The sequence below is a fragment of the Dipodomys spectabilis genome, unplaced genomic scaffold (assembly GCF_019054845.1).
Source record: "Dipodomys spectabilis isolate Male_0828 unplaced genomic scaffold, ASM1905484v1 ptg000191l, whole genome shotgun sequence".
NCBI lineage: Eukaryota > Metazoa > Chordata > Mammalia > Rodentia > Heteromyidae > Dipodomys > Dipodomys spectabilis.
This window is the reverse complement of record NW_024870868.1, coordinates 538188-826545: the sequence shown is the minus strand read 5'-3', so window position 1 is coordinate 826545 and position 288358 is coordinate 538188. Positions and strand designations below refer to the sequence as shown.

General features: G+C 42.1%; 1 protein-coding gene and 1 pseudogene across 1 annotated transcript; one reads left to right on the top strand and one right to left on the bottom strand.

The window, feature by feature from the left end:
• Nucleotides 1–58921: 58921 nt before the first annotated feature.
• On the bottom strand, nucleotides 58922–241836 carry LOC122121599 (insulin-like growth factor-binding protein 3). Its single transcript, XM_042695847.1, is given in 6 exon segments — nucleotides 58922–59536; nucleotides 59538–59621; nucleotides 59744–59889; nucleotides 75151–75207; nucleotides 241374–241442; nucleotides 241816–241836. Coding segments are annotated over 6 exon segments (888 nt in total). The 3' UTR covers nucleotides 58922–59025.
• On the top strand, nucleotides 175103–175202 carry LOC122121622 (annotated as a pseudogene).
• Nucleotides 241837–288358: the final 46522 nt, after the last annotated feature.

The following is a 288358-nucleotide window of genomic DNA, read 5'->3' as shown; positions in this document are numbered from 1 at the left end:
GTTACCAGGCTCTGCGAAATCCTCTATTCTCCCACTCACTGATTAGGACGTCAATTTCCTATTCTACTCCAAAGTCTCTTCGAGTCTCCTGCTCACCACTCAGCCACCTCTACCTTCGTCAACTGCTGGTGGTAGTGTCAACCACCAAAGGGAATCCTGGTGCTGGGCATCATGGAATGTGGGTGTGGCCACCATTCTTTTATCCCACTGGTCAGAAAGAAGCATGAAAGAATGGGAGTGTGGCCAGAATCCTGTGATGCAGGAAGCATGGGAGGATTCAAGATGACAGCAGCTCCCCCAGCCCCTTTTCCGGGGAACTTTGTCCAATCCAGTTGGGGACAAGAGGGTGACCTGCTTTAGCTGGATGGCTGCACATATTGTTGTGTATGTCTGTTTGTTGCCAGTCCCTAACCTTGAACTCAGGATCTGGGCACAGTCCATGAGCTGGTTTTGCTTAAGGCTAGCCCTCTACCACTGTAGCCATATGGCTCTACTTCTGGCTTTGTTGGCACTGAAGGTGGACAGGGATCTCAAGGACTTTCCTGCCTAGGGTGACTTTGACTATGATCCTCCTATCACAGCCTTGTAAGTATCAAGGAGGACTGCTGAGAGCCACTGGTGACTGCCTAATCACTGGTCTTGCTGATGTTCTTGGACAGACAGGTGAGTTCCCTATCCTCAGGTTTTGTTGGTGGGATCTGGAGCCTATAGTTCAAATCCTGGTCCTGCCATCTCCAAATGGCAGAAGATCCTAAGAACTCATTCCTATCCATATGAATACCAGTGGAATGTGATGTATGTCATGATTGAATGGGCCGTTCTTGAATGAATCTAGGATAAAATTATACATAATTATATTGTAAGACACTGATCAATTTTAATTAATACTTCATGAATCATTTAAACAATTGCATTCATTAAATGGAGGCATAATGAAATACCTAAGAATTGGGCATCACATAGTGAAGAGATGCCATTTTTCTGCCAGGACTTTCTTCAGTAAATTGGTATAAACCATTTTCTGAATGTAGTTTGGTATACGAAACTAGGATATATTATACCTGACCTGATAATCAATTATTCAAAGTTTTTATCAGAAATGCTTATATCCAAATGTAGAGGGTAATCCAAATTATGTATATTTGAAGACAATATTGGTTAGTCCTCTTCTCATATTACCCATTACCTTCTTGAGAACAATACACATTATAAGGAAATGCTTAGAATATTTTGGAGAAATTGGTTGACTTCAAACCAGTGAGTTACTCTATGCTGAATTTTGTTTACTTTATATCCAGAAAAGCTAAATTCTTACTTTATCATTTTCCTTAGGCTTTATACTCAGATTAAATCTTTGATCAATGACAAATAAAGATATAAATATTTTTAACAGTAGCAAAATTCAGGCTGAGGAATCTAGGTACAATGATACTCATGCAGATAGGCCTCATCAGTCATGAGACCATGATATCAAAATGTTAACCAATGCTTACTGGTGTCATGCTTATGAGATTTTGTGTATTATAAACAGTGGTTATTAGAATTTTTGTAATCAACATCATTTCATTGGATAGGAACTGAAGTGAGACATTATACTCCGAACAAAATTTAATGAGGCATCCAAAATTAGTTACTAATATATACATCATGTAACACAAAGGAAGCTAAAGGAAATAATTAATGAAAAAAAATCAACATTTACAATAAACACAGAATCAGTATGACTGATTTTTCTTTTACCCCAGTTGCAATACGGCTTACATGATGATTTTTCTGGTTATATGTTTAGTTAAGTCTTGATATTTAGTTGGAGAAGTTCTTTCATATATTCACTTGTCAGATCGAAGAGGAAATGAATTCCTTGCTAGAGTCAACACCCATAATAATGTTACAGATGTATACTGATACTTTGCCAAAGTTTCAAATCTGCACGAGTAATTTGGGGTCTTTTTTTCGATCTAAATAAATAGATATGCAATTTTGTCATTACTAGAAAGATTTTGACCACAATTTATTAAACTATTATTTTCCAGAAACCACTTCTCTCTTTTCATGAGATTTTTAATTTCATTCATATCATGCATTGATGTTTTCCTTTAGATAAGCCACATTCAGTCTTCTACAAAGTGTAATTTGGAGTAGTTTAAAATTATGTACATTCATGTACAATGCTCAGATTCGACTATTTGCATATTTTTTCTTGTTAAATCAGTAGGAATTAGTTCTCAATATGGATACTATTGGAATTATTAATTACATTTCTGAATTTTTTAAGTATGTCATGATTTTATTTGATTCTTTTAAATATTTGCAGATCTCACTCCGCATACAGTCACAATTGTTTTAAACAATTTGATCCGTTCAAGGGTTTTGCTATATTAAGTTCATCTAGATGAATTTAATTACAAATTAACACAACCGTATTTCTGAGACACAGTTATCTTTAAGGCTCTATGCCAAGTTAACATGTATTTGAGGTTTTTGTGCTTAAAAAAAATAAACTGGGCACAACATGCTTTTGTTCCTGGGCGAGTTCTACTTTGTTAGTTTGTTTTCCAATTGTGACTTCAACGTATGTGTGCATTTTATTTCAATTGTTTTGTGTCTATATTTTGTTTCCTATAACAGAAAGTACAAAAAGAATCAATGATTTAGAACTTTTCCAAATAGAATTCTAAGATAGACACTTGAAAGTTTGTGACAATTGGGAATAGGCAGGTCTTCATACAGAGACATTGTTTGACATGATTTGAATTCTTCCTCCTTGCCGGGCACCGGTGGCTCACGCCTGTAATCCTAGCTACTCAGGAAGATCACGGAGATCTGAGGATCACGGTTCAAAGCCCGCCTTGGCAGGAAAATCTGTGAGACTCTTATCTCCAAAAAACCACTAGAAAACCAGAAGTAGAGCTGGGGTTCAAGCGGTAGAGCACTTGGCTTGAGCTGAAGAGCACAGGGACAGGGCTCTAGCCCAGAATTCAAGCCTCACGACTGACAAAAAAAAATGATTGAATTCTTCCTCTTCTTGCCTCACTATTTCCAATAGTATTACTGCAAAGTCATAAGTGGAAAGAAAATAATTTTGTCTGTATGAATTCAGATTTTTTTGTTTCAATTGGGACACACTACACATTCATACTTCATTTTAACTCGAAAATCTTCTTTCCTTTGTTTAAAATCACAGGTGTGAATTTATAATGCTAAAATAGCAGCTACTAATTTATCTGAAATGATCCAAACTATTTTCAATTCACATTATATGTAATATAGAGTGTAATAATAATAGTAAGTAATTTAGTATGTAATAATAGACGTTGGGGAAAGTCAATAACTGGATTTTTGTGAGATACTGAGTAATAGTAAAGATTAAAAAATTCACAGTTTCATCTAAAAATAAATCATAGATATAAACTAATGCTGAAAAAGTAAGATTGTTTATTGGAAAAAGCAAGAAGTTTCAATAAGCTTACTTTTAAAAAATTGTCTTAGATCTGGACTTTGTTGGCTCATGCCTGTAATCTTAGCTAACAAAAGTCTGAGATCTGAGGATACTGGTTCAAAGTCAGCTTGGGCAGAAAAGTCTGTGAGACTCTTATCTCCAATATATCTCTTGACAACTAGAAACGGCACTGTAGCTGAAGAGATACAGTGGTATGCTTCAGCCGAAGGGAGGAGGGACAGTGCCCAGGCCGAGAGTTAGAGCCTTACGACTGACAAAACAAGATTGACATTAATTTCACTTTATTAGTTTATGATTTTTTATTGTGAAAATACAAACAGAGGGTTTACAATTACATGAACAAGGTAATGAGTACATTTCTTTTCAAGCAATTTTGCCTCCTCCATTGTTTTCCCTTCCCATCCCTTAATATCTCCCCTTCTACCACCACACCACCCCCTCCACACCAAAGTTTTAAGTTCGTTTTCAACATAATGTCTTGTACATGTCATTGTGGTAATTAGTCCACCTGTATAATAATTTGTTTTCCCCTTGCCATCCCCAAATTATGCCAACATCAAATACAGTGAAAACAGGGGTTATACCGTGGGGGAGGGACATAAAAATCAACAAATAAATCATGTCATATATATGGCAGAAACAATAGCAAGAACGGAAAACAATTTGAGTCCTTATCTTAGGGTTCATTTCTCCTAACATCAACTTGTCTGACAGTTTCTGTTCGTCTCAGACATATACTAGTTATTGCAAATAAGGGAAACCATGACACTTATGTTTCTTTGGGCCTAGATTACTTCACTTAATATAATTTTTTCCAAGGCTTTCCATTTCCTAACAAATGGGGCAATGTCAGTCTTTCCCATTGACGCATAGAATTCCATTGTGTATATAAACCACATTTTCTTGATCCATTCATCTACTGAGGGGCATCTGGGTAGGTACCGTATCTTAGCTATGGTAAATAATGCTGCAATAAACATAGTTGTGTTGGTAGCTTTAGTATGGTACTGTTTGTAATCATTTGGTTAAATGCCCAAAAGTGGGAGTGTTGGGTCATCGGGGAGCTCTATGGAAGCTCCATATTGCTTTCCAAAGTGGTTGAAAAAGTATACGGTCCCACCAATATCCCCACCAGCTTCTGTTGTTATTAGAGTTCTTGATTATAGCCATTCTAACTAGGGTGAGGTGGTATCTCAATGCTGTTTTGATCTGCATTTCTTTTATGGCTAGGGAGTTTGAGCATTTCTTCGTGTGTCTATTCACTATCCTTATTTCCTCTTCAGAGAAGTTTCCCTGTAAGTCTTTAGCCCACTTATTTATTGGGCAGTTGTTTCTTTGGCGATTTGTTGTTGGGGGATATAATTTTTTGAGTTCCAGGTATATTTTAGATATAAGACCCTTGTCTGTTGTATGGCTACTGAAGATCCTCTCCAAATCTGTGGGCTTTCTATTGATCTTGCCAGCTTTGTCCTTTGCCAGGCAGAAGCTATGCAATTTCATGAAATCCCTTTTGTCGAACCTTTCTTTGATTTTTCGTGTTTCTGGGTCTCTATTAAGAAAATTTCGGCCTGTGCCAAGGAGACCTAGGGTTTCTCATATTCCATCCTGTAATGTTTTCAGGGTGTCTGCTTTGACTCGACGTCTTTGATCCATTTGTAGTTGATTCTGGTGCAGAGTGATATATGAGGATCTAGCTTTAGTTTTCTACAAGTGATTAACCAATTTTGCCAGCACCATTTACTGAACAGGCTGTCTTTCTTCCATTCTGTTTTTTTTTAGTTCCCTTATCGAAGATTAGATGGCTATAGGTCTGTAGGTTCATTTCTGGGTTTTCAATTCTATTTCATTGGTCCTGAGGTCTGTTCTTGTACCAGTACCAAGCTGTTTTGATTACTATGGGTTTGTAGTAGAGTTTGTAAATTGGTAGTGATATTCCTCCAGCACTGTTCTTTCTGTTAAGGATCATTTTTGCTATTCGGGGTCTTCTATTGTTCCATATGAATTTTTAGATTGCCTCTTCTGTTTTCTTGAAGAATGAGTTTGGAATATTGATAGGTTTCACATTGAATTGGTAGATAGCCTTGGGAAGTATTGCAATTAGCACAATGTTGTTCCTTCCAATCCAGGAGCATGGGAGGTTTTTCCACTTTTTAAGTTCCGTTTTGACTTTCTTTTTCAGGCTTTTAAAGTTTTCATCATAAAGGTCCTTCACTTCTTTGAATAAGTTAATTCCTAGGTATTTTATTTTTTGTGGGGCTATTATGAATCCAGTTGCTTTCCTGATTTCAGCCACACTTCTCATTGTTGGCATGCAGAAAAGCCATTGATTTTTGAGAGTTAATTTTATACTATGCTTCTTTGCCAAAGTTTTTAATCAGCATGAGTAATTTGGGAGTGGAGTCTCTGGGGTTCTTTAAATACAAAACCATGTCATCTGCAAAGAGGGAGAGGTTTACATCATCTTTCTGTATTTGGATCCCTTTTATGTTTGCATCTTGTCTTATTACTGTAGGTAGACATTCTAATACTAAATTGAGGAGAAGTGGGGAGAGTGGACATCCTTGTCTCGTTCCTGAGTTAAGAGGAATTGGCTTCCATTTTTCACCATTAATTATAATGCTGGATGTAGGTTTGTCATATACAGCCTTTATTGTATTGAGGTATGTTCTCTGGGTTCATAGATTTTCCAGAGTCTTCATCATAAAGGAGTGTTGGATCTTGTGAAATTATTTTTCTGCATCTATTGATATATCCATGTGGTTCTCATCATTGCTCTTGTTGACGTGATGAATTATATTTACTGATTTTCATATATTGAACCAGCTTTGCATCCTGTTTGATCGTCGTGTATGATTTTTTGGATGAATTGTTGAAGTTGATTGGCCAAAATTTTGTTGAGAAGATTTGCATCAATGTTCATCAAAGAAATGGGTCTATAGTTCTCTTTCTTTGATGAGTCCCTGCCTGGTTTGGGATAACCGTTATGTTGGCATCATAGAATGAATTTGGTAGTGAACTTACTCTTTCAATTTTTTTGAATAGTTGGAGGAGGATTGGTGTGAGCCCTGCTTTGAATGCCTTGTAGAATTCCACTGTAAATCCATCTGGTCCTGGACTTTTCTTAGATGTGAGATCTCTTATTGCTGTTTCCATTTCTATGCTTGATATGGGCATGTTAATTTGATTTAAATCATCTTGGTTGAGCTTCGGCATGTCCATTTCTGTCAGGCCTTTTCTTGGCCTTTATCTTGTTAGTTTTCTATGTGTAAGATATCTTTAAGTACCTTTGTAGCTCTGGTTTTCTATGTGTAAGATATCTTTAAGTACCTTTGTAGCTCTGGTTTTGTGGAGATATATTGTTTCAATTTTTCTTTGCTATGGACAATTTTTATTTGACCTTCAGTTATGAAGGAGAGTTTAACTGGGTACACTATTCTTTGTTGTGGTTTTTCTTTAGGGCATGGCATACATCATTCCAGGCTCTTCTTGCTTTAATCATCTCTGCTGAGAAATCTGAGGTGATTCTAATTGTTTTCCCTGTATAGGTGATTGGTCTTTTCTCATTGACTGCTTTAAGGATCCTTTCCTTGGTCTGAATTAATTCTGTGTGGATTATAATGTGAGGGTGACATGTCCTGTTCTGTTCTAGTCTATTTGGGGTTCTGAAAGCTTCTTTAATCTGAATAGGCCATAGGCCTATCTTTTTGCATGTTCTCTGCTAGGATTCTGTTAAATAAATTTCCTAGACCATTAACTTCTGTCTCTAGGTGCTCCTCTATCCATTATCCTCAGAATAGGCCTTCTGATGGTGTCTTCCAAATATAGAATAGTTCTATCATATATCTTGGATTTATCTTGGATATTTGTATGTTATTTCTCTATAATATCTAGGCTGTCTTCAATCCCCGAGATTTGATCTTCTGCCTGGTCTAACCTACTGTCAAGACTTTCTATTTGTTTTTAATTTCTTTTCCTTCTACTTGGTCGGCTTTGATGGCTTCAAATTCTTTGTTGGAGCTTTGGTTTAGATCTTGTATGAGCTTTACTTCCTTAATTTGGTGTTCAGTGTTTATTCTCAGATCACTTAGCTGATTGGTTATGGTTTCCTTGGACTCCCATTCCTTCTGGCAGGTTCTATTCTACATTCCCTTTATGGTCTCCCTGAATTGTTTCAGCTGTCTCTTTTCTCCTTATGGATTTTTTGAATGCCTCTATTTATTTCTGTCTATTCTGATCACACTCTCGCAATTCCTGTTTTACTCTTTGATTAGTTTCCTCACATTACAGCAATTCCTGTAATTTTCTATGACTGTTCGCAGCCTGCTTATGCAATTCCTGTATTAATCTTTAAGTAGCTTCCTAATGCTCACAAGATTCCTGTACTACTATTTGGATTGCCTCCTCTTGGTCCCTATCACGCTCACACTGAGACCTTTGCAAATTTTCAATCATTACATTCACCATGTTTACCAGTAGTGTTTGTAGAGCTTTTGGGGGAACTATTTATTATTATTATTATCATTTTTATTATCATTATTATATTCATATCATATTATTCATATTCATATTATTATCATTATTATCATTACCATTTTTCTTGTGTTTTCCAGCTTGTTCTGCTCATTTGGTATGAAAGTAACAGCAATTTTGTGCTAGAACACTATTTTAAGGTAAGCATCAACCAAAGTCCTTCAGTTGCACAACCAGAATGGCTGCAGATACAATCTAGTTCAACAGATACAATCTATTCTAAAGCAAACAACCATGGATTAATGGGTTAAGAATAACGAAGAAGGATTTGGCAAACCAGAAATTAATAGCTTCAGGGAGAAATGTGGGGAAAAATAGGACTAGAGGGATGTGGAGAGGTAAAATGAGAGTAAATGTAACCAATTCCTAATCTCTGAGAGGGTAACGGATTGGACAGAATCATAGGAGAGAAATTTTTAAAAAAAAAGAAAAAAATGGAAAAACTAAAATTTAAATTTAAGAAATGAAACACTTAAAAATTATGTAAGTTTACATAAATGATATTGAGAGAAGAAAAGGATAGAATGAGAGGAGGGGAGGGATAGAAAGGAAACGTGAAAACTATAAAATAAAATTTTTAAAATTAGTTACTTGAAAATTATGTAGGTATAAAGAGATAATACTTCTATGAAAGAAGTTAAGGCTAAGAGGTTGTGAACTGAGTAATAAATTTCTGGCTTAACTATGTACATAATGGGGGAGAAGGTCTAACAATTGATGACACGTATGTATCTGGAGTTGAACAGAACAGCAATTAAGTCATGCAAAAAATAAAGAAAGAGAGAAAAAATGAAAACAATAAAAAAGGACCAAAAAGTCAAAGAGATTAAACATGCACACACACACACACACACACACACACACACACACACACACACACACACACACACACATATACACCAAAAATAAAAATTATGAGAAAATAAAGATCAAGAGAAAACACTTAAAAAATTAAAATTAAAAAAAATTTAAAAAAAAAGAGTTCTTTGTTTTGGTGTTTTTTTTGGAGGGGGAATGGGAAGAGCCTCTATCTCCCCTGTATCTATAACCAGTGTCTTGGTGGAGTCTCTGGTCTGCTTGTGGTGTTTGGTTTTCCTATGACTTGATTGGTTTGTTAAATCAGTTTGGTCAGGCAGAAAATGCCCTGTGTTAGGCAGGATTTTGTGATCCTCCTCCCATGCTAGTTCAGTGCGTGGGAAATCTTTGAGTATCACAAAAGTGGGAGATGGCTATTTCCTCTAGTTTGGAGATGCTGTGATGAGGCTAGGTTCTGGGTAAGGTTGAAGCCTTTCAGCAAACAGTAGCTTTTCCCTGAAGGGCTACCTCCTGAGACACTCACAGAGCCCAGCTTGGAGCAATTCTCAGGGTTTATGTTTACTCAATTTCAATTGTTGTCTAGGCTTCTGTAGGGTGGGGCAGCCTCTGGCTCTGTTTACCCGGTGAAGAAAGTCTCTTCTCCGAGGGCAAATTTTACTCTGCCTGGGCAGAGTGAGTTTCCCCTGTTGGAACTGAGTCTGTCAGGTCACTTCTAGATTCTGTGACCTGCAAAATGACTCTTTTGTTTTTTTCCAAGGCATGAACTGAAGCTATCTGCTCAACTGGGCCTTTGTCAGTATCAAAGATGGAGACCTCCGGTGGTGGTGAGGGGAGGGGCGGCCTTCCCACATCTGCTCCCTGAGAAGGAGTCAGGAAGTCAGGGTTCTACTCACGCTGGATTCTTGGTTCCTGGACCCTCTCTGGTCTGAAATCTGCAGGATCAAGATATCTGCTCCTTCTCAGTTCTTGCTGGTGTTGAGTAGAATCTGCAAGTCTACTGTGTCTGGCCCCTTTGTCCTGGACTCTCTGTTGTAGGTATGGTGTCTATGGCCGCCGCCACTGCCACCCCAGCCCTTTCAGCCGTGGCTACTGGCAAGTGCTCAGATCTATTTACTTGCCTGGATTTTCCCTCTCTGGCCATACTTTTTGTACAGTGATGGCACACTTGGGTGTGATTGTCTAGCCTAGGAATGTTCACAGGAACAATAAAACTGCTTTCTATGCGAGCACTTGTTTTGAATCCAACCTCTCTTCAGCAATCTTCTTCTGAAATCCCTTAACACATTATTATGACATGATATTGTGACATCACATTGACATTGCAATATCACTGTGCCATTCTGTTTTCACAAACCTATTATGACATCACATGTTAGAAAATTCATGGGTTTTAGGACTTCTAGCTTCTTCCTTGAACTCTTGTCCTCATTGTAAACTAGTAGCAATTGAAATCAGACATGTGATTGTAATATTACAAACTAGTAGTGACATCACTATTCCATGGGTGACCTCATTACCAAAGTGATATCACAAACCTATTGCAGCATCACATTGCCATTGTGACATCACAATCACATTGTGGCATTTCAATCGGTTATGAGCTCTTAGCACCTTTGAAAAAGCATTTGGCCTTTGTGACATCAAAGTTCATTTGTTTACCCATATCATCATTGTGGTCTAACAATTAAGATCAGTTATACCATTGTAATATTACAAACCCTTGGGGGCAGGATCACCAGTGTGACATCATTAACCAGTCCTTTCCTCATAACTTTGACACGATGCCCTTTTGATACATAGGCCTTTGTGATCTCATAATGTTTTTGACTTCATATTTCAGGTATGATGTGTGATATTAGAAATGCACTCTATCATGAAAATTGTGTCATCACTGTCAGATATCATGAGCATTGTGTTACATTGTGATATCACATAACTGTTGGGAGTTCATCACATTTGGGCCAATGCATGACTTTGTAGATCTCACAATCTCATTCTGAATTCATATTCTCATTGGGAGTTAATGAAAATTGAAGTCCAGCATGCCATTGTGACATCAACAACCCAATTGTGACATCATAAACCTATTGTGAACTCATCAACATTATGGAATCACCAACTAATTATTACATCAAAATATTATTATGACTTGATATTGTGACATCATATTGCCCTCACTGTCCCATTCGGATTTGCAAACCGATTATGACCTCATAACATTTTCCAAATGTCATGACCTTTGAGACTACTAACGTAAACTAGTATACTTATGATGCATAAAACACAAGACAATCCAATGAGGCACATTGAAAATAACTTCATTTACACTCGAAATGGACCTTCATTTACCTTGTCCTGGGTTGTACACTCAGTGACAAGCCAGCCCTAAACATCAAATCTCAGACCTCCAATGGGCAGTCAAACATAGTTAATTGCTCTGCAAAGCACCAACTCCCCAAATTATCATCTCCAAAGCTCCAAACTTCAATAGGTAAGGCTTTGTCCTTTTCCCATACTCCCTTCCTTATAGACATTCCTTCATTTCCCTTTTTCCCTTGCATCACTTCCTTTTTTTCTTTAGGCCTCTCCACTATCCACAGGCCTACACTTCTCTGGCCTGGTGTCAATTGGCATACTTTCCTTCCTACTCTCCCTCAAATTCCTCTTCTCCCAAGTCTTTCCCCCCTACTGTCTCACCACTTTCTTCCCTTGATTTTCTCCAATTCCATTTCTCTGACCATGCAGCGTATACATAGGTTGAACCCCTCCATCACGCCAGTGGGTCTCCTGCCTAACAGTTTTCAACCATCTCTTCACAAACTGCCCATTCCCCGATCACTTTTTCACAGCTAATCATGTGAGGATGACATCCTACCCCTTCCAACAACATACTCTGGCCCTTTGGTAGTATGTCCCATGCACTCCAGGGGGCCAGGACATGGGGCCACATTGATTAGTGGGCCCTGCTGATTATTAGGGCCCACTGCTTTATCCACCACCCACTGGTTTTCATTTCCAATCAAATCCTTGATTCCTTCTTACCAAATCCTAAAAATTCCCTTCTCTCCACCCAATGAACAGGCTTAAAATGTAAATTTAATAGAAAACAAGTAAATTATAGAAACTAGTTAGCAGTAATTAACACTTAGTAAGTCTTATCCTTAAGGGATCATCTGAGTGTCTCTGAACAGTTCTCCTTGCAGCCTTCTCTGTATATTGGTCCTAGCACCACCAAGTATAGTCCTTGCCACTTTGGTTCTAACTCAGGAGCATGATAAATTTTTACCCACACCACCTGTCCAGGCAAGAAAGAGTTGGTGGTTTGTTTTTTTTTTTTTTTTTTTGTATCTCCATTTCTTAGTTTACTTCACTTACTTGAGGTCTAGCTTTTGGATTTATTGCTGAAGGAGACTTGCTATAGAATAACCTATATTACTCTCCCCAATTTGCCTTCCAATTGGATTTAATTTCTTATTTTATATTTGAACTTATCTGTTGCCATCCTGTTTATTTTTTACATACTTTGTATTGTTATTATTTTTAAGTAGTTGTAGAAAGAAGTTCCTGTTCTACAAAACAGTACATGAATATAAGGTGTCTGACAACATTGTCACCCATCCCTCATAACCCTTCCCTTCTCAGAGTTTTTTGTTAACATTGAGATAGGTGATTACATATATTTCACATATTTCACAATATTGTGGAATTGTGATACTTAGTTAAAGTCACAAACACATTTTAACCTTGACAAGGCAAATTATCGTTAACATGGTCTAAAGTTTTTGTTATTATGACTCTATAATAGAGCTTAAAGTCCTGTATCATGATCCCTCCTGCATCCTTTCTTTTGCCTATAATTGTTTTGGCTATGCTAGGTCTTTTGTTGTTTCATATGAACTTTTGGAATATTTTCTCTATTTCAGTAAAGTAAGTCATTGGAATTTTAATGGGAATTGCATTGAATGTGTTTATTAATTTTGGCAGTATGGCCATTTTCTCCATATTAATTCTGCCTATCCAGGAACATGAGTAGTCTTTCCATTTCCTGGTATCCCCTAAGATTCCTTTTTTAAGGTTTTTATAGTTTTCATGTTATAGACCCTTTACATCGTTGGTTAGGTTACTTCCTTAATACTTTTTTTTTGAGGTTATTGTGAATGAGGTTGTTTCCTTGATGTCCATTTCTATTTGTACTTTGTTGGTTTACAGAAAGCCGACTGATTTTTGCGGGTTAATTTTGTATCCTGGTATTTGCCAATTGGGTTTATAAGCTCTAAGTGTTTGGGGATGGAGCTTTAGGGATCGTTAATTTATAAAAATAATACAATCTGCAAAAAGAGAGAGTTTATATTCTTCCTCTCCTATGTGCATCCCTTCAATGTATTTTTCTTGAATTATTGCTTTGGCTAAAATTTCCAGAACTATATTGAAGAGGAGTGGAGAGAGTGGGCATCCTTGCCTTGTTCCTGTTTTTAAGGGAATTGATTGTAGTTTTTCCCTATTAAGCATAATATTTGCTTTTGATCTGCCATGTAACACTTTTATTGTCTTATGAATGTTCCTTTTATTCCTATTTTTTCCAGAGCTTTTAACATAAATGAGTGCTGAATTTTATCAAAATCCTTTTTCAAATCAATGGAGATAATCATGTGGTTCTTGACCTTGGATCTGTTGATGTGATGGATTACATTTATTGACTTACATATGTTAAATCATCCCTGCATCACTGGGATGAAGCCTACTTGGTCATAATGTATGATTTTTTAAATATGTTTCTGGATTCTTTTGGCTGCAATTTTATTGAGGAGCTTTGCATCTGTCTTAATCAAAGAGATTGGTGTGTAGTTCTTTTTTTGTTCGGTCTTTGCCTGGTTTGGGGATGAATGTGATATTGGCTTCATAGAATGAGTTTGGAATTTCTTCCTCTGTTTATATTTCTCTGAAGAGGTTGAGGAGTATGGGTATTAGCTCCTCTTTAAAGGCCTTATAGATTTCTGTAGTAATCCATAAGGTCCTGGGCTTTTCCTGTTGGAAGATTTCTTATTACTTCTTCTATCTCATTGTAGGTTATTGACATTTGTAATTGATTTATTTCTTCTTGGTTCCGTTTGGGCCATTTGTATTTCTTTTTATTTTTTCAGGCAGGAAAAGAAGTTCATTTACAAAAAGGCTGCCCCCACCATGCATGGTGGAGAACATAACTATAAAGGAAGGGCTGTCGACCCACCCCTGATCCAGGAATTATCTAGGGCAGGGACAGGAAGAGGTGTGGCCAGGTGCTGGAAAATTGTGGCCACACTGGATCCGGATGTGACCTCAGGGTCTGGAACCCTCCGAAGGTCAGAAGGGAGGCATGTGACCAGAGGTGGCCTAGGATGTGACCTAGCAGGAGAAGGTGATTGCTTCCAGGTCTGCCAGTTACCTATGTAATAGATATTGGGTGGGAACTTAGCCAAGAGGGAGGGAGGTGTCCCTGTTCAGAACTTACATTCCAGCCATTTGATAATTATGGAAAAAGGTGAAGATTCTCTCTGGCTACTTCCTGTTTGCAAGCATTGACAGTAAGGGTAAAAGGCTGATATGTGGTCCCATCTGGGAGAAGGCAGAAGGCAACAGCTGTCACTTGGGCATTGAGTCCTTAGATAAAGTCTGGAAGAGGCAGGTCTCTTGGACAAAGTCTGGAGAAGTCTCATGACTCATTGTGGGACTGAAAAAAATACTAGAGAGCAAATAGATGGCAGGAGGAAGGACTTGGGGCTGAAAATGTTGGTAGAAATATCCCTACCTTCTTCTGACACATGGAGACTAGATAGAAAAGAAGTCAATTAACAAGGGCAAGAATATGAATTCCTGTCCAGTTGAAAGGTAGACAGGTATGGACATTAGATGGGCAGTCTTCTTACTTCTATTGACCTACCAGCTCTTGTTAATTTTGATAGGGTAGGCACAAAGAGGATGATGTGATATTATCTCCTCTTACTCTTCCTCATGCTCCTTTGTTCCCCAGACTGGTTGAGTCTAGGTGCTCGTTGCTGGGATGGTTAGTCCCAGTTTGTATTCAAGGAGGCTTGAACTCAAGGCCTGAGCATTGTCCCTGACCACTTCTGCTCAAGGCTAGCACTCTACCACTTTGAATGATAGTACCACATGTACTGTTTGCTGGTTAGAGATAAGAGGCTCGAGCCATGTTTCCAGCCTGGCTCTTTGCAGGTTAGTTGGGAGATGGAGTTTGAGGGATTTTTCAGCCCAGGCTGGTTTGCACTGCAATCTTTTCCACAAAAGCTCTTTGTTATTTCCAATTAAAGCAACAAGGAGATCAAATAGAATAAGTAGAGCTTACCTGGTGCTTATCAAGAATTGACCAAATATTCTGCAATGACAAAACTCAGATGTGAGAATCTTAGCACAGATATGCCCAATATGTTAGAATCACATAGTACTAGACTACACAACACAAAACAAAAAAGGCAAAACTCAAAACTTAAAATTTTTGACAACAATATTTAGACATCTTTGCTAACAAAGCACATCAGATGATTGGGCCTCAGTTACCAAGGTCTGTGAAAAGAGCAACTTGTTAGCAATGCATATTAGAATAGATGGATGGAGGAGTTACAAGCTTCGTGGAAGTGTACGGGTTGGATGGGGCCAAACCCTTAACCCACCATGTGGCCAAGGTGGTGAACTCATGATGGCGAATTTCTGAAAAAATGCAAAGAAAGCCTGAACAAAAAATCAAGCCTAGTTTGGTTAGCCTTTTTGAGGGAACCTATAGGGATTCCCCGGGAACCAGTCCATGTTTCACTCTTCCGGGCACAATCCAAAAAGTTGTAGAGATATAGAAAGTTGGACATGAATAGCAGAGAGCAAAGACAGCCTGATAGTAAAGAGACTTCTGACCATGTACCATTGCAGAGGCATAAATTGTCTAAATCTGAGAACAGCAAAAAATATTAGGTCATCTGGAAATCCAGGGAGCACAGGAGGCATGTCAATGGGGTTTCACGGCTCAGACATGACTCACAGGACCCCATTAAATGCATTAGAGAGTCAGTTTGGTGAGTGAAGGAGAGCTGACCAGGAAGAAGTGGTGTTCTGGCTTGCCCCAGACCCCTATAGAGAGAAATGGTTAAGCCCCCCAAACCAGGCATTCTCCACTTCAGAGATGACCATCCTTTCTGCTAAAGGTTGTAGGAGCTCTCTGGAATGGTGCCACATCTGAGCAGAGATTGAGCAACAGAGAGCCGTGGAGAGTATTTTCATTCACCAGAGTAGAGAAGTGGTGTGGACGTGTATGTGAAGGCCAGCAATGGTATTGGTGAAAAGTCTCACGTGGTGTCTCGAGGCAGTTTGATTTGCAGAAAAGAGGTGTTTAGGAAATTCTAGCATTTCCAATTCAAAAACCTCATACCAGTCATGGAACAATTTGTAAGGTATATTAAATAGATAGGTTTTATTAAGTAGCCCATGAAGAGAACACTACACACTATTCAGGCATGAAAAGAAGTTTATTTACCGAACTGCTCCCCCCACCATACATGGTAGAGAAGAATGGCTGAAAAGGAAAGGGGGGATAGCAGTTTGTATTTCTGTAAAAATTCATTCCTCTCTGCTAGGTTTTCCTTCCTTTGTGAGTAGAGTCTGGAATTATTTCTTTATGATTGTTTTGATGTCTTGGATGTTTGTTGTAATTTTTCCTGTGGTATCTCTGATATTATTGATTTGGGTCTCCTCTCTTATTTTGTTAGTTACTCTTGCCAGTGGTCCCTCAGTTTTAGTGACTTTTTAAAACAGCTTTTAAAAATTAATTTTATTTATAATTTTCATAGTCTCTGTCTCTTTAATTTCAGCTCTTATTTCGGTTCACTATCTAGCAACTTTTGTTTCAATTTTTTCTTTTTTCTCTAGCAGTTTTAGTTGCATCAAAAGATCATTTACTTGTTCCATGTTTTCTTGATGTGTGCACTGAGAGCAATGAATCTGCCTCTCAGGACTGCTTTTGCTGTATCCCATTGGTTTCTTTGTGTTGTATGTTCATTTTCACTGAATTGCAGGAACTTTTTAATTTCTTCTTTAATTTCTTCTGTGATCCATGTATTGTTCAACAGAGTGATGTTTAATTTCCATGTTTTTTTTTCTACTTCATGCATTGTTACTGAGAACTAGTTAGATTCCACTATGCTCAGATAGAATCCAGAGTATTGTTGATCCTCTTGTATTTGCTTAAATTCCATGCATGAACTAAGAAATTTTCTATTTTAGAAAACGTTATGGGGGTTGCAAGAGGAAGACTCTACTGGTATGATACCTTTAATCCTAGCTACTCAGGAGGCTCAGATCTGTGTATTCAGGTTCAAAGCCAGCCCAGGGAGTCTTTCTGGGGTTGCTCAGCATCACACCCTGCCTCAAGTCTAGGGTTGTTCACCACCTTTGCCACCATTGGCTGCTTATGCAAACCAGTGTGGAGAGGCGACACAACCACTACGGGTCCATAGTTGTTTGCTTCCGCTGTTGATGCCACTGCTGCTGCCACAGCTACTGCCACTGCCCCACCTGCTGCCACTGCCCCAGGATCAGCTGGACCCCTTATGCAAGCCAGGCACCCCACCACAAGTCAGATGTTAACCACTGCTGCTGTCTCAAGTTAGGCTGGGCCACTTATGCAGGCCAGTATGGAGAGGCACAAACCACCACGGGTCTGGACGTGTTCACTGCAGCTGTCCGCACCTCAGCCACCGCTGCTGCCCCAGGATGGTCTGGGCAAGTGCCAAGAGGCATTGTGCCCCAATTCTGGATGGTTTGCCACCACTGCCAGCTGCTGCTGCTGTTCCAGGTTAGGCTAGGCTATTTACACCAGCAGGACAGAGGTGCCACCCTGAGAGACTAGGGTCATTTGCCACTGTTGACAGCTGCTACTGCTGCTGACTGGGCTGGGCTACTTATATCAGCCAGGCAAAGGTGCTGTTCCTGGGAGGGTGAGGGGAGTCTTTGTTCCAGCTCTGCCTTCTGAGATTTCTGTTTGTATATTCTGGGTTTGCCCAGGTCTTGGGAGTCTCCTTGGAGACTTGGGATGCTTGTGGGTGTGTGGGCTTCAGAGGGTCCAGACCCTGGGCACTTAAGCAGCTTGGCCCAAAACCCCTTCACCTAAGCTGCGCAACGTGGAACCCCATCACCAACAAAGAGTGGGGGGAGGGTCTTCCCACTTACTGTCTCTGTAGGTTTTTCCCTTTTCTTTTTGCACTTCCTTTATCTCTCTGAGTAATTGCCTTTTTTTGTGGGTCACTTGGAGAAACAGAGCATTGAAATCCAAACTCTGTATTTGGTGGAGAGAGCTGCCGTGTTTCCCTGCTGTTCCATCACCTTCTTGGTCCCACCCCTTCAGGTGGATTTTTTCTTATCCGGCCATTGGGCCTTGGTTACCAAAGGATAGGTACATAAAAGAATATGTTGTACAGCCTGCAGATTGTAGTTAGACATTTCTGTTAATAAAGCCTTCCTAATTTTAGGAACCCAAGGGGGTGTTCTACACTAAAGTATTTCAAGGGATTGAAACTTTTAACATAAGGCCTACATCTTGCTCAAAGGAGAGTGAAGTGGAGGAGGCTTACCTAGCCATGGCCAGTCTCTGTATTTAATTTAGTTAAAGTTTCCTTTAAGGTCATGTTCATTCTTTCTAGTGCTTGAACTCTGAGGCTTATAAATGGACTGTAACTTCCAATTTATTCCTAGGGCATTAGTTAATAATTGAGAAGTTGGGCCATGAATCAGGGCAATCTTTGGGCCCCACAGCTAAGGGTAAGCCAAATCAAGGTATTATTACATGCCTCAGCTCAGCCTGAAAAAATGTCCACTATTACTAACAGATACCAATAGCCATACTTTCGAGGCTTTACCCCTGTGGAGTCCACTTTCCCAAATTCACCATCTGAGGTTCCTCACATATGAATTCTTTCCATGTGTTCAAGAATTTCAGCATTTACCTGTTGGAAATTAACTACACACATTACAAAGTATTGTCAGGCTGAGGCCCCACCGGTTTCCAGAACAGTTTTAGGCAGTGTCCTTGGGCAATTTACCAGGTTGCAAATATCTACATGTAAACTGACAGAAAGCTTGAGCCTGTATGCATTTTTCACAAGTTCAGTGTCAACAATTGCACACTTATTACCACTGTTTTTGCTTCTTCCTTTAATATTGATGACTAGTAGCTCTAGAGAAACAACTTCTTTTAGACTGGTCTCCCAACCTACCTGATCAGCTCAGATGTTTCCCTGTATCTTAGGGTCTCTAGTTTCTTTAACTCCTGTAAAGTACTCGGAACCTTGGAGATTTCTTCCATTTTATTCTTCTCCTTTTATCTCAAACTTGTTTTCATGATCCCACTCTCTTTCTCAATGTGATCCTTAACCTGCAAATGATTTGACAGGGTCACAGGAGATTTCCCTTGACTGGCCAACTGCTGCTCCTTCTCACAACACCTTTGCTTGCTCTTCAGCTCCTCCCTTAAGTTCACAAAGGTGCTATTGAAAGGTATTTTTTCCCACCTCCACCTGTTCCACAGGGACACAATGCTTCTGCATTACATTTATGGTGAAGATCTCAGCCGTCTTTTGGGGCTTTTACTCTAGTTGTTTCTCTTTCTAGTTTTCCACTTCTGTGTATTTTTGTGACAGCTCTTTCAACTGTTTGTTTAGCTCTTCTGTTTTTATTCCTAATGCTCTTTCCCTATCCATGGCATTCTCTATCAAATCAAGTGATCCTTTAACTCTTTCTGAAGAGAAACAATCTCTTTCTTGAGCCTGATATTTTCCTGTTGTCTTTTCTTGGCCTCATCTTCTATGACACAGCACTTTCCCGTCTTCTCTGCTAACTACTCTTTCCTTCTTTCTCTGTTGCTTTGAATTTCTGGTGACACTTTTCAAAGCTTATAATTGACATGTTCTTCAACCTAATATATTCTTATATCAGGTCCAGCTCCTTTTTCTTTTTCTTTTTCCTTTTTATTTTGGGTCCGGTCGTGGGGCCTGAACTCTGGCTGGACACTGTCCCTCAGCTCTTCAGGTGAAGGCTAGCGCTCTACCACTTGAGCCACAGGGCCACTTCTGGCTTTTTTCTTTTTGCTTATGTGGTGCTGAGGAATCGAACCCAGGGACTCATGCATGCAAGGCAAGCACTCTACCACTGAGCACATTCCCAGGACCCCAGCTCCTTTTTCATAGCCATAATTTCTTAATGGAATTCAGAGGTCCTTTGCATGATTCTCCAGAGCTACGAACACATTTTCCATGTGGTTAATGTGATTACTTAACCTGTCATTTAAATTTTCCATGTGGTTAATGTGCTTACTTAAGCTTTCATTTTTCTATCATTCTCCTGCTTGGACATTCCTTTTCCTAATGTCCATTTTGCTCGCATTAATCTCACTGATCTAGTACTAGAGGGTCCTACTGCCATTTTCTAATGAATTGTACTGTCTTTGCCAAAGGTTTCCTGTTCTGGTGCTCCTACCAAAACTCAAACTCCCTTCTTAGACTCGTTTTTTTTTTTTTTTTCCAGGGTGTCTCTGTTATCCAACATCAACTGGGCAACCACTTTATCTCAAAACCTTCTAACTTTTCAAGCTTTCTTCTAATATCTGTGGCTGACTGCGTAACAAAGGCCATATTTAGGGCTCTTTGATTCTCCAGGACTTAAAGATCTATAGCCTATAGGTCCTACAGCCTTCTGGGAGAAGTTCAGATAAAGCATTAGGGTATTCACTGGGGAACAGTACCATCTCACTCACCTTAGATTGAAGACGTGGCTTTCTAGGCACTGCGGCATCCCTGCTATCTGAACCTGGAAATAAATGGTAAGCACCTCCATACCTCAACTGCTGTTAGTCTCAGCTTGGGTAAGTCTGAGGAAAGACTTGTTCCAAATAGTCTGGTTCAATTGTGGGGCTACTGTCTGGTCCAAGGACCACTGTCAATCACCGACAGTATTCACTCCTATTTCTACCAGGTGAAAAGCACCTGTAAAATTTGCTGACTTTCATCCCAGATGTGCTTGTGTGTGAAAATTACTGTCTCTAATGAGGTAATGAGTCCCTGTTTGTTTGTTTTTTTTTCTGAAAAGGATGGATTTTTCTGTTTCCAGTTATACAGGTCACTACTTGTAAAGGGAACATATATTAGAAAGGGGTCCTGCCCACCATCTCCATGTTCCTCTCTCAAGGGTAATAAGGGTAACATACCACATTGTACCACGTCAGTCTGGTACAAGTAACCACTTTTGGTATGGGAGGACTTATTAGAGTTGCTGATGCAAAGAATAGGAAAGAGAGTACATCAGTGCATCTTCCTCTGAGGGATTCTGTAAACCTGGGGGAGAATATTTTTTGGATATGACAACCTAAGGCCTTGTTCTCCCATCCTGAGAAAATGAGTAAACAGGTGCATACAGGACACAGATAGAACTATCAGCATACATACAAAGACCAAGAGCCACAGACACTTAACCCACATGTCCCATACCTCTCAATGTTGACCTCTACAGGAGGTCCCAGATGACAGAGAGAACGTCCCAGATTGCCTCTTGAGATGGCCATAGATGACCTCTGGAGGATGTCACATATGCCCTCCCTAGGAGGCTCTAGATGACCTCTCATGGAGCTTCCAAATGGATTCCCAAGGAAGTGTCAGATGATCTCCAAAGGAGTTTCCAGATGTCTTTTCAATGAGGCTGAGATTACCTCTCAAGAAGCTCCAAGATCGCCACTCAAGGAGGCCACATATGAACTCCAGAGGACGTTACAGATAACCCTCTTGAGAAAGCAACAGATGACCTCCAGAGAAGGTCCTATATAGCTTCTCAAGGATGTCCCAGATGATGTCCAAAGATGGTCATAGATTTCTCATCATGGTAGCCTGAGATGACCTCCCAAAGAAGCTCCAGATGACCTTAGGAGGTGGTCCTAGATTGCCTCTTAAGAAAGCCCCAATGACTACTTTTGAAGAGGTCTCAGGTGGTCTCCTGAGGAAGCCCCAGATGACCTCTGGAAAAAGTCCAAGATGGCCCCTGGAGAAGGCCCCAGCTGACCTCCAGTGTAGGTCTCAGGTGGCTTCTCAAGAAAGTTGCAGATGTACTCTTGATGAGGTTCCAGATGGCTTCCCATGGAAGCCCTACATTATCTCTCAAGTAGGTTCCAGATGGCGTCCCAAGGAAGCCACAAATAGCTTCCAGAGGGGTCCAAAACAAGTTGGCAAGCCTGCCAAGATGCACCTCTAGAGGTACATAAATGACTTTTGTCCATGTTGGACCTCCAGAGAAAAACACTCGAGGTAGACTCTCAACCCTGAAGGCTGACACTCTCATCTATGGGGATTTTTTCCTGGGGCCAAGGCCTGATGCAATCCAAATGGATTATCTCGATGGAGTCTTCAAAAATAATGATCTCTATAGTTCAAGAAAATCCATCGAGACACGTTTTCTATAATAAATGTTCTCCCAACCACCAACCCCCAAAATTATGATATCCAAAGTTCCCAACATCAAAGGGAAAGCCTCTTTTCCTTTTCTCTTTATCTCTCCTTCGCTACAGACCTATACTTCTTTTGAGGTCTTTTCCTTTTTCCCTTCTTCCAGTTCCTTCTTCTCTTTAGGACTCTCCACTCTCCACAGACTTGAACTGCTTTGCAAGGCTCGTCAGTTGCCATCCTTCACCTTCTGCCCTCCCTCAACTTCCTCTCCACCCAGGTTTTCCCCTTATGCTATCACACCACTTCTTTCCTTCCAGGACTTTTCCCTTTATCTCTCACCTTCTATTGCTCTGAACAAGCAGCCTATATAAGTCTGTACCCCTTCTCCACTCCAACTGCCTGTTTTCAACTATCACATCCCAAAATGTCCACAGCCCAATCATTTCTTTACAGCTCAACACGTGGTGATTAATGCACCAGTCCCTCCCACAGGGTGCCTCACCTTCTCTGGTGGCATTCTTTGTCCTCTCCAGCTGGCCAGGAGATGGGCCCATACTGATTATCAGACCCTGAAGATAATCGGGCCCTGCTGATTATTACAGTATCCTCCTTGTGAACTAGTAGCAATTGTAATTGGAAATTTGATTGTGGTATTACAAACTCGTTGTGACATCACAATCCCATTTGAAATCATCACCACCACGACATCACAAAGCCATTGTGACAACATTGTCATTGTTACATCATGATTCGATTGTGACATCTCAAATCTATTATGACCTCTTAGCTCCTTTGAAAATCACATACCCTTTTCAACATCACAGTCCCTTTGTGTATCCATATCCTTGTTGTTATGTAATGACAATTGAGATCAGACATGCCATTATAACATCAAAAAGTGTTTGTGACATCCTCAACAGTGTGACATCACATTTTCATTATGAGAGCATCAGCTCATTTTGACATCACCAAACTCAATGACAGAATCGCATTTTGACAATTCTCGTTGTGACATCTTAGACACATTGTGAATGCCTATTCTGTGATTTCATTGTATTTCAAATGTGGCATGAGAGTTGATACCAGAAACGCAATTTTGTGCCTACAAACCACTTTGACATCATAATCACTTTGTGACATCATAGTTCCATTGTGATATCACTAACACAATGTGACATCACAAAGCTCTCCTGTCCTCATAACTTTTGTGACATGCTGACATTGTGATATCTTAGACCTTTTTGCCCTCATAATTTGTTTTCAACCTCAAATTTCATGTATGACTTGAGATAACAGAAATCAACTGTGACATCATGACCACTGTGACATCACACTGACAGATGTCATGATCATCGTGTCACATTATGACATCACAAAATGTTTTGATGTCACCATTAATTGGTGATGCAATACGGTAAGGGGTCTATGATGTCACAATTGGTTAGTGATATCCAAATGGCATAATAGATCTCATTTGTCATGAAATCACAGAGAATATGAGTTTACAACAGACTGTGGTATCTCCAAAGTCATGTGTTTTCCCAAATGTTATGAAGTCCTAGGAGGATTGTGATGTCACAGCGTGACACAATGTTTATGATGTCTGTCAGTGTGATGTCACAATGGTCATGATGTCACAGTGGATTTCTGATATCATATATCATAACTGCAATATTATAAGGTTGAAAACAGATTACGAGCTCATAAAGGGCCTAAGACATCACAATTGCTGCACATCAAAGACATGAGGACAGGGCAGGTTTGTGATATCACAGTGTGTTAGTGATATCACCATAGCACTGTGATGTCACAAAGTGATTGTGATGACATGTATTTATGAGATCACAATATATTTCTGACATCAACCCACATGCCACATTTGAAATAGAATGAAATAAGAGAATAGGCATTTACAATATGTCTATGACATCACAATGACAATAAATGCCATAATGCTATGAGGTCATTGTAAATTGGTGATGTTGCAAGGAGGTAATTGTGTAATAATGAATATGTGTTGTCCCACTGGTGATGGGATCACAAAGGGTTTGTTATGTTACGATGGCATATTTGAATTCAATTGTCATGTATTCACAATGAGGATATGGGTACACAAAGGGACTATGATGTCACATATGAAATGTGTGTTTTCAAAGGTACTTAGGGGTCATTATAGCTTTATGATACACAGATGTGATGAGGTCACAATGGGATTTTGATGTCATAATGATTTTTTAATATCTCAAACACAAGTCCATTTTCATTTGTAACTATTTTACAATGTGCATACAAATTCACAGAATGAGCTGGAAGTACTAATGGACATGAATTATTAAAAATGTTAGGAGGTCATTTTAGGTTTGTGAATGAACAATGGGACAGTGATATCACCATGACAATGTCAACTCATTACATCATGTCAAAATATTGTTTTGGTGTCACAATTAGTTGATGATTCCACATTGGTGGTGAGGTCACAAAATATTGGTGATGTGTTGTGCATGTCACAATGACATGATGATTCTCAATTGTCCTAACTTACAATGAGTATATGAGTTCCTAAAGGGACTGTGGTTTTTCCAAAAGTATGTGTTGTCACACATATATTGAAATCCTAAAAGGTTTGTGATGTCAGAATTTGACACAATGGATATGACATCTGGCAGTATGATGCCACCATGGTCATGATGTCACTGGGAATTTGTGATATCAAATGTCATATGTTAAATCTAATGAGGTCAACAACAGATTATGAGGACAATAAGGGCTAAGGTATCAGAATTGCAGCATGTCACAAATGAGAGGATAGGTTAGTAATACCACAATGGCAACATGATATACAAAAGAATTGTGATGTCACAATGATTATGAGTTCCTGATTTGTTTATGATATTAACCTACATGCTACATTTGAAATAGAATCAAATCACAGAAAAGGCATTCATAATGTGTCTATGATGTCACCATGACAATGTAAAGTTATAAATCTATCATATCATTTCAGTTTTGTGATTTCACAATGAGTAGATGGTATAAAATGATAATGTGATGTCACAATTATGATGATCTCACAAACTGTTTTGGATGTCAAAATGTCATGTCTGATTCTCAATTGTCAATATTTTACAGTGGGGTTTTGGGTACACAAAGGGACTCTGATATCATAAAGATATGTATTTTTCAAATGTTATAAGAGGTTATAATAGATTTGAAATGTCACAATGTGATCTTGGTATCAAAAACAACAATGTGAAGTCACAATGGGTTTGTGATTTCACAGTGGTGATGAGGTCACAATGGGTTTGTTATGTCACGAGTTTGCAATATCACAATTATTTGTCCAATTTCAGTTGCTACCAGTGTCCATGAGGACACTGTAATAACCAGCAGTGCCCTATAATCCACGAGAACAGATAGTCATCATGGCCTCCTAATCTGGACCAATTGAAAGGGCAGGTTGCGTGACACTGGAGGGGGCAAGACATTCTGCTGAAGGAGATAGGATATCAAGCCCCACATGGTGAGCTGCCAAGAATTGATTTGAGCATAATTGAATACTGGAAGGCAAGAAATTATTGCAGTTGGGGAAGGGTACAGCCTATATATTAGCTGCATTTTCAGAGCAAGAGAAGGGGAGAGAAAAAGGTTACAGGTCTGGATGGAAAGAAGTGATGGGACTGTTGGAGGGCAAAGACCAGGGAGGAGAGGAAATTGAGAGAGAGCAGGAGGTGAAGTACAGCAACTGGCCACCTGGACAAGGCAGGGCAGGCCTGTCAAGAGCAGAGAAGCCTGAAGAGAAGAATTGAATGGTGGAAGGAAAAAATGAAAAGACCTGAAAGTTAGGCAGATCTGTAGAGAAGGAGAATGAAGCGAAAGGAAAAAGCCTTGTCCTTTGAAGTGTGGAGCTTTGGAGATCATTATTTTGGTGGTTGGTTGTTTGCAGACCAGTTGACAAATGGCTGAACTGCTCGTTAGAGGTCTGAGGGTTCATGGTTGAGACTGAATTTACCTCTCCGCATCCAGCCCGGCCAAGGTAGTCACTTGTTACAAAATTTATGAGGACAAGTCAGGTTTGTGATGTTACATTGCATTAATGATATCACAATGTCAATATGAAGTCACAAAGGGAATGTAATGTCAAAATGATGGTGTGGTCACAATGGGTTTCTGAAATCAACCTATATGCCACATTTTTGATAGAATGAAATCACAGAATAGGCAATCGCATTGTCTCTAGGACCTCACAATGAAAATGTGATGTCATAATGCCATGATGTCATTGTCATTTTGGGATGTAACAATGGGCTGATGGTATTATAACAACAATGTGATCTCACTCTGGAGATGATGTCACAACACATTTGTAATGGTACACTGGCATGTCTGATGTCAGTTATCTTTGTTCATAATGACAACATGGTTACCCAAAGGGATCATGATATCACAACACCATGTGCTTTTTCAAAGGTGCTAAGCGGTCACAACAGTTTTGGGATGTCACACGGTGATCATGATATCACTGTAGCAATATGATGTCACAATGGGTTTGTGATGTCAAGTGGTGATAAGGTCACTCTTGGATAGTGATGTTGCAATGAATGTGTAATATCACCACTACATGTCCAATTTCATTCTACTAGATCACAATGAAGATACGAGTTCACGTAAGGAGCTAGAAGTCAGAAAGGCCATGAATTTTGTAAAATATTATGAGGACATAATAGGCTGGTGAAAATGCAATGAGACAGAGATATCCCACTGGCAATGTGATGCTACATTACATGAGATAGTATTGTTTTGAAGTTACAAATGGTGATGCTGTACAGGTGATGAGGTCACATAGGTTTTTGATTTCACAATGGGATGGTGATGTCACAATCTCCTGCCAGATCTCTAATTGACAATGAATATATAAGTTCACAAGTGTTAATGATGTATCCAAAGGCATATGTTGGCACAAGTGTAATGAGTTTTAACATGTTTGTGTTATCCTCATGTGACTCAGTGGTCAAGAAATCTGGCAGTGTGATATCACAGTGGTCATGATATCACAATGGATTTTTGATATCACATGTCATGCCTGAAGTATTATGAGTTAAACAATTTATGAACTCAGGGAGGCCAAAGAGATCACACTGGCAGCATGTCAAAAAATGTATGAGGATAAGACTGTTTTGTGATGTCACAGTGGGTTAGTGATATCATAATGGCAATGTGGTGTCATCAAGGTATTGTGATATTATAATGCTTATGTGGTCACAATGTATTTCTGATATCAACCCACCAGCAATATTTGCAATAGAATGAGATCACAGAATAGCATTCCAAAGTATCTGTGACATCACAATTACATATGATTTGATATCATTGTTGTTTTATGATGTCATAATGGGCTGATGTTATCATAATGACAATGTGATATTACACTGGTGATGATGTTACAAAGGTTTTGCGATGTTAAATTGGCATGCCTGATCTCAGTTGTGTTAAATTGGCATGCCTGATCTCAGTTGTCATTAGCTCAACATGAGGATATGAGTACACAAAAGGCCTGTCATGTCACAAAAGCCATGCTTTCTTTCAAAGCTTCTGAGGTGATAATAGTTTGGGGATTTCACAATGTGATCATTACAATGGCAATGTAATAACACAATGAATTTGTGATGTCTCCGAGGTGATGAGGTCACAAAGAGTTAATGATGTCTCATCAAGTTTGAAATATAACAATGATATATACAATTTCAATTTCTTCTAATTCACTATGAGGATAGTATAATAACCAGTGGGGCCAGAATTATCTGTGGGAGCTGATATTCATTGTAAATTCTTGGCTTGGCCCCCTGGAGAGTGTGGGGAATGCTGCCAAAGGTGGAGGTGTCAAGCCTCACACGGTGAGCTGTCAAGAAGTGATTGAGCATTGGGCAGTTTTGGAAGTGATGGTTGAAAACTGCTAGGCAGGAAATCCGTTGGAGGGAGGAGGGGTACAACCTATATTTAAGTTGCATTTTCAGAGCATTGTAAGGGGAGATAAAAATGGGAGTTAGCCGGAAGGAAGAAAGTGGTGAGACAGCAGGAAAGGAAAAACCTGAGAAGAGAGGAAGCTGAGGGAGAGCAGAAGGTCGGCAAGTGGTCACTGGGACAGAGTAAGGCAGGCCTGTGGAGAGTGGAGAGGCCTGAAGAAAAGAAAGAAATGGTGGAAGTGAAAAAGGAAAAGACCAGGAAGGAATGACAGGTCTGTAGAGAAGGAGGGAAGAATGGAAAAGGAAAAAACCTTGCCCATTGAGGTTTGGAGCTTTGGAGATCATAATTTTGTGGTTGGTGGTTTCCAGACCAATTAAGAAAGGGTGGGGCTGCCCATTGGAGGTCTGAGGATAGGTGGTCATGGCTGCTCTTGAACCTGGGTATCCAGTCCAGGATAAGGTAATCACAGTCCCCTTTCTAGTGAAAAAATGGTTTATTATATTAAATGTGACTGGATGGTTTGTCTCCTCGCCTTAGAGGTCATATGTACATGAGTTCACAGAAAGAGCTTGAAGTCTCAAAGTCCATGAATTTTCTAAGATCTGATGAGGCCATAACAGGTTTGTAAAAACATAATCGGAGAGTGATATCACAACAGCAATCCACAATGTCATGTCAAAATAATGATTTGATACAACAATTAGTTGTTGATGCCATTCTCGTGATGAGGTCACAATAAGTTTGTGATGTCACAATGGGTTCACAGTGTCAGAGTGGCATGGGAGATCTCAACTGTCATTAATTGGCAATGAATATATGAGTTCAAAAAGGGACTGAAATGTCTCCAAAGGCATGTTTTGTTAGAAATGTGAGGTCACAATGTGACAAAATAGTCAGGACAACTGGCAGTTTGATGTCACTGGGGATTTCTGATATCACCTGTCATACCAGAAATATCAGATTGAAAACGGATTATGAGCTCACAAAGGGCCTAATATATGGCAATGGCAGTATGTCACAAAACTTATAAGAACAGGACTGTTTTGTGATGGCACAGCAGGTTAATTATATCACATTGGCAATGGGATGTTACAAAGGATTGTGATATCACAATGGTTATATGGTCAAAATGGGTTTCTGATATAGAATGAATTCACAGAATAGGCTTTCACAGTGTTAAGTCTATGATGTAACAATGTCACTGTGATTTATATTGCTATGATGCCATTGTCGTTTGGTTATGTCACAATGAGCTGATGGTGTCATAATGACAATTTGATGTCATTGCTGATTTATGATGTTACAATGGTTATGAGGTCACATTATGTCTCTGATATTAACATGCATGTCAAATTTGAAATAGAATGGAAAAGCTGGGCGCCGGTCCCTCATGCCTGTAATCTTTGCTACTCCAGACACTGAGATCTGAGGATCGCAGTTCAAAGCCAGCTCAGGCTGGAAAGTCTATGCGAATCTTATTACCAATAAAAACCATTTGAGAACCGGAAGTGGCTCTGACTCAAGCGATAGAGCGCTCGCCTAGAGCTGAAGAACAGGGACAGTACCCAAGCCCAGAGTTCAAGCCCCGCGACCAACAAAAAAAATATTAAAAACAGGCATTCACGATCTTTATAACATCACAATGCCAATGTGATCTCATAATGCTATCTTTTCATTGTAGTTTTGTCATGTCAAAAGTAGTTGATGCTGTCATAATGACAATGTTATGTCACTCTGGTGATGTCACAAAGGGTTCATGATGTTAAATTGGCATGTCTGATATCAATTGTCAATTCATAATGAGGGTATAGTTCCACAAAGGAACTGTGTTTTCACAAAGGGCATGTGGCTTTTCAAAGGTGATAAGAGGTCCTAATAGGTTTGGGATGTCACAATGTGATAGTGATGTCAAATGGCAATGAAAGCTCACAATGGTTTTGTGATGACACATTGGTGATGATATCAAATAGTTTTGTGAAGTCACATCTCATAATCACATGTCCAATTTCACATGTCCAATGAGGATATGAGTTCACAGAAGAAGACAAGTATAAATGGCCATGAATTTTCTAAAATGCTATGAAGACATACTAGGTTTTTGAAAACACAATGAGCCAGTGATATCATGATGGCAATGTGATGTTGCAATAGGATGACTTAATATTTTGATATCATAATTTATGATGCCACACTGATGAGTTCACAAGAAGTGTGTGATGTCACAATGGGTTGGTGATATCAAAATGACACAAGTGATTTCAATTTTCATTAACTCACAATGAGTACATGAGTTCACAAAGGGACTCTGATGTCTCCAAAGGCATGTATTTTCACAAAAGTGATGAAGTCCTAACAGGCGTGTGTTGTCAGAATGTGACAAAATGCTCATAACATCTATCAGTGTGATGTCACCATAATCTGGATGTCACACTGGATTCAAGTATCACATTTCATACATGGATTGGATTTGAGAGGATTGGAATTTCACAGTGGCTTAGTGTTATCACTATGGAAATGTCGGGTCACAAAGGGATTGTGCTATCACAATGCCTATTAGATCACAATGTGTTTCTACTATAATAGATTTGTGCTGTCACAATTGGTTGGAAATGTCACAATGGCATGCCAGATCTCAAATGTCATTAATTCACAAGGAAGATATGAGTTCACAAAGGGACTGTGTTGTCTCTAAAATCATGTGTTTCACAAATATGATGAAGTCCTAACAGATTTGTGAGTACATAATGTGCCACCATGGTCTTGATATATATCAATGTGATGTTACAATGTTCATGATGTCACAATGTTCATGATGTCAGAGTCAATTTCTGATATCATGTCATACCTGAATTATTATGAGTTTCAAAAAATTATAAGCTTACTAAAAGCCTAAAAGATCCTAATGGCAGCATATCACACAAGTTATGACTTAGTTTTGACCTCCTCATCAGTATGGCATCACCAATTGTGACATCAGAACATTATTACAACATGATGTTTGGACATCACATTGTCATTGTGAAATCACTGTCCCGTTGGGTTGTCACAAAGTATAACCTCACACTATGAAGCTTCTTCTATCAAATGGTATCCTCATATTGAAATATGAGTAATTGAAATTGGATATATCATTCTGATATTACAAACTGTGACATCACAAAGCCATTGTGAACTCATCACCACTGTGACATCAAAAACCCAAAGGGACATCTCATTCTATTGTGACATTATGGATCACATTGTGCCATTCCAAAACTATTATGACTTATAACCACCTTTGAAAACACACATGGCTTCTGTGACATCACAGAACCTATTTTATATCCATAACCTCATGGGGAACTAATGACAACTGACGTCAGACATAACAAGGAAACATAACAAATCCTTTCTGACATCATAATTGTGATATCATGTTGCCATTATGACACCATCAGCTCATTTTGACATGTAAAACTACAATGACATCATAGCATTGCAACATCACATTGTTATTGTGATGTCATAGACACGTTGTGTTTGCCTATTATGTTATTGATTCTATTTCTAATGTGGCATGTCAGTTGATATCAGAAACCCATTGTGTGTTCATGACCATTTTGATATCATGATGGCTTAGTTCCATCACATTGCCATTGTGATGTCACGTTGCCAAAATGATGTCACAAAGGGATTTTGATGTGACAATGGTTGTGAAATCAAAATGAGTTTCTGATATCAACTCACATGCCACATTTCAAATACAATGTAATCACAGATTAGGCATTCATAATGTGACTATGATATCACAATGATATAATGGCAAATGTTATAATGTCATTGCCATTTTGTGATGTCACCATAAGCTAAAGATGTCATAACAACAATGTGATGTTACACCAGTTATGATGTCACACAGGGTTTATAATGTTACAATGGTTATGAGGTCACAAGGTGTTTCTGATATCAACTGACTTGCCACATTTTAAATAGAACGAAATCACAGGATATACATTAACAATGTGTCTAAGACAGCAAAATGGCAATGCGATGTCATAATGCTATGTGGTCACTGTAGCTTGTTGATGTCACAATGTGCTGATGGTGTCATAATGATTGATATCACACTGGTAATGATGGCACAAATGGTTTATGATGGCACAATGGTATGTCAGATCTTAATTGCTATTAGTTTACAGTGAGGACATGAGAATGAAGTTACCATGACATATACAAATGAACTGTGATGACACAAACGCCATGTTTTTTTTGTCAAAAGTGCTAAAGTTCCTAACAAGTTTTGGTTGTCAAAATGTTAATGATATAAAAATGGGTTAACGATGTCAAAACTAGTTTGTAATATTACATATTATTTCAAATTTCAATTGCTACAATTTCACAATGATACAAGTTCACAGAAGGAGCTTGATGTCCCAAAGGCCATGCATTTTCTAAGATGTGATTAGGTCCTAATAGGTTTGTGAAAGCATGATGGTACAGTAATATCACAATTGCAATATGATGTCAAATTCTAATTAATTGGTGATGCCATAATAGTGATGAGTTCAAAATTGTTTTGTGATGTCGCAGTAGATTGATGATGTGACAATGGCATTCCAGACCTCAATTGTCATTAACTCACAATGAGTATATAAATTTAGAACGGGCTTGTGAGGATTCCAAAGCATTTGTTGGCACAAATATGATGACATCAGAACAGATTTGTGGTGACAATATGACACAATGGTCATTACATCTATCAGTGTGATGTAACTATGCTTATGATGTCAAAGTATATTTCTAATATTTCATGTCATTCTTGAAATAATATGAGGTCGAAAATAGATTGAGCTATCAATGGGCCTAACATAACACAGTGGCAACATGTCACAAAACTTTTGAGGACAGGATATGCTTGAGTTGTCACAGTTGTTTAGAGATATCACAACTTCAATGTCACATCACAAAGGGATTGTGATGTCACAATGGCTATGAAGTCAAAATGTGTTTTTGATATGAACTCACATGCCACATTTGAAATGTAATGAAATCACATAATAGGCATTCATAATGTATATATGATGTCACAATGACAATGTGATGTCACAGTGGTATGATGTCATTACAGATTTGTGATGTCACAATGAACTGATATTGTCACAATGACAATGTGATGTCACACCGATGATTATATTGTAAATACTTTGTTATATTTCTTTGGCATATCTGATGTCAATTGACATTTCACAATGAGGATATGGATACACAAAAGGACTGTCATGTCACAAAGGCCATGTGTTCTTTTTCAAAGCTGCTAAAGATGATAATGGGTTTGGGAGGTCTCAAGGTGATTGTAATGTCAAAACAGCGATGTGATATCACAATGGCTTTGTGATGTCACCTTGGTGATGAGGTCACAATGGACAGGACCAGTTTGTGATGTCACAACAGGTTACTATCACAATGGCACTGTTATGTCACAAAGGGATTTTCATGTCACAATGGCTTTGAGGTCACAATGGATTTCTGATATCCACCAATATTGCTCACTTGAAATAGAATGAAATCACAGAATAGGCATTCACAATATATCTATAATGTCACTTGACATATGATGTCATAATACTATGATATGTAAGTTTGGTGATGTTAAAATGGCATGTCTTATCTTAGTCATTAGATTACCATGAGGATCCCAAAGGTTGCTATGTGCTGAGTCCTTCAAAAGGCTCATTGTGCTAAGTCCATTACACAGGGTTCTTTGTGCTATTTTTTAAAATTGTTCTGAGTCCTTGTGAGTAGGTATCCCCAACAATCTCTCTCTCTCTCTCTCTCTCTCTCTCTCTCTCTCACACACACACACACACACACACACACACACACACATACACACACACACACATAGAGGGACACCGTGCACCTGCTTGGTGTGTGGGGTGGATGGAGAAGAGTCCCCCAGCGGTTGGGCTGAGGGGAGATTCGATCCCCGCCCGGGGCAGCTGCTGGGGTTGGGGGGAAGCCCTGACCTGAGGTGAGGCTGCTTCTGCCATGGTCTGGTAGCCTTAGGGCAGAGTCAGGACAGCACAAAGCCAGGGATGGGGCATGGCTGAGGGAGGGAGGAGGCATGACCCAGGGGAGGACAGGGTGTGGCTGAGGGGGCACATATCTGCTGCAGCCAGGGGCACACAGGGGCTGGAGCACTTGTGCAGCGGGGGTGGGGCAGCCCCAGAGAGAAGTGGGGGCAGAGAGAGAGCAGAGAGAAGAGCAGGCTCATGCACTAGGGATGGAGGCCTCAAAGACTTTGCTGCTGTAAGAGCATTGGTCTGGGCCAGGAACACAGGGCACAGAAAACCAGCACATCAGGCACATCCCTCGCACAATCGCTGCATGCTGCACACAGAACCACAGCCTACAGATTCTCCCAGCAGCACAAGTGAGTGGCCGCCCGCAGGTCAACACCTTGCGACCTCCCCCTATCACTACCACTCCCTCCCCTGCAAATCCTGCCTTCCCTCTTGTGTCCCAACCATGCTTCCCCAGCACAGGCAGGACAGCCCTGACTCTGCCACAAATGCGACCCAGAATTGGGGGGTTGAGGAGTGGGTGTTGACTCTGGGAACTCACCCCCACCCTAGTGGCCAGTATCCCTGGAAATGGGGAGATGTAGGAATGGGTGAGAAGGGGTCACCACTGAGCCCCTGGCTGGAGCAGTGGGAGCCACACGGTCCCACATCTGTACCCTTCCTCTCTCTGGTGGGAACCTGGTGGCTTTAGTTAGAGGTGGGGAATATCACCAATGCACCTGCCTTATTGGGTCTTTTCCTTTTTTTCTGGGAGTGGGGGATGTTGGATGCAGAAGATAGGCCTCTCTTGCTGTGTGAGCACTTGTCTTCTCTGCTCGGTCACCCTTTCATCTGAGGAGGGTCCCAGAAAAGCCCACTAGAGAGAAGAGTGCACTGGGGGTCAGATAGTAGGTGAATGTATGGAAGGAACACACACCCTCAGACACACATAGACCCTGCCTATCCCCACACCCCAACCGTCAAAAGTACTCACAGGGTGATCACATTTCCCAGCTCTGCCAGCATCTGCTGGTGCTCCCTATCCATCTCGTCTCCTTGTCCTCCCGAAGAATCTGCCCAGTTGCCCAGAGGCATCTAGGCTGGAAGTAGGAGACTGTCCATGTATGTAGCCTTTAGGGCCTCATCCCTTTCCTCAACACCGCCCCCACCCTGGGTCAGACACCCCCCTTGGGACCCCATGACCCACTGCTTGTTCAGTCCTGCTCTGGGGAGCCACCTGTCTGGGGATTCCTTCACCCAGCGTCCTGGCCTAGGGCTTTGGTGAATGGGGAGTTAAGGCTGGTTGTTCACAAGGGGAAGGGTCTGGCCCTGGAGAAGGGGAGAGCCGGGGTCCTGCTGTGTCATTAGAGTGGTGCTCCCCTTGTGTGGAAGCCCTTGGTTCTGACAAGGGAACGGAGAATGGGAACCCACGTGATCCAATGAGGAGCCAACAAACTTAGGAGAGGTACTACTCTGAGTCTGCATGTGTGTGTGTGTGTGTGTGTGTGTGTGTGTGTGAAAGAGAGAGAGAGAGAGAGAGAGAGAGAGAGAGAGAGAGAGAGAGAGAGAGAGAGAGAGAGAAAGCAGTGAGAGAGAGAGAGAGAGAAAATCTTTCTCCTTGTACAGCCTGACTGTCCTCAGGTGAGTGATCAGTTGGCAAATTGCAGGTGCTGCATGGAAGAGTCATCTGTCACCATTCTGGAGTTGTGTGTGTGTGTGTGTGTGTGTGTGTGTGTGTGTGTGTGTGTGTTTGTGTGTGTGTGTTGGGAAAGCAGGGAGATGAGAACAATGAAAATATATTTAAATCACCATGCCTAAAAACAGCAAAAGCATTTTATTTCTCTCTCTCTCTCTCTCTGTGTATTTGTTGTTGTTTTGCTTCATCAATACCAAGTACAAGCCCAGCCACAATTTTTGTTTTCTCCTTCACAGTTTCATGGCTCCTTTATGGAAGATTTCAGTAGACATTACTTTCATCCCCTTTCCACCTCTCTCTTCCCCATTTCATGTAGCCCACAGTAACTGCTGGGCCTGAGTGGGCCTCCCCCAGAAGAACTGTGTGAACCCTGGACTGGAGTGGACTCCTGTCCTTCTATCCCCAGCCAGAATTTTTGTGAGGCGAATGAGATCACAGCCACATTCTTCCAGCCAGACACTTTGCTCTTGTGTGTTTAGTGGGAGGTAATTCAAGGGTTTGGAATGTATTGGCCCAACATAATTAGGGAACGAGATGAGAGAAATGATAAGGCATGGGCTGTGAAGCTATGAGGTTTTTGGGGACTGGCATATGGTGTTACATGGCAGATGAGTCACCAAGACAGTGGATGAGAGGGGAACCATATCTAGGGCATTAACGGTCTCTGTGGGAATCCTGGCACAGGGCTGCGAGTCCCCACTGGTGGAGAGGATACGCTCCTGGGGCAGTGCCCAGGGTCAATCCTCCCTGGAGTCCTGCAGAATCCAATCTGTGTCCCGCCTGGGCTGTTTCCAGCTGGGCAGTGGTAGGCAAGTCCATTCCCACTGCTGGAGCCCGCTCGGTATCAGGAGATGGCAGTTATCTAGGGCTCGCTGAATGCCAGTTTCTGTAACCTGCTATAGGCTGTCTGGAATGAAAAGGGGACCACTGACTTTGGAAACCTTTAAGTTTGATTGGGACAAATTAAATACCACATTTTCCAGTTTTTTTTTTTTTTTTATTTAAGCTGGCAATTTCCACTAATGCGTGGGATTATGGATCAAATTAGATATATGATTTCAGCCATCAAACAATGATGTTCAAAGCAGCACAGGCAGAGTTACCAAGCCAGATTGTCTCCTGCTTTGAACGTTGTGCCTTGACTGTCTTTCTCTGGCAGCTGTTGTATCCCTCTAGGGTGATGACCCCACTTGAGGACATTGTGGGAAGCAGAGATTGTGATCTCGCCATCCACAGCTTGCCAGCAATGAGCAGAGATGATTCCCAGCACCTGTACTGGACTCTAGGAGATTCAGAGAACCCAGGCTGCCTCAAGAATCCTTCATCTGCAACATGAAATTTAGGGGCCAGATGATCTTGGCTGGCCCCAGAGGGAGGACAGGAGTCCCCTTGAGCCAGGCATTCAGCTCACAGCAAACTAATTCACACCTCCATGGGGAATTGAGTGCCACAGAGCTTGTCAGCTGCTGGAAAGAGATCTTAGAGAAGATAGACATCCCAGAGGCCCTGGAATGTAGCGAGTACATAGTGGCTCACACCTTCAAAGCCAAAACAGTTAAGTGTTGTGGCACGAGGAGTGTGTAAGAGGGAGGAGGGACAACTGTGGGAGAGCTACATCAGGCTTTGTCCCCACCCTCCCACAGAGGATTCTTACCTGAATCAGATGGGAATTTTCTGGAGTATTGTCATAGACAGATGTTCATTTATTTAACAAACAAACCATTACAGTGTGCACCAGGCTCTGGGGGGTCATAGACAACGAAAAGTTCCAGGAATGGTTCCACAGCCCATGAAGAAACCTTGGATTGATCTGGATGCCAGTGCTTCTAGCCCGTCATCCTAGTTACTTAGGAGGCTGAGATCAGAGGATTGAGGCTTTTGGTCCGGGCAGGAAAGCCTGTAAGACTCTTGTCTTGAATTAACTACCAAAAACAAAATGCCAGAAGTGGATGTGTGGCTCAAGCCATAGACTGCTAGCCTTGAATACAAAGGCTTAGGGACAGCACCTAAGATCCGAGTACAAGGCACAGAACTGACTCAAAATAAGTAAAGAGAGACAGGAGGAAAGGACAGAGGGAGAAAAAGAGGAAAGTAAGGAAGAAGGGAGAACATGAAAGCCTTGGTTTGGAGTCCCTGGATAAAGGGAGCCAAGTATTCACAATCTATGTGGGGACAGTTTCAGAGCCTAAAGCCAGAATGTAGGTCCAAGCCACTGACCCCTCAAAAACTTCATGGCATCCAGGAGCTGTGTGTTCACCGACCACACAGAACCTAGGGCTCAGAGTGGGTAACCAGTTTTCAATTATGCCCAGCCTCATCGAGTTTATTTTCTGGTCAGATAAGAAGAATGTTTCCAAGGGCTAGGGAGGTATGGGGTGAGAGAGTTTAAAGTGGGGTCAAAATATAAGTAGGAATTTGAAGAGGGAGAATGATCCTAGGTCAAGTGTGTCAGGCCATTGGAGCCATGACCTCACCTGACAACTTAGACTACCAGCCTTTGATCCAGCCACACTTCTATTAAAAGTCCTGGCACCTTGGGTTCGTCATTGACAACCCTGGTTCCGTTCACTGCAGGATGCCTGTGCAGTACATCCTTAGGGACTAGGATTTTCCAGGGCTCAATCTGACGATATCACTCCCGGTGTTCATTCCTTCACCAAAGACTGAGGTAAGCATGCCACTGCCACAGGACAGCCTGGGAATGAGGGCAGGAAATGGGTCTCTTGGCTGGCTCACTCTTTAGTATAGATAGCAGATCTGGGACTCAGAGAGGGCAGGATGAACGTGGGGCAGAGCTGGGTAGAGGCTGGTGGGAAAAACAGAGGCACTGGGCTCTGAGCAGGGTGGTTTCTTCAATAATACTCACAACATAGGAACATTTCTGGGATAGAGCAACCCTTTTCACCTCCCCAAGAGGGACCTAGATTCCCCCAGTCTCCGTCCCTTGACCAGGAATCCCTTTGGTTCCCATATCATGTGGTGGATAACTAGACCTTACCTCACTGCCCAGTGTTCAGGCAGGACAGCAAGAGATCCTGAGTCTTTGAAAAGGTCAGGGGATCTTCAGTATGAGATTGTACTTGAATGTCCCAACTTGGTGCATGGTCAGTCCCATCTAAGACTGCCATGATGTAGGACATAGAATCTAGAGAATCAGGTCTGTTCTGGGAGTCCTGAGTATTATGTGTTAGCTTTGAGCTCCCGTGTGCCCACTTGCTTCCCTTTCTTGGGTGGGTCTATGCTAGAGAAACCTTGAAACTAGGGCGTGGATCTTGTCTTTTATGCTCCAAGATAGCACTCTACCATTTGAATCCCAGCTCCACTTCCATCTTTTTGGGGTGTTTAATATGAGATAAAGAGTTCTCACGGGCTTTGCTGCTAAGTGACACCCAATGCAGACCTCAGATTTCAGTCTCCTGGGGGTAGAGGATGACAGGAATGGGAAAGTTTGTTTGGCTGGGTGCCAGTAGCTCATAGCTGTTATCCTAGGTACTCAGGAGGTTAGATTTGAGGATCACAGGTCAAATTTAGCCTGGTCAGGAAAGACCCTGGGACTCTTACCTAAAAGGAATTGTCAGAAAACCAGAAGCTGTGCTGTGGCTCAAGCAATTGAGTGCTTGCCTTAAGCTGAAGAGATCAGGGACAGCACCCAGGCCCAGAGTTCAAGCCCCACAACATAAAAAAGAAAGAAAGAAAGTAAGACATCGTTGCCTGCAAATGATGGTGGAGGTGTGGGGGTGTGGAGAGGGTGCTATGTTTGAGAGACCAAGTGCTTACCTCACTGTACAGATATTTGTAAGAACTCCCCATGTTTGCCCCAGTTTGAAGCCATATCTTCAAGAAGACGTGTCTTGTGACAGGCAGTGAGTGGGTGGAGGGGTGCAGGTGTGAGATAGTTTTGTCTTTATTTTCTACATTGAAGAATAGATTTGGATGCTGGGTATCAAAATCTGAAATGAAGAGTTGCAAACAGTTTGTGGCCTGACGAAATGGGTTTCCTCTTTGTATATGAAGGTGGCTGAAGCCGGAAGCCACCGGTGGCTCACAACTCTCATCCTGGCTACTCAGAAGGCTGAGATGTGAGGACCGTGATTACAAGTCAGCTTGAGCAAAATAGACTGGGAGACTTGATGATAGACCACTACAGAACAGGAAGTGTTGGTTTGGCTCAAGCTGGAGAGTGCTCACCTTCAGCTGAATTGCTGAGGAACAGCACCTTGGCCCAGAGTTCAAACCCCTTGACCAACAACAAAAAAAGAGGTGACTAAGTTTTCCACATAGCAGTGTGTATGATAGGAAATGCCTTGCTGGTCTATGAGACATTCCAGATATGTGTGAGGCTCAATGTTTTGTCTACAGTGGGTCTGATGTCAGTACTGCCACCTTCTAGGGGGTGGGATCTGATCCTAATTGAGGGAGTTCATGTTTCTGTTCTCAGGGACTGCTGAATCCTTGAGCTATCCTGTGTGTGTGTGTGTGTGTGTGTGTGTGTGTGTGTGTGTGTGTGTGTGTGTCTGTCTGTCTGTCTGTCTGTCTGTCTGACTGTCTGTGTCTGTGTCTGTGTCTGTGTCTGTGTGTGTTTGGAGGTAGAAGAACTGGGCCTTGAACTCAAGGCCTAGGTGCTGTCCCTGAGATATCTTTCTCAAAGCTAGAGCTCTGACACTTGAGCCACAGCACCACTTGTGTCTATTTGGTGGTTCATTGTAGATAGGAGCCTCACAAACTTTCCTGAGTGGCTGGCTTTGAACAGTGATCTTCAGATCTCAGCCTCCTGAATAACTAGGATGACAGACAGGAGCCACCCGTGATGGCTCTGTGTGTGTGTGTGTGTGTGTGTGTGTGTGTGTGTGTGTGTGTGTGTGTGTGTGTGTGTGTTTGTAGAAGTTGGTTGTTACAAGGAGTTGTTACAAGGAGTGCTGGACCCTTTGGTAACTTCTAACCGCTATATTTTGGAGGTGCATGGACTTTGTGGCTGAGGTCTGGGGGCATGGAAGGGTGAGACATTTGAAGGGGACTTAGCACCTTCAAATTATAAAAGCAAGGGATATTTGTGACGTGGAACTATCTACTCCCTTGGGCCTGGTTGGTGGCAGAGGGAGCACGGGAGGACCTGTGGGTGGGGCCCATAGGTATTGACTCCCCAGGGGGTCAAAGAGCGTGGTCAGCACTTAGTAAGGCTGTGAGCCCTGTTAGTATGGATCGTATTGGCATGCGTCAGACTCTGGGTCATCTCATCATGAAGTCTGATGGGCAAGGCCAACCCTACTTTAAATCTTGACCTGTAATCTTCAGATCTCAGCCTCCTGAGTAGGTAGGGTTATAGGCATGAGCCTCTGGCACCGGGCCTCAGATTCTTTTTGGTATATTAGGGTTTGAACTCAAGAGCTTAGGCTTTCCATTCAGGTCTTCTTCCATGGGAGCCAAGCCTTTCTGTCTTGGGCATTTCTGAGATAGAGACTCCATATATGCTCAGGCTTGGCTGGATCATGGTCCTCCTGTGACAGGCAGGTGTCACCATGCCTGGTCCTCTGTAGTTGGGATGGTAGATATGTAGCGCCATGCTCAGTCATCGGTTTAGATGACTGTCCCAAACTCTTAGTGCACAGCAACCGATTTTTGACCACATTTGAAGCTCTGGGTTCGGCCTAGAACCATTGGTCCTCAGTCTCCTCACAGGACAGTTGTGAGGAAACAAGGGATCAATACGGGGAACTCTGGGGCAGGGCCAGCATAGAGGCAACGGTCATCAGATAAGTTTCTTGGCAATTCTGTTAGCATATAATAAGAAGATACCTGGAGAGGACTCGGAAGGGGCCTGTTATTTATCATGCCACAGGTATGGGATTATGAAACAAAACATGGCTCTTTTTCAGCCTTACCCTATCCCCATGAGGAAGGGGATCCTTCACTGTTCAGCTTTGCAGCTGGGGAAAACGAGGCACGGAAAAGCTGGGTGACCTACTCATGAACCCCAGGTGACAGGAAGCTTGGCCTGACTTCTCTGCCATGCTCCCTAGGACAATGGGTGCTATTCAGTCCATTTCTTGTGGTGGGAAGTCCATTTATCGTCAGTCGTGGGGCTTGAACTCTGGGACTGGGCACTGTCCACAAGCTGCTCAGATCAAGTGTAGGGCTCAATCATTTGAGCCATAACACCACTTCTGGTTTTCTGGTGATTCTTTGGAGATAAGCGTCTCACAGGCATTCTTGACTGGGCTGTCTAGGTACCATGATCCTCATATCTCAATTTGTAGTTACCATTGTAGGCTTGTGCCACCGGCAGCCTGCTTAAGTGTAATTCTCTCCCTCCCTCTCTCTCTCTTTCTCTCTCTCTCTCTCTGTCTCTCTGTCTCTGTCTCAGTCTCTGTCTCTCTCTCAGTAACTTGTTGAATTTGTCCTGGAGGAGTTGGCTCAGCATCCCCATGTGGCTGGGACCCAAGGTGACCCTCTCGTTCTGGAGGTAGGCTGTGTGTCAGGATCATTCTCGCTTGGACTGTGGAACTAGCTCCCTTAGGTAAGCTCCTCTGTGCCCGTGGTAGACCGTGATGGTTACTCATTGTCAGTCTGTCTGGTGAGTCCTTCCCCACTGCCCTCTGCTAAGACGGTTAAAGGAAATTGGATGAGAAGGCATCGCATTGTTCAACTGCACAGCACTATCCCGAGCCTCTGATCCTCACTGCCACCTATCTGGCCAGACCCTGATTATAAGAAACTGAATTCACTCTATGTCTACTTCACGTTGTTGCAGTGTGTCATTTCAGGGAGTAGAGTCAGTGTGCAGAGGAAAGACCCCAGGTCCGACACCTCCTGGGGGACAGTTGTTCTGTGACAGCGCAAAGTCATTGCTGTTGATAAGGAGGAAGCTGGCATCAGACTGAGCCAGAACAATGCTCAAAGGTAAGTAGGCTGTTGAAGTATCAAACCCTCACAGGTCTGCTTCCCAGTCACAAAAAAGAGGATGCAGTGCAGGTAGCCCAGCACTGGCCCTAGGGGACTATAAATGGATGGTGACGGTCAGGTGCCAGTGGCTCTCGCCTGTCATCCTGGCTATTCGGGAGGTTGAGTTCTGATGGTCATGACTCAGAGCCAGCCCAGGCAGGTAGGTCTGTGAGATTCTTATCTCCCATAAACTACCTCCTCCCTCCTCCCTGAAAAAGCTAGTTTTGGTGCTATGGCTCAAGTTATAGAGCCTCAGCCTTGAGTAAAAGAAGCTCAGGGATGAAACCGAGTCCCTGAATCTGAGACCTGGGACTCAGAAAAAATAGAAGAAATGAAAAGTGGGCACTTGTTATCTTACTACCAAAAAGGATGGATACATTCTTCTCTCTAGTACTTGTAGCCAAAGTAAGTGGCTTCCCTTGATGCTCCTCTAAGCATCTCCTTCTCTCTATTATCTCTCCTGGCTTCAGTTGCAGGATAGAATTCGGATCATCCCACTTGATGTGACCTTAAGTACCCTTCCCTACCCGCCATTCTTGGGGTGGGCATCCTGGATGTACTCACCACTGGGTGAAAGGAAAACCAGAGAGATGGGGGTAGGTATCCCTGAAACTCATACTAACATGCACACACACAGACACACAAACACATACACACACACACACACACACACATACACACACTCACCTAGGCCAATTCTGACTAGCCTTTTCCAAAGATACTTTATCTCCTTGGGTTAACTGACCTAGGAGAGGAACATGATCCCCTATAAATGACTATTTTAACTAGGGCTTGCTAGTTGACACAAGATAAACAGAAGCTCAAGGGAAAGGTTCTGGAGCCTGGCTCACACTTGACATCCTGGCTCCTCGGTAGGCAGATATCTGAGGATCAAAGATTGAAGCCAGCCAGAAGCTGGAAATCTGATAAGACACTTCTATGCGTGGAACCACCAAAAATCCAGATGTGGAGCTGTGGCTCAAGTGGTAGAGTAGCAGCCTTGAGCATGAAAACTCAGAAAGACAGCTCCCAGATCCTCAGTTCTAGCCCACAAAAGAAATGGCCCCATTTGTTGCCCCCAGACTGCCTGGGTCTCAAGTGCCCTCTCACAGAGTGTGATACTGCACTGGTTCCTGGGTAGTGTATCAGAGCCTTCAGAAATTGGGTGGTGAAAGCCAGGCCTTCGCCTTTGTGGGCTCTCAACCACACCAGATTGAGGCAGAGCATGACAAGGTCAGCAGCCTGGAGAAGATCCCCCTCTGCCACGGTGATTAGAGCAGGCTTCATAGAGGCAGCACTTGAAAGGGGGTCTTGCTTAACAAGGAAGATAGGACAGGAAGCACAGAGAGAAAAGATGCCATAGATAAAGGACAACATAGCAGACTACGTTCTTTTCCAGCCACGGCTGCTGGTTAGATACTCAGTAAAGATGTGCAAGACTGTCCTGAGTCAGGCCTAAGGGGTCACAGAAGAACAGCTATCCAATGTTGGGATTTTGTCTCAACAGTAGTGGGCTCACCTAGCACACAGGAAAACCTGGGTTCGATTGCTAGGTCCCACATACACAGAAAAAGCCAGAAGTGGTACTGTGGCTCAGGTGGAAGAGTGCTCTCATCAAGCAAAAGAAGCTCAGGGACAGCACCTTTACCCTGAGTTCAAGCCCCAGTTCTGTCAAGGTAAAACTTTACTCCAAGGGACTTGGGTGACAGGTGGATGGTGTGCCCTGTAGCACTTAAGAGATCCATCCATGCTTTGTGTCTCCTTCTTTGACAGAGGGGATCTGGTCAGTCTTTCTGCCCTGGGCACCCCTACAACCGGTTATCAGCAACCTTCCAATGTCTTCCACTGGGACATGGAGCAGCTGGCCCCATAAATTTTCAGGTACAAGTTGGATGTGCCGGGGGGATACAAGGGAGTCCTAAGAAGTCCAAGTGGGTCTGATATACCCCCGAAAACCAGGTCATCCAGAGGAAGCAGATGGGAGCTTAGAAAGGGGTAGTGATGTGAAGGGGGCACTTTAATGCCTATGGCCTTCCCCAGATTCTGAGCCTCCCTTTGCTGTCCCTGAGGGAGGTAGAGGAGGGTCTAGGTGGTAGTGTCTAGAGGAAGACTAGTTGGAAATTGTAAAGAATGAGACACCATTGGCCATGTGCTGATGGCTCACGCCTGTCATCCTGGTTACTGGGAGGCTGAGATCCAGAGGGACATGTTTCCCAGCACAAAGAGGAAATTCCGATGAAATTCTCATCTCCAATCTCCAACCGGAAGTGGTGCCATGCCTCAAATGGTAGAGCACTGGCCTTGAGCAAATTCATCATCAGGGACAGAACCCAAGCCCTGAGTTCAAGCCCCTCATCCAAAAAAACAAGAGAGAAAGACACCCCTTGCTTGCCAGAGATGGTGAAGGAGGGTGGTTGCTGTGGTTGGGACACCAGGTTCTGGCCTCAGTGTACAGCCATTTCTAAGAGCTCCCCAAGTTTTCCCGAGTGTAAAGTTACAGCAGGCTGGACGTTGTCTTACCAAGAACTCCAGAGGTTGTGGCCTATTTTAGGCAGGGAGTGAGCGGATGGGAGTAGGGTTGGAGGGTAGTGTCGATTATATTCTCTGCAACCAAGGAAGAATGGCTTTGGATACTGGTGTCAAAGTCTGAAAGTGAAGGGTTGCATGTGCTTTATGGCCTGACAATTTGGATTTCCCCTGATTGTAAGAAGGTGGCTTAAAACGGGCACTGCCAGTGCCTCACAACTGTCATCCTAGCTACTCAGGAGGCTGAGATCTGAGGATCATGGTTCAAAGCCATCTTGGGTAGGAAAGTCTGTGAGACTGCATCTCAAGGGAAACACCAGGAAACTGGAAGTGGTGCTGTGGCTCTATTGGTAGAGTGCACACCTTCAGCTGAAGAGCTGAGGGATAGCACGCAGGCCCAAAGTTCAAACCCCATGACTGACAACCGAAATGCTGTGGCTGAGTTTTCATCATAGCGGTGTGTACAGTAGGAAATGCCATGCTGTTTTATGAGCCATTTCAGATGTGTGAGAGGCTCTGAGTTTTGTCAAGATTTTGTCTGAGGATGGTAGTGCCATCTTCTTTGAGTTTGGGATGTTCAGTTGCTCAGGGACTACTGAGGCCTTGGGCTACCCGTGTGTGTGTGTGTGTGTGTGTGTGTGTGTGTGTGTGTGTGTGTGTGTGTATTTTTCCCTCATCATTCTCTGCCCACTGCCTGGGTGCTTGTCTGCCTCTTCCTGACCTTGGATGGTGCCCTTCCTCAATAGCAACGTTGTATTTAGTCCCCTATCATGGTCTACAATGAATCCTAAATTGCCAGAGACCTGCATATTCCAGCTTTTCCTTGGGACCCAAGTCTGGCTGTCCATATCTTTGGCATCATCCAGGGGATTCTGGGTCCTCAGGGCAGGTTGGCATATGTTCTCTCTTGCCTCTGGTAACCAGGGTGACTCATGCTGTGTCCTGTCTTTTTGACAGCTGGGCCCCTGGCTGCATTTCCCACTCCCAGTAGGCTGGTAGTGGTGTGGGGGAATATACACAACTCTATACTAATGGGAATAGGTTGTCATCCAGTTCACCACAGTTATATCTGTCATCGTATACTCAAGGAAATACATAATACATCAATGAATAAAACACAAAACAATGAGAATGACTACACCAAGCGCAAGATGCCGCCCACCCATGTTTGGAAATATAGATCCTCTATTTAATTATGAATTTATCACTATATTGGCCCCCACCAGGGCTCCATCCCAGGTCCCAGGAATGGCCTAGTTCTTTAGTGGCTCGTAGCCTGCTGTGCTCACCATGACCCATTCACCAATTGGGCCTGCTAGGCTTTGAGTTCAAATTCCTGCACTACCAAAAGATTCATTCTGATGTGAGAAGCCTATGGTGGCACAGGTTTTCCTGTCCTGTGAATGTCCTAGGTCTCATTGAGGATGGAGAATGCTATATAGGCAACTCTTGGCCATGGGAATAGGCTGTCATCCATGTCAGCACAGTTATATCTGTCACCTCATATGCAATAATATACACAATACATCCTTGAAAAAGACACAAAATAGAATAACTACACTGAATGCAAGATACATATCACACCTGCAGGTAAAGAGAAATCCTATGTTTAAAAAAGGTGGCCTTGCTATTTTGTCCATTGCTGGGGCTTCAAATCAGGCTCTGCATCAGGCCTGACATTCTACTCTTCAAAGATGGTGAGCTTCCCCTTCTCCCACAGTGCAACAGAGTTACCCAGACCTGTACTAAAATCCCAGCACTGACAAAGGTTCATCCTTATGTCAGAAGCCAGTCATTGTGCCTTTTATCCTCTCCTGTGAGAGAATACATAGGCAACCCTGTAACCATGAGAACAGGTTGTCATCCATGTCAGCACAGTTATACCTGTGACCATGCTTATTAAAATACAAAATACCTCCATTAATTAGAGACAAAATAACGAAAATTATTGCACTGAACACAAGATGCTGTTTACACATGTATGTCAATTTAGATCCTATGTTTAAATTATGAATTTCTGACTATAGTGGACCACCCTGGGGATCAATGTCAGATTCTGGGGATGGCCAAACTCCTTATTTGCTCACAGATTTGTATGATCACCTTGACTGATTGGCCAATTGGTTTTGCTCTGCCCTAAGTTCAGATCCCAGCACTACCAACAAGTGGATCGTGGAGTAAGAAGGAGAGTGTGAAACTTTTTTCCTTTTCTCTGAGAATCCTGGGGGTCAGGCATGATGGAGAACATTTCTACAAATCTAGATGTTCTGTGATAGGTTGTCATCAATGTAATAAACACAATGGGTTTCATCATAGTAAAATCAATGATAAATAAATGAATAAAACAAAAGATACAAGGAACAACGACACCAAACATGTATGGACTGAACATCTATAGGTAAGGATAAATCCTATCTTTACAATATATATAAATAGCATGTTTTCCAGGGCTGGGTCTTGAATTCAGGACTAGTGAACAGGCGTGACTTTTTTATCTTCATGTAAGGCGATCTTCCCCTTCATCCACATTGCTGCAGATTTACCCAGATTCTGAGATCAAATCCAAAGCCTGTAAGAGTAAACTGTGTGAATTGCAAGCCAGGGAGCTAATTTTTTTTTCTCAGCATGGGGCTTGAACTCCGGTCTTGGCAAGTCCACCTCAGCTTCAATCATCCTATGATGGGGTGAAGCCATTGGACACGCAGGTGCTCCTGTGATCCTAGAACCCCAGGTCTTTCAGGGAAAACAATGCACAGAAAAAATGTGGCCTTTTATGTTTTCTTCCTTTGCAGTGACCCTTCTGGGTCTGAATGACATTGTTGCAAAGGGTACTTCACCTTGCATTGCTGAAGGCTGACAGACTATCAGGGAAGCCATAGGCCCACGTGGCAACCTAGGCTCTCATTTCGAATCCCTGTCCTGACACCAGCCAATGGCAGGAGATACTAAGATACTAAGATGGGATGTTATTCCCATCCAAGGGAATAACACTGGAATTTACTCAATGTCACAGTTGAATGAGTTCATGGTGCATGATGATCTTATAAAATTAAACAGCATCATTTCAGAAGGCTGGTTGATTTTATTTAATATTTATGAAGCATTAAAAGAATATTATTACTTACAGGAACACAATAATTTCAGACACTGTGCTTTCATTAATACTTTAAGGATTTAAACAGTAACATTAATTACATGGATGCATAATGAATACTCAAGAATTGGTAGGAATATAGTCTAAATAACTGAATAATGTTTAGACATCTCTGGTACTCTATAAAGATATGTATTTATTAGCATACTGCCATGTGCATGTCCATCTGTTTTTATTTTGTTAACCCCTGGGGCTCGTTCTCATGTCCTGGGAACATCCTGGCAGCTCAAAGTGCCCCAGGATGGCCTCTTGACACTCACCCATTCTGCTTGCTTCACAGGATTATGGCCACACCCCCATTCTTTCATGCTTCTTTCTGACCAATGGGATACAAGAATGCTGGCCACGCACACATTCCATGCTGCCAGGTAGCACTGGGATTCCCTCTATTAGTTTACACCACTACCAGTAGTTGAGGAAGGTAGAGGTGGCTGAGTGGTGAGGAGGAGACTCAAGGTGACGTTGATGTATAGTAGCCAATTGATGCTCACACCCCCACATGGCCCTTTCCCTCCTTCATGTGGTGCCAGGTTTCAAACCTCAGGCAATGGCGTGCTGCCAGCAGGCCTAAATCCCCAACCTGTTCTCTGCCCCTAGTCATCTGCTCTGGGGGCATGTGTCCCCAATGCTGCTGCCATCGCTGCTGCCCCACTTGGAGCAGCTGCCAATAGATTCTCTCAGCAGCACAGGTGAGTGGCCGCCCCAACACCAACCCAGGTCAAACACCCCTCTGGGGGCACCATGACTCCCCTGATTGTTTCCTCTCCCGGCTCTGATGAGCCGCCTTTCTGTCTTGAGCATTTCTGAGATAGAAAATAAATATATGCTCAGGCTGGGCTGGATCGCAGTCCTCCTGTGAAAGATATGCTCCACCAGGCCTGGTCCTCTCTAGTTGGGATGGTAGACATGTGGCACCATGCTCAGTCATTGGTTTTGATGGATTATCCCAAACTCAGTGAACAGCAGCCGATTCTTGACCGCATGTGAAGCTCTTGCTATGGCCTCAACCATTGGACCTGATTCCCCTCACAGGACAGTTGTGAGGAAACAAGGGATTTATACAGACAGAACTCTGGAGAATGGCTAGGCAGAGAGGGAGCGACCTTCAGATATGTTTTTGGCAATTCTGTGAGCATATGACAGGAAGATACCAGAAAGGGCTCAAGTGGGGCCTGTTATTAATCGTACCACAGGTGTGGAATTATGAACTGAAACATGGCTCTCTTTCATTATTACCCTATCCCAATGAGGAAGGGGATCCTTCACTTTGTTCAGTTTTGCAGCTGGGGAAATCGAGGCACAGAGAAGCCAGGTGACCTACTTATGACTTCAAGTTCAAAGGCAGCTCGGCCTGACTTCTCTACCATGCTCCCTAGGACAATGGGCGCTATTCAGTCCACTTCTTGTGGTGGGAAGTCCACTTCCTTTCAGTCGTGGGTCTGGAACTCTAGGATTGGGCACTGTTCCTGAGCTCCTCAGCTCAAGGCTAGTGCTTTATCACTTGAGCCCACATTGCCACTTCTAGTTTTCTGGTGGTTCTTTGGAGATATTCTCACAGATGTTCCTGCCTGGGCTGTCTATGAACCATGATTCTCATATCTCAGCCTCCTGTTTAATTAGGATTAGAGTTCTAAGCCACTGGCACCGGATTTAACTATAATGCTGGTTCACTTTCTCTCTCTCTCTCTCTCTCTCTCTCTTTCTGTCTCTCTCTCTCTCTCTCTCTCTCTCTCTGGAACTGATTGAATGGGTGCTGTAGGAGGTGGTCCAACATCCCCAGGTTGCTGGAACCCAAGATGGCCTACTCATTCTGGTTCTGGAAGTGGGCTGTGGGTCAGGAATGGTCTCACTCAGCGTGTGGATACATCGCCCTCTGTGCCCTTGTTAGACTGTGAGGGTTATTCATTGTCCAAGTAGCCTTACTGGATTTATTTTATTGTATTCTTTTCTACATCATTTTCTAGCACCTGGCCAATATTATGGCACATATTTATGGAATGAAAATATAATATCAAATTAAGAAAGTCATTTAGGGTTCTGGGAATGTGGCTTCATGATACGGTGATTGCCTAGCATGCATGAAACCCTGAGTTCAATTCCTCTGTACCACATAAACAGAAAAACACTGGAAGTGGTGTTGTGCCTCAAGTGGTAGAGTGATAGGCTTGAGCAAAAAAAATAAATAAATTCAGGAATTATTCCCTAGCCCTGAGTTTAAGCCCCTTGACTAGCAAAAACAAAAAACTAAACAAAACCAAAAAAACATTTAGATAGTAAATACAAAATAAGGAACCCATACTCGGAATATATAATTGCTCCTGCCATACTGACTCCTGACAATAGTCCCTAATTCATGTACTTTACTTATATTAGGATATTGCGTTGAAAAAAAAAGTTTTGTTCATTAGGTCACAGCAATTAATGGCTTGAATGTGCTTAGATGTCAGGTGAAGATTCATTCTGGAAATTCAAAGACTCCAGGTTTTTTGGGGGGGAGGGTCAGATTGTGGGGCCTGAACTCTGGGCCTGGGCGCTGTCCCTCAGCTCTTCAGCTCAAGGTTAGCGCTCTACCACCTGAGCCACAGCGCCACTTCCGGCTTTTTTCTTTTCACTTATGTAGTGCTGAGGAATCGAACCCAGGGCCTCATGCATGCAAAGCAAACACTTTACCACTGAGCCACCTTCCCAGCCCAAAGACTCCAGGTTTTTGAATGGTCACTGCTAATCACAATGCAAAGGGTAGTCTAAGTGCTATTTGGAAATAGTTTTGGTCATTTATGGCATCAAAACGGCAGAGGCAAATTAACAGTTGTGACAGAAGAGAAGGCATAATTCCAGAGTTAATGAATAAAGGACAGTAAATAAGGTATACCAGAAATCGTTTTAGAGAACCATTTTTGGTTATTGAACAAATAGTTATCAACTAGTCTTATTCCTCAATGCCTTTAGCATTCTAAATTTCTTAGACTACTTCTTAATTTCCGTGTAATAAATGTATCTCCTTCTGTGCTGTTCTTTCCTATCTTATCTTCTTTGCTTTCTAAAAATCTGTCTTTCTGTATTTCTCTATGAACATTTCCTGATACTAAATACACCTACACAGATGGCAGAGGATGCAAATGTAAGGGTCCCATAGCTCATGAGTCATTAATGAAACAACATGGAAAGGAGGACATATTTATTGCTACCTCAAATTTTCTGAAAAGCTGTAATGCCATCATTTGATTCAAATTTCCATTATTTGTCTACATAGTGTCATTCAGTGCACATAAGGGCAAATATGAGGTGGGTGCTGGTGGTTCATGCCTGTAATCCTAGCTAATCAGGAGGTTGAGACCAGAGGATTGTGGTTCAAGGCCAGCCTGGTCAGGAATGTTCATGAGACCCTTATCTTCAATTAAGCACCAGAAACCCGGAAGTGGTGCTGTAGCTTAAGAGGTAGAGTGCTCAACTTGAGCTGAAGAGCTGAGGGAATGCGCCTAGGATCAAGCCTGACAACCAACAAAAAGTGCAAATATTACCTTAAGTTTCCCCAAAAGGAAGGACAAGATCAATAATCTTCTCAAGCAGAAAAAATAATTTCAAAATGATTCAGTGCACCTACTTTTGCTGAGTTATTTAAGTTATGGCTTCTTTGCTAGACATATTCTCTTCCTTTGAAAATTGTCAAATATTAGCTTTACAATAAACTTCATCTAATATTTCTTGTTTCAAAAGAGAAGTCTAGGCAATTGATGTCACTTAGCTTTCTTACTATCTTAATTCAAAGCCAAACCAGGCAGTTGAGTCTGTCAAACTTTTATTAAAAATTGAACACCAAAAAACCAGAAGTGGAGTTTTGGCTCAAGCAGTAGAGTACTAGCTTTGGGGGCAGGTGGGCAGGAAAGACAACTGTTCAGGGACAGGATCCAGCCTCTGGATTAAATCCCCAGAACCAGCACAAACTAAACAAACAAGCAAACAAAAATCCCAGATATTTCTTTGGGAAATATCTTAAAGGTGTACTGTTCAGAGAAGAGGGTCCTTTTGTTGATCATATTCACTGGATCCTGCTTTTTTGGAATCCTCATTGCTCTGGAGAACTCAGGACCAGAACAAAGGAATTGATAACTGACTTCTGCATCAAGAGAATCATCTCAGGGGTGAAATATCCATCCATAAGACACTTTAAAACCTCCATGTCTTTGTTCCTTTGCAGGAGAACACTTTTAAAACAACATTATTTCCTTTTGTTCTATGCTGGCCTTCAAATGGTTCATTATTTCCTTTTGTAATTCTCTCAACTAGAAGTTTACAGAAAACTTTTATATGAGTAAAGAACACACTCTGAAAAGCCAGGGATAGAGTTTCCTTCAAGCCTTGGGATACTTTTCCTGTACAAAGGAAAGCACAAGATAATTTGAACTTTGTTATTCCTCTATGTTCCATTCCTCTCTTGGGGTCAGTTTCCACATCCAGTAACAGTTACTTCCCGTAACAATCTATTGTGCTGCTTGAGGTATAATGAATGTTTTCTGGCTTCACTGAAATAACACTAGGACACTTTGGACCTGAGGTAACACATGTTTCAGAGACAATTTAATAAAGAGAATATGTGAAATTTATATTGCTTATAAATACATCATACATGAGTACATTGAGCTCAAACTTTGTAAGTTCTCTGTGAATTAAGGGAATTTTAAATGGGAAGAAGGCTTTCAGAACATTCTTTTTGTGAGTGTACGTGCTGTTCATAATTTCCCAAGTGTACATGAGCTAACAGTAAGGGAAACAATAGCAATAATAGGAGAAAGAGAAGTTCTGAGTTTAAGTATAAGGGTTCAATACAGTATAGAAGACTACAAATAAGACAACATTGAAACAATAAAGCCAAGTCCAGTATGTAGATTTATGGGAGTGATATACAGAAAGGAAGACTCCTACGTGGAACATGAAATATGAGGCCATTCTCATTCTAAATCATGTTTGCTAATCATGCAACTTTGTAGAAAGTAGAATGGAAGAATAATCCTGTTTCCAAAGCAAGTCAGATATAAGCAAGGCAAGCGCCCTACCACTGAGCCACCTTTCCAGCCCTAGCTTTTTTCTTTAAATAGTTAATTGCTTTTTAAAGTTTATCTGCTTATTTAATCTAGGAAATCAAAAGTTAATATTTGTGTTTTTTGGTGAAATTTGAAACTAGGCAATTAAAAGCACTCATTGTCCTCAAATTGAACATTTAAAATTATTAAAACTTTGTTCATATGTTTTAGTGGTCAGAAATTTGAGCCACGCATGAGAGCTCATAGTTGTAATGTTAGCTATTAGGTCTTGACTGATACAGAGAGAATTATGATTTGAAGCTAGCCCAGGGAAACATTCACAATATTGGATCTCAATCAATATCTGAACCCAATGCATTGTGCTTTATATTTTATCTACTCAGAAAAGGTAAAAAGAAGGATAGTGGACCATGCTGGCCAGGTCATAAACAGAAAACCCTGTCATAAAAATGGATAAAGCAGGGTTGGGAAGGTGGCTCAGTGGTAGAGCGCTTGCCTTGCATGCATGAAGCCCTGTGTTCCATTCCTCAGCATCACATAAGCAGAATAAAAAAATACTGGAAGTGGAACTTTGGCTCAAGTGGTAGAGTGCTATACTTGAGCTGAAGAGCTGAGGGACAGTGTCCAGGCCCAGAGTTGAGCCCCCCCCCAAAAAAAAATAAGGCTAAAGCAGAGCTGGGTGCAGGTGGCTCATGCCTGTAATCTTAGCTACTCAGGAGGTTGAGATCTGAAGATGACAGTTCAATGCCAGTCTAGGCAGAAAAGTCTGTGAGACTCTTATTTCCATTAAACCACCAGAAAATCAGAAGTGGCACTGTGGCTCAAACAGTAGATCACTTGCCATGAGCTGAAGAGTGCAATGACAGTCTCCAGGCCCAGAGTTCAAGCCACATGACCAATAAATCAAAAGTGACTAAAGCAAAAAGAGCAGGCATGTGGCTCATTTTTAGAGGACCTACCTTAAGTGCATGAATCCCTTAATTTAACTGCTAGTATAGAAAGGAGGAAAGGCTATGAAGAAAAGAAGTAAGGGAGGAATTATGATATAATCAAATACTAGAATGTAAGTATTAAATAAAGGCATTACAAGTATTTTATATGAAAATATACTGATTGTTTACTAAAAGGAAAATTATAAAATGTGGAATTCAGGCTGAAATACATGTACAATTTGTGTTTTTTTGTAAAATGATACTTATGTGCCCCTTTAGTTTAAAAGTAGAAATAAGTTTAAAACAATATGAGTGGTTAGAACTGAATCATTATTTCTTATTACTTTTTCTGCTATATTCACCACTTACAAAATCGAAACAATGTTGATCACTTTAATTATTAATTCATTAATGTAATCTTTCATCTTTAGTATATAGTCTATTGTGCACATCATTTAAATGTTTGAACTATTTTTGTTTGTTTTTATCCATCATGGATCTTAAACTCTGGCCTGGGCATTGTCCCTTAGTTCTTCACCTCAAGGCTAGCAGCTACCACTTGAGGAACAATGCCACTTCTGGCTTTTTCTGCTTATGTGGTACTGAGTAATTGAACCCAAAGGTTCAACATGCAAGGCAAGCACTCTAGCACTGAGCCAACATCCCAGCCCTGATTTCTATTTTTCCTTCAGACATGGGACTTGAACACAGGGCATGGGTATTGTCCCAGAACTCCTTTGCTCAATGCTAGTACTCTACCCTACCAGTTTAAACCACAGTGTCATTTCTTGTTTTTTAGTGGTTAATTGGAAATAGCAGTCTCATGGGAACTTTTCTGCCCAGGTTGTCTTTAAACCACCATATTCATTTCTCAGCCTCCTGAAAAGGTAGGATTACAGGCATGAGCCACCTGAACCCAACTGCTCATTTTTTTTTAAAAAAATGTTATATGTTTAGTTCCCCCTCAAATACATACGAAGTGAGATGCAAATTAACTTTAGATACACCACCAATTGAGGATATTGAGATTACAAGTGATTGCAAATTTTTTACATTTTTTTATATGTGGGGCTTGAACTCAGGGCCTGGGGCAGTCCCTGTTCTTTTGTGCTCAAGGCTATCACTCTACCAGTTTGAGCCAGTGCCCCTTCTGGTTTCTTGCTAACCAGATTATGAGATAATGGTCTCACAGACTTTCTTACCCAGGTTGTTTTTAAAACTCAATTATCATATCTCAGCCTCCTGTGGTGCTACGATTACAGGCATGAACGACTGGCACCAGCTTTTTTAAAAAGGGACAACAATTCATAAGTCAGAAGCCTTGACTCATGCCTATAATACTACCTACTCCAGAGGCTGAGATCTGAAGATGATGATTTGAATCTAGCGGTGCAAAAACGTCTCTGTGAATCTTTTATCTCCCATAAACTGTTCAAGAAGATCCCGAAGTGAAGCTTTGGCTCAAGTGGTAGAGTGTACTCTTGAATAAAAAAGAAGCTCAGGATAGCACCTAGATCCTGCGATCAAACTCCATTTCTTACACACACACACACACACACACACACAAACCAAAAAGTAAATAGAAAATATGAAGAAATCAATGAAAAATTTGAATATTGTAAGGACTTTTGGGTTTAGAGGTATGACTCAGTTGGTAGGACAATAGATATTGATTGAAACTATCAGATACCAAGGACATAAAAAAAGAATTATCTGCTCTGTATTTTCTTATTCTCATATGTTCTCATTTGGGAACCCTCTTTTTTTAAAAAAAAATTGTTTTAGCGGTGATATAGAGCAGGGTTACCTTTCTGTTCCCACAATCTCTTCCCTACCCTCCCTCCCATCTTGACCCTCGACTTGCATGGTTCACTTTCATCAATGTCCAGTACAGCCAGAGGGCTCTGGTGCTGCATTTTTTGCACCCACTTCCCACTAATTCTGTGCCCTTCCCCCATCTTCCCTGTATATTAGGTGAAGAATACAGATTCATCAGAAAATGAAAAGACAAATTAAGAAAAGTTCCTTTGTTTCCTTATCATTGCAATTCAATTCTCTCTCTCTCTCTCTCTCTCGCTCTCTCTCTCTCTCTCTCTCTCTCTCTCTCTCTCTGTACATATATATATATATATATATATATATATATATATATATATAGTATTATATAGAAAAGGTGCTTGGGTATTACAACTTTGTGATTTTCTCCAAATGCTTCCTCTTCTGTTCTTACTGTAAATGATGCCTAGAGTCCTGTACAGTATGTCATATCCCATTGTGTTTTAAACCTTTCTTCCACATATCAGGGGAACAGGTACCATTTGTCAATTTGATGTTCTCTTAACTTTCTTAACATGATTTATTCTAGTGTCTCCATTTCCCTGCAAATGACATTATTTTATCCTTTCTAATGGCTCTGTAAAATTTCATTGTATATAGATGGCATAATTATTGGTTCCATTCATTTATTGTGGGGCATCTGGGTTGTATACATTTCTTGTCACTGTGAATTGAGCAGCAAGGAACATGGTTGTACAAATGTCCTTGCCATTTTCTAATTTCTCCACTTCCCCACCAACATTTGTTGTCTAATTCAAGATATTTGGATAAGATGGTATCTCAGGATTACTTTGATTTATATTTTCTTTATGGCCAGGGATGATGAACCTTTTCCTGATATGTTTCTTTGCTATTCTTACCTCTTCTTATGAGAAGTCTCTCCTTAGCTCCTCTGCCCATTTGGTGATTGGTTTATTAGTTTTCGGAGGAGTTGTTCCTTGAGATCCATGTATACATTGAAAATTAGCCCTTTGTCTGATGTATTGCAGGTAAATATCTTTTCCCAATTTGTTGGCTGTCTTTTTAATTTAGTGGCTATGTCTCTAGCCTGTGTAGGTTTTTTCTTTGGTGTAGTCCCATTTGTTGGGTCTCTTTCCTATCTATTATGCCCCTGGGATTCTATTCAGGAAGTTCCTGCCAGTACCTATAAGTTCTTTTTTTAATTATTATTTTAATGGTAAAAACTTTATTTACTTTTATAAATACATCGCAAGACAAAACTTTTCAAAAAATACTTTCCCCCCCAAAAAATTTGAAAAATAAAGGAAAGCTCATAATAAGTAGGCAGACTGTCTTGAGGCCTCTTTTTGTTCTTAAGGAGAGCTCTCTGCAGTGTAGGACAGGAAAATCGCCACACACCCAACGCTGCCATGGGTTTGGCCTTGGGGAGAGAAAAGCCCAGCCTGGACTGAGTGTCTTCTCCTGGTCACGGCCATAGTGACACCTTCCAGTATCTAACACTGTCTAGGATTATCTAGTATGGATCCTATTATAGTTGGGCTATGCTGTATACAATGTTAACTATTGAGAACATATAACTCTCTCTGCATATATGTGTGAATTGTAAAGTATAAGTTGGACTCCAAGTTCAACAAACACAAGTTATTCTCTATGTGCTCCCAGTGTCCCTATGAGGCTTCTCAACAAGCTGTTCATCTTTCCTGTTTAGATAACATTAAACACCATTGTTTTGTTAGGTCAAGAATAAAGATGAGGGGTGAAAATAAACCTTTGCCTTTAAATAGTTTATTATCCTCAACCCCAAACTAGGAGTTAAATTAGAAAACATTTTGTTGTTGTTGTTGTTGTCTCCAGAGCGATTACTCCATTACTGGTGAAGTGTGGGGTATACTCCCAGCCTCCTCCATGCCCTGCTGGACCACAGCCAAGGCCACCCTGGGCCTTCCACTAGGCTCCATCCTTGAAAAGCTGCCTAATGGAGGGAAGTCAGAAAGATCTGCATTTAAAAGTTTCCCAAAATGTGCTAGAACTTTTTTGGTCAGTTTTATAGAACTTTCTTGGTCAGTTATATTCCACCTCAATGTCTCCAGTATTTTCCAAGCAGATCAAGTCACTTGCAGATAATGAAGAAGCTTTGTGGCCCAGGGGTCCATGCCTTGGAATCAGATAGTTCCAGGAGGGCCAGGGGTCTCATGTATGGTAGAGATGTCCTGTCCAGGTGACTGGAGTTTCTGACTTTCCTGTTCTCCATGAGGCCTGAGCAGGGCGGAGGGCAAAGAGGTGTCTTCTACAATAGCCACTGAAGTGAGGGAGGCAGAAGGTCAGCTGTTCCAATGGGCAGATGTGGAGAGGATTCTAGAAGGGGATCAAATCCGATGTTTTGGGCAGGAGTATCAGTTATTTTTACAGAAAGCAACAGAGAAATTAATTTTCTTTTCTGACTACTGAAAAGTGGAAAGATGCTCAAGTTTACCATTTAAAGGAACAATAGACATTTCAAAAATCTCTGTCTAAACTTTGGTTTTCTTAAAAAAAAACACACACACACAAAACCAAGTCATCACAAAAAGAAATATAAGTTGAGGCTGTAGGCAGGTGCTGTTCTGTCCGTGGCAGTCTTTTGTGCAAAGTAAGGCGTATTGGAGCTCCAATTTAACTGATGCAGTGGGGTTTACTGCCTCTGCATGCCGAGGCAGTGCACGTCATCGGTGCCCTTGCTCTTGAAGCCTGAGAGGGGCTGACCATACTTGTCCACGCACCAGCAGAAGTCCCGCTTTCTGCCTTTGGAGTGGCTACACTGCTTCTTCTTATAAAATCCTTTCTTGTCCCAGTTGGGGATGTGCACACCCCTGGGACTCAGCACATTGAGGAACTTCAGGTGATTCAGGGTGTCTTCCATCTCTCTAAGGCAGGGACCATATTCTGTCTCCCGTTTGGACTCCGAGGAGAAGGTCTGGGTGTCCATGCTCTGGGACTCATAGTCAACTTTATAGCGCTGGTTGTCCTTCGCGTGACCTTTCTTGATGGTGTCCAGCTTTGCGTGAATGGAATGGAACTTGGAGTCAGGCACCCTATGTGTGCTGGGCAGGGCATGGCTCTCCACGCTCCCTGTGCCTCGGTCCTTCTCCGACTCACTAGTATTTCCTGAGGCGGAGGGCACCAGCAGCAGGTAAGCCTCAGCTGGCCAGGATGCTGGCATTGGGGGAGAACCTGCAGCCGTCCAGTAGCGCCTGCAGTGGGCACGGCTTGCCCAGTGGCAGCTGGCAGCTGAGCCCCTAGCTGCAGCTGCAGCGTTCGGTGTAGACACCGCACGGCTGGCCCTAGGGCAGAGTACATGTCAGGCAGCAGGCATAGCCTGGCTCAGGCACCAGATTGGCACACCCCTGCACTGAGCCAGCGCGTTGGCATCACAGGGCTCTAAGCGTAAGATGGGACCCTCGTCACCGGCGGCCTGAGGAACAGAGCCAGGGCGGTGAGCAGAGCTGCCCAGAGTGCTGGGCGCCGCTCGATGCGTGGCGCCTGTCGCAGGGGCCAACTGGAGTAAGCGGTTACTGGGTCTAGGCAGGCGGTGTGAGATTGCAGGATCTGGAGTGCAACTACTGGTGCTCGGCGTGCAGCTGCCCAGCTCGCACCTCAATACCTATAAGTTCTAATATCACCCTTTTTCTGTGTTATAGTAGTTTGGCTGATTTTAATATAGTTAATCTATTTTGAGTTGATGTTAGTGCAAGCAGAGATCCACTTCTAGTTTTCTGCCTGTGGATGTCCAGTTTTCCCAACACCAATAGTTGAAGAGGCTATGATGTGTGTGTATGTGTGTGTGTGTGTGTGTCTGTGTGTGTGTGTGTGTGTGTGTGTGTGTGTGTGTGTCTGTGTGTCTGTGTGTCTGTGTGTGTTGGTCGTGGGGCTTGAACTCTGGGCCTCGGAGCTACCCCTTTGCATTTCATCTCCAGGCTAGTACTTGAACCACAGTTCCACTTCCCATTTTCTTGAGGTTTATTGGAGCTAAGAGTCTCATGGACTTCCCTGGCCCTGCTGGCTTTCAACAACCATCCTCAGATCTCAGCCTTCTGAGTAGCTAGATTAAAGGCATGAGCCACAGGCACCCAGCAAGGCTATGTTTTTTCCACATTACATCTTTCGCTCTTTTGTCGAATATCAGATGATTGTAAGTATGTAGTTTTGTTTCTGGGTCTTTTCATCTTTTCTAATACGTTTTTTATTGTAAAAATAATGTACAAAGAATTACAGTTACATAAAGTAGGTAATGAGTTCATTTCCTCTCAAGCATTGTTACTTCCTCCTTTGTTTTTCCCCTACCATCCCTACCCTTCCACCTCCACAACTACTCCTTTCCATCCCACCTCCCCACTCCCTGCATAAATTGTAAAGTACGTTTTTGAACATAGTGTCTTGATCTCATTGTTAAAATGGGTCAAACTGTATCCCTAGTTAAGCATTTGTTTTTTCCCTTCTCCCCCCAAAGCTAGAGAAATGTATATACAAGATACAGGGCATCGACATCAAAAAAAAAAAAAAAAAAACATAACATAGGTTACAAGATTGGGTCGAAGAATGATGATTGTTGACTTAATTTGATAAGTATTCTATAGCTTTTAATGGTAAGCCTTATTAACTCAAAGAGGGAGCAAAATCATTCAGAATAGTGGAATGTGGCTACCACTCATTTGATGTGTGTGGATAGATCATGATTAATCAAAATATATCTATTAATTCCCAGTGGTAGATTGCTATGCTAACTGGGAGGAGACTTTGTTAATGCCAGGCATTTGAATACTGGTAATGAAGCAGAATATGAGGGGAGAGCATTTGCTAAGGATGTAACTTCCTAGGCTCATACTAAACACATTGAAGTAGAATGCTAAGTGCTGATCGACTGAGCACCAAATTTTATTTGTTGACTTCTTTGTTTTGTGAAGTCCAGGGATTTGAACCTAGAGCCTGGGTGCTGTCCCTTAATTTTTTATCAAGGCTAGTGCTCTACCAGTTTAACACAGCTTCATGTCCATAATTTTGGTGTTTAATTGGAGATCAGTCTTTCCAAATTTCCTCTTTGGGCTTGCTTCAAACCTGATCCTCAGGTATCAGCCTCCCGAGTAGCTAGCATTCCAGTTGTGAGCCACCAGAGCCTGGCTAGAATCACATTTTAAAAGTATATAGGTGAATCAGATGTGTCTAGGTACTATTTGAGCACTTTGGTTCCAGTGGGTCATGTCAGATTTAGAATAACATCAGAATTTTTCTCCTTGTAACTCGCAGCATCCAATGTCTATATAATTTATTCCGATCTTCATGTCTGATCTTTTTTTCTTCGTTGTACCTTTTTTTTCTTACTTCACAAGCAAGCACGTCAGTGATGTTTTCCTTTTCTGAAGCAAGTTACGTCCTTTCCCATCACTGAGGGATGTAGTTGCTGCTCTTACTGCCTGGAGTCCCTGCTTCTAGTTAATTGCATGGATGATGGCTCTCAGGTTAGCTATCTCCTCCTCAGGGATATCTCCTCACATACCCGCTGTGAAATTGTTGCCACAAAACTACCAATGTCATGTTTCTGATTTACAAAAATTATCATTATGATTTCTGGTTTTCTTTTCAGCATGAAATTGATGAGGAGAGAGCCACATTCACTTGTTTCTCCAACACCTATAATAGTGCCTGGTCCTTAGTGCTCAGGAGCCTTGCATGGGGATCAGCCTTCTCCAGCTCAATTTATCCTAGATTCTGGTCAGGACAGCTCTTGAAGCTGATATCTGGTGGCTAGCAGTCATTCCCTCTCATTCTTTGTGCCTTTCTGTGTTGCTGAGTCCACTTCAGAGAAAGATCAGTGCCTGACACCTATTTGCTGTTATGGAAAGATGGCTATGACACCATACAAGTTATGGGCATTGTTTTGTGAAGCTGTGTGCGGAGACGCATCCCCACACAAGTTCTCAAAGGCAAGTGTCTCCCATGCCCAGGAGTGCATTCCACAACTCAGCATCCAAACTATCACCTACTCCCTAATGCACTCAGTGTATATTCCCATTTCCATTAAAAAAAGAAAAATCAAGATATGCCTTTCATGATTTGTCATTGAATTACTGAAACAAAGTATATAATTTGGGGGCTGGAAAGGTGGCTCAGTGGTAGAGTGCTTGCCTTGCATGCATGAGGCTCTGGGTTCGATTCCTCAGAACCACATAAGCAAAAAGAAAATAAGCTAGAAGTGGCCCTGTAGCTCAAGTGGTAGAGCACTAGCCTTGAGCTGAAGAGTTGAGGGATAGCACTCAGGCCCAGAGTTCAAGCTGACAACTGGGCACCCCCCAAAAGTATATAATTTTATGTATTTGTAAGTCTTTGTCCATCTCTCTTGAGCCCTTGACATATTTCTATGTGTTTGCAGCTTGGGAAGGGAAATAAGGTTTAATTCAGGATAGTCAAAAACATTTTGGGAGGGAATGCCAACTTTCCATCTGATGTTCTACAGATGTCCATCTTGGCACAGGAACTGAGTAGACTGTCATAGCATAAGAGTGTCATAGCACACAGAGTGTGATCCAACTGCATACGTGTCACTTGGCTACACTCGAGGGACCAGGTCTCCTCTGAAAATCTAATGGCATGGGAGTAAGAGAAACTAAAACTCAGAACTCAGCTTCCCACATCACTAGGATTACAGGCCTGAGTCTCATATACTAACTCATAACCGCCTTTTTATACATCGTGTAGCCTATTTCATTATATTCACCTCATAGACAGATATACAAATATATGTTTATATTTATTCATCTATTTATAATCAGTGTTATATCTAGAAACACAAAAATATGTATTCATATAATTATAATCAAAGTTATATTACCGCTTTCCCCAATAATGTTTTACACTAATATTATGTGAAAAAAATACTTAAGATTGAAAAAGTTAAAAGCCCTTGTAGTATGAAAAATCATATTCGATCTTATATATCATATAATATACTATATAAAATGTAATGAATATAACATGTATTTCCATATAACTGATTTAATTGCTTCCTGATTTTGTTTGTCCATCTATGTAAACCTTCTTTCTTCTATTGATGATGGCTTATACTTTCCAGTGTCAATATTTCTTATGTATTTTGTGAAATATATTCAGCCCTAAGTAGAATTTTTATGTTAATGGAGCCAATTTTTTCTTCAATATTTCCCAAAGCACAATGAATATGTATACAGACTTGAGCTCACTGTTGGAAGAAAGTCCCACATACCAGTATGAGTATTGTAGCATATGTCCCAATTGACAGAACAGCTTTCTAGGTCATCTGATCTGGTATGTCCTAGATCTGTTGTAGCCACCTTATCACCACATGCAGGCATGGCCTGGCTTCCTTGCAACTCCCTGTGCATTTAACCATTCCCTTTATATCCAGTAGGCTCTCTTGTTCATCCCCCTGTCACTCTGTTTTCCCACACACAAAACACATGTGCATGGTGCTTTACGTTGTAGGTTGAAAAAAAAACACATTTAAGGCTCATGAATTGTATAACATAACATAAACATTGACATTTTAATAACGTTAGAAAAATAACTAGAATGATCATTTTACAACAATCAGGACCAAAAAGAAATATAAAGATTTTCTAAATAAGGGGGGAAGCAATCTCTAAATCTGGATTGTCTTCTAAGTTGCCTTCAGACACAAATTCTGCCTCAGAGTCCTCAAAATGATCTACTTCCTCATTAAAGGCAGTATTTTCTTCCTGAGTCTAGGGAGGGACAGATCTTATTTCTCAACTGGAAATTGGATCCCCAGCAGAAGGACAGATTGGTCTGGATATTCTGTCAGAACAGATTCCCTTTCCTCAACTGAATCTAGACTTTGGACCTAACTTATTGGTTTTCCTGAACATAGACTGGGGTCATTTTCCATTAGCACATATTTACCCTGCACTCCAAGACCAAAACATTTTTTACTGGTTTGGATGTGATCTAGGTGAATTGTGAACGTCAATGGAAGACATTCTGGATCATCTTCTTCCTTGGTGGTATGTGCAGGTACACCTACATAACATGTGGAGTTCAGAACCAGTGGGATGTCCACAGGACTCAAAACCTAGTTGGGTCTTTCTACACATTGAAAAAAGCCTCTATGTTCACATGCTTTCTGGAGTCCAGTGTTGGCTTCCAATCTCCATCAGTCACCATAGGCGACATCACTGATGGGTTCTTTATCTGGAGTTCAGCAGGAAGTTCTCTATAGTGACACAAACATAAGAGTGGAAACAGGTACAGGAGTCTTAGAGTACACTCTAGAAGTTAAAGTGTGACTAAACTTCTATGAGGATTTAGTAGGAGAAGCTGTAGAACTTGAGTTTGGACTGAACACTGATGAGAAGGTAGGGTGTTTCTAATGAGTGGTTATGTCCAAGTTCTTTTAAAAAGGGAACAGACATTACCCGGTATAGAACATCCATAATAGGACATTTTGCCAAGCTGTGTAGTACAAAGGGCTTTTGGCCAAGCAGGCCCATCCCTTGAGACCTAGGATCTATCCCTACTCACAAGCTCTAAGGCAACTAAACAAGGATTATTTACTCTTTTTCTTGGTCTCACAGGCCATGCGTTGCTCCAGCTGGTCCAGAAGAATATGTAAGCAGAACAGCAAGTCTGAAGAGGGCATGTTGAGCTTGTCATACTGTGTAAGATTTTTCAGGATGTCAAGTTTCTTGTGCTCATAAAAATCATCAGGGTAGATGTCCATCCAAATAGTTAAGATGGAACAATCGATGCTGTGGGCATATTGGTGACAAGGAAAATGAGAGTCTGCTATCTCCATCCTGAGCCTTCTACTATAGACCTTTTCTGGCAGGACTAGAATGTTGGGAAGGGGGAAGAGACTCCTGGGAGCAGAATGCTCCTCACAACCCACTTCTAGAAATTTCTAATACAATACTCCAAAATTCTCCCTGTGATGGGCAGAGAAAGTTGTTTCCCCACTGTATCTGACTTGCTACACACAACCCTCCCTGTCATCAAGGGATTGTGATCCATGCTGGGCTGGTCATAAACAGAAAATCCTGTCATAAAAATGGCTAAAGCAGCACTGAGCGCAGGTGGCTCATGCTTTTAATCTTAGCTATTCAGGAGGCTGAGATTTGAAGATCCCAGTTCAAAGCAAATCTAGGCAGGAAAGTGTGTGAGACTCCTAGCTCAATAATCCACAAGAAAACTAGAAGCGGCACTGTGGCTGAAACAGTAGAGCACTCGCCTTGAGCTGAAGAGTGCAGGGACAGTGTCCAGGTGCAGAGTTCAAACCACATGACCAACAAAAACAAAAGTGACTAAAGCGAAAAGAGCAGGTGTATGGCTCACTTTGTAGAGCACCTACCTAAAATGCCTGAAGCCCTGAGTTTAATTGCTAGGATTGAAAGGAGGAAAGGATATGAAGGAATGGAAAGAAGAAAAGAAGGAAAGGAGGAATTTTGATATAACCAAATACTGGAAAGATGTGAAGTATTAAATAAAGGTATCACAGCTATTTTATATGAAAAGATACTGATCGTTTACTAAAAGGCAAATTATAGAATGTGGAATTCAGGCTAAAATACATGTACAATTTTGTTTTTCTGTAAAGTGATACATGCCTCTTTAGTTTAAAAGTAGTAAATGAGGTTAAAAAATGGAAGAGTTGTTAGAAATGAATCATTTCTTATCACTTTTTCTGCTACATTCATCACCTACAAAATTGAAACAATGTTCATCATTTTAATTATTAATTTATTAATTTAATCTTTCATCTTTAGTGTATAGTCTATTGTGCACATCGTTTGTTTAAACTCTTTTTTTGTTTGTTTTTTGTCCATCATGGGTCCTGAACTCTGGGCCTGGGCATTGTCCATTAGCTCTTCACCTCAAAGATATCACTCTACCACTTGAACCACAGTGCCACTTCTGGCTTTTCTGCTTATGTGGTACTTAGAAATCGAACCCAAAGGCTCATACTTGCAAGGCAAGCACTCTACCACTTAGCCACATTCCCAGCCCTGAAATATTTATTTTTTCCTTCAGACATGGGGCTTGAATACAGGGCATGGGTGCTGTCCCAGAGCTTCTTTGCTCAAGGTTAGTACTCTACCATACAAGTTTAAACCATAGTGCCATTCTTGTTTTTTAGTGGTTAATTGGAAATAGCAGTCTCATGGGAACATTTCTGCCCAGGGCTGGCTTTGAACCACCATCCTCATTTCTCAGCCTCCTGAGAAGATAGGATTACAGGCGTGAGCCACCTGTACACTTGTGCTCATTTTTTTTTCCTTTTAACTGTTAGATAAGTTTAGTTCCCCCACCAATATACGTGCAAACTGAGATGCAAATTGGTTTAAATTACAAATTGGCTGAAATTACAAATGATGGCAAATTGTTTTTAACGTTTTTTTAATATGAGAAGCTTGAACTTAGGGCCTGGTTGAAATCGCTGTTCTCTTGTGCTCAAGGCTATCACTCTACTAGTTTGGCCCACAGTGCTCCTTTTAGTCTCTTGGTAACCAGTTAATGAGATAATAGTCTCACAGACCTTCTTACCCAGACTGTTATTAATCCTCGATTATCAGATCTCAGCCACCTGAGTTGTTATGATTATAGGCATGATACACTGGCACCAGTTTTTTAAAAAGCAACAACAGATTACTTTAGGGGAGGATGGAGGAGGAGAAGCTAGAGGCTAAAGAAGCTCTCACATAGAAAATAGTTGTAGTGTTCCAGTAAAGAGTCCTAGCCAGAGAATTACGAAGTGTGCCATCACAGTACAGAGAGTTTGGCCAGAGAGGGAAAATCCAGTCAAGGAAACATATCTGAGCACTTGCCATTAGCTGCAGCTGCGGTGGTGGTGGCAACCGCAGCAGCCGAGCCGCCAAAAGAACAACACAGAGTCTGGGACAATGGTGCCAGACACAGCAGGTGACGGGATTCTACTTCAAACCAGAAAGAACTGACAAGTAGCAGATATCTTCATCCTGCAGATCACAGACCAGAGACAACCCAGGAACCAAGACTCCAGCGTGAGTAGAATCCTGACATACTCACTCTTTCTCAGGGAACAGAGGAGGGAAGGCCACCCTTCCCGCCCTCACCCCTGGAGATCTCCATATTTGATATTGAAAAGGCCCAGCTGAGCAGCTAGTTCCAACTCAGGCCTTGCCTTGGGAAAAAAAACAAAAGAGTCATTTATGAGGTCACAGGCACCTGACTTGAACTGCCAGGCTCAGCTCCTCCTTAGGAAAAGTCACCCAGCCCAGGCAGACAAAGCTCTGCCCCGAGGGGAGTGACTTTCTTCACTGGGTAAACAGAGCCAGAGGCTGCCCCTCCCTACAGCAGCCTAAACAATCAAGTGAAATTCAGTGAACATAAACCCTGAGAATGGCTCCAGGCTGGGCTCCCTGAGTGTCTCAGAAGCTACCCCTCAGGGAAAAGCTACAATTTGCTGAAACGCCTCAACTCTACCCAGAACCTAGCCTCATCACAGCATCTTCAAATTAGAGGAAACAGCCATCTCCCTCTTTTGTGAAACTCAAAGCAGATCTCCCTCTCATTGAACTAGCCTGGGAGGAGGATCACAAAATCCTGAGCATATTTCTGCCTGCTAAAACAAATTGACTTAAGAAACCAATCATGCCACAGGGAAACCAAACACCACAAGCAGACTAGAGACTCCACCAAGAGACTGGTTACAGACACAGGGAGATACAGGATCTTCCCATCTACTTCTCCCCCCACCCCCCCAAAAAAAGAACTCTTTTTTGTACCTTTTCTAATTTTTAGTTTAAAAAAATTGTTTTCTATTAATCTTTTTTTCTTCTCTCCTAATTTTTATTTTAGGTGTATGTGTGTGTGAGTGCTTTGTTTAAATCACTAATGACCTTTTGGTCCTCTTTTCTTTTTTTTTCATTCTTTTCATTTTTTCTTCTGTTTCCTTGTTTTTTGTGTGACTTATTTGCTATTCTGCTCATCCTCAGATATATGCCCGTCGTCAAATATTAGACCCCATTGTATACACACTTAATCAAGAATTTTATTACTCAATTCAAAACTTCTTAGCCTTAAATAATGTAATAGCAGTATTATCTCTTTAGGCTATATAATTTTTGAGAATTTTTAGTTTTTAGTTTTTCATGTCTCCTTTCTATCCTTCCCCTCCTCTCATTGTATCTTTTTCTTCTCTCAATACCACCTTAAACTTAGATAATTTTAAAAATTCATTTCATAAATTTAATATTTGTTTTTCCCATTTTTTTCTTGTCTGTTTTTTTCTCTCTCCTACTATTCTGTCCAATCCATTTCCCTCTTTGAGATTAGAACTCGGTTAAATTCACTCTCTTTTTACCTCTCCACATTCTTCTAATCCTATTTTTCCTCATATTTGTCCCTAAATATAATAATTTCTGGTTTGCCAAATTCATCCATGCTGTTGTTAGCCCATTAATCCATAGTTGTTTGATGTTGAATAGATTGTATCTGTTGAACTAGATTATATCTGAGTCCTTTTGCCTGTGCAACTACAGGACATTGGTTGATGCATGCCTTTGAAAAAATATTCTACCAGAAAATTGGTGTTACTTTCATATCAAATGGACAGAACAAGCCAGAGAAATACAAGAAAAATCCAAGTCCTGGTATCTCAACTCCCACTCATGATAACCAGTATTCCAGAGGAGAGTTCTCCAATAGCTCAATAAATATTACTGGGAAACATGGTGAATGAACAGATAGAAAACCTGCAAAGGACTCAGTGTGATCATGATAGGGAGAGAGCAGAAGCAAACCAAAGATCAATACAATAATCTCATGAGCATGAGGAAGCTACTCAAAGGTTGATACAGAAATGTGTGAACAGGTTGAGAACACTCAAAGAGAAATAAAGGAATTGTGTGAACAGGCTGAGAACTGTCAGAGAAATACAGGAATTGCATGAGCAGGCTGAAAAGAGACAAAGAGAATGTCAGGAATTGCGTGAACAGGCTGAGAACAGTCAAAGAGAACTACAGGAATTGCATGAACATGAGGAAGCTAATTAAAGAGTAATACAGGAATTGCAAGGGAGGGACGAGAATAAACAAAGATCAATAGAGGCATTCATGGAATCCATAAACAGACAGCTGAAAGAATTCAGGGAGACCACAAAGGGAATGCTGATTGGAACCCGCGAGAAGGAATGGGAGTATAAGGAAACCATAACCAAACAACTAAGTGATTTGAGAATAAGAACTGAACACCAAATTAAGGAAGTAAAGAAGTCCATACAAGATCTGAAACAAAGCTCCCAAAAAGAATTTGAAGTCATCAAAACTAAACAATTAGAAGGAAAATGAATGAAAAACAAAGAATAAAGCCTTGACAGTAGGTTAGACCATGCAGAAGATCGAATTTCAGTGAATGATGACAGCCTAGATATTATAGAGAAAGAATGTACAACTATCCAAGACAAATCCAGAAATATGATAGATATATTCAGCAATTGGAAGACACCATCAGAAAGCCTAATCTGAGAATAATTGGTGTAGAGGAGCACCTAGAGAGAGAAGATAATGGTCTAGGAAATTTGTTTAACAGGATCCTAGCAGAGGAAATTCCCAAACATGCAAAAGGATAGGCCTATTCAGATACAAGAAATGTTTAGAACCCCAAATAGACCAGACAAGAGCAGGACATCCCACCATCACATTATAATATGCACAAGATCAATTCAGACCAAGGAAAAGATCCTTAAAGCTGTCAAGGAAAAAAGATCTATCATCTATGAAGGGGAAACAATTAGAATAACTTCATTTTTTTCAGCAGAGAAAATTAAAGCAAGAAGAGCCTGGGATGATGCATGCCATGACCTAAAGACGAAGGATGAACCACGAATAGTGTAAACAGCTAAATTCTCCTTCATAACCAAAGGTGAAATAAAAACCTTCCATAGCAAAGAAAAACTGAAAAAAAAATATCTCCACCAAACTGGTCCTACAAAAGATACTTAAAGATGTCCTACACAGACAGAACTGACAATACCACAATAAAGGCAAAGAAACGGCATCCAAACTGAGAATCCAAAAACCATAGGAAGAACCAAGTTGCCACAGCACCCAAGAAGGTGGATAAAATGGCAGAAACTTCCAAACACTTCTCAGTCCTTTCTCTCAACATTAACGGACTTAACTCTCCAATTAAGCGACAGACACTGTCTAGATGGATTAAAAAGCAACATCCTTTTATCTCCTGCCTTCAGGAATCACACCTTGCTCATAAAAACAAACACACTTTGAACGTGAAAGTCTGGAACAAAATCTACCAAGCAAATGGCCCCCATAAACAGACAGGAATTGCAGTCGTAATATCAGATAAAATAGACTTCAAATTAAAATTAGTGAGAAGAGATAAAGAAGGTCACTACATACGAATTAAGGGATCTTTCTTTCAGGAGGATATTACAATAATAAATACTATTCGCCAAACAATGGATCACGGAAATTTATCCAACAAATACTACTTTCCCCAAAATCTCAAATTGATCCAAAGATAAGAATTGTTGGGGGCTTTAACAGACCACTATCCACATTAGATAGATCAACTCGAAAAAACTCAATAAAGAAAATGCAGATCTAAAGAACTACCTAGATCAGCTACATTTAACAGACAACTACTGAATATTTCACCCAGCAGCATCAGAATACACTTTTTTCTCATCACTACATGGAACATTTTCCAAAATAAACCACTTATTTTATTGTGAAAATACTGTACAGAGGGGTTGCAATTACATGGGCAAGACAATGAGTACATTTCTCATAAAGCATTGTAGCCTCCTCCTTTGTTTCCCCTTCCCATCCCATTCTCCCCCCGTCCCACCACCCAACCCTCAATCCCCCACCAAAGTTGTAAAGTTCGTTTTTGACATAATGACTTGTACATCTCGTTGCAATGGGTCCACCTGTATGCCTATTTAAATGATTTGTTTTTTCCCTTCCCCTCCACAAATGATAACAATATCAAATACAGTGAAAACAGGGGTTCTAAAGTTGTGCAGGCACATACAAAGCAACAAAGATATGATCTTATAATTGTTTTAGAAACAATTGCATGAAAGAAAAAAAAAACATTTGAATAAATATCTTAGGGTTCATTTCCCTAAAATCGACTTATCTGACCTTTTCGGCTTGATTCAGACTGATACTAGTTATTACAAATAGGGGAAGCTATGGGACCTATGTTTCTTTGGGCCTGTCTTACTTCACTTAATACAATTTTTCCCAAATCTTTCCATTTCCTAACAAATGGGGCAATGTCATTTTTTCTGATGGAGGCATAGAATTCCATTGTGTATATATACCACATTTTCTTGATCCATTCATCTACTGAGGGGCATCTGGGTGGGTTCCAGATCTTAGCTATGGTAAATAAGTCTGCAATAAACATAGTTGTGCTGGTAACTTTCTTATAGTTTTGCTTGTGAACATTTGGTTAAATGCCCCAAAGTGGGATTGCTGGATCATAGGGGAGCCCTATGTGGAGTCTTTTGAGGAAACTCCATACTACTTTCCAAAGTGGTTGTAAAAGTTTATACTCCCACCAACAATGTATTAAGGTTCCCTTCTGTCCACATGCCCTCCAGCATCTGTTGTTATTATAGTCCTTGATTCTAGCCATTCTGACTGGGGTGAAGTGGTATCTAAATGCTGTTTTGATTTGCATTTCTTTTATTGCTAGGGAGGTTGAGCATTTCTTCATGTATCTATTGGCCATCCTTCTTTCCTCTTCAAAGAAGTTTCTCTTTAAGTCTTTAGCCCACTTATTTATTGGGCAGTTTTTTCTTTGAAGGTTTGCTGTTGGGGGGTTTAATTTTTTGAGTTACAGGTATATTTTAGATATGAAACCCTTGTCTGTTGTATGGCTAGTGAAGACCATCTCCCAATCGGTGGGCTTTCTATTGATCTTGCTAGCTATGTCCTTTGCCATGCAGAAGCTATGCAATCCCATTTGTTCAACCCTTCTTAGATTTGTTGTGCTTCTGGGTCTCTATTAAGAAAATTTCAGCCTGTGTCTTTGGATCTATGTGGGATTTGAGCAAAAGTAGTGTTTCTTGGATAAATTTGGGAGCTCCATTTTTTGGCGAGTAGATATTTAGAATTGTAATATCCTCCTGAAGGAGAGATCTCTTAATGAGTATGTGGAGACCTTCTTAATCTTTTCTCTCTTATTTTAATTTGAAGTCTATTTTATCTGGTATTAGGATTGCAACTCCTGCCTGTTTATGGGGGCCATTTGCTTGGTAGATTTTGTTTCAACCTTTCACATTGAAAATGTGTGTTTTTACAGGCAAGATGTAACTCCTGAAAGAAGCAGATAGAAGGATGATGCTTTTTAATCCAAGTAGACAGTCTATGTCGTTTAATTGAAGAGTTAAGTCCGTTAATGTTGAGAGATACGACTGAGGTATTTGGGAGCTGCTGCCATTTTATCCACCTTCTTGTGGCTGCGGCAACTTGGTTCTTCCTATGGCTCTTGGATTCTCAGTTTGGGTACTGTTGCTTGACCTTTTTTTGTGATCTAGTTGCATATGAAGGAGAGTTTATCTGGGTACAGTATTCTTGGTTGATATTTGTTTGTCTTTAGGGCATGGCATACATCATTCTAGGCTCTTCTGGCATTGTTTCTTCTGAGGAATCTGAGGTGACTCTAATTGGTTTCCCTTTACCGCTGATTGAGCTTTTCTCCTTGACAGCTTTAAGGAACTTTTCTTTGGTCTGAATTGAACGTGTGTAGTTTATAATGTGATGGTGGTATGCCTTATCCTGGTCTCATCTATTTGGTGATCTAAAAGCTTCTTGTGTCTGAATAGACCTATCTTTTTGCATGTTTGGAAAGTTCTCTGCTAGAATCCTGTTAAACAAATTTCCTAGACCATTAACTTCTATCTCTACACCCATTAGCCTCAGATTAGGCCTTCTGATGGTGTCTTCCAATTGTTGAATAGCTTTATTATATTTCTTGGATTTGTCTTGGATGGTTGTATGTTCTTTCTCTATAATAACTAGGCTGACTTCAATCCCTGAAATTCGATCTTCAGGATGGTCTAACCTACTATCAAGTCTTTCTACTTTGTTTTTTATTTCTTTTCCTTCTAGTTGGTCGCCTTTGATGGCTTCAGATTCCTTGTTGGAGTTTTGTTTTAGATCTTGTATGGACTTCTTTACTTCCTTAATTTGGTGTTAGTATTTATTCACAAATCACTTAGTTGATTAGTTATGGTTTCCTAGGACTCCCATTCCTTCTGTTGGGTTACGTTCAGCATTTCTTTTTGTGGTCTCCCTGATTTGTTTGAGCTCTCTGTTTATGGATTCCTTGAATGCCTTTAGTGATCTTTCTGTATTCTCATCCCCCCACTCTCAATTCCTCTATTATTCTTTGATTAGCTTATTCATATTCACGCAGTTCCTGTAGTTCTCTTTGAGTGTTTTCAGCCTGCTCACGCCATTCATGACTTTCTCTTTGACTGATCCCAGCCTGCTCATGCAATTCCTTTATTTCTCTTTAAGTGTTCTCAAGCTACTCTCGCAATTCCTGTATCAAACTTTGAGTAGCTTCCTCACACTCATGATATTCTTTGTTTTGCCTCCTCTCTCTCCCTATCACGCTCATACAGAGTCCTTCACAGGTTTTCAATCTTTTCATTTACTATGTTTACCAGTAGTATTTGTAGACCTTTTTGGGAACACTTCTATGGATTATTCGTTATCTTTTTTGTCCCTGATTATTATGAGTGGGAGTTGAGATAACTGAACTTGCCATTTTTCTTGTGTTTTCCAGATTGCTCTACCCATTTGGGATGAAAATAAACCAGCTTTGTGCTAGCACACTATTTTAAGGCAAGCATCAACCAAAGTCAGTAGTTGCACAGTCAAAAGTCTGCAGATACAATATAATTCAATAGATATATCTATTCAACTTCAAACAACTAAGTATAATTGGGCTACGAACTGCAAAGAATAAGTTGGCAAACAGAAATTATTAGGTTTAGGGAGAGATGTGGTAAAAAATAGGCATAGAGTGATGTGGAAAGGCAGTGGGAGAGTTAACACAACAAATCCTAAACTCAAAACGGGAAATAGCTTGGATAGAATGATAGTAGAGAGAGAAAAAAAGAAGAAAGAGAAAGAAAAAAGACAAGAAAAAACAGGAAAACAAACATTAAAAATTAAGAAGTGCAACACTTAAAAATTATGCAAATTGAAGACATAATATTCAGAGAAGAATGTGGATAGAATAAGAGAACAGGAGGGATGGAAAGGAGATGTGGAAAACTTAAAAATAAAAATGCTAAAAATATTATATAGTTATTAAGAGGTAGTACTGCTATTAAGGAAGTTAAGTCTAAGCATCTTTAAACTGAGTAATAAATTTCTGGATTAAGTGTGTGCACAATGTGGCTAAAGTCAAATAATCAACTACGGGTATATATGAGGATGAGAACAGCAATTAAGTCATGCAAAGCATGAAAGAGAAGAAAACGTGAAAAGAACAAGAAGGAAAAAGAAAAGGATCAAATGGTCACTAGAGCTAAATAAAAAAAATTATTTTAAAAGATAAAAAGAGAGAGTTCTGGGAAGATGGCAGAGGAGAATCTGGAGGTAAAGCAATCATTCACATAGAAAGCAGTTTTAAAGTTCCAGTGAACAGTCCTCAGCCAGAGAATCACACCAAGTGTGTCATCACAGGACAGAGAGTTAGGACAGAGAGGGAAAATCCAGACAAGGAGACAGATCTGAGATCTTGCCAGCTGCTGCTGCTGCTGCAGTAGCAGCGGTGGTGGCGGTGGCCGAACTCGCCATACCTGAATCACAGAGAGTCTGGGACGAAGGATCCAGACACAGTGGGCAAGCGGATTCTACTCAACACCAGCAAGAACCAACAAGGAGTGGAATTCTTCCCCCTGCAGTTCGCAGACCAGAGACAACCCAGGAAGCAAGACTTGGCGTGAGTAGAACTCTGATGTCCTCACTCCTTCTCAGGGTGCAGAGGAGGGAAGGCCACCCTTCCCCCCCAGTACTGGAGATCTCCATCTTGGATAGCGACAAAGCTCAGCGGAGCTGCTAGCTCCAACTCAGGCCTTGGAAGAAAACTAGAGTCATTTAGCAGGTCACAAGAACCTAAGCTGAACTGCCAGACTCAGCTCCACCTAGGGAAAAGTCAGAATGCTTGGGAGCCAGCCCTAGGAGTGGCTTTCTTCGCTGGGTAATCAGAGCCAGAGATTGCTCCTCCCTTTAGCAGCCTTGACAATTGAAATTCAGTAAACATAAACCCTTAGAATGGCTCCAGGCTGGGCTCTGTGAGTTTCTCACAAATTAGCCCCCCGGAAAAGCTACTGATTGCTGAAAGGCCTCAACTCTACCCAGAACCTAGCCTCATCACAGCTTCTTCAAATTTGAGGAAAAAGCCATCTCCCTCTTTTGTGATACTCAAAGCAGATCTCCCTCCCATTGAACTAAACTGGAAGGAAGATCGCAAAATCCTGGGTAAAGCAGAGCATTTCTCTGCCTGTTCAAACAAACTGACTTAAGAAACCAACCAAGCCACAGAACCACAAGCAGACCAGAGACTCCAACAAGAGGCTGGTTACGGACACAAGGGATATGCAGGATTTTTCCCAACCCTCCCAGAAAAACGAAAGAACTATTTTTTCTCTTCTTCATTTTTTTTGTACCTTTTATAAAAAACTTTTTTTCTTTTCTAAAAATTTTTAATTTTTAAATTTTTTGAAAAAAATTGTTTTCTAGTAACTTTTTTTCCTCTTATAATTTTTATTATAGGAGTACATGTGTGTGTGCGTTTTTCTTTCTTTTTTTTCTTTGTTTTTTTTTTAAAAAAATTCTTTTTGTTTACCTCTACTGAACTTCTGATCTTTTTTTCTTTCTCTCTTACCCTTTTCACCTTTTCTTCTCTTTCATTCTTCTTTATGTGACTTAATTGTTGTTCTGCACATCCTCAGATAAACCCGTAGTTGACTATTAGATCCTATCCCCAATTGTGAACACACTTAATCCACAAATTTATTACTCAATTCAAAACCTCTGAGACTTAAATTCCTTAATAGCAGTACTACCTCTTTATACCTATATAATATTTTAAGTATTATAATTTCTAAGATTTTCTCATCTCATTTATATCCCTCTGTTTCTCTCATTATATTCACGTTCTTCTCTGGATAGTTTGTTTTCGATTCTGCATAATATTTTAAATTTTTCTTTTCTATTTTTTCTGGTCTCTTTTTTCCCTTTCTCTTTCTTCTTTTTTTCTCTTTCTCTACTTTCATACTACCCAACCTATTTCCTGCTTTGTGATTAGGACTTAGTTAGCTCTCCTTGTCTCTTCCCACATCTCTCTATTCCTATGTTTTACCCACATCTCTCCCTACCCCTAATAATTTCTGATTTTCCAAATTCTTCTTTGCGGTTCGTAGCCCATTAATATATAGTTGTTTGATGTTTAATAGATGTATCTGTTGAACTAGATTTTATCTGCAGACTATGGACTGTGCAAATGCAGACTTTGGTTGATGCTTGACTTAAGTTAGTGTTCTAGCAGAAAACTGGTGTTATTTTCATCCCAAATGGGCAGAGTAAGCTGGAAAAACACAAGAAAAATGGCAAGTCTGGGAATCTCAACTCCCACTCATGATACTCAGGGGACATAACGGATAATGAATAATCCAGAGGAGAATTCCCAAAAAGCTCTAATAAACACTGCAGGAAAACATGATAAATGAAAGATTGAAAACCGACAAAGGACTCTGTATGAGCGTGATAGGGAGAGAGAGGAGGCAAACAATAGGTCAAGGCAGGAAAAGATTGAAAACCTACAAGGGACTCTGCATGAGAGTGAGAGGGAGAGAGAGGAGGCAATCCAAAGGTTTATACAGGAATATCATGAGAGTGAGGAAGCTACTCAAAAACTGATACAGGATTTGCGTGAGCAGCTTGAGAATACTCAAAGAGAAAGGCAGGAATGGCTTGAACAGGCTGAGAACACTCAAAGAGAACTACAGGAATGGCATGAACAGAAGGAAGCTAAGCAAAAAGTAATACAGGAATTGAGAGAGCAGGATGAGACTACACAAAGATCACTAAAGGCATTCATGGGATCCATTAACAAAGAGCTGAAGGAGGTCACAGAGACCACAAAGGGAATGTTGAATGGAACCCAACAGAAGGAATGGGAGTCCAAGGAAACCATAACCAATCAACTAAGTGATTTGAGAATAAACACTGAACACCAAATTAAGGAAGTAAAGAAGTCCATTCAAGGTCTAAAACAAAGCTTCCACAAAGAATTTGAAGCTATCAAAACTGACCAATTAGAAGGAAAAGAAATAAAAACCAAAGTAGAAAGTCTTGACAGCAGGTTAGACCATGTAGAAGATCGAATCTTGGGAATTGAAGACAGCCTAGATATTATAGATAAAGTATATACAACTATCCAAGTCCAAGAAATATGATAGATCTATCCAACACTTGGAAGACACCATCAGAAGGCCTAATCTAAGGATAATGGGTGTACAGGAGCAACTAGAAACAGAAGTTAATGGCCTAGGAAATTTGTTTAAAAGGATCCTAGCAGAGAACTTCCCAAACATGTAAAAAGATAGTCCTATTCAGATACAAGAAGCTTTTAGAACTCCAAATAGACCAGACCAGAATAGGACATCCCACAGTCACATTATAATCCACACAGGATCAACTCAGACCAAGGAAAAGATCCTTAGGGTTAGGGTTAGGGTTAGGGTTAGGGTTAGGGTTAGGGTTAGGGTTAGGGTTAGGGTTAAAAACAATAATAATAAAAAAAAAATAAAAAAATAAAAAGATCCTTAAAGCTGTCAAGGAGAAAAGATCAATCACCTATAAATGGAAACCAATTAGAATCTCCTCAGATTTCTCAGCAGATTCAATCAAAGCAAGAAGAGCCTGGAATGATGTATGCCATGCCCTAAAAACAAACAACTATCAACCAAGAATACTGTACCATCTAAACTCTCCTTCATAACTAAAAGCCAAATAAAAACCTTCCATAGCAAAGAAATATTGAAACAATACATCTCCACCAAACCAGCCCTACAAAAGATTCTTAAAGATGTCCTACACAAAGAAAACCAACAAGACCAGAATAGAGGCCAAGAAACTGCACCCAAACTGAGAATCCAAGAACCATAGGAAGAACACAGTTGCCACAGCCCCCAAAAATGTGGATAAAATGGCAGGAACTCCCAAATACCTCTCTCTCCTATTTCTGAACATTAACGGACTTAACTCTCCAATTAAGCTACATAGACTGTCTAGCTGGATTAAAGAACACGATCATACCTTCTGCTGCCTTCAGGAATTTAGCCCATAAAAACAAACACATTTTCAATGTGAAAGATTAGAACAAAATCTACCTAGCAAATGGCCTCCATATACAAGCTGGAGTTGCAATCCTAATATTAGATAAAGTAGACTTCAAATTAAAATTAGTTAGAAGAGATAAAGAAGGTCGCTACATACTTATTAACAGATCTCTCCTTCAGGAGGATATTGCAAGTCTAAATATCTATTCACCAAACAACGGAGCTCCCAAATTTATCCAAGAAACACTACTTTCCCTCAAATTCCACATAGATCCAAAGACATTAATTGTTGGGGATTTTAACACACAACTCTCCCCACTAGATAGATCAACTCGGCAAAAACTCAACAGAGAAACTACAGATCTAAACAGCTGCATAGATCAACTAGATTTAACAGACATCTACCGAACATTTCACCCAGCAGCATCAGAATACACGATTTTCTCAGCAGCACATGGAACATTTTCTAAGATAGACCACATTTTAGGCCACAAAGCAAACTTGTCCAAATTCAGAAACATTGAAGTTATTTCTTGCATTCTTTCAGACCACAAGGGAATAAAATTAGAACTCAACACCAAAAGCCACCAAAGAAAGTCTGGTAACACAGGGAAGTTGAACAACACTCTGCTGAATCATGAGTGGGTCATGGAAGAGATTAGAAAGGAAATTCAAATATTCATGCTATTCAACAAAAATGAGCACACAAATTACCAGCAACTCTAGGACACAGCAAAGGCAGTGAGCAGAGGCAAGTTTATAGCTCTTGGTTCCTACATCAACATATTGAAGAGATCTGAAACCAACAATTTAATGAGACATCTGAACCTCCTTGAAAGAGAGCAGCAAATAAACCCCAATCCAGTAGACAGAAAAAAATAATTAAAATTAAATCAGAATTAAATGAATTAAAATCCAAAATCTCTATAGAAAGAATCAACAAAACAAAGAGTTGGTTCTTTGAAAAAATTAACAAAATTGACAGACCCTTAGCAAATCTTATCAGAAAAAGAAGAGAACACACCCAAATAAATAAACTCAGAGATGAGAATGGAAACATCACCACGGAAACAACCATGATTCAGAATATTATAAGTGAATACTTCTCAAAACTTTATGCTAGTAAGTTTGAGAACTTGGCAGAAATGGACCTTTTCCTAGCAAATATTGACATGTCAAAACTAAACCAATATGAGTTAAACCATCTTAACAGGTCTATATCAAGCATTGAAATAGAAACAGCAATAAGGGACCTCTCAGCTAAGAAAAGTCAAGGACCAGACGGTTTTAAAGCAGACAAAGTTCACTACCAAACACATTCTATGAAGCCATCATAACACTCATAACTCTCATCCCCAAACCAGGAAGGGACTCATCAAAGAAAGAGAACTATAGACCCATGTTTTGATGAACATTGATACAAAACTTCTCAACAAAATTTTGGCCAATCCAAGTCAACAATTCATCCAAAAAATCACACAACAAAATCAAACAGGATTCATTTCAGGGATGCAAATCTGGTTCAATATACACATATCAATTAATTTTATTCATCACATCATCAGGAGCAAGGATAAGAACCACATGGTTATCTCAATAGATGCAGAAAAAGCATTAGACAAGATCCAACACCCCTTTATGATGAAGGTTTTGGAAAAATTAAGAATCCATGGGATATTCCTCAATAAAATAAAGGCTTTATATGACAAACCTACAGCCAGCATTATACTTAATAGTGAAAATTAAACCCATTTCCTCTTAACTCAGGAACAAGACAAGGATGTCCACTCTCTCCACTTCTCTTCAATCTAGTATTAGAAAGCCTAGCTACAGCAATAAGAAAAGATGCAAACATAAAGGTGGTCCATATAGGGAAAGAAGAAATGAAACTCTCCCTCTTTGCAGATGACATGATCTTGCATTTAAAGAATCCCATAGAATCGGCTCCCAAATAACTCAAGCTGATTCAAAACTTTGGCAAAGTAGCAGGGTATAAAATTAACCCCCCAAAATTATTGGCTTTTCTGTATGCCAACAATGTGAAAAGTGTGGCTGAAATTCAGAATGCCACTCCATTTGCAATAGCCCCACAAAAAGTAAAATAATAGGAATTAACTTAACCAAAGAAGTGAAGGACCTCTATGATGAAAACTTTAAAAACTTGAAAAAGTAAATCAAAACAGAACTTAGAAAATGGCAAAACCTCCCATGCTCCTGAATTGGAAAGATTAATCTTGTGAAAATGGCAATACTTCCCAAGGCTATCTACAAATTCAATGTGATACTTATCAAAATTCCAACCTCATTCTTCAAGGAAATAGAAGAGGCAATCCAAAAATTCATATGGAACAATAAACGACCCCGAATAGCAAAAACGCTCCTCAATGGAAAGAACACTGCTGGAGGAATATCAATACCAAATTTCAAACTCTACTATAAATCCATAGTAATCAAAACAGCTTGGCACTGGCACAAGAACAGACCTCAGGACCAATGGAATAGAATTGAAAACCCAGAAATGAATCTACAGACTTATAGCCGTCTAATCTTCGATAAGGGAGCTCAAACAATAGAATGGAAGAAAGAAAGCCTCTTCAGTAAATGGTGCTGGCAAAATTGTTTAAATACTTGTAGAAAACTAAAACTAGACGCTTATCTATCACCTTGCACCAGAATCAACTCCAAATGGATCAAAGACCTCGGAGTCAAAGCAGACACTCTGAAAGCATTGCAAGATGGAATAGGAGAAACTCTAGGTCTCCTTGGCGCAGGTCGAAATTTTCTGAATAGAGACCCTGAAACCCAACAAATCAAAGAAAGGTTGGACAAATGGGATTGCATGAAGTTGCAGAGCTTCTGCATGGCAAAGGACATAGCTAGCAAGCTCAATAGAAAGCCTACAGATTGGGAGAAGATCTTCACTAGCCATACACCGGACAAAGGACTCATATCTAAAATATACATGGAAGTCAAAAATTAAATCCCCCAAAAACAAATCCTCAAAGAAACAACTCCCCAATAAATCAGTGGGCTAAAGACTTAAAGAGAAACTTCTCTGAAGAAGAAGGAAGGATGGCCAATAGACACATGAAAAAATGCTCAACCTCCTTAGCCATAAAAGAAATGCAAAACAAAACAACATTGAGATACCCCATTTAGAATGTCAAAAATCAAGAACTCTAACAACTACACATGCTGGAGGGGATGTGGACAGAAGAGAACCTTACTTCATTGTTGGTGGGAGTGTAAACTTGTTCAACCACATTGGAAAGTAGTATGGAGTTTCCTCAAAAGACTCCACATAGAGCTCCTCTATGACCCAGCAGTCCCACTTTTGGTCATTTACCCAAATTTTTACAAACAAAACCACACTAAAACTACCAGCACAACTATGTTTATTGCAGCATTATTTGCCTTAGCTAAGATCTGGAACCAATCCAGATGCCCCTCAGTAGACGAATGGGTCAAGAAAATGTGGTATATATACACAATCGAATTCTATGCCTCCATCAGAAAGAATGACATTGCCCCATTTGTTAGGAAATTCAAAGTCTTGGAAAAAATTATATTGTTTAGTAAGCCAAGCCCAAAGAAACATAGGTCCCATGGTTTCCCTTATTTTCAATATCTAGTACATGTATGAGTCCAGCAGAAAAGGTCAGATAAGGTGAAGTTAGGAAAATGAACCCTAAGATATGTATTTAAATGTTTTTTTTTCTTTCAAGCATTTGTTTCTAAAGCATTTATAAGATTATTTCTTGGTTGCTTTGTATGTCCCTCCCCCACAGTATAACCCCTGCTTTCACTCTATTTGATGTCAGTATAATTTGTGGAGGGGAAGGGGCAAAATAAGTCGTTCAAATAAGGGCACAGGTGGACCCGTTGCAGCAATGAGAAGTGCAAGATGTCATGTCGAAAACGAACTTTACAACTTTGGTGGGGTGGGGGGAGGATTGGGTGGGAGGACATCGACATCGGGAGGCTGGGAAGGGATGTGAAGGGTAAACAAAGGAGGAGGCTACTATGCTTGATAGGAAATGTACTCATTATCTTCCCATTTAATTGTAACCCCTCTGTACAGTATGTTCGCATAAAAAAAGAAAAAAAAATGAAAATAATTTCTAAAAAAGAAAAAAAACCACACAGACATATAACCCCAAAACAAAATTTATGAGGAAGAAAAAAATGTTAATAGAAAACAAAAATTTTTAAAGTTAAAAATCTAAAACAAGGTTTAGAAAAAAAATTATAAAAGGTACAAAAAAAAGATCTTTGATTTTTTGGGGGGATGGAAGGTTCATGTATCTCCCTTGTGTCCATAACCAGTCTCTTGTTGGATTATCTGGTCTCCTTGTGGTGTTTGATTTTCCTGTGCTTTGGATGGTTTCTTTAGTCAATTTGTTTGAGCAGGCAGAAAAATGCTCTGCTTTACCAAGGATTTTGTGATCCTACTCCCAGACTAGTTCAATGGGACAGAGATCTACTTTGACTTTCACAAAAGAGGGAGATGGCTCTTTCCTCTAGTTTGGAGATGCTGTGATGAGGCTAGGTTCTGGGTAAAGTTGAGGCCTTTCAGCAAACAGCAGCTTTTCCCTGAGGAGTTAGCTTCTGAGAAACTCACAGAGCCCAGCCTGGAGCCATTCTCAGGGTTTATGTTTACTGAATTTCAATTGATTGTCAAGGCTCCTGTAAGGAGGGGCAGCCTCTGGCTCTCTTTACCCAGTGAAGAAAGCCACTCTTGGGGCTGGCTGCTCAAGCTGGGTGATTTTCCCAGGGAGGAGCTGAGCCTGGCAGGTCAGGTTAGGTTCCTGTGACCTGCTAAATGACTCTTGTTTTCTTCCAAGGCCTGAGTTGGAGCTAGCTGAACAGCCAGGCTTCTTCAGTATCCAAGACGGAAATCTCTGGTAATGGGGTGGGGGACGGCTGGCCTTCCCTCCTCTCCTCCCTGAGAAGGAGTGAGGATGTGAGGCTTCTACTCACGCCAGAGTCTTGGTTCCTGGCTCATCTCTGGTCTGCGAACTTCAGGATGAAGATGTGTGCCCCTTGTCAGTTCTTGCTGGTGTTGAGTAGAAACCGCTCTCTTGCCGCATCTGATGCTTAAGTCCCAGACTCTCTTTGTTGCAGGTACAGTGGCTATGGCTGCCTCCGCTGCCGCCACATCCGTGGCCACTGGCAAGTGCTTATATCTGTCTCCTTGCCTGGATTTTCCCTCTCTGGGCTAACTCTCTGTCCTGTGATGGCACACTTGGTGTGATTCTCTGGCTTAGGACTGTTTATTGGAACACTAAAATTGCTTTCTATGCAAGAGCTTGTTTAGCCTCCAGCTTCTCCTCCACCATCTTCCCAGAACTCATCAAAAAAAAACCATTTAAAGGCAATTCCAGGCAGGAAAGTACATGGAACATTTTTTTCTGTGTGTGCCAGTCATGGGGGTTGAATTTGTTCTACTTTATTCAAGGCTGGTGTTCTATTACTCTCAGCTAATCGGTGGGATGACTACCAGCTAATTAGAGGTAAAGAGTCTCATGGAATTCTCTGTGCAGGCTGACTTCAAACTGATAATCAGATTTCGGCTTCCTGAGACATTCTGTGCTTTGCATGAGACACTTATCTCCAATGAGCCACCAAAAAGAAGAAAAACAAAAAAACAAGAAACACCTGGGGTTGAGATGTGGCCCCAATGGCAGAAATGAGACAATGATTCCTGGGACAATACCCACACCTTGAGATCAAGCTCCAGGACCAGCACACACAAGAATAAAATAAATAAATGAAAAGAAAGTTGGAAGAAGAAAAGGGAGAGCCGATTTCAGAGGTTAAAATGAGCAAAATTGAGTTAGCTTACACTTGTTACTGTACTTACTCAAGGGTCTCAGATCTGAGGATCAGTACTCAAGGCCAGCTAAGGCAGGGGAGTCCATGAACTCTACGCTAATTAGCCAATTACAGTTTTTTTTTTTAGAAGCTCCGAATTGTGCTGTGTCTCACATATTAGAGGGCTAGTTTTAAAAATGTACTGGGAGGGGACTGGGAAGTGACTCAGTGGGAAAGTGCTTGCCTTGCATGCATGAGGCCCTGGGCTCAATTCCTCACCAACACATAAGCAGGAAAAATCAGAAGTGGCTCAGTAGCACAAGTGGTACGGCTCTAGCCTCAAGCTGAAGAGCTGAGGGACAGCGCCCAGGCCCAGAGTTCAGGCTCCATGACAGGCAAAAAAAAAGGAACTGGAACAATACCTAGGCACTGATTTATAGCTCCAAGCCCAGCATACATATGGAAATAAAAAGTAGAAATTAAAAAATGTATAAGAAAATTCAATTAATTTTTTTAATGAGTGATGAGATTTTGGTTTTTGTGTATAATCCTCTTTTTTTGGTCGGTTGTAAGGCTTGAAATCTGGGCCTGAGCACTGTCCCTCAGCTCTTCATTTCAATGCTAGTGCTCTACCACATGAGCTACAGTGCCACTTCTTTTGTGTGTAATCCTAAATACTAAGATAGATTAAATCTGAGGGCTATGGTCTCTAATCTTCAAATCACCAGCAAACATGTAAACAAGAAAACAGTAGTGAATCGTGATGGAGTTGTAAAGCACCAGGCTTGAGTGAGAAAGCTATGAAACAGTGCCCTTGCTAAGAGATCCAGCCTCAGGATCACAAAAATGTAAATAAGAAGAGAACCTGGGGCTTGTGACTCATGCCTGTAATTCTCCAGGAGGCAGAAATATGGGTATCCAGTGTAAAGGCCAATTCTAGCAGGAAAGTCCACAAGACAGTTGCTTGTGGGCCATCCTGGGGCTAGAACTGTAGTACTCCCAGATTTTTGGCAGTTAATTGGAGGTAAGGATCTGACACTTTCCTGCTCAGCCTGGCTTTGAACCATGATGGTCAGATTTCAGCATTCTGAAACAGGCCAGGCCTTGCATGAGTTCTGGCTCCAGCACTAGCACATTCACAAAGAATGAAATGCAAAGAAGACTAGAAGAAAAAGAAGAACCAATAACTGAGGCTGCAATGAGCCAATCAGCCCATTACTGGTGGCTCATAACTGTAATTCTGTTTCCTCAAGAGGCTAAAACATAGGCCCCATGGTTTCCCTTATTTGCAATATCTAGTATATGTATGAGTCAAGCGGAAAAGGTCAGATAATGTGATGTTAAGAAAATGAACCCTTAGATATGTATTTTAATGTTTTTTTCTTTCATGCATGTGTTTCTAACGCATTTATAAGATTATCTCTTTGTTGCTTTGTATGTCCCTCCCCCACAGTATAACCCCTGCTTTCACTATATTTGATGTCAGTATAACTTGTGGAGGAGATGGGGAAAAACCAGTTGTTTAAGGATACAGGTGGACCTGTTGCAACAATGAGAAGTAAAAGTTGTCATGTCCAAAACGAGCTTTACAACATCGGTGCGGGGGGGGGGGGGGGAGAGAAAGGGGGGGAAGGAGAAGGATTGGGATTGGGCGGGGGGAGGGGGGAGGCTGGGAAGGGATGTGAAGGGTAAACAAAGGAGGCTGCAATGCTTGGTAAGAAATGTACGCAATATCCTGCCCATGTAATTGTAACCCCTCTGTACAGTATGTTCACAAATAAAATAAAATTAAATTTAAAAAAAATAAAAAATAAAATAAAATAAAAAAAGAAAAAGAATCTCAGACTTCATCTGGGAAGTTGGCTCAGTGGTAGGGTGCTAGCCTTGCATGCATGAGGACCTGGGTTTGATTCCTCAGAACCACATAAGCAGGAAAAGCCGAAAATGTTGCTGCAGCTCAGTTGATAGAGCACTAACCTTAAGCTGGAACGCTGATGGACAGTGCCAAAGACTAGTTTTCAGGCCCATAACCAATGGCAAAATAATAATAAAAAAAAAACCCTCAGACTTTGCTGCTCAGACTGGCTTCAAACCAAGATCCTCAGATTTCAGCCTCCTTAGTAGTGCTGGGGTTCGTATGAGACTCTTCAAAAAGAAAGAAGCCGGAAGTTGAGCTGTGGCTCAATTGGCAGAACTGAGCAAAATCTCTGAGACAGTGGCCAGTCCCTAGATGGAGAAAAAAAAACATAAAAAATTTCAAAAATAAATAATAAATTGTAATACAGAAAAAATCATGTTTAATATGATACAAAGGAAAACTGTTTTTTTTTTTAAGTGCAGCAAACAAAAACGTACTACAAAGTTTCAAAATGACATACTGAGAGTAAGGGGAAAGTGAAAATTTTTAAAATTCATGTAAATATTATATCCAAACTGACATGACCAAAACCTAATATGATCAGAAACTTATCTCTCACTTGTAATTGCTTACAAACAATTGTCCCTCCAGTTTCAGCTCTAGCATCAGAATTTAGGAAAGACTTCTCTATGCAGCCTTGACTGAATAGGCATCTTCCTGCTTTAGCCTATTGAGTTAGAAATACAGGCTTTGCCTGTATTTGAAACTCAACATCAATATTCAAACTTTAAAACTCAATATCAATATTCAAATAATGGATTATATGTAAAAGCATGAATAAACATCCACCAGAGAAGCTCTGAGCAATACAATCATAACAGTAGAAGAGCACCTACCACTTAAGGTAGGTAACAGAAAGAAGATTTAGCATTTTTTTGAAGTGCAGGGGTTTGAACACAGGGCCTCATGCTTGCTAAGTATAAAATTCAGTGACATTAATTATATCCACACTACTTTTTAACCATTACCTCTGCTTGTGAACTTTCTTTTCAATACTGATGGAATCCACACAATGACCTGCACCAGAAACTTTTGTTTTGTTTGGTTTGGTTTTTGGTCTGTCATGGGTCTTGACCTCTCGGTTGGGCACTGTCTCTGTGCTCTTCAGCTCCAGGCGAGTTCTCCACCGCTTGAGCTACAGCGCCACTTCCGGTTTTCTAGTGTTTTATTGGAGATAATAGTCTCACATACTTTCCTGCCCGGGCTGGCTTTCAACTGTGATCCTCAGATCTCAGCCTCCTGAGTAGTTAGGATTACAGGTGTCAGCCACTGTCCCCCAGCCCCAGAAACTTTTAATCTTTTTTCCCTTATGAACTTTAGTCAATATATTTCACATAAATAGATTATTTTGTGTCCATCCATGACCGACATATATTAATTGCAGCCTTTTGTGGATGAGTCATAATTTATGCACACCTCACATTTTATAAACCAATTCATCTGGGCCCACATTCAGCAGCTTGTTCTGAGAAGAATGGTAGCTATTTTGCTAGCCACCTCTATCCTCTGCCATTCCTACTCAAATTAGTCTTTGGAATCAGTTTGAGTCTGCTCAGAGGGTAGAGTCATACGGATTGGCTTTGAACCATGATCCTCAGATCTCAGTCTCCTGAATAGCTAGGATTACAGAGACACCTGCACCAGGCCATCATTTCTTCCAAGAACATGTCAGGGGGATGGAATAGAAGTACTACATACATTCATTAGCAACTGCCCCAGGGTGAGCCAGAAGCTCAGACCAAATCCACTGACCTTGATACTGTCTTTGGTGTCCAAAAGGATATTGTTGGTCTTAAGGTTTTCGTGTATGATTTTGTTTGGTGTAAGTAGTGAACTGCACTTACATGTGTGACAAGCCTCCTGGCTTCATCCTCATATAGGCGGCCGAATTTTCAAATCCACCCCAGGTGGTATCCCCTAGTGGCCAGTTCCATGATGAGATACACATACTCTTCCTTCTCCATTACCTGGTACAACCTGATGATGTGTTTGTGCCATATATTCTTAAAAATGTCCATCTCATTCTTTATCCAATGATGAGGACTCTCACTTCCAGAGTATTTTAAATTCCACGTCCTTGTCTGTGAGGAGGGAATGAGCCAGCTTCACTTTTCAATGGTACCTGTGTGGAAGAGCTCTTTCTTCTGGTATTGTTTGATGATCTCCTCCTTCAAGGAGCTTGAGATTGATTCTGTACTTCCATCCTTCTGCTACAATAGCAAGTAGCTAGTCTACCTAAAAAAATTAAATAAAATAAAGGAAAACCCAGAAAGAGTAAAAAGAAATACCAAAATCCAAATAACAGCCCGTCCCCACTACCAAAAAAATCATTTAAATTTGATTCAGTCCAGTGGGTCATTAAGCAAGAGCTCCAAGCTCTGTTAACTAACATAGGTTGGAGCACAGTGGTTTCCTATATATCCTTCATGACCTCACACAATGGAGAAATCACAACCAGGCATAGTGATGTCATAGAAGAAATAGACCAATCAGAGTCTGGCCCAGTGAGGTCAGAGAAATAGTGGACCAATCACAGCCTTTCAGCATTGACACTCTAGCTCTTGGACCTCAAAGACTGTTGCTAAGGAATCCATGTGGCTTTAGGTTGCTTTGGTCATTCTCGTGGCATTTCTGAAACTACTAGGACAGTGGTCAAAATCCTCTGATTTTCTAGAGGACTACTGAATCTTATAAATTGCTTCTCTGTAGACACTAGTTAATAGCCTCCATTCTTGATGGCCACCTTATCCAATGTCTTTTTCCAGCAATAGCACTGCACAAAGGCCTCCGTCCTTCTCAAGGACAGCTGTGTCCTACAACTTCCTCCTGAGGGGACAAGTTCCAGAGTGGCTTTGAGCCACCACCCTCACAATTCACCTTCCTGAGTAGTTAGGATTATATGCCTGAGCCATCGGTAGGTACTTAGCTCATCTCTTACATTTGGAGGAAGTATATTTGTTAGAAAGGTGGTTTTTAGATGTGTACTTTTAACACTTTAAATTTGTTGCCCTTGCTGTCTAATAGTGTATCTAGTTTCTGATGAGAAATTAGTCTTAATATCATTGAAGATTATTTGTGTATGATGAATTTTGTCTTTGTGCTTTGGGAAGTTTTCTGTTTTTGTTTAATTAGAATGTGTCTTAATGTGGACCTGTGTAATTATGTTAATTGACATTTTTGAGCTGATAGATTCCTGCATGGAAGGTTCATGCTTTCAATTAAAATTGGGAAGGTATTTGTTTTTATTCCTTCAAATACTATGTATTTCTATTTTTCCCTCTGTATACATATATATATATATATATATAATACATTATATATTCACATTGTATACGTGAATATACATATATATGCCTACATGTTTATATTATATATACAGTTATATACATATATAGTTTTATATAGCTTCCACTTTTGTGATTGTTTATGGTAGGAAGTTTAGACTGATCCTAACTACTCCATCAGTTAGAGTTTGAAGTTTTCCTCTTTATTTCTTGATAAAAATATGCATTACTCGCCAAGGATATTGAAATAGGTATTAAGCACAGATAGCCGCTCTCTCTCTCTCTCTCTCTCTCTCTCTCTCTCTCTCTCTCTCTCTCTCTCTCTCTCTCTCTCATTTCCTGCCTTGGTTAGGTCTCTGAGCACAGGGCCATTGCTTGTCTGGTCCTTCTAGTGTGCTGTGAAATTTTGCAGTGTCATACTCTGCTTCAAAGGCCACCAGGCAGGCCTGCACTTGGAAGAGGAGCTTCTCAAAGGCAGCCTCTATGGGTGCACCTGCCTGCCTCTCTCTTGATGTCAGAACTCCACAGATACTTGAGGTGGCCTTAGCAGATGCCCCTTTGCCTGGACTGCTGACTGGTGACTGTGTCAGCCCAAGCACAGCCTCTTTTTATTAAAATTAGAGGTCTGCGGTGGAACCTGGGGGTGTTCCCTTGTTGGTGGTTATGCTTGGAGCAAGGGTGGGGGCTGCAGAAGCCTCACTGTGGCCTGAATTCTGAGGCACAACAAATGCCAAGGGTTCCTCTGGGCTCTTTACAGAATACATGGACAGGTTCAGGAGCAGAAGCTGAGCTCAGGGGGCCCCTAAACACAGGGTGGGCTTTAGAGCTGGGCATCACAGATTGATCTTTCTGAAGGGCTGAGGACATCATCTGGAAGCCGTTGAACCTTTAGGAGGTCTGAGTACATCATGAGATTGTGTGGGCATCTGAGCTTCATCCATTGTTTGTAATAAGGCTGAGCCCTCCCTCTTGTATTGTCCTGGTGCCCTCTGAGTGTGTGATGGTTTCTGTCAGTGAGAAAAGTTTAATGTGTCTCTTATTCCCTGAGCCTCACTAGGAAGTTTCTATTGTTGGCAGGGATGATTCTGTCATTGGGAGGTCTGTGTGTTCTCTGAGTAAGGGAATCTACAGACTTCAGAGCACATCTTGGCTTTCTCTCTGAAAGGCCTAAGTGTTTAAGGCTTCAGATGCTTTATAGGTTTCCAGACATATCCAGGGCTTGTTCTTTTTGATCTTTCAATGACAGCTCTAATTTCCTCTCTTAGTCATGGTCTATTGACCCCTTTGACTCTGGCATAAATGAGAGAACACAGGCAGGGCTGTTGTGTTGCTAAGGAAAGCAGACAGGGCTGCCTTGTTGCTGAGAAAAAGCAGGCAGGCCTGTCTTGTTACATAGTTTCATTTTATTCCCCAATGTTGGTAAATAAAACCTCTAGGTTGGACTTCAGGAGCTGCCCATGATCATTGTTCCATTCCTTTTCCCTGCTCTTATCATACTGCCTTTCTATTTAAATTCATATTTACTTTTAATTTTTGTCAGAAACAAAGAAGCAATTAAAAAATCTATATGTAATGTTAATTTTTATTCTTGAATTATTAAAATACATGAAGAACATGTCAATTAAAGCAGCATAAAATGGCAGATGGCGAGAGCTTGATCACTTTCCCTCTACTCTGTCTCTCTTGCTCTACCCGAGGTGACCACTGCGACTAGTTAGTTATGAATCCCTGCATCTAAACCAAATGTGTACAAAGAACAGCCTATTAAAAAGAGACTTGCCCACAGCTATCCAAGTCCCTCAAACTGCTATCTTAGTAGGAGGCCAAATTTCCATTCACACTATGAAGATTCAAACGTCTACAGTCAGGTTCACAGACCTGAGCCAAGTCTGTGCTGGAACCAGGAATGAAGTTGATAACACTAAGGGAGAAGTCTGCAATATTTAGTATCAGGTAGAGAACCAAGGAGTTACACAGGCATTTTAGAGGTTACTAGACTTTGGGTTTTAACTTTTGTAATTCCAAGTTTCTCTTCAGATGAAATATTAGGCCTGCACAACAGCAGCCCATGAGGAAGTGATGTCCAGAACTTGTGTAAGTGTCTCAGACTCTTTGAATTTGTTTTTACTGAATTGTCTTTTTTTCTACAATCCACACCAATGGCAAATAAGTGTAGAAAAACAAGGCCACTTCCACCAAACCAGATTGTTGGTGTTCAAGACCTAACTTGAGTCCACTACATTTGATGCAATACTGTTCAAAGGAACATTCATTCAGTGAGAAGTAAAATATTGTACATCTGTCAGAGATAGATGTTAACAGATATCCTTGACTTTTAACGTTATAGGTGGTATTTGAGCCAGATGCTGGTGGCATATGCCTGTAATCCTGGCTACTCAGCATTCTAGTTTGAAGCCACCCAGGTCCAGAATGTCTGTGAGACTTTTATCTCCAATAACCCCCAATAAGCCCAAAGTAGGGTTGTGGTTCAAGTGGTAGAGCAATAGTCTTGGACACAAAAGCTCAGGAACAGCACCCAGGCCTTCAGTTCAAGTGCCAGGGCTAGTAAACACATACCAAAAATGTGGTATTTGCAACCAAAGAATAAATTTTAATTTTATCTCTTTTTAGCCAATTTAATATCCGAGTTCTTGATCTGCAAGCCTCTTGGCCACTCTACACCTGGAGACTAACAATTAATCAAGTGGAAAAGAAGGATCTAGAATGATTCACCATTAGAGATGCTGATGTTTGAAAGACTATGCAAAAAAACTACTTCAGTCTCTAAAAGAATATAGCACTCACAGTGGAAACTCTGAATTTTTTAATTGATGGTCAGTATCTAGGCTTGAACTCATAACCTGTGCTTTGTCCCTCAAGGCTAGCACTCTACCACTTGAGACACATCTCCACCTCTAGTCTTTTTGGCAGTCAATTGGAGTAAGAGTCCCATGGATTTTCCTATCCGAGCTGGCTTTGAATAACGATCCTCAGATCTCAGCCTCCTGAGTAGCTAGGATTACAAGCTTGAGCCTGTGATGGCTAATTGAAATTTAATGGTACCAACTACCAGAGATGGTAGTTAAGACATTTACATCCACCACAAAAGTCCAAGTTAATTTCAGCTTTGGTTTCTACAACACACTTAAGAGAAAGATCAGTAGAGATCTTTCATTAAACCTTAGTAGTAGAATTCATATACACTTGGCTTATTTTTTTAATTGTGAGAATACTACACAAAGGAGTTACAACTACATGGGCAAGATCTTGGCTTATTTTGAGTCCTGCTGAATCCTAGATTTCAGGGACAAATCCCAAAATACAAGTGTTAGGAGTTCAGAGACAGGAGAGTTCCCTGAAATTGCAATAAAATTAATATTAACAATAATATCATTTGTTTAACTTCCAATCTAACAAATACACTTAATATATTTTTTTCCAAGCCTTTTCATTTCTTAACAAATGGAGCAATGTCATTACTTTTCATGGAGGCATAGAATTCCATTGTGTATATATACATACGTTTTCTTGATCCATTCATCTACTGAGAGGCATCAGGGTTGGTTCCATATCTTACTTATGGTAAATAATGCTGCAATAATTAACATAGTCGTGCTGGTAGCTTTAGTGTGGTCTTATTTGTGATCAATTGGGTAAATGCCCAAAAGTGGGATTGCTGGGAAATAGGGGAGCTCTATGTGGAGTATTTTGAGGAACCTCCATATTGCTTTCCAAAGTGGTTGAACAAGTTTACACTCCCACCAACAATGTAGTAATGTTCACTTCTCTCCGCATCCCCTCAAGCATCTGTTGTTATTAGAGTTCTTGATTATTGTCATTCTAACTGGGGTGAGGTTATATCTCTATGGTTTGATTTGCATTTCTTTTATGGCTAGAGAGGCTGAGCATTTCTTCATGTGTCTATTGGCAATCCTTCTTTCCTCTTCAGAGAAGTTTCTCTGTAAGTCTTTAGCCCACTTATTTATTGGGCAGCTGTTTCTTTGGAGATTTGTTATGTGGGGATTTAATTTTTTGAGTTCCGGGTATATTTTAGATATGAGACCCTTGTCAGTTGTATGCCTAGTGAAGATCTTCTCCCAATCTGTGGGCTTTCTATTGATCTTGCTAGCTATGCGCTTGGCCATGCAGAAGCTCTGCACTTTTGTGCAATCCCATTTGTTCAACCTTTCTTTGATTTGTTGTGTTTCTAAGTCTCTATTAAGAAAATTTCGGCCTGTGCCAAGGGTTTCTCCTATACCAACCTGTAATGTTTTCAGATTGTCTGCTTTGACTCTGAGGTCTTTGATCCATTTGGAGTTGATTCTGGTGCAGAATGATATATAAGAATCTAGCTTTCATTTTCTACAAGTAGTTAACCAATTTAGAAAGCACCATTTACTGAAGAAGGTGTCTTTCTTCCATTCTATTTTTTGAGCTCCGTTATCGAAGATTAGTTGGCTATAGGTCTGTGTGTTCATTTCTGGGTTTTCAATTCTGTTTCATTGGTCCTGAGGTCTGTTCTTATGCAGGTACAATGCGGTTTTGATTAATATGGCTTTGTAGTAGAGTTTGAAATTTGGTATTGATATTCTTCCAGCCCTGCTCTTTCTGTTGAGGATTGTTTTGGCTATTCGGGGTCTTTTACTGTACCATATGTATTTTTGGATTGCCTCTTCTAATTCCTTGAAGAATGAGGTTGGAATATTGATAGGTATTGCATTGAATTTGGAGATAGCCTTCGGAAGCATGGCCATTTTCCCGATCTTGATCTTTCAAATCCAGCAGCATAGGAGTTTTTGCCACTTTCTAAGTTCTGTTTTGATTTCCTTTTTCACGTTTTCAAAGTTTTCTTCATAGATATCCTTCACTTCTTTGGTTAAGTTAATTCCTTGGTATTTTATTTTTGTGGGGCTATTACGAATGGAGTTGCTTTCCTAATTTCAGCCTCACTATTTCTTTGTTGGCATGCAGAAAAGCCATTGATTTTTGAGGGTTAATTTTATACCCTGCTACTTTGCCAAAGTTTTGAAACAGCTTGAGTAATTTGGGAGTGGGGTCTGTGGGATTCTTTAAACACAAGATCATGTCATCTGCAAAGAAGGAGAGTTTTACTTCTTCTTTCCCTATTTGGATCCCCTTTATGTTTGCATCTCGTCTTATTTGTAGCTAGGCATTCTAATACTAGATTGAAGAGAAGTGGAGAGAGTGGACATCCTTGTCTCTTTCCTGAGGTAAGAGGAAATAGCTTTAGTTTTTCACCATTAACTGTAATGCTGGCTGTAAGTTTGTCATATACAGCCTTTATTGTATTGAGGAATGTTCCATGGATTCCTAATTTTTCCAGAACCTTCATCATAAAGGGGTGTTGGACCTTGTCAAATGCTTTTTCTGCATCTAATGATATAACCATGTGGTTCTTATCCCTGCTCCTGTTGATGTGATGAATTATACTAATTGATTTGCATATATTGAACCAGCTTTGCATCCCTGAAATGAATCCTGTTTGATCTTGGTGTATGATTTTTCGGATGAATTGTTGAAGTCGATTGGCCAAAATTCTGTTGAGAAGTTTTTCATGAATGTTCATCCTAGAAATGGGTCTATGGTTCCCTTTCTTTGATAAGACCCTGCCTGGATTTGATGAGGGTTATGATGGCTTCATAGAATGAGTTCCGTAGTGAACTTCGTCTTTCACTTTCATTGAAGATTTCGAGGGGTATTAATGTGAGCTCTGCCTTGAAGACCTTGTAGAACTCCGCTGTGAAACCATCTGGACCTGGACTTTTCTAAGATGAGAGATCTCTTATTACTGTTTATATTTCAGTGCTTGATATGGGTCTCTTAAGGTGATTTAACTCATCTTGGTTTAGTTTTGGCATGTCAGTATTTGCTAGGAAAAGGTCCATTTCTGCCAAGTTATCAAACTTATTAGCATAAAGTTTTGAGAAATATTTCCTTATAATGTTCTGAATCTTGGTGGTTTCTCTGGTGATGTTTCTATTCTCATCTCTGAGTTCATTTATTTGGGTATGTTCTTTTCTTTTTCTGATAAGATTTGCTAAGGGTCTGTCAATTTTGTTAATTTTTTCGAAGAACCAACTGTTTGTTTTGTTGATTCTTTATATGGCTCTTTTGGATTCTAATTCATTCAATTCTGATTTAATTTCAATAATTTCTCTCTGTCCATTGGGTTGGGGTTTATTCTGCTGCTCTTTCTGAAGGAGGCTCAGATGTCTCATTAAATTGTTGGTTTCAGATCTCTCCAATATGTTGATGTAGGAACTCAGAGCTATAAACTTGCCTCTGAGTATTACCTGTGCTGTGTCCCAGAGGAGTTGGGAATTTGTGTGCTCATTTTTGTTGAATATCATGAATACTTGAATTTCATTTCTAATATCTTCCATGATGCACTCATGATTATCAGCAGAGTGTTGTTCAGCCTCCATGTGTTACAGGACTTTCTTTAGTGGCTTTTGGTGTGGAGTCCTACTTTTAATCCCTTGTGGTCTGAGAGAATGCAAGGTATAACTTCAATGTTTCTGAATTTGGACAAGTTTGCTATGTGGCCTAAAATGTGGTCTATTTTGGAAAATGTTCCATATGCTGCTGAGAAAAATGGGTATTCTCGTGCTGCTGGGTGAAATCTTCGGAAGATGTCTGTTAAATCTAGTTGATCTGTGCAATTGTTTAGATATGCACGTTCTTTGTTGAGTTTTTGCCAAGTTGATCTATCTAGTGGGGATAGTGGTGTGTTAAAGTCCCAAACAATTAATGTCTTTGGATCTATGTGGGATTTGAGGGAAAGTTGGGTTTCTTGGATAAATTTGGGTGCTCCGTTTGGTGAATAGATATTTAGAATTGTAATATCCTCCTGAAGGAGAGATACATTAATTAGTATGTAGCAACCTTCTTTAACTCTTCTCACTTATTTTAAATTGAATTCTATTTTATCTGATATTAGGATTGCAACTCATGCCTTTTTATGGAGGCCGTTTGCTTGGTAGAATTTAGTCCAGCCTTTAACATTGAAAATGTGTTTGTTTTTATGGGCAAGATGTGACTCCTGAAGGCAGCAGATAGAAGGTTCTTGCTTTTTAATCCAACTAGACAGTCTGTCTCTTAATTGGAGAGTTAAGTCCGTTAATGTTGAGAGATAGAACTGAGAAGTATTTGGGAGTTTCTGCCATTTTATCCACCTTCTTGGGGACTGTGGCAACTGGGTTCATTCTGTGGTTCTTGGATTCTCAGTTTGGCTGCGGTTTCTTGGCCTTTTTGTGGTCTTGTTGGTTTTCTATGTGTAGGACATCTTTAAGAATCTTTGGTAGGGCTGGTTTTGTGGAGATATATTGTTTCATTTTTTTCTTTGCTATGGAAGGTTTTTATTTGACCTTCGTTTATGAAGGAGAGTTTAGCTGAGTACAGTTTTCTTGGTTGATTGTTGTTTGTCTTTACGGTATGGCATACATCATTCCAGGCTCTTCTTGCTTTGATTGTCACTGCTGAGAAATCTGAGGTGATCCTAACTGGTTTCCCTTTATAGGTGATTGATCTTTTCTCCTTGACAGCTTTATGGTTCTTTTCCTTGGTCTGATTTGATCCTGTGAAGATTATAATGTGATGTTGGGTTGTCCTATTCTGGTCTGGTCTATTTGGGGTTCTAAAGGCTTCTTGTATCTGAATAGGCCTATCTTTTTGCATGTTTGGGAAGTTCTCTGCTAGGATCCTGTTAAACAAATTTCCTAGACCATTAACTTCTGTTTCTAGGTGCTTCTCTACACACATTATCCTCTGATTAAGCCTTCTGATGGTGTTTTCCAACTGTTGAAAAGATCTATCATATTTCTTGGACTTTTCTTGGACGGTTATATGTTCTTTCTCCATAATATCTTGGCTGTCTAAATGCCTAAGACTTCGTAGGAACATAGTAGATACCATTGAATACTAGATACACGGCTTTGGCACTCTCTACTAATATGCATTTATTGCCATAGTACCACCTGCCTATCCATGTATGGCTATTTTGGCTACCTCTAGGGCTTTATCTCAGTGCCTGCCAAGAATTTCATCCTCGAGTAAGAAGTCAAGTGTGACACCTGTTTTCCTTTTCTGGGAGAGTGCTGGGTGTCAGGCATGATGGAGAACAAGTTTACAAATCTAGATGCAATTTGATAGTATGTAAACAATGTCACATATGTTTACGTGTTCTTACAATGGGTAAAATAAATGGTAAATAAATGAATAAAACAACAAATACAATGAATAACCACACCAAACATGATATAGACTGAACATGTATATGGAAGTTCAATCCTAACTTTAAAACATATATAAGGAGTATGACTGGGGCATGAATTCAGGCCTATGGAACAGGCCTGAATTTCTGGTCTTCAAGCACAGTGAGCTTCCCCTTCCCCCACAGTGCAACATAGTTACACAGTCCCTAAGTTCAAATCCCAGGCCTTGCAGATAAAAATCACACATTCCAAGCCAAGGAGTTTCATTAGTATTTTTAATATTTTTTTAAAGTTCACTTTGCCTTTATTTGAAACATTTTGATTTTATAACATGAGATTTTTTCAAAAAACGTGTTGAAATTTTTACATTTCAGCATAGCACATTGGTGTTTTTGACCATCTGCCATGAAGAGTGAGAATGAAAATGAGGATATCATTTCTACCTAGAAGTTCGGGACAGTTGATGTTATTTCTTATTTTTTCTATTTTTTTTTTAATTTGTCGGTTGTGGGGATTGAACTCTGGGCTTGTTTGCTGTCCCTGTGCTCAAGGCAAACGCTCAAGCACTTGAGCCACAGCACCACTTCCAGTTTTCTAGAGGTTTATTGGAGATAAGAGTCTCACAGTCTTTTCTCCCTGGCTAGCCTTGAGTCGCCTTCCTCAAATCTCAACCTCCTGAGTAGCTAGGATTATAGGCATAAGCCACCTGTGCCCGGCAGTTGATGTTATTTCTATTTAGAGTAATTTTTGTAATTATAAAATGTCTGCAATTGTGTCCTGTGAGTTTTCCTCAGTGCCTACCACGAAATAGACTAGGGGAGTCCTCATACCACCAAAGGTTGAGTTTCTGAATAAACACTCACTTCTGTGAGGACAGTAGTTACTTGTAAGCATTTTGGGAATGAATGGATTCTAAAATGAAAAACAAAAACATTGGTACTAAGATGTAGCTCAGTTGTGGAATAGTTGCCTAAAGAGCATAAGATCCTGGAAGAAAAGTTTCCTAAGGCTCAGAATGTTAGGGTTTTGTATGAACAAACTTCTTTCCTTTTTTTTTTGTCGGTGGTGGGGCTTGAACTCAAGGATTGGACATTATCCCTGTGCTCTTCAGCTCTTTGCAAGCACTCTACAGCTTTAGTCACATTGCCACTTCCTGTTTTCTACTGGTTTATTGGAGGAAAGAGTCTCCCGGGGCTTGCCTTGAACTGCCATCCTCAGCTCTCAGCCTCCTGAGTAACTAGGATTATAGGTGTGAGCCACTGATGCCTGATACATGAACAAACATTTTAAGATTGATTCTAAAGAAAGAAACTTCGAACATACTTTTTGTACAAATAATTTATAATGCCATGGTTAAGGCACTAATTTAGAAGTATTTTTTCATTGGCTGGTTTCTTAGTTTATTTATATATATATACATTATTAATTTATATATACAAATATTATTAAAAACATAGCTTTGAAGTGTACCTAAGAACATATGGGCTCATGTAAAATTATACAAATGCACAAGATTGATTTTCTTTCAGTTTGTTGGTACCATAAATTAAGTGGGATTTGTGTACTGTTTTTTTTGTTCTCTGTTTTTGGAGGATTTCCCTCCCCTTTATCCCCCTACCCCCCTCTCCCCGCACTTGAACTCAGCTTGCTCTTTCTTGGCTTGGTTGTTCGTAGCTGATTTTCTACCACTTCAGCCATACCTATAGACTGGCTTTTTGCTAGTTAATTGGAGATGATATCTCTCAGGCTTTGCTGCCTGGATTTGCTTTGAAACTTCATCTTCCAGTTCTCACCTCCTGAGTAGCTGGGATTACAGATGTGAGCCACTGGGGTGCCTAGGGATAAATTAATTTGGTTGATGTATTCTTTCTGTTTTTCTAAGCATGGGATGATCTACTCAAAAATTTCAATGAATGTCCTGGGTCTGAAATAATATATATAATACATATGCAAATCTGTATATTTCTCAAAAGATGTAATCAATTTAATACATGTTATAAGTGTAATAATAGTCAATAAAATAATGAATGAATAATACAAAACATAAAATAAATACACTCAAAGAAAATTGCAATAAACATAAGTATGTAGATATTAATCATTATTTCAAATGTGGATGAATATTACATTAACAGGCCTGGGGATTGAATTCCGGCCGAGGGAACAGGCCTGAATTGCTTGTCTTCCAATAGGGTGAGTTTCCCCATCCCCCCAGTGAATTAGAGTTATCCAGACTCTGAGTTCAATTCCCAGGCCTGGCAGAAAAAAAGGACATGAATTCCAAGCCAGGGAGCTTCATTAGTATTGTATGTTTGTATATATGTATGTATGTATGTATGTATGTATATGCATACATACATACATACATATATATATGTATATATATCATGGGACTTGAACTCTGGCCTTGGGAGCTGTCCTTGTGCTCTTCAGCTCAAGGCGAGTGCTATAATACTTGAGACACAGCACCACTTCTGGTTTTCTAGTGGTTTATTGGAGATAAGTGTCTCACAGACTTCCTGACCTGGCTGACTTTTAACCGTGATGTTCAGATCTCAGCATCCTGAGTAGCTAAGATTACAGGCATGAACCATAACTGCCACCAGGCTATTTTTAATATTTTTAAAATATTTATTTTTTTTTATTTTTTTATTTTTTTGCCCAGCACGGGGCTTGAACTCATATCGTGGCAACTCTGCCTCAGCTAACATCAACCTAGGCAGGGATGGTGCAGCCTCTGGACCCACAGACCATCCTGGGATACTAGGCCTTGGGGGCTGACAGGAAAACAAAAATGAAAACAGCACCAAAAAAAAAAAAAGCCAGGAACCACCTATGGATGGCAGTTTCTTGGTTTTCCATCCTTGCATGGTGACCATCCCGTGTCCAAATAACACTGCTGCAACCTGTAGGTCACCTGGCATTGCTGAAGGCTGACAAGCTGTCAGCGAAGCCATAGGCCAACCAGGACACCTAGGTCCTGAGTTTGAATCCCAGTTATGCTACTTACAAAGGGCTGGAGAGCCTAAGAATCTATTGCTTGTCCATAGGAACGCCAGAGAAATATGATCAATGTCATGGTTGGATGAGTAGTTCATCAATCAGTCTAGTATAAATTTAGACCCAATAATCACAGAACACAGATTGACTTTAATTCATAGTTTATTATACATTAAAAGAATACTTTTCATTAAATGGAGTCCTCACTAAAGACCTGAGAATCTGTAAGAACGTAGTATGTGCCATTTAATTCCACATAGACATCACTGGCAGTATCAAAATATCTAAATATATATTTATCTGTATACCAGATAAATACATACATACATATATATATATATATATATATATATATATATATATATATATATCTGTTATATATACCAGATAGAAAGGTACTGCTATTTTGGCCAAACCTGTGGCTCCATCCTAGGTCCTGGGACCCACTTGGTAGCTGAATAGGCTAGAGGCTGCCATGCTGACACTCACCCATTCATGAACTGGGACTTCTAGGCCCTCAGTTCAGGTACCAGCATTGCCAAAAATTTCATCTTGGAGTAAGATTCCAAGTGAGACACCTGTTTTCCATTTCTGTGCAAGTGCTGGGTGTCAGGTATGATGTACATAATATGTGTGCAAAGCTACATGCTACTGAATAGATTGGAATAAATGTAATAAATGATATAGGTGCACTCACAGTCCATAAAATAAATGTTAATTCAGTCAATCAATAATAATATATAATGAATCACTCGAACAAACACGATACAGCCTGAATATATAAATATAAATATAAATCACATATTTAAAATGCCTATAAATGTTACATTTTTCGGGCTGGTGCTTGAATTCAGGCCTAGGGAAGAGTTGAGAAGTTCATGCATGATTAACATAGGAAATGTTAGGCAAGACCTCTGGCACAACAATTATTTTTAATTAAGACTTCACGAAATGTGACCATAATAATTACATTCAGGAAATCGAGGAATTGGGAAAGATCCAAGAATTGGTAGTCACATGGTAGATAGGTTTCCAACACAGCTTGCCACATCTTCTCTATACAAATAGGTATTTATTAGCATACTAGCTTCAGCTTATGAATGGATGAATATGGTGCACAAACCCCACCCCGGAGCTCAATCTCAGGTCCTGGGTAGGGCCTAGATCCTTAGGAACTCAAAAGCTGTTGTGCTCATATGGACCCATTAGAAAGTTGGGCCTGATAGGCCCACAGTTCAACTCCCAGCAATGCCAAAAGTTTCATCCTGATGTGAGAAACCAATCCTTACAGCTCTTTTCCTGTCTTGTGCAAGTCCTGGGCTTCATCGAGGATGGAGAATGCAATATAGGCAACTCTATAGCCATGGGAATAGGTTGTTATCCATGGCAACACAGATATACCTGCCACCATACTCAATAAAATACAAATACATCCATGAATAAGACTCAAAATTTAAAAATAACTACATTGAAAGCAAGATGCATAACACACCTGTATGTAAATAGAGATCCTATGTTTAAAAAAGGTAAGCTTGTTATTTTGTCCACTGCTGGGACTTCAAATCAGGCCCTGGACCAGGCCTGACAGTCTAGTCTTCAGGGATGATGAGCTTCCCCTTTCCCCACAGTGCAACAAGGTTACCCAGATCTGAGTTCAAATCCCAGGCCTGACAAAAGATTCATCCTGATGTTAGAAGCCAGTCTTTACACCTGTTTTCCTCTCCTATGGAAGTCCTGGGTCTCAGCTAGGATGGAGAATGAATGCATAGGCAACCTCATAACAATGGGAACAGGTCATCATCCATGTCAGCTGAGTTATACCTGTCACCATACTCAGTAAAATACACAATACCTCCATGTATTAGACACAAAATAAGGAGGAATGCACTGAATGCAAGATGCTATACACACATATATGTCAATACATATCCTGTTTCTATTATGAATTTATGCCTATCCTGGCCTTCACTGGGGCACAACCTCAGGTCCTGAGAATGACTTAGCTCCTTAGATGCTCACAGGCTGGTGTCCTCACCTTGACTCTTTTGCCAATTGGGCCTGCTAGGCTCTCAGTTCAAATCCCAACTCTGCCAAAACATGGATCCTGATGTGAGAAGCCCATTGATCCACCTGGTTTCCTGTCCTGAGAATGTCCTGAGTCTCAGCTAGGATGGAGAAGGAGTAGGAAACTCTATAGAAATGGGCATAGGTTGCCATCCAAGTCAGCACAGTTATATGTGTCATCATATGCAATAAAATATAAAATGCATCCTTGACTAAGACACACAATAAAAAGAACAACTACACTGAAAACATGCATTCCACACATGTATGTAAATAGAGATCCTATGTGTAACATAGGTGGGCATATGATTTTTGCCTGAGCTTGGGCTTCAATTCAGACCCTGGGATCAGGCCTGACCTTGCAGTCTTCAATGATAGTGAGCTTCTCCTTCCCCCACAGTGCAAAAGAGTTACCTAGACCTGATTTCACATTCCAGCTCTGGCAGTAAAATGGTGCGAATTCTGAGCTAGGGTGCTTCATTCATAATTTTTCAATTTTTTAATATTTTTTGCCAGACCTGGGGCTTGAACTCAAGTTGTGGCAACTCTGTCTCAGGTCCGATCATCCTAAGCTGCAGCCTCTGGAACCACAGCCCATCCTCGGATCCTAGGACCCCAGTGTTTGTAGGAAAAAATAAGAAGCCGGAGGAGAAAAAGTGGCGGGAAGTTCCAACTGGTGCTTTTAGGTTTATTTTCATTTGAATGTTGACCATGGTGAGACCAAACCCGGTGGACTGCAGATTGAAGGTGACCTGGTGTGGCTGAAGGCCTGGTGGCTGTCGGGGGAGCCACAGGATGACCGGGCAATGGAGGCCCCGAGGTCGAATCCTGGTCAGCCATCCTACATTGAGGGAATGGCAGGAGTTCCTGAGATACTCAATTCTGGACCTAAGAAGAGCCATGAAATACGATAAATCTCTTCCTTGAATGAGTAGTTCCTGAGGATTCGAGTAGGAAATGATAGTCAAGACTCATGGGATATCGATTATTTTTAGTGAAGAGTTGATGAAGCATGACCATAATCATCACACTCATTAAATGGAGGCATTAGGGAAAATCCAAGAATCGGTAGTCACAGGGTAGATTGGATTCAAACACAGGTCTCCATATCTCCTACTCTATACAGATATGTACTTATTTGCTTACTACCTTCAGCTTATGAATAGATGACTATTGTGCTCCCCCTGCCTTTCCCCTGGGACTCAATCTCAGGTCCTGGGAACTGCTGAGCTCCTTAGTGGCTCACAGGCTGGTGTGCTTATGTGAACCCATTCGCCTATTGGGCCTGCTAGGTGCTGAGTTCAGATCCCAACAGTGCCAAAATATTCATCCTGTCAGAAGCCAGACATTTCACCTGTTTTCCTGTGTGAGTCCTGGGTTTCAGCTAGGATGGAGAATGCATGGGCCACCCTGTGGCCATGGGAAAAGGTTGTCATCCATGTCAGCCCAGTTACACCTGTTATATATACTCAAGAACATACATAATACATCCATGAATAGCATACAAAATAGAGAAGATAACTACACTCAATGCATGAGGAAGTCCACACACTGAAGTGAATATACATCCCATGTTTCAATGATGGATTGAGGACTCTTGTGGCCTCCCTGGGGCTTGATCTCAGCTCCTGGGAACAGCCCAGCTCCTTAGTGGCTCACAGGCTGGTTTGCTCATGTGGATCCATTGGACAGATGGGCCTCCTAGGCCCCTAGTTCGAATCACAGCACTTCCAAAAATTCACCCTGATGTGAGAAACCATTCGTTGCACCTGTTCTGTGCTGTGCAAGTTCTGGGTCGCAATTAGGATGCAAAATGTATAGGCAACTCTATACTCATGGGAATAGCTTGTCATCCAGGTCTCCACAGTTATATCTGTCATCCTATGCTCAAGAAAATACACAATACATCAATGAGTAAGACACCAGATAAAGACAATAACTACACTGAACCCAAGATGCCACCCACCCATGTATGGAAATAGAGATCATCTCTTTAAATTCTGAATTTATGACTACTATAGCGTCCACCGGGGCTTGATCTCAGGTTCCAGGAAAGACCTAGATGCTTAGTGGCTCACGTGCTGGTGTGCTCACCATGCCTCATCCACCACTTGAGCCTGCTAGGCCTTGAGTTCAAATCCCAGCACTACCAAAAGATTCATCCTGATATGAGAAGCCAATAGTTGCACCAGTTTTCCTATGATGTGAAAGTCCTGGGTCTCAGCTAGAATGGAATATGCTATATAGGCAACTCTATACTCATGGGAATTGTTTGCCAGCAATGTCAGCATAGTTCTAACTGTTATCACACTCAGTAAAATACATATTGCATCTATGAATAAGACACGAAATCAAGAGAATGAGTACACTGAACGCAAGATGCCACCGACCCATGTATGGAAATATAGCTCCTTTCCTTAAATTATGATTTCATGAGTATATTGACCCCCGCAGGGCATGAGTTCAGGTCCTGTGAACGGCCTAGCACCTTAGTGGCTCACATGCTGGTGTGCTCACCTTGACCCATTCCCCAATTCTGCCTACTAAGCTCTGAGTTCAAACGCCAGGACAGCCAAAAGATTCATCCTGATGTGAGAAACCAATGGATCCACATGATTTCCTGTCCTGTGAAGGTCCTGGGCCTCATTGAGGATGGAGAATGCTATATAGGCTAATCTATAGGCATGGGAATAGGTTGTCATCCACAGCAGCACAGATATACCTGTCACCATACTCAATAAAATACACAATACATCCATGAATAAGACTCAAAATTTAAAAAATAACTACATTGAAAGCAAGATGCATACCACACCTGTATGTAAATAGAGATCCTATGTTTAAAAAGGTAAGCTTGTTATTTTGTCCACTGCTGGGGCTTCGAATAAGACCCTGGACCAGGCCTGACATTCTAGTCTTCAGGGATGATGAGCTTCCCCTTCCCCCAGTGCAACGGGGTTACCCAGACCTGAGTTCAAATCCCAGGCCTGACAAAAGATTCATCCTGATGTCAGAAGCCAGTCATTGCGCCTGATTTCCTCGAATGTGGAAGTCCTGGGTCTCAGCTAGGATGGAGAATGAATGCATAGGCAACCTTATAACCATGGGAACAGGTCATCATCCATGTCAGTACAGTTATATCTGTCACCATACTCAGTAAAGTTCACAATACCATCATGAATTAGACATAAATTAAGGAGAAGAAATGCACCGAACACAAGATGCTGCCTACACATATATGTCAATACAGATACTATGTTTCAAGTATGAATTTATGCCTATCCTGGCCCTCCCTGGGGCTCATTGTCAGGTCCTGGGAATGGCCTACCTCCTCAGTTGTTCACATGCTGGTTTCCTCACCTTGACTCTTTCACCAATTGGGCCTGCTAGGATCTCAGTTCAAATCCCAACATTGCCAAAAGCAGAATCCTGATGTGAGAACCCATAGGTCGACCTGTTTGCCTGTCCTGTGAATGTCCTTGGTCTCAGCTAGAGTGGAGAAGACATAGGCAACTCCATGGACATGGGAATAGGTTGTCATCCATGTCAGCACAGTTATATCTGTCATCATACTCAATAAAATACAAAATGCATCCCTGGCTAAGACACACAATAAAAAGAATAACTACACTGAAAGCATGATGCATTCCACATATGTATGTAAATAGAGAACCTATGTGTAAAATAGTTGGACATATGATTTTTGGCAGTGCTAGGGCTTCAATTCAGGCCCTGGGACCCGTCCTGACCATGTAGTCTTCAAAGATGTTTAGCTTATCCTTCCCCAACAGTGCAACAGAGTTACCCAGACCTGAGCTGAAATCTCAGCTCTGGCAGGATAATGGCGCGAATTCTGCACTAGGGTGCTTCCTTCCTTCATATATATATATATATATATATATATATATATATATATTTTTTTTTTTTTTTTACCAGACCCCGTGCTCGAACTCAAGTAGTGGCAACTCTGCCTCAGCTTTGATCATCCTATGCTGTGGCCTCTGGGCCTATAGCCCATCCTCAAATCCTAGGACCCCAGGGCTTGCAGGAAAAAAAGAAAGCTGTGAGGGAAAAAAAAGCAGTGGGAAGTTCCACCTGGTGCTTTTACATTCATTTTCCTTTGTAGCGTGACCATGGTGGGTCTGAACCCGGCGACCTACAGAGTGAAGTTTACCTGGAATGGCTGAGGCCCACACCTGTTGGGGAAGCCCCAGGCCATCCAGGCAAAGAGTCCCAGAGGTCGAATCCCAGTCAGCCCCCTACATTGAAGGATTGGTGTGAGATCCTGAGATACTTGTTTCCGGACCTAGGAAGAGTCGTGGAATGTGATCAATCTCATCCTTAAATGAGTAGTTCCTGCAGGATGTGAGTATTAAATGATAGGCAAGATTCCTGGGGTATCGATTATTTTTAATGAAGAATTGATGAAGCATCACCATAATCATCACAGTCATGAAATGTAGGCATCGGGAAAGATCCAAGAATCATTAGTCACAAGGTAGATTGGATTCCATCACAGGTCGGCATCTCTCCTACTCTAAACAAATATGCATACTATCTTCAGCTTATGAATGGATGACTATTGTGCTCTCCACCTGCCCTATCCTCAGGCCTCAATCTCAGGTCCTGGGAACAGCCTAGTTCCTTAGATGCTCACATCATGGTGTCCTGACCTTGAACCTTTCTCCAATTGGGCCTGCTAGGCTCTGAGTTCAAATCCCAACACTGCCAAAAGAGGAATGCAGGTATGAGAATCCAATCTTTCCACCTGTTTCCTGTCCTGTGAAAGTTCTGGGTCTCAGCTAGTATGGAGAAGACTTAAGCAACTCTATAGACATGGAATAGATTGTCATCCATGCTAGCACAGTTATATCTGTCATCATGCTCAATAAACAAAATGCATCCATGACTAAGACACACAATAAAAAGAATAATTGTACTGAATGAATGAATGTGAATAGAGATCCTATGTTTAAAATAGATGGGCATATGATTTTTGCCAGTGCTGGGGGTTCAATTTAGGCCCTGGGAGCAGGCCTGACCTTGTAGTCTTCAAGGATGGTAAGCTTCCCCTTCCCCCACAGTGCTATAGTGTTACCTAGACCTGAGTTGGAATCTGAGCTGTGGCAGAAAAATGGTGTGAATTCTGAACTAGAGTGCTTTATTAGTTTTTAGGGTTTTTTGTTTTTTGGGTTTTTTTTTTTTTTTTTTTTTTTGCTAACCAATGGAAACCCTGCCTCAGCTTCGATCACTTTAGGCAGGTGGGCTGCCATAGGCCCATAGTCGACCCTGTGATCCTAGGCCCTGAAGCCTTGCAGGAGTAAAAAAAAAAAAACCCACACAGAAAAATAGCCACAGGATGGATTTTTTACATTTTCTTCCTTTTCATGGTGACCAACCTGGGTCCATATTACACGGCTACAAAGGATACCTCACTTTGCATTGGCCGTGGCTAGCAGACTATCTGGTAACCCAGACCTGAGTACAAATCCTTGGCCTGGCAGAAAAAATGGCTCGAATTGCGAACGAGGAAGCTAAATATTTTTTTTTTAATTGTGGGCTTTTGAGGAAGCCATAGTCCCGCATGGCAACATAGGCCTACAGTTCGAATCCCAGTCATGCCACTTCTGGATGGTGGGAGATCCTAAGAGACTCATTCACATTCACAGGAATAACGATGGAATGTTATCAATATCATGGTTGAATAGGTTGTTCATGAATGATACTTGAATAAAATTAGACTTCATGATTTCAGTCAGCTGATTGATTCTATTTAATTATCTTATGAAGCATTAAAAGAATACTATTTCTCACAGGGATGCAATAATTTCAGGACACTAATTTACTTAATAGTTTATTAAGGATAAAAACAATAACATTAATTACATAGAGGCATAATAATTACACAAGAATTTGGTAGAAATGTAGTCTACATAATTGAATATTGTGTAGACATGTCTGGCACTCTATTAAGATATATATTTATTAGCATACTACCTCTGGGTGTCACTCTGTTCTTATTTTGTAAAACCCTGGGGCTCGATCTAAGGTCCTTGGAATTGCCTGTCAGCTCGATTTGCCCCAGGATGGCGTGTTGACACTCACCCATTCATGAATTGGGCCTTGTAGGCCATAGTTCAGATGCCAGCACTTCCAATAAATGAATCGTGGAGTAAGAAACTGATGGTGACAAACGTTTTCTTTTTTTGTGAAAGTCCTAGGAGTCAGGTATGAAGTGGAACATATATGCAGACCTATATCCTATGGAAGTAATGTTCTATGTGCCATAATAGTCAATAAAATAAATGGCCAATACATGAATAAAACAAAAAATAAAAACGAAAACACTGAAAGCTATATGGAGTCAACCTATGTATATAAATATAAATCAAATATTTAAAATGTACATGAATAGGATATTTTCTAGTGCTGGGGATTGATTTCAGGTCTAAGGAACAGACTTGAATTTCATGACTTCAAGGAGGTGAGCTTCCCTTTTCCACACAGTGCAAAAGAGTGACCCAGACCATGCGTTCCAATCCCAGTCCTGACAGAAAAAATGGCAACTGTTCTATGTGATGTCCAATTCTTAGGTATTTCATTCTGCCTCCATTTAATGAATGTGATTGTTTAAATGCTTGATAAAGTATTAATTAAAATTGATCAGTGTCCTATAATATAATTGTGTATAATTTTATCCTAGAATCATTCAAGAACTGCCCATTCAATCACATATATCACATGCCATTGGTATTTATATGGATAGGATTGAGTTTTTTAGGATCACCTGCCATTTGGAGGTGGCAGGACCAGGATGTGGGCTCCAACTCTCACCACTTAAACCTGAGGATAAGGAAATCACTGGTCTGTCCAAGAACATCAGCAACATCAATGATTAGGCAGGCACTAATGGCTCTCAGCAGTCCTCCTTGATACTTACAAGGCTGTGATAGGAGGATCATGGTCAAAGTCACCCTAGACAGGAAAGTCCTTGAGACCCCTGTCCAACCTCAGCGCCAACAAAGCCAGAAGTAGAGCCATGTGGCTTCACTAGTTGAGGGCTAGCCTTGAGCAAAAGCAGCTCAAGGGCTGTGCCCAGATCCTGAGTTCAAGGTCAGGGACTGGCAACAAACAGACATACACAACAATCTTTGCAGCCATCCAGCTAAAGCAGGTCACCCTCTTGTCCTCAACTGGACTGGACAGAGTTTCATATGAAAGGGGTGCTGTCATCTTGACTCTGCCCATTCTGCCTGCATCACAGGAATCCATCCACACCCCCATTCTTTTATGTTTCTCTCTGACCAATGGGAAACAAGAATGGTGGACACGCCCAAATTCCATGCTGCCCAGTAGCACCTGGATTCCCTCAGTTGGTTGACACCACTACTAGCAGTTGAGGAAGGTAGAGGTGGCTGAGTGGTGAGCAAGATACTTGAGGCCACATTGGAGTAGAGTAGGAAATTGAGGTCCTAGACAGTGAGTGGGTGAATAGAGCATTTTCCAGACGTTGGGAAAGTGGCCAGCCCATCTTTCCCAGCGCTCAGATGTCTGAAACAACAGGATTCCATGAGAGAGCTGCGGGCAAGAAATTGCCACAAGAACACTGGCAGAAGAATCCTCCCAACAGATCTGCAACATTCAAGAAAACTAAGAACATGAAAAAGTGAAGGATCCCCAAGACAAACACCACTGGGGAGTGTGACTCAAAGGAGAGTCCAGCCAAATATGATGCTACCATGGGCCTCCCCTGCCTTTGGACACAGCCACAGCTACCAGGGTCCAGAGTGTCAATGGTCCCGATAACACCAAGGATCTGCAGAGGTGTACTGACATGTGGTGCCCACCCTGGATCCCAGCAAAAGAAGAAAAGAGGAGCTCTGTGCCAAGATCCAACCACTGAAGCAGGAAAAGACAGACTTGCAGGATGAACGGGAGTAAGAGAGGAGAAGATAGCCCAACTGCACACAGCAATGAAAAAGGAGCCAGAGATCCACAAGGCACCCATAGAGAGGTTGGTTTGGGAAGAAAGTGATTTACAATGTTCACCAGCCCGCGTGCAGCAGGCGACCAATGATAGAGAAAGGGACAATGAAGCTCTCACCAGCTGCCTGCAGACCGCAGAGTAGCACATGGCAGAGCTGGAGATGGCGGCTTCTGTGGTCACTGCTCACAGAATGAGACCGAAATGTTCTTTGAACAGCTGAATGATGTGACCCTTCAGCTCAAGGAAAAGATCAGAAGTTTCAATGACTTGGAACAAGTGAACACTGAGTTGCAAGAGAAGCTGGAAGCACTCTGGACACAGTGGAGCAACATGAAGAGCAGAATCGGCAAGTTCCAACAAGTGCTGGCAGGGCGTGAGGTACTAAAGAGACTACTGGACAACCTGAGCTGGATGGTGATTGCAGCGAATCTAGAGAGAGACACCTTCACAGAAGACCTGAGCATTGAGAGGTCTGTGCATAAGGAGCAGGCCCGGTAGCTGACCCACTGGGTGAACCAACTGCCAGAGGAGAAGAATCGAGGGGCAAGGCAGGTGTTTAACCTAGAGAAGGAGCTGGGGGAAATGAGAAGGAAGCTGGCAGAGACATGGCCCCCTTCGGGACCATCTCCGGTCAAGCAGCAGATGAAAGCCCAGGCCTATTGCACGCAGATGGAGTTGAAAAACCTGGAGGAACAACTTCACATCCAGGTCCAGGAAAACCAAAGGCTCCATTTCCAGAACACAGAGCAGGAGAAGCAACTGTGGAGACTGGAGAAGGCCAAGGATCAGCAGGAGATCTGCAAGATCCCACGATGCGCATGTGTGCAACGGACAGATGGAAGAACAGCTGGCACTGCTGAGGGCCTCTCTCCACATGATGAGCAGTGAGAAGGAGAAGCTGGCCAGCATCTTAGACTCAGAGCAGCAGGTGAAGAAACATCTGTGAGAACAGCTGGACCACACAGTGAAGAAGATAGAGGAATGGAAAGAGGTGGCTGAGAGAGAGAGAGTCAAGCAGCTTGGGAGCTGCAGGAGCGGCAGGAGCAGTCCCTGGCCCAGATGCAGGAGCTCAGAGCCACCTGTGAGCTGCACATCACCTCCAATGAGCAGCTGAGCTCTGAGAAGGAGGCCCTGCAGCAGCACCTAGAGAGGCAGACCAGCTGCTGGAGCAGCTGAAACAAGTGCAGGCCCCACCAACTGTTGGGACCAGGTGGTGCCCCCAAAGTGGCAGGACACCCTCAAATGCCTGGAAGTGACCAGACCACAAGAGGAGAGCCTGCAGGCCCAGCTGAGCTTCCTGGCTTTACATGGGGAAGGGAAAGTTGAGAGCCCTGGAGAAGCAAAAGGTGAGGAGGCAACTCCCCCAGACATGACCATCGCAGAGGATGGAGACATCCCCCAAACCGAGAGGGACGTGGATCTGGGGGCACTCTCCATGGCTGAAATCCACAGGGAGAAATTCCTGCACCAAGAGTTGCAGGCCCACTGCGGGTGCCAAGTCCACTTGGCAGCTCAGTGCCAGAGAAACTGGAGCCACTGGCCCCCCACCCTGCGAGCTGGCACCACAGCATACGTGAGGATGGGAAGCAGGACACGTGGGCATCCGAGAAGAAAATCTGCTTTGTCCGTGACCTGCCTATTGATGTGGACTTCTGAAATCCAGTGGATGGGCACCACCATGGATGCAGCCATCTGTTGGCACACATCTGCATCATCGAGGACTCCCTCGTGGCGTGTAAATAGCAGATGTTCGTCCTGTGAGCTGTGCCAGGAGAAAGCTGAGCACATGTGCTGGCTGTCCCAGGAGAAGATGAAGAGGAGAGAGCTGTGGGAGCCCCTGTGATTCCTCTCAGGGGAAGGCATGGACAGCAGGCACCAGATGCCAGCACAGGCTGAGTCCCCCGCCACCACCACCGCTTCAGACACCTCAGACTCCACGGTGGTCAAAATGAGGGAGGAGCAGAAAGGTTTGGAAGAATTGCCACTTCAAAGCAGTGTGGAAACTGCCAAAGGACAGGTCGGGGTACCCTACCCCATAGAGGACTCCCCCATGGAGCACATCCTGCCGCAGAAGCCACAGATGCAGATCACCCACAGCTCACAGGCTCAGGCAAGGAGTATTCCCTCCCTTTATTCTGTAGACTGATGCAGATGATGAATCTCTATGTGACATACTGACTCTTAAAAGCCTCAGCAGCCCCCACAAGTAGGTGGCCAGGTGGCCTTCTCTCAGGCCTCCATCTCCAGGTGATAGGAAGGGAAACTGAGGGTCAGGTAGGGCAGAGGCTTCCGGGAGGTGGCCCATATTCAAGGGACATCTAATGGACCATTCGTGGCCAGGGAAGAGGCCCATGTTAAGTTTATCGCAAAGAATGAAGAGTTTTCAAAGGGTAAACAAGCCTCCAACAAAGATAGATTTGTTCTTCCCGTCCTGGGGCTTGAACTCAGTGCCTGGCCACTGTCCTTGAGATCTTTTTCTCATGGCTAGCACTCCACCACTTGAGCCACAGTGCCACTTCTTGTTTTCTGATGGTTCATCGAGGATAAGAGTCTCACATACTTTCCTGCCCAAGATGGCTTTGAACCGAGGTCCTCTAGATCTCAACTTCCAGAGTAGCTAGGATGACAGGCATGTGCCACCAGTGCCCAGCATGTGATGCCTTTTGAAGGCATCTTGGCTATTCTGTAAAAGGAGCCCCAAAGGGCCTGGGTAGACCTTGACCCAGTCAAGGAGCTGGGATGTGGGAAGGCTGATATTCTAGCAATTCTGTTCCCCAAACTAAAAGATGCCAGCTGGTGTTGAATGCATCAAATACCTAGGTCAACAGCCACCAGGCTTAGTGGGGAAAAGGTAGAGAATACCCAAAGATTGCAGTGTAGAAATCTCTTATTTTGCATGCATGTGGGGTGTGTGTGTGTGTGTGTGTGTGTGTGTGTGTGTGTGTGTGTGTGTGAACTCAGGGCCTAGGCTCTATTCCAGAGTTTTCTTGCTCAAGGCTAGTGCTCTTCTACTTGAGCCACAGCCCCACTTGCTTTTTGATGGTTAATTGTAGGTAAGACTCTCAAGTACATTCCTGTCCAGGGTGGCTTTGAAGCATGATAGGGGCCCAGGGAAGCAAGAGTAAACACAACTTCCAGGTACAATCCCTATGGTGGGTGACTCCTGCCCCCTTGTAGCCAGATGCGGGACATGTGGCCCCGTGTCATCGTGGGGGACTATCGTCATGTAGAGTTCAATTGGGGGAAGTGACCAGGGCCCAGCTGACTTTTGCCCACCCTAAATGCTGATTCCAGAGCAGATCTGTTCCATCTTATGCCAAGAGAGCTCCAGGAGGCCCAGCTTCCAGGGACACAAGGAAGGGAGAGGTCAGCTCCAGGCCAAGCTAAGACCCTTTGTCCATGGACACCACAACTTGGCCTTCCTGATCACTGCAAGGCCTGTCAAAGAACAACCCCCACCCCCCAAAAAAACAAAATTGGAGCCGTGTCTCAGAGTGGTTGAGCTCTAACATTGAATCAAAGAGCTCAGAGACAGGGCCCCCACGCTGTGAGTTCAAGACCCCCAGCTGACCCTCCCCCATAAAACAGGTTAACTAAAGGTGAACTAGTAGGATTTGTGAAGTGTTTCTGAAGAATGGTGATACAGAAGAAAGCACCCTAATTCTAATGACAGCTGAACTTGTGACATACAGCTATGTGCTGAGTCCTTCACAGAGTGCTATTTTCTGGGTCCTTCCCACATGGGGGTTTTGTGCTGAGTCCTCCAAAAGCATTTGTGTGCTGAGTCATCACAAAGGGTGCTATATTATGAGTCCTTGAGAAGAGTGGGCCTTACTGGGTTTTTCAAAGGGTGCTGTGTGCTGAGTCCATTAAAGAATGTACTTTATGCTGAGTCCTTCAAAAGGTGCAGTGTGCTAATTCATCCCAAAGGGTGCTATGTGCTTAGCCCTTGAGAAGGGAGGGACAGGTGAATTTTTCAATGGGTGCTGTGGGCCGAGTCCTTTACACAGAGTACTTTTGCTGAGTCCTTCGAAGGGGGTTGTATGCTGAGTCATCCCAATGGATGCAATGTGCTGCATCCTTGAGAAGAGTCGGATGAGGTGAGTTTTTCAAGTGCTATGTGCTGAGTCCTTTATACGGGGTGCTCTGTACTGTCCTTCAAATGGTGCTGTGTGCTGAGCCCTTCCACAGGGTGGTATATGCTGAGTCCTTCAAAACTCTGCTATGTGCTGAGTTTTGTAAAGGGTGCTGTGCACTGAATGTTTTACACAGGGTGCTACATACTCAGCCCTTCAAAGAGTGGTGTGTGTGGAGCCTTAACACAGGGTGCTATGTGCTGAGTCCTGGAAAAGTGTTCTATGTGCTGAGTTTTTCAAAGCTTGCCATGAACTGAGTCCTATACACTGCATGCTATGGACTTCCTCCTTTAAGGGGAGCTGTATGTTGAGTTATCCCAAAGGTTACTATATGCTAAGTGCTTCAAAGGGCACACTGTGTTGAGTCTTTTACACAGGGTGCTTTGTGCTGTTTTTTGAAGTGTTCTGTGTGCTGAGTCATCCCAAAGGGTGCTTTGTTCTGAGGTAGTTATCCCCAACAATCTCTCTCTCTCTCTCTCTCTCTCTCTCTCTCGCTCGCTCGCTCTCACACACACACACACAAACACACACACACAAAGACACCTACATACACACGCACAGGGGTCACCGTGTACCTGCTTGATGTGTGGAGTGGAGAGGAATGGAGGAGAGTCTCCTCCAGTGGTGGGGCTGAGGGTAGATTTGATTCCCTGGGCAAGTGTTAGGGTTGGCGGGGAGTGCTGAGCTGAGGTGAGGCTGCAATTCCCATGGCCTGGAAGCCTTAGGGCCCAGGCGGGGCTGCTCTTGTAGGCAAGGGTGGAGGGCGGGGATGAGGGGAGTAGGGGGGGGTTGAGGAGAGGAGGGGGTGGGGCAGTGGGGAGGAGGAGGCAGGGCTCAGAGGGCTCACTGTGGTGGTAGCAGTGGCCAGGGGCTCTCAGTGGCAAGCAGGCATGCGTGGAGGGGTCGAAGTGGCCCGCAAGAGGAGTGGAAGCAGAGAGAGAGAGAGAGAGAGCAGAGAGGAGTAAGTACATGCATGAGAGGAAGTGGCTTCAGTGGCTGGCTGAGGCCTCAATTGAAGTGAAGTTCCTGACTGGGAGCGCAGAGCATGAGGAGCTAGCACAGCAGAAACATCACCTCAAGCAGCCCCATGGTGGCATGGTGGCCATGGGCTGTCCCAAGTCCAAGGTTCCAATTATCATGGTGGTGGCAGTGGCCACAGAGGAGGAGGCCACTGAGGAGGAGGTAGCTAAAGAGGCAGCCTTGGGGGCAGCAGTGGCAGGGGTGATGGCGGCATCGGCGGAAACAGGTCTGGCTGTGGATGAGGCGGGAGCTGAGTTGTCTGCAGCTGAGGGGGAAGAGAGGCCATGCTTGCCATACCATGAGCCCTCAGATCCCGCCCCTCCCTCCCCGACCCTCCCCAAGGTGCCATGTTTCAAAAATGGCACTGCTAGCCTAGACCCGGAGAGCCTCTCTCAGTTGCCCAGCTGAGATAACGTGCCCCTGGCTGGCTTGTTTCAGTGACCCGGTCCAGGTCGCTGGTCCTTGGATTCTGTGCCTGCCACACCTGGAGCCACTGCCTACAGCTTCTCCCAGCAGCATACGTGAGTGGCCACCCTGTGGGCCCATACCCTGGGACCCCATTGCCCAGTGAACCCCTCGACCCCCCCTCACGGTCTCCCCCATTCTGCGAACCCAGATCCGACCCGTGCCTCCTGCCTCCCCTCTCCTGTCCCACCTGTGCCTCCCCTGCATCCCATAGTACACCCTGGCTCTGCCCCAAATGCACCCCAGGTGTGGGGGGTGGGGGTGAGTGGCAACCCGAGGATCCCTCTCATGTCCCTAGTGGCCAGTGTCCCAGGAAACGGGAAGATGCAGGGTTGGGTGAGGAGGGGGCACCAGAGAGATCCTGGCCTGTAGTAATGGAGCCACACAGCCACCCATCTGCACCCTTCCTCACCTTGGTGGGAACCTGGTGGCTTCAGTCAGAGGTGGGGAGCAGCATCTCCAAACCTGCCTTCTCAGGTCTTTTCCTTTATTTCTGGGGGTGGGGGTGTTGGATACAGAAGATAGACCCCCTTGCTGTGTGAGCCCTTGTCCTCTATGCTTGGTCACCCTTTCACCTGAGGAGGGTCCCAGAAAAGCCCACTAGGGAGGTGAGAACACTGGGGATCAGATAGAAGATGAATATCTGGGAGAAGCACACCCCCTCTCACCCACACCCAGCCTATTCTCCCCACCCCAGCTGTCATCAGTTCTCACAGGGTGATCACATTTCCCAGCTCTGCCAGAATCTGCTGGTGCTCCCGGTCCATCTGGTCTCCTCATCCTCCCCAAGAATGCACCAAGTCACCCAGAAGCATCTAGGCTGGAAGTAGGAAGTCCATCCATGTATGTAACATTTAGGAGCCCATCCATTTCCCCAAAACCGCCCCCATCCCAGGTCAGACACCCCTCTGGGGGAACCATGAACCCCTGCTTGTTATCTGTCCTGGCTCTGAGGAGCCACCTGTCTCAGCACTCTATCCAGCATCCTGGCCTAGGGTTTTGGTTTATGTGGAGTTAAGGTTTGTTGTTCTCAAGTGGAAGATTCTGACCCTGGAGAAAGGGAGAGGCAGAGTGGTTCTTTTTTATTAGAGTGGTGTTCCCCTTTGGTGGGATCCCCTGGTTCTGACAAGGGAACCCCATGCCCCAGCTTGTACATTGTCCCAGATGAGGAACTGACAAACTCAGGAGAGGCACTGTTCTGAGTCTGTGTGTGTGTGTGTGTGTGTGTGTATGAGAGAGAAAGAAAGAGAGAGAGAGAAATGGAGGGAGAGAGGGAGGGAGAGAGATCATCTTTCAACTTGTACAGCATGACTGTGCTCAGGTGAGCGATCAGTTGGCAAATTTCAGGTGCTGCATGTACCAGTCTTCTGTCACTGGTCTGGATTTTGTGTGTTCGTGTGTGTGTGTGTGTGTGTGTGTGTGTGTGTGTGTGTGTGTGTGTGCGCGCGAATGCATGTTGTGCATGTTGGGAGAGCAGGGAGATGAAAACATTGGAAACATATTTAAGTCACCATGTCTAAAAAGAGCGAAAGCATTTTATTTTTGTGTATGTGTATTGTTCTTTTGTCATCAATGCCATGTATGCTCCCAGCCACAATTTTTATTTTCTCCTTCACCGTTACATGAATAGTTTGGGGAAGGTTTTAGTAGATGTTCCTTTCCACCTCTTTCCACCTCTCTCTTCCCCTTTCCTGTAGCTCACAGTAGCTTCTGGGTCTGCGTGGGTCTCCACTTGGAGGTCTGTGTGAATCACAGACCAGAGTGGACACCTGTCCTTCTGTCTTCAGGCTGGTGAGGCAAGTGTGACCACAGCCACACTCATACAGCCAGATAACCTGCTCTGGTGTGTAAAGTTGGAGCTAATTCAAGGGTTGGGAATGTGTCTGCCAAACATAATTAGGGAATGTGATGGGGGGAGTAGGGCAGCAGATGTGAAGCTAGGAGGGTCTGGTGGGTGGCAAATGGTGTGACATAATAGATGGTTCACTACAAACAAGGAAGAGAAGGGAACCTTACCCAGGGTTTGGCGGTGTCCATGGGCATCTGGGCAGGGGGCTTCAGGCCCCCACTGGTGGCCTGGATTCCCTCCTAGGGCTGTGCACCGGTGGGCAGTCCTCCCTGGAGTCCTGTAGACTCCAATCTGTGTCCTGCCTCGGTTGTTTCCAGCTGGGCAGTGGTAGGCAAGTGCGTTCCCCCTAATGAAGCCTGCACGGTATCAGGCCATGGCAGTTAGCTAGGGCTGGCTGAATGCCAGTTTCTGTAACCTGCTGTTGGCTGTCTAGAAGGAAAAGGGGACCACTGACTTTGGAAGCCTTTAAGTTTGATTGGGACAACTGAAATGCCGGCTTTTCCAGGATTTTTTCTTTAAGTCTGGCAATTACTACTAATGATTGGGATTATGGGTCAAATTAGATGGACCATTTCAGCTGCCAAACAATGATGTTCAAGGCGGCATAGGCAGAGTTCCCAAGCCAGATCGTCTCCTGTCAGGAACATCCTGCTTTGACTCCCTTCCTCCAGTAGCTGCTGATTCTCCTCTGGTTCTCTCTAGGGTGACCACCACAGTCAAGGACATCATGGGGAGCAGAGATGGTGACCTCGCAATCCCCAGGTTGCCAGCTGTGAGCCGAGACGATTCCCAGCACTGCACTGGAATCTGGGAGATTCAGAGAACTGGGAATCCTCAAAGATTCTTTCTCTGCAACATGAAACTTGGGAGCCAGATGTGGTAGACCATCATGTCTGGCCCCAGGGGGAGGAGAGGAGGCCCCTTGAGCCAAGCTTTCACCTCACGTGCCTCATTCACACCTGAGGGTGGAATTGAGTGCCAAACTGTGAGTTAGCCTCTGGACAAAGATTTTTGAGAAGAGAGGCATCGAAGAGCCCCAGAATCCAGCAAGTACATCGTGGCTCACATCCTCAGAGCCTAAAGAGTTAAGTGCGGTGGCTCCAGGAGGGCAGGAAGTGGGACTAGGGAGAACTGTGGAAGAGCTACTTCAGGCTTTAACACCTCCCCCACTAACCCCTCCACCCCCAGGATGCTTACCTGAGTTGGATGGGAGTTTTCTGTAGTATTGTCATAGAGAGATGCTCATTTATTTATCCAACAAACCGTTAAAGTGAGTGCCAGGTCCAGGAATCATAGACAATGAAATATTCTAGTGCTGGTTCCACAGCACATGAAGAAATCTTGGTTTGAGCTAGATGCCGGTGTTTCACACCTGTCATCCTAGCTACTTAGGAGGCTGAGATGGGAGGACTGAGGCTTAAGTCCCAGGAAGAAAAGCCTGTAAAACTCTTATCTCCAACAAATTACCAAAAAGAAAACGCCAGAAGTGGATGAGTGGCTCAAGCTGTAGACTGCTGGCCTTGAGTAAAAAGGCTTAGGGACAGCACCCAGGCTCTGAGTTCAAGGCCCAGGAGTGACACAAAGAAAGGAAAGAGAAAGTGGAGGGAAGGATGGAGGGAGAAAAGGAGGAAAGGAAAGAAGAATGGAACATGCAAGCCTTGGTTTGGAGTTCCTGGATCAAGGGAGCCAACCACTCACAATCTCTGTGGGGACAGTTTCAGAGCCTAAAGCCAGTATGTAGGACGAAGCCACAGACCCCTCAGGAATTTCATAACATCCAGGAGCTGTGTGGTCGCCGACTGCAGAGGGAAACAGCCTTGGGTGGACCCTAGGGCTCAGGGTGTGTCACCAAATTTCTGTCTCCCCTGGCCCACTGAGTTTATTTTCTAGTCAGATAAGAAGAAATTGTCCAAAGTATAGGGAGGTATAGGCTGAGGGAGTGTCAAGAGGGGGGTGGCAAGTGCTAACCAAGAAGATGAAGAGAGAGGATGATCCCAGGTCAGGTGTGTCAGGCCATTGGAGCCATAACCTCATCTAACAACTTAGACCATCAGTGATAGAGACTTTGACCCAGCCACATGGCTGTTAAAGGTCCTGACACTTTGGGTTTACAATTGACCAGCTGGCTGTCATCCACTGCTGGATGCCTGTGTGGTACATCCTTGGGGACTGGGACTTTTGCTGGCTCAATCTGAAGATGACACTCCCAGTGTTCATTCCTCGACCAGAGACAGAGGTAAGCCTGCCACTGGCACAGGACATCCAGAGAATGAGGGGGGAATCAGACCCGTGTTGCCCCAAGACTTCCTCTAGGGGACTGTAGAGCCCCGTGACTGCATTCTCAGAGATAGAGGTGGGTCCCTTTGCTGGCTCAAACTTTAGTCTAGATGGCAGATCTGGGATTCAGAGAGGGCCGACTGAAGGTGGGGCAGGGCTGGGTAGGGGGTGGTGGGAAAACCAGAGGCACTGAGCTCTGAGCATGGTTGTTTCATTGAGGATAATCACAACCCAGGAACATTCCTGGGATGGATAGGCCTTTTGTCCTTCCCAAGAGAGAGGGACCTACAGCCCTTCAGTCTGCATCCCTTGACCAAGAAATCCTTTCAATCCCATATCTTGTGGCTGGATAACTAGACCTCAACTGACTGCCCGCCCAGTGTCGAGGGATCTTGAGGCCTTGATTAGGTCACGGGATCCTCAGTATGAGATTGTACTTGAACGTCCTGACTTGGTGCATGGTCTGTCCCATCTAAGACTGACATAATCTAGGACATAGAATTTAGAGAATCAGAGCAGGATGGGGTCTATTCTGTGAGTCTTGAGTATTACGTGTGAGCTTTGAGCTTCCGTGTGCCTACCTGCTTCCCTTTCTTGGGTAGGTCTATGCTAGAAAAAGTTTGTAACTGGGGCCTGGGTCCCATCCCTTGTGTTATGCTCAAAGCTAGCACACTGCCATTTGAGCCATAGCTCCACTTCCAATATTTGGGGGTCTTTAATTAGAGATAAGAGTTCTCATGGTGCTCAGGGACTGCTGAGGCCTTGGGCTACTCCTGTGTGTGTATATGTGTGTGTGTGTGTGTGTGTGTGTGTGTGTGTGTGTGTGTGTGTATTTTTCCCTCATCTTTCTCTGTCCCCTTCCTGGGCACCTGTCTGCCTCTTCCTGACTTCAGAGGGAGCCCCTCCTCCATGGCATGGCACCCTGCCTATAGCCCCCTATCTGGGTCTACAATGAGTCCTAAATTGCCAGAGACCTGTATATTCTAGCTTTTTGTTGGGGCCTAAATCTGGCTGTCCATAACTTTGGCCACCTCCAGAGGATTCTGGGTCAGCAGGGCCAGCTGACATAGGTTCTCCCTTGCCCATGGAGGAGAGGGGCTCAGTCATGCATGTCCTTTCCTTTTCCTCAACTGGGCCTCTGGATGCATGTCCATCCTAGCAGGTTGGCAATGGAGTGGGGGAAGGGTGGTTGCCAATGCCTCTGGCTAACTTCAGCCTAATAGCTGACTGAAGGCCGCCCAAACAAGTGGATCTGGGGCTACATGGAAGGTGAGGCAAAGTTGTCTTCGAAGTACCCATTGGTGTCTAGGAAATGTAAACGTACCTTATCGCAGGAAAGTCTATCGCCCCTCCCCCCGCTGCCCAGCTGGGCCTCTCAGGTCCTTCTAAACAATTCCGGATAACCATAATACAGAGGCACAGACTAGATTCCAGGGTCAGGGTAGAGGGGGTGAGAGACAGGTATGGCCAGTACTTCAATGTTTTGGGGCATGAGCCTTGACCTGGTTATGTCCCCCTCGTGTAACTTCCATTCTTAACCCAGTGCTAGCCACACACAGGCTACTTGTGACAGTGCTGTGGAAGTAGCAGGAACGGAAGTGAGATCTAGGATGACCAAAATCTGGATTTATGGCCTGTGGGGTTGGGTATGGCAAAGGGTATTTATTTTTTAAAAAAATCTCAGAGGGCTTGGAAGGTAGCTCAGTGGTAGAGCGCTTGTCTTGCATGGCTGAGGCCCTGGGTTTGATTCCTCAGCACCACATAAGCAAAAAGGAAAAAGCCGGAAGTGGCGCTGTGGCTCAAGTGGTAGAGTGCTAGCCTTGAGCTGAAGAGCTGAGGGACAGTGCCCAGACCCAGAGTTCAGGGCCCATGACCGGAACCCCCCCCCCCAAAAAAAAATCTCAGAACTGGAACTCTGGGCCTAGGCACTGTCCCTGAGCTAACACTCTACCACTTGAATCACAGCTCACCTTTCATCTTTTTTAGTAGTTTAGTGGAGAGAAGAGTCTCACGGATTTACTTGCCTGGGCTGGCTTCAAGCTGCCATCCTAAGAGTTCAGCCTATTGAGTACTAGATAGCTGGTTTGAGACATTGGCATCTGCTAAAGATGTTAGTGTGTGTGTGTGTGTGTGCGTGTGTGTTTACCGGGACTTGAACTCAGAGCCTAAGTGCTATCCTTTAGCTTGTTTGCACAAGGTTGGTGCTGTACCGTGTGAAATAGTATAACTTTCCTTCCCAGTTTTTTGATAATTCATTGGAGATAAGAGTCTACCCAGGCTAGCTTTGAAACTTGATTGATCCTCAGGTGTCAGCCTTGAGTAGCTAGGATTACAGGCATAAGCCACTGGCACCCAGCGGCAAGGATGTCTTTTCATACACTCTTCTGTTCTACAGCTGTCTACTTGCCCTGGCCTAGATTTCTGATCTCTATATCAGCTCCTAGCAGCCCCTGACTGTGTGGAGAACATTAAGCTCAAACCTGATCCCATTTCTTTGTCCTCAGTGGAGGGAATGTTTTGTCTGAAGCCTGGGTTGGAGAAGTAGCTGAACATGGGTGCTCAGCTGGGACAGAGAGGTACTCTGTTTTATCCAAGAAGGAAAGTGTGGCCAGTTAGATACTAATAGCTCATTCTCTCATATTCCTATCTCCTCAGAGCCTGAGATCTGAACATTGCCTTTCGTGGCAGCCCAGCTAGAAAAGTCAGTGAGACTCTTTTCTGCAAATAACCACAGAAAGTTGGAAGAAAAGCTGTGGCTCAAGTGGTAGAGTGCTAGCCCTCAATGAAAAAACTCAGGGACAGAGCCTGAGCCCTGAGTTCAAACCCCTGTACAAATATGTGCACGCACACATGCATGCACACACACACACACACACACACACACACACACACACACACACACACACACACAGAGGAGTTAATGATGAGCTCAGGTAGAACTGTGGGCAGTCTTGAGGCATAATCATAGTAAACTCTCAAGGCAGATCAAGTTGTTTCTCCCTAAGTCCTTCTTGGGCTAAGGGGTCTGGTTCATGGCAGTAAGTTCCATGGAACCTGCCCCTCCATTCATGCACGGAGCCACAGGACCAAGAGAAGGACACTATGGATGCTCTTTGTAGTTGGCCCACGATTTCAGACCTTCATCTGCCCCTGAGCACTGGTGAGGAAAGCAAGGCTCCAAACCCTGGGACTCCAGGGGTAGTGACTGCTACAAGCAGCAACCAGCCACCCGTGGATTCCTAAGCCTACAAGTCTTTCATGAGCCCAACTCAACACCCGTCAAAGGTGTGCCTGATAGATTCACACTTTTGTGATACTTGTGTGAGTGGGCATTACCTGTTGTATCATCTTGCAGCTCCTGCCCCTCCTGGCCCAGAACCCTGGTATGAGACGTAGATTTACTGCTCAGATCCATAATGCACCCATGACAGATGCCATTCTGATGACTCGAATGATGACCTCCATGCCCCAAGGTTTGACCCTTCTCTGATACTGTGGCCTACTCTGTAGGGAAAGATATCCAAAGAGGCTGCTCTGAAGACTGGTGGGACACCTAGACATTGGGAGTCCATCAGAGGCCCATTGGAAAATATTCTGCCACAGAGTGACGTCCAAGCAGGCCAGTTGTTGGTCATGGGGCTTGAACTCTGGGCCTAGTTGCTGTTCCCCAGCTCTTCAGCTTACCACTTGAGCCACCGCGCCTCTTCCAGTTTTCTGGAGGTTCTCTGGAGTTCAGAGTCTCCCAGACTTTCTGGCCCGGGCTGGCTTTGAACCATGATCCTCAGGTCTCAGCCTCCTGAGGAGCTAGGAGGACAGGTGTGAGCCACCGGTGCCGGGCTGATCTGGAGGGTCACTACAGTGGACTAGGAGCTCCTGAAAGCTTTTTTTATTTTTTTAGGAGCCAGTGCTGGGGCTTGAATTCAGGGATCTGGGCTTTGGTCTCAACTTTTTCCCTCAATGCTGGCACTCTATCACCTGAGCCACAGCTCCATTTCTGGCTTTTGGTAGTTCATTGGCAAGGAGAGCCTCAGTAATTTCATCCCTCTGATCTCAGTCTATTGAGTAGCTAGGATTTACAGGGGTTGAGCCACTAGTGGCATTAGGCTAGAAGCTTTTCTTTTTTTTGGGGGGGGGTGTCCAGTCCTGGGGCTTGAACTCTGGACCTGGGCGCTGTCCCTCAGCTCTTCAGCTCAAGGCGAGCGCTTTAGCAATTGATCCACAGCACCATTTCCAGCTTTTTTCTTTTTTGCTTATGTGGTGCTGAGGAATCGAACCTAGGGCCTCAGGCATGCAAGGCAAGCGCTCTACCACTGAGCCACCTTCCCAGCCCCTAGAAGCTTTTCTTAAGCAAGCTTTCCTCCCTGCATTTGCCCTGACTCCTCCATGAAAAGGAGGCCTGAGGGTCAGGAGCTATGCCAAACAGGCTTCCAGCCACAGGAAATGGCTGGGGTCCATGGTGAAAGACAAGATAATCTTCCCCCTGGGCCCCATTCTGGGACCCCAACCTCTGCCCTACCTGTGACTCAAGTATAAACCTTGACCCAGCCTTGAATGTCCTGCCAGACTTGTCTGAAGCCACAGAACCTTCATTCCACCCACACCACCTGCTCTAAACCACACCTCAGGACCGTTGCCCATGCAAGACCTTCTGCCTGAGGCTCTCTGTCCTCTTTCACAATTTAGAACTCCTGTGGAATTTTGGCACTGGGTATATCATCTCATGGAGCAAGTCTTTCCTTCCAATCTCCCTCTTTATTTTAGTATTAAGTTTCTAGAGATGGAACTTGTGCAGGCTGAGTGGCAAATGCTCTATCTTGATGTGTGTGTGTGTGTGTGTGTGTGAGGTTGTATGTGTGTGTGTGTGTGTGTGTGTGTGTGTGTGTGCGCGCGCGCGTGCCATTCCTGGGGTTTGAATTCATGGCCTTGATGCTATTCTATCCCTGAGCCTTTGTGCTCAAGGCTAGCGCTCTACTACTTGAACCACAGCTCTACTTCTGGCTTTTTGGGTGTTTAATTGGAGAAAAGTGTCTCATATAGACTTTCCTGCTTGCAATTGTCATCCTCAGATCTCAGCCTCCTAAGTAGCTAAGATTACAGGGGAGAGCCACCAGCACCTACACTCTACCCTACCTTTACCTATAACCTCGGGCCTCCTCTGAGTCCCAGAACAATATATCTCACCAGGCTGACTTTTTTTTTTTTGCCAGTCTTGGGGCTTGAACTCAGGGTCTGGGCATGTTCCTGAGCTTCTTTTGCTCAAGTCTAGCACTCTACCACTGAAGCCCCAGTGCCACTTTTGGCTTTTTCTGTTTCTGTGGCACTGAGGAATAGAACTCAAGGCTTCGTGCATGCATGTTATGTAAGCACTCTACCACTAAGCCACATACACAACCCAAGTCTCACTTCTAATGGGAGTTATGAGGGTGAGGTTAATTAGCTTACCCCTTTTGTTGTAGAAATCACTGACTATTTCATATCTTTGCCAATATTTGGGACCAGCCTGTGACTTGAAAATGAGAAATGATAAATGAGTGATAGCCACTAGGCCCCGGAGGTCTAGGCTCACATCATACAGAGGGATAGAGAATATGAAGTCAGAACCTTTGACAACTTCTGTAGCCTAGAACTGTGGTCTCCCTGGAGGCAGTGTCTGGCTTCTAGGTGTCCCAATGGGACACCTCAGCCAGAACATAATGCTTCAGTTCTTTAAATGGCAGAGAAGGATGCTTTGTTCAAGTTGCCGGCTCAGACTTAGTACACTCTGAGGGCTTGTCCCAGCTTGCCCAGGTTGGATGTATGGGTATGGGCAACCTGCTGAATGCTCATCATCCATACAAAGATACAAGGACTTATTGCCTCTTCTTTTTTTTTTGGCAGGTCTGTGGTTGTACTATGAGCCTAGGCTCTGTCCCTAAGCTCCTTTTGCTCAAGTGTAGCACTCTGTCCTTGAGCCACACACCCATTCATGGTTTTGCTTTTTCATGTGACCTCTTAGAAAGAAGGGTATCATGGACTTTCCCACCTCGGCTGAACTCAAATTGGCATTCTTTACATCTCAGCCTCCTAAGGAGCTAGGATTACAGGCAGGAGCCACTGACACCTTGCTTTCTTTTCTTCTTGTTCTTTTTATAAATCATAACGATCTGAAATCTTCATGGTGTCATTGCAATGGTTTGCATTCAAATTAAACTACTCAGGCTTGGAGTTTGAATGCTAGGTTTGGTACCCACAAATGGAGGGATACCCTGACAAACTCATTCCTGTTCATATGAATGCTAAGGGAATGTTATAAAAGTAATAATTAAATGTGCATTTGCTTCATGATTCTATTTTAGAATGCCACAGAATAATTATTGGATTTATATCTTCCGTTCTATCATCATGGTATGATTGAGGATACTGACTAATTTTTAATTAATGCTTTTATAAGTATTCAACCAGGATACTTCATTAAATGGAAGCACTAATAACTAATAGTTGGTAATAATATATATATATATATAATTTAATATCCTCACAGACCCTCTCTCTATATATATATGTACATATATATATATATATATATATATATAGGTATATATACATATGTATCTGAATCTACACATCTATCAACATATATATGTATATTTGTATATAATATACATATATCATTATTCCTATGATCAAGCCACACACACTAATCCCATATATATATATATATATATATATATAGGACTATATATATATATGGGACTCAGATCTTCCTGGCAGCTCAGTTTGCCAGAGTCCGGTCTGCTAAGACTGTGACACCATTTATGGATTGGGCATTTTAGTCCATGATTTGAAATCCCACGATGGCCAAAAATTTATTCTTTGTAGTAAGAAGCCAGTTTTGACACATTGTTTTCCTTCTCTGTGAAAGTCCTTGGTCTCAGTATGATGTATAAAATATATCCTATGTTATATGATATAATAAAAGTAACGTTATATGTGTAATAATGCTAAATAAATAAGGGTAATAAATGTCAACACAGTAAACCCATGTATGTAAATAGATCTCATATATGAACATTATTTTTTCCACTGCTGGGGCTTCAATTCAGGCCCTAGGAACTGGTCTGAATTTCTTGTCTTCAAGGACAGTGAGCCATTCCTCTTCACCCACAGTGTCACAGAGTTACCCAGACTCTGATTTCCAATCCCATACCTGCCAGAAAAATTGTGCAAATCCAAGCCTGGGTATTACTACTACTACTACTACTATTATTATTATTATTGCCAACTACGGAGCTTGAAGTCAAGTCTTGGCATCTCTGCCACTGCCAGCACTGGGATGCTAGGACCTGAGTTCAAATCTCGGGACAGGCAAAAATATAAAAAATGAAAAGGAGAAGCATAATACTGAGAAATTCAAGAAGGTAGTTTTACATTTTTATTTCCTTTGTATTGTAACCATCCTGGGTCTAAATGCCAAGGCGCAGAAAGTGTACATGACCTTGCATTGCTCATGTTTGGCGGCTATTAAGGAAGCCATAGCCAAAACCGGCAAATTAGGTCTGGAGGTCGAATCCCAGGACTGCCACTAATGAATGGTGGGAGATTCTACGAAACCCATTCCCATATGCATCCATAGGAATGGAATGTTATAAAAGTAACAATTAAATTAGTAGTTAGTGTATGATTATATTATTATAAAATTATACACAACAATTATACTACATTGACTAATTTTCAATTAATATTTTATTATGTATTCAATCATGATACTTTAAAAAGGAAGGAATTTAATTGCCAATAATCAGTAGTAATATTCTATATGCATTTACATTGTATACAGACACATCTCTCTCTTGTTGTATACATATACATCCATTTATCTGTCAACCAATCTATACATTTATCTGTTCATACTTTTGTCACTCCTGGGGCTCAGTGGTAAGGTGCTTGCCTAGTACATACAAAGTCCTGGGTTTGATTCCTCACTACCGCGTACACAGAAAAATCTGGTAGTCATGTTGTCCATCAAGCAGTTGAGCACTAGCTTTGAGCATAAAAGCTTAGGGACTTTGTCTAGACCCTTATTCAAGACCCAGGACTGGCACCCAAAAAAAGAAAATAGAATGTTCTAACTGCAACGATAAAAGGATAGGACTGCAAATACCTCATCACAGAGCAAACCGGGAGTCTGGTGGTGAAAATTGACATCTAACCTGACTTAGCCAGAAGTAAACCACTGCAACCCAGCACCACGGAGCCAGATGCTGCTGGCTCACTCAGCTTTGTCATCCAAGATACTCAGGGGCTGAAATCTGGTGGGTTTAAAACCCAGCCCTTGAAGGAAGTCTCCAAAACTCTGAGCTGTAGCTCACAGTGGTAGAGCTCTAGTCTTGAGCAAAAGATCTTATAACAGTACCCCCAACATTCCAGTGCATTGCCTGTGGCTGACACCCAGCCCTCCCAAAAAGACCCATCCCTCTAAATCATTAGATGTGAATTTTGTGTGGTTTGTGATGTGTTTCTGAAAGAATGGTGATACCGATGAAAGCACTCTCCTTCTAATGACTGAGTGTGGGTTACAACTATGTGATGAGTCCTTCATGAGGTGTGTGCTGAGTCCTTTATGGGGTTCATTCTTTCATCTGATCTTTGTAAGAGCTCCACAAGTAAGATGATGGTGCAGATGAGAAATTTGAGGCTAACCAAAATTATGTATGTACTGAAATCTAGTGAGTTGTCTCCTGCAGACAATTATTTATTTTTCTCAGTCGTGAACCTTGGACTCAGGGCCTAGGCACTGACCCTTCCCTGTTGGCTCATGGCTAACGCCCTACCACGTGGAGCCAAGGACCCTCTTGCAACAGAGAGTTAGATCTAGGCGTCTGTAGCTGAGGTCTGTCACCCTGCCTACTCAAGAAGCTGAGATCTGAGTATCTGGGTGCCAAACTATCCCAGACACAAAGCGTCCCATGAGAATATTATCTCCTATTCATCACATAGAAACTTGAAGTGGAAGCTGGGCACCACTAACTCACGCCTGTCCTCTTAGATACTCAGGAGCCTGAGAGCTGAGGATCAGTGTCCAAAGCCAGCCTGGGCAGGAAATTCTTGAGATGGACTCTACTCTCCAGTGACCCAACAAAAGCCTGAAAAAATGCTGTAGCTCAAGTGGTAGCACACTTGGCTTTAGCTGAAGAACTCAAGGACAGCGCCCAGGCCTAGACTTCAACTTCTCCAACATACAAGAAGAGAAAGAAAGAAACCTGAAGAGGAAGCATTAGACTGCTTTGCATGTATGAATCCCTGGGTTTGATTCCTCAGTACCGCATCACTAAAAAAAAGCCTGAATTGGCCCTGTGGCTCAAGTGGTAGAGTGCTATCCTTGTACAGGAGAACCTCAGGTACAGTGCTGAGGTCCTCAAGTTCCAGGACAAGTATATGCACACACACAAACACACACACACACACACACACACACACACACACACACACACACACACACACACAGGTGTCAGAACTGAAGCTGTTACACCAAATTGTGGTAAAGCACTGAGCTTCGTTTTCTAAGCTTAAGGTTAGCACCTAGGCCCTGTATTCAACCCCAAAAGCTAGCCATCCAGGGCTCAACTAGGAGGGGTCAAAGGTTTCAAAACCTGATGAGCTTCACCAGCCCTAGATGACAGGAAGCATTGTGATATTACCCATGTGCTTAGATTCAGTGAGCTTCTGATAACCTAAGGAGGCAACTTTGCCAATTAGGAATCTTTTAATTCGGTTCAGCTCACTAGTTGTCTGCCAGAACGACCCTTGAATTAATTGTAGCAGTTTGTTTCAACACTGGGAAATAGTCTAACAAAGACAGGATAAGTACAAGGAACTTGGCCTGCCAGAGGAGGTGGCACAAATGAAGGCTTCTTGTCCAAACAGAGCACTGGGGAAAGAGATAGCTTTGGATACAAAGAGGTCGTTTTCTCCTGGCCTTCAGAGCCCGCCCACACTCATCCTCACTAATTGGCCCAGATGGAGTTTTTTATTACACAGCTGTACAGGAGTGAGGCCTTTTGTCTGCCTGTTCCAACAATGAGGCAGACTTCTTCCAGCAGCCTGAGGTTCGCAGAAACACTCAGGCTACACTGGGAACAATGAGGGGAGCCCCGGAATATGCACTGTCTTGAAAGCACTCTCTGTGCTATGAAAGCATTTTATTCAAAGCAAATTTCCTAGCTGAATGCCTTTCAACATAGGGACTCTGGATCTTCACAGATAGAAATACATGCATACATACATGGGTAGACATGGAGTTACTGTTTTTTGTTTTTGGCAAGTCTGGGGATTATACTATGAGCCTAGGCACTGTCCCTGAGCTCCTTTTGCTCAAAGGTAGTGCTATGCCCTTGAGCCACAGCCCCACTCATGTTTTTTTTTTTTTTTTTTTTTTTAAATTCCTGTGATCCCTTAGAAATAAGATTGTCCTGGGCTTTCCTGTCAGGACTGAATTCAAATTGTCATTCTCTACCTCTCAGACTCCTGAAGAGCTAGAATTACAGGGAGGATCCACTAACACTCTGCTTTCTTTTTTTCTTGTTCTATTTTTCTCATGACAATCTGAAATCTTCACAGTGTCATTCTAATGGTTTGCATTTCCGAGTAAACTACTCAGGCCTGGAGTTGGAATGCCAGGACCGCCACCTACAAATGGAGCAAATCTTGAGCAAATCATTCCTATCCATGGGAATGCTTAATGGAATTTATAAAAGTTACAATTAAATTGACAGTTAGTTCATGATTCTTTTATAGAATACCACACAAAAATTATTGGATTATGTCTTCCATTCTAACTCCCTGGTTTGGTTCTGCTAATTAAAGAGCACTGTCTTCTTTTACATTAATACTTTAGTAAGTATTCAACCATGATACTGCATTAAATGGAAACCTAATTTAGTATCTAATAATTCATAATATATATAATTTAATATCCTCACATTGTCTCTCTCATATATGTAGCAAACTACACATCTATCTATCTATCTGTCTATCTTTCTATCTACCTACCTATCTATCTATCTATCTATCTATCTATCTATCTATCTATCTATCTATCTATCTATATCTATCTATCTATCTATCTCTCTATGTCTATATCTATGCCTATATCTAACAATCTATTTATATATATATATATATATATATATATATATATATATATATATATATATATATATATATATATATATATATATATATATATAGCCCACTACTATGGCTTAATCTCAGGTCCTCAGAACTGGCTGGCAGCTCAATTTGCCAAAGGCTTTTGTTCTACAATTGACCCATTCATAAATTATGCATTGTGACCTCTGAGTTCAAATCCCAGCATTGCCAAAAGTTTATATGTGCAGTAAGAAGCCAATTTTGACATATTTTTTTCCTTCTCTGTAAAAGTCCTGTGTCTCAGTATGATGTATAATCCATATGCAAATATATTCATGTGATAACATATAATAAATGAAAAAAAGTTATATATGTAATAATGCTAAATAAAATAAACAATGAAAAAAGAAGGGTAATAAATGTCATATGGAGTAAACCCACGTATGTAAAAAGATCTCATATATGAATATTATTTTTCCAGTGATAGGGCTTGAATTCAGGCCCTTGAAACTGGTCTGAAATTCTTGTCTTCAAAGACGGTGATCTTCCCCTCCCCTACAGTGCCACAGAATTCCCCAGACCCTGAGTTCAAATCCCAGCCCTCCAGAAAAATGGTGCAAATTCCAAGCCAGGGCCTTAATTTTTTTGGCCAGGCCCGGGCCATGAACTCAGCTTGTGGCAACTCTGCCTCAGCCTTGATCACTCTAGGCTGGGGTGCAGCCTCTGGACCCACAGCCCATCCTGAGGTCCTAGGACCTGAGTTCAAATCTTTGGAGTGGCAAAAAAAGGTGAAGTGTTGGGAAGGTGGATCAGTAGTAGAGTGCTTGCCTTGCATGCATAATGTCCTGAGTTCAATTCTTCAGCACCACATAAGCAGAAAAAAACCGGAAGTGTTGCTATGGCTCAAGTGGTAGAATGATAGCCTTGAGCTGAAGAGTTGAGGGACAGTGCACAGACTCAGACAAAATAAGAGGGTGAAGGAAGGAGAAGGATAAAACTGGGGAGTTCCAGAAAGTGGTTTTACATAGTTTTTTCCTTTGAATTGTGACCATCTTGTGTCTAAATGACAGGGCCTGGAAAGTGTACGTGACCTTGCACTGCTGAAGTTTGATGGGCTATCAGGGAAACCATAGCCCAAACCAGCAAACTAGGTCCGAGTTCAAATCCCCGCCACCTACGAATGTCAGGAGATCCTAAAAAATGCATTCCAATAGACAGCCATATGAATGGAATGTTGTAAAAGTAACAATTACATTAGTACTTAGTGTATGGTTATATTATAAAATTATACACAGTAATCATAGTACATTGCCTAATTTTCAATTAATACTTTATTATAAATTCAAACATGGTACCTAAATAAAGGATGAAATAATTTAATTATTGATAATTGGTAGTAAAATAGTATATATAACTTAATAATATACAGACACCTCTCTCTTGTTTTATATGTGTATATATATATATGTATATATATAAAACAAACCATATCTATTTCTACACTTGTCACTACTGGGGCTCAGTGGTAGAGTGTTTGCCTAGTATGTATGAAGCTCTGGGTTCATTTCCACACTATCATATGCAGAGAAAAAGCCAAAAGTGGTGCTGTCACTGAAGCACCAAAAACAAGTTAGAATGTTATGACTGCAACTATAGAATGACAGGGCTTCAAATACCTCATGACAGAGCAAGCCAGGAGTCTGAAGCTGATGGCTGACATCTAACCTGACTTAGCCAGAGGTCAACAGCTGCAAACCAACTACATGGAACCAGACGCTGCTGGCTCACCCCTAGCTGCTCGGGGATGAGTTCTAAAACTGGTGGTTTGGATACTCAGCCCTGGCAAGAAATCTGCGAGACTGTGAGCTGAGGCTCAAAGTGGTAGAGTTCTAGCCTTGAGGAAAAAGTCTTAGGAGAGTATCCACAACCTATGAGTGCAATTCCCAAGGCTGAGGACCTTCCCCTCCATTAACCACCCCTTTAAACCATTAGATGTGAACATTTGTGTTTTGTGACGTTTTTCTGAAAGAATGGTGATACTGATGAAAGCACCCGAATTCTAATGACAGCTTGTGAGATAGAGCTATGTGATGAGTCCCTCCTGGTGTGCGGGGTGCTATGGTGTTATGTGCTGAGTCCTTCATGGGGTGTATTCTTTCATCTGGTCCTTGTTAGAGCTCCACAAGTAAGACGATTGTGCAGATGAAAAAGTTGAGGCTCAGATATGTCCCCAAGGCAGGGCCAAATTTATGTATGTACTGAACTCTAGTGACTTGTCTCCTGCTGACAATTGGTTTGGTTTCATTTCCTCCATCATGAACCTTCAACCCAGAGCCTAGGCACTTGACTTTCCTCTTGGGCTCATGGCTTGTACTCTACCACGCGGAGCCAAAGACCCCCTTGCAGAAAGTGTCACAGCTTAGGTGTTTTTAGCTGAGGTCTATCATCCTGCCTGCTCAGGAAGCTGAGGATTTGGGTTCCAAACTATCCCAGAAACAAAAAGGCCCATGAGACTATTATCTCCTATTCACCACTTAGAAACTTAAAGTGGAAGCTGGGCACCAGTGAGTCGCACCTCTCATCCTAGCTATTCAGGAGCCTGAGAGCTGAGTATCATGGTCCAAAGCCAGCCTCAGCAGGAGATTCCTTGAGATGATTATCTCCAAAGAAACACCAGAAAGCCTGAAGGGGCACTGTAGCTCAAGTGGTAGAGTGCTAGACTTGAGCTGAATTGCTCAGAGACAGCACCCAGGCCCAGGCTTCAACTCCTCCAACTTACAAGAAAAGAAATCAAGAAACCTGAAGTGGAGTGCTGGGAATGTGTCTTAGGGGTAGAGTGCTTTGCATGTATGAAACCCTAGGTTTGAATCCTCAGTACCACATACCTAGAAAAAAAAGCCTGAATTGGTTGTGTGGCTCAAGTGGTAGAGTGCTGTCCTTGTGCAGGAGAAACTAAGGTACAGTGCTCAGGTCCTGAATAAAAGCTCCAGGGCTGGTGTATGCACACGCACACACGCACGCACACGCGTGCGCGCACACACACACACACACACACACACACAATGATACAAGAAATGAAGCAGTGACACCCAATAGTAAAGCAAAGAGCTTCTCCTCTGAGCTCAAGGTCAGCACCCTGGCCCTGTGTTTAACCCGAAATCTACCTACCCAGGGCCCAACTCGGAGAGGGCAAAGGTTTCAATACATGATGAGCTTCACCAGCCCGAGATGACAGGAAGCATTGTAATTTTGCACAAGTGCTTAGATTTAACAAGCTCCTGGAAACCTAGGGAGGCACCTTTGCCAATTAGGAATCTTATTAGGTTCAGCTCCCTAGTTGTCTGCCAGAAGGACTCTTGAATTAATTGTAGTAGTTTTTTTCAACACTGGAACATAGTCTAACAAAGACAGAAAGAGTGCAGCAAACTTGGCCTGCCATGGGAGATGGCACAAATGAAGGCTTCTTGTCAAAACAGAGCACTGGGGAGAGAGATAGCTTGGGTACAAAGAGGCCTTTTTCTCCTGGCCTTCAGAGCCTGCCCACACTCATCCTCACTAATTGCCCCACATGAATTGTTTGTTACACAGCTGTACAGGATTGAGGCTTTTTTTTTTTGCCTGTTCCAACAATGAGGCAGACTTCCCCCAACAGCCTGGGGTGTGCAGAAACCCTCAGGATACACTGCAAACAGTGAAGGGATCACTCTCTGTGCTATGAAATCATTCTATTCAAAGCAAATTTCCTATTGGGGTGCCTTTCTTCATAGCGACTCTGGATGTTCACCGATAGAAATACATGCATACATACACAGACACACAGACTTAATGGCTCATTTTTTGTGTGGCCGCTCCTGAGGCTTGAACTGTGAGCCTAAACATTGTCCCTGAGGTCCTTTTGCTGAAGGAAGCACATTATTGTGTCTTAAACCATGGTTATCCTAGGCTGGGGTGCAGCATTTACACCCACAGATGATCCAGGGATCCTAGGACCCGAGTTCAACTCCTAGCACTGGCAAAATTCCATCAAAGCAACAAAAATGGAGGAGGAAAAAACCAGGAAGTTTTACACAACCATTTTACCTTTGTTTCCTTTGCACTGTGACCATCCTAGGTCTCAATGACTCAGCTTGAAAATTGTACATGACCTTGCATGGCCGAAGGCTGCGGGCTGTCAGTGAAGCTTGAGCCCAACCCAGACACCTAGGCCCTGAGTTTGATCCTGGGACTGCCACCTACACATGGCTGAAGATGCTAGGAAACTCATTCCTATCTATTCCTATCTATAGGAAGACTAATAGAATGTTTGGTATGTACTAATTGAATTACTAATTAACTAGTCAATCTAGTATAAGATTGTACACAATCAATATAGGTCATTGATTAATTGAATTAATACTTTATTAAGTCTTCTACCGTGATTAATTAATGGACGCATAATTTTAGACCAAATAATTGGTAGCAATAGAATATATAAGAATAAGATATAGACATCACTTTACATATAGAGTTATGCAATAGAATCTATACAAATGTCTATCTGTCTCTGTATACATTTATTTATCGATGCATATACATATGTAAATACACACACACACTGCAATCTACACATCTATCTATTTATATATTGGCCACTCCTAGGGTTTGATCTCAGGTCCTCAAATTTGCCTGCCAACTTCACTTGCATCATACTAGTGTGGTAACATTGACCCATTTATGAAGTGGGTCTTGTTCAAATCACAGAAATGCCAAAAACTTAATTCTGGTGGAAGAAGCTAATTGTCCCACTTGTTTTCCTTATAGGCAAAGTCCTGGGTCTCAGGAATGAAGGATAATACATAGGCAAATCTATGTTCTATGTAATAGGATGTAAAAAATATTATATGTGTAATCATACTCACTAAAATACATAAGAAATAAGTAAAATACAAAATAAAATCAATAACTACATGAACCGCAATATGCAGTAAACCTGTAAATATAAATCATGTATTTAAAATATATACAAATATTATTGTTTTCAAGTGCTAGGACTTGAATTCAGGTCCTGGGAACAGGCCTGACTTTCTTGTCTTCCAGCATAGTAAGCTTCCCCTTCCCCCACAAAGCTGCAGAGTTCCCAGACCCTGAGTTCAAATCCCGTGCCTGGCAGAAAAAATGGCGTCAATTCCAAGCCACGGGGCCTCATAATTTTTCAAATATTTTAATGTACTTATTTATTTATTTTTATTTTGTCAAGCATAGAGCTTGAACTCAGATAATGGCAACTCTGTCTCAGCTTTGATCACTCCAGACTGGGTTGAAGCCACTGGACTCACAGCCAAACCTGGGTTCCTGGGCCTCAAAGACTGACAGGAATAAAAATAAATAAAACGACACAGATAAAGTTTGCCTTATTTGCAATAACTAGTATATGTCTGAGTCAAGCAGAAAAGTTCAGATAAGTTGATGTTAGGGAAATGAACCCAAAGATAAGTATTCAAAAGGTTTTTTATTTCATTCAATTGTTTCTAACATATTTATAAGATGATTTCTATGTTGCTTTATATGTCCCTTCCCCATGGTATAACCCGTGCTTTCACTGTATTTGATGGTGGTATAATTCGTGGAGGGGAAGGGAAAAATCAAATCGTTTAAATAGGGATACAGGTGGACCTATTGCAACAATGAGATGTACAAGTCATTATGTCGAAAAACGAACTTTACAACATTGGTGGGGGGGAGGATCTGGTAGGAGGGGCAGGGAGGGTATGGAAAGGGATGGGAAGGGGAAACATAGGAGGAGGCAACAATGTTTGATAAGAAATGTACTCATTATCTTGCCCCTGTAATTGTAACCCCTCTGTATGGTATTTTTACAGAAAAAATAAAAATAAAAACAAAAAACAAATCGGCAACTTTCAGATGGCTGCCTGTTTTACATCGTTGTTTTATTTGCAAGGTGACCATACTGGGTCTGAATGACATGGCTGAAAAGTGTTTCTAACCTGGCATTGGTGAAGGCTGGCAGGCTACCAAGAAAGCCCTACGCCAACACAGCCACATAGGCCCTGTGTTCGAAGCCCGGTCCTAACCCCTACCAATGCAGGGAGATCCTAAGAGCCTGGTTCCTATGCATAGGAATACCGATGGAAGGTTATGAATGTCAAGGTTGTATTAGTTGTTCCTGAATGATACTACTATAAAACTAAACAGAGTGATTTTAGGAGGCCAATGGATTTTAATGGATATTTTTTGACACATTAAAAGAATACTATTAATTACATGGATGCAATAGTTTCAAGACTGCAGTTGATTTAATTAATATTTCATTAAGCATAAAAACGAAAATATTAATTACATGGAGGCATAATAAATACCCAAGAATTGCTAGGAATGTAGTTCATATAACTGAAGAATGTATAGACATCTCTGGCACTCTTTAAAGATCTATATTTATTTGTGTAGTACCATCTGCATGTCAATTTCTTCTTATTTTGTCAACCCCAGGGGCTCGATCTCAGGTGCTGGGAACTTCTTGTAAGCTCTATATGCCACAGGCTGGTGTGCTGCAACTCACCCATTCATGAATTGGGCTTGCAGGCTATGAGTTCAGATGCCAGCACTCACAAAAATTGAATGGTGGAGTAAGAAGCCTAAGGTGACACATGTTTTCCTTTTCTGTGAAATTCCTGGGTGTTAGGTATGAAGTTTCATACATAGGCAAAGCTATATCCTATGTAATACATGTAGTAAATGTTTCATGTGTAATAAGAGTCAATAAAATAAATGGTAAATAAATGAATAAAACAAAAAATAAAATGAATAACTACACTAAGTGCAATATGGAGTCAACATACAGGGCTCGATCTCAGGACCTGGGAACTGGCTGGCAGCTGAATTGGCTAGAGGCTCCTGTGCTGGCAGTCATCCATTCATGAACTGAGCCTCTAGGCCCTGAGTTTAGATTCCAGCACTGACAAAAATGTAATCATGGAGTGAGAAGCCGAGTGAGACAGGTTTTCCTATTCTTTGAAAGTGTTCGGTGACAGGTAGGATGTATAAATTTTTTGCAAATCTATATGCTATGAAATAGGATGTCACAAATATAAGAAATGACATAGGTGGAAGAAAAACAGATTGAATTAGTAGTGAATCATTCTGGGATAAAATTAGACACAATAATTATAGGACTTGGATTAAGTTTAATTAATATTTTATTGAGCATTAAGAGAATAAAAATTATATGGAGACATAATTAAATACTTAATAATTCGTAGTAACACACTATGCATAATTTAATTTGTCTCATTTATGAAATATGTAATTACATGTATGGATGTATGTACATATATGATAAATAATTACAGGTTATTGAGTAATTATTAATTAATGCTTTATTAATTGTTCAACTGGGACACATCATTAAATGGAGACATAATTTAAAACCTAATAATTGGTAGTAATATTATCTATAATTCAGTAATATACAGACATCTCTCCTTTTGTGTATATAATACGTATATACAGGAAGCTCTATCTATTTATACCTCGCTCACTCCTAGGGCTTGATGGTTGAGTGCTCACCTAGTAAGCAAGAAGCCCTGGGTTGCATTTCTCAATGCCACATAAACAGAAAATCCAGAAGTTCTGCTGTTTTTCAATCAACTGAATGCGAGCCTGGAGCACCAACACTTAGGGACATTTTCTTTTTTTTTCTTTTTTTTTTAATATTATCAGAATACTTTATTTTGGCAATGGTGTATCATTGTGATCAGAACAGATTTTTATACATTATGTCCCTAACGTATTTGAGCATATGGTTGTCTCTTCTCTTTCCTCTATAACCTCTCTCACTTATTTTTTTTTAATTTTATTTTATTTTATTTGAGAACATACTGTACAGAGGGGTTACAATTACATGGGCAGGATAATGCATACATTTCTTACCAAGCATTGCAGCCTCCTCCTTTGTTTACCCTTCACCTCCCTTCCCCCCCTCCCCCCTCCCCCCCCACCCAATCACACCCCCCCTCCCCCCCACTCCGACATTGTAAAGCTGGTTTTGACATGACATTTTGTACTTCTCATTGTTGCAACGGGTCCACCTGAATCCTTAAACGACTTGTTTGTCCCCATCTCCTCCACATGTTATACTGACATCAAATATAGTGAAAGCGGGGGTTACACTGTGGGGGAGGGACATACAAAGCAACAAAGAAATAATCTTATAAATTCGTTAGAAACACATGCATGAAAGAAACAAAAACATTAAAATACATATTTGAGGGTTCGTTTTCCTAACATCACATTCTCTGACTTTTTCCGCTTGACTCATACCTATACTAGATATTGCAAATAAGGGAAACCATGGGACCTATGTTTCTTTGGGCCTGGCTTACTTCATTTAATATAATTTTTTCCAAGCCTTTCCATTTCCTAACAAATGGGGCAATGTCATTCTTTCTGATGGAGGCATAGAATTCCATTGTGTATATATACCACATTTTCTTGATCCATTCATCTACTGAGGGGCATCTGGGTTGGTTCCATATCTTAGCTATGGTAAATAATGCTGCAATAAACAGAGTTGTGCTGGTAGCTTTAGTGTGGTCTTTTTTGTAAACATTAGGGTAAATGCCCAAAAGTGGGATTGCTGGGTCATAGGGGAGTTCTATGTGAAGTCTTTTGAGGAACCTCCATACTGCTTTCCAAAGTGGTTGAACAAGTTTACATTCCCACCAACAATGAAGTAAGGTTCCTTTCTGTCCACATCCCCTCCAGCATCTGTTGTTGTTAGAGTTCTTGATTTTTGCTGTTCTAACTGGAGTGAGGTGATATCTCAATGTTGTTTTGATTTGCATTTCTTTTATGGCTAGGGATGTTGAACATTTCTTCATGTGTCTATTGGCCATCCTTCTTTCTTCTTCAGAGAAGCTTCTCTTTAAGTCTTTCGCCCACTTACTTATTGGGCAGTTGTTTCTTTGAGGATTTGTTGTTGGGTGGTTTAATTTTTTGAGTTCCAAGAATATTTTAGATATGAGACCCTTGTCCGTTGTATGGCTAGTAAAGATCTTCTCCCAATCCGTGGGCTTTCTATTGATCTTGCTAGCTATGTCATTTGCCCTGCAGAAGCTCTGCAACCTTATGCAATACCATTTGTCCAACCTTTCTTTGATTTGTTGTGTTTCCGGGTTTCTATTCAGAAAATTTCGGCCTGAGCCAAGGAGACGTAGGGTTTCTCCTATTCCATCCTGTAATGTTTTCAGAGTGTCTGCTTTGAGTTCAAGGTCTTTGATACATTTGGAGTTGATTCTGGTGCAGGGTGATATAGAAGGATCTAGCTTTAGTTTTCTACATGTAGTTAACCAGTTTTGCCAGCACCATTTACTGAAGAGGCTGTCAGTCTTCCATTCTATTATTTTAGCTCCCTTATCGAAGATTAGATGGCTATAGGCCTGTAGGTTCATTTCTGGGTTTTCAATTCTATTCCATTGGTCCTGAGGTCTGTTCTTATGCCAATACCAAGCTGTTTTTATTACTATGTCTTTATAGTAGAGTGTGAAATTTGGTATTGATATTCCTCCAGCAGTGTTCTTTCCCTTGAGGAGCGTTTTTGCTATTCGGGGTCTTTTATTGTTCCATATGAATTTTTGGATTGCCTCTTCTATTTCCTTGAAGAGTGAGGTTGGAATTTGGATAGGTATTGCGCTGAATTTGTAGATAGCCTTGGGAAGTATTGCCGTTTTCACGATGTTAATCTTTCCAATCCAGGAGCATGGGAGGTTTTGCCATTTTTTAAGTTCTGTGTTGATTTCCTTTTTCAAGATTTTAAAGTTTTCATCATAGAGGTCCTTCACTTCTTTAGTTAAGTTAATTCTTAGGTATTTTATTTTTTGTGGGGGTATTACAAATGGAGTTGCTTTCCTAATTTCAGCCACACTTTTCTCATTGTTGGCATACAGAAAAGCCATTGATTTTTGGGGGTTAATTTTATAACCTGCTACTTTGACAAAGTTTTGAATCAGCTTGAGTAATTTGGGAGTGGAGTCTATGGGATTCTTTAAATATAAGATCATGTCATCTGCAAAGAGGGAGAGTTTTATTTCTTCTTTCCCTATTTGGATCCCCTTTATGTCTGCATCTTGTCTTATTGCTGTAGCTAGGCATTCTAATACTAGATTGAAGAGAAGTGGAGAGATTGGGCATCCTTGTCTTGTTCCTGAGTTAAGGGGAAATGGCTTTAGTTTTTCACCATTGAGTATAATGCTGGCTGTAGGTTTGTCATATACCGCCTTTATTGTATTGAGGAATGTCCCATGGATTCCTAATTTTTCCAAAACCTTCATCATAAAGGGGTGTTGGATCTTGTCGAATGCTTTTTCTGCGTCTATTGAGATAACCATGTGGTTCTTATTCTTGCTCCTGTTGATGTGATGAATAATATTAATTGATTTGCGTATATTGAACCAGATTTGCATCCCTGAAATGAATCCTGTTTGATCGTGGTGTATGATTTTTTGGATGAATTGTTGAAGTCGGTTGGCCAAAATTTTGTTGAGAAGTTTTGCATCAACGTTCATCAAAGAAATGGGTCTATAGTTCTCTTTCTTTGATGAGTCCCTGCCTGGTTTTGGGATGAGGGTTATGATGGCTTCATAGAAAGTGTTCGGTAGTGAGCTTTCTCTTTCAATTTCATTGAAGAGTTGGAGGAGAATTGGTGTGAGCTCTGCTTTGAAGGCCTTGTAAAATTCCGCTGTAAAACCATCTGGTCCTGGACTTTTCTTAGCTGGGAGGTCTCTTATTGCTGTTTCTATTTCAATGCTTGATATGGCCCTGTTAAGATAGTTTACCTCATCTTGGTTTAGTTTTGGCATGTCAATATTTGCTAGGAAGAGGTCCATTTCTGTCAAGTTCTCAAACTTATTAGCATAAAGTTTTGAAAAGTATTCCCTTATAATGTTCTGAATCTTGGTTGTTTCCGTGGTGATATTTCCATTCTCATCTCTGAGTTTATTAATTTGGGTGTATTCTCTGCTTTTTCTGATAAGATTTGCTAAGGGTCTGTCAATTTTGTTAATTTTTTCGAAGAACCAACTCTTTGTTTTGTTGATTCTTTCTATAGTTTGTTTGGATTCTAATTCATTTAATTCTGATTTAATTTTGATTATTTCTTTCCGTCTACTGGATTGGGGTTTATCTTGCTGCTCTTTTTCAAGGAGGTTTAGATGTGTCATTAAATTTTTAGTTTCAGATCTCTCCAATTTGTTGATGTAGGAGCTCAGAGCTATAAACTTGCCTCTGAGTACTGCCTTTGCTGTGTCCCAGAGGAGCTGGTATTTTGTGTGTTCATTTTTGTTGAATAGCATGAACATTTGAATTTCCTTTCTAATCTCTTCCATGACCCACTCATGATTCAGCAGTGTGTTGTTCAGCCTCCATGTGATACCGGACTTTCTTTGGTGGCTTTTGGTGTTGAGTTCTAATTTTATTCCCTTGTGGTCAGAGAGAATGCAAGGTATAACTTCAATGTTTCTGAATTTAGACAAGTTTGCTTTGTGGCCTAAAATGTGGTCTATTTTAGAAAACGTTCCATGTGCTGCTGAGAAAAACGTGTATTCTGATGCTGCTGGGTGAAATGTTCGGTAGATGTCTCTCAAGTCTAGTTGATCTATGCAGCTGTTTAGATCTGCGGTTTCTCTGTTGAGTTTTTGCCGAGTTGATCTATCTAGTGGGGAGAGTGGTGTGTTAAAATCCCCAACAATTAATGTCTTTGGATCTATATGGGATTTAAGCGAAAGTAGTGTTTCTTTGATAAATTTGGGTGCTCCATTGTTTGGCGAATAGATATTTAGAATTGTAATATCCTCCTGAAGGAGAGATCCTTTAATTAGTATGTAGCGACCTTCTTTATCTCTTCTCACGAATTTTAATTTGAAGTCTATTTTATCTGATATTAGGATTGCAACTCCCGCCTGTTTATGGGGTCCATTTGCTTGGTAGATTTTGTTCCAGCCTTTAACATTGAAAATGTGTTTGTTTTTACGGGCAAGATGTGACTCCTGCAGGCAGCAGATAGAAGGGTCTTGTTTTTTATCCAACTAGACAGTCTATGTCGCTTAATTGGAGAGTTCAGTCCGTTAACATTAAGAGATAGGACTGAGAGGTATTTGGGAGTTCCTGCCATGTTATCTACCTTCTTGGGGGCTGCGAAAACTGGGTTCTTCCTATGGTTCTTGGATTCTCAGTTTGGGTGCAGTTTCTTGGCCTTTATTGCGGTCTTGTTGGTTTTCTATGTGTAGGACATCTTTAAGAAACTTTTGTAGGGCTGGTTTGGTGGAGATGTATTGTTTCAATTTTTCTTTGCTATGGAAGGTTTTTATTTGGCCTTCAGTTATGAAGGAGAGTTTAGCTGGGTACAGTATTCTTGGTTGATAGTTGTTTGTTTTTAGGGCATGGCATACATCATTCCAGGCTCTTCTTGCTTTGATTGTCTCTGCTGAGAAATCTGAGGTGATTCTAATTGGTTTCCCTTTATAGGTGATTACCCTTTTCTCCTTGACAGCTTTAAGGATCTTTTCCTTGTTCTGAGTTGACCCTGTGTGGATTATAATGTGGCGGTGGGATGTCCTATTCTGGTCTGGTCTATTTGGGGTTCTAAAGGCTTCTTGTATCTGGACAGGCCTATCTTTTTGCATGTTTGGGAAGTTCTCTGCTAGGATCCTGTTAAACAAATATCCTAGACCATTAACTTCTGTTTCTAGGTGCTCCTCTACACCCATTATCCTTAGATTAGGCCTTCTGATGGTGTCTTCCAGGTGTTGGATAGATCTATTATATTTCTTGGACTTGTCTTGGATGGTTGTATGTTCTTTCTCTATAATATCTAGGCTGTCTTCAATCCCTGAGATTCAATCTTCTGCATGGTCTAACCTGCTGTCAAGACTCTCTACTTTGTTTTTTTATCTCTTTTCCTTCTAGTTGGTCAGCTTTGATGGCTTCAAGTTCTTTGTTGAAGCTCTGTTTTAGGTCTTGTATGAATTTCTTTACTTCCTTAATTTGGTGTTCAGTGTTTGTCCTCAAATCACTTAGTTGATTGGTTATGGTTTCTTTGGGCTCCCATTCCTTCTGTTGGGTTCCATTCAGCATTCCCTTTGTGGTCTCCCTGACTTCCTTCAGCTCTTTGTTAATGGATTCCATGAATGCCTTTAGTGATCTTTGTGTGTTCTCTACCTGGTCTCTCAATTCCTGTATTACTCTTTGATAAGCTTCCTCCCATTAGTGGGATTCCTGCAGATCTCTTTGACTGTTCTCAACCTGCTCACGCCATTCCTCCCTTTCTCTTTGAGTATTCTCAAGCTGTTCATGCAAATCCTGTATCAGTTTTTGAGTAGCTTCCTCACGCTTATGATATTCCTGTATAAACTTCTGGGATGCCTCCTCTCTCTCCCTATCACGCTCATACAGAGTCCTTTGTACGTTGTCAAACTTCTCATTTATCATGTTTGCCACCAGTGTTTGTAGAGCTATTTGGGAACTCTCCTCTGGATTATTCATTATCTGTTCTAACCCCTGATTATCAAGATTGGGAATTGAGATACCCGAATTTGCCATTTTTCTTGTGTTTTTCCGGCTTACTCTGCCCATTTGAGATGAAGATAGCACCAGTTTTGTGCTAGAACACTATCTTAAGGCAACCATCAACCAAAGTTTGCATTTGTACAGTCAATAGTCTACAGATACAATCTAGTTCAACAGATACATCTATTCGACATCAAACAACTATATGTTAAAGGACTTCGAACCGCAGAGAAGAATTTGGAAAACCAGAAATTATTAGGGTTAGGGAGAGATGTGGGTAAAAAATAGGAATAGATTATTGTGGGGAGACACAGGGAGAGTTAACTATGTCCTAATCACAATGCAGGAAATAAGTTGGGTAGGATGCTAGTAGAGAGAGAGAGAAAAAGAAGAAAGGGAAAGGGGAATGAAAAGAGACCAGAAAAAAAATGGGAACGTAAAAATTAATGTTATTATAGAGATTAAAAGACCATCTATTTAGAGAGTAATGTGAATATGTTGAGAAAAAGGGAGGGACATAAAGGAGATGTGAAAAACTTTAAAAAAATGCTTAAAATATTATATAGGTATAAAGAGGTAGTACTGCTATTAATGAATTTAAGTCTCAGAGGTTTTGAATTGAGTAAAAAGTTTGTGGATTAAGTGTGTACACAATGGGGGTAGGTTCTACTAGTTAACTACGGGTTTATCTGAGGATGTGCAGGACAAGAGTTAATTCACATAAAAAGAACAAAAGAGGAAAAGGTGGAAAGGATAGGAAAGTGAGAAGAAAATATCAGAAGTTCAGTAGAGCTAGACAAAAAACAAAAAGATAATTAAGAATGAAAGACAAAGAGAAAGAAGACAAGAAAAGAAAGGAAAACACACATTCACGTTATTCCTAAAATAAAAATTATGAGAAAAAAAAAGTTACTGGAAAACAATTATTTTTTCAGAAGAGGCAAAAATTAAAGATTAATAAAAGTTTTAGAAAAGGAAAAAAATTTTTTTATATATATAAGGTAACAAAAAACGAGAAAAAAAAACAAAACAAAAAAAGAAAAAAAGAAAAGAAGAAGAAAAAAAAAGTTCTTTGATTTTTTTTGAGGGGGAGGGGTGGGAAGAGTCCTGTATCTCCCTTTTGTCTGTAACCAGAGTCTGATTGGAGTCTCTGGTCAGCTTGAGGTCCTGTGGCTTGATTGGTTTCTTAAGTCAGTTTGTTGGAACAGGCAGAAAAATGCTCTGCTTTACCCAAGATTTTGAGATCCCCCTCCCAGGTTAGTTTACTGGGAGGGTGATCTGCTTTGAGAATCACACAAGAGGGGGATGCAGTGATGAGGCTAGGTTCTGGGTAGAGTTGAGGCCTTTCAACAAACAGTAGCTTTTCCCTGGGGCTATTTTGTGAAAAAAACTCACAGCACCCAGCCTGGAGCCATTCTCAGGGTTTCTGTTTTTCAATTGATTGTGGTGGCTGCTAGAGGGAGGGGCAGCCTCTGGCTCTGGTTACCCGGTGAGGAGAGCCACTCCAATGGCTGGCGCCTGAGCTGGGTGACTTTTCCCTGGATGGAACTGAGTCTGTGAGGTCACTTCGCCGTTAAGTTCTTGTGACCTGCTAAATGACTCGTTTTATTCCAAGGCCTGAGCTGGAGCTAGCTGCTCCTCCGAGCTTTGTCGGTATCCAAGATGGAGATCACCGGTGCTGGGGGGGGGGAGGGGTGGCCTTCCCTCCTCTGCTCCCTGAGAAGGAGTGAGGAAGTCGAGCTTCTACTCACGCCGAGTCTTGGATCCTGGGTCGTCTCTGGTCTGCAAAGTGCAGGATGAAGTTGTCCGCTCCTTGTCGGTTCTTGCTGGTGTTGAGTAGAATCTGCTTGTCCACTGCGTCTGGCTCCTTCGTCCCGGACTGTGTCTCAGCTATGCCCCCACGGTGGTGGTCGCCGCTGCGACCCTGCCGCCGCAGCGGCAGCTGCTCAGATTTGTCTGCTTGGCTTCCCCTCTTTTGACTAACTCTCTGTCCTGTGATGGCACACTTGGTGTGATTCTCTGGCTTGGGACTGTTCACTGGAACTCTGAAACTGTTTTCTATGCAAGAGCTTGTTCAGATTCCAGCTTCTCCTCCGCCATCTTCCCGGAACCCTTAGGGACATTTTCTAAGCCCTTACTCAAGCCCCAGGACTGCCGCCAAAAAAAGGTATAATGTTCTACCTGCAATGATATAAGGACAGGACTTCAAATACATCATCACAGAGCAAGCTATGAATCTGGCGCTGATAGCTGCCACCTATCCTGACTTAGCCATATGTATACCGCTGCAACCCAGCTGCACGGAACCAGATGCTGATTGCTGGCTTAACCCCATCATCCTAGCTGTTTGGGGGCTTTAAAATCCAGCCGTGGCAGGAAGTCTGTGACACTCTTTAAAATGTGGCTCCTAGTGGCAGAGCTCTAACCCTGAGCAAATGTTATTAGAACAGTATGCACATGCTTTGAGTTCAAGCCTCATGGGTAACCCCCCTCACAAAAAACACCCCTCTAAACCATTAGATGTGATCTTGTGTGGTTGGTGAAATGTTCCTCAATGAAGGGTGATACTGATGAAACCACCCTAATTCTAATGACAATTTGTGGAATAGCGCTATGTGCTGAGCCCTTCATAGGGTGTTCTGTGCTGAGTCTTGCACAGGGTGCTATGTGCTGAGTCCTTTACAGGGTGCTGTGTGCTGAGTCATGCAAAGAGTGTCACGTGCTGTGTCTTTCACAGGGTTCATTCATTCACCTGGTCCTTGTAAGAGCTCCACAACTGAGATGATTTTGCAGACAAAAAATGTGATATATATATAGAATTCCGTATTATACACACACACACACACACACACACACACACACACACACACACACACACACACATATATATATTATGGAATTCTATGCCTCCATAAGAAAAAATGACATTGCCACATTTGTTAGAAAATGGAAAGACTTGGAAAAAATTATATTAATTGAAGTAAGACAGGCTCAAGGAAACATAGGTCCCATGGTTTTCCTTATTTGCAATAACTAGTATAGGCCTGAGACAAGCAGAAAATGTCAGATATGTTGCTCTTAGGTTAAATGAACCACACCATAAGGATTCAAATACTTTTTCTTTCATGGATAGCCCTCAACCACGTGGAGCCAAGGACCCCCTTGCAGCAGAGTGCCACAGCCTAGGGGTCTATAGCTGAGATCTGTCATCCTGCCATCTCAGGAAGTTGAGATCTGAGGATCTGGGTTCCAAAATATCTCAGACACAAAAGGTCCCATGAGACTATTATCTGCAATTGACCACTAAGAAACCTGAAGTGGAAGTTTGGTGCTTGTGGCTCATGCCTGTCATACTAGCTACTCAGCAGGATGAGATCTGAGGATCATGGTTCAAAGCTAGTCTGGGGCAGGAAAGTCCTTGAAACACTGAACTCCAATGAACCACAAGGAAATCTGATCTGGTGCTGTGGCTCAAGTGGTAGAGCACTAGACTTGAGCTGAGGCACTCAGGGACAGCACCCAGGTCCAGACTTTAACTGCTACAACAGAAAACAACAACAACAAGAAAAAGACAGAAACTGACAAACCTGAAGTAGAGGGCTGGGAATGGGCCTTAGGGGTTGAGTGCTTTGCATATATGAAACCCTGGGCATGATTTCTCAGGACCACCTCACTAGAAAAAAGCCTGAAGTGTCTCTGTGGCTCAAGTAGGAGAGAGATATCCTTGTACAAGAGAAACTAGGTACACTGCTTAGGTCCTAAGTTCAATCTCCAGGACTGGTGTATGCATGCATGCACACGGACACACACACACACACACACACACACACACACACACACACACAGACTAGAAGTGAAGCTGTGACACCAAATGGTAGAGCACTGGGTTTCTGCACTGTGCTCATGTTCAGCAACCAGGCCCTGTGTTCAACCCCAAAACCTACCCACCCAGGGCCCAACTAGGAGAGGTCAAATGTTTCAAAACATGATGAGCTTCACCAACCTTAGATGACAGGAAGCTTTGTGATATCTGACATGTGCTTGGATTTCCCAAGGTTCCAGAAACCTTGGAGAGGCATCATAGGCCCATCATCTACGGCAATTAAACATGTCATTAGGTTCAGTGCCCTAGTTGTCTGCCAGAAGGACTATAGTCTATAGTCTCACAAAGGCAAGGTAAGTGCAGGGAACTTGGCCTGCCAAGGCTGGTGGCATAAATGAAGGCTTCTTGTCAAAAAAGAGCACTGGAGAGAGAGATAGCTTGGGGTACAAAGAAGCCTTTTTCTCCTGACCTTCAGCGCCTACCCACACTCATCCTCACTAGTTGGCCCAGATGGAGTTGTTTGTTTCACCGCTGAACAGGAGCGAGGCCTTTTGTCTGCCTGTCCAGACAATTAGAGACTTCTTCCAACAGGCATGGGATGCAGAGAAACCCGCAGGGTACACTGGGAACAGTGAGTGGAGCCCCCGAACATGCAATGTCTAGAAAGCCCTTTCTGTGCCATGAAATCATTGTATTGAAAACAAATTTCCTAGTTCAGTGCCATTCATCATAGCTACTCTGGAGATTCACCTATAGGGATACATCCATCCATGTACAATACATGGAGCTACACCGTCTTTTTTTTTGGTGGGCGGCAGTTCCTGGGGTTGGACATTAACCCTAGCTGTTGTCCCTGAACTCCTTTTGCTCAGAGGTAGCACATTAAAATTGAGTCACAGCCCCATTTCTGGGTTTTTCTCTGATCTCATAGATATAATATTGTCAACTTTCCTACACTGGCTGGATTCAAAATAAGATTCTATACGTCTTAGCCTTCTGAGGAGCTGGGATTACAGTCAGCAGCCACTGGCACCTGCCTTTCTTTTCTTTTTCATTTTTACTCTGTACATCTGACTTCTTAACAGGGTCATTCCAATGGTTTGAATTTATAAGTAAACTACCCAATGTCCTTTATAGCTGCTTTCTCTGAGAAGGATTTTCTCTCCTTATCTTCCCCTCTGGCCACAGGTTTGAAGCCAAAAATGAGAAATGAGTGTCCCAGGATTTTGGAGCAAATGTCCACAGGACATGCCAGTTCGGTCACTTAGCATTGAGCTGCAGTGAATTTACTGTCTCAGGACGAAAGGACTGAAACCTTGAGCGAATTTCAGACTGTCTGCATTGCTCCTTTTGCGTATAAAATGACCTAATAATTATGAATGTTTTTGTCTACACCCTTAAGTATATAGAACACACTAGAAGCATCTTCTTGTTTCTGTTTTTCTCTAGTTCCTCTCAAGATTTAGACTAAAGGTTTTGTGGAGTGGCATGTCAGCGAATCCCTAAGGAAAGGTGCTTAAATCCTCCTCAGGAGATAACCATTCAAAGCCAGCCTGAGCAGGAAAGTATGTGAGCCTCTTATCTCCAATAAACCACCAGCAAACCAGAAGTGGAGCAGTGGCCCAGAGGGTAGAGCTCCAGCTTTGAGAGAGAAAGCCAAGCAGGAGATACTGTCCAGAGCAGGCAGGAAAGCCTGGGAGGCGCTTATGTCCAATTATCAACCAGATGGCTGGAAGTGGAACTCTGGCGGTGGTAGAGCCTCAGCCTTGAGCAAAACAGCTCATTGCATTGGGCCCTGTGTTTAAGCCCTGGGATGCCAACAAAAAAATCAAAAAGAGAAGGTCAAGTTTTGTATCAATGTCCTCCTACCAACTTATGTTTGTATATTACTTCCCTGAGTGAAAACAGACCATAGGCAATGCTTCTGCTTTTACTTACTGATTTGTTTTTCAGATATGCTTGTTGCGCATACTACACCATTCTCTTCATTTCAAGCCCATCGCTTTTCTCTTCCAGGGCTCCACACCTGCATCCTTATATGATGCACACTTAAGCTCTCAGCAGCCTTTATTTACATTTTATTATGAAGCCAACGCAGGAACAGTCACAAATCAGGCAGGGGAAGAGAAGATCAGGATTCATATTTATAACAGGTATTCAGAAAAATTAACTTGGGGACGAAAAATGGCAGGGTACTTATGTAAAAACTACCATTAAGAAAAAGATGAGGGGCCTGGGAATGTGGATTAGTGAGAGAGTGTTTGCCTAGCATGCAAGAAGCCCTGGGTTTGATTCCTCAGTAGCACATACACAGAAAAAGCCAGAATTGGTGCTGTGACTCAAGTTGCAGAATGCTAGAGACAGTGCCAAGGCCTTGAGTTCGGCCGAAGAACTGCCAAAGAGATACCAGGTAGGTAGGTAGATAGATAGATAGATAGATAGATAGATAGATAGATAGATAGATAGATAGATAGATAGATAGATAGATAGATAGATAGATAGATAGATAGACTGACAGACAGACAGACAGACAAGCAGGCAGGCTGGCAGACAGACAGACAGACAGACAGACAGACAGACGGATAGACAGATAGACAGACAGACAGACAGACAGATAGATAGATAGATAGATAGATAGATAGATATACAGACAGACAGACAGACAGGCAGGCAGGCAGACAGAGAGACAGACAGACAGACAGACAGACAGATAGATAGATAGATACATAGATACATAGATACATAGATAGATACATAGATAGATACATAGATAGACAGATAGACAGACAGATAGACAGACAGACAGACAGACAGACAGACAGATAGACAGACAGATAGACAGACAGATAGACAGACAGATAGACAGACAGATAGACAGAAAGATAGACAGATAGATAGACAGATAGATAGACAGATAGATAGACAGATAGATAGACAGATAGATAGACAGATAGATAGACAGATAGATAGACAGATAGATAGACAGATAGATAGACAGATAGATAGATAGATAGATAGATAGATAGATAGATAGATAGATAGATAGATAGATAGATAGATAGATAGATAGATAGATAGAAATATCATAGGTGAGTCTGGTCTTGGATGTCAGTAGGAAAGAAGGGAACACTTCCCAACCATGAGGCCTTCTGCAATGTGCCAGGACACCAGCATCACCTTCACATAACCACAGAACAGGAAGACTGCCTCTCTCCCACTTCTAAGGCAGGGGAGGGCCCCAGAGTCAAGAGGGCAGAGCCAGGTTCTAACTCAGGTGCTTGGAGGCAGAAGAGAAAGGGCCCTGTCTCTCCTTGGACTGGGGATTTACTTTAATGATGTGGAGAATGAAGGAAGAAGAATGGACTGGCAGAGGTAGAAGAAGGGCCTTCAAATCTGACAGATGGAGAGTAAGACCAGAGAGCAGGGCTTTTCTACTCTATTCCTCCCCTCTCCCTCACTAAACTGGCTCTCTATTGGTAACTTAAAGATAGCCTGAGGCTCTCTTCACCTGAGGGAGGAAGGTTAGTCATTGTTTGAGGAAGCTGAGAAAAGCCTGATCCTCTAACAAATGTTTCAGGTTTGCCCCCATTGCTGGCTGTGCCTGGAACGAATGAAGTGGTTTTGCAGCTCACTTCCCTGTTGAGTGTGTACATTCTGCCTCCTAATCCTGCAGGCCTAGGTCTCTGCACCTAGCCTGTTTTCTTGAAACTGTTTCCAGTCCTTCAAATACAGAGTTACATTGGCGTTCTTCCTGCTAACTGGGCTAGGTCTTGGATCCTGAGAACTTCATTTATACCCAGGATGGGTCAATGATGTTTCTTTCCCCTGCTTCTATAGCTTGAGAACTCTAAGAACATTTAGAGTGCAAGTAACTTCTCATCAGCAAGGGAAACCCAGGAATTCTTGAACATGTGACCTTTTGGAAGCCCACTGGAGGACACAAGATGATTATAATCCACGTGAGTGGCTGGGCAGATGGATCTGCTACACTTGAACATTGAACTCAGCCTGCTCTCCTAGTCCATGTCCTTCTTTGGTGCTTGTCCTGTTAGCTCCTAGAAATAGATTGATCAAACCCAAAGGGAGTTGCTGGCTTTTTCCTTCTTTTTCTGTCCTTTGCTTTTAATTTTTTCAGGTCTTTGGGCTTGAATTGTGGGTCTAGGCTCTTTGCCTGGGCTCCTTTGGCTCAAGGCTAGCACTCTGCCACATGAGTCCCTTTCTGCTTTGTCTGTGGTGAAGTGGAAGTCAGAGCCTCATAGACATTCCTGCCCTGGCTGTCTTCACCCTGTGATCCTCAGACCTCAGACTCCTAAGCAAGGGTGTCAAGCATGAGCTTCTGTTGCTCTGCTAAGTTCAGAACTGTAATGACATTGAAAATACAAGCCAAATGCTCACCATAAAGGACTTGGGGAGCATATTAACCCTTTCAACATTTGACTTTTCAGAACCCTGTAGCACACAAGGTTATAATCCTAGAGACAGATAGCCTGAGCATATAGATCTTCAATACTTGAACATTGAGCTCTGATTCCAATTCTGGTGTACACCAGCATTCATTTTCCAGAAAATGTTTTCATAGTTAACAAATAGGAAAAGTAATTTGATTAACCCTCACATTTTTTCCAGGTATGTATCTCAAACTCTATCCCTAACTCTATTCCTAACACTATCCCTAAGCCCTTTAGCTCAAGGTGAACACTCTACCACTTGAGTCACAGCTCCACATGGGGTCTTTTGGTGGTTCATTGGAGGTAAGAGTCGAACAGGCTTTCCTTGCCTAGGCTGTCTTTGAACTGTGGTCTTGAGGTCTCAGCCTCCTGATTAGCTAGGGTTGTAGGTGTGAGCCACCGGCATCTGGCCTCTTGTTTTTGCCAGTTCTGGGGCTTGAACGTAGGTCCGGGGTACTGTCTCTGAGCTTCTTTTTCTCAAGAATAGCACTCTACCACTTGAGCCATTCCACAGCTTCTGGCTTTTTCTGAGTATGTGGCACTGAGGATTTAAACCCTGGCATTCATGCATGCTGAGCAAGCTCTCTACCTATAAGCCACATTCCCAGCTTCACTCTGACTATTTTATCCCTCAACTTGCCTATCCTCAAGAAAAAGCCTCTGAGTATAAATCATTTAAAGAAATCCCTGTGGGAAGTTGTCCAAAGATGAATAAGACAAAGCTCATACTTGGGACAGACTCTAAACATGTGATGACTGTTACAAATGCCTCCATTTAATTATGTCTCATGTCTCAACACTTAATAAGGTATTAATGAAAAATGACTCAATGTCCTAAATTATTGTATATAATTTTATAATAGATGTACAAAATGTAATAAATATGTATGTAATAATACTAAATACATTAAACAATGAATAAATAAATAAAATAAATAAAAAACAATGACAATAATCGTAATATGTAATAAACATACATATGTAAGTATATATCATAAATATTTTTCAATTGCAGGGCCTTACTGCAGGCCTTGGGAACTCTAGCCTGAATTTGTTTTCCTCAAGGACAGTAAATTTTGCCTTTACCCATGGTGCAAAAGCGTTACCTGGAATGTGAGATCAAATTCCAGCAATAGCAGAAATACTGGCCCCATTTCCAAGACAGAGACAATTTTTTTAATGAAAGCAGTTATGTTTATTCAGTTCAATACTGAACATTTCAAAAAAAATAGCAGTGTAGAATTTTGTATAGCTATTCAGACATCTTTCCTTTACCCCTAAAGTGCTTCTCTGAGCACTACATTGTTTATTTTTTGTATGATGTTTATTGTAAAAATGATGTACAGAGGGTTACAGTTATATGAGCAAAATAATGAGTACATTTCCTATTGAGCATTGTTGCCTCTTCCATTGTTTTCCCCCTACTATCCCTTCCCTCCCATCTCCAAAACTACCTCCCCCTGCCAAGATCAGTGACTTAATTTTTTAATTTTGGCTTGGCACGTGGTTTGAACTAAGGTAGTGTTGACTCTGCACCTTCCCTCACATTGGTATGGACTTACCAAGAACCTGAGTTCAAATCCCAGGATAGGAAATAAAAATAGCAGAAATTCCAAATCAGGTAGCTTTATTTTTTTAATTTAGTTAAATAATTTATTTATTTATTTGTTTGTTTGTTTGTTCTTTTTTGCCAACCAGTGGTCTTGAACTCAGATCATGGCAACACTGCCTAAGCTTTGATATCCCTAGGCTGGGCTGCAGCCTCTGGACCCATAACCAATCCTGGGATCCCAAGCCAAGAGGGCTTGCAGGAAGAAAAATAACTGGAACAGCACCAAAAGTAGTGAGCTGCAGAGGGTTGGAGGGGTTTATAATTTTTTTTCTTTGCAGGGTGCTCCTACTGGTTCTGAATGACACAGCTGCAAAGTGGACCTGACCTGCCATTGCTGAAGGCTGGCGGGCTATCAGGGAAGCCATAGGCCCATCTGTCAACATAAGCCCCAGGTTCAAATCCCTGTCCTGACACCTACCAGTGGTGGAGATCCCAAGAGACTCATTCCTACGCATAGGATACTGATTGAAAGAGTAGTTTGTGTATTGGTTTAGTCTAAAATTGGATGCAAGAATCCTAGGATGCTGATTGATCTTAATTAATAGTTTATTAAGCATGAAAAGAATAATATTCCTTCAATGGAAGTATAATAAACACCTAAGAGTTGGTAGGAAAGTAGTAGATGTCATTTAATAATACATAGTCGGCTCTGACACTTTTTTACCATGTATCACTGTTTTGGCCAAACCTGGGGCTCAATCTCAGCACCTGGGAACCACCTGACAGCTTCATTGGCTAGATGCTGCCAGGCTCACACTCACCCATTCATGAATTGGGCCTGCTAGGCCCTGAGTTCATATCCTAGCACTGTGAAAATTGAATCTTGAATTAAGAAGCAGAGTGTGACACATGTTTTCCTTTTCTGGGAGAGCCCTACGTTTCAGGCATGATGGAGAACACATCTAAAAATCTAGATGCTATGTGATAGGATATAAACAATATAATAAATGATATAGGTGTCATCAGAGTCAATAACATAAATGGTAAATAAATGAATAAAACAAGAAATAAAATGAATAATCACACTAAACACGATATCGACTGAACATCCGTATGGAATTATAAGTGCTATCTTTAAAATGTATATAAGTATTTGTTTTCCAGGCCTGAGGCTTGAATTCAGCCACCATACTAAGATGGTATGGAGGGAGATCCCGAGATATTAGTTTATGGACCTAGGAAGAGCTATGGAATGTGATTGATGTCATCTTTGAATCAGTAGTTTATGCGTGATGGGAGTAGGAAATGATAGGCAAGAATCATGGGGTATTGCTTATTTGCAATGAAGATTTGATGAAGCATGACAATAATCATCAGTTGTGAAACGGAGGCATCAGGAAAGATCCAAAAATCGGTAGTCACACAGTAGATTCAATTCCATCACAGGTGGCCATCTCTCCTACTCTCTCTCTATATATGTACTTATTTGTATACTATCTTCAGCTTATGAATGGATGATTGCTGTACCCCCTCCCCCTACCCCCACCTGGGGGCTCAATCTCAGGTCCAGGAACGGCCTAGCTCCTTAGTGGCTCACATGCTGGTGTGCTCATGTGGACCCATTCACCTCTTGGGCCTGCTAGGCCCTGAGTTCAGACCCCAAAACTGCCAAAAGAATCATCCTGATATCAGAAGCCAATCGTTGCACATGTTTTCCTTTCCTGTGCAAGTTCGGGTCTCAGCTAGGATGGAGAATGCATGGGTTACTCTGTGGCCATGGGAATTGGTAGTCATCCATGTCAGCGCAGTTATACCTGTCATCATGTACTCAAGAAAATACACACTACATCCATGAATAGCATACAAAATAGAGAGAATAACTACACTAAATGATCGATGCAGTCCACACACAGATGTGAATATACATCCCATGTTTCAATGATGCATTGATGTCTATTGTGGCCTCCCTGGGGCTTGATCTCAGTTTCTGGGAACCGCCCAGCTCCTTCATGGCTCACAGGCTGGAGTGCGCACGTGGACCCATTGGCCAGTTGGGCCTCCTAGGCCTCAAGTTCAAATCCCAGCACTGCCAAGAATTCACCCTGATGTGAGAAGCCAGTCTTTGCACCTTTTTTTTCTGTGCTGTGCATGTTCTGGGTCTCAGCTAAGATGGAGAATGCATAGGCAACTCTGTAATTATGTGAATAGATTGTCATCCAGGTCAACACAGTTATTTTTTTTCTTTTTTTTCTCTCTTTTTTTTTTTGAGGGTGGGAGCGTTCCAGTCGTGGGCCTTAACTCTGGGCCTGAGCACTGTCCCTTGAGCTTATTTAGCTCAAGTCAAGTTAGCACTCTAGTACTTGAGCCACAGCACCACTTCCAGCTTTTTCTTCATATGTGGTGCTGAGGGTTCGAACCCAGGGCCTCATGCATGCAAGGCAAGCGATCGACCACTGAGCCACCTTCCCAGCCCAACACAGTTATATTTGTCATTTTATGCTCAAGAAAATACACATCAGATGAATGAATAAGGCAAAATAATGAGAATGACTACACAGAATGCAAGGTACTGCCCACTCATGTATGGAAATAGAGGTCCTCTGTTTAAATTGGGAATTTATGACTATATTGGCCCCCACCCTGGGGGGATCAATCTCAGGTCCTGGGAATGGCCAAGCTCCTTAGTGGCTCACAGGATGGTATGCTCACCATGTCCTATTAACCAATTGGGCCTGCTAAGCCTTGAGTTCAAATCTTAGCACTGCCAAAAGCTTCACCCTGATGTGAGAAGCCAATTGATCAATCTGTTTTCCTGTCTTGGTAAAGTCCTTGGTATCAGCGCAGATGGGGTATAGTATATAGGCAACTCTATAGCCATGGGAATATGTTGACATCCATGTGAGCACAGTTATATCTGTCATCATACTCAATAAAACATACAATACATCCATGAATAAGACACAAAATAAAAAGAATAACTACACTGAATGCAAGTTGCATAACATACCTTTAGATAAAGAGAGATCCTATGTTTAAAAAAGATGGGCTTGTTATTTTGTCCAATGCTGGGGCTTCAAATCAGGCCCGGGACCAGGCCTGACATTCTAGTCTTCAAGGATGGTGAGCTTCCCCTTCCATCACAGTTCAACAGAGCTACCCAGACCCAAATTCACATCCCATCACTGACAAAAGTTTCATCCTAATGTCAGAAGCCAGTCGTTGCAAATGTTTTCCTCTCCTGTGAAAGTTCTGGGTCTCAACTAGGATGGAAAATGAATGCATAGGCAACCCTATAACCATGGGAACAGGTTGTAATCCATGTCAGCACAGTTATACCTGTCACCAATAAAATACACAATACCTCCATGAATTAGGAACAAAATAAGGAGAAGTGCACTGAATGCAAGATGCTGTGCACACATTCATGTAAATATAGATCCTATATTTAAATTATGAATTTATGACTATCTGGCTCTCCCTGGCACTCGATGTCAGGTCCTGGGAATGGCCTATCACCTTCATTGCTCACAGACCTGTGTCCTCACCTTGACCCTTTCCTCAATTGGGTCTGCTAGGCTCTAAGTTGAAATCCCAACACAGCGAAAATATGAATCCTGATTTGAGAAGCCAATCGATTCAGCTATTTTCCTGACTTGTGAATGTCCTGTGTCTCAACTAGGATGGAGAAAGCATTAGAAACCCTATGGACATGGAAATAGGTTGTCATCCATGTAAACACTGTTATATCTGTTACCATACTCAGTAAAATACACAATACCTCCATGGATAAGACACAAAATAAGAAGTACACCGAACATGAGATGCTTTCCACACATATATATATATAAATATAGATCCTATATTTAAACAATGAATTTATAACTATTGTGGCCGACCGTGGGGATCAATGTCATATCCTGGGAACGGCCTTCCTTCTTAGTTGCTCACAGGATGGTGTGTTCACATTGACCTATTTGCCAATTAGTGCTGCTAGGCCCTGAGTTCAGATTCCAGCACTACCAACAATTGGATCATGGAGTAAGAAGCTGAGTGTGAAATTTGTTTTCCTTTTCTCTGAGAGTCCTGGGTGTCAGGCATGATGGAGAACACTTCTACAAATCTAGATGCTATGTTATAGGATGTCATTAATGTAATGAACGGAATGGGTGTCATCATCTTCAGTAAAATCAATGGTAAATAAATGAATACAACAATAAATACAAGGAACAACCACACCAAACTTGTATGGACTGAACATCTATTGGTAAGTACAAAGCCTATCTTTATATAAACAGTATGTTTTCAAAGGCTGGGGCTTGAATTCAGGCCTAGTGAACAGGCCTGAAATTCTTATCTTCAAGTACGGTGAGCTTCCCCTTCATCCACTGCAGATTTACCCAGACCCTTAGTTCAAATCCAAAACCTGGCAGAATAAATGGTGGGAATTGCAAGCCAGGGAGCTAAATTTATTTTATTTTATTTTTTCCCAGAGCGTTCCTTGAACTCGGGTCCTGGCAACTCTGCTTCAGCTTCGATCACCCTAAGCTGGGGTGCAGCCACTGGACCCACAGCTGATCCTGGGATCCTAGATCCCTAGGCCTTGAAGAGAAAAAAAAATCACAGGAACAATGTGGAGATGGCCTTTTTATATTTTCTTTCTTTGTGAGGTGACCCTCCTGGGTCCGAATGACACTGTTGCAAAGGATATTTTACCTTGCATTGCTGAAGGCTGGTGGACTATCGGGGAAGCCATAGGACCACGTGGCAACATAGGCCCTGATTTCAAATCCCAGTCCTGACACCTACCAATGGCATGAGATACTAAGAGACTCGTTCCCACCCATAGGAATGTTTTCAATGTCAGGTTGAAGGAGTTGAACGTGAATGATTCTCCTATAAAATTAGACAAGATGATTCGAGGAAGCTGATTGATTTTATTTAATATTTATGAAGCATTAAAAGAATACTATTATTTACAGGAATGCAATAATTTCAAGACACTGATTTAGTTAATAGTTCATTAAGGATGAAAACAATAACATTATTTACATGGAGGCATAATAAATACCCCAGAATTTGTAGAAATGTCGTCTATATAACTGAATAATGTATAGACATCTCTGGCACTATATAAACATATAGATTTATTAGTGTACTGTCATCCGCATGTCAATCTGTTCATATTTTGTCAACCCCTGGGGCTTGATCTCAGGTCCTGGGAACTGCCTGTCAGCTCAATTTGCCCCAGGATGGCGTGTTGACACTCACCCATTCATGAATTTGGCCTTGTAGGCCATGAATTCAGATGCCAGGACTCCCAAACCATTAATCGTGGCGTAAGAAGCTGATAGTGACACATTTTTTTTTCCTTTTCTGTGAAAGTCCTGGGTGTCAAGTATAAAGTGGAATACATATGCAGACATATAATCCTATGTAATCAATGTAATCGATGTTCTATGTGTCATAATAGTCAATAAAATAAATTATCAATACAAGAAAAGACAAAAAAGAATAAGTATACTGAGTGTAATAGGGATTGAACATATGTATATGAATATTAATCATATATTTAAAATGTACATGAATAGGATGTTTTTTAGTGCTGGGGATCTAATTCAGGCCTAAGGAACAGACTTGAATTTCCTGACTTTAAGGAGGCAAGCTTCCCCTTCCCACACAGTGCAACAAAGTTACCGAGACAATGAGTTCTAATTCCAATTCTGGCAGAAAAAAATTGCATCTTTATATTATGTGAGGTCAAATTCTTAGGTAATTCATTCTGCCTCCATTTAATTAATGTGATTGTTGAAATGCTTAATGAAGTATTAACTAAAATCGATCAGTGTCCTAGGATATAATTGTGTATAATTTGATCCTAGAATCATTCAAGAACTACTCATTCAATCTTGACATTGATCACATTCCATTGGTAATCTTATGGATAAGAATGAGTTTCTTAGGTTCTCCTGCCATTTGGAGGTGGCAAGACCAGGATTCCTACTGTGGGCTCCAGCTTCCACCACTTCAACCCGAGGATAGGGAACTCAGGTCTGTGCCAGAACATCAGCAAGACCAATGATTTGGCAGGCACCAGTGGCTCTCAGCAGTCCTCCTTGATACTTACAAGGCTGTGATAGGAGGATCATGTTCAAACTCACCCTAGGCAGGAAAGTCCTTGAGACCCCTGTCCAACTTCAATGCCAACAAAGTCAGAAGTAGAGCTGTGTGGCTCCAATGGTAGAGGGCTAGTCTTGAACAAAAGCAGCTTACAGACTGTGCCCAGGTCCTGAGTTTAAGGTCCAGGACTGGCAACAAACAGACATACACAACAATCTAAAACCAGTCACTCTCTTGTCCCCAACTGAATTAGTAGACAGAGTTCCCTGGGAAAGGGGCTGAGGAAGCCACTGTCATCTTCACTCTGCCCATTCTGCCTGTATCACAGGATTCCGGCCACACTCCCATTCTTTCATGGTTCTTTCTGACCAATGGGATATAAGAATGGTGGTCACACCCACATTCCATGCTGCTTGATAGCACTGGAATTCCTCTGTTGGTTGACACCACTACCAACAGTTGAGGAAGGTAGAGGTGGCTGAGTGGTGATCAAAAGACTCAAGCCATAGGAGGAAAGGCCTTGCTCAGCACTGCCATGCACCTGCCCACTCACCGGTCCCCTTTAGCATTCCACACGGCACTGCATTTCAAACCGAGCACTGCTTGCTTGGACCCATGGCACCTCTTGGAGTCCTCAGGTGATGGCACTCCACAGGCAGGCTTGTGGCCCCAACCTGGTCCAGCCCCCCGTCTCTGCTCCAGGCCTGAGTATTTGCCATGCTACTGCCTTTGCTGCTCAAACCCACCCGGAGCTGCCTCCAAAAGCTTTTCCCAGCAGCACAAGTGAATGGCCTCCTCCTGGGCCCATACCCTATGTCCCCCAAACCACGTGATCCTCCCCCTCCAGACTGGATCTCCGGATCCCCCATGCCCTACAGTCTGGCCAGGGCTGTGCCACAAATGTGCCCCAAGGGTGGGAGTGGGTGTTGACCAGTGTATCCCACCCCCATCCCTAGTTGCCAGTGTCCCAAGAAACAGGGAGATGCAGGGATGGGTGAGGAGGGGGCACCACAGAGGCCCTGGACTGGAGCAGTGGGAGCCACACAGCCACCTATCTGCACCCTTCATCTTCCTGTTGGGAACCTGGTGGCTTTAGTCAGAGGTGGGGAGTAGCACCTTCACACCTGCCTTCTTGGGTCTTTTCTTTTTCTGGGGTTGGGGGCACTGGATGCAGGTCTCTCTTGCTGTGTGAGCCCTTGTCCTCTGTACTCGGTCACCCTTTCACCTGAAGAGAGGGTCCCAGAAGAGCTCATTAGGGAAGTGAGAGTGCTGGGGGTCAAGGCAGAATGTAAATTTTGGGAGGAACACCCCCCCCAAACACACATACACATACACCCAGCCTGTCCCCTCCCCCAACTCTCAACTGTTCTCACAGAGTGATCACATTTCCCAGCTCTGCCAGTTTCTGCTGGTGCTCCCAGTCCATCTGGTCTCCTTGTCCTTCCCAAGAATCTGCCATGTGGACCAGAAGCATGCAGGCTGGATGTAGGGACTAAATCCATGTATGTATCCTTTAGGACCCCATCCATATCCCCAATACCGCCCCCACCTCATGTCAGATACCCCTCTGGGGTCACCATGACCCCCTGCTTATTTCCTCTCCTGGCTCTGAGGAGCCACTTGTCTCAGAACTCCTTCACCCAGCGTCCTGGCCTATGCTTTTGGTGAATGGGGAGTCAAGGGTCTGGCCCTGGAGAAAGTGATAGGCAGGGTATGCTGCATCATTAGAGTGGTGCTCCCCTTGGGTGGGAGCTCCTGATTACTCCAAGGGAACCTCCATGCTCTAGCTTGTACATTGTTCCAGATGAGGAACCAACAAACTCTGGAGAGGCACTGCTCTGAGTCTCTGTGTGTGTGTGTGTGTGTGTGTGTGTGTGTGGTGCTGCATCATTAGAGTGATGCTCCACTTGGGTGGGAACCCCTGATTCTTCTAAGGGAACTCCTGTGCTCCAGCTTGCACATTGTCACAGATGAGGAACCAACAACTCTGGAGAGGCACTTCTCTGAGACTCTGTGTGTGTGTGTGTGTGTGTATGTGTGTGTGTGTGTGTGTGTGTGTGTGTGTGTGTGTGTGTGTGTGTGCATGAGAGAGAGAGAAGGAGAGAGAGAGATATAACATCCTCCTCCTTGTGTAACCTGACTGTGCTCAGGTGAGTGATCATTTGGAAAATTGCAGGTGCTGCATGGACGAGTCTTCTGTCACTGGTCTGGATTTGTGTGTGTGTGTGTGTGTGTGTGTGTGTGTGTGTGTGTGTGTGTAGAAGTGGATTGTAATGATGAGGCGTGGTCCTTTGGTAACTTCTGCTTGCTACATTTGGGGGATGCATGGGCTTTGTGACTGAGGTCTGGGGACCTGGAAGTGTGAGACACTTGAAGGGGACTCAGCAATATTATATTATAAGACCAAGGGACCTGTGTGCCTTGGAGCTCTCTACTCCTTTGGGCCTGGTTGGTGGCAGCTGGAGCTTGGTAGGACCTGAGTATGGGGCCCACAGGGGTTGGCTTCCCAGGGGGACAGAAAGCATGGCCAGCACTTAGTAAGGATGTGAGCCCTGCTGGTATGGAGTGCACCAGCATAAGTCAGACTCCGGGTTTTCTCATTATGACTTCTGATGGGTGAGGCCAAACCTATTTTAAATTTTTTGCTGTGATCTTCATATCTCAGCCCCCTGAGTAGCTAGGATTATAGACATGAGCCTCTGCCACCGGGACTCTTGTTCTTTTTGGTGTATTAGGGTTTGAACTCAAGGCCTTACGCTTGCCAGTCAGGTCTTCTACCACGGCAGCCAAGCCTTTCTGTCTTGGGCATTTCCGAAATAGATACTCACTCAATATGTGCATAGGCTGGGCTGGATCGTGGTCCTCCTATCTGTGACAGGTGTGCACCACGAGGCCCGGTCCTCCTTAGTTGGGATGGTAGACATATAGCGCCATGCTCAGTCATCAGTTTAGATGATTGTCCCAAACTTAGTTTACAGCAGCCATAAAGCTCTGAGTTGGGCCTCCACCATTGTACCTCAGGCTCATCTTGGGACAGTTGTGAGGAAACAAGGGATCAATACAGAGGGATCTCTGGAGCAGGGCCAGGCACAGAAGGAGCGGCTGTCAGATACGGTTCTTGGCAATATTGTGAGCATACGACAGTAAGATTACTGGGAAAGGGCTCAGATGAGGCCTGTTATTATTCCTGTGACATGTACATGTTTATGAAACAAAACACGGTTCTCTTTCATCCTTATCCTATTCCTATGAGGAAGGAGATCCTTCCCTGTGTTCAGTTATGTACCTGGGGAAAATGAGGCACGGAGAAGCCAGGTGACCAACTCATGCCCTCCAGTTGACAGAAAGCTCAGCCTGACTTCTTTGCCATGGTCCCTAGGAAAATGTGTGGTATTCAGCAAACTTCTTGTGGTGGGAAGTCCAATTCTTGTCAATCGTGGGGCTTGAACTCTGGGCCTGGGTGCTGTCTTCGAGCTTCTCAGCTCAAGACTAGCACTCTACCACTTGAGCCCCAGTGCCACTTCCAGATTTCTGGTGGTTCTTTGGAGATTAAGGGTCTCATGGACGTTCCCGGCTGGGCTGGCTATGAACCATGTTCATCATATCTCAGCCTCTTAGTTAGGATTATAGTCCTGAGCCACTGGCACCCGGCTTAATTGTAATTTTGACTTTCTTTCTTTCTTTCTTTCTTTCTTTCTTTCTTTCTTTCTTTCTTTCTTTCTTTCTTTCTTTCTTTCTTTCTTTCTTTCTTTCTTTCTTTCTTTCTCTCTCTCTCTCTCTCTGTCTCTCTCTCTCTCTCTGTCTCTCTGTCTCTCTCTCAGGAACTGGTTGAATGGGGACTGAATAGGTGGCCCAGTGTCCCCATGTGGCTGGAACCCAAGGTGGCCCTCTCATTCTGGAGGTGGGCTGTGGGTCAGCAACTGTCTTACTCAGCCTGTTGAACCAGCCCTATGAGGTAAGCCCCTCTGTGCCCTGGCTAGACCGTGACAGTTACTCATTGTCCATCCAGCCTTATTGAACTTAATATTGTTTTCTATGTCCTTTTCTAGCAACTGGCCAAAATTATGATACATAGTTATGGAATGAAAATATAATACCATCTTAAGAAAGTCATTTAGAGCTCTGGGAATGTGGCTTCATGGTACGGTGATTGCTTACCATGCGTGAACCCCTGGGTTCCAGTCCCATGGCCAACAAAAAGTCCAAATATGACTTTAAGTTTCCCCAAGTGGGAACATGAAGTATGAGGCCACTCCCTTTCTAAATCACACTTCCAATCGTGCAAATTTGTAAAAAGTAGAATAGAAGTATGATTCTGGTTCCATGCAATTCAGATATAAGAGAATGGACTTAACTGGAAAAAAACATCCATCTTGAAAGAGCAGGGATTATACTAGCAATGAACCTGGAGGCAAAGATCATATTTCTTTTTTATTTCCTTTATATATATATATATATATGTATATGTATATACATATATATATATATATACATATATTGTTGTTGTTGTTGTTTTTGGTCATGGCACTTGAACCCTGGGCGCTGTCCCTCTGCTATTCAGCTCCAGGCTAGTGCTCTACCACTTGAGCCACAGTGCCACTTCCAGTTTTCTTGTAGTTAATTAGACAAAAGAGTCTCTGGGACTTTCCTACTGTCTTTGAACCTCAATCCTCAGATCTCACCGCCACCCAGCTAAAGATCACATTTCTAACAGTGTACATTCAGCATATGTAATGTGTATGTTCATCTACCTTTATATGAATTCTTGAGTTAAAAATCTGGGCTACAGGTTAGACTTAACACTCACAAAAATGTTTGTAGTTTAAAAGTTGATACTCTTGGAAAAATAAAACTTAAGAATGTAAAGGAGTCTGGGAAGTTCAGTTTGCATCCAGCCTGGGCAGAACAATCTTTGAGACACTATCTATAATTAACAGCCAAATCTGCATTGGAAGAACAGTTCAAGTGATGGAATACCACTCATGAGCAAGATTGTTGAATAAGAGCTTGAGGCTTTTGCATACATACATACAAACATACGCATACACACAGAGGCACTTATATGTGCACCCACGAATACACAAATGAAACAACTCTCCGAATATGTAGAAAAGTTACAAAGCAATAGAAAATAAGTCCTGAGTAATACTAGAATCAAGTGATAAATTTTAATATTAAAAAGTCCTCTAGTGAACTTTCTTCAAAAAAGTTTGAGACTATTATATAGGTAGGGACCAGAGATAGTAAGAAAGTCAAGAAGTCATTATTAAAGGGATCAGATCCATGGAGGAATGAATCAGAGACCCCTGCAGGTGCATCTGAAAATGTTCATATCCTGTGTCAAATGTTAGCACATCTTTCAAAACTGTACATAAACAATCTGAGCAGTCAATGGATAAGATCATCAGAGAAGTTCAGAATTGCTAGTGTGTTTCTAGATTAAATAAACCAACAATCTATGGCAGGGCAATGTGATACAAGCCTGGAATTCTAGCACTCAGACTAAGACCGGAGATTAGAGAGTGGAATTACATAGTGATACCTTCCTTGGACCAGGTAGTATAATTTTGTCTCAATAAAACAAACCAAATTACAAGAAAGATATACACAGTTGGAAGTTTGGGCTAATTTTGTCATTATGTTTTGAGAAGTGAAGTTTCCAGTTGAAATGCAACTAATATATAATCCTCAGTTGTGTTTTAAACCTCTCTTCATTACAGAATATTCTTAGATGCAAAATAGCTCATGATTCCCATCCAAAATTTGAAAAAGTAAGTAAGCGTCATTCTGTTGGATGCCAAAGAAATGATGAAGTTTTACAAAATTTAAGCCCGGAGAAATAGCACAGTTCGTCTAATGTAGGAGTTTGTGGACCTTGCAAAATTAGAATTTAGATTCAAAATAAATTGTTTCTTTTTGTAATTCCATATTCTATTGGATACTACAAAATTCTTTTTAAGTAGAGGTTTTAACTGACAAATTCACAAATGATTCTGGCATTCAATTTGCCTAGAATATTCTTTCAAGAGAGTTATAATTAGAACTTAGTTAATAGATCATTCCAACAGTTCATGTATAAAATGATAATGTGAATAATCTAGACAGAGTTGCCAACGAATGGATGATATTAATTTATAAATAAAAAAAACACTTTTTGAGGGTTTGGTATAACATGGTATGAAGAGAATAATTGTGTGACATCTTCTTTCTTCTACTTATATGTTACACTGGAAGCAATTTCCTTAATTATGTGCCTCTGTATACAATGAGAAAAATGCTAGATTTGGGTTAATTTTTAGTTTTTTTTTTGGGGGGGGTCAGGTCGTGAGGCCTGAACTCTGGGCCTGGATGCTGTCCCTCAGCTCTCCAGCTCAAGGCTAGCACTCTACCACTTAAGCCACAGCGTCCCTTCCGGCTTTATTTCTTTTTGCTTATGTGGTGCTGAGGAATCGAACCCAGGGCCTCATGCATGCAAGGCAATTGCTCTACCACTGAGCCACCTTCCCAGCCCAATTTTTGTTTTTGTTTTATTGGTTTGACCTAGGACTTTAACTCTGGGCCTTGACAGTGTCTCTGAGCTCAAGGCTCCTGCCCTACCACTTCAACCTCAGTGCCACTTGTGTCTGGCTTTTTCTGAGAAGTTTATTGGAGATAAGATTCTAAGGGACCTTCCTGCCTGGATGGCCTTTGAACCATAATCTTCTGATCTTAGTATCCTGAATATCTATGATAGTTAAAAAGTATAAATATAAATAATATTTGCAAGAGTTCTGATCTCAAGAATACCACTGGGGGAAAATTGATGCAACTGAGTTTATTGTGGTGTTCTTTGCAGAACAAGGAAGGCATCACAATACCAGAGGTGCAGTATTTTTTCACAGTACAGATAAGCTATTCATGATGTGAAATAAGGGAATTTTAAGGTGCACCTTACAAGTTGGAAACTGTTGGGCTAGGATGACTTTATGGCATAAAGCTTGGGATTGCTTACTCTTGAAGAATTATTACAGATGCTTCATAGTTTTATCCTCTACAAGAATGTGGCTATTTTTCTGTTGACTTCTCAATGTGTAACACCCCATTGGAATCTGCATCCATGGCAGAATTATATAACATGAAAACAAGTACTGTTTTGAATCTCTCAGGTATGGAATGTTCAGAATCTGAAAATGAGTAGTTATTAGTCATAGGAATTTTGAAGAACACATATATTCTGTCCTCACAACTTATTTAATTTTAAAAGTTATGGGTTTCCATAGAAGTAAATTGTTTTTGGTTTTATGTGTGTGAAGTGCTAAATTTATTTTTTTCCAAAATATGCAAATATATTGTGAAAATATTGTCTAGTTGGATAACATTCAAGTTGACGACCTTCTGATAAAGAAAGGGTAATTAAATTAGATGCCAAATAGTATTGATTTTTTTAATTTTACTATATAAAGAATAATGTTAACTATACCGATACAGTGAAATTTTATTTTATGCAGCTTATTTTTTAAATATAATTTTATTGTCAAAGTGATGTACAGTCGGGTTACAGTGATTGTAAGGTAGTGAATATCCAACTTTTCAAACTTGTTACCCCCTCCCTCACTTTTCTCACAGTTTTCCTTCACCTACGTACCCCCTCACAAGTTGTAATGTATATTTCCAACATATTGTCTTGTGAGTATTGCTAATGCATTGGTTTGACCTTTGTCATTTGTGTCACCATTGTGATGTTCCTCTTCCCTTCCCTAATTAAGGTAAATGTATACACAATACACAGGGTACCAAAATCAAATACAGCAAAGGATAAACCAAAGGGGAAAAACCAAAGAAAATAGAAATCACATAATACATAAAAAACAACAACCGCAAATAAAATTCTCTGATTCCATATCTTGGAGTTCATTTTGTTCAACATCAGCTTATATGGTCATATATATGCATAACGAAGCCACTGGAAAATAATAGTTGCATGGACACTATATCGTGAAAACAACATGTTAACTGTTTTTGATGGTAAAGGTGGAATTAGGATTGGTGAATTTGCGGTTTTGATAAAGGAATTTCAAAAGAGTTTTAAAAATATGACACATAAATTTTAATTGTTCAAACTTTTAAACAACGTAGCCTATTAAGAAAATTTAAAATTGCCTGGGAAAATAGGCTTTCATGCAAAGAAATCCATGGAGACTTAGTGGAAAGGGAGCAATGTGAGTGAAGATGGCTCATTTTCACACTAAACAAACAAACCTCAGAAACCTTGCTGTAAATCCTGTAGCTTTCCTTGAAAACTGTCCTTACCCAGGAAATATTCTCTCACTGTGTGAAACAAGGTTATAGTGCAATTTAATTCAAATTTCTTAAAAAAAAAAAAAAAGACATCAAAATTTGTGAATTGACCTTTAATTACCAAACAGTAATCCTCTGAAAAAGATAATTTGGGTCAAAATATTTAGGGAAAAAGTGCCCTCCACAATGAAAAAATCTATTGGGTTTACACGTTTTGTTTGTAATACTTTCCACAATTTCTTTGCACGTGAATCATTGAAACACAGAAAAAATTCTGATTGGATACTTCAAACCAGTGATTTCACATTTCTAAGTGGCTCACAAATATAAATCCTTATTAAAATGAGCTAGTGAATACTTCTCTTATTACATAAGCCAAAAAGTTTTGGGATCAGAAAAGAATTGAACACATGGAAAAAGTAAGAAAAGAGTGTTCTTAGAAGCCCTAGCTAAGCCAATTGGCTTCAACAGTGGAGGGAGGCCAAAACTTTTTGATATAGATTGTAATATTTTTGCTACCTAAAGTGATTTTACAGAGCAGATTTGGCTCACTACAATGCAGAACTGATTGAATGAAGACATGAAAATAAATCCCACATCCAATGGAGGCAACTTAAAAGAGTTTTAAAGGAGAAACCATGAAGATGTAGCAATGGGGGAGGTCTTAGAGTCCTTCACCTTCACTAGACTTGGAGCCAAGAAGCTGTGATTAATCGGAAATCAGGCAAGAGCTAAGAGGAGGACATAGAAATAGGACATAGAAGCATTGTCCTTTGTAACAGACACTGTCATCCAAGGTATGGGTGCTTTAACTTTATTCTCTTCCATATATCTTGTTGACCAAATGCAAGACTAAGAGAAAAATAATCTATTGAAATAATTTTGCAAAGAATAACTTCACTGTTTCTGATATGGTATCTAAGGAGAGTCTTAAGAGAGAAGATAAAAGTGGAGTATTCTGTGGTTTCCTCTAAGCATCTTATTAGCAAAGGATATCTTTGAGGTTAGACGTGATTGAACCAAAAAGTGTTGGAGTACTTATGTTTGTGGGCACTTTAGACACAAGAAGACTTTCTTTCTTTTTTTTTGGGGGGGGGGGTCTGGTCGTGGGACTTGAACTCTGGGCTTGGGCGTTGTCCCTCAGCTCTTCAGCTCAAACCTAGTGCTCTACCACTTGAGCCACAATGCCACTTCTGGTTTTTTTCTTTTTGCTTATATGGTGCTGAGAAATCGAACTCGGGGCAGCAAGCATGCAAGGCAAGCACTCCACCACTGAGCCACCTTCCCAGCCCGACACAAGAAGACTTTCAAGGCAAAAGAAAAAAAGAAAAACGGATATCCAAACATTTGTGATCACAGTTTCTTGGACTGGTTTTTTGGAGACAAAGTTTTACATTACAGTTTGTCCTGATTAACATCAATGTTGGGTTCTTATGGCAACCAAATGCAGGGGTGAAGTTTAATGGACTCCCTCGAACAAGTAAACAGCATGATAAAAAAATTGCAAATAATATTTAGTGAATTACTTTCACCAATTACTTTTCCAGAATAAAGAAGGAAATATGTAATTCAAAATTAATTGACTTAAAAGTATGAAGAAAGAGTAGTGAAGAGAGATGAAAGAAAACATAGAGAATTGTTTTCTTTCCAGCGGAGTAATGGGTTCTTGATCTTTTCTCTTGCATTCTATCTTCACAAGCTATCAAGTGTGGCTCAGGAGTGGAGTATCCAGTTCAGAGAGAACTCGCAGAAGGAAGATAACATTTGCAGCAGATATAGGTGATTTATAACCTGAGACAATCTATTTAAATCTGTTCAAATTTCTCCCCTACCCCAAACTGCCCTCTTTTAATAGTTTTGTTTGCTTTTCTTAATACTGCCCTTCATTAACTGCTTAAAATTTTGAGAGGTCATATTTATACTCTCTAGAGATTGCTCTTTGGTTATAATTTTTGTGTGTTTTTTAACTGAATTTCAAAAGGTTGTGCAAGTGTGTTACAATTAAATATGTCCATCTAATTGTCCAATGCTCCTGGATCAGATTTCACTCCTTCTATCATAGTCAACCAACTCCTTCTCCAAGATGTATTTCAGATTTACCACTTCCTTATCACTTGTGTACATTGATATTCTAGCTGTGCTTGCCCCTTGTTCCATTTTTCATTCATTCTATGTATTTACAATTATTCCTCTCTAGCTTCAACTTCCTGATAGTCATTCTGTTAAACTCTCTGTTGATAGTTTGAAAGGTTTATATACATTCCATGGAGTTTCAATCCTGCATATACTTGAACTTATGTCAGCTTATATTTCCATAATTCATTCATCTGCAATAATAATTTGCAAGACTGGAGGCGTGAAGTACCTAGACATGATTTAATTCTCATCCATTTAGAAGATTAATCGTTAGTCAACAAGAAAGTTTAAAAATGGTTTAGAATGTATTCCAAACAACCAATTTTTATAAATGGCTTTGTACAAGGGTGTGTGATTATTTTATTTTACATGGGATAATATTTTGTAGTACATTTAAGTTTTGAAAAAAAGAAAATTAAAATTCACTATTATAGAGGAATATGATAGAAATAGAAGACAGATTTTATGTTTGTCACATCTCTGACGAGTACCCATATTCAAGATTTACTATGTTAGACAGATAGGAAAAACATAAAATAACATATGATAAGGCAACTATTTGTGACTTTTTAAAATGTACCTTATTAAATGATGAAATTTACTTTATTATCTAACGTTTGGGTTTGAAATATGGGAGGCTGATACATTTAACAAATTTGAAAGGCACCTAATGAATAAAACAAATGGTGGGTGGTACTATTTCTACAGTTTAATGAATGGTTGAACCTGATTGGCACTAGTGCTGGGTAAGTAAATCAACTCTATTGTACCTCTATTGTAACTCTATTGCCACTAAGTATCATTTATTTGTCAAATGTTATTTTGGCGAATGTGATTTTTTTTTTGGTAGTTCGTGGGGCTTGAACTCTGGGCTTGGGCACTGTCCCTGTGTTCTTCAGCTCAAGGCAAGCACTCTATCACTTGAGCCACAGTGCCACTTCTGATATTCGAGTGGTTTATTGGAGATAGTTTAACGGACTTTCCTGCCTGGGCTGGCTTTGAACCATGATCCTCAAATCTCAGCCTCCTGAGTATTTAGGATTACATGCGTGAGCCACTAGTACCTGGTTTGCGAATTTGATTTTTCATAGATTATTTGAAAAAGAATACACTTTCAGGAGATTAAATATTTTGAGAATGACAACATTTTTATACCACAGAACCAAGTTTTACTGAAGTACCAGTGTATTTTTTTTATTGTGAAAATACTGTACAGAGGGGTTACAATTACGTGGGGAAGATAATGAGTACATTTCTTATCAAGCATTGTAGCCTCCTCCTTTGTTTCCACTTCTCACCCTTTAGCATCCTCCCCCTGCGCCCCGACCCAATCTTCCCTCCCCTCTCCCGCACACAAGTTGTAAAGTTTGTTTTCGACATGGCAACTTGTACATATCACAGTGTTATCAAACACTAAGGATATTCTCAATTAATTTTTTTCTGAATTACATTTGACCTCTAAGTCAAGTTTTCCTGACCTTTATAGACCAATTGTGGATCTATCCTTCCAGGAGCTATTTTTCAGGCCCACTTATGCTGGACTGAAATCGTTCATTAATCATTAGGGAAGGGGTATTAAAAATAGTCTTGTGACACTTTGTGATCCTGTTCACTCCTATGGGCTAGTCATCTGTAAACCGAAAGTTTGAATTGCAGTACTTTCTCATAGATTTTGTGGTCTCATCCTTCATATTAAGTTGACTTGCATTTCACTATTGCTTACTGCTAATTCCTGCTTCTCAAGGAATTGGGGCCCTGAAATATTATTGGAAATGAGAAATTGACATGGCTCTACAATTATTTCTGTTGGCATGTTGCCTGGGCCTAGTTGAGAAGTCTTGACCCTGTTATATGATGATGCGGGTAACTGGGACATGGGATCCTAGGACCCATACATCTTGCAGAAGATAATATCTTGTATACATAATATCAGAAAAATTTGGGTATAATCAATAGGTATGCTTCAGAAATATGGAGAAAAAACAGTTTGGAACAAGCGAGTTGAAACAATAAACAGAGCAGCAGAGTAAAATTCCTTATACTTTAGAGGAAATCAACATTTTTTTTTTTACCATGTGAATTCAGAAGAACAAGAACACTTAGAAGGTATCACAAGTTTATAGTGAAGACATTACATTGATACTTTTTATATTCTAGTTTGTTTTCTAAACCTAATTATTTGTATTCTAATTCTCTTTATTGGAATAAATAATTATCAATTTATTTGTCAAATTATCAATTAATTCTACTAAGTTTCACTGTGTGAAATATGAAATCAGCACATATAAATATAAAATATATAACTATGTATAATATAATAAAAAGGGCACATGTTTTGCATTGTTCTGTTGTGGTTAGGGTATCAAAGACAACTCTGTTTTAAAGTATTATTGCATTATCTGTACCTCAGTGATAGGTAGAGTTAGACCTAAATCTTTAGCATTTGTAGATTTACAGCCTGGAGGCAAGAGGAAACACTGTGATTAAAACATTACCAATTTAAGGCTTAATAATGAGGAGAAACATGGACTTCTCCTGGAGCTATGGAAATATTTGGTGATAGAAAGGCAATAGTGTAAGTTCCTGCCTGGTTGGAAGGTAGACAGTCCAGACATTAGGAAATCATGCATATGACGAATTTTTTTCACCTTGGCATTAGTTACTTTTGAAATGGTAGGTATAATAGACACTTAAATTTTGAAAAAATACCTTCTAGTCTGAACAGTTCTGCTGAACTGTTCATCTCTCTATGATCCCTTGTAACTAAGATTAGTTTTGTTCCAGTAAGACAATCTATGCTGTCAGGGTAGGATATTCTGGTTGGTCTGTTCCTACATGGAAGAAGGATAAAGGGTCAGGTAGAAATTTGTGCCAGTAAGACCTCATTTGGAAAATTTAAGCTGAAGAAGTTTAGAAGTAGCTCTTAAGCAAGGCTTACGTTGAATCTATTAGCTCCACAAAGCTAACTCAGTTACATAAATAAGAACTTGAAAAAGCCATCACCTTAGGACCTAGCTATAAGTGCTTCAAAGTATGATCAAATCTAAAATGAAAAAGCCTTAAAATTGTCATTGACAAAAAAACGCAAATGTGAGCAATCGACCGAACAATATAATTTTTTTTCCACTATACACATTATTTTAGGGAAATAAGATCAATAGTATTGTTAGGAACAATAAGGTTTCCTTGCTACAAATAGGCACCCAAGGATATAAGCCTGTATAAAGATTGCATCATTAACTACTTAAATTTAGAGGATACTACATGCTTCAGCAGCACGTATACCCAAATTACAACAATACAGAGATTAACATAACACTTGCACAAGGATAATATGAAAATTTGTGAAGTATTCCATATTTTTCATTGTTCAGTTGCAGAAATGAAAAACAGTTATTAAAAGGTTAATTACAAAATTACAAGTGTAACAATATATGCAAGTGTTAGAATTAAACGTTAGTTTGACATCAGTGTATTAAATCTTCACCTTAGAAAGGCCTTTACATAGAACTTCACAAAACTTTTGAAATTAGTTAACATTATCATTTTATCCCAAAGAAACAAACTACTATAAGAACCTAGAAAAAGGGGCTGGGAAGGTGGCTCAGTGGTAGAGCGCTTGCCTTGCATGCTTGAGGCCCTGGGTTCGATATCTCAGCACCACATACGCAAAAAGAAAAAAGTCAGAAGTAGCTCTGTGGCTCAAGTGGTAAAGCGCTAGCCTTGAGCTGAAGAGCTGAGGGTCAGCGTTCAGAGTTCAGAGGCCCAGAGTTCAGGCCCATGACTGGACCAAAAAAAAAAAAAAGAACCTAGAAAATATAATCTTAAATTTTCTATATGAAATGCAATCTGAAAGGACACATTTATTAATAAATAACATATTATAAAACAATGTTGAATTCAAAGTATATCTAGGAAAGAATTAAATAGATTATGGATATTATGCAAACACAGAATATAGAATATTTTAAAATATACCTTTTTCAGTCAAGAACCAGAAATATCTTTAGCTTCTGTACCACTCATTTCAACAGATAGGATCAAATTATTTCTGATTAAAAAATCACAAACTCTGCAGAAATCATTATAGATGTACACAAACAACTCAAATACATTTTGACATCAAAGTCAGACAATTCAATTGGAAAAATTCCACGGAATTTTTACAGTAAGATATTGCTGTTATTTGGATTGTGAAAATATTTTGTATGGACACAAAGAATGGACTGGCATTTTGATGTTTAAGAAACGTAACTGATATCTTAGCTATGCTAAATAATGCTGCGATAAACATAGTTGTTTTGGTAGCTTTAGTATGGTCTTGTTTGATGCCCCTAAGTAGATGAATGGATTAAGAAAATAGAATTCTATGGAATGGAATTTTATGCCTCCCTCAGAAAGAATGCCATTGCCCCATTTGTTAGAAAATGGAAAGAATTGGAAAACAATATATTAAGTGAAGTAAACCAGGCCCAAAGAAACATAGATCCCATGGTTTCCCTTATTAGCAATAACTAATATATGTCTGAGACAAACAGAAATGGTCAGATAAGTTGATATTAGTTGAATTGAACCCCAAGATAAGGATTCAAATGTTACTTTTTTCTTTCTTGCAATTGTTTCTAACATATTTATAAGATGATATCTTTGCTGCTTTGTATGTCCCTCCACCACCGTAAAACCCCTACTTTAATTTTATTTGATGTTGGTATGATTTGTGGAGGGGAAGGGAAAAAACAAATTGTTTAAATAGGGATACAGGTTGACCCATTGCAACAATGAGATATACAAGACGTCAGGTAGAAAAACGAACTTTACAACTTTGACGGGGGGGGAGGGGTAGTGAGGGGGGATGGGAGTGGAGGGGAGATGAGAAGGTATGGGAAGGGGAAATAAAGGAGGAGGCAACAATGCTTGATAAGAAATGTACTCATTACCTTGCCCATGTAATTTTAACCCCTCTGTATGGTGTTTTCACAGTAAAATAATAAAATTCAACAAAAAAAAAGATAAAAGAAAAGAAACTTAACCGAACCATTACAACTTAATAGAACAATTTGTACAAACTTCCACAACTTCGAAGAGTAGTGATACATACTTATCCTTTTGGTAATATTAAAGGCAGTTTCTTCCAAGTTTTTCTTCAGACCTGGTTTGATATAATGGTTCAACAGAAGGAGATCTAGTGTATCTTTGCTATCTATATTCCCAGCAGCAAGATGCAAGGGAGTCAAGAGGCATTTAGTTTGGGCATTGGTATCTGCATCATGATGAAGTAAGAAAGACGCCACACTGATATTATTCCACGAGTAAGCACTGCGCAAGGGTATCCAGCCATTAACAATTATTGCATGAATATCTGCTGCTTGAGCCACCAACTCATGGACAATGTCTACATGTCCACTGTAGGCTTCCCGATGAAGAGGGGTATATTCATTGCCATCCCTAGTATTCACATGAGTGGCCTTTATGGAAAGTAGTCACCACACTATAGTAAGCCAATTATTTTCAGCAGCACAAAGAAGAAATTTGCTTGGATCCTACTCCATTTTTTTTTCTTGCAATTGATACGATTTCTCACTTTTTCGTTTTGTTACTCATCTTCATCAGAATTGCCTAACTAGAGTCTTTCAGTGCCAGTGGGAATAAGGTGTCCATGTATTTCCCCAATAGTTCATATTGGTTGAACTTGTGGGAAAAATATAGTGAATTTTCTGCATCTGTTTTTTTCATGATGATTTATTTTCTCTTTTTACATTTTTATTATTCTAAGTCATTCTAACTGGAAAGTAGGGAATTGATGGAGAGCAAAGGAGAGATGTTCCTCCGTATCCAAAGGTACAGACTGAAAATGAGGATCATGTGCAGCTTCTCCCAGGAATGAGAAAATAGAAGGTGGCTCAGTGGTAGAGTGCTTGCCTTGCATGTATGAGCAACGGCAGGTCATGTCCACTTTGTAGCCTTGTCATTCAGAACCACGGTGCAAAGAAAAAGACATAATACCCCAGCCCTCTGAAGCTCGCCATTTTTTGTGGTATCCTACTTTTTTTTCTTCCTGCAAACCCTCAGGGCCTAGGATCCCAGGATGGGCTATGGGTCCAGAGACTGCACCACAGCCTAGGGTGATGGAAGCTGAGTCAGCATAGTCACAACCTGAGTTCAAGCCCCATGGTTAAAAATAAAGAATAAATAAAACAATTAATTAATTATTTAACTAAATTAAAAAGAAATAAAGATCTCTGGTTTGGAATTTCTGCCAGTTTACTTCCTTAACCTGGAATTTGTACTCAGGGTCTTGGTAAATCTGTAGCAATGTGAGGGAAGGTGCAGCGTTGCCACTACTTGAGTTCAAACCCCGTGCCAAGCCCCTGAGCTCGGCAGGGGGAGTAGTTGTGGAGATGGGAGGGAAGGGAAGGTAGGGGGAAAACAAACAAAAGAGGAGGCAACAATGCTCAATAGGAAATGAACTCATTACCTTGCTCATGTAACTGTGATCCCTCTGTACAACATTTTTGCCATAAAAATGTACAAAAAAAGAAAAAATGTAGTGCTCAGAGAAGCACTTTGGGGATAATGGAAGGATGTCTGAAAAGCTGTATAAAATTCTACACTGCTTTTTTTTTTTAATGCTCTGTATGAAACTGAATGAACATAACTGCTTTCAATAAAAAAAAAAATAAGCTACTGTCGTGGAACTGGGGTCAGTATTTCTGTAATTGCTGTGATTTGATCTCACCCTCCAGGTAACTCTTTTGCACCAAGAGTGAAGACGAAGCTTACTGTCTTTGAGGAAAACAAATTCAGGCTAGAGTTCTGAAAGCCCAAATGAATGCCCTGCAATGGAAAATAATATTACTATACATGTGTAATATATGATATATACTTACATATGTATGTTTATTACATATAAATTTTATTATTGATTTTGTATTTTATTTTTTATTTGATTCATTTATTTATTGTTTATTGTATTTAGTATTATTATACACATAATATTTAGTACATGTTTTACATCTATTATAAAATGATTCACAATAATTTAAGACATTGATTCATTTTCATTTATACTTTATTAAGTGTTGAAACATGATACATAATTAAATGGAAGCATTTGTTACAGTCTTCACATGTTTAGAGTCTCGCCCACAGATGAGCTTTGTCTTCTTTATCTTTGGAAACCTTCCTATAGGGATTTCTTTAGATGATTTATAATCAGAGGCCTTTTCTTGAGGATAGGCAAGTTGAGGGATAAAATTTAAGGGTGGGGCTAGAAATGTGACTTAATGGTAAGGAGCTTGCTCAGCATGCATGAATGCCATGGTTTGAATCCTCAGTGCCACATACTCAGAAAAACCCAGAAGCTGTGGAGTGGCTCAAGTGGTAGAGCTCTAGTCTTGAGATAAAGTAGCTCACAGAGAGTGCCCAGGCCCTAAGATCAAGCCCCAGGATTTTCAAAAATAATAGGCCAGATTCTGGTGCTGACAGAAAACTAGCTTCTCAGGAGACTGGGAGCTGAAGACCACAGTTCAAAGAAAAGCTAAGCAAGGAAAGCCTGTTAGACTCTTATCTCCAATGAACCACCAAAAGACACTGTGGCTCAAGTGGTACTGTTTGCCTTGAGCTGAAGGGCTCAGAGACAGTGCCCAGGCTTGAGTTCGAGACACACAACTGGAAAAATGTGAGGGTTAATCAAAGTACTTTTCCTATTTGCTAATTAAGAGAACATTCTCTGGAAAATGAATGCTGATGTATACCAGAATTGGAGTCAGAGCTCAAGGTTCAAGTTTAGTAGATCCATATGCCCAGTCTCTGAGACTCTAGCATTATAACCTTGTGTGCTACAGGGTTCTGAAAGATCCAATGTTGAAAGGGTTAATATGCTCCCCAAGCCCTTTGTGATAAGCAGTTGACTTGTACTGACAATGTCATTACAGTTCTGAACCTAGCAGAGAATCAGTAGCTCACGCACATCACCCTATCTTAGGAGGCTGAGGTCTCAGGATCACAGGGTAAAGTCAGCCAGAGTAGGAAAGTCTATGACACTCTGACTTCCACTTCTGAAACCTCAGATGTTCAAGAGCTTCCTGGGTTTCCCTTGGTGATGAGAAGTTACTTGCACTCTAAATGTTCTTAAAGTTCTCAAGCTATAGAAGCAGGAAAGAAACATTATTGACCCATCATGGGTTCAAATGAAGTTCTCAGGGTCAAAGCCCTGTTAGCAGGAAGAACTCCATTATATCACTGTATTTGAAGGACAGAAAATAGTTGCAAAAGCCAGGCTAGGTGAAAAGACCAAGGCCTGCAGGATTAGGAGGCAGAATGTACACACTCAACAGGAAAGTGAGCTGCAAAACCACTTCATTAATTCCAGGCACAACCAGCAACAGGGGAGGGGGGACTTCAAACATTTGTTAGAGTTATACCAGGGTCAGGCTTTTCTCAGCCTCTTCAAACAATGACTGATTAACCTTCCTCCCTCAGGTGAAGGGAGCCTCAAACTATCTTTAGGTTACCAACAGAGAGCCAGTTTAGTGTGCGAGTGTTTGTGTGTGGGGGGGGGGGAAGGAACAGAGTTGAAAACCCTGATCTCTGGTTTTAAGGAGTGGGTTTTTCACTCTTCATTTCTCAGGTTTGAAGGCCCTTCTTCTACCTCGGTGAGTCCAATCTCCTTCCTTCCTTCTGCACATTATTAATGCCAATCCCCAGTCCAAGGAGAAGCAGGGCCATTTCTCTTCTCTCTCCAAGCACCTGGCTCTTCCCTCTTGGCTCTGGGGCCCTCAGCTGCCTGAGAAGTGGGAGAGAGACAGGCTTCCTGCTCTGTGGTTATGTGAATGCGATGCTGGTATCCTGGCACACTGCAGAAGGCCTCATGACTGCTAATTGTTCCCTTCTTCCCTCTTGACGTCCAAGAGCAGATTCATCTATCATGTTTGTATCTATCTATCTATTATCTACCCACCCACCTACCTACCTACCTATCTATCTCTTTGTCAGTTCTCCGTTGAACTCAAGGCCTGGGCACTATATGTAGCACTCTATTACTTGAGCCACAGCACCAATTCTGGCTTTTTCTGTGTATGTCCTACTAAGGAATTGAACCCAGGGCTTCTTGCATGCTAGGCAAACAGTCTCTCACTAATCCACATTCCCAGCCCTCTCATCTTTTTCTTAATGGTATTTTTTACATAAGTATGCTGCCATTTTTCATCCGCAAGTTAATTTTTCTGAATACCGGTTACTTCTAAGAAACCTGATCTTGTCTTCCCTTGCCTGATTTGTGATTGTTCCTGTGTTGGCCTCATAATAAAATGTAAATAAACCCTGCTGAAAGCCTAAGTGTGCATCATATAAGGACACAGGCCTGAAACCCTGGAAGAGAAAAGCAATGGGCCTGAAATGAAGATTAAGATGCAGTTTGTGCAACAGACATCTCTGAAAAATAAATCAGTAAATAAAAGCAGAAGCATTGCATATGGTCTGTTTGCACTCAGGGAGGTAATACACACATAAGTAGGTAAGGCACTGATACATAACTTGGCCTTCTCCCTTTGCATTTTTTTGTAGTCATCCCAGGGCTTAAACTCAGGGCCCTATACAATTCTGAGTTGTGTTACTCAAGGCTGAGTCTCTACCACCACCACAGCTCCACTTTCAGCCATCTGGTCGATAAAAATTGGACATAAGCACCTCCCAGGCTTTCCAGCCTGCTCTGGCCAATATCTCCTGCTTGGCTTTCTCTCTCAAAGCTGGAGCTCTTCCCTCTAGGCCACTGCTCCACTTCTGGTTTTCTGGTGGTTTATTGGAGAAAAGAGACTCACAACTTCCTGCTCAGGCTGGTTTTGGACAGCGATCTGAGGAAGATTCAAGCAACTTTCCTCAGGGATTCGCCGAGGAACCGCTCCACACAAACCTTTAGTCTAAATCTCGAGAGGTACTGGAGAAAAACAGAAACAGGAAGATGTTTCTAGTGTGTTCTAGATACTTAAGGTTGGAAACACTCATAATTAGTAGGTCATTTTATAGGCAAAAGGAGCAGTGCAGACTGCATGAGGATCATTCCAGCTTTTGTTCCACTCATCCTGAGACAGTAAATTTACTGCAGCTCAATGCTAAGTGACTGAACTGATGTGTCCTGTGGACATTTGCTCCCAAATCCTGGAACACTCATTTCTCACTTTTGGTTGCAAGCCTGTGACCAGAGGAGAAGATGAGGAGAGAAAATCGTTTTCAGAGAAAGCAGCTATAAAGAACATTGGGTAGTTTACTTATAAATTCAAACCAATGGAATGACCCTGTTAAGAAGTCAGCTTGTCCAGAGTAAAAAATGAAGAAGGAAAGAAAGGGAAGAGCCAGTGGCTGCTGACTCTAATCTCAGCTCTGAGGAGGCTGAGATGTAGAGAACCTTAGTTTGAATCCAGCCAGTATTGGAAAGTCCATGACACTGTTATTTCTAAGAGCTCAGAGAAAAGCCCAGATGTGGGGCTTTTAATGCAATACCTGAGCAAAAGCAGCTCAGGAACAATGCCTACGCTCATAATCCAACCCCAGGACCTGCCCCCACAAAAAGGTCCTGTACCTCCATGTGTTTGCGTGTGTATGGATGTTCCTTTAGGTGTAGCTCCAGAGTAGTTATAATGAACAGCACCAAACTAGGAAATTTGTTTATAATACAATGATTTCATAGCATAGAGAGTGCTTTCGAAACAGTGCATGTTCAGGTACTCCCCTTACTGTTCCGTGTAGCCTGAGGGTTTCTCTCTACCCCATGCTGTGAGAAGAAGTCTCACTCATTGTCTGAACAGGAAAACAAAAGGCCTTACTCCTGTACAGCGGTGAAACAACTCCATCTGGGCCAATTAGTGAGGATGACTGTGCGTAGGCTCTGAAGGCCCAGAGAAAAAGGCCTCTTTGTACCCCAAGCTATCTCTCTCCCCAGTTCGCTGTTTTGTCAGGATGCCTTCATTTGTGTAACCTCCATTGGCAGGCCAAGTTCCCTGCACTTATCCTGCCTTTGTGAGACTATATTCCGGTGTTCAGATACAGTGCTCAATAAAATTCAGGAGTTCTTCTGGCAGAAAACTAAGATATTGAACCTAATGAAATGTTTAATTGCAGGTGATGATGGGCCTATGATGCGTTTCCTAGGTTTCTGGAATCTTGGGAAATCCAAGCACATATCACATAACAGAAAGCTTCCTGTCATCTAGGGCTGGTGAATCTCATCATGTTTTGAAACATTTGACCTCTCCTTGTTGGGCCCTGGGTGGCTAGGTTTGGGTTGAACACAGGGCCTGGGTGCTGAACATGAGCTCAATGGAGAAGCCCAGTGCTTTACCATTCTGTGTCTCAGTTTCACTTTTGGTCTGTGTGTGTGTGTGTGTGTGTGTGTGTGTGCGCGCGCACACGCGCGCGCATACACCAGTCCTGGAGCTTGAACTCAGCACTGTACTTTGTTTTTCTTGCACAAGGATAGCTCTCTCCCACTTGAACCACGGAGCTAATTCAGACTTTATTCTAGTGAGGTGGTCCTGAGAAATGAAGTCCAGGGTTTCATATATGCAAAGCACTCTACCCCTAAGGCCCATTCCCAGGCCTCTACTTCAGGTTTGTTAGATTTTTTTCTGCTTTTTTGTTGTTGTTGGTTGTAGGAGATGATGCATGGGCCTGCGTGCTGTCCCTGAGTTCTTCAGCTCAAGTCTAGTGCTCTACCACTTGAGCCACAGAGCCACTTCAGGTTTTCTGGTGACCCATTGGAGCTAAGTGTCTAAAAGACTTTCCTGCCCCAGACTAGCTTTGAACTATGATCCTCAGATCTCATCCTCCTGAGTAGCTAGGATGACAGGCATGAGCCAAAAGTACCAAGCTTCCACTTCAGGTTGCTTAGGGTTCAATTGGACATAATAGTCTCATAGGACCTTTTGTGTCTGGGATAGTTTGGAACCTAGATCCTCAGATCTCAGCTTCCTGAGAAGGCAGCTATCAACCCCTAGGTCATGGCACTCTGCTGCAAGGGGATCTGTGGTTCCACATGGTGGAGTGGTAGCCATGTGCCCAAGAGGTAAGGGTCAGAGCCTAGGCCCTGAGTTCAAGGTCATGACTTAGCCAAAGCAGAACAAAACAATTGTCTTCAGGAGACAACTCACTAGTCTTCAGTAATACATAATTTTGTCCCTGCCATGGAGACATATCTGAGCTCAAACTTCTTGTCTGCATAATCGTCTCAGTATGTAGCTCTTACAAGGACCCAATGAAAGAATGCATCCTGAGAAAGACTCAGCACATGGCACTCTTAGCTTGACTCAGCACACAGCATCCTGTGAAAGACTCAGAACACAGCACCCAATGCAAGACTCAGCACACTGCACCCTATGAAAGACTCTGCACATAGCTCCCTGTGCAAGACTCAGCACAGAGCATGCAATGAAGGACTCAGCACATAGATCTATTCCACAAGCTGTCATTAGAATTAGGGAAATACTAGAAATATACTGTGACATCATGAATATTGTGACATCACATTGCTAGATGTAATGACTGTTGTGTCACATTGTCACATCACAAATCTGTTCTGACTTCATCACATTTGTGCCAACAAATGCCTTTGGAATCCTCACAATCACATTCTAAAATTATATACTCATTTTGAGTTAATGACAATTGAGGTCTGGCATGCCATTGTCACATCAGCAATCTATTGCAACATCACAAAGGTATTTTGAACTCATCACTATTATGGCATCACCAACTAATTGTCACATAACACTCATGACATAATTTGACATCATATTGCAGTTGTGGTATTACTGTACCATCATGCTTTCACAAATCTATTATGCCCTCATCACATCTTAGAAAATTCATGGCCTTTGGGATATCAAGCTCTTTCTATGAACGTGTTTCATTATGAACTTGTAGCAATTGAAATTTGAAATAAGATGTGACATTACAAACTAGTTTTGACATCACTAACCCATTTTTATATCATTAACATTTTGAAAACTGAAATCTGTTAGGAATTTTAGCACTTTTGACAAAAACACATGGCCTTTGTGTCATCACAGTTCATTTGTGTATGTCATTATGATTTCATTCTCATATCCTCACTATAAACTAATGGCAATTGAGATTTGACATGCCATTTTGACATCACAAACACTTTGTGACATCATCACCAATTTGACATCAGACTGTCGTTATGACACCATCAGCTCATGGTGACATCACCAAGCTACAGTGACATCATAGCATTGTCATTTTGCTGCCATAGACACACTGTGAATATATATCCTGTGATTTCATAATATTTCAAATGTGGCATATCAGTTGATATCAGAAACACATTGTGACCTCATAACCATTGTAACATTATAAACCCTGTGTGACGTCATAACCAGTGTCATATCACATTGTTATTATGACATCTTTAGCTTATGGTGACATCACAAATTGACAATGACATTATAGGATTTGCCATTATGTCATTGTGATATCATAGTCACATTATGAGTGCCTGATCTGTGATTTCATTGTATTTGAAATGTGGCATATGGGTTGATATTAGAAACTCATTGTGATGTCATAACCATTGTCACATCAAAATCCCTTTGTGACATCAATTTGGCAATGTGACATAACAAAGGCAACGTGATGCTACTAAGGCACTGTGATATCACAATGGTCATGAACTCACAATGGGTTTCTGATATCAACCAACATGCCACATTAGAAATAGAATCAAATAACATAATAGGCAAACACAACGTGTATATGACATCAGAATGACAATGTGATGTTACAATGCTATGATGTCATTGTAGTTTTACATGTGAAAATTAGCTGATGGTGTCATAATGGCAACATGATTTCACAATTATGGTGATGTCAAAAAAGATTTGTTATGTTTCAATGGTATGTCTGATGTCAGTTGTCATTAGTTCCCCATGAGGATATGGATACAAAAAAGTTCTGTGATGTCACAGAGGTCACGTGTGTTTTCAAAGGTGGTAGGAAGTCATAATAGGTTTGTGATGGCAAAATGTAATCCATAATGTCACAATGGGAATGAGATGTCACAATGGAAATGAGATGTCTTATTGAGTTTTTGATGTCACAGTGGTGATGAGGTCACAAAAGTCTTGTGATGTCAGTTTATTTATAATATCAGAATGATAAATCCAATTCCAATTACGCATAATTCAATGTGAGGATACCAGGTGATAGAAGAAGCTTCATAGAATGAGGTCATAGCATGTGAAAACCCAATAGGACAGTGATTTTATAATGACAATGTAATGTCTTAACATCATGTTATAATAATGTTTTGAGGTCACAATTGGTGACGCCATACGTATAAGGGGTCTCAATAGATTTGAGATGTCCCAAGGGGTTGGTGATGTCACAATGGCATGTAGGATCTCAATTGTCATTAACTCATCATACATATATGAGTTTGGGAAGGGATTCTGATGGCACCAAAGTATATGTAATCAAAAAGGTGAAGAACTTACAGGTCTGAGATGTCCAAAGTGACACAATGGTTATGATGTCCAGTGCTGTGATACCATGATGTTACACTGGATTTTAGATATCTCATGTCATATCTGAAATATGAGGTCGAACACAGTATTTCAACTCACAAAGGGCCTAAGATATCACAATGGCATGTCACAAAAATTATGAGGACAGGAGAGGTATTTGATGTCACAGTGGGTTAGTGATATAACAAAAGCAATGTTCTGTGACAAAGAAATTTGATGTCACAAAGGTTATGAGTTCACAATGGTTTCCTGATATCAACTCACATGGCACATTTGAAATTGAATGAAATCAAAGAATAGGCATTCACAATGGGTCTATGACATCCAAATGACAATATAATGTCAAGGCAGCAATGTTTGATAGGATATGTACTCATTATCTCGCTAATGTAACTGCAATCCCTCTGTACACTATACTTACAATAAATAACAGAGAAGAAAATAAAAAGAAAAAATGATATGGTGTCATTGGGGTTTGGTGATGTCACAATGAGATGAAGATGTCATGATGACAATGTGATTTCACAGTCATAATTATTGCTCAAAGTATTTGTGATGATACAATGCTATGTGTGATCACAATTTTCATTAGTTCACTATGAGGATATGGGTACACAAAGGGTCTGTGATGCCACAGAGGTCATGTCTTTTATAAAGGTGCTAAGAGTTCACAATAGCTTTGTGATGTCACAATGTGATTGCAAAGGCAAAACAGCAAGGTGATGTCACAATGGGTTTGTGTTGTCACAGTGGTGATGAGACCAAATGAATTTGTGATGTCACTATGAGTTTGTAATATCACAATGACATGTGTAATTTCAATTTCTACTAGTTCACAATGAGGAAACAATTTCGAAGAAAGAAATTTAAGCTCCAAAGATGTTGAGTTTTTAATCATAACTTGTGTGATATGCTGCCTTTAGTAAGCTTATAATGTTTTCAAACTCATAATAATTCTGGTATGACATATGATATTCGAAATTGACTCTGACATCATGAATATTGTGACATCACATTGATAGATATCAAGACCATGGTATCATATTGTGAACTCACAAATCTGTTAGGACTTCATCACATTTGTGCTAATACATGACTTTGGAGACAACACAGTCCCTTTGTGAACTCATATCTTCATTGTGAATTAATGACATTTGAGATCTGGCATGGCATGGTGACATTTCCAACCAATTGTGACAACACAAACCTATTATAGTAGAAACACATTGTGTTCTAATAGCCATTGTAGTAGCACAATCCCTTTGTGATCCCACATTTTCATTGTGATATCACTAACCCACTCTGAAATTGCAATGCTCTCATACACAATCCAGGAACGAAATGTGATACCTGAATTCAGTTGACATCTAGATCATGGTGACATCACACTGATAGATGTTATGAGTATTTTGTCACATCCTGACAACACACACCTGTTAGGACTGCATCACTTTTGAGACAACGCATGCCTTTGGAGACATCACAGTCCCTTTGTGAGCTCATATACTCATTGAGAGTTAATGACAATTGAGATCATATGTGTCATTTTGATAGCACCAACCTATTGTGACCTCACACACCTCTTGTAAATTCATCACCAGTGTGGCCTCACCAATTGTGATATCAAAACTATATTGTCATCATATTGCAACATCCATTACCATTGTGATATCACTGTTCCATTGTTTTTTCAAAAATCTAGTATGTCTTCATAGCATTTTAGAAAATTCATGGCCTTTTATATTTCATTCTTCTTCTGTGAACTCATATCCTCATTGTGAAATAGTTGCAACTGAAATTGGACATGTGATTATGAGATGTGACTTCACAAAACTATTTGATTTCATCACCAATGTGACATCACAAACCCATTGTGAGCTTTCATTGTCATTTGACATCACTATCACATTGTGACATCCCAAACCTATTAGAACCTCTTAGCACCTTTGAAAAAACACATATCCTTTGTGACATCACAATCCCTTTGTGTAACTATACCCTCATTATGAACTGACAATTGATATCAGACATGCCATTGTAACATAACGAACCCTTTGTGACATCACCAATGTGATATAGCATTCTCATTATGACAGCATCAACTACTTTTGACATCACAAAACTACAGTGATAAGAGGACACATTTTCATTGTGATGTTATAGACAGAATGTGAATGTCTATTTTTAATCTTTTTTTTTGTGTGTGTGTGGGTCGTGGGTCGTGGAGCTTGAAATCTGAGCTTGGGTGCACTCCATGCTCTTCAGCTCTAGGTGAGCATTCTATCGCTTGAGCCACAGTGCCACTTCTGGTTTTCTAGTGGTTTTTATTGGATATAAGAGTCTCATGGACTTCCTTGCCTGAGCTTGCTTTGAACTGTTATCTTCAGATCACAGCCTCCTGAGTAGCTAGGATTACAGGTCTGAGCCACCAGCGCCCAACTTTTTCATTGTATTTCAAATTTGACATGTGTGTTTATATCAGAAACATAATGTGACCTAATAACCATTGTAGCATTATAAATCAGCAGTGACATCAAATTGTTATTATGACACCATCAGCTCATTGTGACATCACCAAACGATAATGGCATCATAGCATTATAAATCACAGTGACATTGTTACATCATAGATGTAACAGTGTGAAGGCCTATTCTAGGAATTCATTCTATTTCTGAAACCCATTTTGACAATATAACCATTCTGATATCACAATCCTTTGTGACATCACATTGGCATTGTGGTATCATTAACCTACTGTGCCATCACAAACCAGTCCTGTCCTTATAAGTTTAGTGACATGTTGCCATTGTCATATATTAGGCTCTTTGCGAGCTCACAATCTGTTTTCAATTTCATGTTTCTGGTATGACATGTGATATCAGAAATCCCCTGTGACATCATACTGCTAGAGGTCATGACCATTGTGTCACATTGTGATATCACAAAACTGTTAGAATGGCATCACATTTGTGACAACACATGCTTTTGGGGACATTACAGTCCCTTTTTGAACTCATATATTCATTGCCAATTAATGACAATTGAGAACTGCCATGCCACTCTGACATCATGAACCCATTGTGACATCACAAACTTATTGTAACCTCATGATGACAATGGCATCAACAACTAATTGTGGTCTTAAAGCATTGACATGACATTGTGGTATTGCCAGCGTGATATCACTGTCCCATTGTGTTTTTACAAACCTATTATGGCCACATCACATCTTAGAAAATTCATGGCCTTTGAGACTTCAAGCTCTTTCTGTGAACTCCTGTACTTATGACCTCTAAGGCAAGGAGAAAAACCATTGAGTCACATTTAATATAATAAACCAATTTACACTAGAAAGGGGACTGATTACCTTACCCTGGACTTGATACCCAGGTCCAAGAGCAGCCGTAAGCACCAAACCTCAGACCTCCAATGGGCAGCCTTTCTTAATTGGTCTGCAAACCAACATCCAAAAAATTATCATGTCCAAAGCTCCAAACTTCAATGGGCAAGGCATTTTACTTTTCCATTCCTCCCTCCTTCGCCACAGACCTGTCCTTCCTTCCTGGTCTTTCCCTTTTTCCCTTCCACCACTTCCTTCTTCTGTTCAGGCCACTCCACTCTACACAGGCCTGCCCTTCTCTGTGCCAGTGACCACTTGCCAACCTTCTGCTCTCCTTCAACTTCCTCTCTTCTCAGATTTTTTCCTTCCTGCTGTCCCACCACTTTCTTCCATCCGTGAGCTCCCATTTTTATCTCCCCTTCCAGTGCTCTGAAAATGCAACCTATATATAGGTTGTAACCCTCCTCACTCAAACGGGTCTCCTGCCTAACAGTTTTCAACCATCACTTCCCAAACTGCCCAATGTTCAATCACTTCTTGACAGCTCACCATGTGAGGTTAGACACCTCCACCTTTGGCAGCATTCCCCACACTCTCCGGGGGGCCAGGCCAAGAATTTAAAATGATAATCAGCTCCCAAAGATAATTCTGTCCCCACTGGTTATTACAGTATCCTCATAGTGAATTAGAAGAAATTGAAGTTGTATATGTCACTGTTATATAACAAACTTGATGAGACATCACTATCCCATTGTGACCTCATCACCACGGTGACATCACAAACTCATTGTGATATCACATTGCCATTGTGCCACCATGATCACATTGTGATGTCTCAAACTTACTGTGATCTCAAAAGCATTGAAAAAAGCATGCCCTTTGTGACATCACAGACCTTTGTGTACCCATATCACTTTGAGCTAATGACAATTGAGATCTCAAAACCTTTGTGACATCATTACCAGTGTAACATCACATTGTCATTATGACAACATCAGCCCATTGTGACATAATAAAACAACATTGACATCGCAGCATTATGACATCACAATGTCATTGTGATGTTACAGATACCTTGGAATGCCTATTCTGTGATTTCATTCTATATCAAATGTGGCAGGTGAGTTGATATCAGAAATACATTGTGAGGGCTGGGAAGGTGGCTCAGTGGTAGAGCGTTTGCCTTGCATGCTCAAGACCCTGGGTTCGATTCCGCAGCACCACATAAGCAAAAAGAAAAAAACGGAAGTGGCGCTGTGGCTTAAGTGGTAGAGCGCCAGCCTTGAGCTGAGAGCTGAGGGACAGTGCCCAGGCCCAGAGTTCAGGCCCCATGACCGGACCCAAAAAGAAAAAAAAAAAAAAGAAATGCATTGTGACCACTAACCATTATGATATCACAATACCTTTATGACACCATATTGGCATTATGATATCACTAACCCACTGTGACATCATAAAACTGTCCTATCCTCATAATTTTTTGACATGCTTCCAGTGTGTTATCTTTGGCTTCTCTGAGATCATAAATTGTTTAACTCATAATACTTCAGGTATGACACGTGATATCATAAATCCACTGTGACATCATGACCATTGTGACATCACACTGCCAGATGTCATGACCACTGAGTCGCATTATGACACAATCTTGTTAAAACTCATTAAACTTGTGCCAATATATTCCTTTGGAGAGACCATTAACACTTGTGAACTTATATATTCATTGTCAATTAGAGATCTGGCATGAGACTGTGAGATCACCATCCCATTGTGAAATCGCAAATCTATGTGACCTCCTCACCTGTATGGCATCACCAACTGTTTGTGACTTCAAAAAAATACTATCTCATGTAATGATAACATCACATTGTCAATGGGATTTTCACCATTGCATTTTCACCAATCTATTATTTCCTAGTATTTTACAAAATTCATGGCCTTTCTGGTTTCTAGCTCCTTATGTGAACTCGTATCTTGTGATCTAGTAGAATGAAATTGGACATATAATGGTGATATCACAAATTCATTGTGACATCACTATCCATGTGTGACCTTATCACCAAAGTGATATCACAAACCCTTTGTGACATCACCTTACCACAGTGATATCATGATCACCTTGTGACATCCCAAACCTGTTGTGACCTCTTAGCACCTTTGAAAAAGCACATGGTGTTTGTGACATCACAGTCCCTTTGGATAACCATGTCTTCATTGTGAACAAAGGACAACTGACATCAGGCATCCCATTGTACCATTACAAATGCTTTGTGACATCATCTCGAGTGAGATCACGTTGTTATGATACCAACTGCCCATTGTGACATATCAAAATGACAATGACCTCATAGCATGATGACATCACATTTTCATTGTGAGGTCATAGAGACAATGTGATTGCCTATTCTGTGATTTCATTCTATCTCAAATGTTGCATATAGGTTGATTTCAGAAACCTATTGTGACCACATCACCATTGTGACGTTACAATCCCTTTGTGAACTCATGTTGACATTGTGATATTATTAATGCAATGTAACATCACAAACCTGTCTTGACCTTACAAATTTTGTAATAAGCGACTACCTTGACCTGAGCTGGATGCCCAGAGCTAAATGCAGCCTCAACCACGAATCCTCAGACCTCTCAAGATCAACCCAGCCATTTGTTAACTGGTCTGCAAACAACCAGCCCCCAACATAATGAACTCCAAAGCTCTACACTTCAAAGGACAAGGCTTTTTTCCTTTCTCTTCATCCTACTTCTATCCAGACCTGTCCTATCTTTCAGGTCTTTTCAGTTTTTCCTTCAACCATTCCCTTCTTCTCTTCAGGCTGCTCTATTCTTTACAGACCTGCCCTGCCCTGTCCAGGTGGCCAGTTGCCATCCTTCACCACCTGCTCTCCCTCAATTTCCTCTCCTCCCAGGTCTTTACCCTCCTGTAGTCTCATCACTTCTTTCCTTCCAGGACTTTCTCCTTTTTCTCTCCCCTTCTGTTGCTCTGAACATGCATCTTATATATAGGCTGTACCCTTCCCCCAATGGAATATATTTCCTGCATAAGGGTTTTCAAACATAACTTCCCAAATGTCCATGCCAAATCACTTCTTGGCAGCTCACCATGTGGGGCTTGACATCCGATCTCCTTCAGCAGCATGTCCTTCCCCCTCCAGTGGCATGTACTCCCCTCTCCGGTGGTCCAGACCAGGAGGCCATGATGACTATCTGTTCCCGTGGATTATAGGGGCACTGCTGGTTATTACAATGTCCTCATGGTGAACTAGGAGCAATTGAAATTGGACAAATAATTGTGATATTACAACTTGTGACATAACTAACCCATTGTGACCTCATCACCACTGTGACATTACAAACCCATTGTGAAATCACATTATTGTTTTGACACTAGGATCACACTGTGACATCCCAAATCTATTATGACCTCTTATAACCTTTGAAAAAATACATAGCTTTGTGGCATCACAGTCCCTTTGTGCACCCAAATCCCCACTGTGAAATAGTAACAATTGAGAATCATACATGACATTTTCACATCAAAAACAATTTGTGAGATCATCACAATTGTGACATCACATTGAAGTTTTGACACCATCTGCTCATTGTGAAATCACAAAACGAAAATGATATGATAGAATTAGAACTTCACATTGTCATTGTGACATCATAGACACAGTATGAATGCCTTTTCTGATTTCATTCTATTTCAAATGTGGCCTGTAGGTTGATATCATAAACAAATCATGAACTCATAACCATTGTGACATCACAATCCCTTTGTACATCACGTTACCATTGTAATATCACAAACCCACCGTGACATCACAAGCCTATCCTGTCATCATCTTTTGTGACATGCTGCAATTCTGATACCTTAGGCCTTTTTGTCCTCATAATCTGTTGTCGACCTCATTAGATTTCACATATGACATTTGATATCACAAATTCCCCGTGACATCATGACCATGGTGAGATCACACTGCCAGATGTCATAACCATTGTGCCAAATTCTGACATCACAAATCTTTTAGGATTTCAATATATGTGTGACAACACATAGTTTTGGAGAAGCCACAGTACCTTTGTGAATTCATATTGTAAGTTAAAGACAATTGAGAACCATCATGTAATTGTGACATGCCCAACACATTGTGACATCACTGATCTTTTGTGACTTCATCACGAATGTGGCATCATCAACTAATTGTGACACCAAAAGAATATTTTGATATGATGTAGTGAGTTTATATTGCCATGGTGATATCACTGTCCTATTGTGTATTCACAAACCTAATATGACCTCAGAACATTTTTAAAAATCCATGTCCATTAGGACTTCAAGCCCCTTTTGTGAACTTTATGCACATTGTGAAATACTAGCAATTGAATTGGGACATGTGTTTGAGATATTACAAAATCATCATGATATCAAAAACCCATGGTGACCTCATCACAACTGCATATCATAAAGCTATCATGACCCCTAAGTACCTCTGAAAACACACATGGCATTTGTGACATCACAGTCCATATGTGTACCCATATCCTCATTGTGAACACATGACAATTGAATTCATATATGCCGTTGTAACACCACAAACCCTTTGTGACCCCATCACCACATATTCATTATGACATCATTACTTCCTTGCAACATCAATTTACAATGACCTCATAGCATTATGACATTATATTGTCATTGTGATGTTATAGACACATTGTAAATGCCTATTCTCTTATTTCATTCTATTTCAAATGTGGCATGTGGGTTGATATCAGAAAACCATTGTGATCTCATAAATATATGACATCATAATCACTTTGTGACATCACAGTGCCATGGTGATATCACTAACACACCGTGGCATCACAAATCTGCCCTGTCCTCATAAGTCTTGAGATGTGCTGCAATTGTGATGTCTTAGGGCCTTTATAAGCTTGTAATCTGCTTTAAACCTTATAATATTTCAGTTATGATATGTGACATCATAAATCCACTGTGACATCATGATCATTATGACATCATACTGACAGACACCATGAATATTGTGTCACACTGTGACATCACAAGCCTCTTAGGACATTTGTGACAACACCTGCCTTTGGAGATACCTCGGTCTGTTTGTGAACTCTTATTCTCTGTGATTTCATGACAAATGGGATCATTTGGATATCACCAACCAATTATGACATCATAGACCTACGATTACCCCTTATCTGTATGGCATCAGAAACTAACTGTGACATCAAAATTTGTGAAGTCATAATATTACATGATGATCATGACATCTGTCAGTGTGATATCACAATTGTCATGATGTCACAGTGGATTTCTGGTATCTCATATAACACATGAAATATGAGGTTGAAAACAAATTCTGAGGGCAAAAGGTCTAAGGTATCACAATGTCAGCATGTCACAAAAGTTATGAGGACAGGAGAAGTTTGTGTTGTCACATTGTGTTAGTGATAGCACAATGGCACTGTGATGTCACAAAGTGATTATGATGTCAAAATGGTTATGTAGGCACAAAAGTGCCTTTCTCATATCAATTCTCATACCACAGAATCATAGAATAGGCATTCACAATATGTCTATGATGTTATAATGAGAATTGTTGTCATAATGCAATATGTCATTGAGTTTGGTGATGTCACAATGAGCTGATGTTTCCATAATGAAAAAGTGACATGACACTGTTGAGGATGTCACAAACACTTTTTGATGTTATAGTGGCATGTCTGATCTCAATTGTCATTACTTAACAACAAGGATTTGGATACACAAAGGGCATGTGATTTTTCAAAGGAGTTAAGAGGTCATAATAGATTTGAGATGTCACAATGGAATCATGATGTAACAATGACAATGTGGTCACAATTGCTTTCTGATGTCGTGGTGGTGATGATGTCAAAATGTGTTTGTGATGTCACAACGAGTTTGTAATATCACAATCAAATTTCCAATTTCAGTTGCTACCAGTGTTCACAAGGAAGATACTGTAATAATCAGCAGGGTCCCAATAATATATAGGGTCCAATAATCAGCGTGGCCCCATCTCCTGGCAAGCTGGAGAGGACAAAGTATGCCACCAAAGAAGGTGGGGCATTTGGTGGGAGGTGCTGGTGCATTAATCTCCACGTGTTGAGCTGTTAAGAATTTATTGGGCTGTGGGCAGTTTGGGATGTGACAGTTGAAAAATGTTAGGCAGTTGGAGTGGAGAAGGGGTACAGACTTCAATAGAAGTGGAGAGAAAAAGGGAAAAGTCCTGGAAGGAAAAAAGTGGTGTGATAGCATAAGGGGAAAGACCTCGGAGGAGAGGATGTTGAGGGAGAGCGGGAGGTGAACAATGGCAACTGACGACCCAGGGAAAGCAGTTCAGGCCTGTGGAGAGTGGAGAGGCCTGAAGAGAAGAAAGAACTGGTAGAAGAGAAAAAGGGAAAGACCTCGAAGGAAGTATAGGACTGTGAAGGAGAGACAAAGGAAGGGGAGAAAAAGGCTTGCCCTTTGATGTTTGGAGCTCTTGACATCATAATTTTGGGGGTTGATGGTTTGGAGAACATTTATTATATTAACTGTGTCTCGATGGATTCTCTTGAACTATAAAGGTCCTAATTTTTAGAGACCACATTGACATAATCCATTTGGATGGCAACAGGCCTTGGCCCCAGAGAAAATTCCCCATAGGAGAGAGTGTCAGCACTCAGGGTTGAGAGTTTACCTCGAGTGTTTGTCTCCAGAGGACCAACAGGGACAAAAGTCATTTAGGAACCTCTAAGGCTACGTCTGGGCAAGCTTGCCAGCCTGTTTTGAGGACCCACTCTAGAGGTCAAGTGTGGCTTCCTTGGGAAGCCATCTGGGAACTCTTTGAGAGGCTGTGTAGGGCTTCCAAAGAAAGCCATCTGGAACCTCATCAAGAGTACATCTGTGACTTCCTTAAGAAACCATCTGAGACCTACTCTGGAGTTCATCTGGGGCCTTCTCCAGGGGCCATCTTGGACTTTCTCCAGAGGTCATCTGGGGCTTCTTCAGGAGGCCACCTGAGACCTCTTCAAAAGTAGTCATTGGGGCTTCGTTATGAGGCAATCTAGGACCACCTCCTGAGGTCATCTGGAGCTTCTTTGGGTGGTCATCTCGGGTTACCTTGATGAGAAATGTATGACTATCTTCGGACATCATCTGTGACTTCCTTGAGGAGCCATATAGGACCTTCTCTGGATGTAATCTGTGGCTTTCTCAAGAGGGTTATCTGGAACCTCCTCTGAAGTTCATATGTGGCCTCTGTGAGTGGCCGTCTGGGAGCTACTCGAGAGGTAATCTCAGCCACATTGAGAGGACATCTGGGACATCCCTTGGAGGTCATCTAACACTTCCTTGGGAAGCCATTTGAAACCTCCATGAGAGGTCTTTTAGGGCCTCCTAGGAATGACATATGTGACATCCTCCAAAGATCATTTGTGGCCTCCTCAAGAGACAATCTGGGACATTCTCTCTGTCATCTGGGACCTCCTGTAGAGGTCAACATTGAGAGGCATGGGAGATGTGGGTTGTCTGTGGCTATTGGTCTGTGTATGTATGCTGATAGTTCTGTGTCCTGTATGCACCTGTTTACTCCTTTTCTCAGGATGGGAGAACAAGGCCTAAAGGTGTCATATCCAAAACATATTCGCCTCCAGGTTTACAGAATTCCTCAGAGGAAGATGCACTGATGTACTCTCTCTCCTATTCTTTGCCATCATCACCTCTAATGTTAAGTCCTCCCATACCAAAAGTGGTTACTTGTACCAATCTGAGGTGGTACAATGTGGTATGTTACCCTTATTACCTTTGAGACAGGAACATGGAGGAGATGGTGGGCAAGCCCCATTTCTAATATATGTTCCCTTTACAACTAGTGACCTGTATAACTGGAAACAGCAAAATCCATGCTTTTCAGAAAAAAGGGGCTCATTACTTCGTTAGAGACAGTAATTTTCAAACACAAGCACATCTGGGATGAGTGTCAGCAAATTTTACAGTCACTTTTCACCTGGTAGAAAAGGAAGTGAATCCTGCTTGGTGACTTGAAGGTGGTCCTTCGACCAGAGAGTAGCCCCACTATTGAACCAGCAAGTCTTTGCACAGACTTACCCAAGCTGAGACTAACAGCAATTGAGGTATGGAGGTGCTTACCTATTATTGCCAGGTTCTGTTAGCAGGGATACCGCAGTGGCTAAAAAGCCAAATCATCAATCTAAGGTGGGTGAGATTTTACAGTTCCCCAGTGAGTACCCTAATGCTTTTCTGAAACTTCTCCCAGAAGCCTATAGGATGTATAGGCCTATAGATCTTGAAGCCCTGGAGAATGAAAGAGTCCTCCTAAATATGGCATTTGTTACCCAGACAGCCCCAAATATTAGAATAAAGCTTCAAAAGTCAGAAGGTTTTGAGGGAAAAGTTCATTCTACTTTGGAATTAGTCATCCAGAGGGTGTTTGTTAACAGAGATACCTGGGAAAAAGAGTCTAAGAAAAGGGTTTGAGTTTTGGTAGGAACAACAGAATAGGGATCAAGAAACCCTTGGCAAAGACAGTACAATTCATTTGCAAATGGCAATAGGGAACCTCTAGGACTACATCAGTGTGCTTATTGCAAACAAAATAGACATTGGGAAAAGGAATGCCCAAGGAGGAGAAAGATAGAAAATGACAGGTTAATTAATCACATTAACCACCTGGAAAATATGTTCATATATCTGGAGAAACATGCAAAGGAGCTTGGGGCTCTGAATTCCAACTATGTTTAATTTAAAAAGCAGCCCTCTGAAGTTAAGAAATGTGGCAAAGAAAAAATTCCACCATTCTATCTCAAAACATAGTCTTATAAAAGACTGAGTCTCCAATATATACCAGTCAAAACCCACTAAGAGACTGAAAGCACATAGAAGAGCACATTGGAGAAAACAGAGAAAATTATTTGACGTGAAGAAAAGATTTAAAGATATAAATTAAGAAATTGTGCGAGTCAAAAAGGAGAAGAAAATCCTAAAAAGAACCTAGAAAACACTCAAAATCAAATGAAATTCAAGTACATTAGCCTGGGTGAGCATGAGGCAAATTAGGGGACCACAGGTCAGAGGCAAACAAGCACAGGACAGCAATGCTGCCATCCTTCCTAACCACAAGTGAGGCCAAGAAGAGATCCTAATGCTGCATTAAGAAACCATCGCCATGACAAAGGAGCTGGACCTGATATAAGAATGTATTAGGCTGAAGTACATGTTGATTATAAGCTTTGAAAAGTGTCACCAGAAAGTCAAAGCAACAGAGAAAGAAGGAAAGAGTAGTTAGCAGAGAAGACGGGGAAGTGCTGTGTCATAGAAGAGGAGGCCAGGAAAAGTGAACTGGAAAATATCAGGCTCAAGAAAGAGATTGGTACTATTCAGAAAGAGTTAAAGGACCACATGCTCTGACAGAGAGTGCCGGGGAAAGGAAAAGAGCATTAGGAACAAAAACAGAAGAGCTAAACAAACAGTTGGAAGATCTGTCACAAAAATACACTGAAGTGGAAAACTAGAAAGAGAGACTACTAGAATAAAAAGCCAAAAAGACTGCTGAGATCTTCACCATAAATGTAATGCAGAAACTTCATGTCCCAATGGAACAGGTGGAGGTGGGAAAAATTACCTCTCAATAGCACCTTTGTGAACTTAAGGGAGGAGCTGAAGAGCAAGCAAAGGTGTTGTGAGAAGGAGCAGCAGTTGGCTAGTCAAAGAACTCTCCTGTGACCCTGCCAAAACACTTGCAGGTTAAGGAGCACATTGAGAACTAGAGTGGGATCACGAAAGCAAGTTTGAGAGAAAAGGAGAATAAAATGGAAGAAGACTCCAAGGTTCAGAGTACAATACAGGAAGTAAAGAAACTAGAGACCCTAAGATACAGGGAAACATCTGAGCTGATCACGTAGCTTGGGAGACCACTCTAAAACCAGTTGGTTCTCTAGAGCTACTAGTTGTTAAGATTAAAAGAAGAAGCGAACACAATAGTAATAAGTGTGCAAATGTTGATACTGAACTTGTGAAAATAACATACAGGCTCAAGCTTTCTGTTAGTTTACATAAAGATATTTGCACCCAGGTAAATTGAGTGAGGCCACTGCCTAAAACTTCTGAAACTAGTGGGGCCTCAGCCTGACAATTCTTTGTAATGTGTGTAGGTAATTTCCATCAGGTAAATGCTGAAAAGCTGGAACCTATGGAAAGAATTCATATATGAAGAACCTCAGATCATGAATTTGGGAAAGTGGACTCCACAGATGTAAAGCCTGGAAAGTATGGCTATTGGTATCTGTTAGTAATAGTGGACAATTTTTCAGGCTGAGCTGGCTGAGGTGTGTACTAATTCCTTGATTTGGCTTACCCTTAGATTTGGGGTCCAAAGATGGCCCTGCATTTATGGTCCAAATTCTTAATTATTAACTAACAACCTAGGAATAAATTGGAAGTTACAATCCATTTATAGACCTTAGAGTTCAAGGCACTAGAAAGAATGAATATGACCTTAAAGAAAACTAACTAAATTAAATAAAGATACTGGCCATGGCTACATAAGCCTCCTCCACTTTGCTCTCCTTTGAGCTAGATGTAGCTTCTATGTTAAAGGATTTAATCCCTTTGAAATACTTTAGTGTAGACCACCCCCTTTGGTTCCTAAACTTGGGAAGGTTATATTAACAGAAATGTCTAACTACAGACTGCAGGCATTAAAAAATATTCTTTTATGTACCTATCCTTTGGTAATCAAGGCCCACTGGCCACCTAAGAAAAACTCCACCTGAAAGGGAGGGGCCAAGATGGTGATGGAACAGCAGGGAAACACCTCAGCTCTCTCCAACCAAATACAGAGTTTGGATTTCAATGCTCTGTTTCTCGAAATGACCCACAAAAAAGGCAATTACTCAGAGAGATACAGGAAGTGAAAAAAGAAAAGGGAAAAACCTACACAGACAGTAAAGTGGGAAGACCCTTCCCCCACCCGTTGTTGGTGATGGGGCTCCACACTAAGCAGCTTAATTGGTGGGGTTTCATGCCCAGCTCCTTAAGTGGCCAGGCTCTGGACTGTCTGTGGACCACACACTCACAAGCATCCCAAGGCTCTCAGAAGACTGCCAAGAGGTGGTGCCAACCTAGAGAATACAAGCAGAAATCTCAGAAGGCAGAGCCAGCACGAAAACTCGCCTCACCCTCCCAGGCATAGCACCTCTTCCTGGCTGGTACAAGCAGCCCAATCCATTAGTTAGTTATAATCGTAGGCTTGAGCCACTCTAGCTCTGGCCTCTTAACCTTCTGTTTTATCTAGTAGCTGCTAATTTCCTCTTACCTCATTTCTGGGGCTTGAACCCAAGGCCTGGGCATTGCTCTTGAGCTTTTTTGTTCTACCCTAGGGCCTAGCCACTTGAACACAGCTCCACTTCCAGATTTTTTTTGGTGTTTCACTGAAGATGAGTCTCACAGGTGAAAATCTATTTAAAGAGAACAGTAAAACCAATGTAGTTAAACAATTGTGTCAGAACAGGAGCTCAAAGGACCATACTTTGAAGAAAAGGTGCTGGATTCATGGACAGAGACTATGACTTTCACCTTCCTTAGATTTAACATAGTAGCAGATACATAGAGACACTAAATAAATGTTGCTTGATACCAGTTCCATTTTGTGTTGCTTATATTAAAACTAACTCACTTTGTGATTGTCAGTTTGGAAGGAAACTATCTTGTAGAAAAGCTTATAGGCAAATCTCCAACATCAGGCTAGGTTCTCAAACAGAACTTGAGGATGAAGCACAGGCACTTCACAAGCTGGGCCATTTAGAGATGAGGCAGAAGATCTTGCTGGAATACAACCTGGCCCATGTCCATCTCAAGCAAAGCATCTGGTTCCCATCTGTTTACTAAGCTAAACCTGCACAGAGATACTCTTTGAAGAAAATCTCTTTACAATTGAACTATAGACTCATGTTATTTGCCAATTATCATGTAAGAAACAATGGCCTCATCCTGAAAAATACTGGCAAGGATCACCTTAAGTAGATGACCAAAGATACATCCAGGCAATGAGACACCAGAAATTGATATGACATAACTGAGCTTTCTCATTCAGTTATAAAATTAGGCACAAACAAACAAACAACCCAATATATGCCTAGCTGGGTTCCAGTGGCTCACCCATGGAATTCTAGCCAATAAGGAGGCTCAGATCTGAGGATGTTGGTCCAAAGCCAGCCCAGAGAGAAATGTCTGTGACATTCATATCTCCAGTGAACACCAGAAAACTGGAAGTGGGTGCTGTAGCTCCAAGTGGTAGAGTGATAGCCTATAACTAGCTCAAAGAGAGCACCCAGGCCCTGAGTTCAAGCCCCAAGACCAGCCAAAATAAAAAAAACACCCACCCAAGTCACACTGGGAGGCTTCCCACAGGATCAGTAGCTGCCCTTTTCAAAAGTGTCAAGCTCATACTAAAGAAAAGACAGTGGAAATGTCACAGACAGGAGGAGGTAGAGGAGGTCTGACAGATCAAGGGAAAGCAGGATCCTGGATGGATCCTGAGTGGGAGTGCCAGTTCTGAGGCTTGAACTCAAGACCTGGGCACTGTCTCTTAGCTGTTTCGCTCAAGGCTGGCACTCTACCACTTGAGCCACAACTTTACTTCAGGCTTTTTGATGGTTTGTTGGATAGAAGAGGCTCACAGACTTTCCTGCCCAAGCTAGTTTTGAAATTTAATCCTAAAATCTCAGCCTGCTGATGAGTTAGGATTACAAGCATAACCCAACAGCGCCAGCTATATTTTCTGTTTTATCTTGCAATAAAAATAAGAAGATTGTTTTCAAAATACATACTTGGGAGGGAACAAGGGAAAGGCTCTGCTTGTACTGTTGACTCTAGCCGTTTTTGTCTTATGCTACAGCTGCAGGGCAGGCCACATGGGCAGGGTGTGGTTCAGGCACAGGCTCAGCCTGCCTAGAACAAGGAGGTAAAAATGAGGTGTACATAGTTCTGACAATAGCTAGTGGTCTTGTTTGGCCTTCTAGTGTAGAGAGCAGAAGGAAATAAAATGAGGAAATAAAATAGTTGAGGGCACAGTATGTAATCTCATTATGCCATGACAAGATATTTGTTCTTAACCTGTCAAGCAAAAGAGAAAAGGTATATGTTTCTCATCAAGGATTGATACCACCTCAGTGGTCACTTCTCAGTCCTCTTTGCAAACAAATCCCAATTTTGTCTCATCATCCATTCTGTTGGTTTCTGTGTTTACATGGGATGTCTGGTGCTGCAACAGCCAACTTGGGATGATGAACTTTAGCCTGTGGAGAATATACCCAGTATGGTCAATTCAAAAGATGGTAGGAATATAAATATAAGAAAACAGGCTAGGTGCCAGTGGCTCAGGCCTGTAATCCTATCTACTCAGGAAGCTGAGATCTGAGGATCATGGGTCAAAGCCAGCCCAGGCAGGAAAACCTGTGAAACTCTTATCTCCAATAAATCACCAGAAAATCAGAAGTGGCCCTGTGGCTAAAGTGGTAGAGTGCTAGCCTTGAGCTGAGTTGCTCAGGGACAAAGCCCAGGCCCAGAGTTCAAGCCCCATGGCTCACAAAACAAAAGACAAAAAAAGAAGACAATACTGAGCCACTGAATTAATGAATTCTACAGTCTCCCTTGTGCTATGGTTATTATTTTTTTTCTTTTTTTTTTCCAAGGCTGAGGACTGAACCCAGGGCCTTGCACACATGCCAGGCGGGTGCCCTTCCCCTGGCTAAACCCCCAGCCCCACCATGGTTATTATTATGTGAAATAATAAATCTTCCTGTCACTGAAATGAGTTGGGCCTTCTATAATTACACCTAAAAACAACCAAAATTATGCTTGAGTCCTAAGCGAAAATAAAAGGCATCTAGAAGTAATACAAGAAGAAAAATATAGGTGAAAAATAAAAATAAAGGCTAAAATGCATTAGGTGCATAGGGCTCTGAAAAATCTTCCAGGCCTGAAGAAACTCACCTGGAGTTTCAGAAGCCAGCTCCAATTTACATTTAACCATCTAAGTCTAGTTGCTATCAAGTTCTTATAGGCAGTGATCCCTGAGAAGAGGAAGAAAAACGAAAGGGAAATAAGATTAAACAACTGCCAGTGGAAAAACCAGCTGTACATGATCAATTTCCTTCCATGGAATCTCTATTTGTCTGAAGAGAATTTCTTCATCAGATCCCTGGCCCCAAGTCAGAGACAGGCATATGAGGAGGAGACAGGACAGGGCAGCCTAAAGATGGACAGTGACTCATCTGGAATGGAAGAAAAAGCTAGCATGTGGCAGAGACTGAGCCCAAAGCTAAGCCTGACTCGATCCAGAACCTTCCCAATGCACTGTCATGCCAGAAATGAAAGCCAAGCTGCAAAGCCACCAAGAGCTGCTTCTAAGCCATTCTGAAAAGTGCCCACATTCACCCAGGCGTCTCACCAGAGACCCCAGGTATAGTCCAGCAGAGCACTTGAAAGCAGAAACCCAAGAAGCAAAGCAGGTGGCCTGCATCCAAATTCAAGAAATGTAACTCATTCAATTGTCACTGTGGCCAGGCCTGAGATTTCCAGTCAGTCCCCTACACTCTAGCCTGAGGACAGTACCTATTAGGATGAGACCATATAAGACACGGATGAAGGCCCTGTCTGACTGCCACTGCCATGAAGAACAGCATTATAGATGGGTGCTCATGGCGCATGCCTGTAATCCTAATCAGGATGCTGAGATCTGAGGACCATGCTTTGAAGCCATCCTAGGCAGAAAAGTCAATGAGGCTCCTTATCTCCAATAAAGCAACAAAAAAGCCAGAAGTGGAGCTATGACTCAAGTAGCAGAGTGCTAACCTTGAGCAAAAAGCTGAGGGACAACTTCTATGATGGTGGTGTGGGGAAAGACTATTACCACAAGCCCCTTTAGGACAGGTACTCTCACTTATGCCCATTTCCTTCAGAGCATTGCATAGCCCTCACCTTACTGACTTGCCTCTCCCTGTTTTAACACAGGATATTCACTTGGCCTGTCTATCTTGCAGCATCCCTAGCAAAGCAGCTTTTTCTCTGGGGTTTAACCAAGGAGCCAATACTGTCTGTGATTGGTTAACTGTGCACAGTCCAGAATCAAGGATACCTGGGGTCCATCTGGCTTGGCCATCTACTGTTGTAGCTTACAGCATATTGTTCAACACTTCTGTTTTCTTATAATAGTTCTTGCTCATGGGTCCTAACGGTCACAATAAAATAACTAATAGGGTTACTTGTGTACACACACACACACACACCACTGCAACAGTACTACAAGAGAAACAAGGCAACTCAACAGGGAGCTTTAGGATTCAAACATCTACCACATCCTAAGTATTTCCTGTTTCTTCTTAAGTAATTATTAATATTATTCCTATTTTGGTGCAAGTACTGGAGAGTGAACTCAGAGCTGGGACACTGAGCCCCACTCAACTGGGGACTGAACTATCCCTAAGCTTTTTTGTTTTTGTTTTTTGTTTTGGGTCTGGTCATGGGGCCTGAACTCTGGGCCTGTGCACTGTCCCTTAGCTCTTCAGATCAAGGCTAGCACTCTACCACTTGAGCCACAGCACCACTTCCAGCTTTTTTCTTTTTTTACTGATGTGGTGCTGAGGAATGGAACCAGGGCCTCATGCATGCAAGACAAGCGCTCTACCACTGAGCCACCTTCCTAGCCCTTCCTTAAGCTTTTTCTGCTTGAGGCTAGTGCTATACCATTAGAGCCATACACAGACTTTTCTTTCCAGGCTTGCTTCAAACCAGGACCCTCAGATCTCAGACTCCTGAATTGCTAGGATTACAGTGGTGAGCCACCCGCACCTGGGTGCAATCTGTTTTTTTAACTTGAATGTTTTTTATATCTATTAGATATGGAGATTGGTAATCTCTGCTGCTCTCTTTTTTTCTTAGCTGTATTTTCTTTTTCTTAGCCCCTTCCTTAAATGATTCTTTATTTTTTATTTATTTGTTTATTTTTATTTATTTATGTTTTGGTCAGGGGTCCTGAACTCTGGGCTTGGGCACTATCCCGCAGCTCTTCAGCTCAAGGTAAGTGCTCTACTGCTTGAGTCACAGTGCCACTTCTGGGTTTCTAGTGGTTTATTGGAGATGAGAGCATCATGGACTTTCCTGCCCGGGCTGGCTTTGAACCATGTTCCTCAGATCTCAGCCTCCTGAGTAGCTAGGATTACAGGTGTGAGCCCCTGGTGCCCAGCCCTTAAACAATTCTTGTAGGAACTTCATTCCCTATCTGGTAAGAGGAACAATAATTTCACCTACTAATGAGTAGGTTGTCACAGATAGCAGTATGTGAGCATGAGACCTGGCATATAATAACTACTTACTGAAACAGGCATGACCTGTAAGGGCAGAAAGAAAAGGAGCCAATGAAGGGGACCCCAGGAGTACAAGGCAGCTCTTCTCTGATAACACTAAGAGCTCCCAGAGCACAGGGATAGAATCCTCAGATCTATGACCCCACATGGACAATAGGCTGATTCTCTACATAACTGATGTCACAGAGATCTTAGTACCAAGAGTGGCTCCTTTGTGCCAGGACAGGAAGGAAGGAAGAGGACAGGGGGGCCCATAGACAGGCAGCTCCTGAAGCAGATCACCAGGTGACAAAATGAAGACAAGAGTATAATCAGGAGACCATCACATCCTCTGCAAGCTTCTCCCACCAGAGGCCAGCAGCAGAGGAAGGCAGACAGCCCACTGTGGGTGAACATGAGCACCACACTGGGAAGGCCCAGAATGGTGAACCAAAGAAATATAGGAAGGGGAGAGCTTTGGAGATGTATATCAGCTCTGACTTTTACCAATCTTGAGATCGCTCCTCATGGGCCTCAATTTCCTTATCTGTACAAGGTGGAAAATTATCATCTTGATCAAATACAGGGGAGCCCTTGTTCCACAGAGAGACATAAATGGTAGTCATGTTATGGAGATTTTTTTTCTGAAGGTAAAAACTAACCTCCTAGCCAGATACTAGTGGCTAATACCTGAAATCCTAGCTACTCAGGAGGCTAAGATCTGAGGACCTTGGTTTTCAGCCAGCTCAGAAAGAAAGGTAAGTCTTTGAGACACATAGCTCCAAATAACCACCAAAAACCCAGATGTGGAGCTGGGACTCAAGTGGTAGAACACCAGCCTTGAGGAAAAACAAACAAAAAACAAACAAACAAAATCTCCTGGCCTTGCATTTAAGACCTAGCCCTGCATTCAAGCCCTAGGATCCGCAAGAAGGAAAAAAGGAGGAAAAAAAACCTCTGCTCAAACAAGAATACAAGCTAAGAGGTTTTCAGCTGAATGCAACTAAAATAAAAATGGGAGAGCCCGTTGTTTCCTGAGGATGACTATTTATGAGGCCAATTTCATTTTCAAGTGCTAATGAGTCCCCACAGCAGACCCATGTACAGCCTGGAGTCCAGAAGAGTGGGAAAACATCCAACCCAAACTTTGTGGAAGCTCCAAGGACACTTGTGGCGCTCAATCAGAGTGTAATGATCAGAGCAATAATCTAAATAATGAACAAGATAAAGTGTGGTGGAGGGGAGGAGAGAGAAGATACAGGTGGAAAGGAATAGTAACTTAAGTTTTTTGTATTTCCTCAAGACAAACTTCTGTCTGGAAGAGATTAATTCCATATGTATATTAATGTGGATTACTAATTAATGAGTTAAAAAATCCTTTCAACACAAGAAGTGCTAAGAAAATGCTTAAAAATAATGAGTCTCTGGGTATGCCTCCAAAAGAAATATGCTAGCTTCTGTAATTTTCTCTCTCTCTTGTAACATTTAAAATGTTATGGTTTGCCAGGCATTGGTGGCTCCCGCCTGTAATCCCAGCTACTCAGGAGGCTGAGATCTGAGAATCGAGGTTCAAAGCCATCCCAGGAAGGAAAGTCCGTGTGACTATTATCTCCAATAAACGACTAGAAAACCTGAAGTGGCACTGTGGCTCAAGCAGTAGAGTTCTCGCCTTGAGCTGAAGAGCACAAGGACAGTGTCCCAGCCCAGAGTTCAAGCCCCACAACCAACCATAAAAAATATTATGGTTTGAAGGAAATGGAAGGGAATCATGGAAATTCACTTAAAGCACAAAGTCAGGAAATTGGAAAGCCTGGTCAGGTAACTAACTTCCTTGTAGTCCTATGAACACTATCAATGCACATTCCCCAGTGCGCTGAGAGCGCTGTTGTACACATCTGAGCTGCAGTTCATTCTTGGGATACTTGAGTACAGATGATGTCTTGAGTGTCTTCATAGCCCGGCCACACAACACTTTACCAGGTGCACAGCAAACAGTCAATAATATGTTACATCACCAGGTCTTCTCAAAAGAGATGGGCATGCCTAACTATGCAGGAAGCTGAGATCTAAGGATAGAAGTTCAAATCCAACACAAACAGAAACATCAAAGAGACCCTTACCTCTAATGAATCAGCAAAACCCTAAATTGGAGGTATGGCTTAAGTGGTAGAGTACCAGCCTTGAATGAAAAAGCTAAAGGACAGCACCATTGAGTTTAAGCTCTAGTACTGACACAGAAAGAGATAGATTGGGAGGTGGGGGGGGAGTAAAGTTTAAAAAAGGAAGAAAAAGATTTTTGGCATTGGAGAACTATGAAGGCCCATGGACTAGGTGATCAAGGTCAAATTGACAGTGAAAATACATCAACTTTGTGCTAAGAATGGCATTTACTTCTCTGGTTTTCTCCTCCCAAATCCATGAACTTCAATCTAAAATCAAAAACACATGAGATGAATCCCAACAGATTCTAAAGCATGTCTGACTAGGGCTCCTCAAAACCATCCAAGCTGCCCCCAAACAAGGGCAGTGTCAGAAGCTGTCACAGCCAAGAGGAGCCCAAGAAGCCATAGCAACTCAATGTGAAGAGGTTTCCTGGAAGGATTTTACAGAAGTAGAAACAAGCCTGAGAAGACCCAGAGCCCAGCTAAAGTCTCACAGACAGAGCAGGAACCCCAACCTTCCCTCATATCCACTTGGTGAAAAGATTCTCACTGACAAGCTGATGATGCTTTCTTTACATGTACAGTGACAAGACCTTTGTAAATTTGTCACTGAAATGCAATTCTCAGAAGTGGTGCTGTGGCTCAAGAGGTAGAGTGCTGACCTTGAGCTGAAGAGCACAGGGACAGTGCTCAGGCAAAGAGTATAAGCCCCACTACCACCACCACCACCAACAACAAAAAACAACTAATAATCCTAAAATGCAATTCTCCTTCTCTGGAAACCCCAACTTCTCTTGAACACAAGTCCTGTATAATTTGGCACTGAAGCACCTCATGGACCTCAGAGCATCATGTAGCAAGAGTCAAAACTGAGGCCCAAAGTGGGAGCCAGTGTTTTCCCAATTTCTAGTTTAGTATCTGGTGCTCTACTTGGGCTGATGCTTCAACACTGGCCAGATCCAAAACTCTCCCTTCTATCCTGCACATACCAAGAACCAGTTTAGGACTCTGGGATAAATTCCTGTCAAATCCCAGCTTCTGGTCTTTGCTAGCATTGTGGCTGGTGTGGTGCAAGGACATATGTGTGGAAAGTGGTTTGGTATTTAGCTACATGTCCTTTTGCCATGGGACACTATGCCAGGGCCACACAGAAAGTCCATCCCTGTCAGGGTAAGGATCCAGACATAAACACACAGCTTTCAAGGGGCTAGGAAGGTGGCTCAGTAATAGAGTGCTTGCCTCACATGCATAAGAACTTGGGTTCAATTCCTCAGCACCACATAAACAGAAAAAGCTGGAAGCAGATCAAGTGGTAGAGTGCTGGCCTTGAGCTGAAGAGCTAAGGGACAGCACCCAGGTCCAGGGTTCAAATACCAAGACTGGAAAAAAACACACAAAAACAAACAACCACCACCACAACAAACAAAAACAGCTTCCAACTAGGGTGTGTGGAAAAGGCAAAGTTCTGCAGGCTGGCGAGGTGGCTGCATTTCCCCTGTGTGGGCCCCATCCATCAGCCTCCCTGAGGGATCTCAGCTACTTGTAGGGCACATTTTCTAAATGTGAACCTGTTTTTCTTATGAGAATCAAAGTGCTCCAACTTACTGCAAGATCATAAATACTCAAAAGTGACTGTTAATAGCAGTGGCAGTTTGCAAAATACCAAATGGCAACAAGAAGTGGATGTCATAAGTTACATTCTTTGCTCTCCCATGTTCACAGAGGTGTTATGCAGGGTTGTTTTTTTTTCCTGGTAGTTCTCTTTTTTGTTTTGTTTTTTAAGTGATGAGATCTTCTTTCAAGTAGGTTCACAGGGGCTCCCTGGGACTTCAGGCAGTACCTTGAATATTACTTAATAGATACTAAAAAGAAAACCAAAGAAGCCTACAATTCCAAGCCTAAAAGCTAATTTAAAAAATATGCCTAATATCCCAATGCTAGTGACTCATACCTGTAATCCTAGCTACTCAGGAGGCTAAGATCTTTAAATTATGGTTCATAGCCAATGCAGGCAGGAAAATCTATGAGACTCTTATCTCTAATTAACTAGAAAGAAATGTAGGAAGTAGAGGTATAGCTTTCGTGGTATAGTGCCAGCCCTGCATGAAATAAGCTAAGTTTACCATTCTTTTACACATGAAAAAAATCAGGTCCCAAAAGGTCATTTGTCCAGGCCACTCACCTACAGGACAAATTGGGAGATGTGAACAGAAGGTATCTAACTTTAGAACTCAGGGCTTGGCTCTCACCCTACTACATTCCCAGTCAAAGCAGACCAAAGAAGGATGGAGGACCTCAGCAAAAACCATCCCTGTGGCCATGTATTGTGGTACTCAGGAAACAGAGGCAAGAAGAACACTAAGAGTATGAGGTAAACATGGATACATAGACAGATCCTGTCTTAGATAAACAATCCTTGTGCACAGGAGCAGCCTAGTGGCTATCACATTATGGGAACCTGTCATTATTAGCTCAATGAACAAAAGGATAAACTTAGAAAATAGCCAAGATCCCTATAGGAAATGGTGGACATAGAGGCCTAGTTTTGCCACCCACTGTCTTTTTGGCCTTTGTTCCTTTATCACTTAAATGGTGCAAATACCACCTTCTCGTTGTTAAGACAATTTTGGTGAGCTCACATACGTGAAAAGTTCTTTGAAAAACACAAAGTGCTGTATAAATTGTGTTATTAATGAAAATCTCTAAAAACTGAGTCAAGTTGCTAAAATTCATTCTCTCAGATCCCTTTTACAGAGGCAGAAAGTGAGGTGAAAAGAGATGAAAATAACTTGCCTAAAGTTCCAACATTGAGAAGGAATGTCACATACATGGCAGGAGGTCTGGAGTGTCATTTGTTCTTCCTGCCCTCCAGTCCATCCTGTTTACCACTGCACACACACATGCAAATACACACACACACACACACACACACACACACACACACACACACACACACACTCCCCTCTTCAGCAAACAAAGGTGCTGGGCAAGTAATTGCTAGGCCTCAGAAGGAGGACACTAGCACTTCTAGGCTCACTACATTTACAACACTGCTGTGACCTTTGACCAAGAGGAGAACTTTCAGCACTAGAACAGAGCTTCTCCCATACAGATAACATTGGGGAGAGCAGAGGGTCAGCAGCCCAGTACTACTGCCAACAGTAAGGAAATAACTCCAAGTTCCTTGTACTTGCAGAATCCTACACACTAGACCATTTTCCCCATCTCCTCTATTTTCTGACATTCAGTAACATTGTAGAAGGATAAGTTACAGAATCCTAGAATCAGGGTTCATAGGAACTCAGATCCTAAGGATTGCCTACTCTAACTCCTCCCATCTGGCATTCCAATTTCCTCCAGTTTCAACTTTGAATTCTTCCAAGGATGGGGAGCTCACTACTTCAGGACCAGCTGACACTCCCCCACACTTACCCAGATTGCATGATAGAGCAAGCACACAATGTAGCAGGGATGAGGTACATGAACCTTCCTCAGGACTAGCCACAGGGTAAAGGGGCCCAGTACAAAGTGACAACACAGCACCTTTTGTTCAAATATTAATACTTTCCAGATAGCAACAGGAGAAGGTTAAACTAAGAATAAGCCTTTTCCTGCGTCAGCCCTAGAAATTGAACTCAGGGCCTGGGCACTGCCCTGGAACTTATTTTGCTCTAGGCTAGCACCCTACCATTGAACCATAGCACCACTTCTAGTGTTTTGTTGTTGTTGGTTGTGGGGCTTGAACTCTGGGCCTGGGCACTATCCCTCAGCTCTTCCGCTCAAGGCAAGCACTCTACCATTAAGCTACTGTACCACTTCTGGTTTTCCAGTGGCTTACTGGAGATAGGAGTCTCATGGCCTCTCCTGTCCAGGCTCACTTTGAACCTTGATCCTCAGATGTCAGCCTCCTGAGTAGGTAGGATTACAAGTGTGAGCCACCAGCACTTGGCCACTTCCAGCTTTTCCTTGGCTAACTGGAAATAAATGTCTCATGGACTTTCCTGCCTGGGCTGGCTTCAAAACAATGATCCTCAGGTCTCAGTCTCCTCAACAGCTAAGATTACAGGCATGAGAGACTAGCACCCACCCTAATTACAAGCCTCTGTGCCTCTGCATTGCTTCTGATGTTAAATTCAGTGGGCCTGAATTCATCTATTGGCTAATACTATTAGTCATTTCCTTAGTTGAGGTAATGATATCAATTTCTGGGGCATAAATGAGTTAACTATTTAGGAATCTTAGAATTCAGAGTAAACACCATTTTTGTGCCTCAAATACTACAAGTTGCATTTTAAGATGTGCACTGAGGGGATGGGAAGGTGGCTCAATGGTAGAGTGCTGGTTTTGCATGCATAAGGCCCTGGGTTTGATCCTCAGCACCACATAAGAGAAAACGCCAAAAGGGGCACTGTGGCTCAAATGGCAGAGCACTAGCCTTGAGATGAAGATCTGAGGGATAAGGAGATGTGAGGGCAGGGATGGGAGGGGAAAAACAAAGGAGGAGGCAACAATACTTGATAAGAAATGTACTTATTACCTTGCTCATGTAATTCTAACCCCTCTGTACGGTATTTTCACAATAAAAAATTATTAAAAAAAAAAAAGACTAGAGGGATAGTGCCCAGGCCCAGAATTCAGGCTCCATGACCAAAAAAAAAAAAGTGCACTGAAATGCATGCTAAAGTTACACACTTAGGTACAGAAAGAGTTTGAGGAGTAATCTGTACATCACCTCATTCAAAGCTGCAGACTGCTCTTCAGCTGCTGGCTCCTGACACCTCTGCAGACCATGAAGGCACCAGGCAAGAAGAATCACAGCCATCACTGAGGCTGGAGCCAGTTTTGTGGGATCCAGTGTTGAGTTGCTGGAAGGCAGGGAGAGGCTCCTTAAAAAATATGAAATTAAGGCACTGTCAGAATACATCAGTAAGTGATGACATGTCACCCCATATGGACTGTCCCATTGCAAGATCCCCAGCACCACCGAAGAGGAAGATCCACCAATATATCAGATGGCCAACTGTTAAGAGATTCTCAGAGTGGAAGGAAGGGGGCTCAGGCCTATGGTGAATCTGACACTGGCCACCACCCAAACTCAGAGTGTTAAAAGTTATGGATTAGATTGAACTGGTAAAGAAAGTAGAGCTAGATCAGTACTGGTGGCTCACACCTGTCATCCAAGCTAGTCAGGAGGCTGAAGGCTGACAATCATGATTTAAAGGCAGTCTGTTCAGAAAAGTCCATGAGCCACTTATCTCCAATGAAACAGAAAAAAAGCTGGAAGTGCAGGTGTGGCTCAAGTGGGAGATCATCAGCCTTGAGAAAAAAAGCTAGGTTGACAAAGTGATGCCTGGAGTTCTAGTCTCAACTCCAGAAGGGGAAAAAAAGGAAGGAAGGAAAGGGGAAGGGGAGAGGGGGCAAGGGGATGAGGGAAGAGGAGGGAAGGAAGGAAGGAAGGAAGGAAGGAAGGAAGGAAGGAAGGAAGGAAGGAAGGAAGGAAGGAAGGAAGGAAGGAAGGAAAGAAGGAAGGAAGGAAGGAAGGAAGGAAGGAAGGAAGGAAGGAAGGAAGGAAGGAAGGAAGGAAGGAAGGAAGGGAGGGAGGAAGGGAGGAAGGGAAGAAGGGAGGAAGGGAAGAAGGGAGGAAGGGAAGAAGGGAGGGAGTGAGGGAAGAGGAACCCAGGACACAAGAACTGTCCTGGGATATGGAAGTGGCTAGTGTGGATATGAGACATTGAAGAGTTAAAAGTGGCTTCGTTTAGAAGCAGTATACCTTCTGCTGCTCATATTAACCTTGGGCCCACCTGAATTTCAGAAACCGTCTTGTTTGTGCTGAAACTGCTAAACCATAGATTACTTGAACAAAGCTACTTTGAAGTCAGGCCCCACTTTGTACTATAGCTGGCCTTGGGTCCCCACAAACTTCAGGAGATGACCAAGCTGGCCCAAGATAAACAGACCCTGTGAATAAACCCAGACCACCAATTATCCCAGCTACAGCTTATCAGAACCCAACTGGCCAGGAAACTCCCTGCTAAGCTTTAACTGCTCTGGAATGCCCTTTAAGACCCAGCCAGTTTGATAACTCCCTACAACACCTTATTGCCTTGGAATGCCCGGCTGACACCTCTTGTTGCCTTAAATTTGTCAGTCTGTGATTTCTTCTTTTCTTCTCCTTTTATCCCTTTGTAGTTTTTGCCTTTATAAACACTGTGAAATTTCAGCTTGAGGCTTCCTCCTAAGTTCTGCTGAGTCAGTGTGTGGGACAAAGCCGGAGCTGCAGCCCACCTGAATAAAGCCTTGCTTTTGAAGTGATCTTCTTGGTGGGGGTCCTGCAACAGGCGTACAACAACATGAGTTTTGAGTTCCAGCCAAGCCTGGATGGGAGAAGCTACTCTGCCTGCAACCTTTTTCTCACCAATGCCCCAAGCACTATTGCTTCTCCATATATTTGCTTATACTTGCTTTCTCTAGTTCTGAAGACAGAAATCAAACCCAACTCAGCTTAGCACCTGCTAGCTAGGAGCTTCAATTGTTTTCTCCCCAAGGTATGGGGGGGGGTTATTTCCATCAGGTCTTGCCATTCTGCTCCACTGTAACAGCCCAGCCTTGATGCCTAGCCCTGAGGGCAGAGATGGGCGAACACCCTGACATCTTGATTGTCCTTTTCAGAAACATGGCAGGCACTTGACCAGTCACAAATTGATAGTGACTGCTACACAATGCCAGAGGTGAAGAAGGGCTGGGGTACAAAGACTGACTGGAGTAGCATTCTGAAAAAGCCATAATCTCTGGGAAGTAGAAGTGTGGCTCCAGTAGGAGAGAACTAGTAATGTGCAAAAAGCTAAGCGGGAAGCCCTGAGTTCAAGCCCCAGTACCAGTACCAATCAATCAATGAGAAAAGAGCTACAATATGCTCTCAGTGCCACTGGTGACATGCAGGATAACCCAGCACCAGGGCTTTGGTGCCACACACTGTCTCTAAGAAGCCAGCAGAGATAGCAGACACCATCTCCTTTTTGCTGAGCTTCCTGTAACACAGACTCTTGCAGGAGCAGCCTAAATTCATTTCTTTTTCATTTCCTTGGAACACCACTGTTGCTAAACTAGGACAAATCCTAGAACAAGCCACCCACCTGTAAGGCAACATGGATTTAACCTGACACCAGAAAATCTCATCTGAGAGCATCCAATTATCAAAGCCAAAAAAGTTAAAAAAAAAAAAAAAAGCCCAGGACACAAAGGATAAATCTGGAGTGAAGATGTGCTCCTTCTCGCCAGGCCCAAAGAAACATAGGTCCCATGGTTTTCCTTACTTACAATAACTAGTATATGTCAGGGACAAGCAGAAAAGGTCAAAAGCTATGTACATATGACCAAATAAGATGATGTCAAGCGAAATGAACCCCAAGATAGGGACACAAGTTTTGTCTTTTTCTTTCTTGCTATTGTTTCTAACGTATTTATAATGTACCATGTGATTTTTTTTTGTTTCTTTGTATGTTACTCCCCCAAGGTATACCCCCTGTTTTCACTGTATTTGATGTGAATGCCCTGTATCTTGTATATACAGTTTTCTAATTTGGGGAAGGAAAGGGAAAAAACAAAATATTTAAATAGGGATACAGGTTGAACCATTGTAACAATGAGATGTACAAGACACTATGTTGAAAAATGAACTTTACAATTTAGGCGTGGGTAGGGGGTGTGGGGGTTATGGAGTGTATTTGTCTAGGTGGGAAGGAAGGGATGGTAGGGGAAAAGCAAAGGAGGAGGCAGCAATGCTTTATAAGAAATGTACGCATTACCGTACTCATGTAACTCAACCCCTCTGTACAGCATTTGTACAATAAAAAATGTATTAAAAAAAAAAGATGTGCTCCTTCTCATCAATAATGCTCTTAAGGTGTTTTCATATCTATTACTTCAACTATTCTTATAAAATTTTCCTGAAAATACTCCAAATTATAGAGCTCAGAGATAATTGTCCTCATTATACAGATAAGGGCATTGAGGTTCAGAAAGGCTCAGAAAGTGGGTTGGTGCATGGTTCAAGTAGTAGAGCAACTGAATAGTAAGCAGCAGGCTCTGACTTCAAATGCTAGTACAACCAAAAAAGAGACAGAGGAAGGAAGGCATGGAGGGAAGGGGAGGGAAGAGGGAAGGGATCAGGGCTGACATGAAAGGAGGGTAATGAATGATCCCACACTCTAACCACTCTACAATATTCTCTATTCTGCATTCTAAAGAAATTTGAAAGAGGGGCTGGGAAGATGGCTCAGTGGTAGAGCGCTTGCCTTGCATGCCTGAGGCCCTGGGTTCGATTCCTCAGCACCACATAAGCAAAAAGAAAAAAGCCGGAAGTGGTGCTGTGGCTCAAGTGGTAGAGCGCTAGCCTTGAGCTGAAGAGCTGAGGGACAGCGCCCAGGCCCAGAGTTCAGGCCCCACAACTGGACCCCACCAAAAAAAAAATGAAGTTTGAAAGAATGGTTTGATAGTACCTACTACAGTTTCAACTGTCAAGGGCCTTTGCTTGCTAGGCTGGTACTCTACCAAAGACTGGTACTCTACCACTTGAACCATATTTCCAGTACTGCCTTTTCCTGTTTTTTTCAAGACAGGAGTCTATTCACATCTTTTTTAAAAAAATTGATACTGGTACTTGGGCTTGGACTTAAGGCCTTGTGCTCTCACTTGTCATTTTTCCTCAACTCTGCTGTTCTTGAACCACACCTCCACTTCTGGCTTTTTAATAGTTAAACAGAGAGAAAAGTCTCACAGATTTTTCTGCCTGGGCTGGTTTCACACTGTGATCCTCAGATCTCAGCCTCCACATTAGCTAAGATTATAGGCATGAGCTACCAATGTCTACCTTTTATCTATTCTTCTAGAGCAGCTCCAGGGACTCCTTGAGATTTATCTGCCAAGTAAGAAAGTTTTATTCCTAGTAAAATTCTGTCCCCATGTTCTCAGAGCCTGTCACTACCTCCCCCACAGCCTATGGGAACCTTGTCCCAGACTCCCTATGTTAGCAAAATGAGCTCCCTTCCCATAGTTTAATACACTCCTTCCCCTCTCCACAGCTGAGCATGCTCCCTTCCTAGGCAACACTAGGCCCATTTAAAAACACAGTAAATAATCAGCCTCCACAAACTTAAGATGGCACTCCTCTGGAGCAGCTACAACCATATAAGGCAACAAGAGCCCCTTAGTGTGACCTTCAGGTCTGGGCAGATGCAGGGCCTCTTATCTATTATTTGGACAGCAGCCTAGTCTGCCATGATGAAGCCCCTGACCCTCCTATCCACACCAGGGTCACTACCTCCTAGTCACTTGTATCACCTCTTAATCCTCCTAGGTTATACAGGTCACTTCAGAAAATACCAGATGATTCTTCTCACTGCTACCCTGTGAGAAGGGGTCTTGCCAGCCCCCCTCCCAGCAATAAACCTACCTTTGTTCTCTGTACCTACCTGTCTCGTGGTTCTCTGACAAAGTGCAAATACTGCTCTTTTTACCTAAAAATCATTTACCATCCCTCTAAATTACCTATACTCCCCAACTCCATGGTGCAGAGTATAGGTGAAGTGATTTTTGTTTTTAAATCTCACTGGATTGTGGGTTGATCACCTCCTATGGTTCTTCCAACTACAAAATAGGATGAGTATATCTTTGTCTCCAGTTGGTTGATCTCAGCAGACTTAAACCTTTGGAAAGAAAAAGGGTTTCTCTTCACCTTATGTGCTTTTCAGAGACCACTTACTATCAGTCTGTTTAGTTCCTTAACAGTATTCTTAATTGTTGGGTGCCAGTGGTTCACACCTGGAATCCTAGCTACTCAGAAGGCTGAGATGTGAGGATGGCAGTTTGAAAACAACCTGAGAAGTCTGTGAGACCTTACCTCCAATTAACCACCAAAAGTCAGAAATAGAGATGGGCCTCAAATGGTAGAGCATCAACCTTTAAACAGAACTAAGCAAAAATACTCTGGCTCTGTGATCACACCCCAGTACTGGCACAAAACAACAACAACAAAAAAATCCGCAGTTCCAATAACCACTGTCATATTTATTAATTTGCTTGTTTACCACGTAGGTGTCTCTTCCACAAGAGTGTAAGGCACATATCTTGCTGGTTACATAGTTGGTACAACAATAAATGTACTGAATGAATGAATGAATGACTCGATCCATCAAACAACCAATGAATCAATCTTATTTGCATTTGACCACTGTCTAAAGCCCACAATATCTCAATTGCAATAACCAAATTAGGTACAATAGTCAAATAACCTCATGAAGTAGGATAGATAATAGCTTTCTATTTTTCTGCAGCATAAAAATAAAATTAGTGCACAGAAATGGAGGGACAAAGGATGAACAAAAAGCAGTGGTAAGCCTGACACCAGTGGTTCACACCTGTAAGCCTAGCTATTCAGAAGGCTGAGATCTGAGGATCATGGTTCAAAGCCAACTCGGCCAGAAAAGTCCATGAGACTCTGATCTCCAATAAACCATTAGAAAACTGGAAGTGGTGCTGTGGCTCAAGCTGCAGAATCCTTGCCTTTATCTGAAGAGCACAGGGATAGTGCCCAGGTCCAGAGTTCAAGCCTCACACCGACAAAAAATAAATAAATAAATAAAACAGAGGAGAAAGCTGCAAATACATGAAGGCAGGAGCCAGCTCCTCCCTAGAGCCTCCTTCTGCTACCATCCATTCTGCTTTCAACTTTCTCAGACCTCTCTAAGAAGTCTGTCTCCCTTCTCATGATCAGTCATGGAGGAGAGCATAACTTTTCTGGCAGATGTAAACTTCTAGAGTGTACATCAGGGGCTGCACCTTGGATCCCTTGTGCCATTCATGATGTCAAGCACACAACAGGCTCTCAAATGGCCTCCAATTCTGTCACACTCCTCCCCTGAAGAGCTCGAGTCTGGTTCTCTTCCTGCACAGAGGCAGCATTTCAGGTATTATTTCTAACTAAATGAATAGAGCTTCTGCCCCGGCCCGCGGGGTCGGTCAACAAGGGCTCGAAGAGGAACTGACCTGAATGAGAGACAAACCAGACACGAGGAAGGAGACCAAGACAGGGTTCTGATCAAGGTCTCAAACTTTATTTTTTATACAGCAGTATATATAGCACGCTGAGCATGGTAATTAGCATCAGCAGGTCAATAGGGTTGCTAGGCACCAAAACTGCAAATTATATCTTGCAAAAGGTGGGGAATCTTCAGAAGGTGCCAATCAGTGCTGTCAAACAGGACATAGGTAAGTTTTAAGGCTTAGTGGCTCTTTTTTTTTTTTTTTGGGTCCGGTCGTGGGGCCTGAACTCTGGGCCTGGGCGCTGTCCCTTAGCTCTTCAGCTCAAGGCTAGTGCTCTACCACTTGAGCCACAGTGCCACTTCCGGCTTTTTTCTTTTTGCTTATGTGGTGCTGAGGAATCGAACTCAGGGCCTCAGGCATGCAAGGCAAGTGCTCTACCACTGAGCCACCTTCCCAGCCCAAGGCTTAGTGGCTCTTATGTAAAGTGGTGGAGGTTCTTATGTAAAGTGGTGGAGGTTCTTATGCAAAGTGGTGGTGCCAAGCAATGTTTTCAAACAGGGTATCAATAGGCTCCAAGGCTTAACAGCTCTTATCGAAGGTAGTAGCTGTGTTTTCTAGCAAACAGCACTTGGTTCCCAGCAAGCTTCAAGTATCATGGACATGTTCAGAGACTACATTTAGGTCAAAGAGGGAATAGAGCTGTCAGCTTGGTCTCGTCCTCCTTCCTGAATCATTTGCTCTAGGGAAATCAAGCTACAACACAACACTGTAAGCAGACCACCCAGCTCCAGTTGAGACCCCAGAAGGATGAAGAGCTAGATATCATGACTACAATCTCACACGAACCAGACCACTTCATACAGCAAAGTGCAAATCCCTGACCCACAGAAACTATGAGGTGTTTGTTCTATAAGTCACCAGATTCTAGAATTTGTTAGGAAAGGTGAGGAGAGGAGTGGAAGGGAGGGAAGGGAGGGAAGGGGAGAGAAGGGGAGAGGGAGGGAAGTGGGGGAGGCCTCTAGCAAAGGCTAAATCACACAGCCCTGACATACTCCGCTCCAGCCAACTCTGCTGGAAACTAGTTTCACCTCTTGCTCTTTCTTTTCCAGCCCCAAAGCCCCCGGCAACCACACAGCCCTCCTGGAACTATGCTCTTCCTGCCCTTTTACATTTGCTTTTTCCTGGGGGAGTGAGGAGCTGGGAGGGTCCTTTTGCTCTTCCTAACATCTCTTTTCCATTTTATTTGTTCTATTCAATGCATTTTAAACTTTGTATTTTTCACAGCCTTTATATATATTGGCTGTGACCATTCCCCACATTCATTTGATCATTCTCTCCCCCCACCCCACCTCATCTATCTACATTTAATGTTTTGAACCATATGGACCAATTCGAAGTTTGTATGTGGGCTGGGAATATGGCTTAGTGGTCGAGTGCTTGCCTAGCACACATGAAGCCCTGGGTTCAATTCCCCAGTACCACATAAACAGAAAAATAAGAAGTTTGTGTATATATGTGTGTGTGTGAGTGTCTATGAAAGAGACAGAGACACTGACAGAGAGAGAGACAGAGGGGGAGAACAAGCATTCCATGTAGTAAGAGGCAGGTGGTTTTCATGCGGTCAATGTGGCTGGGAACAGAGGTGGGGAAGACAGGAGAGGAGGGGACCAGGCGTAGTTTCCTACAGGAGAGCCAGGGGCATTATTCACATTCCCAGAGATCACTATGACTGATGAGTATAGAAAGTCATAAAAATACCACAGGCCAAGCACACCTTTGCCTCAATTTCAAAATCTAAAACATTAATAACTTCATAAATAATTCATTTAGCAACAAAGTCTGATCTAAAAAGACATGTGTATTAATAGTCTTTATTTATCCAATTCATGTGTTGTCTGAATACATTTTGGCCATGGGGGGAGGGAGGTGTCTGATCACAGGGAACCAAGACTATTCCACAACACACTGTATCCACTGTGCCAACATTCCTAATTTTAAAAACACTTGTGTGGGTGTTGCAGACTGAATGCTTGGGTCCCTTCTGCCAAATTCACCAATGTGCCAGAATTTGGGGGTGATTAGTTCATGAGGAGGGAGGCCAAGAGTGGGATTAGTGCCTTCAAAGAAGAAACAGGAGCTCTCCCCTGAACACTGTCTTCACCCCTAATTGCTAATTGAAAGAAAGCAATTAGCTATAAACTAGCACTTTGACCATGACCTTGACTCTGCCAGCCTTGAGCTCAGACTTTCAGTTTCCCCAATATGAGAAATAAAAGATTCTGTAAATCTTCTGTTCAAGTTCTGTTCTCTCAGCTCACACTGACAAAGACCACTAATTATCAATATTTTACTTCTCTGCTGCAACACAACCATCATTGCCCACTATGCAGAATGCAATACAGCCATTCCAGATGTTGACCTTCCAACTACCACAGTGGTGAAAAACAGATGTTGTGAGACCCTTCAGGGGGAGGATGGTGGCTAGGCATGGCCTCTCCAGGTCCAGCTCCTGACAGAACAACTGCTCTATTTAGCTGTGCACAGGATGGAGATCAACATCATCCAACACCAACATCTCACACCACCAATTTCCTTCCCTATGCCTTAGCAGAGCTTTCAGTAAGTTCTCCACCACTAGGTAAATAGCATGGCTTTCCCCTCTCCAAGTCCCACTCGGACTCTTTCTTGAGAACTCTGCCACGGCCCTGAGCAGAAGGTGTTTGGAACCACTTCCTCAGCCATGTGATGGCAACTCAGATATTGGCTGCTTCTACAGCTGATATTCCTATGTCCTTTACAGTTTTTTTTTTTTTATTTTGGTGCCAGTTCTGGGGGTTTGAACTGAGGACCTGTGTGCTGTCACTGAGCTTCTTTGGCTGAAGGCTAACACTCTACCACTTCAGCCATATCTCTATTTCTGCTGCCCAGACTGTCTTCCAATTGCCATCCTCAAATCTCAGCCTCCTGAGCCGCTAGGATACAGGCTTGACCAACTGGCTCGTTAGCAAATCTCTCATTAGTCTATTCTCTTGTTTTATAGTTAAAAAAATCCTCTGTGTTAACCTGGTTGAAGCCTGACTCTGAATTCTAAAGTGTGTCCACTACAGAGGGTCTAGGTTAAGAGAACCCACACTGGGCATAACAATGGCATCGCTATCACAGTTACTAAGCACCAGGCACCATTCAAAGTGGTGTGTGTGTGTGTGTGTGTGTGTGTGTGTGTGTGTGTGTGTGTGTGTGTGTGTGTGTGTAAACTCATTTAATCCTAAAACCTATCCCCTGAAGCACTAAGTAGTATAATTATGTCCATTTTATTGGGGAGGGTCAGTGCTAATCAGCCGGGACAGGAAAATCTGTGAGATTCTTTTTTTTTTTATTTGTCTGTCACGGGGCTTGAACTCTGGGCTTGGGCATTGTCCTTGTGCTCTTCAGCTCAACGTGAGTGCTCTACCACTTGAGCCAAGGTGCCACTTCCAGTTTTCTAGTGGTTTATTGGAGATAAGAGTCTCATGAAAGGTGAGAGCCCCGTGGCTCACGCCTGTAATCCTAGCTACTCAGGAAGCTGATATCTGAGGATCCCATTTCAAAGCCAGGAAAGTCCGTGAAACACTTATCTCCAATAAACACTCAGAAAACCAGAAGTGGCACTGTAGCTCAAGTGGTAGAGAGCTTGCCTTGAGCTGAAGAGCTGAGGGACAGCACTCAGGCCCAGAGTTCATGTCCTATAATCGCCAAAAAAAATAAAAAATAAAATAAGAGTCTCAAGAACTTCCATGCGCGGGTTGACTAGGAACCATGATTCTCAGATCTGATTCCTGAATAGCTAGGATTACAGACTTGAGCCACCAGCCCCCAGTGTCTGTGAGATTCTTATCTCTAATTAACTACCAAAAGAGCCAGAAGTGGAGCTGTGACTCAAGTGGTAGAGCACTAGCCTTGAGCAAAAGAGGTTAGGGACAACACCCAAGCACAAAGCTCAAGTCCCAGGAGAAGAACGTCTCTACTCCCCCTCCCCCCAAAAATTAAAGAAATGACAAAAGAAAGAGATTAAGAAATGTATTCAGGCTAGGCAGTGATGGCTCACACCTGTTATCTTAGCTATTCAGAAGGCTGAGATCTGAGGATCATGCTTTAAAGCCAGCTTGGGCAGGAAAGACCATGCTAGATTATTAGACTTTCCCAGAAAACCGCACAGGCATCCAGGTACAGAGAATAAAGAAAAGTTTATTGCCAGGAAAGGAACCGGCAAGAAACCTTCTCACAGGGGAGAAGTGAGAAGCAGCACCAGCTATTGTCTAAGGTGACCTATATAACCTAGGAGGTTTAGGAGGGGCTAGAAAGGACTAGGAGACAGAGACCCTGGTGTGGAAGTGTGGGCCAGGGGCTTCATAATGGAAGATGAGGATTTATGGCTACTGTCCAAATAGTATATAAGGGGTCTCTCAACTGCCCAGACCTGAAGATCACTCTAAGAGGCTCTTGTTGCTTACATGGCTTATATGGTGGTAGCTATTCCAGAGAAGAGCCATCCCAAGGTAGAGGGTGTTGGAGGCTGATTATTTACTGCCTTTACCAAGTGGGCCTGGTGTTGCCTAGGAAGGGAACATACTAAGCCGTGGAGAAGGGAAGGAGTGTACTAAGCTATGGGTAGGGAGTTCATTTTGCTAACTGTCCATGAGACTCTTCTCTCCAATTACCCATCAAAAACCCAGACACAGAACTGTGGCTCAAGTGATAAAGCTCTAGCCTGGACCAGAAAGGCTTAGGGAGAGCGCCTACATTCTGAGTTCAAGTCCAGGACCAGCACCAAATAAATAAATCAATAAATAATATATCTAAACACATATAACTAGGACAGTGATGTCTGGATCAAACCCAGACAAAACAGAGGTCTTGAAAGGTTGGTATTAAGGCAGAATGAGAATGAGGCAAGGAGACAAGGGGTAGTAAGGAAGGCAGTCTGAAAGGTACCACATGGCCTTTACTGGGCTCTCAAGGTCATGTCTGAAATTAACTGTCTGGCAGCAGTACAACAGGTCTGAAGGTCAGAGACTGGGTCCCTCCCTCTAGGAATATTCGAGTACCAGTCTGGGGCACATTCAGTATTCAGTAAGAAACTGATGGATGACTCACATGTAAATGAAGCAGAACCATAGACTCAGCCAGCAGCCCTCCATCAGGCTGAGACTGCACAGCAAGGCCTGGAACTGGAGTGTACACATCCTTCCCAGGATCATCCTGGGCTTCTCCCTGACTCACCTGGCCCAGCTATAAATGCCTGACAGAGGTGAACAAAACAATTAGTTGGCTGCATGACTTAGCTACTAAACACAGTATTCCATGAACTGCAAGGTAGACTAGGCAGACCCAGCCCTGCCTATGGCCCAGCTTCTCCCAAACCTGGGGACTTTGACTACTCCTTGCTGTTTTCCCAGTCTGGACTGCTGTCTGTGCTGCACCTCTGCCTAGAATCACATGGCTTCCCACCCCTTCCCTAGCCTTTAGGGCCTGGCTGAATCATCACACTCAACTTGAAAAGAATAGTCAGGGCTTCCCCTTTCAGGAGGCCAGGCTCTCCCAGGAACTTGCACACACCTGTACTCACAGAAGCCAGAGAGAGACACTGCACTCTGGGATTAGGACTTCAGGCTCTGCAGGCCAGTCAGCATTTCAGCAGCCAGCTGTGTGGCCCTGAGTGAAGCATATCTCTTGCCCTATGCTTAGTACCCTCATCTATAAAATGGAGCAATTATGGTCCATATATTATTAGGCTGATGTGATCATGAGCAGGGTACCAGATGCTGCAATCCTAGTTAATGAAGAGGCTTGATAAAGAGAGTCACACTTCCAAATCAATCCGGGCAGAAAAGTCTGCAAGATTTCATCTACATGGAAGGCAGTGTGTGCTTGTGATGTCAGGAAGAGCAGCAGTCTAGAATAAATGAATCACATTCAAGTATTCACTCAGGCAGGAAGTGAAATCCTATCATGAAAAACAATCAGTAAAAAACAGGGCTGCAGACATGGTTCATTTGGCAGAGCACCAGCCTAGCAGAGTCCAAACCTCAGAACCCCCAGCCCCCTAGAGAAAAAGAACAATAATATAGAGAGTACTTAGTACTGCACCAGCAATAACTATTATATATGATGAATATCCTGAGCTCAGACGTTGCAGATTATTTGGCATCTGGATACCTGCAGGTGGGCACAGTAGATGAATGAAAGGATCCATTCTCTTTTAGCATCAGCTGCTGCTCTCCCTGGCTCCATGCTTCCTTCATGTTCCTTCACTTACCTTCTTGAGACATGTGTGCTTCCCTCATCCTAGGCTTACAACTACCCACAGCCACAAGAATCCTGCAAGTGGATTTTACATCTAATATTAGCTTTGGGTTTCAGTTGAAACACTAAATACAACAAGGAAAAGGTGCTTTTCAATTTTAATTTTATTTCTTCTTGTCATTATGGCTTTTTTGTTTTCTGGGTTGGCTAATGGGTCATTGGGAATTCAGTTACTGAAGTTGTTACTTGTTTTGGCTAGAAATGTTGTTTATGTAATAAATACCAATATGGGGGATGATTAAAACACACACATCGACACACACACAAAAACAAAAACAAAACAAAACAAAAAACCTTCCCTCACTGCCTCCTGCCTCCCTGCCTCCTGAAGTCCAGGTTCTATAGCCCAGTCATCAAAGCACTGTGCCTGGTCCCTTACCCACCACTGCAATTACTCTCTAGCAGATAGTAACAGAACGTTCAGTGACTCTGCCTCACCCGTTATAGCTGGAATAGGCCCCCTCTTACCACGTGAGAGGCCCAGTCATACTGCATACACATGACTACAGTCTTGATCTTCTTAAGGACTACCTTAAAATTTACTCACTACTTTAGGCAGGCACAAGTGGCTCATGCCTGTAATCCTAGCTACTTAGTAGGCTGAGATCTGATTCAAAGCCAGCCTTGGCAGGAAAGTCTATGAGACTCTTTTCTCAAATGAACCACCACATAACCAGAAATGAAGCTGTGGCACAGCACCAGCCTTGAGCAAAAAAGTTAAGGGACAGCACTCAGAGCCTACATTCAAACCTCAGTATTTGCATCAAAAACAACAACAACAACAACAACAAAAAACATCTTATCACTTGCAGAAGCCTTTTCAGATCTCCACAGCATAATCTCTTCTTGGTAAAACATTACACTGGTCTCCTCTTCCAGGGGGAATTATTCTATGTCCTGCCTTGCATGCTACAGCGCTGTCAACTCATTTGTGTTCCCTGTTACACTGAGAGTGTTTGGGTTTGTTTCTTTCTTTCTTTTTGCCAGTCCTCGGGCTTGAACTTGGCCTAGGTGCTGTCCCTGAGCTTCTTTTGCTTAAGGCTAGCACTCTACCACATGAGTCTCAGCAACACTTCTGGCTCTTTGTCTTTATGTGTACTGAGGAATCCAGGACTTCATGCATGCTAGGCAAGCACTCTACCACTAAGCCACATTCCCAGCCCTGGGAGTGGTTTTTTGTAACTACCACACAGAACTCCCCCAAATTTAGTTTGGATCCAGAACAAAACTGTTGGTGTCAATGTAGATGGAACTCAGATCAAACTGAGAGACATTGTAGTGGAGTGACAAAACACAAGGACCACATATTCAGACAATGATGTTGATGGAGATCTCTTAATCAGGAGAGTGGCTTTAGTTAAAGAACACATATGGGCAGTGGGATTTGTTAATCCTCCATGGAAGGAAGGATCATTTGTAAGAATTAAAAAAGGAACAGAAGGAGCTAGAAGAGATCAAGACAGTTATCCCTACCTCTGGGATCCCTTGGTGTCCTTTGGCCAAAAGTAGCATAACCCGGGGCTGGGAAGGTGGCTCAGAGGTAGAGCACTTGCCTTGCATGCATGAGGCTCTGGGTTCAATTCCTCAGCACCACATAAGCAAAAAAAAAGAAAAAAGCAGGAAGTGACGCTATGGCTCAAGTGGTAGAGCGCTAGCCTTGAGCTGAAGAGCTGAGGGACAGTGCCCAGGTCCAGAGTTCAGGCCCCATGACTGGACCCCCCCCCAAAAAAAGAAGCATAACCCCAATCTCTGACTTCGTCTTTGCAGGGGTAGTCTTTCCAACAAAGTAGTGTAGGATTAAGGCCCCACTCTATTCCAGCAGGAACACCCTTTAACCATGTTATTTACAATCACCCTGTTTCCAACTAAAGTCATATTCTGAGGATTGAGTCTCAGAATTTTAACAGGTTGTTACTTTGTGTGTGTATGTGTGTGTGTCGTGCTGCTACTGCAGCTTTAATTCAGGGCCTGGGAGCTGTCCCTTAGTGTTTTCACTCAGACTTTTTGGTGTTAACTGGACACTAACTGGACATTGCTACCTGACCAGGCTTTGAACTGTGATCCTCAGATCTCAGCCTCCTGAGTAACTATGATTGCATGTGTGGGCCACTGGTATAACAGATCTTATTTGAAGAAACAATTCCATCTGTGAATCTGTTTACCCCTTCATGGGGCCTAAGGAAAGACTGAGTCACTGGGATGCAACCTTTCTCCTTAAGAGACCTACCTCTGGTCCCACAGGACCTTCACCATAGCTGCAGCAAACACCTTCCCCCCAACACAGTAAACAGAGGCCCACATTTCCAAGAACAAAATCTTACCCCAAAGAGACTCTTTTGTGCTTAAAAAGACCATCTGAATTATGAAATTGTAACCCTCTATACATCATCTTTATTATGGTGGTAAAAAATGGTCTTAAAAGACCATCTGAAGGGAGAGAACTAGACAGATCCTCACTCAGAGACACCACCCACAAAGCCATGTAGGCCAAGGGGATGGACAGATTGATGCTAATGGACAGTTTAAGAGGAAGTCAATCAGTTCAGGCCAGGAACCAGCTGCTTTTCCAGGAAGCTCATCCTTCTGAGGTATCTGATCTTACCTGAGGAAATGGAAGCACAAGAATGCAGCCTCCTGAGGGAGAATGTGTACAGTCTCTCCTAGCACCAAGAGCAGAAAGACTTCCAAATGACATACAAGGGAACAGCAGCAGATAAAGAGTCCTGGATGCCCGGCATCCATTGCTCAAGCCTATAACCCTAGCTATTGAAGATGCTGAGATCCGAGGATAGAGATTCAAAACCAGATAGGGAAGACAAGTCCATTAGACTTTTACCTCCAATTAATCACGAAAAAGCCAAAAGTAGAGTATGGCTCAAATGGTAGATTCACAGTCTTAAGCAAGAAATGCTAAAGGCAACCAGGAGCCGGTGGCTCATGCCTGTAATCCTAGCTGCTCAGGGGGTTGAGATTTGAGGATCGTAATTCAAAGCCAGCCTGGGAAGGAAAGTTTGTAAGACTCTCATCTTCAATTAACCACCAGAAAACCAGAAGTAGCAGTGTGGTTTAAGTGATAGAGTACTTGCCTTGAGCTGAAGAGCTGAAGGACAGTGCCCAGGCCCAGAGTTCAAGCCCCACGACTTACAAAAAAAGAAAGAAATGCTAAGGACAGTGCCTAGGCCCTGTGTTCAAGCCCCAACACCAATAAACACACACACACACACACACACACACACACACACGGAATCTCAGCAGGAACACAACAGTCAAGATACTGAGTGCTACTACGTGCTTGTCTTTGGAAGAATCAGTTCATAAGACAGATGAGATCCTGAATCTTATGGTGCTCACGATCTAATGAAGCAGAAAAACAAACAAGTAAACCAACAAGCAAGCAGATTCTAGTCAGTGGATCATTCACAGATATGTTGCAGAGTGATAAGGGAATTTCTAGATGTCAGCTCTAAGAGATGCCTATCAAAACAGATGTCCGTGGCTTGTTTCTGTAATCCTAGTTACTCAGGAGGCTGCAATCTAAGGGATCACCCAGACAGGAAAAGCCCATGAGGCTCTTATCTTCAATTAACCACCAAAAAAGCCAGCATGGGATTGGTAGTTCAAGTGGAAGAGTACCAGCCTTGAGCAAAAATGTTCAGGACCCAGGATGAAAACAAAAAAAGCTAACAATAACAACACCAAAGGCTGTCTGAGGGGGCTGGGAAGGTGGATCAGTGGTAGAGCACTTGCCTTGCATTCCTGAGGCCCTGGGTTCAATTCCTCAGCACCGCATAAGCAAAAAGAAAAAAAGCCAGAAGTGGCACTGTGGCTCAAGTGGTAGAGCACTAGCTTTGAGCTGAAGAGCTGAGGGACAGCACCCAGGCCCAGAGTTCAAGCCCCACGACCAGAAAAAAAAAAATGGCTGTCTGAGGTGACTAGAGCTGAAACCTCAAAGGTGAAGAGAACTAAGTCAAAGTTGTTAGGAAGAGCATTCATTCATTCTCTGAGCAAAAACCTAAGGTAGGAAGTGAGCCCCCTGTGTAAGACAGCCAACAGGCTGGAGTGTGATGGTGAACACAACCAACACACACAAAATGAAGCTGGAGGGGTACAAAAGGGCCAGACAAGGCAGGAGCTTGAACTTGAGCAGTAGCTGCAAGGCACTAATGAATTCTAGAAAAGAGATAGGAGCCTCTGATTTTACTCATAAATGCATTCTCTGGCTGGGTGTTAAAAATGGACTGAGATTCCAGCAGAAGTGGGGAGAAGAGCTAGGAGCATTGAGCAGGGATCCAGGAAAGCTAGGATAGGGTAAGAGGAGGGAAATGGGCGGAGTCAGAATCAAGGTTTGGGCCAGATGCAGTAGAGAACTCAGAGCTTCACTGAGATCCCAGGGCTAAAGCAGGAACATTAGAACTCACTCTCCCAAGTCACACAACATACAGATAAGGACACAGAGGCTCTCCCAGGTCAAGGGTCTACCCAGAGTCAAATAGTTCAGGATGGCCCCCACCTCACAATGCAGGACTTCTACCAGGAAGAAATCAGAATAGGGGTTTGCAAATAAAGCTTTATTGAAACAGCATATTCAGGTGATGAATGTACTGTGTGTGGTTATATACACACTACAGTGGCAGAAGCGAGTGGCTATACTGGAGACTGTATTATCTACAAAACCATATATTAGGCTCTGAACTACATGATCACAGACAACACACTGGTTATATTTGGAACTAGAGCTGCCAGAGACAAAAGAAGTGTAAGGTTCAGAGAGTAAATCTTGGGAATCCTTTCTCCCTAGCCATAGGCTCACCCTAGGGGCTGTCCTGCTGAGAGGAATCCTTCAACATTACTTCACTCCAGGGAAGGCCTTAGGAAAATGACAAACCCACCATAACATCCATGCCACTATGCTGTACAAATTACATTCTATAAACATTTCCAAAAGACATAGATGAATTCTACCTGCCAGGAAAGATACAGAAGGAGACAGAAATGATGAAGACCCTCTAAGTCACTATGGGCCACAGCAGATTACCTAAGCCCTGCTGAGCTAAACTGAGTGAGATCCCCCCACTGGGGTGTATTCAAATCAAAGATGGCTGCCCATCTGACAGGGAAAAGGTTAAGAGAGATTTGACAGGGCTGGGAATGTGGCTTAGTAGTAGAGTGCTTGCCTAGCATACATGAAGCCCTAGGTTTGATTCCTCAGTACCACAGAAACAGAAACAGTCAGAAGAGATGTTGTGGCTCGAGTGGTAGAGTGCTAGTCTTGAACAAAAGGAAGCTCAGGGACAGTGCCAAGACCCTGAGTTCAAGTCCCAGGACTGGCACAAAGAGGAGAGGGAGGAGGGTGGAAGGGAGAAGGAGGGACAGGACAAGGAGTGCAGCAATTGTGTGTTCTAAAATGGTGTCTTAGGGGCTGGGAAGGTGGCTCAGTGGTAGAGCTCTTGCCTTGCATGCATGAGGCCCTGGGTTTGATTCCTCAGCACAACATAAGCAGGAAAAAAAATCTGGAAGTGGTGCTGTGGCTTAAGTGGTAGAGTGCTAGCCTTGAGCTGAAGAGCTGAGGGACAGTGCCCAGGCCCAGAGTTCAGGCTCCATGACTGGACCCCAAAATGGTGTCTTATAGCCACCACACACAACCACACATACACACAGCCCAACACCAATTGGGAATGTCACAGAGAGATGAGATTGTTGAAAGCAGGGTTGGGGTCAAAGAGGCACATTAACACCACAAGGAGAACCCCACAAGGCTGGGGGAAGAAATCCATACCTGGACTTTCCTGCCCTTTATCTGCTACAGAGAGAAAGAGTACAAAACCTGATGATTCACATTAAAAGTCATCAAATGTCCCTTTAATACCTCTGGCATGGTGCCTGGCAGCCCTTCTTAATGTGGACTATTGTTCCCTGACAGTGCTTTGGTGGCAGAAGCAGTCCCCTGCCTTGCCCACTGCCAGGGGAAAGCAGAGAACAGAGGGAGGAGACTGCATGAAGGAGGGAGAAACAGGCAGGAGTACCCAGACCCATGGAACGACACCTCTGGAAGACCCTCTTCCTACAGCTCACCGCAGATAAAGGATGACTCACCCCTTGCCACAGCACGTGACAGCTGCCCCAAGGAAGGCCAGGTAGAAAGAGATATGGGTCAAAAAATGAACAAGACCCGCCCTATTCTGTTTTTCCTATGATAATCCTGGGGCTTGAACACAGGGGCTTGCCTGAGCGCTGGCCCTGAGTTTTTGTGCTCAAGGATAGTGCTCTATTACTTAAGCCACAGCTCCACATCTAGCTTTTTGGTGGTTCATTGGAGATAAGAGTCTCCCAAATTTTGAACCATATCCTCAGATCTCAGCCTCCTGAGTAACTAGGATTACAGGCATGAGTCATTGGCTTCTGGCTCTGACAAGCCCCATTTTAGCTGTATTCTGCTGGTATGGGAGACAGGTAAAGCTCTATTTACAGGCCAGGAAACAGAGGGTCTAGGGAGGTTAAATGCCTGGCCTCCTGAACTCAGTCAAACACGGCAACCACACAAGCCAGGCACAGTGGCTCATGCCTATAATCCTAGCTACTCAGAAAGCTGAGATCTGAGGATCATGGTTCAAATCCAGCCAGGGCAGGAAAGCCTGTGAGACTCTTACCTCCAATTAACCACCAGAAATCAGAAAGTGGGCTGTGGATCAACTGGTAGAGCACTAGCCTTGAGCTGAAGAGATGAGGGACAGTGCCCAGGCCCAGAGTTCAAGCCCCACCACTGACCAAAAAAAAAAAGCAAAAGTGATGGGCTAAATGAATGGCAGCCAGTTATTACTACATATATCCTCCTCATTAAGACTCTTACAAGTAGTATTTTATGTTGTGTCTTCCATCATCTAAGGAAGCTGAGGAAAATTCAGCATTCACAGCTTCAACTTCTTAAAAACCCAAGAACAAGAAGAAAAACTGGGGCTGCTTTTTGTTTCCCCCTTCCTTCTCCTATCTCTATTCAGCAGAGGGCAGCAAACAGAAAGCATGGATAGATCAGAGTGAGAAAGAGAGCCACATGCAGAACCAGCTACACATGCATAAATACACCCCCCCCCTCCACAGCAAGTGGAATTGTTTAGCTTCCTCTAGCTTCCAAAGTATAAACAGTCTATCTCCTCATGCTAGGAAGAGCAGGGGAAGTTGGAGAGACAGAAGCTCTTTTTCAGCTCAAGAGATTTTCAGTGAGCTGACTTTTCATGCACATGAGAGAGGAGGAGCTCTCAGAGCAGGGAGAGGAAAGCAGCCACAGAACTGACAAGAAAATTCTCAATGAAGACAGCTTTCAACTAATCATCTTGAGGTAACAAGGCTGGAAATCCTAACACTCAAGCTCTCCCCAGTGAGAAACTGAGGCCCATGCCATTAGCACCTCAGCCCAGCGGTGTCAGAGAGTGCTGATCTACAGGATACAGGTTCAGTGCTCCACTGTAGAGAGCTGCGAGAGGCAGCACCTGGAAGATGGCGCCGGCTTCCACCCTCCGCCTTCCCGATGGTGAGTGCTCTCTGTGGTAAACAACTCCTTATATGGCTAAGGCAAAGAATCTGGCTTGCTTCCGCGCACCTGAGCCTATTGGTGGATCCCACGTGGCATATCAGGGTTGGCTACCCATCGGGTACTTAAGGCTGTGGGGAATTCTCCCCGGGGTTGGGGTCAGAAGATTACTCAAAGGTCCTGAATAAACTGCAGAGAGAAGAGCTCGGTGTCGCGTCTTCCTTGCTGGTCGAGGTGGTCGTGACACTCCACAAAGACAGGGCCAGAGTGGCAAAGTGGTGGCATTTTGAGGGTCAAGTTTAATCCCCACGATGTCAGCAGGGCTCTGACATGGACATCTGTCAGCCTCTTCTCAACTATCTTTCCCACCACCACAAGCAGGAGTAGCCAGCTTCTTCTCTGTGTAAATGCTCTTTCCATATGACTGAGGTGGCCCAATCCCATCCCTAGCTCTAAGTAGGATAAGTCACCCAGCACAGCCCATCTTCCTGACTAGTGATTGTGAATGAATCCTATCATAATAAACACATCAGATCCAAAGTGGACCAATAAGATTGTACAAGATGTTATGTCGAAAAATGAACTTTACAACTTTGGCGTGGGGGGATGGCGGAGTGGGGGGAGATGGGAAGGGATGGGAAGGAGAAACAAAGGAGGAGGCAAGAAAGCTTGGTAATAAATGTACTCATTACCTTGCCCATGTAATTGTAACCCCTCTGTAGTATTTTCACAATAAAAATAAAATAAAAGATTTAAACAGATCATGCTAAGATGTCTTTTCTACAGAGGCAACAGAGATAGAGTCTCTCCTCTAGGGTCTGGGTATGGATATAAGGTCAAAAAGTGTTATCATATTTTACCACCAAGGTATGGAGGGGCATGGGGAGTACAGAGTGTTCAGTCTAATATAAAGGCAGAACCAAGAGAACTTAGAAGAAGCCCACGCCCTGACAGTACTACAAACTTCCAGATCATACCATACCTGAAGCCAACTAGACCTTGTGTGTCTTCTTACTCATTTAAGCCTGCCTGGCTCAATTCACTAGTTGCACCTGATAGTGAAGTGGCCCTACTTTCCATGCATAGCAGCGACAGTGCCACATGGCACATGTGATTTACTTTCTCTACTTTCCTCTTGAATCCCTTCAGGTTATTCTAACTTCAGGTTATTTTACTTTCCCTTACTTTAAAAGTAATCCAGGCATGGTGATTCAGGCCTGTAATCCTAGCAACTGAGGAGGTAAAGACTGAAGGATCAGAGTCTGAGGCCAGCCTCAGTCAAAAAACAAACACAAGAAATCTGAGAGACTTCATCTCAACTAATGACTTGAAGCAGTGGGGCATGCTTGATATCTCAGCCATGGAAGAATCACAATGGCACATATCTATCTTTCCCAGTGACATAGGAAGCAGCAGGTTCACAGCGCAGGCATAAAATGAGATCTTACCTTAAGAATAACCAATACAAAATAAGGCTAGAGGCATGGAGAAAGTGCTAAGTTCCTACCTAGCAAGGGAAAAGCCCCAAGTTTAATCCTCAATATAACCACATTTTTTTAAAATTACAGGCCAAGTGCCTATAATTCTAGCAACTCAGGTGACTGAGAGTAGGAGGATCACAGTTTAAGGCTAGCAAGGGTAGAAAAACTCATGAACCCTCATTTCAGAAAATAACCAGCAAACAGCACAACTATGTTTATCACAGCATTATTTACATAGCTAAGATATGGAGCAACACAGATGCCCCTCAGTAGATGAGTGGATCAAGAAAATGTGATATGTGTGTGTGTGTGTGTGTGTGTGTGTGTGTGTGTGTGTGTGTGTGTGTACACACACAATGGAATTCTATGTCTCCATCAGAAAGAATGACATTGCCCCCATTTGTTAGGAAATGGAAGACTTGGAAAAAATTTATTAAGTGAGGTAATTCATTAAGTGAGGTAATCCAGGCCCAAAGATACATAGGTCCTATGGTTTCCCTTATTTGCAATAACTAGTATATGTCTAGAACAAGCAGAAAAGGTCAAAAGCTATGTACATATGACCATATAAGAGGATGTTAAGTGAAAGGAACCCCATGATAGGGACACAGTGGTTTTTCCTTTCTTGCTATTGTTATTAATATATTTATAATGTACTATGTTTTTTTGTTCTCCCCCCCTCCCCGCCGTTTTCACTGTATTTGATTCCAGTGCCCTGCATTTTGTATATACATTTTTGTAATTTGGGGAGGTAAGGGAAATAAGAAAATGCTTAAATAAGGATACAGGTTGGCCCATTGTAACAATGAGATGTAAAAGACACTTAACAACTCCGTTGGGGGGAGTAGAGGAAGATGGGGGTAGCTGAGGGAGGTGGGGAGGGAAGGGACGGCAGGGGATAAACAAAGGAGGAGGTAACAACAATACTGGATAGGAAATGTACTCATTACCTTCTTTATGTAACTGTAATCCCCCTATACAGTATTTTAATAATAAAATACATATAAAAATAACCAGAGAGACAGAGAAAAGGATTGAGCGAGTGAGTGAGAGAGCAAGCGAGAAAGAGAGAGAGAGAGAGAGAGAGAAAGAGAGAGAGAGACTGCAAGCTGGAGGCGTGGATGAAGCAAGCAAGTGAGCAAATGCATGGCACTGAATTCAAACCCCAGTACCATCAAAAATAATATTAAGTAAAAGGCTGGAAAGAAAATTTACAAAAATGGATCTGCAAAAATAGTCAGGTATCACTAGCTACTCAGGAGGCTAAGATCTCATGATCATTAAAAAAAAAAAAAAGATCTCATGATCATGCATGGTTTAAGGCCAGCCCATGCAAGAAGACCATGAAACTCTGATGCCCAATTAAGTACCAAAGCGGGGAGGGAACCCAGTGGGAAACAGAGATGTGGCTCATATGGTACACCACTGGCCTTGAGCGAAACAGCTCAGGGACAGCTCCCAAGCCCTGAGTATAAGCTCCAAGACTGGGGTGTGTGTGTGTGTGTGTGTGTGTGTGTGTGTGTGTGTGTGTGTGTGTGTGTGTGAGTGTGTGTGTGTGTGTGTGTGTGTGTGTGTGTGTGTGTGTGTGTGTGTTGAGTGGGGAGGTTCTAGCAGCCAAATGGTGTAATTAGGTACTGGCTACCAAAACTGAGGCATGCTAATTTGACTCATGAGGGAAATAACAGTAGACATGGATCTAGTATGTGGAGGGAAGAAAGTCTTTGCAGCAGAACACAGAGGACTTGGAGAGCACTGTGTTCATGTCTGCATTCCTCCTGTGAGAACTCGAGTATGTGATGTCCCTTTTGCTGCCTATTTCCATAATGGACTAGTGACTTCTCAAGCACCTCCCTCCACTTTAACACTCACTCAGCAAAAATCCAGTTTTCCAAGTGCCACACCATGTGCTATGTACTTAAAGAACACAGTGTCAAGACATCTCCACCTACTGAGGCCATGATGCACTTCTTAGCCACAGGAACCGCAACAGGCTACATCCTTTCCCCATTAAATTGTACATGCTACAAAGGCTAGATAAGCTACCTCCATTCCCCATGCCATTGTGGTTGTTGGAGAAGCAAAAGTCTCATTTAAGTCTTTCTCTTTCTGACTATGACCCAAATATAAGATGCAAAGGTCAGGTATACGCAAAATACTTAAGACACGCACACAACTGGCTCACACAACTCAAATATCATTAGGGAAAATTAGGTAGTACAGGACATATTTCCAGCTGCCAAGTTCACCTCCAGGTATTTCTTTACACAGTGATGATATTCTTGATGCCATCTCAATATAACAGCTGACTGTGGACAAGAAATAATTAAATGGTTACCTAATCATTGCTACATGGTTATCTTTTCAATAAGCCTTTGCTTTTCCATTATTGATTCCCTTATCTGTTATCTCGCACCAGAGCCAACAGATTAAAGGCTGAACAACTTTAGACCAAAACCTGAGAGATGGTATTACAATATGAACAAGCTCTCAAGTTAGGGCCTCCTCAAAGATTACATTCGAAGTCTTAAAGTCCAAAGCTTTCCAATATGTGCTGCTAAACTCAGAACCACAGGACCTTAGAGATAGAAAGTCCTAACAAAGACCTATGTCATTTAAAATAATTATTGTTAGTATAAAGGTGATGTGCAGAGGGGCTATAATTATTTTAGTTGGAAAAAAAAGTACGATTCTTTTTAGCAATATCACTCCATCTCTCACCTTCTCCCAGTTTTTCCTTCCCTTTCCCATCCAAAACTTGTATAGTTCATTTGCCACATATGGTCTAGTGAGTACTACCACTGAGTTTGTTCCCCTGTGTCAAAAATATCTATTTCTTACCTCACCAGAATTACTCCATCATTAACTTCACTTGAGCAGCAGTATTGAGAACTAGTTTGAGACCAGCTGATTCCAGGCTTAGTAGACTTAATTAGTAATGTCTGTTCTAGCCATGGGAGGGGAGAGATGGATTAATAATATCTGTCTTGACCACAGGAGAGGAAACACCATTCTAATACATTTTCGCCTTTCCTCCTTTGGAATTTAAACTAACTTCACAAAGGAGTAATCCAAGTCCAGAGTAGTTAAACCACTTTCCTAAGGTCACTGAGGGAGTTTAGTGCAGGAAAGAAGACCAGAAACCAGGCCTCTCTCCCCAGACTATCATCAGTGGGGCTCCTTGGTAGAAGCAAGCCAAGAAAAACAACAACACACAGAGATTTGCTTGGCTAAATCAACAGTCCTTCCCAAATGACATCAGATTTCACCACACTAAGCAGGCAGAGATTAGCAATCTAAGGCCACCAGCCCCTATGAAGAAAATTACAGAAATCATTCCAGGCTACATTTCCAAGCACTTAACTTTCTGATGGGTGCGATTTTGCTGAGAAGAATGAAAGGAAGTAGGGAGGCGGGGTGAAGAGGAAAGTATTAATTTTTGCATGTGATAAAAATAAAGTTCAGCTCTGATATGAGGAAAACTCCTGATCCTTGAAAATTAAAGTCATTGGTACTCCATTATCCCACCAATTTCCATTCCACTGAAGCTATTATCCAATTAAGTCAGTTCTCACCAGAGATTATGGCTCAGAAGTAGGAAGGGACCGCATCAAGTTTCCTAATGTGGGCTTTTAATAACCAGTTCCCACGCCTGAAATATGAAACAGATTCTAGAATTAAACCAAGTGTTAGGCAGATAAGCAGGGGGGATAGTAATGAGAGCAAGCCACAAATTAAAAGAAAAAGAAAGATGGCGTCACGGCTGGCTTTCCTACTTGGTTTGCAGCTTTCTGAGAAGCCAGCTGTCTGACCACATGAATTCAGAAACCCTAGAAGCATTATGTGTCCTTTATTTATTTTTTCAGGTAAGGTGTAGGATTATTCATTGTTCCGGCTGGCACCAGGCCACGATGGACCTCCACATGGCTGGGAAAGGCCTGGGAAAGAGAGAGCTGGGAAAGAGAGAGAAAAGAGCTAGAAAAGAGAGCATCTGGGTAAGGTGGAAAAGAGAGAGCTAGGAAAGAGAAGGGAACTGGGAAGGTGAAGGGAAGGAAAGAGCTGAGAAGGAGCTAGAAAAGAGCAGAGAGAGGGCATCTGGGCCTGGGGTAGGCCTTATCTAGGGTATGGGTAGAGAAAGGTGTGGCCACAACAAATTCAGATGTGACCATTATGTGTCCTTTATAAATCAGATGTCCTGCCTAGCTCCAGAGTCACACTCAGGATGAACTAGGTGGCAGTTCTGTGACTTACATTCTACCAAATGACAGCTAAGTGCTCTTTTAATCTTCAGTGGAAGAATCAAAGAGTTAAAGAGGACTGTTCAAATAGTGGGTTCATTGCCCTCAGATAAACTTCTCTCAAATCCACAAGGAACCTAATTTTTTTTGGACAAAAGTCCTGTCAAGTCTTCCCTCCAGAGCCTCTGTGGTTACTTCTACGAGGAAGATCAATGAGGAGGTATTGTGGGAAGGTTCTCAACAATTACCAGAGTGACAGACTGAGCTTAGAACCAACTGGTCAACCATTCATAACAGCGCAGAGTGCTTCAGATAGCAGATTTCCCAGACAGCAGCCTGATGCATTGCATGCATGCACAGGGATAGTGTGGAATGAAGACTGGAAGAAAGTCAGCCTCTTCCTTCAAGGCCAACTGCCATTCAAACAAGGAACTAACTGGGAAGGCCAAGCCCAGGGCTCTTCCTCTGCAAAGAGAGTAGAACACAAAAGGGCTGTGTGGAAATTTGGCAGGATCTTCCTGAAAGGCAGCAGCTGAATGCTGAACCTTATAGCACCTAGAAAAGCCTATCATTGCAAAAGAGCTCTTCTGCTGCACCCAGGAAGGAGAAATTTTCTGTAAAGGAAGAACAGCCAGTTGACAACCCTTGAAACACCAATCCCATTCCCCACTTCCTCCTCCTCCTCCTCTTTATGCTATTCCAGAGAAAAAGAAATTAAACAGGAATAAAACCTGCCCCCTGAGCTATCCACACACTGCAGGTGTGTTCCAAGGAGCATCCATCCAGCTGTTGCTCTCCTCTCTTTCTGCCCCAAAGACTGCTTTATTCAATCAATACCTTCTTGTACATGTGAGTACTTTTCTTTGAAAGCTCAGGCCAAACTGGCAGTTAACTTTGACCTTCTCTCTACACATCTAAGTCTATAGGAGATGAAAATCAGAACTTCTTTGGCACCTGCCTCAACTGAAATATGACAGCTTTCTTTAGGAAAAGGCAGACTGTCAAGAGCTCTTTTAGACCTGGTCACAGCTATTCCACAGGAGACGTGCACTTGGGCAGGACACACCCCCTTTGCCTGGGGCTTTGCCAATATAGAACCCCTGAACCTAGGGACGCTGTCAGGGACAATACCACAGGAAAAAGCAGTAGACCTGTGTCCACTCACTGATCACATCACAGAATGCTGGCAACTCAACCAAGAGAAGGAGTTGGTGGATGATAAGCACATACAGCAAGTTAATGACAAAGCCAAACACAGCCCTGGCCTCTTCTCCCTGATACTGGTACAGGATAGGAATTGAAGGAGATTTCAAGAAAGGAAAACATACAAGACACAGAATTTAAGGGGGAAAAGGCTAGGCAGGCTATCAGGGTTTGAACTCAGGGTTTAGGAAAGGACCTTGCTAACTTTCCTTAGTTTCTGAACAGTTAAGATGTACCAGAAAGATCAAGCCAACTCCTCTTGGATGGTTTGCAACAATTAACTAGGGTAATTGCTAAGCTCCAATTGATCCCCCCTGTGGCAAAGAACTGTCTGTGCTCAAGATACCAGAAAGGCCAGGCAACGGCCTGACACTGAGGAGAAAGGAAAACCAATCAACCTCAAAAAGTCAGCCTCTTCCATTGAGGGCAGCCAACCCTGATATGAACATTATCCACTTCCCATGGGACCACAAAAATCCCCTAAGCAAATCTGAAATGTCCCAATATACAAAGCAATTCAAGCATGCATAGATTTGCCAGGAGGTGAGAGAGGTAGAGTGATGTGATTGTGCAGGAAAATGTAAATCCAAGCCAGGAGCTGGTAACTCACACCTGTAATTCTAGCTACTCAGGAAGCTGAGGTCTAAGAATCCTAGTTCTAAGCCAGCCCACCCAGGAAAGTCTGTAGGACTTTTATCTTTAATGAACCACCAAAAAGCCAGAAGTGGAGCTGTGGATTAGGTGGTAGAATACCAGCCATGAGTGAAAAACAACTAAAGGACAACACCCAGGGCCTGAGTTCAAGAGCCATGATCTGAACATGCACACACATGCACATGAAGAAAAATCATCATTTATTCCATATGCAGGTACACATACGTGAGACATGGGTGAGTTTCAAAGAGGCAAAAACAATTATTATCACAGTTCGGGCTGCAAGAAATAGCACATCCTATCAGAAAGAAGTAGAGAAGGAATGTATGTGGCATTCTGCCCTCAGGGGACAGCGCTCTGGGAAATTTTGGGGATCCCTCTACCTGGACACCTCTATACTCCTAGAGGATAAAAGGTGGCAAATTCCTCAAGAACCAGAAATTGACCTTTCACCCCATCCAAGGGACCAAAAGCTCCAAGAGGATCTTTGCACTCACTCCCCAAGGAATTCACAGGATCTGAGACAGAAATAGGACAGGTAAAGAATAGGTAAAAGGGGCAGGGAGTTCCAGGGGTCCCTGTGCAAATGGCAAAACATGAAAGGGACTGACCTGAGTAAAAACAGCAGGATCAGCAGGTGGGGGTGAGGGAGGGGAGCAGAAGTGATGGGGGAACCGGTCCTACAGAAAGAATCACACCCTGGGGATACAGGCTTGTGCAAACAGGGTACTACCCAGAAAGAGAACAAGGTCAGAGGACAGGAGAGGGCAACGGAAAGGCAGGCAAACTGTAAAGTATGGAAAATAGAAATAAGAGTTTCATAATGGGCACTAAGGGCCCTGGGTTCTAATTCTGACTCTGCTTAGTGGACAAATCCCTGTCCTTGGAGCCTCAATTTACCCCATCTGGGTGGGGGAGGAATGGAAAAAAGTGCAGAGTCTTCAGGGGCTGCCTCTGAGGACACCGACAGGAGGAGGAGGAGAGAGAAGGAGCTTAAGGTTTGAAGTGAAATCAGATGGCCCCACCTAGCCCCACCACACCCAAGGCACTCACCTGTCCCACCGTGGAGACCATGCTGCTCCCGACCTCCCGGGCATGCCTTTTGGCTGCTGCTCTTGGTACAGAGCCCACAGCCCCATGTTCGGCAGGAAGACTAGGGCCACCAGTACCAGAGACACCGCCTGCAGAATCCACTTCTCCTTATGCCTCATTGGGACAGTCAGCCGCGCCCTACCGGTTCCACCCACTCCAGGCTCCGCGCCCATCCACGTGAACGCCTGGCGGCTTTGGCAGCAACTCTGCAAGCACAAGCGGCTGCAGCACCGGCCCGACATTTGCCAACCAGGGAACCGGATGCTACCACTAAGTCACCGCCATGGGGGGCGGGTCTTCTCCGCCAACACCGATGTCGGGCACCGTGGAGCAGCCAGGCCTGCAACACCCTCTTACAGACTTTCTAGCAAACACCTGTAGACGTCGACCTCCATCTTCTCATGAAGGGTTTCAGTCTACCCGGGGTGACCCTGACATCCGATGTTAGGGCTTCCCCCTCCTGAGTCACAATGGTGCAGCCCGCTCTGCCCGTGCTCCCCTACCTGGAGGAGCAATAAGAAAGTGCCAGAGTTGGGTTGTTGGGCTCTGACTGGTACACGCTGAGTGGTGGTGCACCAGGTGCATTTTGTGCGGTTCCTGTGCACTCCAGGATCTGATCCTGGCCTCAAGTCTGCTGGGCATGTTTCGGACCAGGGATTTGAGCTCCTCCTGCTTTGCTTCTATTGCTGGAGCCCTGCCGATGCACAGCAGGGGTTTGGGGCTCTCCACTTGCCTTGGCCCAGGCCTGAAAACACCAAGACCTGCTTTGACCCTGGGATCTTAGTGTCCTCAGCCATGGAATGTGGTCCACGCTGTGATCCGTGTGCACTGTTCCACGAACTCTGGGTTTCTTCCTATCAAAGACCCCAGATGTTGGGTGAGTGTACACTTATGTTTAGAACTGAGTTCAGTCAGTGCCCTCTGCCCTGTGACACCTGCCTGCTCTCCCTACCAAAGTGGTGGGGAGGTGACCCGAACCTGTACTTGGGCCCCTTCCACACGCAGGTCCAGTACCATGCATCCTCTGGACACTCAGCCCGTGCATGGAGCCCTTCTCCAAACTTTCGGTTCAGGGTTTGTCTCCATTCAGCCCTATTTGGCAAAGCATCAGCTGGCACCCATATGCCAGACCCTGTACCAGGCTCCAGGAGGACGTGCAGGAACCCCAAGCCCTGGAAGTTAAAATGACTGGGCTGAAATACTAAACAAACATGCAGTCACCCAAGACTGCTAATGGGTGCATCACGATGCTGAGGGATCTGAAGAAAGACTTCCTGGACCACAGAGAATCTGGACTCCTTGCTCCAGTGCTAATCCCTTAACTGCTTCTTCCCTGATACCCTATTCTCTGCCACATTCCACACATGCCCTCTTCATGTTCTGCTTTTCCAGCTCGGCCACTGACCCTAGTGACTTACCACCACCAGCTCTAGACCAGTCTGTCAGCTTTGTCTGCTCAGGCTGACTCTGAACAAGGATGTTCAGATCTCAGCCTCCTGAGTAGTTTTTGCAAATTTGCTCTTCTCTTCTCTAGAAACTTCTTCCTCTATCTAAACCTTTGGGTGAATCTGGATGCGTGATGGCTCCTGAGTGTAATTCTAGCTACTCAGGAGGCTGAGATCTGAAGATCCCTGTTCAAAGTCAGCCTGGGCAGACAAAGCTGACAGACTCCTATCTGCAATCAACTAGCAAAAAAGCTCCAAGTGAAGGTTTAGCCCAAGTGGTAGAGCATCTGCCCTGGGGAAAAAGCCAAGCAAGGGCATAAGACCCTAAGTTCAAGCCCCAGCACTAGCACATGTGTGCACACATGCACACTCACACACACACACGTACAACTAAACCTTTGTGTGGCTCTCTCTATCTTCTCAGGGAGTAGATCAGTGGTTCTGCCTCAGCAAGCTTTACCACAGCCGGTTGATCTAAATAAAATATGAACTTCTTTCCTCCCCAGTTCCTTGATTTTTCCTCAGAGGAGCTCTCAGTTTGAGCCTCCTTTACAGTGTGTGAACTACAAGCTCACACTCTATTCTATTACACCCTTATCTCTAGCAGACCCTGCTTCCTTTTATTGAAAATCAGAAAACTGGCTCTGCTTCTGGGCACAGGAGTTTGCAAAAGGGTCCTCCCTCTTCCCTGGGCCAAGCAGCCCAAGTAAAGCTGAGACCTGAGGATTTTAGCTCATACACACCTCAACCATGGGAAGGTAAACGGAGGACCTTCCTAGGAAAGGCACATTTTAACTACTACATTCAGTAATTACTGCTTGAGCAAAGTATAGCAATGAAGGTCATAACAAGAAGGAAACAATTTGGAGTCTCCTCTTCTGCTCTCCTCCTCTAGCTCCCTAGAGGACTCCAAAGGAAATTGGATTTGAGGTGTTTTGTCTTATTTTATTTATTTATTTATTTTATTTTCCCTGGGTCACTTGATCAAAGCTGCACACCAGCCCAGTCTTCCCACCATAGAGATTTTGCTCTAAGAATCCAGCTTTAATCTTGGACCTCTTTCATCACTTTTACAGTATAGGTTGCACCAGCAGAGGGAGGGCCTTCTGGGCCTTTATCTTCCTCCCAGTGACAAGACTACTCCCAGGGGGAAAAAACCAGAGTAACCACTGACTGAAACTGAACCAGAACTGGTACTTTCAGGACTGAGCTCTCCTATTGGGACTGTCATGGGCATTAAATGAGATAATATATAATAAAGTGTTATCTAGCCCTGATGGCTGTTAGCTACTCAGGAAGCTGAAGTGTCAGGACTGGGGCTTGAACTCAGTGCTTTGGGCTCTGTCCTTGAGCTCAAGGCTAGTGCTACAACTTTAGCCACAACATCACTTCCAGCTTTTTCTTGAGAGTTTATTGGAGATAAGAGTCTCATGGACTTTCCTGCCCAGGCTGGCTATGAACCTTGATCCTCAGATCTCAGCCTCCTGAGTAGCTAGAATTATAGGCATGAGCCACCAGGGTTTGGCTGCCCCCCAAGTTACTGATGTCACCTCCCCTCATTCTCTTTCTCACTCAGAACCAGCCACACACCTCTTCCTCCTGGTCCTGAGTTCATTGTAGCCCCGAAACTTTCACCTTAGCTATTGCCTCTGACTGGTGTTTTTTTTTTTTTTTTTCCATACTGCCCCCAAGGCTGGCTCCCTCTCATCCTACAGCTCTTGGCTTCAATGCCACCTCTTCACAGAGACCCTGTGTGTGTGTGTGTGTGTGTGTGTGTGTGTGTGTGTGTGTTTCTGGGATTTGAACTCAGGACCTAGGCACTGTTGCTTAGCTTTTTTCCCCCTCAAGGCTGGCATTCTACCACTTGAGCCACAGCTCCCACTTATGACTTATTGCTAGGTAATTTAAGATAAGAATTTCACAGACGTTGGGGCTGGGAAGGTGGCTCAGTGGTAGAGTGCTTGCCTTGCACGCATGAGGCCCCGGGTTCGATTCCTCAGCACCACATAAGCAGAAAAAGCTGGAAGTGGTGCTGTGGCTCAAGTGGTAGAGTACTAGCCTTGAGCTGAAGAGCTGAGGGACAGTGCCCAGGCCCAGAGTTCAGGCACCATGACTGGCAAAAAAAAAAAAAAAAAAAAAGAATTTCACAGACGTTTTTGTCTAGGCTGACTTCGAATCATGATCCTCAGATCTCACCTCCTGAATAGTTATATTTGGAGGCGTGAACCACCAGTGCTGGATTCACAAGGACTCTTTTAAGCACCCTGACCTGCACTTTTTATCTTACTATGGTTGCTTCATATATTTGTGCATTTACTTGATTGTCATTGGGCTTTCCAAAACAGATGATTGGTTTTTCCGTGGGTGGGTGCCTTGTCTGCTCCTAGCCTACACTGTGGACTGTTCACACCTGACATATACCTGATAAATGGTGAATCTCTCTCTCCTCCCACTGTCTCCTTGCTACCCCATTTTTAATTATTTTTTGTTTGGTTCTGGGACTTGGACTCAGGGTCTGGGTGCTGTCCTGTCCCTGAGTTTTTTGCTCAAAGCTGGCACTCTATCACTTGAGCCACAGCTACACTTTGAGCTACCTATTGTTGGTGGCTCACACCTGTAATCCTAGTTACTCAGGAGGCTAAGATCTAAGGAACTCAGTTCAAAGTCAGCCAGAGCAGAAAAGTCTGTGAGACTCTTATCTCCAGTTTATCACAGAAAAAAAACTGGAAGTGGTGCTGTAGCTCAAGTGGTAGAGTGCTATCCTGGAGCAAAAGGAACTTAGGGACAGCACCCAGGCTCAGAGTTCAAAACTGGCAAAAATAAAAAAAATAAAAAATAAATCTAGCTTCTAACCATGGTCCTCAGATCTCAGTCTCCTGAGTAGCTAGGATTACGGGCATGAGCCACCAGGGTCCAGGTCCCTTTTTATTTATTTATTTTAACAAACTGCTTATACATGGACTGTGTTTCCAGTTTTCCATCTTGTTATTAGTAACTGGAAATGTCACCCAGAGGAGAAGTAACAGGTGCAGGTCTTCAACCTTCCTGGTGAGGATACAAAACCTTTCCTACTATCTGTCCTTACCTTGGCTTTTTTAGGGATCTTCAATGCTAATGCCATTCATCATGGGACCTCAAGCTAATGAGGCCAAAGCCTTGAGCCAAGGGTTGTGAAAGAAGAATGGATAGAGGCACTTGTATATGGGTCAAAATGATTGATTGATTGATTGTGTTTATGTGTGTGCTGGTACTAGGGCTTGCTCTCTTGCTTAGTTTTCTGCTCAACCACTTAGCCACACCTTCATTTCTGGCTTTTCACTGTAGTTGTTATTTAACTGGTTAATTGAAGATAAGGTTTTTTGCCCAGACTGACTTTGAACCACAATCCTCAGACTCAGCCTCCTGAGTCGCTTTGATGACAGGCTTGAGTCACCAGTGCATGGCTTGGTTTTAATATTGTTTAACGAACTGCTTATTCACAGACTGTGTCTCCAGTTTCCCACCTAATCATCAGAAATCTTTAGCCCCCATTTCCTTATCTACTAAATCAGGAGGAGTGTAATGGTGTGATTTCCAGGCTGGAAACTGAGAGATCTGCTTAGCCAAAAGCAAGCCTGAAAAAATGTGTGTCTTTGGATCTCCAGTGAGTCCTCCTCCTCTCTTGGGGCTCACCAAGCTCAACTAACACATTCCTGGAGAATCCTGATCTCCTTGGACAAAAGAAAATAATCTCTCCTCCCACACTTCTTATGTTGTGTGTGTGTGTATGTGCATATGTGCATGCATGCACTTACAGCTAGCTCTTTATTACTTGAGCCACAGCTCCATTTCTGGTGAGTGTGTGTGTGTGTGTGTGTGTGTGTGTGTGTGTGTGTGTGTGTGTATGTGCATATGTGCATGCACGCACTTACAGCTAGCTCTCTATTACTTGAGCCACAGCTCCATTTCTGGTGTGTGTTTGTGAGTGTGTGTATGTATGCTTATTTGGAGATAAGAGTCTCTTGGACTTTCTTGTCTAGGCCAGGTTCAAACCAAGATCCACCAACCAGAGGCTCCTGAGTAGTTAGGATTACAGGCATGAGCCACCACACCCTGCTGTGTGTACTTTTAACTTTGGCTTCCTTACTCAAGGACACACCATTAATGGTTGCTGTGAAACACTTGACATTGGGCTTTCCCATTGAGCTGTAAGCCTCAAGAGGAGGACCATGTGCACATTTTGCTATTTCTTGTTTGGTTTTAGTAGCCTTTATTTTTTAGAGCAATTTTAAGTTCCCAACCAAATGGAGCAGAAGGTACTTAGATGTTTTGTATTCCTTTACACCTCCTCCCACACACACTCATGAAAGCATGCATACTAATATTGATGAAAGTCACTTCCGGCCTTTTCTGTGATCAATTGAAGAGACTCACTGACTTTTCTGCTCTGGAAGGCTTTGAACCCTGATCCTCTGATCTCAGCCTCCTGAGTAGCTAAGATTACAGGCTTGAGTCACTAACACTGGGTGTCTGTGAGATTCTTATCTTACTACATTATTAACTACACTATTTAACAAGTTATTATCCAGAGCTTATAGTGAACATTCGGGTTCACATTTAGTGTTGTGCATTCATTGGCTCTGGACAATTGTGTAATGACATGTTCACCATTGCAGAATTGTATAGAGTTTCACTGCCCTAAAAGAAAAATTCTTTACAGACAGGTGGTGGTGGCTCTCGCTTATAATTCCCAGTGGGAGTGGCTTACACCTGTAATCCCAGCTACTAGTCCAAAGCCAGCCCAGTCAGAAAAGTTTGTAAGACAGGTATCTCCAATTAACCACCAAAAAACCAGACAGAGCTCTGAGTTCAAGCCCCATGATCAACAACAACAACAAAAAATCCTTTCTATTCTTCCCTCTTTATTCCTCTTCCTCCTTCCCCAACCCTACTTGTGGCAAGCACTGATCTTTTTATGGGGTATATAACTTTTTTGCTGGCTATATAATTTTCCTTTTATAGCATGTCATATAATTGGTAACCTTTTAAGAATTAGTATCATTTATTTACAAATTGCATTTAGGGTTCTGCTTTGGTGTGTGTGTGTGTGTGTGTGTGTGTGTGTGTATACAGGTGTGCGTGAGCATGTCCACCAGTCCTGGAACATGAACTCAGGTTCAAGCTCAGGTCTTTGAGGTTTTTTGTTCAAGGCTATCACTCTATTATACCACTTGAGCCACAGCTCCATTTCTGGTGTTTTTGGTAGTTAATTGGTTATAAGCATCTCCCATACTTCCTGTTTAGGCTGGCCTCAAACCATGATCCTTAGATCTCAGCCTTTTGAGAAGCTAGTTACAGGCATGAGCTGCCAGGTCCCAGCTCTTTCAAGTCTTCTTTTTTTTTTTTTTGGCCAGTCCTGGGGCTTAAAATTGGGGCCTGGGCTGTCCCTGAGTCTCTCTGTGCTCAAGGCTAGTACTCTACCACTTGAGCTATATAGCACCACTCCTGGCCTTTTCTATATGTATGGTACTGAGGAATTGAACCCAGGGCTTCATGCACACCAGGCAGGCACTCTACCACTGAGCCACATTCGCAGCCCTCTTTCAAATCCTTTTATTTAAACTTCTGGGGCACAGTCTTGCAAAGCAGGATGGGAGTAAAAGGGTCAGACAGAGAACACCACTCTAGAGGCTGTATTTAGTGGAATTTTAGCTCCTACTTTGAATAAAAATAAGAGACTTTCAGTGTATGTATTTGAAATGACCTTTAGTTAGGGAATTGCCTCTCTGTGTCCTGGAGTCTACTTTGTCATTTCCAAAATACAATGCCAATTAAATCAACCAAACCTGCCAACTGTAAAGGGAAATTATTCAATCAAGACACTGCAAGAGGGGCTGGGAAGGTGGCTTATAGTAGAGTGCTTGCCTTGCATTTATGAGGCTCTGGGTTCAAATCCTCAATACCACATAAGCAGAAAAAGCTGGAAGTGGCACTGCTCAAGTGGTAGAGCACTAGCCTTGAGCTGAAGAACCGAGGGACAGTGCTCAGGCTCAGAGTTCAGGCCCCATGAATGACCAAGAAAAAAAGATACTGTAAGATGCCTCAAGGAGGCCAGTCTCTGAAAAAGCAAACAGAGAAGGCTACAAATCTCAAATAAATAGACTGTGTCATTTGGTAGGTACATCAGCCAGTAGAGTCAGCTGCAGACATTAGATACATAAAGAGAACCAGCCTCTTGGCCCTATCACAGAATTGTCAGAACTTAGAAAAAAGAGTGTTGCCTGTTAAATTACTTTTCATTTCAGTATGAGGAAGAACAAAGTACAAATTAAATTTAGATGTGAGTGCCAGTCAAAAGGATCTTCCTAGCAATCTGAATTTCTTTAAGGGTGTCTCCCTTCTGTGGGCACCCCTATAAATGAGGGAGTTGGATACTATGCCGGACCCAGTCCTGCATGTTAGAATCTGCTAAGGACTTAAAAAACCCTGGATATAGGACTGGGAACCACCTTAGAGTGCTTGCCTAGCATGAATGAAGTCCTGGGTTTGATTCCTTAGTATTATGTAAATAAAGCCAAAAGTGGCACTGTGGTTCAAGTGGTAGAGCAATAGCCTTGAGCAAAAAGAAGCTTGACAGTGCCCAGCCCCTGAGTTCAAGCCCCAGGACTGGCAAAAAAAAGAGCCAAAAACCCTGGGGCACTGGTGGCTTAACTCATACCTGTAATCCTAGCTACTCAGGGGACAGGGAACTGAGGATGGTGTATCAAAGCTCGGCAGAACAGGGAAATCTCTGAGACTCTTATGTTCACTTAACCAGCGAATAACCAGAAGTGGAGGTGTGGCTCAGATGAGAGAGTGCTAGCTTGAGCACAAAAGCTAAGGGACAGTGCCTAAACCCTGAGTTCAAGCCCTACTACCAGCACACACAAATAAAAACAAATCCTAGTTGTTCACCCTCTATCCCAGGCCAATAAATCAATAAGGCTGGAACTTGACCCAGACATAGCCTAGTGATTTCTCTTGATGGTCATTTTGAGAGGTCACTGTCCCACCAATTGTTTTCTGAGCTTTAAAACACCACTAGGCCTTTTCATTTAAGCAGTAGGTCAGCTGACATTCCACTAGATGGCATCTTCCAGCAAACTTCTGTGGGACCAGAGAGATCTTGCTCTGGCTCTAATGTCAAAGGATATACAGAAAGCAGGGCATGGTGGTCTTTGCTGGCAATAAGGGGTCTGCCATGTATGGAAAGATTGAATTTGTTGGATAGCAACTTGCTGGTGAGTGTAGGAGCTACAGAAAGATAAGACTGGTCCTTGTTAGGAAACAGGCCAGGAAAGGAGACAGCTCCAATCTAATCAGAACTGACTCCACCCTGTCCTGCTGGCTTAGACAATCAGAACACTCTATTCTCTGGCTACAGGGATCAGTCCAGAGGGGAGCATCTGGACTCCAGAAGGCAAATGTGAAACAAGAGGTGCAATTCTGCAGGTGTTATGTAGACTAAGTCAAGGAATAGTAGCCTCTCCATTCAGATGAGACACTATTGGATGTAAGTCTCCATGTGAGGCTTATCCAGGACATCTTGCTTAGGCTCAGCCAGACCATACAGAATACCTCCATGAGCTTCTTTGTTTTGTTTTCCTGTTGGGTTCAGGGGCAGGAGGTAGGGGACCTGTCAAGGCCAAGGTTTCCTGTGGTACCCAGGAGCCCCTTGGGAACTAAGACTATTGCAGAAAGCATGATTGAATGGTGTGTGCAGGGAAAGCCTGATGCCAGCAGAAAGCTGCTGGTTTGTGTGTTTGCCCTGTTGTGTTTACACAGGATTCTGATAGATAACAGGACATCAGGAAGTTCATGACATTACCCTAGTGATCAGTGTGAAGACCTATTCTTTTTTTTTTGATATGGGGCTTGAACTCAGGGCCTGGGTGCTGTTCATGAGCCCCTTTGTGCTCAAGGCTAGTGCTTACCACTTGAGCCCCAGCACTACTTATGGTTTTTGAGTGGCTAATTGGAGAGAAGTGTCTTACTGGGACTTTTTCCCGGGCTTGCTTTGAACCATGATCCTCAGATCTCAGCCTCCTGAGTAGCTAGGATTACAGGCATGAGCCACTTACACCTGGCTGAAGACCTGTCCCTGAGTATCCTTAATCCATACTGCTTCCTGATATCCTGTTACTTACCTCTTGAATCTGACCTTTGATCATAAACTGAGACCACTCCAAGCTAACACATCCTCTCTGACCCATTAAAAGCAGAGGACAGAAGCTCAAGTGTTCTATCCCAGATTCCCCTCATCTCTCTCTTGACAAATGCATGCACAGAAGTCTTTTCTACTGTCACTGGACAGAATGGGCTCAGAGCCACAGTAAAGTGATGTTCTGTTGGTGGTGGTTTGTTTTTCTCCAGATCTCTATCTAGAATTGTGCCACAGGTTGGCTGTGTCCACAAGCCATGTCCCAGCTCCTCTCACACAACCTTCTTGAAACTACCTTGTCTCTGGGTTTTCCATCACTGCCCTTCCCAGCACCTGACAGTTCTAGGGCTGAGCAGCCCATACTGTTTCTAGCCTAATGTGACTACATTATCCCTTGCGATCACCCCTACCTTATCCTATTGTTCTACGCAATTCTCAAACTTTCCAGAGTAAGAATACCAAGCCCCTAATTTTTTCTGAGAAAAAGTCAGAGGAAAGTGGAGCTGAGAAGCAACACAGTTCAACCCCTGACATCATCTGTGTCTTTACTCCAACTGACCTCCCACACAAAAATTACCTAAGAATGCTGATTTTTTATTGCCTACTAAATGGGAATTTATAATTCCCCTTTAGGCCTGCTCTAGGAGACATATTTCAGATGTCTGAAGAAAGAACTCCTGATTGGCACCCTGTTCTAAAATGGCTAAATTTTCTGCTTTGTGGGCTGGCCTCCACCTCCTCTATGGGCTAGATGTTTACCTAGGATCTGCCTGGCTGGCATCAGAAGGTAGAGGATTAGCTGAGCCATTTAGACTTTCTCAGACTCTGAGATCAAGGAACACACAGGAAAGAAGGAAGCAATTACAGATATAACCTCACTAATTCCCACCAAATCCTAGGTAGGTTCTATTCTCATTTCCATTTTTCAGATAAGAGAACTTAACCAGCCATCCCCTTTCACACTTATTTACTCATCTATTCAACACATATTTAATAACTTACCATGCCTGGCATTGGTGCTCATGCCTGTAGTCCTAAACTATTTGGGAGGCTGAGATCTTAGGATTGAGGTTCAAAGCCAACCTGGGCATAATAGTCCATTAAACTCATCTCCAATCACAGCCAAAATATAAAAAATGGAACTGTGGCTCAAGTGCTAGAGAGACAGTCTTGAGCAGAAAAAGCCAAGTGAAAGAAATAAGGCCCTAGCACAAAACAAAGAAGGTTCTTTTCCCACAAACCAACCTATCACACACCAGGTTCTTTAGCAGGTGCTAGGATTCAATGATGGGCAGGCAAATGGATCCCAGTCTCACATAAATCATTCCATGTTTAACAATTGTGTTAGGTAGCAGCAAGGGAAAAAGTCATTATGGCTGTTAGGAGCAGATCTAGTATTAGAACTAATTCTTGCTGGAATCTAAGTTCAATATTCAGGAAAAGTTCCACTATGCTAACTCACCTGGGCTGTTCACCAAGGGAGACACTGGTTTAGCCAATGAACCTCTTGTCCCTAGTTACTGAATATTCTTTCTCTCACTTTCTCTTCTTTTTCCTACCCCCTCAGCAAAAGGCAGACAGTGCAGTATGCTTTGTACATGCATTCTGGCATCAGCTTCAAGTTTGCATAGCAATTTTCAGTGCATTGGGCTACACCTTGCTTTTCTTATATAAACGATCCTGGAGATCACACCATATACATACAGATTTTCCTATTCTTTTCTTCCAACTGTGAAATATTCCATGATGTGAGTGAATTTCAGATAATGGATAGGTTATTTGGAATCATTATTAATTAATTAAAATTAATTAAAATTATGCCAGAATCAGTAGCTTTGTTTACATTCTGTTCTATAACATGGAAGAAAATCTTTTTCATCTTTTTGATTGTGCTGGTCTTGAGGCTTGAACTGAGGGCCATGAGCTTTTATGCTCATGGTTAACAATCTACCACTTGCACCAAACCTCCACTTTCAGGGGGTTTTTTTGTTAGTTGATTGGAAATAAGAGTCTCCTCGGCTTTCCTACACTAAGCTGGCTTCCAACTACAATCCTCACATCTCAGCCTCCTGAGTAGCTAGGATTTCAGGCATGAGCCATTTTAAAACATGTATTTAATATAAAGATTTACACTTCCTAACCCAACACCAATGGTTCATATCTATATTCTTAGCATTTCAGGAGCTTGAGATCTTGAGGGTTAGTGTTCAAATCCAGCCCAGGCAGATAAGTCCACAAGACACCCATCTCCAATTAGAGGCAAAAGTGCTGGACTAGAGACAAGACTCAAGTGATAGAGTACCAGCCATCAGCATGTGAGCTAAGCAAGAACAAGAAGCCCTAAGTTTATAACCTCCATCATCTACAAGGTTTTTTTGCCAGTCCTGGGCCTTGAACTTAGGACCTGGGTACTGTCCCTGAGCCTCTTTGTGCTCAAGGCTGATGCTCTACCACTTGAGCTACATCATGACTTATGGCTTTTTGTGAGAAGTTTATTAGAGATAAGAGTTTTAAAGACTGAGCTAGCTTTGAATTTTTATTTTCAGATTCTCAGCTTCCTGAGTAGCTAGGATTACAGGTGTGAGCCACCAGTGCCCAGTAATACTTCTAACTTCTCTTAAAATGTCTAAGATCTCCTGGATGCCAGTGGTTCACACTGTAATCCTAGCTACTCAGGAGGCTGAGATATGAGGACAAAGGTTTGAAGCCAGCCAGAGCAAGACAGTCTATGGGACTCTTATCTCTAGTTAACCACAAAAAAAGCCAGCAGTAAATCTGTGGTACAAGTCCCTGAGATAAAAGCTCAGGGACAGAATCCAGTACTTGATTTCAAGCCTGAGGACCAGCACATAAATATGCAAGATCTGGCCAATACTAGGCACACTGTCCTTCAAGGTAATTACAAGTTGAGGCAGGGGTTATCAGAGTTTTGACTTTAGAAGTTTAAGCTGTTGAAATTTCATTATGAATATATGAAGGCTTCATAAATTTACAGATGCTGAGGAAAGACTGGAACCACAGATCCTCGTAGCCTCAAGTAGAAAAGGAGAGAGCAAGAGGTGACAAGTTCTAAATATTCTCAGATTGGGGAAGGACAGGGGTTATTTGAAAGTTGGCTCTGTGCACAAACAGCCAGTTCCAGACTCTGACCACACCACCAATTTATGCTGAAGGAAGGGGCTAGACACTGCAGTCCAACAGATTGATAGCATCCCAATTCTGTTCCTGTGTGACCACCGACTTGTCTCATCACCTCTCTGAGTCTCCTGTCTGGTCTACAGAGCAGGGATGAATGAAAACATTAGGGAAAATGGAGCAATGCTTAATTCTGTTTTCTCCACCCCTCCCTGCCCTTCATCTCATCCACCAAGCCACATATTTTGAGATTTGTTGTGCTCAGACATCATTGAGCATGCTGACTTGTGGTGGCTTCCCAGAATTTGCATGCAGGCCCACATCATGCTCCATGCTCATCTTCACAGTACAGGCCCATCACTGGCCTGAGTGGGAAAATGGCAGACCTCTGTTCCCTGCAGTGGTCACAAACCTTTCCTGTCTTCAGAGCCCTAGCACCTGATGGCTCTGCCTCTCCAAGATGGATCCCACAGTGGACATGGAGACCACAGGGACCCACCACCACAGGCGGTGGTCACGGCGGCCTACTGTGAGCAAGGGGAAGGGAGGAGGGGGCCTCTAACTGCCCTCCCAACTCAGGCGTGGAAGGCAGATCCCACAGGGATGACCATGAGGGGTCAATCTGACTATTTTAGGGTACAAAGGCAGGCATAGCCCAGGGTAACTCCTCCAGCTGCCCTCAGGCTCATGGCACCATAGTGTTCTCTGAGAAAGAGAGAATCTGCTAATAAATATGGCCTGGCTGCCAACAGGATGACCGTGTGATTCATCTGAGGAATGAAATGCCATTTATTCTTTTAATAATAATAACAGCAACAATATTAATAAATCACTCATACACTTTCCCAGTATTGTTTTCTTTTGCCTGTCCTGAGGCTTGAACTTAGGGCCTGTGTTGCCAGGTTCAGCTGTGGGTCAAGTTCTCTTGCACCAGCATATGGCAAAGGAATTCAGACACTTTTCCCAGGCCCTGACTTCAAGCCACAGGACTGGGAAAGAGAACAAGCCCTGGGGCTGGAAACAAACAAACAAACAAAAAACTTAGAGAGTTTGTTGGGTTCTCCTCACCATTTTTTTGGCCAGTCCTGCAATTTGAACTTAGGGTCTGGGTTGTCTCATTCAGCTGTGGGTCAAGTGCTATTGTGCCAGCATAAGACAAAGTAAATTTAAACACCATTCCCAGGCCCCTGAATTCAAGCCCTAGCACTGGCACCAAAATAAATAAATAATGAATTTTTTAAAAACACCTAAAATGTTTGTTGGGACCTCCTTGCCATTTTCTTTCTAATTTTTTTTTTGCCATTCCTGGGATTTGAACTCAGGTCTTGGTTTCCTGTTTCAGTTGTGTGTCAAGTGATAGAGCATCACTCTTGAGCAAAAAAAGGTCAGGCACAGTCCCAAGGCCCAACACTTTATGACTCATGACTGGCAAAGGTGGGGAAAACATAAAGCAAACATAGAACGTTTGTTGAAACCTCCTGGCCATTGTTTTTTGCCAGTCCTGGGGCTTGAACAAAGGGCCTCAACTGCCCAGTTTGTCTGTGGGACAAGTGGTAGTGCCCCAGCCTAGTGCTAAGAAAACTCAGACAGTTCCCAGGTCAAGACCCAAGACTGGCAAAGAGAAAATGCTTCAGTATTTTGAAGGGGGCAAAATATGTAAACCTTTTATTGTGATCTCCACACCACTCGTTTTACAGTCCTGGGATTTGAACCTAGGGCCTGGGTTGCCCAGTTCAGCTGTAGTTGAAATGGTAGCATGCCAGCATAGGGCAAACAAATCTCAGGCACATTTCCCAGGCCCTAATTTCAAACCCAAGGCCTGGCAAAAACAAAAACAAAAACAGCACAAAAATTTTATTGGATCTCCCTCTATCCTCTTCCTTTTCATTTTTCTTTTTTTTTTTTTTATCTTTTTTGTTGCAACTCCTGTGATTTGAACTCAGGGCCTGAGTTGAATTTGTTGGGGTGTTTGTGATGTGGTAGATAGAGCACTGGACTTGAGCAAAAGAAGCTCTGAGATAGTTCCCAGGTCCTGCGTTCAAGCTCTGGGACTGGACAAAACAAAACAAAACAAACAAAAAACCCACAAATACTTTGTAATGATCTGCCTTACATTCTCTTTCTCTTTTTTCTTTCCTTTTTTCTTTCTTTCTTTTTTTTCTACTCCTGGGATTTGAGCACAGTGTCTGAGTTGCGCTGTTCCCTCAGTTTTTTCACTCCATGGTAGCGATCTAAAAGTTGAGCCACAGCTCTACTTCTAGCTTGAGCTAGCTGTTTGGAGACATGCTTTTCATGGCCTTTCCTCCTTCTAGGGCTGGACTCCCACTGAGATCTTCCTGATTTCAGCTTCCTGAGGGAGCTAGAATGAGCACCACTGCCCCATAAATGATGAACCAAACAAAAACACACAAAAAGTTTGTTGGGACTTCCCCTCCATGTTCCTCCTTTTTCATTTTCTCTTTATTTTTGTGCCAATCCTGAGATGTGAGCACCAGTGCCCCACATACAAAAACAAAAATATGAATGAGACTCGAGGAGGAAACAAATGAACTCCATCCATCTTCAGTCGGGACATGCATGTCCAGAAAGATACTCTGGTTTGTAAAGTAAAAGATGATTGTCAGGCAGAGTGAGGTATTTGGATGTTACATAGATTTTAATTTAATATGGAAGAGGTTGTGCACTCTCTATAGCTAAAACGAATTGTAAATGTCAGTCTAGAGCCAGGTTATTATGATAAACTTTTCCTGAGGTTTGGAAGGTACTGTCAAGCCAGGAGGGCACTGATATATAATCTTAATTATATATAGTGAACAAATTAATATATACTTTATATTATATAAAATATAATCATTAAGCTGGGTGCCGGTGGCTCACACCTGTAATCCTAGCTACTCAGGAGGCTGAGATCTGAGGATCATGGTTCAAAGCCAGCCTTGGCAGGAAAGCCCATGAGATTATCTCCAATAAACCACTAGAAGTGGCACTATGGCTCAAGTGGTAGAGCACTTGCCTTGAGCTGAAGAGTGCAGGGACAGGGCCCAAGCCCAGAGTTCAAGCCCCACGACTGACCAAAAAAAATGTATATATATATATATAATAATTATAAAATAATACTAAATATATATTTATGTATAGCACAATACATAAATATATTTAATAAAACTAAGTATATTATAATATAATATAATATAAATGTATACAATATAATTATATAAAATATATTAAATTATGTCATATATTAATTAATACACATTTAATATGTTTAATGTAATATTAATATATGTTATGTATTTAAAGTTTAGTATTTGTTGCCAGAGCAGTACTAAACACCTAGACAGCTGCAAGGCACAAACAAATTTATTAGACCTCTGATACTTTTATTTTGTGTGTATTCCTCTGCATTATTTTATTGAATTAACTTTTGGCATTGAATGTCTCTTATATGTCTAAAAGCTATGTTTCATGAAATCTCATTTTCTGGTATTTTTTAATGTTGTCTCTAAGCTTTTACTAATTTCTCAGACTAATTAAGCTATATATACTAGATTTATCATGTTAAGAAAACCATGGAATGGGACAAACACTAGAAAGTTCATTTTTAGCACCTTTAGAACAGTATAATCATATTAAAACTGATTTATCCTAATATTTATAAATATGATATTTTTCATATCAAGTTGAGTAGCTATTATATAATATACATATATTATGCATAATATACATATATTATGCAGTTACATCAAAACTTTTTATTTTACTTTACAAGCTCACTCACTCCCATGTACATAGTAGAGGGTTTTTGTACACAATCACACATTCATTTAAGTTCTGGATTTATGAGAAATGTATTAGGTCAATATAAAATCTTCATGAATTAATAAACTTATTTTTGTCAATAGTAGGGTTTGAACTCAAGGCTCAGATTTGCTTGGCTTGTTTGAATGGCACTAAAATACTTGAGCCATGCTTCTAGTCTGGCATTTTACTGGTTACTTAGACATGGAGTCTCATCTTTTCCTGCCCTGGATGGCCTTGAGCTGATGATTAAATTGAACAAATTAATAGTGGCCAATGAACATTCCGAAACTGCAGAGTAGTACTAGATTTGGACAGACCCCTCTGGCTTGGTGTTATCTGTTCCCTTACTTTGTGTCACATCCTCCAGGATTTGCAGAAACACAGAGTCCAGGGACTATAGACTGCTGCTTTCATGCAGAATTATGGGTGAATACTCAACTGATGCAGACATGAGGAGTGACAGAAGCTAATGGCTAGATGTAAAGTGAAGGAATGTGAGAAGAGGACAGGTTACAGAGATAAATATCAGAAACCCATTACCCTCCTCTATAGATAGAGCCTCAGGACTCTCTCCCTTCCAGGCCCTCAGGCCCTCATGCGCTCAGTGTTTCCTAGTCACCCAGTTGAATCTGTATCCTATGTCAATGAATGATGACTAGAAACTTCAACTGAATGAAGGAATTTCCAGTGAATTCTTTTTTATTTTAATGCCAATGACAAAGAACATAAGCATTACAAAGCTTTCCCATGTCCATTAAAATATACAATATATTATACATGTACATGGAATAGATATGTAATGTATGGAGTAGATATGCAATAGCTATGTAATAGGCATGTGATAGATAGGCAATATGTATTTGTAATATTAAATGTAATATATGTTTAATATATATTAATTTATATATGTCCTTATTGTACCATATGAAGTCTTTGATATTCAATAACATGTTAAATTCAAATAAAGGCATTACCCCATATGGTTATGGTTTTTATCCCTTATGATTCATATGAAATTGAGTTTGAGCAACAGCTCTAGGCTGGGCACCTACATGGGTAGGACTTTTCTCCAATAGAAACTCTATGGGTTTGAGTAAGGTTCCTACAGAGATAAAAAGCTCTGACACTGTAAATATTTATGGGGAAATTCTAAGATGAATGTTTGCTGATGTTTTCTCATATTTCTATACTTAGGAAGAGATATAGAACTCTGCATAGGTGGCAGTACCTTCATGAGCCACCAGAGCCTTTGGAATCCTTGAAGAAGCATCATTGGCTCATCATCGCCCATAATGAAATTTTTTATTGGGTTCAGTTCCCTAGTTGTGTTAGACTCGAGTTAAATTTAGAAGTTCATTTGAACTTTGGAGTATAGTCTCACACAGGCAGGATAAGTGCATGGAACTTTGCCTGCCACAGGATGAGGCAGAATTGAAGGATTTTTGTCAAAGCAGAGGACTGGGTAAAATATAGCGTAGAGTACAAAGAAGCATGTATCTCCTGGCCTTCAGTGGCCACCTACACTTATCCATAGCCATTGGCCCAGATGGAGATATTTGTTGCATAGTTGTGCCCAAGTGGCCTTTTGGTCCACTGTTCAAACAATGAGTCAGACTTCCTTCCACAGCCTAGGGTACAGAGAAACCCTCAGGCTAAATGGGGAACAGTTAGGAGAGCCCTGGAACATCCACTGTCATATAAAATAATTATATTGCAAGTACATTTCCTAGCTTAGTACCTTTCATCATAGCTACTACTCAGGAGCTTCACCAATAAAAATACAGCCATATATACACAAAGACATGGAGTTATTTCCATTTTTTGCAGGTCATGGGGTTTAAACACTTGGCCTTGGCAATGTCCCTCAGCTCCTTTGGCTCAAGGATAGCACCCTACCACTTGAGCCACTGCCCCACTCCTGTTTTTTTCTGGGATTCATTGGAAATGAGTGTCACAGACTTTGCTGCCCCAGCTGGATTTGAACCTGGATTCTCTACATCTCAGCCTCTTGAGGAGCTAGGGTTACAGGTGGGAGCCACTGGCACCTGGCTTTCTTTTCTTATTTTTTAATTTTGAAAATGTGAATGCTTTAACAGTGTCATTCCAATGTTTTGAATTTGTAAATAAACTACCCCATGTTTTTTATAGCTACTTTCTCTGAGAAGGATTTTCTCACCTCATCTTTCACTTTGGTAATAGTTTTCGAACTAAATGGGAGAAATGACTGTCACAGGAATTGGGAGAAAATGTCAGTACAACTTGCCAATTCTGTCTCATCGTATCAATTTGCAGCCCATTTACTGTCTCAGGACAAGAGGACTGAAAGCTGGAGTGGTCTTCATTCTATTGTATCATTCCTTTTGCCTGTAAAATGATCTAATAGTTGTTATTTGTGTCCCCAGCCTTAAGTATCTATAATATGATAGAGGCATCTTCATGTTTCTATTTTTCTCTAATCTTTGTCAAGATTTAGACAAAGATTTGTACAGAGCAGCTCTTCAGTGAATCCCTTGAAAAAAGCTACTTTAAGAGTCCTCGGAAAGAGCACAGCCTAGAGGCTGTCTTCCCTATGCTCCGTGAGGCCATGGGTCAGTCTCTGTTGTTGGCCATTATTGAATATAGTCACAGAGCTGTCCTTGGTCATACAGTCAGGTTACAGAGCTTAGCCAGGACTTAGCTGACATCAGAAAACTGTAGCCCAGATTCCAGTGATCTTTCCTTTACACTGCCTTACTTAAACTACCTATTTTGGCTTAATAAATTGCTCTGCCCATTGGCCACAGACATGACAGGTGTTCATTTGCTGTTTTGTGTTGTTGTTTTTTTTTTGTTTTTTGGTCAGTAGTGGGGCTTGAAATCGGCTTGGGCACTGTCCCTGCGCTTTTCAGCTCAAGGCGAGTGCTCTACCGCTTAAGCAACAGCGCCACTTCCAGTTTTCTAGTAGTTTATTGGAGATAAGAGTCTCACAGACTTTCCTGCCCGGGCTGGCTTTGAACTGTGATCCTCAGATCTCAGCCTGCTGAGTAGCTAAGATTACAGGTATGAGCCACCCCGCCCGTTTCCATTTGCTGTTTTGAATATCCTATGCTGTCATTCTGGTTTGCCTTTTAGATCTTTTGTGTCAGCATGGATGATGTCAGAGGATAATAACTTGGATATTCCAAACAAATAGAGAAACTGCTGTAGCTCAGGTGTTAGAGCACCAGTTTTGTGTGAGAAAGCTGAGCAAGAGTTTTAGGCCTGAAGTTCACGACTCAGTATGGTAAAAAAGAATATAAATGCATTATTGGAAACAAAACCTTCCCCCCCTTTTTAGGTCAGCAGAAAACTAGGTGTAAGGCAGGGAATCTTTTAGATACTAAACCATACACCTTTTTTAAAATTTTTATTATTTTTTGGGGGGGGTACGTTCATGGGGCCTGAACTCTGGGCCTGGGCGCTGTCCCTCAGCTCTTCAGCTCAAGGCTAGCACTCTACCACTTGAGCCACAGTGCCACTTCTGGCTTTTTTTCTGCTTATGTGGTGCTGAGGAATTGAACCCAGGGCCTCAAGCATTCAAGGCAAACACTCTACCACTGAGCCACCTTCCCAGACCACACCTTTATTTTTTAAAGAAATCTTTCCTCAGTTAATAAGTTACCTTCTCAGAGGATCTTCATAGCTGTTAGGTCAGTCTCAGCAGATGTGATACAAGCTAGATGATAGATGTAATCTAAGTTACATTGCAAGAAAGGCACATAATTGACTTTTATTTTGGTTGGTGGTGGGCTTGGTCCTGGCTCTCAGCTCTTCTCAAGGCTAGCGTTCTGCCACTTGAGCCACGGTGCCACTTCCTGTTTCTGAGTGGTTTATTGGAGATATGAGTCTCCTGCCCAGACTAGATTTGAACTGTGATCCTCAGATCTCAGCCTCCTGAGTAGCTAGGATTATAGGCGTGAGCCATGGGCGTCAGGCCTATAACACTTTTTTTTTTTTATTAATGGTGCAAGGGTTTGGACTCAGCCTTGTGTTTGCTCAACTTATTTGCTTGGCTTGTACTCTACCCCTTGAGCCATGTCTCCAGTCAGTTTTTTGTTGCTTATTTTGTTGCTTATTTTAGAGATGGAGTCTTGTGGACTTTACTGCATGCACTGAACCACAATCCTGTAATTCTCATCTTACTGAATAGCTAGGATTATAGGCATGCTGAGATTTTTTTCTTTCTTTTTATATCCCAGACTTTGGCAGTAATCCTTAAAAGCAAAATAATCAAACAGCCAGCCGAGAGACTGTGGCTTATGCCTATAATCCTAGTATTCAGGAGGTTGAGATCTGAGGATTGAGGTTTGAAGCCAGCTGGGGGTATAACAGTCCCTGTGAGACTCTTACCTCTAATGAACCACTCAAAATCTGGAAGTGGTGCTATAGTTTAAAGTGGTAGACTTCTACCCTTGAGCAAAAGAGCTCAGGGACAGCACCCAGGCCTGAGTTCAAACCCCATGACAGACAAAAAAAGTCAAGCAAATTAGCTAAATAGGAAGAAATTATTTATTATTTTATTTTGGTATATGTTCCAAATTTATATATGATCGATATGCGGTATATATGTATAATATTAAATGTAATATGTGTAATTATATTCATTTATATATGTGCTTATTGTACTGTATGCAGTCTCTGGCACTGAATAATGTTAAATTCAAATAAAGGCATTACCCCATCAGTTACATGGTTATGAGTTTTCTCCCTTATGATTCATATGAAATTGAGTTTGAGCAACAGTTATAGAACTGTTCCTACAACTTGGCTTAAAACTTGGCCTAGAACTTTGAGTCAATATTCACCTCCATGTTAAGTTAGTAGTTTATTGGGTTTTGATCTCTTCTTCATTTTTTGATAGTTGTTCTTGGAATAGAGCCCTTCTTCTCACTTAATATTATTTTGAACCTTACAGATCTTTATCAGTAGCATAGATAAAGACCAGAGATAATGGATATAATCTTATTGTGTTCTGAAATGTGTTTTATGAAGTTATGTCATGTGGATTTGATTTTTTTCTTTTTCTTTCTTTCTTTTTTTTTTTTTTTTTTGCTGGTCCTGGGGCTTGATCTCAAGTTCTGTACCTGTCCCTGAGCTTCTTTTGCTCAAGGTGAACACTCTAACAGTTAAGCCATAATGCCATTTCCATTTTCTCTAAGAGTCTCATGGAGTTTCCTGCCTGGGCTGGCTTTGAACCACGATTCTCAGATCTGGCTGGCAGGTGAGAACCACTGGCACTTGGCTGGATATTTTGTGTCATTTTTATTCTTTGGTAGTGGTAAGGTTTAAACTCAGGGCTCCGACTTGCTAGACAAGTGGTCTACCACTTCTCCCATGCTTTTAGCCCTTATTCCTTTATTAATAGACCATTTGATTTCTCCATTCCCATATCCTTTCCAGATATGGTATTGTGCTTTTTTTTTTAGTTGTGGGGGCTAAACTCTGGGCCTGGGAGATATCCCTCTGCTCTTCAGCTCAAGGCTAGCTTGCTACCAGTTCAGCCACAACTCCACTTCTGGCTTTTTCTGCTTATGTGGTTCTGAGGAATTGAACCCAGGGCCTCATGCATGCAAGGCAAGCACTCTACCACTGAGCCACCTTCCTAACCCAGTATTGTGCTTTTTACCTGGGCTGGCTTTTGTCCATGATCCTACCTACTTCTCCCACGTAGCCTGAAAGGGCCTTGTGCCACTGTGCCCCACTTGCTCTTTAATATAAGTGTCTCATTAACTGTTTTCTGCTTGCAGAAAACAAGTCTATCACGCCACAATATTCCTATCATCAGCTCTATATATTTGTTAATTGAGAATGAATTATAAAATGTTGCCTGATTAATTAAGTCCTGGTAGAAAATGATTTTAGTGATAATTTGTAAACATTTCCTATCAGAGAATACTCTGTCTCTCCAATTCCACTTTTTTAGGGGGTAGGGGAAATCATACTATAGTGCTAGAATTTGAAGATATAATCCTTTGGTACACCTGCAAGAATATTGTTATATTCAAAACAGAACTTGGCCAGTCAGGAAAACATTATTACTTAAGTAAAAGACAGGCCTTTGTGAAAGCTTCAAAAAAGATTAATTAGACTTTGCCAGAGAACCACGCAGGCACCAGGTACAGAGAACAAAAATGGTTTACTGCCAGGAAGAAAGAGATTAAGAAATGTAGCCAGAGCTGGGCGCCAGGTGGCTCACACTTATAAACCTAGCTACTCAGGAGGCTGAGATCTGAGGATCATGGTTCAAAGCCAGTTCAGACAGAAAAAGTCCGGGAGACTCTTCCTTCAATAAACCACTCAGAAAACTGGAAGTGGCACTGTGGCTCAAGTGCTAGAGTGCTAGCCTTGAGCTGAAGAGCTGAAGGACAGCACCCAGTCCCCCCCCCAACAACAACAACCGAAAGAAAGAAAGAAAGAAAGAAAGAAAGAAAGAAAGAAACAAAGAAACAAAGAAAGAAACAAAGAAAGAAACAAAGAAGGAAATATATCCAGGCTGGGCACTGATAGCTCACATCTGTTCATCTTAGCTATTCAGGAGGCTGAGATCTAAGGATCATACTTCAAAGCCAGCTTGGTCAGGAAAGTCCATGTTAGATTATTAGACTTTCCTGGAAAAACAATACAGACATCCAGGTACAGCGAATAAAGAAAGGTTTATTGCCAGGGAAGGGGCCAGCAAGAACCCTTCTCACAGGGGAGAAGTGAGAAGCAGCACCAGCTATTGTCTGAGGTGACCTATATAACCTAGAAGGTTTAGGAGGGGCTAGAAGGGGCTAGGTGGCAGAGACCCTGGTGTGGAAGTGTGGGCCGGGGGCTTCATCATGGCAGACTAGGATTTATGGTTGCTGTCCAAATAGTAGATAAGGGGTCCTGCACTGCCCAGACTTGGGGTCACTCTAAGGGGCTTGTGTTGCTTTATATGGTGGTAGCTCCCCCAGAGAAGTACCATCCCAAGGTTAAAAGGGTTGGAAGTTGATTATTTACTGCCTTTACTACAAGGGCCTGGTGTTGCCTAGGAAAGGAGCATGCTAAGCTGTGGAGATGGGAAGGAGTGGACTAAGCTATGAGATGGGAGCTCATTTCACTAACACATTTGGTTAGGAAAAGTTAAATACTCCATTAAAAATTAATTGAAGCTGGAAAGAGTGGCACACACCTGTAATCCTTTCTACTCAAGAGGCTGATACCTGAGGATGGAGGCCAGCCAGGGCAGGAAAATCCTTGAGACTTTTCTTTTTTGGTCAGTTGTGCAGCTTGAACGTTGTGCCTGGGAATTGCTTTGACCTCTTCAGCACAATGTGAGTGCTCTACCACTTGAGCCACAGCACCACATCTGGTGTGGGTTACTTTAAAAAAATTATATTAAGTGAAGTAAGCCAGGCCCAAAGAAACGTAGGTCCCATGGTTTCCCTTATTTGTAATATCTAGTATATGTATGAGTCAAGCGGAAAAGGTCAGATAATGTGATGTCAGGAAAATGAACCCTTAGATGTGTATTTTAATGTTTTTTTCTTTCATGCATGTGTTTCTAACACATTTATAAGATTATCCCTTTGTTGCTTTGTATGTCCCTCCCCCACAGTATAACCCTTGCTTTCACTATATTTGATGTCAGTATAACTTGTGGAGGAGATGGGGAAAAACCAGTTGTTTAAGGATACAGGTGGACCTGTTGCAACAATGAGAAGTACAAGTTGTCATGTCCAAAACGAACTTTACAACGTTGGTGCGGGGGGGGGGGGGGCTGGGGGGGGAGGAAGGAGAAGGATTGGGATTAGGGGGGGAGGGGGGAGGCTGGGAAGGGATGTGAAGGGTAAACAAAGGAGAAGGCTGAAATGCTTGGTAAGAAATGTACACATTATCCTGCACATGTAACTGTAACTCCTCTGTACAGTATGTTCACAAATAAAATTAAATTAAAATAAAAAAAAAAAGACTCTCATGGACTTTCTTGCCTGGACTGACTTTGAACCATAATCCTCAGATCTCAGCTTCCTGAGTAGCTAGGATTAGAGGCATGAGTCACCAGCTCCTGGCTTTGAGACTTATCTCCAACGAAGCACCCTCAAATAAGCCAGAAATGTGGCAGTGTCTCAGGTGATAGAACATAAGCTCTGAGCAAAAACTCTCAGAGACAAGGCCTAGGCCTTGAGTACAAATCCCACGACCCCTCCCCCCACACACAAGAAAATATTTGAATATTGTCCATTATAAGCCTAAACATTTAAGTATCCAAATATTCACTTGACATTCTGGTTTCTCTGCAGATCCTAGCAATCTTTTTGCCTTTTATCTAGAATTCAGTGAATGAAGGACCTCCCCTTACATCCAGTACAGAGACTATTTCTATTTGTGGGTATGTTCTGGCCAGGAGTTAAGGCAGATGTCATGCCATTCTGTAGGGAATTTGATGACTGAATTAGTTTTTAATTGATGCTGTTCTCAATTACCACAGACTTAATAGGCTCAAAACAAGCAAACATATTATCTCATAGTCTATGTTGGTCAGAAATCCTACATGAGTTTCCTGGGCAAAAATCTAGTCTGGGGGACTGGGAAGGTGGCTCAGTGTTAGAGCGCTTGCCTTGCATGCCTGAGGCCCTGGGTTCGATTCCTCAGCACCACATAAGCAAAAAGAAAAAAGCCAGAAGTGGCGCTGTGGCTCAAGTGGTAGAGTGCTAGCCTTGAGCTGAAGAGCTGAGGGACAGCGCCTAGGCCCAGAGTTCAGGCTCCACAACTGGACCAAAAAAAAAAAATCTAGTCTGGGCCATAGCACCACTCTGTAGCTAATATGTTATTCATTAATCCCAGTGATAATGCTAAATTTGCATAGTTTGAGCCTGGGTGCAGAATCTAAGCTCAGTCAATTTGCTTTCTGAATCTAATTCCCTGTGGGTGAGTGGGGGTTGGGGATGGGAAGGGAGGTTCCCACAAAGTTCTTGTTTCCTTGCTGGCTTGAAGCTTGGGACCACCCTTAGTTCTAGAGGCCTCTCCTGTCCTTGCACATAAGTTCCTGGTATAGGAACTTATGTGAGGAACTACCTTGTCAAAACATGGCAAACAATTCTCGGGGCTGCACTTCTCTCCTTCCTCTTCTGCCACACTTGACTCACTGCTGTTGTCCTCTGCTTTGCAGGTTTCATGTGAATGCATCAGGCCACACTGACCAACTTTTTTGGTCTGGTGATGTCCTGGTGTAAATCAGCATTTGTTTTCCAGAGAATGATTTCAAAGTCAACAAATGCAGAACATACTTCATCCACCCTCACATTTTTATCCATCAATTTTCTATCCTCAAGAAAAGGTTTATCACCATAAACCATCTAAAAAAGCCCTATAGGAAGATTCAAATGATAGACAACAGATAGCTTATACTGGTGAGAATCTCTAAACCTGTTAAGACTGAGGCAAAGCCTTTAAGCACCTTTCAGACCTTCCTATACAACATCAAACTCATACTAGTGAGAAAGCCTGCAAAACTATAAAATGGGCAAAGCCTTTTCTAACTAAGGAAGCATTAGAGAACAGAAGCCATTGATTCTACAGCTGCCCTCTAAATACATAACCTTAAAGCTTCTTTATCTTAATAGAAACATTCCTCCACCCCTACAGAGTTCCTGTGGGATAGAATCCCTACACATGTAAAGAGCAAAGCCCTGAATAGTTACTCAGCCTCCCTTTAATAGAATTCATAGTGGATAAAAACCTTAGCAAAGTAAATAATGTGCTAAATCCTTTATTCAAATTCCACATTTTATACAACCACAGAGAATTCATACTGTACAATAAACTCATGGAAGGTATTAATGTGGAAAATCTTTGCTCAAAAGACAAGCCTCTTGTTGGAAGGGATGAATGGAAAAACTGGGAGAGTGAAAGGGTAGTGATAACATTTTCCAAAAAGAAATAGATTCATGCCAGGTACAGGTAGTTAACAGCTGTCATACCAGAGGGTGAGATCTGATGATCACGGTTCAAAGCTACCCTGGCACAGAAGTCTGTGAGTCTGTGAGACTTTCATCTCCAATTAACCACTAGAAAACCAGAAGAGGTGCTGTGGCTCAAGTGGTAGAGCACTAGCCTTGAGCTGAAGAGCTGAGGGACATGATCCAGGCCCAGAGCTCGGCGCCACAACTGTCAAAAAATAAATCAAGTAATATATATATTATATATATGAATTATTAGTAGAGAAAATATCCTATAAAAATGTAGCACATTATTCAACTGTTACCTAAAATGTACCAGACAAAGGGATGTGAAGGGTAAACAAAGGAGGAGGCTGCAATGCTTGGTAAGAAATGTATGCAGGTGGTTCCGGGAAGATGGAGGAGGAGAAGCTGGAATCTGAACAAGCTCTTGCATAGAAAGCAGTATTAAAGTTCCAGTGAACAGTCCTAAGCCAGAGAATCACACCAAGTGTGCCATCACAGGACAGAGAGTTAGTCAAGAGAGGGGAAGCCAAGGAGACACATCTGAGCGCTTCCCATCGCAGTGGCGATCACTGCCGCGGGGTCATACCTAAGACACAGAGAGTCCGAGATGAAGGCACCAGATGCAGCGGGCGAGCGGATTCTACTCAAAACCAGCAAGAAACGACAAGGAGCGGACATCTTCATCCTGCAGTTTGCAGACCAGAGACAACCCAGGATCCAAGACTCAGCGTGAGTAGAAGCCCAACGTCCTCACTCCTTCTCAGGGAGCAGAGGAGGGAAGGCCACCCCTCCCCCCCAGCACCGGTGATCTCGATCTTGGATACCGACAAAGCTCGGAGGAGCTGCTAGCTCCAGCTCAGGCCTTGGAATAAAACGAGTCATTTAGCAGGTCACAAGAACTTAACAGTGAAGTGACCTGCCAGACTCAGCTCCATCCAGGGAAAAGTCACCCAGCTCAGGCGCCAGCCATTGGAGTGGCTCTCCTCACTGGGTAACCAGAGCCAGAGGCTGCCCCTCCCTCTAGCAGCCACCACAATCAATTGAAAAACAGAAACCCTGAGAATGGCTCCAGGCTGGGCTCTGTGAGTTTTTTCACAAAATAGCCCCAGGGAAAAGCTACTGTTTGTTGAAAGGCCTCAACTCTACCCAGAACCTAGCCTCATCACTGCATCCCCTTCTTTTGTGATTCTCAAAGCAGATCACCCTCCCAGTAAACTAACCTGGGAGGGGGATCTCAAAATCTTGGGTAAAGCAGAGCATTTTTCTGCCTGTTCCAACAAACTGACTTAAGAAACCAATCAAGCCACAGGACCTCAAGCTGACCAGAGACTCCAACAAGAGGCTGGTTACAAGGATTCTTCCCACCCCTCCCAAAGAAAAAAAAATCAAAGAACTTTTTTTTTTCTTCTTCTTTTCTTTTTTTTTGCTTTTTGTTTTTTGTTACCTTATATATATATATAAAAAAATTTTTTTCCTTTTCTAAAATTTTTATTAATCTTTAATTTTTGCCTCTTCTGAAAAAATAATTGTTTTCCAGTAACTTTTTTTTTCTCCTCTTATAATTTTTATTTTAGAAATAAATACGTGAATGTGCGTTTTCCTTTCTTTTCTTGTCTTCTTTCTCTTTTTCTTTCCTTCTTAATTATCTTTTTGTTTTTTGCCTCGTTCTACTGAACTTCTGATCTTTTCTTCTCCCTTTCCTATCCTTTCCACCTTTTCCTATCTTTTGTTCTGCTTTAAGTGACTTAACTCTTGTCCTGCACATCCTCAGATAAACCCGTAGTTAACTAGTAGACCCTATCCCCCATTGTGTACACACTTAATCCACAAATTTATTACTCAATTCAAAACCTCTGAGACTTAAATTCATTAATAGCAGTACTACCTCTTTATACCTATATAATATTTTAAGCATTTTTTTTAAAGTTTTTCACATCTCCTCTATGTCCCACCCTTTCTCTCAACATATTCACATTCCTCTCTAAATAGATGGTCTTTTATTCTCTATAATAACACTAATTTTTACGTTTCTATTTTTTTTCTGGTCTCTTTTCATTCCCCTTTCCCTTTCTTCTTTTTCTCTCTTTCTCTACTTGCATCCTACCCAACCTATTTCCTGCATTGTGATTAGGACATAGTTAACTCTCCCTGTGCCTCCCCACACCAATCTATTCCTATTTTTTACCCATATCTCTCCCTAACCCTAATAATTTCTGGTTTTCCAAATTCTTCTCTGCGGTTCGAAGTCCTTTAACATATAGTTGTTTGATGTTGAATAGATGTATCTGTTGAACTAGATTGTATTGGTAGACTATTGACTGTACAAATGCAAACTTTGTTTGATGGTTGCCTTAAGATAGTGTTCTAGCACAAAACTGGTGCTATCTTCATCTCAAATGGGCAGAGTAAGCTGGAAAAACACAAGAAAAATGGCAAATTCGGGTATCTCAATTCCCAATCTTGATAATCAGGGGTTAGAATAGATAATGAATAATCCAGAGGAGAGTTCCCAAATAGCTCTACAAACACTGCTGGCAAACATGATAAATGAGAAGTTTGACAATGTACAAAGGACTCTGTATGAGCGTGATAGGGAGAAAGAGGAGGCATCCCAGAAGTTTATACAGGAATATCATAAGCGTGAGGAAGCTACTCAAAAACTGATACAGGATTTGCGTGAAAAACTTGAGAATACTCAAAGAGAAAGGGAGGAATGGCGTGAGCAGGCTGAGAACACTCAAAGAGAACTGCAGGAATCCCACGAATGGGAGGAAGCTAATCAAAGAGTAATACAAGGAATTGAGAGACCAGGTACAGAACACACAAAGATGACTAAAGGCATTCATGGAATCCATTAACAAAGAGCTGAAGGAAGTCAGGGAGACCACAAAGGGAATGCTGAATGGAACCCAACAGAAGGAATGGGAGTCCAAAGAAACCATAACCAATCAACTAAGTGATTTGAGGACAAACACTGAACACCAAATTAAGGAAGTAAAGAAATTCATACAAGACCTAAAACAGCTTCAACAAAGAACTTGAAGCCATCAAAGCTGACCAATTAGAAGGAAAAGAGATAAAAAACAATGTAGAGAGTCTTGACAGCAGGTTAGACCATGCAGAAGATAGAATCTCAGGGAAGACAGCCTAGATATTATAGAGAAAGAACATACAAGCATCCAAGACAAGTCCAAGAAATATGATAGATCTATCCAACACCTGGAAGACACCATCAGAAGGCCTAATGTAAGGATAATGGGTGTAGAGGAGCACCTAGAAACAGAAGTTAATGGTCTAGGAAATTTGTTTAACAGGATCCTAGCAGAGACCTTCCCAAACATGCAAAAAGATAGGCCTATTCAGATACAAGAAGCCTTTGGAACTCCAAAATAACCAGACCAGAATAGGACATCCCACCGTCACATTATAATCCACAGAGGATCAACTCAGACCAAAGAAAAGATCCTTAAAGCTGTCAAGGAGAAAAGGTTATTCGCCTATAAAGGGAAACCAATTAGAATCACCTCAGATTTCTCAGCAGAGACAATCAAAGCAAGAAGAGCCTGGAATGATGTATGCCATGCCCTAAAAACAAACAACAATCAACCAACAATACTGTCCCCAGCTAAACTCTCCTTCATAACTGAAGGCCAAATAAAAACCTTCCATAGCAAAGAAAAATTGAAACAATACATCTCCACCAAACCAGCCCTACAAAAGATTCTTAAAGATGTCCAACACATAGAAAACCAACAAGACTGCAATAAAGGCCAAGAAACTGCACCCAAACTGAGAATCCAAGAACCATAGGAAGAACCCAGTTTTTGCAGCCCCCAAGAAGGTAGATAACATGGCAGGAACTCCCAAATACCTCTCAGTCCTATCTCTTAACGTTAACGGACTGAACTCTCCAATTAAGCGACATAGACTGTCTAGTTGGATTAAAAAACAAGACCCTTCGATCTGCTGCCTGCAGGAGTCACATCTTGCCCATAAAAACAAACACATTTTCAATGTTCAAGGCTGGAACAAAATCTACCAAGCAAACGGCCCGCATAAACAGGCGGGAGTTGCAATCCTAATATCAGATAAAATAGACTTCAAATTAAAATTCGTGAAAAGAGATAAAGAAAGTGGCTACATACAAATTAAAGGATCTCTCATTCAGGGGGATATTACAATTCTAAATATCTATTCACCAAACAATTGAGCACCCAAATTTATCAAAGAAACACTACTTTCCCCCAAATCCCATATATATCCAAAGACATTAATTGTTGGGGATTTTAACACACCACTCTCCCCACTAGATAGATCAACTTGGCAAAAACTCAACAGAGAAACCGCAGATCTAAACAGCTGCATAGATCAACTAGACTTGAGAGACATCTACCGAACATTTCACCCAGCAGCATCAGAATACACGTTTTGCTCAGCAGCATATGGAACGTTTTCTAAAATAGACCACATTTTAGGCCACAAAGCAAACTTGTCTAAATACAGAAACATTGAAGTTATAGCTTGCATTCTCTCTGACAAGGGAATAAAATTAGAACTCAACACCAAAAGCCACCAAAAAAAGTCCGGTATCATATGGAGGCTGAACAACACACTGCTGAATCATGAGTGGGTCATGGAAGAGATTAGAAAGGAAATTCAAATATTCATGTTATTCAACAAAAATGAACACACAAATTACCAGCTCCTCTGGGACACAGCAAAGGCAGTTCTCAGAGGCAAGTTTATAGTTCTGAGCTCCTACATCAACAAATTGGAGAGATCTGAAACTAACAATTTAATGACACATCTAAACCTCCTTGAAAAAGAGCAGCAAGATAAACCCCAATCCAGTAGACGGAAAGAAATAATCAAAATTAAATCAGAATTAAATGAATTAGAATCCAAAAAAAACTATAGAAAGAATCAACAAAACAAAGAGTTGGTTCTTCGAAAAATTTAACAAAATTGACAGACCCTTAGCAAATCTTATCAGAAAAAGAAGAGAACACACCCAAATTAATAAACTCAGAGATGAGAATGGAAACATCACCACGGAAACAACCAAGATTCAGAACATTATAAGGGAATACTTCTCAAAACTTTATGCTAATAAGTTTGACAACTTGACAGAAATGGACCTCTTCCTAGCAAATATTGACATGCCAAAACTAAACCAAGATGAGTTAAACTATCTTAACAGGCCCATATCAAGCATTAAAATAGAAACAGCAATAAGAGACCTCCCAGCTAAGAAAAGTCCAGGACCAGATGGTGTTACAGCAGAATTCTACAAGGCCTTCAAAGCAGAGCTCACACCAATACTCCTCCAACTTTTCAATGAAATTGAAAGAGAAAGTTCACTACCGAACACATTCTATGAAGCCTTCATAACCCTCATCCCAAAACCAGGCAGGGACTCATCAAAGAAAGAGAACTATAGACCCATTTCTTTGATGAACATTGATGCAAAACTCCTCAACAAAATTTTGGCCAATCGACTTCAACAATTCATCCAAAAAATCATACACTACGATCAAACAGGATTCATTTCAGGGATGCAAAGCTGGTTCAATATACGCAAATCAATTAATATTATTCATCACATCAACAGGAGCAAGAATAAGAACCACATGGTTATCTCAATAGATGCAGAAAAAGCATTCGACAAGATCCAACACCCCTTTATGATGAAGGTTTTGGAAAAATTAGGAATCCATGGAACATTCCTCAATACAATAAAGGCTGTATATGACAAACCTACAGCCAGCATTATACTCAATGTTGAAAAACTAAAGCCATTTCCTCTTAACTCAGGAACAAGACAAGGATGCCCACTCTCTCCAATTCTCTTCAATCTAGTATTAGAATGCCTAGCTACAGCAATAAGACAAGATGCAGACATAAAGGGGATCCAAGTAGGGAACGAAGAAATAAAACTCTCCCTCTTTGCAGATGACATGATCTTGTATTTAAAGAATCCCATAGACTCCACTCCCAAATTACTCAAGCTGATTCAAAACTTTGGCAAAGTAGCAGTTTGTAAAATTAACCCCCCAAAATCAATGGCTTTTCTGTATGCCAACAATGAGAAAAGTGTGGCTGAAAATAGGAAAGCAACTCCATTTGTAATAGCCCCACAAAAAATAAAATACCTAGGAATTAACTTAACTAAAGAAGTGAAGGACCTCTATGATGAAAACTTTAAAATCTTGAAAAAGGAAATCAACACAGAACTTAAAAAAAGGCAAAACCTCCCATGCTCCTGGATTGGAAAGATTAACATCGTGAAAATGGCAATATTTCCCAAGGCTATCTACAAATTCAACGCAATACCTATCAAAATTCCACCCTCATTCTTCAAGGAAATAGAAGAGGCAATCCAAAAATTCATATGGAACAATAAAAGACCCCGAATAGCAAAAATGCTCCTCAACGGAAAGAACACTGCTGGAGGAATATCATTACCAAATTTCAAACTCTACTATAAAGCCATAGTAATAAAAACAGCTTGGTATTGGCATAAGAACAGACCTCAGGACCAATGGAATAGAATTGAAAACCCAGAAATGAACCTACAGACCTATAGCCATCTAATCTTCGATAAGGGAGCTAAAACAATAGAATGGAAGACAGACAGCCTCTTCAGTAAATGGTGCTGGCAAAACTGGTTAACTACTTGTAGAAAACTAAAGCTAGATCCTTCTATATCACCCTGCACCAGAATCAACTCCAAATGGATCAAAGACCTTGAACTCAAAGCAGACACTCTGAAAACATTACAGGATGGAATAGGAGAAACCCTAGGTGTCCTTGGCTCCGGCCGAAATTTTCTGAATAGAGACCCGGAAACACAACAAATCAAAGAAAGGTTGGACAAATGGGATTGCATAAGATTGCAGAGCTTCTGCAGGGCAAATGACATAGCTAGCAAGATCAATAGAAAGCCCACGGATTGGGAGAAGATCTTTTCTAGCAATACAACGGACAAGGGTCTCATATCTAAAATATACTTGGAACTCAAAAAATTAAACAACCCAACAACAAATCCTCAAAGAAACAACTGCCCAATAAATAAGTGGACTAAAGACATAAAGAGAAGCTTCTCTGAAGAAGAAAGAAGGATGGCCAATAGACACATGAAGAAATGTTCAACATTCCTAGCCATAAAAGAAATGCAAATCAAAACAACATTGAGATATCACCTCACTCCAATTAGAACAGCAAAAATCAAGAACTCTAACAACACCAGATGCTGTAGGGGAGGTGGACAGAAAGGAACCTTACTTCATTGTTGGTGGGAATGTAAACTTGTTCAACCACTTTGGAAAGCAGTATGGAGGTTCCTCAAAAGACTTCACATAGAACTCCCCTGTGACCCAGCAATCCCACTTTTGAGCATTTACCCTAATGTTTACAAAAAAGACCACACTAAAGCTACCAGCACAACTATGTTTATTGCAGCATTATTTACCATAGCTAAGATATGGAACCAACCCAGACGTCCCTCAGTAGATGTATGGATCAAGAAAATGTGGTATATATACACAATGGAATTCTATGCCTCCATCAGAAAGAATGACATTTCCCCATTTGTTAGGAAGTGGAAAGGCTTGGAAAAAATTATATTAAGTGAAGTAAGCCAGGCCCAAAGAAACATAGGCCCCATGGTTTCCCTTATTTGCAATAGGTATGAGTCAAGCGGAAAAGGTCAGATAATGTGATGTTAGGAAAACGAACCCTTAAATATGTATTTTAATGTTTTCGTTTCTTTCATGCATGTGTTTCTAACGCATTTATAAGATTATTTCTTTGTTGCTTTGTATGTCCCTCCCCCACAATGTAACCCCTGCTTTCACTATATTTGATGTCAGTATAACATGTGGAGGAGATGGGGACAAACAAGTCGTTTAAGGATTCAGGTGGACCTGTTGCAACAATGAGAAGTACAAAATGTCATGTCAAAACCAGCTTTACAATGTCGGTGTGGGGGGGTTGGGGGGGTATGTTTTGGTGGGGCGGAGGGAGGAGGCTGGGGAGGGAGGTGAAGGGTAAACAAAGGAGGAGGCTGCAATGCTAGGTAAGAAATGTATGCATTATCCTGCCCATGTAATTGTAACCCCTCTGTACAGTATGTTGTCAAATAAAATAAAATTAAATTAAAAAAAAAAGAAATGTATGCATTATCCTACCCATGTAATTGTAACCCCTCTGTACAGTATGTTCACAAATAAAATAAAATAAAATTAAAAAAATAAAATTAAATAAAATGTACCAGACAGTGTTTGTTATCATGTTATAACTAAGGCTATCTTTCCATGTATTAGAGTGCATATTGATAAATTATTTCTGAAATATATATATATGTATATATATATATATATATATATATATATATATACACACACATTAATTCTAGAGGTAGAGTTAACATTGTCATTCATTTTGAAAACTTGGAGAAAGTACACATAAAATGGTTCAAGGTCCTCAGGAGGAAAGAAGGGATCACTTCCCAGCGCTGAGGCCTTGGGCAGTGTGCCTGGCTGCCAGCATCACCTTCACACAACCACAGATCAGCCAGACTGCCTCTAAGCCTAAGGTACCAGAGCCAAGAGGGCAGAGCCAGGATTCTAATTTAAATACATGGAGACAGCAGAGAAAGAGCCCTGCTCTTCTACTTGGAGTGGGAAATTACATTGAGAATGTTCACTTGGCTCCCTCCCAACAATTCCAATGGTTTACAGGATCAAGGAAGGAAAATGTACTAGCACAGTTAGAGGACAGGCTTTCAAATCTGACTCAGAGTAAAACACCAATTCCCAAAGGCCAGAGAGCAGGTCCCTTGTAGGCTTCTGCTCCAGTGAACTACCTAACTATTGTTAACCTAATGATAGCCTGAGGCTTTCCCAGAACCTGAGGGAGGCATTTTAATTAAAGTCATTACTTCAACAGGCTGAGAAAAAGCCTGACTTCCTGTGTAACTCTGTAACAAAATTTTCAGTTTCCTGCCAATGCTGGCTGTCCTTGTAACCAATTAAGTTGCTTTTACAGCCTGCTTCTGTTTTGAACCTGAAATTCTGCCCCCTCATCTTGCAGACCTAGATCTATGCACCCATTCTGCCTTTGTGAAACTTCTCTATTCTTTTTTTTGGGGGGGGGTCTGGTTGGGGGCCTGAACTCTGGGCCTGGGCGCTGTCCCTCAACTCTTCCGCTCAAGGCTAGCACTCTACCACTTGAGCCACAGCACCTCCTTTGGCTTTTTTCTTTTTGCTTATGTGGTGCTGAGGAATCGAACCCAGGTACTCATGAATGCAAGGCAAACACTCTACCACTGAGCCACCTTCCCAGCCCAACTTCTCTATTCTTGAAATAAACTGTTACATTGAAGAGTTCTTCCTGCTAACACAGCTATGGGATGGATCCTGAAAACTTCATTTGAACCCAGGGTTGGTTAATGATGTCTCTTTTATACTTCTAGATGCTTAAGAAGTCTAATAACATTTAAAGTACAAGTAACTTCTTATAATATAAGGCTTAAGAAGCAAATTTCTGAAAGTTTGACCTTTCAGAACCCTGAAGGACAAAAGGTTATCATCCTAGAGGCTGAGAGGCTGGGCAGATGGATTTGCTGCACTTAACCCCTTTGGTGCACTTAATTCTGGCTCAAATCCTAGTCTATTTCCTAGCTTGGTGTGCTTAATCCTAGCTACTCAGAAACTGGACCTCTGCTTCTGGACCTCTGCTTCTGGACCTCTGCCTTTAGTTCAGGGACCATGCACTGGCCATGGTCAGCCCTGCCAGTGTATTGGCATAGGTGACTTTGCCAAGATTTGCCGTAGGCCCGTCCAGCCCTTATGTCAGAGGTCTACATAAGCACACATTTTCCACTATTTATTTTTTTACTTTGCTCTCTGTTTTGTTTTACTTTGTGCCACTGCAGAAGCTTGAACTCAGAGCACTGTCCTTTCCCTTTCTCCTGAAAGCCAGTACTTCCCCATTAAGCCACAGCTTCACTTCAGGCCTTTTGGTAGTTCATGGGAGGTAAGTGTCTCATGAACTCTCCTGTCCAGGCTGATTCCTAATGGTGATCCTGAGCTCTCCTACCCCATCCCTGAAGAGCTAAAATGACAGGTAAAAGCCCCTGGGGCCAGGCACTGGTGGCTCACACCTGTAATCCTAGCTACTCAGGAGGCTGAGTTCTGAGGATTGCGGTTAAAAGCCAGCCCGGACAAGAAAGTCTGCGGGATTCTTATCTCCATATAACCACCAGAAACCCGGAAGTGGCTCAAGTGGGAGAGCACTAGCCTGGAGCTAAAGAGCTGAGGGAAAGTGCCCAGGCCCAGAGTTCAAGCCTCATGACCCACAAAAAGAAAAAAAAAAGCCTCCGGGGCCTAGCTGTCTCATCTATGTTCATCAATGTGTCTGTCTCTTCACATAACCAGGTAACATTAACCCAGGTAACTTTCAAATTCATCTTTACAAGTTTCATTTCATAGATATTTGGTAGAATTCATCAAGAAGTCAAATGTGGGCCACAGTTCTATTTTTTAAAGGATATCATGCATTAGTAATTAAAGCCACCCAGATGTTCTGAAATTTCTGAAGTCAGTTTTTGTAACCTCTAGACATTTTCCCATGGTGTATAATGTTTGGAGCTATTGGTGTTGTTTGTAGGATACCCAATGATGGTATGTCATTCTTCATTCATGTTCTTCGTACTAGTTTTTCTTAATGTGTTTATCCTTGCTAACTATTTACTCTACCTCTTGATCCCTACTACCTGCCTAACTAGGGCTTGAACTTATGACCTGAGTGCTGTCCCTCAGCTTCTTCATTCAAGGATAGCACTACCACTTGGTCCACAGCTCCACTTCAAGCTTTCTGTGATTAATTAGATATGAGTCTCATAGATTTCCTGCTCAGTCTGGTGTCAAACATGTCATATCTTAGCCTCCTGATTATCTAGGATTGCAGGTATGAGCCACTGCCACCCAGCTACAAAGTCCTATTCATGACAGTGCCCACATAGAGATGTTGTTTAAACAACCTCAGATGGGAGCCTTTAAGTCTGAAACTTCAGGTGTTCATTGGGAATCATCCCTCATGCAGTGGGCATGGGGGTCTGGCCCTACTCATTGCCTCAAATCCCAGACCCAATGGGCAGTGAGAGGCTTGGGAGGTTACCACTGAAGTCACACAAGTGTCTGTGTGAGAGGCCCTATGTATTCCTGGTCTGTGCAGTTCCTGAGGTGTGAAGGGGAATTAGACCCAGAATGTGGAAAGTAGTTGACCGTGCTGTGGCCAGGCATGTGATTCTGGGATGGACACAGGGTCAGTAGGTCCAGCAGACACAACCTGAATGTCCTTAGCATGGCTGGTGGCCATGGTCTGTAGTACCAAAATGACAGCTGACAGCACTGTCCCCTCAGAAGGGTGGCCCAAGGAAGACAACTCAGAAAGAGTGGGGATGGAATAGAGCTATTCCCAGGAAGCCAGGTGGTGTCTTGGAGGCTGAGGTGTGTCCATGAATCATGGGTGGCCACTCAGCTGCAAACAGGCATGCCCTAGCAAAGCACTTGCCACTATCCCTCCCACCACTGTTACTTCCTCTTTCCCTTTCCCACTTGAAGGTGTTATACCAAAGTCCCAGAGACCCTCCGATGACCACCGAGAGACCAGGCAACCTGAACTGCAAAATGCAAGGCTTATTCAACAAGCCAAGGCTCGGGCCTCATCCCAAACCCCCAGACACAGCAGAGGAAGGGAGTGGGCCCCGAGCAATAGTACAGCTGGGCCTATAAAGGCAAAAACCACAAAATTACAGCAATGCTATGGTTTAGGGACAAGTTCAATTCTGATTGGTCAGGGACCAGGTGTCTACTTGAGCCATCAAGGCAGACAACTCTTGTGGTTAATCTTTTGCTGACTGGTTCGCGAAACCATCCTGTTCTCGGGTGTTCTGCAATCTTTAAATAACAGTTCTCAAAAATTTTGCACAAACATGTTATTGTTCATCTCATTTTTGCAACCTTTGCAATATTAACTCGGAACAGGAATTAGAGACTGACACAAGTCAACTTTAGAAGCTGTCACAATATGGCTTTAGTTTGGTTCTTACATTCCCCCCTTGAGTTTTGGCACAGTTATCAAGCTTGATGACATTACATCTCAGTTTCAACATCAGATGTGTTTACAGGAGTATAGGTGTGTTGTACCATTAATTGTATAGTCGCCAACCTTTCCCTTATATATTGTAACAATCTGTTTAGCAAGCAAGGCCCAACAGTACGCAATAGCAGTACTGTTAGCAAGAGTCCAATTAATGTAGAAATTAAGGTAGTTAACCAAGGAGAAAAATTAAACCATAATTCAAACCATCCTTGTCCAGACTGTCATTTTTCCTTTCGTTCTTCTAATCCTTCCCTAACTTTTGCCATGTTATTTTTTACTACCCCTGAGTGATTTACATAAAAACAGCATTCTTCTCCTAATGCAGCTCATAGTCCACCTTGTTGTAAAAATAGGAAGTCTAGTCCTCTTCTATTCTGTAACGCCACCTCTGTTAAAGAGTTTAAGGAATCTTGCAAGTGGGAAATCGAGCTTTCTATTCTTTTAATATCTTCATCTATTGATTCCCTCAAGGCTGAATAATGCTGTTCCTGTCTTTTTAAAGCCGCTATTTCTGTTCCTAACCCTCCAATGCTTGCACCTAACAGCAGGCTAATTGTAATAGCTGTGAAAGTCTCTCTTTTATATCTATCTTTCTTAAATTTTGGAGCTTCATATAAATCTAAAAATTCCTCATTACTATGGTAAAAAAAAGTCTTGGTAACAATCTTATCATCGCACAATATTCCCCTGCATTCATTATAACTTTTATATGCACACAACTAGTTAGTCCGAATTGATTACACACCCACCATGTATTGCTAGGAGGGATCAAATATTTCATCTGTTCATTCCCCTTCTCAGGCTGTTTTATGGTTTTGTTGCATATCCAGTTCATATCCTGAGGTACTTCACCTATGCAGATCCCTTGACCTGTAACTCAGCCCGCTGTTAATCCAACTTGACTAGTCCATCTGAACTCCTTTTGGTGCACAGTCCTGGTTACATTACCTACCACTGCTATCCCCTCATAATAAGGTGGTACAGTGTCATAGCATAGCCAACAAGAGTTAGTTAATTCTGAGGTAGAGGCATTTAATAATGCAAAGGAACCTAGAATCAATTCTATTAGTGGATTTTTAGGCAATACTAGTACTAGGTCCACTCGTTCTAATTTTCTTGGGGTTGCTACCCTACTAATGTAGGGTGTTACTCTGTAACTATAGGGCTAGTTACGTTTTCAGGTTGGGGTGGTGCAGGTGGGGCTTTCTCGGGCTGAATAGTCTGAATAACCTGGTTAGGGCCCTCCAGGGCTATTCTAATGACCTCTTGTCTAAGGTTTATTCTGAAAATTAATCCATGGTCATAGTCATCCTTATGTAGCCTCAGTCCCCATGTCCTCCCTTGGGCCCAACCAGAGAATTGTTTCCCTTTCTCAGTAAACATAATAATTAGAGGATTACACTGGAATTCTTTGCACGGTCCATCTAGAATTGCTCCACAAATTTTTCACCCTGATAGGTCCATTTTCTAGTCATAGTAATAAGGTCCCAGTTAGAGGATGGCTTCCAATGTCCATCTCCTGTGGTTTCACAACCCCATTCTTTGCAAAAATAATCTTGTTCATAACCGCACCTTTTTGCAAGATCTGGGCTACTCCCATCCCTAGGACAGACATAGATAGGCCATCTCCCTAAGTAATATCTTCTGGCTGGGGTTGCACATCCTCCTGGCCTATTGTCTAGCCCATGTGAGTTACAATGTCTTTTTGTTGCTGTACAAGTTGTTTGGCCATTGCATTCAGGCAGTTTGCTAGGGTCATAATGGTCGGGAATATCCCAACTCCCAATTGCTAAATCACTTAAGTCTATTGTTAAGTCTGGCCACCAGGTATTAAGTGGGGCTTCTCTTGTTGCCACAGGTATAGGTTCACCCCATTTAGGAGTCACCAGCCAAGTTAGTTGGTAAGGGGCATGAGGGTTAATTCCCTTTACCACAGTACTTATCAATAGTAGAATCAGTCCTTGAACAATCTTCTGATCTTCAATTTTAGTGGGTTGTTTGGGTGAGGCACACCCTCCCATGCTGACAGTGAAGATGCTGCTGGCTCCTCCTCCTCAGGATTGAAGGGATCAGCTGGCTTGGCATGGGTGTGGTGGATACACGCAGTTACTCCTTCCACCTTTAAAGCTTTAGGAGTGGTCAGAATCACCATATATAGCCCTTTCCACCTGGGCTCCAGTGTCCTTGGGTGATGCCTTCTGACCAGGACCCAGTGCCCAGGCCTGAAAAAGTGAGGAGTGGGTATAGAAGCAGATTCATTAATAGCTTTAATCTTAGGCCAGATTTCTCCTTGCACCTTCTGCAAGGATGGAACAGTGGTTATTAAGTCTCCATTAACCAGCTCCACCAATAATTCCGATTGGAGGCTAAGGATCATTGAAGGTGGATTGCCATACATGATCTCAAAGGGAGTCAATCCTAACTGGTAAGGAGAGTTACTAATTCTGAACAGGGCCAAGGGAAGAAGGGTCACCCAGTCTGCACCAGTCTCCAAGGATAATTTAGTCAAGGTATCTTTTAGGGTCCGATTCATTCTTTCAACCTGTCCTGAACTCTGGGGTCTATAAGCACAGTGAAATTTCCAATCTGTCCCCAGTGCAGAGGCTATTCCCTGACTTACCTTGGATACAAAGGCTGGTCCATTGTCCGACCCTATTACTGGAAACCCATACCTTGGGAGAATTTCCTCTACAATCTTCTTGGCCACTATTCCCGCAGTCTCTTGCTTGGTTGGGAAAGCCTCAGTCCATCCTGAAAAGATGTCTACAAACACTAGTAAATACTTGTAACCAAACTTTCCTTTCTTAAGTTCAGTGAAATCCACCTCCCAGTACATTCCCGGCCTAGTCCCCCCTTATTCGGCTTCCATTACCTTCCTCTCCCCTTCTGGCACTAGTTAGCTGACATGCTCTACATTTTTTAACAATGTCTTCTATTAGTCCATTTCCTTCTCTTATCTTGATCTTCGAGCCTCTTAGCAAGTCCGGCATCTTCCTGGATCCCATGTGTGAGGCACAGTGAATTCTTTTTAACATCTGTAGTCCTAGAACTCGGGGAATTAAAATTTTTGAGTTAGCTAGGCGCCAACATCCATCTAGTTTTTGGGCCATAGGAAGTTTTGACGCCATTCCTCTTCTTCTTTAGTGTAGTCTGCCTGTACTGGTATCATTCTAGGTCCAGGATGTATGTGTCTGGCCACCAAGATGATTAATTTTCCCGCTGCTGCTTGTCTAGCAGTCTGATTGGCCAATCTGTTGCCTTTCGCTGTCTTGATGTCCCCTTTTTGATGCCCTGGACAGTGCATGATGGCCAGCCGTGCCGGCTCCCACACAGCTCTAAGCAGTCCCAAAATCTCTTCCTTATTTTTAATAGTTTTTCCTTCTACTTTTAGCAGGCCTCTTTCTTGATATATAGCTCCATGTATATGGGCTATTGCAAAAGCGTACCTAATGTCTGTGTAGACATTCAGTCTTTTCCCTCCAGCCATGTTTAAGGCTTTTGTTAATGCCACTAGCTCCACTTGCTGGGCTGAGGTCCATCTGGGAAATGCTTCTGCCCAAACTGCCTGATCTTCCTGGTCACTGCAGTTCCCGCATACCTGTGTCCATCCCTGATGAAACTGCTTCCATCAGTGTACAGGGTCAGGTCAGGATTCTGCAGTGTTGGGTCTTGCAGGTCTGCTCTGGTCCCATGGACATGAGCTAGTATTTCCTCACATTGATGTAGTGGTTGCTCGTAGTCAGGATCTGACAGTAGAGTAGCTGGGTTGAGGGAAGTTGGCACACAAAAGGTTAAGTGTCCTGAGTTGAGCAGGAGAACCTGATAATGGGTCATCCTGGCATTGCTCATCCATCTATCCGGTGGTTGCTTAAGAACTCCTTCCAGAGCATGGGGAGTGGCCACAGTCAGGGGTTGTCCCAGCGTTATCTTAGTGGCATCTTTAACCAGGAGAGCCACTGCTGTTATTCGTAAGCACGGTGGCCATCCGGTTGCCACAGAGTCCAGCCTTTTTGATAAATAGGCTACAGGCCTTTTCCAGGGTCCCAGCGTCTGGGTTTGCACCGCCTTAGCCACTTCCTCCTTTTCATCCACAAAAAAGGGTAAAAGGTTTAGATACATCTGGCAAGGCCAATGCTGGGGCCTGCAAGAGGAGTCGCTTCAGAAGTTCAAAGGCCTGCTGTTGTGAATCAGTACAAATAGTTATTTTCTTTTAGTTTTGTGGCCTCATACAGGGGATGGGCTATTTCTGCAAAGCCTGGTATCCATATTCTGCAGAATCCTGCAGTCCCCAGAAACTCCCTCACTTGCTTTGGAGTTTTTGGAGTGGGTATCTTTAACACAGTCTCTTTTCTTGCCTCAGTCAGCCACCTCTGCCCATCTCTGAGGATATATCCCAAATACTGTACTTCTGGTTTACAAAGCTGGGCTTTCTTAGCCGATGCCCGATACCCCAGCTCTCCCAGAGTTTGTAACAGATTGGCAGTTCCTTCTCTGCATTCTAATTCAGTCTTAGTGGCTATCAGTAAATCATCAACATACTGCAACAGACTCAGCTCTGGGTTCCTTTCCTGATACTACATAGGTCTTTGTGAAGTGCTTCATCAAACAGAGTAGGGAAATTTTTGAATCCCGGGGGAAGTCTAGTCCATGTTAGCTGTCCGCTGATGCCTCCCTCAGGATCATACCACTCAAATGCAAGCAACACCTGACTTTTCAGGGCGAGGGGAAGGCTGAAAAAGGCATCTTTTAAATCCAGGACTGAATACCATTTTCTGTCTAGAGATAAGGAACTCAGCAAAGTATAAGGGTTTGGCACTGTTGAATGAATGCTCATTACTCTTTTATTTACTTCTCTCAGATCCTGAAATGGCCTATAATCGGAGCTGTTGGGCGTCCGAACGCACTGTAAAGGTGTGTTCCAGGCTGATTGAGTCTGTATGAGGACTCCTTTTATCAACCTCCATATATGTGGAATTATGCCTTTTCAGGCATCAATGGACATAGGATAATGCTTTATTTAAACTGGGTCTGCTCCTGATTTCAGCTCCAAAAAGATAGGAGGCCTATGCTGTGCCCACCCCATTCCTCCTGTTTCTGCCCTGGCTTTCAGGTATTTTTTCAACCATAATTCAACCTCAGACTCAATTTTCTTGGGGGATTCAGTCTGATGAATTCTATATTCCTCTGTTTGGGGACAAGTCACTAACATTTTCATTGGTTCTCCTGCTTCATTTAGAACCTTCACTCCTCCTCCGGTAAATTGGATTTGGGCTTTCATTTTTGACAAGAGGTCTCTCCCTAGAAGAGGATATGGGCAGTCTGGAATGACTAGGAAGGAATGTGTCACTCGGCCATTTCCTAAGTCCACTGCCCTGTTTGTAGTCCAATCATAAGTTTTGATACCAGTGGCACCTTGTATTATATATTTCTTATTTTTTATTTTTCCCTTGTCGGCCCTTAATACTGAGTTTTCAGCCCCTGTATCAACCAGGAACGTCACAAGTTTCCCTTCCATTCTTAAGATTATCCTAGGCTCAGAAAAGGGTTTCAAGCCCCGTCCCCCTCAGTCACTGTCTTCGTCTAATTCTCTGGCTGCTAGGACTTGGGGACTTTTGGGTGGAAAGACTTTCCATTCCTGGTTTTCTTGTCTTCCTGTTTCTTTAAGGGACACTCATGGGCCCAATGCCCTTATTCCATACAATATGCACAGTGGTTTCGCCCCAGTCTCGGCCTGGGTTTTTGGAAATCACTTCCAATCCTTCTGGGTCTCCAGGGACCCCTAGCCCCCACATGAGTCACAGACAGAATCTCCTTCAATTCCTTCCTATATACTGCCTGTTGTTGTTGCAGGACCCAGGTCAGATTCTTTTCTTGTTCTTTTCCTCTCTCTTTTCTTTCCACTTCTCTTTCCCTTTCCTTCCTTTCCTCTTTCTGCTCTGGAGTTTCTCTCTCATTGTACACCTTCTCCACCACTGCAACTAATTCCATCACATTTATTTCTCCTAATCTCTGTAATGACTGTAATTTTCTCTTTATGTCCAGGGCAGCCTGATTTATGTATGAAAACATAAGCATTTGAGCAGATTCGGGAGTGTTCAAATCATAAGGGTTATATTGTGGAAAAGCTTCCTGTAATCTCTCTGGGTATGCCGCTGGACTTTCTTCTAGTCCTTGTCTTACATCATAGACTTTAGCCATATTAGTAGGTCGGTGTGCAGCCACCTTGAGACCCACCAACAGAGCCTGGCGATAGACTAGGAGACGCTCCCAACCTTTGACTACATTTTTTTTAAACCTAACAGAAGTATAACCTTAGGGAATAAAATAGCTCAATATCCAGTTCAAAAATACATACTATGTTGTCCTCCACCAGCTATTGAAATAACCAAACTTCTGCTATTACTAACCACTAGCATTTGTACAGTTTATTAAATCATAGAATGAGATGCTTTCAGAGATGGAAGGGATTTTTTTTTGTTTGATTTTGTTTTGGATATGTGTTCATGAGATAACTTACTAGGGGCAACAATAAACACATATCCTCAGAAGAAAAGTTATTATAGCTGTTAGTCTCTGAATCTACCCCATGCATCTACCCTCACCTCTTCCTCCTCCTCCCTGAAATATCTGCGTACTGTTCTAGACACTGGCCATACAAGTGATGAAAGTATGCAAAGTCTTGACATTTTGGTGGAAAGTTAGGCAAATATAAAGAAGAAATTTGCTGTTTGGGGTGTACACTTCCTGTCATGTGCACTCAATCTGAGCCCGCTCTACTAGTCCCTTTTTCAGAGAAACCACAACAAAAGCTTCCCTGATTGGTCTCGATTTACTGTTGCCATCCTCTCTATGAGTTTCTAGAGGACAGAAATATTGCTAAGCTTTCTGCAATGCTTATCAAGCTAAAACCGGAGGAGAAAGCACAAAATCTCTAAGGCTCATGGCTACTTGTTTGGTCCTGAAACTCCTATTATCATCAAAAGCCATTCTGCAGGTATGTTTGATGATATAATCATTAGTTAATTGATATGCAGGATAAACTTGTTGCAGGGTGGGTATGAAATAGTACATGTCTATAATCCCAATCAGCAGAAAGTCATGAGTTCAAGGCCACTCTGGACTGCTTAGAAGTCAACCTTGGCTTATACAGGGAGACCTTATGCTCAAGAACCCAAAGGAAAGAAAAAAATAGAATAAAACAAGAGCTATTGCAGATGGTCTTTCTTGGGGAAAGGGGCAGTCACACAAATAGAATTTGGAACCAGACATTTAAGATCAATGCAAGGATAAAGAAGATTGATAATAACAGAGAACAAGAGGGTAGAGTCAATGCCTAACCTCATTTTTAAAAATGTTTAGACCTCAGGTATGACACATGATTAAAAGATTGACCATTTGATTAATAGGACTTGTGTGATTTATGGCAATCCTTCAACAAATAACTGAAGACCCTACAAATGTCAGGCAAACTGGAGGACTCTGTATGACATCTGGATAAGGACTAAATCTAGAACTCATTTGACCAAACCTGTTCTGATTCTGAAGGTGTCCAGAGGTCAGACAACAGATGAATGCTGGTTATTATGAATTGACATATTACATATTGACCCCATTATCATTGGACTGCAAATATAATATCCAGTGCCTCAAGCAAATGGAAAAATCTCTTGGAGGAGTGGTCAGTTGGAGCCTCCTATTTTCCCCCAAACACTCATCAGTTTTGTCATCCCAACATGTGAGAATAAATGTGCTCATTTATTCTACAATTGGATCTGAAATAGCTATTACCTGCCAGGATCCAGAAGTAGAAAACTGGGACTCCATTC